Source organism: Brassica napus, chromosome C1 (assembly GCF_020379485.1).
Source record: "Brassica napus cultivar Da-Ae chromosome C1, Da-Ae, whole genome shotgun sequence".
Lineage (NCBI taxonomy): Eukaryota > Viridiplantae > Streptophyta > Magnoliopsida > Brassicales > Brassicaceae > Brassica > Brassica napus.
The window spans coordinates 4269022-4550240 of NC_063444.1; the positions used below are offsets into that span (position 1 = coordinate 4269022).

The 281219-nt window shown below is 35.8% G+C and overlaps 40 protein-coding genes, 6 long non-coding RNA genes, 1 other non-coding gene and 4 pseudogenes across 65 annotated transcripts in view; 30 read left to right on the plus strand and 21 right to left on the minus strand.

Annotated features, from left to right (window-relative positions):
- Window positions 1-747, minus strand: part of LOC106406921 (protein ALP1-like) — a 2360-nt gene extending 1613 nt beyond the window's left edge. The window contains exon 1 of one of the 2 annotated variants that reach the window (XM_048745293.1): window positions 404-747. The gene's annotated coding sequence lies outside the window, so the exon portion shown is untranslated. Of the gene's footprint in view, window positions 1-248 lie in introns of both variants that reach the window. The other variant, XM_048745292.1, reaches the window with a different exon arrangement.
- Window positions 748-19472: 18725 nt separating this feature from the next.
- Window positions 19473-26909, plus strand: LOC106434448 (omega-6 fatty acid desaturase, chloroplastic-like). Of its 2 annotated transcripts, none has more exons than XM_048745294.1 (10): window positions 19473-19696; window positions 19799-19856; window positions 19957-20195; window positions 20259-20402; window positions 20488-20639; window positions 20715-20837; window positions 20931-21108; window positions 21184-21302; window positions 21395-21509; window positions 26717-26909. In XM_048745294.1, the coding sequence occupies exons 1-10, from the start codon at window positions 19658-19660 to the stop codon at window positions 26879-26881; spliced, it is 1332 nt and encodes a 443-aa protein (XP_048601251.1). In that variant the 5' UTR covers window positions 19473-19657; the 3' UTR covers window positions 26882-26909. The 2 variants fall into 2 exon arrangements, with proteins under 2 accessions (XP_048601251.1, XP_048601252.1); XM_048745295.1 differs by lacking the exon at window positions 26717-26909 and adding an exon at window positions 21624-21837.
- Window positions 26910-29760: 2851 nt separating this feature from the next.
- Window positions 29761-31523, plus strand: LOC106434421 (50S ribosomal protein L21, mitochondrial-like). Its single transcript, XM_013875294.3, has 5 exons — window positions 29761-30237; window positions 30340-30420; window positions 30500-30601; window positions 30937-31011; window positions 31116-31523. The coding sequence occupies exons 1-5, from the start codon at window positions 29839-29841 to the stop codon at window positions 31233-31235; spliced, it is 777 nt and encodes a 258-aa protein (XP_013730748.2). The 5' UTR covers window positions 29761-29838; the 3' UTR covers window positions 31236-31523.
- A 244-nt stretch (window positions 31524-31767) lies between these two features.
- On the plus strand, window positions 31768-34534 carry LOC106434432 (leucine aminopeptidase 2, chloroplastic). The gene is made up of 9 exons (XM_048745296.1): window positions 31768-32070; window positions 32210-32813; window positions 32920-33145; window positions 33234-33360; window positions 33437-33532; window positions 33635-33712; window positions 33822-33882; window positions 33954-34141; window positions 34227-34534. Exons 1-9 carry the CDS (start codon window positions 31834-31836, stop codon window positions 34356-34358), a joined length of 1749 nt encoding a protein of 582 aa, XP_048601253.1. The 5' UTR covers window positions 31768-31833; the 3' UTR covers window positions 34359-34534.
- Window positions 34524-37188, minus strand: LOC106434434. 3 transcript variants are annotated; one of them, XM_013875307.3, is made up of 9 exons: window positions 37064-37188; window positions 36781-36919; window positions 36378-36648; window positions 36190-36231; window positions 35788-35870; window positions 35606-35707; window positions 35258-35472; window positions 35042-35136; window positions 34524-34950 (listed from the first exon to the last, which is right to left on the minus strand). In XM_013875307.3, exons 3-9 carry the CDS (start codon window positions 36517-36519, stop codon window positions 34676-34678), a joined length of 954 nt encoding a protein of 317 aa, XP_013730761.2. In that variant the 5' UTR covers window positions 36520-36648; window positions 36781-36919; window positions 37064-37188; the 3' UTR covers window positions 34524-34675. The 3 variants fall into 3 exon arrangements, with proteins under 3 accessions (XP_013730761.2, XP_013730760.2, XP_048601255.1); XM_013875306.3 differs by having other exon boundaries at window positions 36378-36643; window positions 36770-36919; XM_048745298.1 differs by having other exon boundaries at window positions 36378-36652; window positions 36770-36919.
- A 656-nt stretch (window positions 37189-37844) lies between these two features.
- LOC106434438 (ubiquitin carboxyl-terminal hydrolase 24) lies at window positions 37845-41053 on the plus strand. Of its 2 annotated transcripts, none has more exons than XM_048745297.1 (7): window positions 37845-38204; window positions 38693-39472; window positions 39567-39751; window positions 39834-40084; window positions 40163-40308; window positions 40407-40584; window positions 40654-41053. In XM_048745297.1, exons 1-7 carry the CDS (start codon window positions 38190-38192, stop codon window positions 40659-40661), a joined length of 1563 nt encoding a protein of 520 aa, XP_048601254.1. In that variant the 5' UTR covers window positions 37845-38189; the 3' UTR covers window positions 40662-41053. The 2 variants fall into 2 exon arrangements, with proteins under 2 accessions (XP_048601254.1, XP_013730767.1); XM_013875313.3 differs by having other exon boundaries at window positions 37846-38204; window positions 40407-40583; window positions 40658-41053.
- Window positions 41054-41112: 59 nt separating this feature from the next.
- BNAC01G07530D lies at window positions 41113-41869 on the minus strand. The gene is made up of 2 exons (XM_013875315.2): window positions 41421-41869; window positions 41113-41317 (listed from the first exon to the last, which is right to left on the minus strand). Exons 1-2 carry the CDS (start codon window positions 41731-41733, stop codon window positions 41301-41303), a joined length of 330 nt encoding a protein of 109 aa, XP_013730769.1. The 5' UTR covers window positions 41734-41869; the 3' UTR covers window positions 41113-41300.
- A 3435-nt stretch (window positions 41870-45304) lies between these two features.
- Window positions 45305-47895, plus strand: LOC106434439 (heptahelical transmembrane protein 2). Its single transcript, XM_013875314.3, has 4 exons — window positions 45305-46281; window positions 46370-46468; window positions 46566-46629; window positions 47089-47895. Exons 1-4 carry the CDS (start codon window positions 46043-46045, stop codon window positions 47758-47760), a joined length of 1074 nt encoding a protein of 357 aa, XP_013730768.2. The 5' UTR covers window positions 45305-46042; the 3' UTR covers window positions 47761-47895.
- Window positions 47896-48690: 795 nt separating this feature from the next.
- On the plus strand, window positions 48691-51268 carry LOC106434445. Its single transcript, XM_013875317.3, has 3 exons — window positions 48691-49987; window positions 50075-50939; window positions 51026-51268. The coding sequence occupies exons 2-3, from the start codon at window positions 50079-50081 to the stop codon at window positions 51047-51049; spliced, it is 885 nt and encodes a 294-aa protein (XP_013730771.2). The 5' UTR covers window positions 48691-49987; window positions 50075-50078; the 3' UTR covers window positions 51050-51268.
- Window positions 51269-51291: 23 nt separating this feature from the next.
- On the minus strand, window positions 51292-54303 carry LOC106434443 (pentatricopeptide repeat-containing protein At4g30825, chloroplastic-like). The gene has a single exon (XM_013875316.3). The coding sequence runs from the start codon at window positions 54086-54088 to the stop codon at window positions 51440-51442; it is 2649 nt and encodes an 882-aa protein (XP_013730770.2). The 5' UTR covers window positions 54089-54303; the 3' UTR covers window positions 51292-51439.
- Window positions 54304-55236: 933 nt separating this feature from the next.
- LOC106375287 (serine carboxypeptidase-like 29) lies at window positions 55237-60482 on the minus strand. Its single transcript, XM_048745299.1, is given in 10 exon segments — window positions 55237-58117; window positions 58205-58310; window positions 58393-58488; window positions 58562-58581; window positions 58584-58976; window positions 59063-59148; window positions 59256-59348; window positions 59445-59540; window positions 59771-59878; window positions 60185-60482. Coding segments are annotated over 10 exon segments (1446 nt in total). The 3' UTR covers window positions 55237-57967.
- Window positions 60483-62847: 2365 nt separating this feature from the next.
- On the minus strand, window positions 62848-65812 carry LOC106434437 (serine carboxypeptidase-like 29). Its single transcript, XM_013875312.3, has 10 exons — window positions 65443-65812; window positions 64850-64957; window positions 64651-64746; window positions 64467-64559; window positions 64304-64389; window positions 63949-64212; window positions 63735-63868; window positions 63556-63651; window positions 63370-63475; window positions 62848-63283 (listed from the first exon to the last, which is right to left on the minus strand). The coding sequence occupies exons 1-10, from the start codon at window positions 65711-65713 to the stop codon at window positions 63092-63094; spliced, it is 1446 nt and encodes a 481-aa protein (XP_013730766.1). The 5' UTR covers window positions 65714-65812; the 3' UTR covers window positions 62848-63091.
- Window positions 65813-77355: 11543 nt separating this feature from the next.
- Window positions 77356-82050, plus strand: LOC106434435 (autophagy-related protein 11). 2 transcript variants are annotated; one of them, XM_013875309.3, is made up of 5 exons: window positions 77356-80223; window positions 80332-80417; window positions 80857-81077; window positions 81176-81389; window positions 81464-82050. In XM_013875309.3, the coding sequence occupies exons 1-5, from the start codon at window positions 77904-77906 to the stop codon at window positions 81884-81886; spliced, it is 3264 nt and encodes a 1087-aa protein (XP_013730763.1). In that variant the 5' UTR covers window positions 77356-77903; the 3' UTR covers window positions 81887-82050. The 2 variants fall into 2 exon arrangements, with proteins under 2 accessions (XP_013730763.1, XP_013730762.1); XM_013875308.3 differs by having other exon boundaries at window positions 77356-80417.
- A 189-nt stretch (window positions 82051-82239) lies between these two features.
- Window positions 82240-84763, minus strand: LOC106434423. Its single transcript, XM_048745304.1, has 6 exons — window positions 84438-84763; window positions 84038-84325; window positions 83779-83952; window positions 83597-83703; window positions 83196-83497; window positions 82240-83123 (listed from the first exon to the last, which is right to left on the minus strand). The coding sequence occupies exons 1-6, from the start codon at window positions 84576-84578 to the stop codon at window positions 82411-82413; spliced, it is 1725 nt and encodes a 574-aa protein (XP_048601261.1). The 5' UTR covers window positions 84579-84763; the 3' UTR covers window positions 82240-82410.
- A 656-nt stretch (window positions 84764-85419) lies between these two features.
- LOC106355754 lies at window positions 85420-89897 on the plus strand. Its single transcript, XM_048745306.1, has one exon. The coding sequence runs from the start codon at window positions 86041-86043 to the stop codon at window positions 86500-86502; it is 462 nt and encodes a 153-aa protein (XP_048601263.1). The 5' UTR covers window positions 85420-86040; the 3' UTR covers window positions 86503-89897.
- A 277-nt stretch (window positions 89898-90174) lies between these two features.
- LOC106374977 (AUGMIN subunit 8-like) lies at window positions 90175-94031 on the plus strand. 2 transcript variants are annotated; one of them, XM_048745302.1, is made up of 7 exons: window positions 90175-90428; window positions 91366-92816; window positions 92894-93013; window positions 93103-93219; window positions 93291-93380; window positions 93463-93570; window positions 93654-94031. In XM_048745302.1, exons 2-7 carry the CDS (start codon window positions 91467-91469, stop codon window positions 93762-93764), a joined length of 1896 nt encoding a protein of 631 aa, XP_048601259.1. In that variant the 5' UTR covers window positions 90175-90428; window positions 91366-91466; the 3' UTR covers window positions 93765-94031. The 2 variants fall into 2 exon arrangements, with proteins under 2 accessions (XP_048601259.1, XP_048601260.1); XM_048745303.1 differs by lacking the exon at window positions 90175-90428 and adding an exon at window positions 91005-91226.
- Window positions 94032-94132: 101 nt separating this feature from the next.
- Window positions 94133-96862, plus strand: LOC106393980 (pentatricopeptide repeat-containing protein At4g30700-like). Its single transcript, XM_048745300.1, has one exon. It carries the CDS (start codon window positions 94327-94329, stop codon window positions 96709-96711), a length of 2385 nt encoding a protein of 794 aa, XP_048601257.1. The 5' UTR covers window positions 94133-94326; the 3' UTR covers window positions 96712-96862.
- A 1306-nt stretch (window positions 96863-98168) lies between these two features.
- On the plus strand, window positions 98169-101767 carry LOC111205500 (eukaryotic translation initiation factor). Its single transcript, XM_048745301.1, has 9 exons — window positions 98169-98405; window positions 98760-98831; window positions 98950-99045; window positions 99149-99292; window positions 99389-99486; window positions 99575-99662; window positions 99743-100093; window positions 100181-100423; window positions 100508-101767. Exons 1-9 carry the CDS (start codon window positions 98286-98288, stop codon window positions 101501-101503), a joined length of 2208 nt encoding a protein of 735 aa, XP_048601258.1. The 5' UTR covers window positions 98169-98285; the 3' UTR covers window positions 101504-101767.
- LOC125581195 lies at window positions 98551-98663 on the plus strand. Its single transcript, XR_007318902.1, has one exon. It is a non-coding gene; the product is annotated as a small nucleolar RNA snoR103 (small nucleolar RNA).
- Window positions 101768-101820: 53 nt separating the features above from the next.
- LOC125580591 (protein HEAT-INDUCED TAS1 TARGET 1-like) lies at window positions 101821-103752 on the minus strand. The gene is made up of 4 exons (XM_048745305.1): window positions 103642-103752; window positions 103074-103141; window positions 102416-102909; window positions 101821-102331 (listed from the first exon to the last, which is right to left on the minus strand). Exons 2-4 carry the CDS (start codon window positions 103129-103131, stop codon window positions 102080-102082), a joined length of 804 nt encoding a protein of 267 aa, XP_048601262.1. The 5' UTR covers window positions 103132-103141; window positions 103642-103752; the 3' UTR covers window positions 101821-102079.
- Window positions 103753-104675: 923 nt separating this feature from the next.
- LOC125580593 lies at window positions 104676-107713 on the plus strand. Its single transcript, XM_048745309.1, has one exon. The coding sequence runs from the start codon at window positions 106130-106132 to the stop codon at window positions 106460-106462; it is 333 nt and encodes a 110-aa protein (XP_048601266.1). The 5' UTR covers window positions 104676-106129; the 3' UTR covers window positions 106463-107713.
- Window positions 107714-107863: 150 nt separating this feature from the next.
- On the plus strand, window positions 107864-108564 carry LOC106393729. Its single transcript, XM_013834425.3, has 2 exons — window positions 107864-108080; window positions 108162-108564. Exons 1-2 carry the CDS (start codon window positions 107972-107974, stop codon window positions 108365-108367), a joined length of 315 nt encoding a protein of 104 aa, XP_013689879.2. The 5' UTR covers window positions 107864-107971; the 3' UTR covers window positions 108368-108564.
- A 299-nt stretch (window positions 108565-108863) lies between these two features.
- LOC125580594 (UPF0057 membrane protein At4g30660-like) lies at window positions 108864-109801 on the minus strand. Its single transcript, XM_048745310.1, has 2 exons — window positions 109538-109801; window positions 108864-109160 (listed from the first exon to the last, which is right to left on the minus strand). The coding sequence occupies exons 1-2, from the start codon at window positions 109625-109627 to the stop codon at window positions 109023-109025; spliced, it is 228 nt and encodes a 75-aa protein (XP_048601267.1). The 5' UTR covers window positions 109628-109801; the 3' UTR covers window positions 108864-109022.
- Window positions 109802-110045: 244 nt separating this feature from the next.
- Window positions 110046-110676, minus strand: LOC106393562 (UPF0057 membrane protein At4g30650). Its single transcript, XM_013834279.3, has 2 exons — window positions 110457-110676; window positions 110046-110377 (listed from the first exon to the last, which is right to left on the minus strand). Exons 1-2 carry the CDS (start codon window positions 110544-110546, stop codon window positions 110243-110245), a joined length of 225 nt encoding a protein of 74 aa, XP_013689733.2. The 5' UTR covers window positions 110547-110676; the 3' UTR covers window positions 110046-110242.
- Window positions 110677-110869: 193 nt separating this feature from the next.
- LOC125580592 (putative F-box/LRR-repeat protein 19) lies at window positions 110870-112026 on the minus strand. The gene is made up of 2 exons (XM_048745307.1): window positions 111671-112026; window positions 110870-111583 (listed from the first exon to the last, which is right to left on the minus strand). The coding sequence occupies exons 1-2, from the start codon at window positions 112024-112026 to the stop codon at window positions 111064-111066; spliced, it is 876 nt and encodes a 291-aa protein (XP_048601264.1). The 3' UTR covers window positions 110870-111063.
- A 139-nt stretch (window positions 112027-112165) lies between these two features.
- On the minus strand, window positions 112166-114337 carry LOC106382682. The gene is made up of 6 exons (XM_048745308.1): window positions 113922-114337; window positions 113453-113540; window positions 113233-113303; window positions 113070-113111; window positions 112642-112882; window positions 112166-112264 (listed from the first exon to the last, which is right to left on the minus strand). The coding sequence occupies exons 2-6, from the start codon at window positions 113504-113506 to the stop codon at window positions 112166-112168; spliced, it is 507 nt and encodes a 168-aa protein (XP_048601265.1). The 5' UTR covers window positions 113507-113540; window positions 113922-114337.
- Window positions 114338-115324: 987 nt separating this feature from the next.
- Window positions 115325-117126, plus strand: LOC125580884 (pentatricopeptide repeat-containing protein At1g12620-like). Its single transcript, XM_048746138.1, has 2 exons — window positions 115325-116534; window positions 116627-117126. The coding sequence occupies exons 1-2, from the start codon at window positions 115325-115327 to the stop codon at window positions 117124-117126; spliced, it is 1710 nt and encodes a 569-aa protein (XP_048602095.1).
- A 1833-nt stretch (window positions 117127-118959) lies between these two features.
- On the plus strand, window positions 118960-122007 carry LOC125580595. The gene is made up of 4 exons (XR_007318335.1): window positions 118960-120287; window positions 120397-120706; window positions 120859-120941; window positions 121658-122007. It is a non-coding gene; the product is annotated as an uncharacterized LOC125580595 (long non-coding RNA).
- A 1616-nt stretch (window positions 122008-123623) lies between these two features.
- Window positions 123624-136501, minus strand: LOC106355697 (annotated as a pseudogene).
- Window positions 124254-125423, plus strand: LOC125580885 (pentatricopeptide repeat-containing protein At5g65560-like). The gene has a single exon (XM_048746139.1). It carries the CDS (start codon window positions 124254-124256, stop codon window positions 125421-125423), a length of 1170 nt encoding a protein of 389 aa, XP_048602096.1.
- Window positions 136387-137572, minus strand: LOC106355678 (annotated as a pseudogene).
- Window positions 137573-137882: 310 nt separating this feature from the next.
- On the minus strand, window positions 137883-139680 carry LOC106393082. The gene is made up of 4 exons (XM_013833850.3): window positions 138938-139680; window positions 138730-138800; window positions 138356-138629; window positions 137883-138245 (listed from the first exon to the last, which is right to left on the minus strand). The coding sequence occupies exons 1-4, from the start codon at window positions 139019-139021 to the stop codon at window positions 138048-138050; spliced, it is 627 nt and encodes a 208-aa protein (XP_013689304.2). The 5' UTR covers window positions 139022-139680; the 3' UTR covers window positions 137883-138047.
- A 1023-nt stretch (window positions 139681-140703) lies between these two features.
- On the plus strand, window positions 140704-143808 carry LOC106392959 (signal recognition particle receptor subunit alpha). Of its 2 annotated transcripts, none has more exons than XM_048745312.1 (8): window positions 140704-140845; window positions 141126-142135; window positions 142223-142307; window positions 142392-142487; window positions 142590-142850; window positions 142940-143185; window positions 143267-143350; window positions 143439-143808. In XM_048745312.1, exons 2-8 carry the CDS (start codon window positions 141147-141149, stop codon window positions 143562-143564), a joined length of 1887 nt encoding a protein of 628 aa, XP_048601269.1. In that variant the 5' UTR covers window positions 140704-140845; window positions 141126-141146; the 3' UTR covers window positions 143565-143808. The 2 variants fall into 2 exon arrangements, with proteins under 2 accessions (XP_048601269.1, XP_048601270.1); XM_048745313.1 differs by having other exon boundaries at window positions 140830-141010.
- A 1981-nt stretch (window positions 143809-145789) lies between these two features.
- On the minus strand, window positions 145790-147292 carry LOC106392894 (gamma-glutamyl peptidase 1-like). Its single transcript, XM_013833687.3, has 3 exons — window positions 146857-147292; window positions 146350-146679; window positions 145790-146106 (listed from the first exon to the last, which is right to left on the minus strand). Exons 1-3 carry the CDS (start codon window positions 147166-147168, stop codon window positions 145996-145998), a joined length of 753 nt encoding a protein of 250 aa, XP_013689141.2. The 5' UTR covers window positions 147169-147292; the 3' UTR covers window positions 145790-145995.
- Window positions 147293-147516: 224 nt separating this feature from the next.
- On the minus strand, window positions 147517-148664 carry LOC106359131 (annotated as a pseudogene).
- Window positions 148665-152552: 3888 nt separating this feature from the next.
- On the plus strand, window positions 152553-153934 carry LOC125580596. The gene is made up of 2 exons (XR_007318336.1): window positions 152553-153421; window positions 153569-153934. It is a non-coding gene; the product is annotated as an uncharacterized LOC125580596 (long non-coding RNA).
- Window positions 153935-157346: 3412 nt separating this feature from the next.
- LOC125580597 lies at window positions 157347-158409 on the plus strand. The gene is made up of 2 exons (XR_007318337.1): window positions 157347-158040; window positions 158109-158409. It is a non-coding gene; the product is annotated as an uncharacterized LOC125580597 (long non-coding RNA).
- Window positions 158410-160285: 1876 nt separating this feature from the next.
- Window positions 160286-160926, plus strand: LOC106352294 (annotated as a pseudogene).
- Window positions 160927-168173: 7247 nt separating this feature from the next.
- Window positions 168174-170753, minus strand: LOC106388347. Of its 6 annotated transcripts, none has more exons than XR_001275266.3 (5): window positions 170278-170753; window positions 169902-169997; window positions 169067-169600; window positions 168821-168938; window positions 168174-168535 (listed from the first exon to the last, which is right to left on the minus strand). It is a non-coding gene; the product is annotated as an uncharacterized LOC106388347 (long non-coding RNA). The 6 variants fall into 6 exon arrangements; XR_002652532.2 differs by having other exon boundaries at window positions 169902-170044; XR_002652534.2 differs by having other exon boundaries at window positions 169902-169981; window positions 170278-170752.
- Window positions 170754-176074: 5321 nt separating this feature from the next.
- LOC106372856 (probable LRR receptor-like serine/threonine-protein kinase At4g30520) lies at window positions 176075-179941 on the plus strand (the record flags this gene model as incomplete). The annotated part of the gene is made up of 3 exons (XM_022694532.2): window positions 176075-176489; window positions 176561-176919; window positions 176985-179941. Coding segments are annotated over 2 exons (642 nt in total), but the record flags the coding sequence as incomplete, so codon positions are not given.
- Window positions 179942-182135: 2194 nt separating this feature from the next.
- LOC106375452 (probable F-box protein At5g47300) lies at window positions 182136-184891 on the plus strand. The gene has a single exon (XM_048745314.1). The coding sequence runs from the start codon at window positions 183797-183799 to the stop codon at window positions 184883-184885; it is 1089 nt and encodes a 362-aa protein (XP_048601271.1). The 5' UTR covers window positions 182136-183796; the 3' UTR covers window positions 184886-184891.
- A 5482-nt stretch (window positions 184892-190373) lies between these two features.
- Window positions 190374-193292, plus strand: LOC125580599 (probable LRR receptor-like serine/threonine-protein kinase At4g30520). The gene has a single exon (XM_048745315.1). The coding sequence runs from the start codon at window positions 190604-190606 to the stop codon at window positions 191003-191005; it is 402 nt and encodes a 133-aa protein (XP_048601272.1). The 5' UTR covers window positions 190374-190603; the 3' UTR covers window positions 191006-193292.
- A 1322-nt stretch (window positions 193293-194614) lies between these two features.
- Window positions 194615-197284, minus strand: LOC125580600. 2 transcript variants are annotated; one of them, XM_048745317.1, is made up of 8 exons: window positions 196867-197284; window positions 196509-196771; window positions 196281-196443; window positions 196030-196202; window positions 195769-195931; window positions 195524-195687; window positions 194914-195281; window positions 194615-194827 (listed from the first exon to the last, which is right to left on the minus strand). In XM_048745317.1, exons 2-8 carry the CDS (start codon window positions 196760-196762, stop codon window positions 194820-194822), a joined length of 1293 nt encoding a protein of 430 aa, XP_048601274.1. In that variant the 5' UTR covers window positions 196763-196771; window positions 196867-197284; the 3' UTR covers window positions 194615-194819. The 2 variants fall into 2 exon arrangements, with proteins under 2 accessions (XP_048601274.1, XP_048601273.1); XM_048745316.1 differs by having other exon boundaries at window positions 196509-196788; window positions 196824-197284.
- A 6072-nt stretch (window positions 197285-203356) lies between these two features.
- LOC125580601 lies at window positions 203357-204223 on the plus strand. 2 transcript variants are annotated; one of them, XR_007318339.1, is made up of 3 exons: window positions 203357-203393; window positions 203546-203628; window positions 203916-204223. It is a non-coding gene; the product is annotated as an uncharacterized LOC125580601 (long non-coding RNA). The 2 variants fall into 2 exon arrangements; XR_007318338.1 differs by having other exon boundaries at window positions 203363-203628.
- A 5498-nt stretch (window positions 204224-209721) lies between these two features.
- On the plus strand, window positions 209722-211371 carry LOC106436923 (probable F-box protein At5g47300). Its single transcript, XM_013877874.3, has one exon. The coding sequence runs from the start codon at window positions 209834-209836 to the stop codon at window positions 210920-210922; it is 1089 nt and encodes a 362-aa protein (XP_013733328.3). The 5' UTR covers window positions 209722-209833; the 3' UTR covers window positions 210923-211371.
- Window positions 211372-236348: 24977 nt separating this feature from the next.
- Window positions 236349-238833, plus strand: LOC125580602 (probable LRR receptor-like serine/threonine-protein kinase At4g30520). The gene has a single exon (XM_048745318.1). It carries the CDS (start codon window positions 236464-236466, stop codon window positions 236863-236865), a length of 402 nt encoding a protein of 133 aa, XP_048601275.1. The 5' UTR covers window positions 236349-236463; the 3' UTR covers window positions 236866-238833.
- Window positions 238834-240472: 1639 nt separating this feature from the next.
- Window positions 240473-243829, minus strand: LOC106375450. 2 transcript variants are annotated; one of them, XM_013815361.3, is made up of 8 exons: window positions 242732-243829; window positions 242374-242636; window positions 242146-242308; window positions 241895-242067; window positions 241634-241796; window positions 241391-241554; window positions 240772-241139; window positions 240473-240685 (listed from the first exon to the last, which is right to left on the minus strand). In XM_013815361.3, the coding sequence occupies exons 2-8, from the start codon at window positions 242625-242627 to the stop codon at window positions 240678-240680; spliced, it is 1293 nt and encodes a 430-aa protein (XP_013670815.2). In that variant the 5' UTR covers window positions 242628-242636; window positions 242732-243829; the 3' UTR covers window positions 240473-240677. The 2 variants fall into 2 exon arrangements, with proteins under 2 accessions (XP_013670815.2, XP_048601276.1); XM_048745319.1 differs by having other exon boundaries at window positions 242374-242653; window positions 242689-243827.
- Window positions 243830-246867: 3038 nt separating this feature from the next.
- Window positions 246868-248793, minus strand: LOC125580887. Its single transcript, XM_048746142.1, has 6 exons — window positions 248788-248793; window positions 248538-248713; window positions 248301-248443; window positions 248229-248268; window positions 247827-247884; window positions 246868-247164 (listed from the first exon to the last, which is right to left on the minus strand). Exons 1-6 carry the CDS (start codon window positions 248791-248793, stop codon window positions 246976-246978), a joined length of 612 nt encoding a protein of 203 aa, XP_048602099.1. The 3' UTR covers window positions 246868-246975.
- A 13333-nt stretch (window positions 248794-262126) lies between these two features.
- LOC106374252 lies at window positions 262127-264248 on the plus strand. 3 transcript variants are annotated; one of them, XR_001274865.3, is made up of 6 exons: window positions 262129-262593; window positions 262736-262863; window positions 262967-263066; window positions 263170-263202; window positions 263300-263571; window positions 263856-264248. It is a non-coding gene; the product is annotated as an uncharacterized LOC106374252 (long non-coding RNA). The 3 variants fall into 3 exon arrangements; XR_007318341.1 differs by having other exon boundaries at window positions 262127-262593; window positions 262964-263066; window positions 263300-264248; XR_007318340.1 differs by having other exon boundaries at window positions 262133-262593; window positions 263300-264248.
- Window positions 264249-271061: 6813 nt separating this feature from the next.
- Window positions 271062-274566, plus strand: LOC125580603 (probable F-box protein At5g47300). The gene has a single exon (XM_048745320.1). It carries the CDS (start codon window positions 271064-271066, stop codon window positions 272150-272152), a length of 1089 nt encoding a protein of 362 aa, XP_048601277.1. The 5' UTR covers window positions 271062-271063; the 3' UTR covers window positions 272153-274566.
- Window positions 274567-277306: 2740 nt separating this feature from the next.
- Window positions 277307-281219, plus strand: part of LOC125580604 (glycine-rich protein DOT1-like) — a 6676-nt gene continuing 2763 nt past the window's right edge. Inside the window, exon 1 of the mRNA XM_048745321.1 lies at window positions 277307-281219. This exon is cut by the window's right edge and continues 2763 nt beyond it. The gene's annotated coding sequence lies outside the window, so the exon portion shown is untranslated.

Here is a 281219-nt window from a genome sequence, read left to right on the forward strand (position 1 = left end):
AAGCAAATGCAAGAACACTTTTCACAGACCAAAAAGAACTCAAACCCATGTCTGAAAACATTCACAGGAACTCAAACCCGTATCTGATAATCTGATTAAAAACAGAGATTTGATAATCAAAATCCCAACAGCCAACTCAAACCCATATCAAGAATCAAAAAACCCAACAGCCAACTTAATTAATCTAAAGGTTCTATTAGCATAACACAAAACAGAGAGAGAGAGAGAGAGAGAGAGAGAGAGAGGACCTTGAGCAGAGAAGTTCCCTGTAGCCGCCGGAAATAGATCGGAGATAGAGAGAGAGAGACAGAGCGAGAGAGACAGAGCGAGAGAGACAGAGAGACAGAGAGAGAGACAGACAGAGAGAGAGAGACAGAGCGAGAGAGACAGAGAGAGAGAGGACCTTGAGCAGAGAAGTTCCCTGTAGCCGCCGGAAATAGATCGGAGAGAGAGAGAGAGCTTGAGCAGAGACGTTTATGTGTGTCCAGGAAATAGATCGGGGAGAGAGAAGTTTTTTGTGATTTTTTTTTTGGCTTGAATTTGTCTTAGGGTTAATGGCAATGTATTGTGATTCTGTAAATATATTTAGGTAGTTTTGTCTTTTTAAGTTTTTTTTTTTAGTCGCACGATTTTGGTCACACCGCTGAAATTTCTGGCGTTCAAAATTTTAAATCGCTGATCGCTAGCGTTTGGTCGCTGAGATCAGTCGCTGAACTCACGACCGATAAACGAACAGCGTTTGGTCGCTGAAGTTGGTCGCTGAAGTTGGTCGCTGACGCTAGCGACCAACAAACGAACACGAACAATTATCAATTCCTGTCGTATTTTGCTGCCGGTGATGTATTCATAGGTGAGATGATAATGAAATGAAATGAAAAAATGAAATGGATAACGTACTTCCTGTAACAGAGTAAATATTTTGTTTGCCTTCGAACAAATCAAGTCTAACAACACATGTTTCTTGATAAAAAAAGTACAACAAAAAATACAATCACTATTCTCATTTCATTTTTTATATTATATCAACTATCTACTGAAATTTTACCGACATTTGTAATTTCATAGTTTGTTTTGTTATTACCGATACATAGCCTATACACATATATCACAAACTCTTTAAAGTTTGTTGATTCTGCTGCATTAACAATAATGGGATCTAATGTATTAGTTAGTACTATTGTAATGAATCAATTTTATTGTAATCATCATTGCCATTGGATCCTTTGGTCGTGGAGAGCCAGCAAAAAATGAATACGTGTGACACAATATTGCACGGCAATGCCATCAAGAACATGTACTCTGCATGCAGGCATTACTAGCAGTGAATTATCAATAATTTTATACAAAAGGTTATTACTTTATTTCATTTTCGATCATTATTAACATTCAACATACCATTATCCTGTCTATCCATAATTCCATTTTTCTATGACAAACAAAGACGTTTCCACTGTCACAGACAACGACAAACTCGTAAAAATTCAATATAACTAACACAATGGGTTTGATTCGTATGTTTAGTGTCAAAATATTCGGAAAATGATTTGATTAATTCCATTTCATGAGATGATACTATATTCCGTTTTGACTTTTAGTATATTAAAAACTGTTTCCAAATCAAACTTTAGCAGATTGAAATTTAGTGTCTAATGGAGATAAATTTGGTATATTTATAAAAAAATATGTTTGGACATTTACATACTCGAGTTAAAAGTTAAAACACATCCATCAAGTTTCTTTCGTTGTTAGGGTTTTACTTTATTACTAGCATAAGACATGCGCCTTGTGCAAAGTAAATTTATATGAAAATTATTTAAGAAATATCGTATGGAAAAATAAAATTTATATTTTTGATCAAATTAATATTTTTGGCCCTTAAACAATTTTTTTTAATTTATTAATTACATAATTTATTTACTGATGAGCTTACTCCACTTTTAAAAATATTTTAGGTCACCCAATCACTTATCGCATAAGAACCTAACGTTTAGGCCGAAGAATCTCATGCCAACTATTTGGTTACAATAGAACTACACCAGCTCGGTTTTATATCATGATTTAGCAATTTAAAAGTTAATTATACTTATGAGAAGTTTATGTTCACTTGCAAATCCTATCTATCTTCAATATTTTTTCTCATTTTTGTGTCGTTTTTTCATTTTGGTTATTGCTCGATATAAATATTGATTTTTGAATTTATTCTCATTTCGTTATTTTGTTTTGGCCTGAGATTTAGAAAATGTTAAGATTTAAAATTATTAAAAAGATACATACTTAGGTTAAAATCTGCGTCTTGTACAGAATAAATATTTTATATTTATTACTTATTTTATGTTTTTCTGCATATTATGAAATAATAAAATAATAATTATATATTAAATAAGTAATAAATCAGTTACTATTAGGCAATAAATTGGTGTGCGCATATAAATCAAACGACCGCTCTTGTTTATTCGCAATCATTTTAGGGTAAATAAATCAAAACCATCAATCTTATTTATCGTATATGATATATAATTAAATTCAAATGATATTAATATATATATATATATATAGTTTACTTTTAATATGAATATTTATTAAATGAGGTTTTTACTCATATGATTTTATAATTATTTGCATATTTTAGTAACAAAATTTTACACCAACGATCTTTTTTTAGTGTGGAATATTTAGTGGTTTCAGTAACTTATAATCATTTTTAAAAAAACAATGAAGATTTAAAATGAAAATATTAACTTTTAATATATTTCAACGCAGATATAAAATATAAGTATATATTTTCATATGATGTATAGTTTAATTTAAACGATATGAAATATATATATATATATATATATTAATATAAACACTTATTAAAATAAAATTATTTATTCATATAATTTTATAATCATTGTATCTTATTATAGAAAAAAAATTAAACATTGATCACAAAAGTTTATGTGAGACTTTTAACAGTTTTAATAATTTATACTTGTTTTGAAAAATTCAAAACAAAATATATACAAAAAAAATCTAATTTTTTTATTATATGATTAATGTAATTGTGTAATTTATTTTCATAATAAATAACTAAACAAAAATGATAGAAAATCTTTATCATTTAAAATCATTAATTGCCATATATATCTTAATCACATTAGGTAATTCCGTAGGTTTTATTTAAGGAAATAATATATAATAATTTTAATTTGATAAATGGATGATCCATAATGGACATACTATATAATATAACATTCCATAGCAATTTTATTTTGGACTAACAAAATTCTTAATTGATTTTCAAGGCGCCACGTAAGCAAAATTAGCATTCCAATTACGTAACAACTCAGCATGACACTTTTTTAATTAGTACAAACTACATGTTATAACGTTTTAACTGTTTCTCTATTAATATATTGGAGATTAGAATATCGCAATCATTTACAGGTTTGCATTGTGCATATATGTGTGTATCTCATATATAATGTAAATGATATTTATTTTAAATAAATAAATTATTTTGCTAAATAGATATAATAAACCTGAATACTAGTGAAGAAAAGATTCGTACTAATATGTGCTACTCTGTGCATATATATGGTATGAATCATGATGCATGCCTTTTTTTTTTTTTTTGTTCAAACTAATCATGATGCATGCCTTTCACTCAATTTTGGGTTGAATTGGTTTCGTCTATTTCAGTTATTTGCTGACTCTAGAAAGTAAATGCCTAACATGGATGGAGTTTTGTACTGAGGTGGCAAAGTTTTGTTTTCAAAGTTTCTTTTATCTAACTATTGGTGGACGAAATTAGAGAGAAACTGATTGATTGGAACGGGAATAACATCGGTAACTAGCGGACAAGAGGCATTCACATGGAAGCTCTGCATAAAATCAATAATGGTGTGTGTTTGGTTCGAAATACAGTATTTTATACTAGATCATTGATTGTGATGAGAATTGGGACATCAAACAAACGAAAATGATTTCTAACGAACTTAAGTACTTAAACTGACAATAGTAACGCGGTTAAACCTTAAAAAGTTACTTCATGCTATGGGAATATGCGAACCTCAGTCCTCAATATCATTATCATAGATTGTTCTTATTTTTTTTTTTGATCAAACATAGATTGTTCTCATATTAGGATTTCTAAATGATCAGTGGGAAAACAAACTTTAGGCCTAATATTGCTGTTATGGTTGGCTAAGCAGTAGCACAGAACTAATCTATCAAATTAGGAGTAAAGCATGATTTTGAGACATGAATCGGGTTCGTGTTAAAACTTAATTTACTATCAGATTTTGATCACATCTTATATGGAGCTGTCGTGCATTTAGTGTATGATGGTTATGTGAATCGCTCAGCTTCACATGTGTCGCTACTCTGATTCAACTATTGGATTATGTATTTTCTATATTTAGTTGGGCTCAGCCCATTTTCTTTACAAAGACTCATTCTCTGTCTCAAGTCTCGAGTAATTAATTAGTGGGTTATGTCTTCGTAAATTGAGTTGAACTCGCAATAAAGCCCATAATAATTTTTTTTTCTTTTGCTATAGTCAGAGGCTCAGAGCAAGCTTAATGTTGAATTTGTTATAAATCATACTTTTGGATGTCCATAACCGGTCCGGTCCATGACCGGCCCAATACCTAAAGAGAGAGGCGGCCGCAGGAGAGAGAGAGGCGGCTTAGACTTAGAGAGAAGGGGAAACCCTAGTTTCTTTTTCCTTGTATTTGTACACTTTCCATATTTATGTCTTTCCTTTTATCTCTTTGTAATTCTCATATATAAAGGCACTCTATATGTTATGATTAATAATAAGAACTTACAAATTCTAATCCTTAAGTTTATAACACGTTATCAGCACGATAGCCTCTAGCCCTAAGCCCCACGAAATATTTTTCAACCCAGCCGAAAATCATCAAACCCTAAACGAAAAGGAATCTGCCTCGGAACTTCAAAGAAGCTGTTCTCCCAAACCGTGAGGACCCAGACACTACAAGAAAACACATGCTTAACGACAAAAATTAACGAGGAAAAACAATCCTTGTAAATTTGCGTCGAGTTTACGACGAATTTACGTGAAAAACTAAAGTCATCGTTATTTCCTCGTAACGTAACGACAAAACTGTTTCGTCGTAAAGTGGATGTAACTTTACGAGTATTTTACGAGGAAAAACTGTTTCCTCGTAAATACGACGTAAACTTTGCGTGGTATTTACGAGGGAATAGTTTACGTGTATTTAGCGAGGAAATTTTTGAATCCACCAACTTCATAGGTGTTACACGTTTTTTTTGCCCACCTAATTAATTTTCGTCGTAAATTCATAGCAAAATTACAACTACCAGATTCGAATTTTCCTATAAATATGGATGTTTAAACATCATTTTAAACACACCAACAACAAAAAACGTGAAAGAAAAAAAAATGGCTGGCTCCGGGAATATTTACGAGTTGCGGAAGTGGATGTATATGCATAGAGATGCTAACGGGAGAGTGACGAAAGAATACCTTGCGGATCTGGAGACATTTATGCATCAAGCAGATTCAACACCGCTCGCCCAAGAAAGTGGTAAGATGTTCTGTCCTTGTCGGAAATGCAACAATTCGAAACTGGCAAACCGTGAAAATGTTTGGAAGCATTTAATAAATAGAGGTTTCACGGCAAATTACTATATCTGGTTTCAACATGGAGAAGGTTTTAATTATGATCAGAATGAAGCTAGTAGTAGTAATAGCAATTTTCAGGAAAAAGAACCGGTTGATCATCATTTGCATAATGAACATAGTTACCAGCAGGAGGAGATGGTAGATTATGATAGGGTTCATGATATGGTAGCTGATGCATTCGTAGCTCATGATGGAGATGAAGAACCTAATATAGATGCAAAAAAGTTTTACGAAATGTTAAACGCGGCGAATCAACCACTTTACAGTGGTTGTAGAGAAGGTCTCTCTAAATTGTCGTTAGCTGCTAGAATGATGAATATTAAAACTGATCACAATCTACCTGAAAGTTGCATGAACGAATGGGCGGACTTGTTTAAAGAGTATTTGCCGGAAGACAATGTGTCTGCTGATTCTTATTATGAGATTCAGAAACTGGTTTATAGTCTTGGGTTGCCTTCGGAGATGATAGATGTTTGCATCGACAACTGCATGATCTATTGGGGAGATGATGAGAAGCTAGAAGAATGTCGATTCTGCAAGAAGCCACGATTCAAGCCGCAAGGACGGGGACGTAATAGGGTACCGTACCAAAGGATGTGGTACCTACCAATTACAGACAGATTGAAAAGATTGTATCAATCAGAGCAGACTGCTGGAAAGATGAGATGGCATGCCGAGCATACTCAGACGGATGGTGAGATGACTCATCCATCAGATGCAAGAGCCTGGAAACATTTCAACAAAGTACATCCAGATTTCGCTAGCAATATCCGGAATGTGTATCTCGGATTATGCACAGATGGATTTAGTCCGTTCGGAATGTCAGGGAGACAATATTCATTGTGGCCAGTCTTTCTTACTCCATACAACCTGCCACCGGAGATGTGCATGCAACGGGAGTTACTATTCTTGACCATATTAATACCTGGTCCGAACCATCCAAAAAGGTCCCTGGATGTTTTCCTACAACCACTGATAAAAGAGTTGAAGGATTTGTGGTCAACAGGGGTGAGGACGTATGACTGTTCAACGAAGACGAATTTTACGATGCGAGCGATGCTTTTGTGGACCATAAGTGATTTCCCTGCCTATGGGATGTTGTCTGGATGGACTACACATGGGAGATTAGCTTGTCCATATTGTAATGGAACGACAGATGCGTTTCAACTGAAGAATGGTAGGAAGACAAGTTGGTTTGATTGTCACCGTCGATTTCTTCCCATTGGCCATCCTTACCAAAGAAAAAAGAATTTGTTTAGGCACAAAAGGGTTGTGAGAGACACTCCTCCTCCATATCTAACTGGAGAACAAATTGAAGCGCAAATCGACTACTACGGAGCTAACGAAACAGTTCGTTGGGGTGGTAATTGGCATGTCCCTCGTAATATGCCAGATTCTTACGGTGTTCATCACAACTGGCACAAGAAGAGTATATTTTGGGAGTTGCCATATTGGAAGGATCTTCTTCTGCGCCACAACCTCGATGTGATGCATATAGAGAAGAATTTCTTTGAGAACATCATGAATACAATATTGAATGTCCCAGGGAAGACAAAAGACAACATAAAATCGAGGTTGGACTTGCCGGATATTTGCTCAAGAAGCGAGTTACATATTAAAAGCAATGGACAAGTTCCCGTTCCGATATTCAGATTATCTTCAGAAAAAAAGTCATTGTTGTTCAAATGGGTGGCATCAGAAGTGAAGTTCCCCGATGGGTATGTTTCGAATCTCTCTAGATGTGTTGAAAAGGGTCAAAAGTTCTCCGGGATGAAGAGTCATGATTGTCATGTATTTATTCAACGACTGCCCTTTGCATTTGCGGAGCTACTTCCAACAAACGTACATGAAGCACTTGCAGGTACGTGGTGTATTATATCACAATAATTTACAAAATAATATATGACTAACAATGTGTTTAATTTTTTTTTGAATATAAAAGGCATTGGAGCATTTTTCAGGGATCTGAGCACACGCACTCTTAAAGAAGAAGTTGTGGAACAGCTTCAGGAGAACATTCCCATCTTATTGTGCAACTTGGAGAAGATATTTCCTCCCGGATTTTTTGACGTCATGGAGCATCTAGCTGTCCACCTCCCATATGAGGCATTGCTTCGTGGACCTGTACATTACGGATGGATGTATCAGTATGAGCGAGCCATGAAATATTTGAAGGGAAAAGCAAAGAACCTCGCCAAAGTTGAAGGTTCTATAATTGCTGGAAGTTTGACGGAAGAAGTTTCTCACTTCACATCGTACTACTTTGCGTCAAAAGTACGTACACGGAGAAGAGCTCCAAGAAGATATGATGATGGTGGTGTTGCGCCAACATATGCAGTTGCTGGTGTTCCAGACATCTTTAGCCAGATTGGGCGACTCGGTGGGAAGTGTAAAGAGGTTTGGTGGTCGAGTGAAGAAGACGCTCATAGTGCACACACCTATATTCTACTCAATTGCGAAGATCCATTGATGCGTTATTTTGAAAGGTAACATATATTGACACTTCGAAACACATATAAGTATAATTAATTGTATAATTGCGAGAGATTCATTCCTATAAAATGTGATTTTACAGCCTATTTGTTTCTCAAGTCGAAGAAACATTTCCTGGTATATCCACAAGTGACGTAGACAAAAGAAAGATCAACACTTCATTAAGTGGTTGCGGAATCAGGTATTAACTAAAACTTTTTTTTCATACATTATCTGTATTTCATTAACATTCTCTTTATTTTTGCAGGTTGATTATGACGACGACGATGCAGATTATCCTAAGTGGTTACACGAAGTAATTCAATCTCCACTTGTAAAGGTCACCACATCACAGATGTATTTCACACGAGGCTATACTTTTCATACATATGACTATGGTAGACAGCGGGCGACCAGTAACTATGGAATATGTGTGAAAGGGGAAACAGATTTCTACGGGATCTTGACGGAGATTATTGAAGTCGAATTTCCAGGGATACTGAAGCTGAAATGCGTCCTCTTCAAATGTGAATGGTTCGACCCCGTCGTCAACAGAGGTGTTCGGTCTAACAAATTCGGTGTAGTTGATGTCAACGGTGGACGAAGGTACAACAAATTCGAGCCTTTCATCTTAGCTTCACAAGCAGACCAAGTTAGCTTCCTTCCATACCCTCGGATGAGAGATTCAGGTATAAATTGGTTAGCAGTGATCAAAGTTACACCTCGAGACGAATCATCAGTGGAGAAGAACCACCATTGCAAGAAGAACAGATAAATGAACTCGAGGAACCTGAACAAGAAATTGATGACATCCTTCTCATTGATCCGCATAATCACGAGTACGAAGATCTTACCGATGATGCCACAGACGAAGCTGTTGAAGACGAGTTTAATGAAAATGATGATGTTTCTAGTGATGACGAGAATGTCGATGTATCCGATTGATGTATTTGTTTTATGAATAAGATGAGAGAGTTTGTTTTATGAATAAGATAATGTGGGGTTTGTTTTATGAATAAGGTAATGCTGGGAGTTTGTTTTATGAATAAGCAAATGTGGGATATTGTGGTTTGGAATGGAAATAAAGATGGAGTTTGGAATATATGAAGTAGAAAATAAGGAATATGGGGTTTCGGGTTTTTGGTTTCGGGTTTCGGGTTTTGGGTTTTGGGGTTTCGGGTTTGGGCTTTCGGGTTTCGGGGTTTGGGGTTCTAGGGATATATGAAGTAGAAAATTAAAGATGGGGGTTTGGAATATATGAAGTAGAAAATTAAAGATGGGGGTTTGGGTTTCGGATTTTGGGTTTCGGGTTTGGGGTTTCGGGTTTGGGGTTTGGGGTTTCGGGTTTGGGGTTTCGGATTTAGGGTATGGGGTTTGGGGGTTGGGGTTTCGGGTTTCGGGTTTCTGATTCTAGGGATTTAAACATAACACTCGTTAATTCCACGTAAGCACAAATCGTCGTAAAGTCCACGCAGGATGAAATCGTCGTAAAGTCCACGCAGGATGAAATCGTCGTAAAGTCCACGTAGGATGAAATCGTCGTAAAGTCCACGCAGGATGAAATCATCGTAAAGTCCACGTAGGATGAAATCGTCGTAAAGTCCACGCAGGATGAAATCGTCGTAAAGTCCACGTAGGATGAAATCGTCGTAAAGTCCACGTAGCATAAAATCGTCGTAAAGTCCACGTAAGACAACGAGGAAATAACGACGAAACCTAAAATTAAAAATAGGGTTTGGAATATATGAAGTAGAAAATTAAAGATGGGGGTTTGGAATATATGAAGTAGAAAATAAGGAATATGGGGTTTCGGGTTTCGGGTTTCAGGTTTCGGGTTTGGGGTTTGGGGTTTGGGGTTTGGGGTTTCAGGTTTCGGGTTTGGGGTTCTAGGGATATATGAAGTAGAAAATTAAAGATGGGGGTTTGGAATATATGAAGTAGAAAATTAAAGATGGGGGTTTGGGTTTGGGGTTTCGGGTTTGGGGTTTGGGGTTTGGGGTTTCGGGTTTGGAATATATGAAGTAGAAAATTAAAGATGGGGGTTTGGAATATATGAAGTAGAAAATAAGGAATATGGGGTTTCGGGTTTCGGGTTTGGGGTTTCGGGTTTCGGGTTTCGGCGTTGGGGTTTCGGGTTTGGGGTTTCGGGTTTGGGGTTTGGGGTTTGGGGTTTGGGGTTTCGGGTTTGGGGTTTGGGGTTTCGGGTTTCGGGTTTGGGGTTCTGGATTTAAACATAACACTCGTTAATTCCACGTAGGATGAAATCGTCGTAAAGACCACGTAAAAAGATTTAAACATAAATCACGTTAATTCCACGTAAGCAAAATCGTCGTAAAGTCCACGTAAAGAAAAACACGGGCCTTTGTGATTCCTCGCCATTTCCTCGTAAAAAAAACATGGACTTTTGTAACTGCTCGCTATTTCGTCGTAAATTTACGACGAATTTACGACGATATGTAATCTTATATATACAGCTGACCGCTCACTCTTTCTTTCCTCTCTACTTCCTCTCTACTTCCTCTCCATTTCGTAGCAATGGTAAGCCTCTCTGATTCCTCTCTAATTTGGTTAGTTTAGGATAGATTAGGTGGTTAGTATAGGGAATTTAGATAGGTTTGCGGATTTTATGTTATTTAGTGTTGATTAGGTGGATAATGTTGAAAAATATATTGTTGATGTTAATTTTAAAAATTTCATTTTTTTTTCCAGGTTCGAAAAGGAAGACTTACTGCCCATTACAGAGAGATCTTCGGTGAGCCGGGTAGTCGTTTAGACCCGGCCTCTTCTTCCGCTTCCAGTTCTTCGGGCCAGGAGACTGTCCCCGAGACTCAGTACACTCAGAGAGTCTCTGGGTCTACTTCTTCTAGTGCACCATCGGCTCCTCATGTGCCTCCTCCGATGCCTCCTCCTGTGCCTCCTCCGATGGCACCTCCGATGGTCGCTGATATTCATCCTCATCTGATGGTGCCTCCGAGTGCTCTTTACTCGCAGTACACGGTAGAAGACATTCTCAGTCTGCCAGGCAGAGAAGGTTTACCAGTCATCGACCTAGACCGACCGGACGGAACGTTGTGGTATGTTGCATTAATTTTTTTAATTCGTTTAAATATCTTTTATAACATTAAAAAATAATTTATATTTTAAATTTGTATTTTCCAGGTGGGGGGTTGACGGATGTCTTGCATCGGACGTAACCGACACGATCAAGGGTTACTTCTCCATGGCACATCCAAACTGGAGTAAGACGCCTCACTACGTCAGAAAGACGTGGTTCAAAATTTACGCTGTAAGTTTCTATTAATTAATTATATATATTTTAATTTTTTCATGATTTATATATATACTTTCTAAAAAACTAATTGTTAATTTATTTTTTCCAACAGCAAAAATATAATTGGGCTTTGGGGATCACTGAGAGGGTGAGGAAGAAGTTTAACGCGAAAGCGAAAGTTCGCTTGTTGGACACGGTCTCCAACTGGAAGGGTGACTGGATCGTGAAGGGGTATGAGCGTGGCAAACCCGCTGAGCTCACCACGGACGTGTGGGATGGCCTCATCCGTTATTGGCGCCTTCCTGATTCGATTAGAATCGCCCAGGCTTGCTCTAACTCCCGTAACACGGTCGATGAGCACGGGAACGGGCCGATGCTTCACACTACGGGCCAAAAACCCCACGCCGGTGTCCGTTTGGAAATGGTAATTAAATATTTTATTAAATAATTTTTTTAATAATTATATTAATTTATTCTAACTTTCTTAACTGTTTTTTAGGCCAAAGAGACGGGACATCTCCCGTCTCTTATGGAACTTTACGAGAGGACCCACAAGAACAAGGCGGGCGTATTTGTAGATGGCAAGTCCGAGCAAATCTACAACGACGTAGTTGCTCGGGTTGAAGACCGCCAGACTCAGCTGACCCAGCAGTCTACCGACGGATTACCCGTCACCTTATCCACACTTGAAGTGGATAAGATTTACGAGGAGGTAAATTTTCAAAAAAATTAATTTTTAATTATTCATTTAATTTAACTTTAAATATTTACTTACAATATTTATTTTTTGTTTTTAAGGTTGTCCCTAAAAAAAAGGGACGGACATTGGGTATTGGTTCCGTCAACGATGTTCCGAGAGCGACATCGTCTTATGGTCAGCGACGGGATGATGAAGTCACGGAGCTGCGTAGAGAGTCCGCTCAGCTGCGTAACGAGTTGACCGCGACAAAATCTCGTATGGGTGGAGTCGAGGGCTTCTTGGACGTTATTGCGGCCACAAATCCGGAATGGGAGTCCATGTTGAGGAACATGCGACAACAACATCCCATTCATGGCGAGTCATCCGGCGACGTACATAACGAGGCGGATGTTACGAGGAGGAGTGATGAATTCTACCGGGCGATGAACGACCCTTAGTTTTTTTTTGTTGTTGTATTATATAAATTCAAAACTTATTTATTTATAAAATATTTTCATATGAATTTATTTTTATTTTTATTTTGAATTTTAATTTATTATTAAATTAAATAATTTTAATTATTTTTTAATTATATTTTAAAATTCTGTAAAATAATAAAAACGAAGTAAATTCGTAGCTAATGTATGACCTCTGTACGTGGAAATCTTACGAGGAAATGACGAGAAACAGTTTACGAGTATTTTACGAGGAATTATTTACGACGAAATAACGAGGAAATGTTTACGACCATTTTACGAGGAATTCATTTCGTGGTTGTTACGTGTATTTTGCGAGGAAAATCTTTCAAGGTATTTACGTGTAGATTACGAGGAACTGTTTTCGAGTTATTTACGAGGAATTGTAGCGACGTCCTTACGAGGAATTGTAGCGACGTCTTTACGACGAATCGTTCTACTTCGTCTTTACGACGAAATATATTCCTCGCTAAGTTACGACGAATTAGCGAGGAAATATGTGTTACGACGGACGTGTAACGAGCAAACGCGTTTCCTCGCTAATTCGTCGTAAAGCCTCTTTTACGACGAAATAACGAGGAAAACCGCCCTCGTAGTGAGAAAATGATCAAGATATCAACTCGACGCCCTTGCCGAGACAAAACAGTCAGTGCAAACCGTTTGTCGATCTGACCACTGACGCGCCCTCACGCACATATACAGTGCGCGTCGATTTGCTTTGGAAACCAAATCCGATTCCAATAAGGATTTTCAAACCGAACTCAACTCCTGTGCAAGTCTAATATCAACAAGGAGTTCAAGCCGACAGGAGTTGCTGCCCGTGTGATCAAACTCTCTTTTCCATTCAGATCAAAAGGAGTTCATAGCTCGTTCACGACAGACGATCAAGGCATTCCCGATCAGACGTTCGCGACCCGATAGAAGCGACTCGATCTATTCCAGCTCGCGTCTCCGATCAGCCTCAATCCGTTCGTGCTTCCGTTTGCGACAACATCAGCTCGCGACTCGATCAGCACGTTGGACAGCTCGCGTTCCGTTCCCGATCAGCTCGCGGTTCATCTCTTTGGTGGTCCAGTTCAACAATCATCTAAGGTTAAAGGTAATTCCAAACCTAAGAACCTATAATCGAATTTGGATTGTTTGATAAAGAATGAAACCCTAAAATCCTAATCTTTATGAATCAAAACCATAGGGTAATAGATCAAAACCCTAATGAGTAAATCGAAGCTCAAAAGTTCGATACCCCAAACCCTAAATCAAAATTGATCTATTGATCGATTAAAATCGAAATCCTTAATGGTTTTGAATCTCAAATCAAACTCCTTTGATCTAAGATCAAAATCGAAACCCTAAACCCTAATTTGAAAATCATTTTGATTGTTTGAATTCGAATCTGAATTGATTGTTTTGATCACCTAGAACTGTTGCTAAGATTGTTTAATCTCGAATTTGATATTAAATTGATTGAAACCCTATTTCGATAGCCTTGATAGTTTTAATTAAAATCACTTGATCATATCATTTCTTTGCCGTGCGGCTTGTTGCATCATTCATACATAAACTGATCACATTGATTGATTACAATTACACTTAGAACCTTATGCTAGGGTGGTATTGAATTGAAATCAAATAGTCGTATGATTGATCTTTGACTTAGCCGTGTGATTGATGTTTGTGCATTGCCGTATTGATTGCATCATATGAACTGATAGAAACCATCTATGCTAGGATTGCAATTACACAATGAACTGAATGCATTAAAACGAACTGTTTGAATCCTTGGCCGTGCGGCTTGTTTCCTGTTTTGGCCGTGAGGCTTGTTTCTTGGCCGTAAGGCTTATTGCTATGTTTGAACATTGAAATTAATCCTAAAGATCTAAAATTAACAATCTATGACTTCAGATGTCGAAAATCAACAACTTGGATTTTGCTTCCCTAAATCTCTCTGAAGATAATTACCTTCAATGGGCGCTTGATGCTAAGATCATTCTGAAATCCAAGGACTCGGTGAGTGTATCACCAAGGACAATAATGCATGTGAAAAAGATCGATACAGAGCCATCTTGATCATTCGCCATCATCTAACTGAGAGTCTCAAAGATCAGTATCTGACCATTGAGAATCCTTTAGATCTTTGGAATGAATTGAAATCGAGATATGATCACCAGAGAACGGTGATCTTACCAAAGGCTCGGTTTGATCGGAGGAATCTCAGAATCCAGGGCTTTAAGTATGTGGACGTGTATAACTCGGCACTGTTTAAGATTGTTTCAAAATTGAAACTGTGTGGTGAAAGTATTACGGATCAGGATATGCTTGAGAAAACCTTTTCCACTTTCTACACAAGCAATGTGCTGTTACAACAACAGTACCGTGTGAAAGGTTTCACGACCTATGCTAATCTTATTTCTTGTCTCGTGCTCGCTGAGCAGAACAATGAATTATTGATGAGAAACAGTGAAATGATACCTACTGGCTCAGCCCCACCACCTGAAGCACACGCCACAGAGGAAAATAAAGAATCCCATCACGTCCAAGGAAACGGCCATCATGGCCGTGGTGGAGGAAATAGGGACGGACGTGGCCGTGGTCGAAGCTCCTTTGGCCACGGGCGAGGGAATCAACATGGTCGAGACCATGGGCGTGACTGTGGCTCATTTGGACCAGGTCATGGTCGCGGCTGTGGCTCTTCATTTAAACCTCAACACTCGACCACTTCAAGCAAATCAATGTGCCATAGATGTGGTATGGGCAATCATTGGGCTAAGACTTGTAGGACTCGCAAGCATCTAGTTGATCTCTATCAAGAGAGTTTGAAAGGGAGGAATCCTGAAGCCCATATGACTTATCAAGATGATGAAAATGATTTCAATCATGATAAAGACGATCTTATGGATTATGAAACTTTAGATTGTCTAAAAGACTGAAGAATGATTTCGACATTTGTAATCTAAATTATGTGTTCTTTGCTTTGGTGTTTTTTCATTTCTATGTTGTCATTTCTTTGAACTTGTTTAAAACTTAAAATCTGATCACAAAATTACTCCTTGGCCGAAATCTATAAGAATCCTAGAACCATTCGGATTTGGCATCGCCAAAACTTATGTTTGGCCTAATGAACAATGTAAAGCTTGGCCAAATGTAAAGCTTGGCCTAGCTTAAATCTTGATCAAATGCAAAGTCTGAATTCTCTTGGCCAACCTTAAATGACCTTGACCGAAGGCAAAAACTTGGCCAAAGACAAACATTAACCGTTTTCCTTGGCCATAAAAGTGAAACCTTGGCCAAATAGGAAATCCTTTGGCCAAATTGAAATTTCTATTGGCCAAATATGAAATCTAGTCAAACTAATAAAATCATCTTGGCCGAATCCCCTTGGCCAAAATTCCTTGGCCTAAGTCTTTTGAATAATCTATCTTGGCCGAATTTAAAATCCTATTAATCTATTCAGACTTAATTTATTTATGGCTATTTGTTGCACACCTTGATTTATTTAATGCATGATGTTTTCAAGATTACTGTCTAAGGGAACAAAATTTGATATTAAATTACCTAAGTTTGGGATTCAATACGAGAAAAATGAACATTAAGTGCTATTATCTCGAGGGGGAGAATCAGAGAATCCCAAAATCCCTAAATAAGTTAAGCATCCACGACAACAATAGCCCAAATAGAACTCGGCCAAAATCAAATCTGAAAACGAAATTGCACAACATAAAGATTATATGGAGATTAATGATTGGCAAATCGATCATGCAAATCCGGTTAAGTATGCGACATTCTATTGAATGGTTTAAGATATGCTGCCCCTTTGAATAAGAGAATTGATAATAAGAGTATTCACCATGATATTTCGAAAATAAGCAAGGAATTTTGTGGGCTTGATCACCCATGGATGGACTGATCATCCATCATATGTGACGACATATGGTTGTACATATCCTTGTCAAAATCTGCAATACGTTTGCAAGAGTAATTGGTGATACCAGTGGATTTATGAATCCTTATAAGTTGCAGCAAAATTTGTTCGCATAATGCCAAAGAACAAATAAAGACTCTCCCATAAATTTGATAAAGGGTCGAGAATTAATGTTCCCATATAGAGAACTTAAATAAGTTGCTCCACCGCAAAGTTATAAGATGGGATCTGAAATTGAATTAAGTGTATACGTTGGATATAAATCTCCATAAGAATACATAAGGCCACAAGAGATATGATTAAGGCTAAGCCATGGATTAGATAAATCCGTATATCCAACATCAGGAAGAGAAATAATAAGCTGGTAAACGATTTCGAGAATGAATAATGATCCTCAAATATGAATATAGAATAAGAGTCCAAAGAAAAAAATCATTCTCAGAACTTAAACAAGTCAATTGCCAGACATGTTTGATGACCCAAACTGAAATATACCAGCGGGTTATGCTCTAATAAAATTGATATTGGACTTAGTTAAGATAAGACGGTTTCATACATGTATTACTTGAAAATAAGAAGAGCATAAAATTGAAATGGCAGATCCGAAATTAAGGTTGTCCAAAGGAAACCTTAGACATGACCATGAATAAAGATCAGGTACCTGAAAATAATATGATCTAAATGCATTATGTCATGTCTGGATTATAAATGGAACCGGTAAAATAATATCGACGTCGATGATGATATAATATTTGAATACAAAAGCGCCTGACAAAAGCAAGGATCATGAAACCAACGTCTATCATAGAGTGCACTCAGAGAAATTACTCAGAGAAATTGATTAAGCAAATTGATAATGTTATAAGACGTGGTATATGAAATCTCTTAAGAGAAGAGATGTAGTCAAAACAGTTGGACATAAATAAGTCTTTGGTGAGAATACATAATAAGAATGACGAAATTGCATAAGGTTCTCACAAATACATGGAATCAATTATAAAGGAGACATACTCCTATGTGATGGATGCAACGACATTCTGATTCCTTATAAGTCTGGCAAATAAAATACATATCTATACAGTCCACTGGATAACGAAATTTATGTAAAAGTTCCAGAGGATATCGAACTACCGAACATCAAGTTCTCGAGAATAATATTGAATATCCTAGGAACTTCTGGAGAAATTTCCCAAAGATAGAACACATCAAGAAATAACTCGAATTCAACATGAAAAGTTTTGGGAAAAAAAGATTATCTATTGGATTATACATTGAGCACCTTGAAAAGAAAATCCTTATGCATCAATGACATACATAACGTGCTCAAGAAGTTTGATATGAACTAAGCTTACGAATTGACAAGTCTCATATTTATAAGGTCCCTCAGTTTAAAAAAAAAAGATAATTTCGGCCCTAATGAAGAAAATGAGGAGAACCTTGGTCCCGAAATGCCATGTCTAAGTGCCATAAAGTTTTGACGGATTTGGCGAGCCATACAAGGCTAGATAAATAATTTACCGTAATCTATTTGCTAGATGTAGCTCATGATCGACCCAAAGGCATTGGAACGAGATTAAACATGTTCTTCGTTACCTGCAAGGAACGAAAGACTTGGGTCTATTTTATACTAACCATAACAAAGATGGTTTAGTTGGCTTTGCCGATGCAGGTTATTTATCAGATCCACACAATGCTCGATCACATACAGGCTATGTCTTTACACATGGAGGTACGGCCATATCATGGCGTTCCATGAAGCAGACGATGGCGGCCACATCTTCGAACCATTCGAAAATATTGGCCATACATGAGGCCAGCCGCGAGTGTGTCTGGTTGAGGTCGATAACCCAACATGTCCGATCAAATTGTGGGATGGCCGAGTGCAAGAAGCCGACCTGTTCACCAAATCACTTCCTACCTGCACGTTCAGGAAGTTCACGCATCAGATTGGGATGCGTAGACTGAAAGATCTTCAGTGATGTTCAGAACAGGGGGAGTATACGTGTTGTACTCTTTTTCCTTCACCTTGGTTTTGTCCCACTGGGTTTTCCTGGTAAGGTTTTAATGAGACAACATCTAAAGCGTATTACAATCCCTGTATGGTTATGGCATCCAAGGGGGAGTGTTATAAATTATATTGTGGATGTTCATAATCGGCCTGGTCCATGACCGGTCCAATACCTAGAGAGAGAGAGGCGGCCGCAGGAGAGAGAGAGAGGCGGCTTAGACTTACGGAGAAGGAGAAACTCTAGTTTTTTTCCTTGTATTTGTACATTTTCCATATTTATGTCTTTCTTTTTATCTTTTTGTAATTTTCATATATAAAGGCACCATATATTAAGATTAATGATAAGAACTTACAGATTCTAATTAATGATAATTAATGATAAGAATTTACATATTCTAGTCCTTTAAGTTTACGACAGAATTTTACTTTCAGGATAATAAAGAAATTCTCAGTGTTTGTTTAGTAGCCGTGACAAACCACAAACTTGGAATATTGTTTTGTAACTCGAAAATTTTGATTAGAAACGTAAATAAAACTCAGGTTATGGTGGTTTAAAAAAACTCAGGATATGAAAAGTATTGTATTTTTTTATCATTTAAAGCATGACAAACTTTTTGCTTTTAAATTGACATTGCCAATCTTAAACGACTAAACCACCATTAGTCCAGTTTATACTCTTTCCTATATAATTAACAAAATAACAATACTATTTGACAAAACAATTTTTTGTTGTATATTTATTTTTCAACAAGAATTTGTTATATAGATAAATATGCACGTATCACCCGTAACGCATGTTTTCTATAAAGCTCCAAATAAACTAGTGATCCAAACAACTCGTCAGTTTAGTGACTTACGTTTGGAATTCGAAATTTTTGGAATTATCGTTTAAAATTAATTAATTATCTTAACTAAATTACTTTTATTTTTGTTACAATTGTGCCAATAAGACCCTTTTTGTTACTCAATATTACGATAGTTTTTCCAATATAAAAAAATAAATTAAATATTTTTCGTTAAGTATGCAAAAAATTGTTTCTGAAAACAAAAACAAAAACAAAAACTAAAACCCAAGTTAAATTGTGGAAGTCACTTGTGCTCTGAGCTTGAACAGGTGACGGCTCTTCACAACCATTCAAATTTCAATCCCGTTTGGCTTCGTCTTCTTCACCATCCATGGCGTCAAGAATTGCTGATTCTCTCTTCGCCTTCACGGTAAAAAAAAAGTCTTCACCTTTCACATTCTTCTCTATTGCCCATCACTACTAGTTGAGTTTCCCATCATCAATTTTGTTTCTTTGCTCATTGGATTCTCAGGGCCCACAACAATGTCTTCCTAGGGCTCCTAAGCTTCCTTCTGCTCGTCTTTCTCCTGGTACTCCTCAAAAAAACCCATCTTTTTGTTCTGCAAGTGCAAAGTTGTTGTCTTTCTTATACGAATGCAGATGGCTGATGTTAGTGAACCGTTCTATCAGGTGTGTATGCTGTGAGACCAATTGATCTTCTGTTAAAAGGAACCAGAAGAACATTCCTTGTTCCTGCAAAGAAAAGGATTGGATGTATAAAAGCTGTCTCTGTCCCTGTCGCACCCCCATCAGCTGATAATGCAGAAGACAGGGAACAGCTAGCAGAAAGCTATGGATTCAAACAAATTGGACAAGATCTTCCTGATAACGTCACCTTGAAAGATATCATGGATACCCTTCCCAAAGAGGTTATACAGCTTTTTCAATAAGCGTTGTGTGTGATTGATACTGAACTTCTTCTTGTTCTTCAGGTGTTTGAGATTGATGATGTGAAAGCATGGAAGTCTGTGTTGATATCTGTGACTTCCTATGCTTTGGGGCTCTTCATGATTGCGAAAGCTCCGTGGTATCTGCTTCCCTTGGCTTGGGCATGGACAGGAACTGCAGTTACAGGGGTAAACCTCTCATCATCCACTTGTCTCTTCTCTATGTGTCCTTGTTACTTTACTCTTGTCTAAGTGCATTGTTTCTTTCTTCTAGTTCTTTGTGATAGGCCATGATTGTGCTCATAAATCATTTTCAAAGAACAAATTGGTTGAAGACATTGTGGGTACTCTAGCCTTCCTACCTCTTGTGTACCCTTATGAGCCATGGCGGTTTAAGCACGACCGTCACCACGCCAAAACCAACATGTAACTCTTACTTACTTAACCTAGACCCTTAAAGGTATTCACTATAGGATAAGTGATGACTTTGTTTCTCTATAGGTTAGTTCATGACACAGCTTGGCAACCAGTTCCTCTAGAGGAGTTTGATTCGTCACCGGTTCTGAGAAAGGCAATCATTTTTGGATATGGCCCAATAAGGCCTTGGTTGTCCATTGCTCACTGGTATATAAAGATTCACTTTTACTCTTTACACAGTGATCAATTCTTCTTTTCTCTGTATACCTTTTTACTTAACGATTGTAATTGTTCTAACAGGGTGAACTGGCACTTCAACCTGAGAAAGTTCAGACCAAGTGAAGTGAATAGGGTGAAGATAAGTCTAGCTTGTGTTTTCGCCTTCATGGCCGTTGGTTGGCCGCTGATCTTATACAAAGTTGGTGTATTGGGATGGGTAAAGTTCTGGTTGATGCCATGGTTGGGCTATCACTTTTGGGTAAATGCTTCTCTCTTTTCGTTTGATAGAGCATCAGAAGCCACAATGGTTACACACTTATTGTTTATTCTATAGATGAGTACGTTCACAATGGTTCATCATACGGCTCCACACATTCCTTTCAAGCCTGCTGATGAGTGGAACGCCGCTCAGGCCCAGCTCAACGGAACTGTTCATTGTGATTATCCTAGTTGGTAGTGCATCTCCACCTGCTAAGTTGGTGAAGTTAGTATTCTCTAAGTTTGGAGATTTCTTGTTTGACTTTCATATGAATGTTTTGTGACAGGATTGAGATTCTCTGCCATGATATCAACGTACACATCCCGCATCACATAAGCCCAAGGATACCGAGCTACAATCTCCGTGCGGCTCATCAGTCTATACAAGAGAACTGGGGAAAGGTAACAGCCACTTTCTTATCACATAAAGCTTTGTGAATTTATGTTGGTCAAAAATCAACGCATGAAAGTTGGTGATGGTGAAGAACACGTTTTTTTTTTTTGGTTTTTGGTTAGTAAGTTTGGTTGTTACACCAACTCAACACCAAGTCACAAATCTCCTCCTATAAATACATGCATGAAGGAGAAGGGGAAATTCATCCTAAAAACAAAGAAAGAGAGAACAAGAGAAGAAGAGGGTGAGCAAGAGAGTAAATAAGAGAAAAAAAAAATCTTTCTTGTGAAAAAAAATCTTTCTCTATAAAAAATTAAGTGTAATTTCTTGAGTGTATTTGGTGTCGGATGTGAGTTGAGAGCTTGTAAAAATTTCCCGGGTTGATAATAAAAGATCTGTAGCAGGTCCGGAGACGTAGGCAAGATTGGCCGAACTCCGTTAACAATTGTGTGTGTGTTTTTCCCGCTCCCATAAATTTGGTTTTCCGCAAAAATTTGACCGCATATTTCCTAACAACTGGTATCAGAGCCTGAGTTACGGTGATCGGTCAAATTTTTTGCGGGGTTACTATTCACGTGAACAGTACTTCGTGAATAGTGAATTTTGTCGGTAACATCGGTTTGTCGACGAAGGTGTTCTAATACACGGTGGTTCCAGAAACGATGGGAGGCGAAGACGGTTTGGCGCACAGTATCGGGAAATTTGACGGTACAGATTATGCATTTTGGAGAATGCAAATTGAAGATTATTTGTACGGAAAGAAGCTTCATCAACCGCTGAGCAAGAAGCCTGAGAAGATGGATCAGGATGAGTGGGAGCTCCTTGACAGACAAGATCTGGGTGTTATAAGGTTAACACTGTCGAAAAACGTTGCTCACAACGTTGCGAAGGAGAAGACCACGGAAGGGCTCATGAAAGTTTTCTCTGATATGTATGAGAAACCTTCGGCAAACAATAAGGTATTTCTCATGAAGAAACTCTTTCATTTGAAGATGGAAGAAGGTGGCCTGGTTGCCGCACATGTGAACGAGTTCAACACGATTGTCAACCAACTGTCATCGGTTGAAATCGAGTTTGATGATGAAGTGCGAGCACTGATTTTGTTGGTATCTCTGCCAAATAGTTGGGAGCCGATGAGGGCAGCGGTTAATAATTCTATGGGTACTCAAAAGCTCAAATTCAATGATGTTAGAGATCGTATCCTTGGTGAGGAAGTTCGAAGGATAGACTCTGGGGAGGCATCAGTGAGCTCTGCTTTCAACGTGGAAAACAGAGGGAGAAACCCAGATAGAAATAACCCGAGTAATGGCAGATCGAAGTCAAGGAATGGATGGGGCCAGTCCAAATTCAGACAGCCTGCAGAGTGCTGGAATTGTGGAAAGACAGGTCACATTAAGAAGAATTGCCGAGCACCACCGAAGAAGGAAGACAACACTAAAGGCGGAGCCAATGTAGTGACACGTGAAATCGCTGATGCATTGGTAGTGTCTGTTGATTCCCCAAGGAAAATTGAAGCTCGTGATGCAACTGCAAATACCACCAAAGCGTCAATCTCCTATGACGATAGCCCAGTCGATTCATGGGTGTTTGACTCAGGAGCGTCGTTCCACACCACACCGCACCATAACATCATGGAAAATTATGTTGCGGGAAATTACGGAAATGTATATCTTGCTGATGGATTACCTTTGGACATAGTTGGTATTGGAGATATCAACCTGAAAATGTCAGACGGACGTGTGTGGAAGATTACCAAGGTCAGACATGTGCCAAAGTTGATTCGAAATCTGATTTCAGTAGGTCAACTTGATGATACGGGGCACGATGTTAATTTTGGTGGTGGAGCCTGGAGAGTCAAGAAAGGTTCCATGGTGGTGGCTAGAGGTCATAAAAGAGGCACTCTTTATATGACGACGAGTTATCAAGACACTGTTGCTGTTGTCGAGAATGCCAAACATACCAAGTTGTGGCATTGTAGGTTGGGACACATGAGTGAGAAAGGGATGAAACTCATGGTGGAAAATGGTGCTCTTCCGGATCTGAAGACGGTGGATCATCAGATGTGTGAAAGTTGCATCCTTGGGAAACATAAACGAGTTAGTTTCTCTAAAGGAGGAAGAAAGCCAAAATCTGAGAAGTTAGAGCTGGTGCACACTGACGTGTGGGGACCTGCTCCTGTTGCATCGCTGGGAGGTTCGTACTACTATGTGACCTTTATCGATGACTCCACAAGAAAAGTGTGGGTTTACTTCATGAAGAACAAACATGAAGTGTTTTCGGTTTTCAAAATTTGGAAAGCCATGGTTGAGATTGAGACGAATCTCAAGTTGAAGTGTCTAAGGTCTGATAATGGTGGTGAGTACATCAGCGGCGAGTTCAAGAGATATTGCGTTGATAATGGGATCAAGATGGAGAAGACTATTCCTGGAACGCCTCAACAGAATGGAATAGCGGAAATGATGAACCGAACCTTGAATGAGCGTGCAAGGAGCATGAGATTGCACTGTGGATTACCAAAGACGTTTTGGGCAGATGCAATCAATACCGCAACCTTCTTAATAAACAAAGGACCGTCTGTACCATTGGGATTTAAGATCCCTGAAGAGGTTTGGAGCGGAAAGAAAGTAAACCTTTCTTATCTAAAGGTGTTTGGTTGCTTAGCTTATGTTCACATTGACGATGCTGCAAGAAGTAAACTTGACTCGAAGTCTAAAAAGTGTTACTTCATCGGTTATGGTGACACGGAGTTTGGTTACCGGTTTTGGGATGACGAAAATCGGAAGATCATCCGCAGCAAAAATGTTGTGTTCAACGAAGAAGCGTTGTACAAGGATAAGCTAAGAGAAGGCTCGAAAAGGAAAGAGCCTGGATCTGTTGACTTAGATGATATCCTGACACCGGAGTTGCCACAGGATACCGCAACAGCAGAAGAAGAAATCTCTCAAGACGAGAGTGGTGAGGCTGAAGAAAGTGATGATTCTGAAGTGGTCCCATATACACCAGTCACGGAGTTACGACGGTCAAGCAGAATCATCAGAAAGCCAGTAAGATTCTCTCCATCGCTCAACTACATTCTGCTCACAGACAGAGGCGAGCCTGAATGTTATGAGGAAGCTATGCAAGTTGATGAGTCGATCAAGTGGGAGCTTGCAATGAACGACGAGATGGACTCGTTGTTATCCAATCACACGTGGGAGTTAGCAGATTTGCCTAAGGAGAAAAAGGCATTGCATAACAAGTGGGTCTACCGAATAAAAGAAGAACCTGATGGGAGTAAGCGCTATAAAGCGAGGCTTGTTGTGAAAGGATTCCAACAAAAAGAAGGCGTTGACTACACCGAAATCTTCTCTCTTGTAGTCAAGATGGTGACCATTAGAACGGTTTTTGGGCTGGTAGCACAAGAAGATCTGCATCTTCAACAGATGGATGTGAAGACGGCATTTCTTCACGGTGATTTGGATGAGGAAATTTATATGAAGCAACCCGAAGGCTTTGAGATCAAAGGGAAGGAAAGCCTTGTTTGCAAGCTGAAAAGGAGTTTGTACGGCTTAAAACAAGCTCCAAGACAGTGGTATAAACGGTTCGACAACTTTATTAAAGGCGTTGGTTTCTTGAGGTGTGAAGCTGACCACTGTTGTTACTTCAAGACGCTTGAAGAGTCCTACTTGATATTGCTCCTATATGTCGATGACATGCTGATAGTATGAGCAGACTTGCACGAGATCAATAGCTTGAAGACGAAACTCTCAGAAGAGTTTGCGATGAAAGACCTTGGAGAAGCAAGACAGATTCTAGGGATGAGAATCAGTAGGAGCAAGGAAGGTCTTAAGCTATCACAAGAGGAGTATGTGAAGAAAGTCCTCAAGAGGTTTAACATGGATGACGCGAAGCCAGTTAGTACTCCCCTGGCAAGTCACTTTCGGTTATCCAGAGAACAGTCTCCAAAGACGGAAGACGAGATGGCATGTATGGATAAAGTTTCATATGCCTCTGCTATAGGAAGCCTGATGTACGCGATGATATGTACAAGGCCAGACATTGCACATGCAGTGGGAGTCGTTAGCAGATTTATGAGCAATCCAGGGAAGGAACATTGGGAAGCCGTTAAGTGGATTTTCAGATATCTAAAAGGAAATCCAAGTTTATCGCTATGTTTCACGAAGTCTAAGACGGGATTGCAGGGATATGTTGATGCTGACAATGGAGGTGACATTGACAGCACGAAGAGCACAACCGGGTATGTCTACACCTTTGGCGGTACTGCAATTTGTTGGGTTTCAAAGTTGCAGAAAATTGTATCTCTATCAAGCTGTGAAGCTGAGTATATTGCTGTAACGGAGGCAACAAAAGAGATGATATGGCTACAGTCTTTTCTAGAAGAGCTAGGCCATGACCAAGGGAAAGGTGTGTTGTACTGTGACAGTAAAAGTGCCATCGATTTGGCAAAGAATCCGGTTTACCATGCTCGGGCGAAGCACATACATCGTCGGTATCATTTCATCAGATCAGCGTTGGAAGATGAAATGTTGGTGCTTGAGAAGATCACAGGAAGCAAGAATCCGGCAGACATGTTGACGAAGGTCGTGCCGTATGACAAACTGAGGTTGTGTGCAACCTCAGTTGGCTTGTCAGAGTAACAAGCTGAGAAGATCTGCTACATTGATCAGGGTGTGAAGACAAATTGAAATCAGTCTTCAAGTGGGAGATTGTTGGTCAAAAATCAACGCATGCAAGTTGGTGATGGTGAAGAACACGTTTTTTTTTTGTTTTTGGTTGGTAAGTTTGGTTGTTACACCAACTCACCACCAAATCACAAATCTCCTCCTATAAATACATGCATGAAGGAGAAGGGGAAATTCATCCCAAAAACAAAGAAAGAGAGAACAAGAGAAGAAGAGAGTGAGCAAGAGAGAAAATAAGAGAAAAAAAAAATCTTTCTTGTGAAAAAAAATCTTTCTCTATAAAAAATTAAGTATAATTTCTTGAGTGTATTTGGGGTCGGGTGTGAGTTGAGAGCTTGTAAAAATTTTCCGGGTTGATAATAAAAGATCTGTAGCAGGTCCGGAGACGTAGGCAAGATTGGTCGAACTCCGTTAACAATTGTGTGTGTGTTTTTCCAGCTCCCATAAATTCGGTTTTCCGCAAAAAATTGACCGCATATTTCCTAACAATTTATATTTCACCGACAGAAGATTTGAGGTTTCTTTTGATGCAGTATACACACTTGGCTACGTGGAATTGGCGGTTGATGAAGACGATAATGACTGTGTGCCATGTCTATGACAAAGAGGAGAACTACATTCCTTTTGATAGGTTAGCCCCTGAAGAATCGCAACCAATAACATTCCTCAAGAAAGCAATGCCTGACTACGCAGCCTGATTCATGACAGCCTTCGTATTAGTCTTTTTTTGAATCCCCCAATGATATCCACTAGCTTGTATGCTTTTCAAGCGATAAGCTTCTCCAACGTTTTTCTACGCTGTATCTTATAAACTTATCAAAAAAAGAGAGAACTGGCTGTCCGTTTGCAATTCTATGATCACTTTCTTAGCTTGAACAAGTCAGTCTATAGAGAGATACATATATTTTTTATACATTCTCCTGAATATTGATATCTTTGCTATTCTCTAACAAACCTACAAACATAAAATTTAATAACAGACTAAGCAAGGTAAGATACAAACTGCAAATCATCAGATGATCCTTGTAAGACAGAGTCGGCTCACTCAACAATAACACCCTCCTTGCACCAATGGAGCCATGATCGTCGCTTCTTTTATTTTAACCTAGAACTCACCACCTCACACTATTCCCTCCTCCATACATTCTCATATCGATAAATCCTCAAAAAATCATTCACCACACATATTTATTCCATATCAACACCGGAGACCCTAGCTATAATCACGCGCCAAGACCAGACCATATTCTTGTCCCGTAAATCCAACAAGCTATATAATGCAACATTACATCTTTTCTTGGAAAAGAAGTTAATATCCAGCCAATTTTTTGTTGAGCAGTAAATTCATAACTTATCGCTTGTTCAAAGACATAAAAAATAATAAGTTTTGTGCAATATTTGATTGAATAACCCAAGAAAACAACAACAAAGATATCGACTTGTATTATTACGCATAACATCTGATGATGGGTTTCGAAGTCCTAGCAGAACATCTGCTGACAATACGAAAGGAAAGCTTGAAAAGTAAATCGGTAAACAATAAAGAGAAACAAAGACAGAGAAAAACATCAATCCTCCACATCAATTTGGCGCCGTATCTGACCATTAGCTTCTCATGCAAGTCGCCGATGTAAGTCGATTTCACCTCCTCGTTGATCACGTCATCAATATCTTCGACCTTCTTTGCATGCCAATGTTTATAAAATTCGACTATTTCACCGTCTATTTCATAGATAGTTGGCCCAAGAAAGAACCGAGCTTGTGAATGTACAACCAAAAGCAAGACGAGGAAGATGATCTTTGGGAACCAAGCAGTCATGATCGTTGGAGAATAAGAGCAGCTTGTTTTGTTTCTTCTAGAAAAAATATCACTGGAGAGATCACATATCTATACGTGTTTATTTATATAGATGTTGTGATTTCCTTTTTTCTAATTATTAAATTATTTCTAACTATTTATCTTCAATAACAACATCTTGTGCTGTCAAAAACAAAAACATCTTGTATTTTTTTTTTGGATTTTGATTTCTTTTTTGTATAAGGAAAATCTTTTAGGACTATCTATATCACAAACAATATCTTGTAACTTTTTTTTATGGGATTGTAATTTCCTTTTTTCTAAATGGAAACAATTTTAAACTATTTAGCACAAAAAATATTTTAGAAATATTATGGGAGAAGAAGTACACTGGCCTCTCTGTCATTTTCTTTAGTGATCGACGTTGTTATTAATTTTTATCTGGTTAGTGTGGACTTAATCTTAGGCTTATAATTAAATTAGTTCCCTACAACTTTCCATAATCTTTATATCTAAAAGTGTAACATCCCGAGTGATACGTAAAAAGTTTTAAAAGAATTGATTTAGCTATTTATGTCACTAAAGTTAACTTATTTTTTGTGTCATATATCCATTTAAAATTCCAGAACTAACGTGCTTGAACTGGAGTAGTGAAATGATAGGTGACCTATCGGAAAGTAATTCCCGATATTGTACGAGTGAAGCCAAAGTACAGAGAAAGGTCGGATGCTGATTTGATAAACATGATTTTTAGGTTTTGGAAAAATTAACGGACCGACAACTGGAACGAGACGAGGTCCACAGACCGAGTAAGTAGGCGTGGATGGTCCATTAACCGTAGGCGGACCAGAGCATTATAAGTGGTATCACACCTGGTTAGCCATCTCAGTTCTGATCCAAAAGGCGCCTTGAAACCTATAGTGGGGCGTAACGAGGACATTGAGTTCTTTGAAAAGTGGTGAATTGTAACATTCCGAACTGTGATATGTGGAAAGGTTTAAGAGAATTGATTTGCTACCTATCTCCTTGTTATATACTCCTTCTGTTCCCGAAAGTAAGATTTTTTTAGAATTTTCACGTTTATTAAAAATATAATAAATGTTCACAATTTAATCTACAATTTACTTTTCAATACACTTTCTTATAAGAGAAAAAGAAAAAAATAGCACTAAATCAAGTTTTTGTTCCCAAACTAGCACTCAAGGTCAAAAGTCACAAAAATAGCACTTGATGTTTTATCAAAAGTCACAAACTTAGGGTTTAGAGTTAAAGGGTGGAGTTTAGGATTTAGGGTTTAGGGTTTAGGGTTTAGAGTTTAGGGTTTAGGGTTTAGATTTTAGGGTTTAGGGTTTAGAGTTTAGGGTTTAGGGTTTAGAGTTTAGGGTTTAGGGTTTAGATTTGAGAAATAAGGTTTTGGGGATAAGATTTCAAATTTTGAAAAATAAAAAAATTAAAATTTTCAAATGATAAACTTAAAAAGATGCTATTTTGGTCATTTTAGTTTTTGAGTGTTATTTTTGTGATATAAAATTAGAAAAATGCTATTTTGGAAATTTGCCCTTCTAATAACTATCTATCAATAAAATTTAATCAATTCAAATATTTATAATTAATGTTTCTCAAAAATATATAAAAATACATTAAAAATATAGAAAATCTATTTTTGTGGAACAAAAATAAACTTTAGAAAATTTTAGTTTCCTGGAGGGAGATAACAAAACCCCTAAGAGATGGCGTAATTTATGCATATGATGATACCCTCTGACTTGTGTAGAGGGTATCCGTAAACTTCAAGTTGACGAAACAAGGACAACAAAAACCCTCTCAAGTCTCTGTAAAAACCCTAAGCCTGCTCCGATGGCGAGCCTTCGATGCATTCGCGAGTTGAGCCGCCGCGCCATGACGGTTTTATCGATCAGCCAAACATGTTTGATCTCTTCAATTCGGGGATTAGAGCTTTCCGGTACCAGCATTACTCATGCGGCCCCAATCCAGAATCGATCTCTCACTTGGGACTTCCCTTGGTACAGTCGTTCCCAAGGTCGCCATTTCGCTTCGAAAACAAACGATACTGATGAAAGCAGCGATGGAGAAGATGAGGATGAGGAGGATTCGGCGGAGATGGAAGTAGAAAGGGAATATTCACCGGCGGAGAAAGTGGAGGCGGCGGCGGAGATAGGGTACAAAGTGATGGGTCCTCTCAAACCTTCCGAGCGACTCTTCAAACCATATGAACCAGTCTTTGCCGTTGTTCAGGTTTCGTGTCAGCACTCTCTCTCTCTCTCTCTCTCTCTCTCTCATCGTAGTTTCATTTCAACACTCTCGCTGATGTTGAATGTTTGTATTGCTCTCATGTAGATTGGTTCGCATCAGTTCAAAGTGAGCAACGGCGATTCCATTTTCACAGAGAAGTTGAAATTCTGTGACATCAATGATAAGGTATTCTTCTTCACGAAGATTGTTGTATTTGTTTATGATTTATAATTTTTTTTTGGTTAAATCTCGTCTCTTCTGGCAGTTGACACTGACCAAGGTTCTTCTATTGGGATCGGCAAGCCAGACGATTATTGGTAGGCCTATCTTGCCTGATGCTACTGTTCATGCTCTTGTGGAGGAGCATGTAAGTGTCTCTCTTTGTCTTGCTACGTGTATTATAACAATTACTAGCGAAGCTGTGCATAAGAAGAAAATTGATAATTGAAAATAGCATATTGCTGGTGAGAGATAAAACTTAATAAGCTAGTGCTAAGAGTTTGAAAGCCTTGAGGAATAATGTATGGACGGACTACAATTTATTAGATTAGTCTTCATCTATTGTTTGGTGGCCACATCATCAATGAATGTCTTGATGTAGAGAATAGGTGAGGCGTAGAAGGATTTACTCATTTGCTAATAGATTGATGCCATCCTCTTGTGTCTGACTAGTTTGAATACCTTTTTTTGTGTGAGTGACAGGCATTAGATGAAAAAGTGCTCATTTTCAAAAAGAAACGGAGGAAGAATTATAGGAGAACCACAGGACATCGACAGGTATCATCCCTTATTTGTTTCAGCTTTTCTCAATTATCATTCCTCGACCTCTGTTCAAAATGTATGTTTGTTCTTTTTTGATCATTTAACACCTTGATGTCCAGGAATTAACAAAGTTGAGAATAACGGATATACAAGGAATTGAGAAACCAGAACCAAAGATTGTCCATAAACCTTCCAAGGCAGTTGATACAGAGCAGCCAGAGGCTGAGCTTGTTGGTTAGAAACTTAGAGAGAAGAGTTGCTTCCTTTTTTGTTGTTGCTGATGCTTATACTTTGAAGTTTTTCTTAGAACTAGTCGCTGAAGAGAAAGAATAAGGCCTTTGTTTGGTAGTAAGTGGTGATTACAAAGCTCCTAAGACATGAACGTGACTGCCTTAGTTATCTGAGATTTCTCGCCACTGTTTCATTTTGCTTTGCTCTTCATTTGTAATGGAACTCGCTCAAGCTTCTGGATATTGTTTGTTTTTGTTTCAAAATTCATAAATAAAAAATTTGCGGAAAAACAGTAATAATGTAGCAAACATTGTATTTAACTTTTTTTATATTAGTTTCATGTATAGAAATAACAGCGTAGGTACAGATTTGTAACAAGCTAATACATTTACATACTGTGTGTTGAAAAAAATTCTTAAATCGAAATAATTTCCAGTTAATATGATAGTCACATGACACGTAGCGGGTGAGGTAGGGACCCGTACCGGGTGGGCCGAGTCGGATAGTAGCGAACGGGTGAGTCAAGTAAAATAGTGTAGTAGTAATCACATTCTCCAGTCATCGGATAGATAACACACGGCGGCTTCGTCTCCGTGCGTTTCCCAAATGGCCGTCACTTTGGTTACATCCGTTGCTTCTTCTTCTGCTCGATTCCATCTCCGTTCATTCTCTTCCTCTCCTTCACCACTCTCCTCGAGCTTCCTCCGATTCCAGTTACCGCCTCGCTTTAGACTCGCTCTCGCCGTAACGCCTCTTTGCCATTCTTCCAGAGGGAGAGCCATGACCACACTCTCACAAGCTACTCTCGGCCTCACTCAGGCCAACTCCATCGATCATCCGAAGGTCTCTAAAACTCGATTCTATTCACTGTTTCGTGGATTCTGTGTTGGTTTAGCGATTTCGTAATCGATTGCGTTCGAGTTTGACTTTTCTCTTATGTGGCGTTGACCTAATTTTTGATTCGTCGATGTTTTAATATTAGGTCACCTTCGCGGCGAAGGACGTCGACGTGACGGAGTGGAAAGGCGACATACTCGCTGTTGGCGTGACGGAGAAAGACATGGCCAAGGACGTTAACTCCAAGTTCCAGAACCCGATACTGAGCAAGCTCGATGCTCATTTGGGTGGACTCTTAGCTGATGTCTCTTCTGAGGAAGATTTCTCTGGGAAGCCAGGGCAGTCAACAGTTCTTAGACTCCCGGGTCTCGGGTCTAAGCGGGTGGGTTTGATTGGTCTTGGAAAATCCGCTTCGTCTCCGTCGGCTTTTCAGAGTCTTGGTGAGGCTGTTGCTGCAGCTGCAAAGGCTTCTCAAGCTAGCAGCGTTGCAGTTGTTCTGGCCTCCTCAGAGTCTAATGAATCGAAGCTCACTTCTGCATCAGCTATAGCTTCAGGAACAGTGCTTGGTTTGTTTGAAGACAGCAGGTATAAGTCTGAGTCAAAGAAACCATCTCTCAAATCTGTGGATATCATTGGCTTTGGAACTGGACCTGAGCTAGAGAAGAAGCTTAAGTATGCTGAAGATGTTTCTTATGGCGTCATTTTCGGGAGAGAACTCGTTAATTCACCTGCCAACGTTCTCACCCCTGGTATGGATCGTTTTTTTTTAAGCATCATTGTCTTATATTTCCATGTTTGTGTAATTTGAGCATTGATGATGTGTATTGAAGTCTGTGACTTTGTTGTATTTTACAGCTGTACTAGCTGAGGAGGCCTCAAACCTGGCTTCCATGTACAGTGATGTCATGACTGCAAACATCTTGAATGAGGAGCAATGCAAAGAGTTGAAGATGGGTTCATATCTCGCTGTTGCTGCTGCTTCAGCTAATCCACCTCGTTTCATCCACCTTGTCTACAAACCTTCTAGTGGCCCTGTCAAGACCAAACTTGCTCTTGTTGGAAAAGGATTGACATTTGACAGGTAATCGATCAGTTGTCTTTTGTTTAACGTTACGTTGTTGCAGCAATCTCTGTTTATAAGTTATTGACCGTATGATTTTTGCTCACAGTGGTGGCTACAACATTAAAACCGGACCGGGTTGCTTAATTGAGCTCATGAAATTTGATATGGGAGGTTCAGCTGCTGTTCTTGGCGCTGCAAAGGCCATTGGTCAAATTAAGCCTCCAGGTGTCGAAGTAAGTTAAACACACGAAACTTGAGTTACTTAGTTAACGAGAATGTACCTTGACAAATACCTTTTTGCACAACCAGGTGCACTTCATTGTCGCAGCATGTGAGAATATGATAAGTGGTACCGGAATGAGACCTGGAGATGTCCTTACAGCCTCAAACGGAAAGACAATAGAGGTACCATGAACACTCTTTCTTATGTGAGATCTGCTTCAAAAGATTCTGAGTTCTCCATTGTTTTCTCTTACGCTAAACTAATTTGTTTGCGATATTGTGCAGGTTAACAACACAGATGCTGAAGGGCGACTAACACTTGCAGATGCTCTGGTTTATGCTTGCAACCAGGGAGTCGATAAGGTATTGTCTGAAATATTTTGTTCGTTTGTTGATACATAGAAGCTTGAGGAGGCTAATCCAGACATTATTTCTATCGGTTTTTGCTAAAACTTTTGAATAATTTATGCAGGTTGTTGACCTTGCAACGTTGACTGGAGCTTGTATTGTTGCTCTTGGAAATTCCATGGCAGGTACATAGGTTTGTGTATAATTACGTTCACTCATCATGAGTGAATGTTGATTTTTTTTTTTCTTTCTGCAGGCATATATACGCCTAGTGATGAGCTTGCAAAGGAGGTAATTGCTGCATCGGAAAGAAGTGGAGAGAAGCTATGGAGAATGCCGATGGAAGAGAGTTACTGGGAGATGATGAAATCAGGAGTTGCAGATATGGTTAACACTGGAGGCCGTGCAGGTGGATCCATCACTGCGGCTCTCTTCTTGAAACAGGTGAGAAGCGTAGAAACAAAGAGCACATTCTAATACTTGCACTTTAGTTCTCTAATGAAGAACCGGGTTTGGTCAATGGTTGCAGTTTGTGGACGAGAAGGTAGAGTGGATGCACATAGATATGGCAGGACCGGTGTGGAACGAGAAGAAGAAAGCTGCGACTGGGTTTGGAGTTGCGACACTCGTCGAGTGGGTACAAAACAATTCTTCTTCTTAAAAGATGAAACCTCATGATCAGAGACCAATCATTGTGCCCCCGAATTATTGTACTTTAGATATTGATGGGCTAATCCGTTCTCATTGTTTCCTTTTGGCGTCTACTATGATAGATAGTGAGATAATATTTCAACGAAGCAAAACTTGGGGTTTTTTTGGAGAAGAATTTTGAAGCTTCTTGTTCGTCTTATAACAAAAAACAAACAGTAGTTAGTTCCTTTGAATAAGTTTAAGCTAGGCTCTGAGAAAAATCAGAGCTCATGTGCACAACAATACAATATTTTCCAAAGCTTTAAGCAAAGACAGGAACAAGCGGTTCTAGCTTTCCTCTTCTTGAGCAGAAGTAGGAACAGGAGGAGTAGGTTCAAGCATTCTTACAGAACGAGGAAGCATAAACTCAGCAAACACAGGGTAGTGAGACGACGGGTACAACTCGTCGACCTTGTCATTTACCACCTCGCACATCACGGGAACTACAGACCTACCTCTGTAGAGTATCCAATCGGTGTGTAGATCTTGTGTCTGTCGGTCCCAGCAGAGGCATAGCGCTCTGAATATTAGCTTCAGGAACTCGACCGTTCCCTGCTTGTCACCTAAACAAAAGACCACAATATGTTATGATATATGGGAGATAAATGATTCTAATGGCTCATGAGAGAGTGAGTAATGTTTCATTCTATGTACCTTTGAAAGCATGATATGTTCTTATGAGGGCGACATTTTTTCGTACTCGGGCACTTGGCCATGCGTCTCTCATGTCCCCTACCACACCATGCTCTCTGCAAGTTGGATGAATACAAAAAGACACTTTGAGTTGAAACAAGTTTTGCAGTGTAGCTATTATTGCAACACACACAAGTTCTGAAAGGAAACTCATTGAGTTGAGTGATAGTAAGGTACCTAGATCTGCCCAAGAGAAATCTTCCGGTTGTTGATTCCTTCTGTGTGTTGAATCCTCCACAGTAGACAACGGGCAAGCTGGGAGGTAATGATGCCATGTGTTGCCACGTGAGCAAAGCACTTCGCCTACGGGCCCGAGGACTGATTTCATCCAAGTTTGTGTTGACTATCTGAAACGAAAAGCCCGGCGGCTCCACACGTTTAAGTTGGAATGTGTAGGCAGCTTTGTCAAAGAAAACACAAGACCCTGATATATATATATATATATATAGGACAACAGAATCAAGCCATTAATACTAAGCTAACAGCAGTTTAACTAACATCAATCCCACACAGTAATCAGGATATGGCCCATGTCGCTATACAGGGAACTTCAGAACCCCATGCCGTGCTTCCAGGGACCGAGGGAGACTCTGACAACCAAAATGTTCCACCCTCCAGCAGCTCTACCTTCAATTAGCATACATAGAGTATAGCATTCAATTTTAATCATCAAGAAGGTGACATTTTCATGAAAAAAAGTCAATTACTTTTTCCTTGTTGTAGAAGATGGTGCAAGATTCATCAGTGGGATCCTCATGCCCTTTTCTTGATATGCCAAATTGATCATACCCTGCAATCAAAGAAGAGTATTATAGTCTATCTCTTTTAAGTTCAAGGACACAATGCAATCTGAAGTATTGTCAAAGCATGTGGAACTAGAAGCTAGTTCATTGGTTCTTAGCTAAAGGAATTAGTAACAAAAAACAAGATAAACAATGCCACCATCATGTGAAGAATAACGTGCACATCATTACCATACAACAGACATAACTCAGAGTGCAAATCGACTGTCAGATTTAAGCAATATCAACATACATACCAAAAATAGAATCTAGATCTAGATCTCCATAGATTCACATCATAAAAAAAAAAAGAGATAATATGTATACCTGGTAAACCCTGCTGAATATAGTCTAACTGCGACTTCACACCTACACAAAGGAAACAGAAGATCAAAAACACATGAAGCAATATTCCAGCATTCATTCATACTCAATAAGCCAAATATGAAGAAGGAAGAGAGATCTAACAAGCTACTGATTCATCCATGGAAAGAAAGAATGAAAAAAGAGAGAACCTTGTTGGGTGCAAAGAATAACGGGGGAGTAACTGGTGATGACGCTGAGACACAAATCTTTTCTTTTATCCCATGAATTAGGACTTTCTTCAGGTTGATCATCGTGAAGATTGAATGTCATCACACTCAAAGAGACACTCATTGTTCTTGTCTCCTTCTCCCTCTTCTCTTCTCTCTCTTCTCTTCTCTCTGTTGTTTTGGCTTTGTAAATAATAAACGAATAAAAACAAATGGTCTCTCTTTCACACCAGGCTCATAGTCGTGGCCTACACTAACTGTTTTCAATAATTAGTCAAAACGGTGAATTTCAAGGTGAGAAACAGCTCAGAAATCAAAATCAACATTATTAATATTTTATTTAATATTATATTGACGCGAATTAGATACTTAACCTTCTTCTTACAGACTCTTATCAACAGTGAAGACTATGGAGAGACAAATGGGTCTTGTTGGGTCTTTTGCAAATTTGATGACTTTTACCAGAAAAAACCGTGAAAGTCATATGCCCTTTTGATTACCAAAGTACTGTTGGAGCCATTATCCTGCAAAAAAAAAATAATACTAATTATAAACAGTTCTTTCTCTAAGCTTACATGTATATTAACAGCATCATCAGATATCAAATCAGAAGAGGAAAAAAGAAAGAAAATAAAAACAGAAGAAGGAGAAGAAGCAAAACAACTAACCGTCGGAGGAGAACGTAGGACTGATGAACTCTTCGACGATTTTATTTTTGTTGGTCTCTCCCTCTCTATTTTATTTTTCTTTTGAAAGGGATTTTAATATGAAAGTTGAAAAGCTTCGAACCCGAGACACAGGATAACTGTAGTAAAGACAACATCTTAACCCACTACATTAGTCAGTAAGTTGGTGAATGTGGTAAAAAGTCACACCAGACCGTACCAAACCGGAAGAGTTGTGATTTAACAATTAGATCGTGAGTTTACTGTAAAAAGCAAGGTTCCGTCTATGTGGCGCCTAGGCCCGTCTAGACGACAATTCGGTTATGTCTCTGAAACGATTTTTTTTTAAAATTCTATTTATATCGATTTATATGATTCAAATTGGTTTAAACGGTTCTAAATCGGTTAAAATCGATTTAAATCAATTTAAATTTGTCTATATGTTAAATTAAGCAATAGCATTATCACAAATCAAGAAATTTGTCTAGTTTGTTCTGTTTTGTATATCTAATTTTGATAATTCATCACAATAATTTTATAATTAAACTTAAAAACTAAAATATATAATATAAATATATAAAATAAATCAGTTTGCTAAAGCCCAAGCGAGGCCTATACTCCAAATAATCCGCCGAGTCGCTAGTCTTTTATAAAACGTCTAGTTACTACCTAACGATTTTTAGAACATTTGTAAAAAGTCACATCAGACCGTACCAAACCGGAAGAGTTGTAATTTAACAATCGAACCGGGATGCTTTAATTAAAAGACGAGACGACGTCGTTTGAGGAAAGAGAAGACGAAAGAACCAAACGCGGCACTAAGCTCCCGTCCTCTCCTCCTCCTCTCCCACCAAACTATCCGACAAAGAGAGAAAAGGAACCCTAAAATAATACCTTTCTCAAATCTCAAAAAAGGTCTGATCTTTCTCTCTTCTCTCTCGCCCTCTCTTACTTACTTGCAGAGAAGGGGCTTTCTCCCTTTCTAAAAGTCCTCTCTTTCTTCCTCGTCTTTTTCCCCCCCTTTCATGTCTTCTCAAGTCGCCGACTCTCATCAAGGGTTGTTGCTGCCTCAAACCCTACTTTCTCAAACTTCTTCTCCCAATCAGATTATTACGTCTATGTACCGAATATGAGTGACAAGAAGGTAACTTTCCACTGCCTCTTGAGTTTCTGAGCTATGTTTACGGTTTAGTTCTCTTTGTCTAGAACGATTCGTAGTTGCATTTGGAGCTCACACAATGACATGACTGGTATTAGATTTTGTTATTGTCTAGTGTTTGGTCTGTTTCCGACAAGAGCTGTGAACTTTAAAGTTGTGATTGTTATGTAGCTTCCACTTTGTTTATGTTAAAGTTGTGATTTTTATGCAAGTGAGATTAAAGTTGTGGTTTTTTTTTGTAGCTTCCACTTTGTTGTGAGTTTAAAGTTGTGATTTTTTTTATGTAGCTTCCGCTTTGTTTATGTTGGTTGCTACTTGGTTGTTGTATTGTAATTACTCTCTAAGGCTCAGTGTGTATGCGAGAGACTATATACTTATTTTTCAAATTTTGATTTAGTTGCTATAAATGATATTTGTTACTTTTAAGTCTCCTCTAACTGACACTTTGCTATGATTGTTTTGGTTCGTGGCAGGTCTTTGTGTTTGGATCCTTTACAGAACATGAAACAAGGTCATTACTTGAGCAGCAGAAACCCATCAAGGCTCCTCAGAATCATAAAGAAAAGTCTGTAGGGAGTATACAGTTCGGCTCCTTTAATCTCGTTACCGGAAGCTCTCCAGTTAACACTAATGGCGAGTTGAAGAAGGCTCAGGCTGCTGATGGAGTAGTTAAGTCTCGACCCTCCAGCTCTCATAAGGAAGATTCTGCTGTGTCTCAAAAGAGAGTCGATGCTCCTAGACCTTCCAGCTCTCATAAGGAAGATAGGAGTATTCAATCTGCTGTCTCTCAAAAGAGACTCGATGCTTCTAGACCTTCCAGCTCTGATAAAGTTGCAAAACTCCCTGTGAAGCACTCTTCAGGCGTTCCGGAGCATGTGGTAGAAAATGGAACAATCAAAGAGGTCTCTGAAAGAAAACCTCACAACAATGGTGTGGCGGTGAAGGCTGGTTTGGAGAAGCTGTGTGTATCAGATGGTGAAAGTGATGCTTTGTATAAAGCTACGAGCTCAAAGTTCCAAGCCCTTGACAGCGATATTTTGTTAAGTGATTCTTCACCTGCCAGCATACCAAGAAAGAATAACCAGATGGTGGTTCATACTGAACAGCCTGCTCCGCCCGTTAAAGACTTCACACCAAGAGGATTAATAAACGCTGGAAACTTGTGCTTCCTCAATGCAACATTACAGTCTTTACTCTCCTGCTCTCCGTTTGTTCAGCTCCTCCAGGGAATACAACTTCAAGACATTCCAAAGGTTTCTAGCCTTCATGTTTCTCTCTATGCTTTCAATTCTATTTTCTATATTTGCTCTCTGATCGTGACTGTTTGTTTATGTTGTGTGTTCTCAGACTGAGTCTCCAACATTAGCTGCATTCTCCGAGTTCATATCTGAATTAGATGCCCCAAGCAGTTCAACCTTCAGAAACAATGTTACCGTTGTTGAGTCGGGTAGACCTTTCACACCTGCCATGTTTGAAACGGTCCTTAGAAACTTTACTCCGGATGTTCTCAACAACATGTCTGGCCGCCCAAGGTTGGTGACTTTTATTACATTACATAGTTAGTTCCCCCCCCCCCCCCCCTGATTCTAACGCATTGCGTGCTGGTGTTGGCAGGCAGGAAGATGCTCAGGAGTTTTTGAGCTTTATAATGGACCAAATGCACGATGAGTTGCTGAAACTCAGGGACGAGTCCCCTAGACTCACTGGTTCCAAGTCATCTGTTCTTTCTTCTGCCAGCGATGATGATGAATGGGAAACGGTTGGACCCAAAAACAAATCTGCTGTGACAAGAACACAAAGCTTTGTTCCTTCTCAGCTCAGTGATATCTTCGGTGGGGAGCTCAGAAGCGTAGTGAAGGCACAAGGTACTTCTTGCATTCTTTGTAGTCATTTTTTTAATTTCTGCTTCATAAGCAACTTATATGTTAAATTTATGGAAACAGGGAACAAAGACTCTGCTACTGTGCAGCCATATCTCTTACTCCACCTGGATATTCACCCGGAAGCTGTGTGTACAATTGAAGATGCATTGCATTTGTTTTCTGCTCCAGAAGATCTTGAAGGCTATCGAGCCTCTGTTACTGGCAAGGTAAAACTATTGAATCCGTTACTGGTTGAAGAAGGTTCCTTATGAATATTGTTTTAATAATTGGCCTATTTGCTTTGTTTTGAGTTCTTTAATTACAGGCTGGTGTAGTGAGTGCTAGAAAGTCGATAAAGATACAGAAGCTCTCAAAGATAATGATACTGCACCTTATGCGTTTTAGCTACGGGAACCAAGGGAGCACTAAACTCCATAAACCTGTTCACTTCCCCCTCAAGCTCAACCTAGGCCGCTACCTTCTTGCTTCTCCGTCCAACGGGGTATTAAACTTGAAAACAAAAACTTTGTTATCTTCTTTTGAATTATTACTATTGACTGAGGTTTCTTCTTGTAGTTGAAATATGAGCTTGTGGCAACGATTACTCACCACGGAAGGGATCCCTCGAAAGGCCACTACACCGCGGATGCTCGAAGAAAGAACAATCAGTGGCTTAGGTTCGATGATGCGTCTGTGACTGCTATAGGGACAAAGCAGGTTTTGCACGACCAAGCCTATGTTCTGTTCTACAAACAAGTGTGAGAGAATCGAAATCAATCTATTTCCATTGTAGGGGAAAGGAATTCTCATATAAAAACTATGAAGCAGAGAATCTCAATAGGTAAATAGCTTTTAGAGTACCTGGATTACATGACAGTTTTGTTTTGATTCCTCTGAGATGGAAATGTTTTAATGTTGTTATTCAATACGTTTATTATTATTATTATTATTATTATTATTATTTCAAACTTATTAAGATTCAGCTGAATTAGTCTAATATATGGTCTGGAGCTCTGTTAAATACTCTGTGGTGAACCAATCAAGATTATACTTTATTAATCCGGTTTATTCAATTTAAACAACATTGAAGCTCAATAATATTTATTTGGATCAATACATTAGAGATTGCAAGGGTAGATTTAAGTGGTAACTAGTAAGGCTCCAAAGTACAAACACTTTATTCCATAAAACCATAGCACTTAAGGTCTGGTCCCAAACCTCATGGCACAATGTAGCCTGCCACATAAGAACATTAACACATTAGGATAGCAAAAAAACAAATGAAAACAGTGAGGCCTTCCATGAAAGTATGAAGCTGCTTGATTGATAATAGACTTACTTCCACACTTGGTACCATGAGCGAGAGGCCTCCCACAAAAGGAAGTGACAAGAACAACCTTATTCATGTCTATCATCTTTTGAACCGAGGGTGTGATACGGCCACATGCGCAAGGGATGTCTGATCTCTTAACGACTTTGCAACACGCCACGGATGGATTTACCTTTGGGCCTGGACGCTGGACGTAGACAGCACATTCTCTCATCAGACCCTCGATGTCTCCTTGGCACGTTCCTTCCCCTGGAACTAGTAGTTCTCCTGAGATTATAAGGATCATTGCTAGACCGATCAGAACACGAGAACCTGTCGCCATTTTGGATTGAATCTAGTGAATGTGGCTTTGAAGGAAGTTGTTTAGGGGCCAAAGGGTTTATATATTGGCTTAGCTTGAGAGCTTTATGGTTTGTGTTGCATGTGAGTTTTTATTTTTTTATGTTGAGACAGTAAGCTTACTGTTTTCTTTTCATATTATTGGTGTCATGTGACTAAAGACCTGAAAATTTGTGAGAGTCTGAGGAGTTTCCTCGTAACTACAATTAAATGGGCAGCCAATGCATGGACTCTTATATCTGAGAAATAATAAGTAAATAACAAAGTAGCATTAAACCAAAAAAAAATGAAAAGAAGAACCGGTTTGAACAAATTAATGTGGCAATAAGCTTCTGTTACAAGCAAAAGTGTTTTTATTAGCCACTGTCCAGAATGAAAAGCCAATCACACAATAGATATAGGGGTACTATATATCAAATCATCAAGAATAAGATTTTTCTGCTCAAGAATGTCGTGTGTGTATGTATGCTTAAGGAAATTGAAGTTATAATGATAAAACTCCACAGAGATTACTACAGAACTACAACAGATTAAATCACGTTGTGTACAGATATTCTCAAGGGTTTGTTGAAGCTAATCTTGCTGCAAGTTAGGGGCTAAAGGTCGATGAGACACACTCTTCTGCGTTTTGCTCCCCAGGAGATTTGTCGAGTTGTCATTGTTCTCGGAATTTATAGAAAACGTCTTGTATTCTTAAGAGTGTTCGTAAATGCCCCCAAAGTTTTCTTGGGTTTGTTAAAAAAACTTTCATATCACCTAAATGGCCCCCATTAATTATATCTACCCATATTAACAGTGCTACACGCAATTATAAATGTCGTTAAAACCAAACTGAACAAACTTGCTTACATAATCAAACCATAATTTGGAAGCGTATCTGATATCTGTGTTAGGTTTGTTAGTTTACAAACAAATATTATTTGGATCATATTTGGATATGGTTTTATCTGATTTAGTTTACTTCCTCCAATTAAATCAAGTTTATATGTTCCTCCTAGCTAGTTGTTCTCGATACATACAGCTTGCATGATCTTAAAATACAGCTTGCATAATCTTAAAACACAACCGAAAACTTAAGTTCGTTAAATGTTTAACTTACGTTAACAAAGGCTTCCTGTCTCAAGTTTTGGCTCCTTCCAAGCCATAAAACCTTTTGTTAATATGGTTATGTCTGTTGTTCAGTTGGGTTTGCTTTTTCTTTTTCTCTTCTATGTAACTTCTGTGACAAAGAAATTTTGGTATAAAATTTAACATTTACACCAAAAAAATGTAATAATATATTTCAAAGCTTTTATCCATTTTTTCATACGTATGATAACAATATAATAGAGCGGTACAACTAGAAGTTTTATGATTTAAATATTTTATCATACAAGTTCATATTTCTTAAATAAAATTTCAAAATATTATTATACTGTTCTCTGCAAATCTGATTAATCGTGTTTTTTAAAACATGTTAAGTTGGTGTACCCGTTGTCTATACTAAAAGTCTAAAACTAATTAACCCGAAAACCACAAAGAAATTACTTAGAACAAGATCTGGACTAGCCACTCAACATTCCTATAAAGACTTTGAAGAAACCCTGCAATTAAAAAGAGAGAACAAGCAAAAGAAACCATAATGAAGTTAAGAAACCAAAACCGGGTTATTAATTTACCGCATACGTCTTCCCAGATTAGTTGATGACCAGTTGTACTTGTCCTGTTAAATATTAATTGTCCATCCCTCTAACAAAAAAATTATATCATCACAACATTTGTATGTCTATTGCTTTGTTAGTCAAACACTAATAATATTGATGTTTGCTTTTAAGTTTACGCAATTTATCACGTCTCCTAATTAATACTCACCTTTATTCATGCGCACTTCACAAAGATACTGATACTGAGTAATCTTTAACCCATCTATGCAATTACTCATCTCCATGTATTGTTTATTGTTTAATCCTCTTCGCAAGAAATTCATGGCGTCTAAGAATCGATTTAGTTGAAAAACGGACCAACAAAGCAAACTAGAAAATATGTTCCCTCCACGACAACTTGGTGATATAATAATATACTTAATAAATAGTTTGGATTCTTATATAATTTTCAAAATATGTGTAAGTATAGTATAAACTGTATAATAAGCTTGTAAGTATAGTTATTACAGTATAGTATATACATACATGTATTTCGTTAATCAGCTAATAATTGGCCAACCCCATTAACCTATAGGCATGCATGTTCTTTATCGATTGGATTATTCAAGTCCCTACTAATTAAATAGTCATATTTCTAGAGTGGCTAGTCCAGATCTTGTTCTAAGTAATTTCTTTGTATTATTTGTGTTATGCTACATCTCCATCAAAAAAAAAACAATAAAGAGTGAATCATGTATTTCTAAACACACATTATTATCATGCAATGTAGCATAACACAAATAATACTCGCCGATTATCAGCCCAGTAGTCTCAAGGAATCCACAGCATGCTCCCGATACAGCATAAAATCTTGGGCATGGTACGTTCTGTAAAGTTAAAACTCGCAATATTTCTCGCTTGAGATGTATCCGATACGGCGATATTCCGATTTGTTCAACTCTATTGTCCAAGCTTATACACAATGTATAGCTCTTTCGTTTTCCAAACGCCATAATCTTCTTTTAATTTTAGTGTTTTTTTTAATTAATCTAGGGATATCCCAAAACCTATTGTCCAAACTTTAAATTTTAGTTTTTCTTTTCCAAACGCTAATTTAATTAGTTTTTAAACATTTGTTGATTTAGGTTTCATATTTTATGTTTCTAAATGGAATTGATGCGCGTGTGTTGTTCACGTAGCATCCAAAACATTTTGTGATATTGTTTTATAATATCTCGTAGTAAAAATTATGATATTTGTAAGCTCTTTCTCAAAAAAATTAATGATATTTTAAATGTTTTCTCCCCTTGCTATAACCATTTTATTTATTTTTTGTTGCTTTTCTTTTCTCATAGGCTATGAGTGGAGTACACCCTTATGGTTCATTTGAAAAAAAATACGAAACGCACGAATGTTGTAACATAAACTATAGTGTGGACGTTTATCCCTTAATTCAAAAATATGTAAATTTGCATGAATATTCAGGTATTCACATAAATTAAAAAAACAAGTATCATATGCCCACCAAAAAATTATTTAATTTTGCACAGTTCAACATGTAACATTGGACTATTGGAGCAACATGCCAACGTCGAATTCTGGGCCAACTGTATTTTTGTTTTGGTAAGCGAACCATCCATTCAATTTAAATTTGTATATTAAAATGTTTGACGCGTTTAGTTTGATAAACAATTTAATTTAACAGTAACCTCAACTATATATATACAATTAAGAATATAGATGTACGTGTTGTCTTGTCTTATGAAACAAATCCTCCTTGGAGAATCTATAACCAATTAAAAGTTTACTTATTCATACAATCTACCTTGTTGTGGCCTATGTTTTAATTGTTTCGATCAACACGCTCCGTCTTATAAACAAGTCTGGAAAAGGTATAAATGACATGAAAACATAGGTTTCATTACTCAAAAAGTCAAAAGTGGTTGTAATTATCGTTGTAATTGGTCTGATTTATTGTAAAATAGTATATCAAGAGAGATGATTACAACAGTTTATAAAAAAACACCAAACATATTCTAACTCAGCATTGATCATAACGTGAACTACAAAGTCTATCAACTTCGTAGACGACAATTCATACGACCAGTATATACGATTAAAAACCAAAAACGACAAGATACAAAGAGTTAATCAAATGTTGGTTTCGAGAAATGTACATAAGAACCTTAGGGTAAAAAACAAGGTTTCCGGGGATTAAAGTAATTACGTCACTCCACTTGTGTAACTTTGAAGACACTAAATTGTTTAATAACACCACCACAATTTCTGCATTTCTCACCTTCCCAACAGTTAGTCCCTAACTTTATGATTTGTTTTTGTTTCAAACGGACACGGCGGGTAAAATATAAATCACCTGTAATCCTCCTCACACTAAGCAAAACAACTACACCCAACGAAACAAAGACACGTGTACAAAAGACCGGTCAAAGCCGCCACGTAGGTAATCTTCACGAAGCTTGCTCGTTTTTTTTAAATCCAAAAGAGGTTTCTTCTCCGTATAAGTAGGAGAGGAAGCATCCACGATGATCGCTAGACCAAAACTGATACAAAATATCCAAAAAAAAAAACAAAACAGAGAGAGAAAGAGAGATAACTGGACGGTGGTTAATTCGCCGGAAGTCTCGCCGGAGCTCAATTTCTTGAACAACCATGCAGAAACGGAGACCGGTGAGGGAGTCTTCGAAGACAACACCGGAGAGAAATGGGAAGGCTTTGGATTCCGGCGAGAAGAAGAAGAGATCTGAGAGGAGGTTGATGAAGTTCGAGGAGTTGCCAAGGTATCTTAAGGACAACGAGTACATACACAATCATTACCGATGTGAATGGTCTCTCAAGGAGACTTTCCTCAGCGCTTTCTCTTGGCACAATGAGACTCTCAACATCTGGACGTATGTCTTAATCAAATTATAACCTTTGTTAATTTCCGGTTTAAGATAATTTGAAATTGAGATTTGTTTCCGGTTTGCAAATGGATAGGCACTTGGGTGGGTTTCTGATATTCGGGTGGATGATGGTGGTGAGTTGCATGGAATCGACGGAGGTTGGCCTCGCCGGGTTTGTCAACGTCTTCTCCGGGTAAGAATTTTTGAGGTCAAAGTCGTCTTTTAAAGCTCTGTATTTTTGTTTTATTAGTAAAAAATTCAACTTTTATTGGTGGGTCCTCTAATGACAGAGTAACAATTCGCTGGCCGTGGCCGTCAATGGCTAAAGCTGTTTACTTCTCCAGCGATCATCACGTAAGATTCATATGCCTTTATATTCTGTGATATGGTGATTGCAATTTTCAGTAGGTGGTAACTTTCACCCACCATGTCATGTTCATTGTGCTCACTAAATTTAGATTTTCTTTAGATAATTAGCTCAGAATTTTAATTTTTCTTTGAATATTTAGCTCAAACTTCACTACTAACTCAAAGTTCATGATAATATCCTCAATTAAAAGTTCTCATTAGATCCCCCACTGCTTACTTGGGCTATATTTTTGTTTATTTACACATTGTTTAATGGCTATCTTCAGATTCTTAGGCTTGCTTTATGCCCTCACCTACTTTGAAATCACATGTAACTTGCCCCCACTATTTGTTTCGGTTTTCTTGGATTCTTCTCTCTCCCTTCTTTCTCTGTGCTTACCTACCTTTTCCAAATCACATGTTTTAAAAAAGATTTTAAGTTAAAAGTATGTTGTCTCTTGGCAGGACTCGAACGTGACACACACAACCTCGTTCTTGAACTCACAAGGAGACGTTAACTACGAAACAATCCCAAAATGGCCATGGCTAGTGTTCTTAACCGGAGCAATGACCTGCTTGATATGCAGCTCCATGTCACACCTCTTCGCCTGCCACTCCAGACGCTTCAACCTCTTCTTCTGGCGCCTAGACTACGCAGGGATCTCCCTCATGATCGTCTGCTCCTTCTTCGCACCAATCTACTACGCCTTCTCCTGCCACACTTACTGGCGTCTCTTCTACCTCTCTTCAATCTCAATCCTCGGCCTCCTCGCCATCTTCGCTCTCCTCTCTCCAGCGCTCTCAGCTCCGCGTTTCAGATCTTTCAGGGCAGCTCTTTTCCTAACGATGGGATTCTCGGGAGTAATACCCGCTTCGCACGTGCTCTACCTTCATAAGGATCACCCTAACGTGGTTATCGCTCTTGGTTACGAGCTAGCGATGGCTGTGTTGTATGCGACGGGAGCAGGGTTTTACGTGAGCCGTATACCTGAGAGATGGAAGCCTGGTGCTTTCGATAAAGCAGGACATAGCCATCAGATATTCCATGTGTTTGTAGTGTTAGGAGCTCTTGCTCATAGTGTTGCCTCTCTTCTTATCATGGATTTTCGACGTGCTTCACCTTCTTGTGCCTTTTGAAGCAAGTAACAAAAACTGTAAAACGTTTAGTGGTATTTCATTCAAACGTATCACAATGTATGTGTTTACACAGAAGATACGCATTGGCAATGAACTACACAACCCAAAATATTTTAAATTAATTAATGTTTTAAAGATGGGTTTAGCCGGCTCGTGGTAAATTGATCATAGTTTAAATATTTTTTTAGAATCTAATTTATGTGATTCAAATCAGTTTAAATTGTTTTAAATCAAGTAAAATTGTTTTAAATCGATTTAGATTGGTCTAAATCTACTAAATTAAAATTTAATATAATTATAAATCCACAAATTTGTTTTTTTGTATAACTTTTTTTATAAAACAATTTTATAATTAAATAAAAATAAAATATTTAATATAAATGTAAAGTATATAAAAATAAAACGTTCGTCTCATTGTTAGTTTTTAAGGGTTTTTTATAAAATGTTAGCTTAATGCTGTTTTATTAATAACAGCAAAGGAACAAGGAACGAGGGTAGATATGTAAACTTACATGTCTGAAGCTTCTAATTTTCCGACCAGAGAGTTCAATGTTTGGTCCTAAAACACTAGAAACCTCTGTTTAGCCACGGAGATTAGCCATGGGACTTTTATCCGAGATCCGGATTTGAACCGAGATTTGATCCGAAAATTTGGATATCCGGAGGGGCCGAATCTAGATCCGGATAATAAAATGTTGGATCCGTCAAAGCCGGATCCGGATCTGGATATTTTGATTTTTTAGTTCGGATATTCGGATCGGTAAGTTTTATTAATAACTATTTCAAAAATAGTAATATTTATATATAAAAATTAATTTTATTTAATATATTTCATTTTTATAATAGTATATATAAATTTTATGTAAATTTTGTAATATTATACATAGAAATAATTAAAAATATTATATTTTTTTTTTTTAGATAATTGTTAATATTTTATATATATTAATATTATTTTTTATTTATTTTAAGGATCCAAATCCGGATCCGGATATCCGCCGGATATTATAATTTTTAGAAAGATATCCAACATCCGAATATCTTAGAATCCGGGATCGGGATACTTTAAAATTGGCCAGAAACCCAATCCTTCCCGGGCATAAGGGAGATGCAGGATTCGCTCATCGTCCAGATTACCTCAATCTAAGTACGTAGAGGGAGTTAGATGGCTTCCACAAGCTTCCGCTTAGAATCGTTTCTTCTCAGCAGCTTTCTACGACTCAGACCGTGAATCTTCGTCACTCGAGATCCAATCTCTCGACGCGAACAATAACCATTCAGTCGAGTCGTTATCATCATGGGCTTCACCTTCTCGCGTTTCGTCGCTAGAAATCGCTGGAAACGGCGGAGGAGGCTCCTTCAAACCTATGCTTTCAGCTGCCACGTGTGCGGACCGGTGCAGGGGGGATACAATATGTTTTTTTGTTTTCTTCTCTGGCACACAACAAAGAAACTGAGATTGTGTTCATAGATGGTTGGAGACAAGTTTGAATGTGTTTATAGTCAACAAGTTGTCATTTACAATCTGCACAAACAGAGTTTGTAATTCTTCTTTAACTTAAGTTTGTGACCTCAAAGATTTGCAATAATGAATGATTGAATCCTTCTCTATCGCTGTATCAGTGTGTGTATATATTTTCAGACACAAGTCTCCGTCTCTAACACGTGGCGAAAAGAGGTCGGCCAGACGGCCACCGTTGGTCCCACTGGAACTAATACTTGGCCCTGTAAGGAGCCGTTGAAATCTTGAAATTCTCTTTTTTGTTTTCTTATACATTTCTTTTTAATTTTTTAAAAACATTAACACAAAGAAGTTTTCAAACCACAATCAAAGATGAGATGACATGCCCCACGCACAAATTAAAGGTCACATTTAAGTTTTAATCATTCAAAGATCATTTCACTAAATACATTCCAGCTCTTTTCTTTGAGATATTCCAGCATTTCATCATTATTTAATAACATAATTCACTGTACTTTTATACATTCAGTTGTGCTGAGAAAAAGTTGAAGCACTTTGTCTTGTTTATGATCTGATATGTTTCTGCAACCACTCTACTTCTGATATTGATAAGGAACCATAATAATTGTTTTTGTCTGGTGTGGCCTTTGTGAGTGATTGTATTCCCTGTTTAGATAGTTTCCACTTTGGTTAGATAAAAGTTTCTGTGTGCAATTCACCTGAAACATTCATCTCTCTCATACAATCTACAAGTTCATCAATCAGGTTCCTCTTCTTCCCTTCCTGGTACAGTGAGATTTTAATTACAGAATATTTACGCTATGAATTTGTTTTCTATGTGTGTGTTTGCAGAGACATGCTTGAACGAAGCCACAGCTTGAGAATACCTGGAGCTGAGACACTTGATCTAAGACTCGCTCTGTATGAGTGCAAAGAAGTAACTGAGAGGCTCCAAGATGAGTTAAACGCAGAGAGGGAGGCATCTGCCACATCAGCAAGCGAGGCCTTGTCAATGATTCTTAGGCTGCAAGGAGAGAAAGCTGAGCTGGCCAGGGAAGCTGGACAGTACAAGAGGATAGCCCAAGAAGAGATGTCTCACGCCGAGATGTGGTTTGCGCATTTGGAGGATTTTATTCACCAGAAAGAGCTTGTAATCACTGCGCTTGAGTACCAAGTGGAAGCTTATAGAAGCCAGCTTTTGAGCTTGGGGTATAGTGACTTGAGTAGCTTAGATGTTAAGCTCCAAGAGAATGATGTTAGATCTCAAATACCCTTTCCAGAATTAGTTAATGATCTTTCGGTTCCAGTGGAGAAGGAAGTTATTGAGGAGAGCGTGGATTCGCAGAAGAGTTACTTTGATGTGTACTGGGATCATATCAAGAAGATGGATGAGAAAGTGAAAGAGTTTAAAACTGAGGACGCTTTGATGATGAAGGTTGCAATGAAGACAAAGATGAAAAAGAAATCAACTAAACAGACAAGAGACAGAAGCGGCAAGAGAGACCGTGCAGAGTATCAAGCTGAACTGCAGCGGTTGAGACAGAGAGTAGATCAGCTTGAGAGGGAAAGAACCAAGACAGTGCCTGAAACTAGTGGAGTGATACTCAAGGAAATGAAGGAGGAGGTAAGTTGTGTGCACTCATCTGAAGTGAAGAGGTCAAATACAATGGAGAATTTACAACCATGGATCGATCCCGCCATTGTTTCCGTTCAAGAGGTATATTCAATCAGTTTTTTCATTAGTAATATTTTAGTCAGTATTTTTATTAGAACTAGCAAACATTTGGCATTTTACTGAAACAGGCAATGCTTAATTTCTGGCTGTGAGACAGAGAAAAAAAAGGTACAAGAAGTTTTTTGTTTTATTGTGAGTGTATTGTGTTCAGTTTTTGTTTGCTTCAAGCCAGAATCTGTAACTTTTTGTGTAAAAAAAGCTCAAGACCCTTCTCTGTAGATTGTCTTAAGAGTAACATATACCAAAACATCATCTTGTAATTTTATTGTGTGCAAGTATGTATTGAAGATAAATGCAACGGTATTGACAAAGAGATGTTAGCCGACTCACTGAGTGACAGGCAGACAACACTGTTTTGATTTATTCATTGACTATTAATCACTGATTAGATTGTACATGCATGCCTCAACAGAAGCACCAACTATAGACAAAAAAACATTGAAATAAAGAACCAGCTATGTGTATGGAAAACTCAGTTTTTTCTATATACCCATTTGCTTCATCCACAAGGACCATTTAATAGCCTCAAGAAACTCATCGTTCCTCCGCAAAGCCGTGACCAAATTGGTGTAAGTAACTTTATCAGGAGTTATCCCACTCACCCTCATCTCTCTCACCAACCCAACAGCTTCTTCAACCATCCCACCGATACCATACGCCTTTATCAGCGTGTTGTAGCTACACAAGTCAGGACCAAGTCCAGATTCTTTCAGCTCTCTCAGCACATCCGCCACTTCATCGATCCACCCTTGCTCTCCATAGATATTGATCATGATGTTATACGTATAACGATCAGTTTTACCAGCAGAGTTCTTCATCCTCTTCAAGATGCTTCTGAACTTCTCCATCTGATTGTCTTTCCCGTACGCATCCAGCATAGAGTTATAAGCCTCGAGAGACACAGAGAACCCGTCGAACTGCATGTTCCTAATCGCCGTGGACATGTTTTCGAAGTCCCTGTTGTGTCCATACGCGGCTATAACGGTGTTGTAAGAGATCACATCCACAACTCCGTGTCGTTTCGCCAACAAGAACACCTCGTTGACCTTCTTGAACCGCTTGGCTTTACCGTAAACATCGAGGAGGACGTTGAATGTGACTGTGTTAGGCCTAAACCCGCACCTAATCATCTCCTCGAAAGTTCCCGAGAGTTCATCAAGAGGAAGAGCACGCGCGCAGCAGTTTATAACGCAGTTGTACATCTCCTGATCCCAATGGATCCCGCTCTTTCGGATCCTGTAGTACAACTCCTGGAGCTTCTCCTGAAGACCACACTTCTGATAGATCCTAAGCATGTCTCGGAACATGAACACGTCAGGAACAATGTCTTTCTGCTCATCCATGATCTCTATAACAGAACACGCCTCTTCTAAAGATCCTGCTTTCATGTACATCCGCACAACAATGCTGAAACCAATCCTGTCCAGCACAACTCCAGAGGATTTCATCTTCGAATAAAGCTTCTCCGCTTCACCAAACTCGCCCATCGAAGTGTAAATGTCGATCATCGTAGACGTAATATGAAGATTAGACTCCATCGTATGATTATATATCTTCACAGCATCGTTAAGCCGACCAGATTCTTTGCAAGAGCAAATTAAGAGATGATATAAATGTGACTCAAACGCTGAGTCTCTCCACTTCTTCTCTCGCAGCAAGGCCAAGCACTCGTCGACCATACCGTGTTTGATGTAAGCCATCGCTAGAATAGAGAAAGAAGTCTGGTTTGAACGGATATGGTTATGGAAAGAGCCTTTGAGAACGTAAGGGACCGCATCAATGTTCCCAGCCTTCTCATAAGCCTGCAGAACGATGCCAAGGATGGAAGGATATTGGCATCCGGTACTGACCATATCTTCAATAGTCTTGATAGCACCTTCGTTGTCTCCATACTTAGCCTGGAGATTGATTAAAGTAAAGAGATTTGATGAGTTTGGTTTATACCCCAACCTCTTCAGCTCTTGATAGTAACGTTTTGCTTGTTCATAACTGTCAGCACGGCCCCAACCTTCGATCATTGACCTGTAAGTCGTTTCATCTGGCTTCATCCCAAGATCATTGAAGCGGCGGAACAAACTCTCCGCAGCCTCCATTTTAGAAACCTTACCGTAACCAGTGATGAGAGTATTGTACGCAATTACATTAGGAGCAAAACCTGCTGCTTCTTCCATAGAGATCAACACAGATTCAGCTTTCTCCATCTTCCCTTGCTGACTATAAGCATTGAGCATCACTAACCAATTCTCAAGATTCGGCTTCACTCTATCCTCTTTCATCAACTCTATAACTTCCTCTGCTTTACCATACAATCTCAAACGAGTGTAGATCGTTATCATCGCTGAGTAAGCAGACTCACACACGATCCCAAACTTCCTCATATGAGAAAATGCGAACTCAGCTTCATCCACGTTCCAGTTCTTTTGGTAAAGACCCATGAGCATACCTATTGTAGCCACGTTTGGTCGTACACCTAACTCCAACATCAAATGAAACCACTTTGAAGTTAGTTTCACATTCCCTTTTTTAGAACATGCGTATATAACCGTGTTGAAGACTTGAAAGCTCTTCTGCAAGCTCTGAGATCCACAGAGCTCTTTGATGAGATCCTCGGCTCGGTCCCATTCTTCTCTCCTCGCTAAAACTCTGAGAATCAAACTGTAAGCTCCAGTGTTAGCTTCTAGTTTGCTTTTACATCTCATCCAGTCAAAGAACTTGAGGGCATTAGTGTCACTGCAACTCTCGAGGCGTTTCAGTATAGCGTTGTAATGGTCTAGACTCAAACCTGGCTTTAAAGCGGAGTAGTTAACATCGTTGTTAACAAACAAACCCTCAATCTCAAGGTCAAGGTCGTTGCTTTCTCTTCTGAAACTGAACTTTCGAGCTACATCTTTCTTTATCCCTCTCGTGAGACTGTTTCCACCTTTCAATTTAGAACTCCAGCTTCTCCCACCACTAGCTTCACTTACAGAGTCAATGCCATTATCAGCCTCGTTTGCTTCAGTATCGAGACGGGCGACTCTAATTTTACTGACACTGATCGGAGAACCGATGATGAAGGTTCTAGAGGCGGAAAGATGAAACCTTTTTGAGTCGAAAGGGTCCAATGGAATGGACAGTCTCAACGAACCCATCGGAGCTTGCTCTACCAAAACATCTGCAATGAAGTCGAAAACAGAGTGTTTCAAGTTCTTCTGCTGTTGAAGATTCAATCTTTAGGATTAAACGGAACGATTCTGGAGAGGATAGAAGAAGAAGAAGAGGACAAGCAATCTCTACCAGATTTTAGTAAACCGGAGATCAAACCGGTTCATATCCGGTCGGACCCACTTCTCTTTTTATGATAACAGAGATAGCAGACAAATGACGATTGGAAACTAATTTTCAAGAACTCTATAGAAATCGCTACGCGCGGAAAATGATTTTAAATATATTAAATTTATATTTATCATAAATTTTATAATTTCAAAAATTCTATGAAAATTTTAAATATTTTACATAATTCAACCAAAATTATATAATATATTAACACCAAAAATTAAACGGTGATAACTTGGTTATTACTTTGTTATTTCTTAACTTGATAAACTAATATTTATCATAAGTGTATATGTTGAAGATTGTCTTTCTATGAGTATTTTTTTAAAGATAGTTATAATGTCTATTGTTTTTTTGAAATAAGATCTTATTTTAGTATTGAAGCATTTAACAAATTTCATTCAATGTCTCAACTAAAAAAATAAAAAAAAAATATAAACATTGTTTTTAATTTTATCTTTATCAATTTTCATTACAATTATTTTTTATTTTAGTAATACATTAAAATATTATGTACATTATTTATAATATATTTTTATTATTAATATCATTACATTGTCTCTAAAATATTTAATAGTTGAAATAACTGAACTGAGCCTATATTATATTCTTATAACTTTAGTGGATATAAAAATATATAAGTTGTTCAGCCGTATGTTCTTTGACAAAGAATATCCCAATTCAGTCATGTTATTGTAATGACCGAAGAAGACTCCTAGTTATAAATTTATAAACATGTGTAAGAAATGATGCATTTATATTTGGTTAAACATAAAAATTACACCATATTTAATAATCATTCATTTACTGAAAATATAATAATGTGAGCTTGTGTTAAAATGAATCTTTTGAAATAACTCAACCATAAATTAAAAAGTTGGTAAGATTAGTTATGATATTCATTATATACTTTGTTTTTTGGAAGGATTTTGTCTAGCGAGATTATAGTTTTGATGGGTTAGACTTCTAGAATTCATTTACTTTGTAACCCAATTTCCATTTTGTATCATACACAAAAGAACACTGAGGTTCGTTTTTGAACAATTTGAAAACTAAGGGATAGACTTTGCACTGCTTCAAGTTCTCGAACACATTGTTCCTTAAGTCCCAAATGCATTGGCTTCATATAAGCAGTCCTCTGTATCCTCGGTGCACACTGACCATCCGAACAACTCTCATGGAACATGGCTTGAACAATCTCTGGGTGTCACATCCGAAAAGGAAGACATTTCCTCAGTATATCATCTGGCTATAACAGTATCCGTTGTGCTTCATAGTAGACAACTGATCATGCTCGATACATTTCTGACTGTAACCGAATAAACCAAGTTGGTCACTATCCCAAAAAGTCTCAGGAGATGTTTGATTCCCATTTTCAGCCTGACATGAAAGTTTGAAGAACACTTTTCCAGTTGTTTGTCCCATGTACAGTTCTTCACTTTCTCCACCTTAGTATTACTTTTCTCGAAGCATTCTTCTATGGTGCAAGTTTTTCGTGGTTCCACTACGTCTCGAGTAGTTCCAGCGACTTCTGCAATATTTTTTTTCACTCTGCCAGGTAATATTAAATCACCAGTTGAAATGTAATGTTGTTATATTTGAATAAATTGTGTTAAAGATATGAAAAGGATTATTGTGTTCCGTACTTTTCTCCATGTATTTCAAAGACTTGAATTCCCGACGTTCTGACGCCCAATGATGCCTATCTGTAATGTTTCAGCACGGAAGACAAATGAAAACTGAAAATGATTGCTAAAACATCAACCAATAGAGTTACAGTGAACCTGAGGGATATTTAACAATGGGCTATGAACAAACCTTTAAATATTAGTTATCGATTGGAAAGAACGTATTTCTTCACCTAGTGAGTTCATCACGATACTTACAAAGAAGTGTTCTTTAATACACAGGACTTGCATACTATTTTGTATAAAACTATGATGATGATGATGATCTCTTGTTCCTGCTCCACACAACAAATCAGCATGTTGGTTTGCTTAGTTCTTCAAATCAAGTAAAAGAGGTCAATACACAGTTGCTTTGATGTGTCGACAAAATCAGAAATTCAAATCTAAGTTTACACTTGCGTCAGATATTTTTGAAAATTGGGAAACATGAAAAAAATAGATCAGTGTTACCTTCTTCTTCTTGGCTCAAGGAGATTTATAAACTGTATCAAAAACACAGCCAAGCTTTGTGAAATTGAGAAACAAAGATATGTTTTCCCACTTACGTGTGCTTCAGGTTTAGGTTTTTAGTAGATCTAAACGGTGACTGAAACGCCAAAAGCAAAAGCTTAAAAAATTGAAGAATCTGAAGGGTGTGATACGGATAACCTTACCAGGAAGAACAGATGAAAGACCCTTGGATTTTGTGATTTTTTTCCTTGACGAAAGTGATCGATTTCGCCGGTGTGTTTGCATATGATACTTTCAACACGTTCTTCAACACGATCGAGGAGCAAAACCTTGTGAGATATATAGTGAGTGGGATGAAATATGAAACCTTGCATCACAGTCCCCTGCAGGAGTTAAAATAATTCAGGTTTAAAGATGCTATTTATAATATTATCGACTGAAAGTTGGGGATTAGAACTCATACCTACTCATCGATGAGTAGGAGCTCTAAGCCAAGAAAGGCCCCAGCTTTGGCTATGTTTTTTGCCTCCTAAAAATGGATTAGCCAGAATCGAAGCTGTGACTCAGATCGTCCTGGTGAGATGTCGATGAAATACATGGTGACGGGAGATTTTCTGGTGGTAAGCTTGAGACTTCGTGGTGGATTTCATAGCCATGGATGTAGCTTTTGCAGAGTTGGTTTTTTTATTTAGGTTTAGAGATATAGCTATATATAGGAGAAGTATCAAGCGGAGGTGGAGCAAAACTTTTAAGAATTCCTTTAACATCGTCATTGATTGAGAATCTAAAGGAAAAAAAAAAAACAGAAATTGGAGAAGATGAAGTGGAAGAGCCGGGGAGAGTCGCCAAGCTTAGACGAAGAAGCATGTTTATCTACATGGGCTGGATGGGCCAAACTGATAATCTTAATAAAACCTAAACGAAAGCCCACTCTATCTATAAGCCATATATGACATGGCAAAAGGAAATCTTCTGATTGGTCTGAATTTCCAATCTGATGTGAATCCTCTCGGAGGGCTGCTTTATATCTGGCTTTTAGTATAGTTTTGATTATTGTTTGTGTTACAAAAAAAAAATTATTGTTTAAGCGGGTGTATAGACCAATTTTTTGAATACTTAAAACCCGATTGATCTTTAGCTAAGAACCAAAGAAAAAAAAGAAGAGACTAAGAGCATGATTAACCCGAGGTTTTTAGGATGGAGTTCTTAGCGGAAGTTAAAAAACTGTTTCTTAACTTTTAACTAAAAAATCTAAGAACCGGTTTTTAAATAAGGACTTTAAGAACCGGTGAGAGGTTTATTACACAAGAGAATACACAGTGCAGAGCCAAGAATCATTAAGGTGTGTTCAGAATTAAGCATTAAAGCACTGATGCAAGTAAGTTCAAATTTTATTTCTTACCCCAAGTATTATAGTCTTTAACAAGTTCTTACATACTTTTCATAAACACAAAATGTGTTTTCTTGAATTATGCATGGACTGGAAATTGGATGGTATGACTTCTCATAAAATGGTACAAACTTAATAGAATCCAACATTAACATGTTTTCACCATATCAGAACTCATCATGAGTCAGTGGAGTTCCTGATATAAAAGCCTTGAAGAGCGCAAGAGCCTCCTTTGGTCTGTGCAAAGCAACTTCATGCCCTGATCCTCTCACAATCACAAAGTTTAGACCTGCATACTGCTGACTCCACCCTCCCACCTGTTTCAAATCATCATGACTAAATTTTCAAAACAATGAGAAGAAAATGATTCTCACTTTTCTCAGTTGAGTTTGTTTGTTAATTACCTGTCCGTCTATGTACCAAGGGCCATAGGGACTCAATGTACTAAGGTTTAGAGCATTTATGCTGTACCGGGTTGATGTGACTGGTACAATAGCATCTGCATCTCCACTGTTACACCACAGAAACAGAACTTTTTTTAAACCACCAAAAGCCACAAAACTTGAAGAAAAGATATATATAGAGAAAAGACCTGAAAACCCAAATCCGTAGCCCGGCAGCTATAAGCTCGTGGTAAATGTCTAGAACCGAGGAAGGACTATCTTTCCAGTGTTCACCCACGAGTTTACTGCAAAACCGAAAAATGCTGTTCCTATCAGAATTGTTAAAAAGCCTTAAGCTTTTTTTTGTTAGCTCATTACCTGCAAGTATCCCATTTGGATGTGGTGCAACTTGTGGTGGGACATGGAGGGCTTTTTGAACCTTTGGAAGATTGAAATACACTTTGGAGTGTTTCTTCGTGCAAGGATCATACACGCGGCTAAGATCACTTACAAATGGTCCTTTTTTATTTAGCAACATACTCGACTGGGAAGAATTTGTAACACAGGCCGGTGTAAAGACACTGTAACGGTCTATGTTACCAATTTCCTTGTCGGCTATCTTTAGAACCTTTTTACACGCTTCAGAGGCGTAAATAAATGGTATCATAAATGGTTCCGAACCACACTTAAGTTTCAGTAAGGTGTATGTTTGGTCGGAGATAAACCCCAACGACCACATATATTGGAAAAGACCGAGCCTATCCTGGATATCATCCATAAGCCCATTTCCTACCTTTAAAACAAACAATTATTAAAAAAGAAAAATTAAACCTTCTCGACTGATAAGCACACATGGATGGATAATGAGGATAGGCTCACCATGTAACCTTTCAGATTAATAGTGTTTTGACCAGAAGCTTGGTTATGCTTTACAATGGCTTGACTCAGCTGAGGAATGTAATGCCCTAATAACAAGCCAAAGATGATTTTTTTTTGGACAAAGCGAGAGAAGATCTTAAGTCAAAAATATTATAGGATTATTATAAAGTAAGGCAAGCTTCTAAGTAGTTACCTGCATAGCTCTCCCCAACTATATAAAACTCTCTTCCTTTGTACTCCGGATATCGCTCAACCCACTTCAGTAAAAATGTTAGTGAGTCTTGTGCTGCGCAGATCATAACACCTCAACTATAAACCCCATCCACCAACAAAGAGTATCGAAGAAGACAATGAGATTAAGGTAGCTAAAACAATTAATTACCAGTTCTCTTATCACCATTGGTAAGAAAATCAGACGAGGTGTTTGAGTATGAATAACCAACTCCAACAGGTGCATCAAGGAACAAAATATTGGCAGCTGCACAAACAAGTTGCACCAAAAGCTTTAAGCTTTATTGGAATTATAGCTCTCTAAGAGATCTAAGTAAATTATAGGAGAGATATATTAATCCACTTATTATCAATTGTTTTTAGGTTGAAAACACATCTCGCTGAATATATTACTTATGATCTTTTCCACTATGGATGTAGGAGACTTTGTATCCAATATTGCAAACATAATGTGCACATCTCTCCTTTCGATTTTACCTTGGTTCCAAGAATGTTGATTAAGGTAAAGAGTCTTCCCATCAGACTTAATGTGAAATGGCCCTATCTCTTCTGCTTCGCCAAATCCAACCGATGAACATCCTGGTCCTGTTAAGAGAGATAGTAAAAAAAGAACTCCATCTCAGACCAAGAAGAATCAAGATTCAAGATTAAAAATCCAAGCATGTGTATCATTACTATAATGGGGAAATAAAATCACGTGTATCATACTGAAAGGGAAAATACTATCACGTGTATCATACTAGAAGCAATAATAAAATCATAAGTAATCAAATCCAAACCAAAGTAGCTACAAAACAGTAAAAATCAATGATCCATATCATATAACAATAGCGCATAGTGCTCGAAACATGTTTAATGAGCAAGAGAAAGTCTTAGGGAGGTTTCTGTTACCTCCATTGAGCCAGAGAACGAGAGGCTTGGACGCAGGATCTTCAGCAGCTTCAAAGAGCCAGTAGAAGAGCGCTCTTCCCATTTTCTCATTAGTCGTAACGAACCCAGAATAGTGAGCAAAGTTAACATTGAAATTTTGACCAGGCAACTGCGAGACCTTGTCCTGTTCTTTCTGAGACAAGATTGGTTCACAGTTACATAAATGGGCAATCGCTAGAATAGCGTAGACGAAACAAGACCTTCTGGTTTTAGCCATTGTTGTTTGGTATGTTTACACCAGAGAGCCAACGAAGATCATTTAAAGACTGAAGACCAGAACGCATAAAGGGCGATCACGTCACAAGCATGCTCAGCTAATTCAAAAGAATATGACCTTTTTAAAATATATTGAATCATTTACTAAAAAGCAAATCCAAAAGAATCTGGACTTTTTTTTATATATGGAAGCATTTACCAAATAAGCTAATCCAAAAGAATCTGGACTTTTTTTATATTGAGTAGTTTACGAATAAGACATTTTGAGTTTTGACTTCTTGTGATGGTAAAAAGAAATATTGTCCTCTAAAAGCCACACATGTTTGATTTAGTTTTCTCTAATGTTTTAGTTAAAAATAAAGCCATGTGTAATCAGAATATCTAATAGCTTTTAAGAAAAAAAGTTAATAAGAAGATTTGGGGCAAGTCCTACGAAAATTGGTAGCTTATAAATAAAATATGTCTATAAGAAGATCAACAACCAAAACCGAGAATAGAGAATGAAAAAGGGTTCACAATAATCTTTAGCATCGATCTTTTCCATCTACGTCCTCTTGCTCTGGCTCTAGTGTGTTGAGTTCCTCTGTCATGGTGTGAAGATGGCCCAGGGTGAAACACATGTGACTGTTGCGTTTGGGTAAGCCGTTGTTGGTTGGAGTAGCTCAGATCTACACCATATGATCCTGACCGTCCACCTTGTAGTATATTTGACCATGCAAATACTGCTGCGGGTTCATCATTAGGTCTGCAGTTATCATCCTCAGAGCTAGATTAGAGATTATATATACCCATTTGATTTGGCTGATTAGACATCAATGGTTGGTGATGCATTCCAAGAGGTTGATGGTTCTCCAACGTAAGACCTTTGAGCTTGAACTGGATGACCAAGAGATTGCAGACCACCGGAATGATGTTGCATGTACCTAACTTGAGCTTCTTTTGACATCGCTGGAGCTGGAATATGAGTTAGTCTTGGAGTATTGTCCATCCGGATCTGCTAAGTGTATGCATCTCATATGGAATCAAGATAATGTCCGACACTAGTAGAAGCTTTGGTTTGGTTAATCCATCTAGTCTCTGCTTCACTCTGCATGTTGCATTACAGTTAAATGTGATTCTTGAACCCAACTTTTAATACAGAGAATATATCATCACTCAAGAACATCAATTATACTTTCTTGAACACAAATTAATCCGACTAGAAACATGAAAGTACCAAATTAGAAAGAACTTACCCTACTATTATCGTCTCCACCCATGGGGACTTGGCGAGAGAAAAGACAGAGAGTCGAGCGATACAAGAATTTAGCTAGAGACGAGAGATGGTAAATGGTGAAAACGTACAAGATTTGAACCTTATGTTAGCTTTCTCAACTAAAGCAAATCTTTTGAAAGAGATTACCGGGGTGTGTTCAATCTAAAGTTTGAATTGATTTGATTTTTAATGAGGTTTTAGATGATTTGAATAAATTGAAGAGTTTAAGGTGTTAAATCACTCTAAAATAACACATAAAACAATGAGATTTGAGTTTTCATTTTTTAACTAAAAAAATTTATTCAAACACTCTAAAACCCCACAACTTAAAATATTTTCAATAACAGTGAATTTTCGAGTACTTTATGAAATATCAAATTCGATAACATTGGATTTGAAGAGTGGATTTGTCATTATGAAATATATGTTTGAATAACAGTGAATTTGTCATTTTAAATCTAAAACTCTCACTTGAATAGGCTTTCTTAAATATTTTTTGGTTCGGTTTAAGTCTGGTTTGTTGTTTCTTTCGGATACATTCACCTTTTTATTTTGACTAATCTGATGTTGCATCGGTTAATAATAATAATTGCTAATGTGGGTTTGGACTTTTTTTAATAAATAAAAAACATGTTACTCTCTTTGTTTCTTGTGATACAATTTACAAAAGCAATTGAAACAAAAACCCTAAAATGCCTCCATATGAATATACGATTTAGTGAAACTTTGTTGCATATCGTCATAGTTTTCTTCGGTTTATTGGACCTACTGTTAACAGAGCAAGAAAATAGTTTTTTTTCTACAGATTTGAGAAGTAATGCACTTTTGACCTCTTGTTTTCAGATTAAACTTGGAAAGAAAAGGACATTTTGTGATGATAAAAACCAATATTTATACTTTTGACTTCTTGTTTTCAGATTAAAACATTTTTGACAATGGGAACTCTGATTCCATCCATTCTCAAAGCTAAAAATCCATTTTTAGAAATCCTTGTCACTGTCTTGAAGATATTAAAGAAGACGACTGGTTAGGTTTATTACAGAAGAGAATAAACAGGTGATAGAGCCTATCATTAAAACACCCCAATGATATTAAAGAAGTCATTGGGGGTGTTTTTTATACCCTTGATGCGAGTTTCATTTACCCAATGTGATACTCTTTAACAAGTTCATATTACCTACTTTTCCATTTCTCATAAACACAATGTGTTTTCTTGAATGTGGCTCATATATGGTAGAAAGAAACGTAGTAGAGCCTAACATTAAAATGTTTCAAACAAACAAACAGTAGAAGAAGAGGAAGAACCAGCGAAACCAAGTACATAAAAAGCTCTTATTTATTCTCTTCCTCTCTTCATCATTCAACGACTGAGAATATCTTCATCAAGCCAGAACTCATCATGAGTCACTAACGAGTTCAGACATCTCGCTCCTGATGCTCTTCTCCGGTGTGGACAACAATGGAGTTCCAGAAATAAAAGCCTTAAAGAGCGCAAGTGCCTCCTTTGGTCTGTGCAGAGGAACTTCATGTCCTGCGCCTCTCACAGTCACAAAGTTTAGACCTGCATACTGCTGAGTCCACCCTCCCACCTGTTTCAAATCATCATGACTAAAGTTTCAAAACAATGAGAAGAAAATGATTCTCACTTTCTCAGTTGAGTTTGTTTGTTATTTACCTGTCCGTCTATGTACCAAGGACCATAGGGACTAGTTGTACTAAGGTTTAGAGCATCTATGCTGTACCGGGTTGATGTGACTGGTACAACAGCATCTGCATCTCCACTGTTACCACCGAAACAAAACTTTTATTAACCACCAAAACGCCACAAAAACTTGAAGAAAAGATATATAGAGAAAGAGACCTGAAAACCCATATACGAATCCCAGCAGCTATAAGCTCGTGGTAAATGTCTAGAACCGAGGAAGCACAGTCGTTCCAGTTTTCATTCACCACATAACTGCAAAACCATATACATTCGGATCAGGATTGTTACAAAGCCTTAAACCGAGTTCTAAGATAATATGGTAAGGTGAATATTACTTGCAAGTATCCCATTTGGACGGTGCAACTTCTGGTGGGACATGGAGAGCTCTTTGAACCTCTGGAAGATTGAAATACACTTTGGAGTGTTGCTCCGTGCAAGGATCATATTGTTCACTCACACGGCTATTCACCTAAGAGAAAAACAAATGATGACATTAATTTGAAACTCATCTCTATCAAAACTAGGATGGAGTTCAAGGTCACTACTTACTGGTCTTCTGTTTAGCAACATTCTTGACTGGGAAGCACTTGCAACACAGGCCGGTGTGAAGACACTGTAATGGTCTATGTTACCCATTTCCTTGTACGATATCTCCAGAGCGTTATTACAGGCGTCAGAGGAGTGAATAAAGGGTTCCAAACCACACTGGAGTTTCAGTAAGGTGTATGTTTGGTCGGAGATGAAACCCAACGTCCAAATATACTGGAAAAGACCGAGCTGGTCTTGGCGATCATCCATCAACCCATTCCCAACCTGTAAAACAAACAAACATCAAAGTCTCTCTAGAGTTTAAGACCTCATAGATATATAATCACATAGGGAATGATAATGAGGACATGCTCACCATGTAACCCTTCAGGTTGATTGTGTTTTCGCCAGAAGCTTGGTTATGTCTTACAATGGCTTGGCTCAGCTGAGGAATGTAATGCCCTATAACAAGGCAGAGAAGATTTTAAGACAAAATGAAAAGACTAATAAGTAAGATGAGCTGTCCAAGTTATTATTACCTGCATAGCTCTCCCCAACTATATAAAACTCTCTTCCTTTGTACTCCGGATATCTCTCAACCCATTTCAGCAGAAATGTTAGCGAGTCTTGTGCTGTGCAAATCATTAAGGCCGCAACTATAAACCCCCACCCACTAACAAGAGCCTCTAAAAAGACAATGCGCTTAAGCAGGTAAGACATTACCGGTTCTCTTATCACCATTGGTAACCAAATCAGATGAAGTGTTTGAGTATGAAAAGCCAACTCCAACTGGTGCATCAAGGAACAAAATATTCGCAGCTGCAAAAAAAGAAAGGTTGCAACAAAGTTTTAACCTTTATTGGAATCATATCTATCTCTCATTGCAAACAATAATCTGCATATCTCTCATTTTCAATTTTACCTTGGTTCCAAGAATATTGGTTAAGGTAAAGAGTCTTCCCATCTGGCTTAATGTGAAATGGTCCTATCTCTTCTGCTTCACCAAATCCAACTGATGAACATCCTGGTCCTGTACAGAGATATAGTAAAAGTAATGGATACCAGGTTGCTATGAAGATCAATATGCTCTTTAAAGAATAAGGAAATGAAAGTTTTTCCAAATCAAAGAACTGTTTAAATCCTAGAAAGATCCCAATTGGATTCCATTTTAGGAATCAGAACAACATAGTTGCCACTCATAGCTACAAGAATTTACATGAACCCAAAAGGGGAAATCACATGTATAATGTTAAAATCAACAATAAAATCAGAAACAATCAATAAGTAATCAAATCCTACAAGACATATCTCCAAAAGTAACAATCAAGATCCATATCATATAACAACAGCTCATAGTGATTAAACATGTTTAATGAGTTGAAAAATCCATCGAGTCACTATTGATTAAACAGAAAAGGAGACAACTTTCAAAAAAAAAAAAAAAAAAAAAAAAAATGGAGAAAACTTAGGCTTTGTTTTTTTTTTTTTTTTTGAGTTGATTTTTATGTAACAAACCTCCATTGAGCCAGAGGACAAGAGGCTTAGACGCAGGATCTTCAGCAGCTTCAATTAGCCAGTAGAAGAGCGCTCTTCCCAGCTTCTCATTCGTGGTAACGAATCCAGAGTATTGAGCAAAATTTACATTGAAGTTCTGACCGGGCAACTTGGAGACCTTATCCTGTTCTTTCTCAGACAAGACAGCTTCGCAGTTGCAGAAATGGGCAATCCCTAGAACTGCGATTGCGAAGAGAACGTAAACGAAACAAGAACCTCTGGTTTTAGCCATTAATGTTTGGTATGTTCACAGTACAATGGAGATTATTTGTGGCATTTAAAGACAGAAGATTAGAAAGCATGTGGGAGATGACGTCATAAGCTTACTCGACCAATCCCAAAAGAATCGGACTCTTTTATTATATTTCACTCATCGTGGGTGTGGTCCCAACGAATTTAACGTTCAACGCGGTTGGTCGTAACTGCTAATAAAGACTCAGAATGGCGTTTTTGGTTTAGCAATTAGCTGTTATTACTTAAAGTTAGATTTTTGCTGGATGATTGATTAATTACGAATACCTTATCTGAATTCGTAATTATAGATTTTTTGGAATCTGTTTTGTTGTGTTGTATGTAAACCGCTGTTTTGGTATTAAATATAGCGTTACTGATTGCGTCTGCGTTTGAGATAGTTGCGTATGAGAGGCGGAAACTGTATGTGTGGAATAGAAGCAAGTGCCAAAGGGCTTCTTCACGTGTTTTCTTCTTCTATTGGGCCGTTTCTAAGCTACGTCATATTACTAAACTAAACTTTTTTTTTCTTACAACATAAAAATGAAGCAATAACTTCTATGTTTCTTTACGTTTTGGCTAAGATAATTAAAAATTAAAGTTATCGAACCATCCATGGGAATCTTGTGTGTCATTTTCAACTTTTACTAAATAATTGAACTCTATAATTTGACCTTTATCTGACGACGATTTGATAAAGCCTGGAGGGTCCAGCACTTTCGGAGCTTGTGGCTGCACGCTCGTTGTATACGTACCAACAAAGCAAATGCTAAAAGAATCCTGCGTTTCTGAACATCATCATAAGATCAAGCTTTAAGACAGGGTATGATACAATCAATATTGTACCTTCAGTGGCATCTCTTTGGGTCTTGAAACCAATACCAATGTTCTTTCCATAAACGATTGCATGCTTTTCATGCCTCTTTCTCTTACCTGGTCTCTTTGAGCTGATAAAAACGATAGGATCATATGCACAAGTATATATAATCTAATCCGTGTAAGCAAATACAGAGCAACTAATCGTGAGACTTTTACCATATATGTATGGGCTTTACGCATAGGCTGTGGCCAATCCTCATTTGGGCCGAAAGGAGAACTTCAGATAGTTATACTGGGCTTATATATTAATAGTGTTTAATATAAGAAATATTGATATTTTTGATGATTTTAGGTTTGGTAAACATACGAATTTATCGAGAACATTGGTTTAGGAGAAAGTAAGAAATTAATGTTTAGTTTAATTTGATTGATTTTCTAATAAAACCAAATTCTCCCTAACTGATCAATGATATGGTTTTTTAGTGTCTTTATCCGTTAGACAATCAAGGCACTCGATAATTTCATTTTGTTAAAAGATCAAGACACTAAAATTATTTGTACAGTATCATATAATTGTATAATCAAATCATTGATGAGCACACGTCAACAAATTCAAGAATGGTACCTTATGTCATGACATCATTGACATGACATATTATATAGCTAGTAGGTCCAATATGATGGGAGCTTTGTTACTTTACTATATCCACATAACTCAACCACTAATTAACAACGACGACCCTCTCAAAATTAGACAAGGTAACTAGGTGAGAAGATAAATGGTTTCAAAAACATAAATAATTGAAATCACAGAGGAAATAACACATGTGTTAAGAATTAAACTAAACTGAAAAGGTGATTCAAAGATCGGCCATGTGCATGTATAACAATTTACAAAGTCAACGAAGGCAACAGTTACCAAGGATTAACATGAGTTTTGCAAATTTACAGGAAATACAACTAAACACAAAAAAAAAATATATATGGAAAAGTGAAGAGTTTGTGGATTCCATGTTATCCTATTATCATCTGTGTGGGGTTGCGATGGCTCTATTTGATTCCGAATCCAAAGCTAAGTTGTCAAATACGAATCTCACGAGATTCTCTTTAATGTCAATCATATATTTTATGTTTGTTCAGATGGCAGCACATCATGCATGTATTAATTTCGTTAAGAGTGTGATGAACTTTCTATATATTTAAATTGTTTATTTCAAGTTATTAGTTTACCATAACTACCTTTAAATTCAAACTAAAGATATGTTTTTAGCACTATCTCGTAACTTTAGTTTAGTGGAGGTAAAACTGTTATTAAATGGTATTAGGAACTCTTAATATGTTACACCCGTTCTCGATCACATCTAATCTATTAAAATATAGTCATATTTGAAATTTACCATGACATGTTTTAAATTTGAGCTTATTAAAAATGTTGTGACCAAATGTATACACGCTTCAAAATGATTGATGTAGAAGTCTAATAATTTTATTTTAATTTATCTTTTACTGTCATCAACGCAGTCGTTTTCATCTTCTTCCTCTCTTTCTCATTTTCGCCGTTGTTCCCATGATTTGTTGCTAAATTGAGATTTTTCGTATGGATTGATCTAAAGATTGTTAACGACTGAACTAGAGATGTACACTGTGATTTTGTGTGTTTGTGACACTAAGAAGAGTTGTTCAATTGAGATGCTGGGTATTGGTTTGAGATTAGTAGGCATCGATCTAAATATTAAAATTGGTGATTAACGATTGTTTTAACCCTGATTATTTAAAACATATTGATCGAAGAAGGGCATCAACCGTCTGAGATACCCTACGACCATTTGGAGGTTCATCAATCCTTTATTTATTTACAATCTCTCAGCCATCACTCACTTTGCCCATCGTTTGAATCCTTTTCCGTTCTCTCTCACACAAATTTGCTCATCGTAAGGCGAATCTTAGAAAATAAGGATGTTTGCAACCCATGAAGAAGACACGAAACACAGACTCGGAGGAGCTCACATCAACCTCAAGGTCAAGGTCATGTAAATTCTTTATGTGCTAAGATTTAGGTTTTCTATTTCAGTGTCGTGTGTAAGTGTGATAAGGCTTTTGTACTACCTGTACCGGCGTCTGATGAGGGTCTTACCTTTTTGTTTTAGATCCAAAACCCATTGATATTTACGAAACCCGCGGAGCAGAGTATCATCCTTATGTTTAGTGTTTACACGTTTGCTTCACTTTGCTAATTCTTTATCAAAATTTTGAAACTTTACCTATTCTCTTAGCTCTTAAGTTTTTGTAAAGCTATTGGTTGTTGTTCATGTTCAAAGGTTTTTACACCTTTATAAGGATAATGTAAAACTTTTTGATGTTCATACGGTTGTAGACTATGATGTAAAATAAAGTTGAATCCATTTAGTATGTGACAACTTTCATTGCGAACATGAGTATCAATCTAATGAATTATCTGGCTACATATTTGCTGATGCATTTGCAGTCCGTTTCCGAATAGTTTCCGCGTAGAAAAACTTTTTTTTAATAGTTTGTGCTCCACTTTACGACTTTTACAATTTTAGTTTTTATTTTATTTTGTCTTTAACCTATATTGGCAATGTATTGATGCTCAAGATCAGACTCATTTTTTCTTTTTGTACAAGTGATTTATGTTTACATGATGGAAACGAGGTGTTTTTTAGGATAAAGAGTAGCACCCAGCTGAAGAAGTTGATGGATGCTTATGATTTCAGAGAGCATAAACAATGCAGACAAATCAAAATGTTTCCAGTACTATAGAGAATGAGAGAAATTAGTGAAGGGAATTTGAAGTCATTCAAAGATCTCTTGCGGTCTATGCTTATAAGTTATAAGCAAGACTCATGCTCCTCAAAAGAATAAGTTTCACGCTACTCCTCCTCTTCTCGCAACTGATTCTCCTCAGCAGAAAAGATCAAACAAGTTTATGTATGAAGAAAAACATGTCATAGGACTGAGTTGATACAACAGTTATAGTATTGTGACAGCTAATTGGGAAGTATAAGTCTGTGAATTTCAGTGAAATCTAACCACCATAAACTATAGTATATTGTATATATATATATATATATTTTTTTTGAAACACTTAATTTTTGAGTTGAATTTTCCAATGTTTTGAAAACCCAATATAATATTATATTGTATAAATTTTTAAAAACTTCTTATGAGTTATCCCAATAATGTTGCTGCTCTAAGCACCCAAAGTTTTATTGAAGTACATAACAGCTGATGTGAGCACCATAAACTATAGTATAAAACAATGTTTTTATTGATAAAAAAACAATGTTTTTATATTGAAACACTTTATAGTTGTTTTTTGTCAAAATTTATAGTTGTTATTATATTTATTAATGGAATAAATACACAAAATATTATTGGCTGAATAATATATATATATATATATATTAAATTTTATATATTATAATCTTATGCTAGAAAAAATTTATCTACTCCTAAATCTTTAACAAAAATAAAATATTATTTTTTGATAATTTAAAAGGTTAACTATTATTAATTTCAAAAGAAAAGGAATATTCGTGCACAGCGTAGACCAAACTTTAAATCAAGAAAATATAATAAAAAATATAGCTACTTAAATCAAATGAAAATCGGAAATTCTATATCCCTATTAAGATCTACGCATTCGAATTAAAGATTAAATTTTATTGGCTTCCTAACATTACTCTTTGAACCAAACCCAAAATTAAAAAAAAAACTAAATCCAAACCAAACCCAAATTCATAAATAACCAAACGATTTTTCTATTTCTGAAATCGAAAACCAAAACTCACTACCAAACAAGAACCAAACCGAAAACCAAAAAATTACAATTCACACAACCCAAAATTTATAAAATATATCAAATTTAAAATTCTAATTTAGAAATATAAATTATATATAAACAATCCCGCGCAACCGCGCGGATCAGAATCTAGTCTTATATATTAAAACAGAAGTCACAACCTTGATTCATGTGTGATATTTTTTAAAAATGGACCTAATGGACATATTCCTAGAAAGTCATGTTACATTTAATATCTAATCTTATCATTTAAATTTTGGGCCTACCAGAAGTTTTTATTAGACTATCAATAATTGAATTTAAATAATAGATGATCCAATGGATTTATAGATAGTATAAATTAAATAGATATAATTTAATGTTATCATACTATATCTCTATATGCTAAATATTTAAATATTTGTCTATGTTAACTTTTAAAATGATAAAGATTTTTTTTATAACAAAAATTATATTATCTAACAATGATTAATCTTTACTACCTTAAACCAATGAAAACAAATTTTAAACTATATAGTTTATTTTAAAAATTAAACAAAAACTAAATGTTTAATTATTTACTCGATAATATAAATCTATGAAGCGAAAAGTTTAATTTTTTAAAAACTTTCTAAATTTGTGAAATGTTACAATATCTTTAAATATGACAATAAAACAATATTTTACTAGTCTTTATACATATAGTTACGATTTTAATAATGAAATAATAATCCAAAAATATATATGTAGAAGAAGATACAAATACATGTGAAAGTTTGAAACAATCTATTCAATGAAAAAATATACAGTAAGCTTATTATGTTTTAAAATTGATAGACACATATATATTATAATATATACCAATTTAGAATTGAAAACAAAATATTTATTTAGAAATAAATGAAAACAAAAATGTGGGTGCGTGGGTCGAGATCTAGTTAATAAAGCTAAAACAAAAGCTTTCATGCTTTTTATGCTCAAGTAAGCTTGTTGTCCAAAAAAAAATGTTTAAGTATAAGCTTCGGCTGCTTTGTGTCTTATATCCTTATAGATATAGAATATGGTTTCATGTAACACAGCAGAAGCAGTTGGCTATTTACTTTATACTTAAATTCCTTCTATTATTTCTCTAATATCACTTCATAAGATTTGATGTGTAATTGTATTCTAAGTCGTATTCATTCATTTAAGAAACAGGAAAAATCACATCCATTCGATATATTATGTTTTTGTTTCACATTTAGATGTATGATATACATCTCTCTTAATGTATAGAAGAATACACACCTTCAAAGACTCCCATGTGGAAGCTCAACCATTCTGATGCTAACTACTAGCCTTTGAAATTATGTGAGGTGTTACCTCTTTGTCCACAATTAACAAGTATCTTTTTGCCATAGCTAATTCATAATGAATCAAAAGGTGGTCCAATTTAATTTACACCTTAATTAGTGCTGTGAATATCTTTCATACATCTCTAGAGTGGAACATATGATACTGCTAATTGCAGTTATATTTACATAAACTAAAACAAAGCGCCCAAACGAGGAAAAAGAATCAGTTTCTTTCTCCTCCTATTTTCGTAAAAAATAATGCAAAACTCATTTTTAATCAAATGTTTTCCTAAACAATGCAACCAGTCACGGCCAAAAATGTAAAGAAACATTGAAATATCACTTTCAAAAGATCGTTTTCAATGTCAAGCTGCTTGCATACTTAATTTAATCATGTGTCTCTACAATAATAATGGACCTCTACGGCCATTTTTGTGTGCAGGTGGTCCAATTGACATGACATGCCAATCAAGCTGATCATATGATATGAAAATGCTAAAATTACTTTATACATAGGAACATAGATAAGCTTATCATATGATCATCATACGTATAAACATTGTGATTCAGATTTGGATTATGGCCACAATGGTGTTACGTTTCGTACTTAGTGTTGATTTGGAGGTTGCTCTAAGATCTGGTGTCAAAAGAAAAGAAACCAATTACTGAATATGGCCGAGATTCAGAATTAATTATATTAGCTTTTGTGTTTTGTTGTTATTTTTGTGGGTTATTATTCATTTCTTGATTCGTTATAAGTTATAACGTTTCTTTCTGTAAATAGAACAAAAATAAACTAATCCAAACTAACATTAAACACTTTTATTATTGTTCTGATCACACGATGATCACACGATATTAGAGACCAATGTATATAAGAAATCCTTTCTTATTAACTTAGGAAAATCACTCAAAACCTAAGCTCTCACAAATCAATCTCTAAACTCACTCATTAATGGCACATCTCACCATTCTCTTATATAGAGACTTTTATATTCCTAAACACACTAGGTATATCTTATTTAGATAACTCCTAAATAAGATGTGTTTTCTAATCAATCTAATTTTAAGTTAGCTTGTGGATTAAGCTACTTTCAAGATTATCCTCAACATTCTCCCCTTTAATATTGAAGTCACCATCTTTCAAATCTTGAATTCCAACAAGCTCTCTCATCTCTTTGAACTTGATTCTCCCTAAAGCTTTCGTTAGTATATCCGCCTTCTGCAAGTTATCTGCGATGTGCTCTACCTCGACTTGATTGTTGTCAACGCATTCCCTGATAAAATGGTATTGCTTATGTATATGTTTGCTTCGACCATGGAATACAGGATTCTTGGTGAGAGCTATCGCAGACTTGTTGTCTAGCCTTATCACCACTTTCTTGCTTTCTTTCTCTAAGATTTCTCCAAGGAGTTCTTGCAACCATATGGCTTGTTTTGCTGCTTCGGTGGCTGCCATGAATTCGGCTTCACAGGATGAGAGGGCAACAGTCTCTTGCTTTGATGAACACCAAGTGATCAGGCACTCATTTAGATAGAACAAGTGTCCCGTTGTGCTTCTACCATCGTCGAGGTCCACGTTATGGGATGAATCAGAGTATCCAATCAGTTCTGATTGATCCGTCCTCATGAATCTAAGTCCATACGCAAATGTACCTTTCAGATATCTTAGTATTTGCTTCAGAGCGGCCTGATGACTCTCCTTTGGCTCGTGCATATACCTACTTAAGACTCCCACAGAGTATGACATATCTGGTCGGGTATGAAGTAGATAACGCAAACACCCAATAATTCTCCTAAACTCCTTTTCATCTATATTTCGTTCTTCTGGAGCTTTGGAAAGCTGTAAACCGGCATCCATAGGTATTTGTACTGCATTGCAATCAGCCATCTTGGTCTCGTCTAATATTTTCTTGGCATAGCTTTCTTGTTTCAGAGTAATACCACCTTTGAACTGAAGTACTTCAATTCCCAAGTAGTACGTCAATAGACCAAGGTCACTCATATCAAACTTAGAGGACATTCCTGCTTTGAACTCGTTGATCATGGTTACCTTTGAGCCGGTGATGAGAAGGTCATCCACGTAGACTGCTACTAGTAGAAGATCATCTCCCTCACGCTTCCGGTATAGTGAAGGTTCCTTGCTGCATCTCACGAACTCAAGCTCCTCAAGTACTTGATTTAACTTCTCATTCCAGGCTCTTGGAGCTTGTTTTAAACCGTATAATGCCTTCTTAAGTCTATAAACCTTTCCTTCACTCCCCTTGACTTCAAATCCTTCCGGTTGCGAGACGTACACAGTCTCTTTGAGGTCACCGTTTAAGAATGCTGTTTTGACATCAAGGTGATGTACTTCCCATCCTCTAGAAGCTGCTAGACCGAGGATGAATCTCACTGTCTCTATGCGTGCGACGGGGGCAAACACCTCCTCATAATCGATGCCATGCCTTTGTATATATCCCTTTGCAACTAATCTTGATTTGTGCTTGTTTATACTCCCATCAGAATTCCTTTTGATCTTAAAAATCCACTTAAGTCCAATAGCTTTTGCTCCTTGAGGGAGATCAACCAATTCCCAAGTGTTGTTTTTTACTATCGAGTTGATCTCTTCTTTGCACGCATCCTTCCACACTTGTTTTTCAATGGCTTCGCTAAAATCCCATGGCTCATCGTTTATGAGCAGCAGAAGTTTGTCACCTTCAATGTCAGCTAGGTACACATAGTCATCTAAGTAGCTTGGCTTCCTTGTGACTCTCGTTGATCTTCTCACCAACTCTTGAACTTGCTCTGTATCTGAAACAGAGGACTCCTTTTCTTCATCTGTTTCTTTAAGACGAGAATCAGAATCATGGCTCTCATCTTGTACTTCTTCCTCTTCCTCTTCTCCTCGTATTCCATTGTTACCATGTTCTCCAAACGAGACTTTGAACATGCCAGGTTGATCTTCAGAGTTGTTATTGGTCGATACATCCCACTTCCATCCTTTGTCCTCTGCAAAGACAACATCCCTGCTTACAACTACCTTCCGAGTGTTAGGATCAAATAATCTGTATGCCTTTGATCCAGGCTCTATTCCTAGGTGAACTAGAGTTCTTGTTCTGTCATCAAGTTTCTTCAGATGATGGCTATCATACTTTGCGAACCCTAGGCACCCAAACACTCGTATGTGTTCAACAGTAGGTTTCTTTCCCTTTAGAGCTTCGTATGGAGTCTGTGTTACCAAGACCCTCGTGGCAATACGATTAATTAAATAGGTAGAATGTCGAACTCCTTCTCCCCAAAGGTAGTTGGGGACATTCATGTGTTTTAAGATGCTTCTTGTCATCTCCATCAGTGTTCTGTTCCGACGTTCCACCACTCCATTTTGCTGAGGTGAGTATGGTGCCGTAAGGTGTCTATTGATTCCTGTAGCTTCGCAAAATGCATTGAACTCTGTAGATGTAAACTCTCCTCCCCTGTCGGTTCGGAAAGTTTTAATAGTCTCCCTTGTTTCTCCTTCCACCATTGTTTTGAACCTTTTAAACTTCTCGAAAGCCTCACTTTTATCTTGCAGCAAGATGGACCACATGTATCGACTATAATCATCAATAAGCACAAAGATATATCTACTTCTTCCCGCAGTTGGTGGCGATATAGGACCACGTAAGTCTCCATGAACAAGCTCGAGCTTCTTGGTAGCACAGAAAGATGTTGCAGCGGGGAATGAATTCCTTGTTTGTTTGCCAAGTAAACACGCAGTGCATATCTCGCTCTCAACGTTTAGTTTTGGTATACCTCGGACAAGTTGATTCTTCACCATTGACTTCATTGTGGTTCCTCCAATATGACCTAAGCGTGCGTGCCAAACACTGTACTCCGTTTTAGTGGATACCTGGAAGCATTCTGTATGAACAATGTCCATAAGAACTTTGTATAGTCGATTTAGTGATCTCTTTGCTTTGGCGATGAGGTTTCCTTCTTTATCATGGAGTGTCAGATATTCTTCTTTCATTCTTACTTCTCATCTGGCTTCCGTCGCTTGACCAAGGCTAATAATATTGCTTTTGAGGTCCGGTATGAAGTAGACATCAGCAAGAACCTTATGTTCTCCGTTTTGGCTTACGAACAGTATAGATCCTTTACCTTTAATATCAACTCGTGAATCATCTCCAAAGCGAACCTTCCTAGTAATACTTTCATCAATAGTTTTGAAGTAATCTCGCACACCCGTCATGTGATTGCTCGCACCATTGTCTAAATACCACACTCTGTTGCTATCAGTACTTGTCTCGAACTCTTTTGGCTTGACGTTTTTTTCGTTAAGAAACACAATCTCATGCATAAGCAGACCATCAGCTTCGTGTGTTTCATCATTCTTGGTTTCATATGCCTCCTGTAGCTTTAACAACCTGTCAGGACAGCTTGAAGCAAAGTGTCCAAGCTTATCACACCTGAAACACGTAACCTTTGAGTAATCTATCTCTCTGTATGATCTCCCACGACCGCGTCTACCGTATGATCTTCCTCCTCGGCCTCTGCCTCTGTACTCTCCATAATATTGTCCGTTTGTTGACTCTGAGGTAGCATACATGAGTTTAGTTTGGTCGTTTTGACTATCATCTTCATCATCACATATTCTTTCCTCATACGCTTTCAAACGTCCTACTATGTCTTCAAAGCTTGTAATCTTTAGATCAAGGACTTGTTCCAACGAAGCTACCATAAGTATATATTTCTTTCTAGGTAAACTCTTGAGAAACTTCTTAACAAGTTTAGTTTCCTCAATAGTTTCACCCAAAGCAGCTGATTTTGATGATATCTCGGATAGCTTGCCGACGAAGTCATCGATTGATTCATTGTCTTTCATCTTTAAGCGGTCAAACTCAGCCATTAGGGTTTGCAACCTTGCCTCCCGGACTCTGTCTGCTCCTAGATGTCGAGCCTTGATCGCATCCCAGACTTGTTTTGCCGAGATAAGCTCTCCCAGCTGGAGAATAAGGGCTTCAGGTATGGATTGGAAGAGTAACGCAATCGCTATGTCGTTTTTCTCACTTTCTGTCGACTCAGTTTCGACGAATCCCATGCTTTGTGAACCTTAAGAAGTATCTTCATCTTGATCGCCCATACTGTGTAATTTGTTGACGTTAGCATAGGGCAGCTGATCGTGGAAGAGGATATCTCTTTAGGTTTGTTGACGATGGTTGATAAATCACCCATAGTTGTAGTTCTTTCTTTTGTTTGCTCTGATACCAATTATTGTTCTGATCACACGATATTAGAGACCAATGTATATAAGAAATCCTTTCTTATTAACTTAGGAAAATCACTCAAAACCTAAGCTCTAACAAATCAATCTCTAAACTCACTCATTAATGGCACATCTCACCATTCTCTTATATAGAGACTTTTATATTCCTAAACACACTAGGTATATCTTATTTAGATAACTCCTAAATAAGATGTGTTTCCTAATCAATCTAGTTTTAAGTTAGCTTGTGGATTAAGCTACTTTCAAGATTATCCTCAACATTTATTAGATCCATTCATGATATAAGTTGATAACTATTGGATATGATGAGTTGAGGATATAGAAGGTTTATATTTTAATAGATCTAACTATTGGGGTGAAATCGAAATAAATGAAGAGTTACTGTACCTCCCCGTGAAAACAAGGCTTTATCTGTTCTTCTCTTCTACAGAGGGAGAAGAGAAAACAAAACAAAAGGGTCTCCTCCGTCTCTGTCTTGCGTGAGAGACTAAACTTACATCCGAAGCTTCTCCGTAACTTTCCATCAATTTAAAAAAAAAACGTGTAAAATTATCGAAAAAAGAAAAAAAAAATCGTTGTAGAAGCTCAGAGGAGGAGGAGGAGGAAGAAGAAAGCCTTTGAGGTTTCGTAGAAGAAAAATTGAGGAATATTAATTGTTTAAATCTAGTGGGTTTTCGTGAAGAGAAGTTTGATCCTTGTTCGACTTTGACACTCGTCTCTTCACGCAATCGTCGCATCACGTCTTCTAGGGTTTGCTTCAATTTCGTTCCTTTTGATATAAAAAACTAATTTTTCTGGGTAACGAAGGCGAAATTGGCTTAAAGTTGGAGAATTTGAGGATATCTCGTGGTGGGTACTTTGGAAAACATCGAAAGGTTTAGTCTTTGACGAATCTGTAGTCTGGGTCAAAGGATCGAAGATATAGATAGAAAGCCTTAGTCTTTGTTTGGTTTGGTTGCCTTGTCTCTATCTCTCTAGGTTGGCTACGATGAGCGCAAGCTTCACTTGTGATGACGGGAAGCTGATTCTCTGCGTGGCGGAGAACGGACATACATTTGAATTCAATTGCAGCGAGACGACTCCAGTTGAATCCGTGATGCGTTTCGTTGAATCTGTCTCCGGGATTAGCTTCTCTGACCAGCTTCTCCTCTCGCTGGACATGAAACTCGAGCCTCAGAAGCTGCTTTCTGCTTACGGACTTCCTTCAAGCGGTCGAGAAGTGTTTGTTTTCAACAAGTCTATGCTTCAAAGCAGCTCTCATCCTCCCTCACCGGAAGATGTAGATTTACAGGAGGTTGATGATGCTTTGCCTCCTGCTCCAGTCCATGAGCTTCATCCCTTGGACGACGCGTTGGATCCGGCTCTAAAGGCCTTGCCTTTGTACGAGAGGCAGTTTCGTTACCATTTCCATAAAGGCCGAGCCTTTTATAACTGTACGGTTGTGAGGCTTGAGAGCTGCGAGAGGCTGACGAGAGAGCAGAAGGTGCAGCAGAGAGCTGTTGAAGTCGCTACGAGGAACCTGGAGCAGTATTACAGGGTGATCTTTCAGAACTTTCTCGAGTTCATGAAGCGGTATAAGCATCAGCACCGCCTCCACTCTGACTTGCTGATGAATTTCGGAAGGGATGTTGAGAAACTCAGGTCGGTTAAGGTCCACCCTTGTCTCCAAACCGATTCGAGGAGATGCTTGTTGGACTTTGTCAAGGAAGATAACCTCAAAAAGGCTGCGGAGAGTTGCGGAATCTCTCATAAGCAGTTTGAGAATAAGATTGCTCAGTTCCAGCAGATGTTTGTGGAGGTCAAGCGCAAGGTTGAGGAGCTGTTCGCTTGCAGAGACTCCTTAACGACGAAGAGCTTAGAAGCGGCTGTTAAGGACCACGAGCGATTCATTAACGAGCAGAAGAGCATAATGCAGTCTCTCAGCAAAGATGTCGATACGGTTAAGAAGCTTGTGGATGATTGCATGTCTAGCCAATCGTCCTCATCTCTCAGACCTCATGACGCTGTTTCAGCACTTGGTCCTATGTACGAAGTGCATGACAAGAATCACCTCCCCAAGATGCAGGCTTGTTACAACTCCATTTCGGAACTGCTTGATTTTTGCAAGAGCAAGAAGAATGAGATGAACATCTTTGTGCACAGCTGCATGCAAAAGATAACGTACGTCACATACGTCATCAAAGATGCGAAGTTGCAGTTTCCTGTTTTCAGAGAGGCGATGGTGCGTCAGGATGAGTTGTTCGCTGACCTGAAGCTCGTCCGTGGTGTTGGCGCCGCTTATAGGGCCTGCCTCGCAGAGGCTGTGAGGAGGAGATCCTCTATGAAGCTTTACATGGGCATGGCTGGGCAATTGGCAGAGAAGCTTGCTATGAAGAGGGAAACAGAGGTAAGGAGACGCGAGGAGTTTCTCAAAACTCATGGTCCTTTCTTACCTCGTGATGTGCTGTCCTCAATGGGTTTATATGATACTCCCACTCAGTGTGATGTTAATGTATCTCCTTATGATACTAGTTTGATCAATATTGAAATGGCAGACGTTGATCGATATGCTCCTGAGTATCTGGTTGGGTTACATTCAAAGGTTGCGTCCTCGAGGAGTTCACTGGGGATGTCTAGTGATAGCTCTCTTTCCGCTGAGGCTGAGGAGATAAGTTTAGACAAAGACAGTTTTGAAGATATCCTAGAGGCTTCTGAGTTAGTGGAGATAGCAGGGACCAGCAAGATGGAAGTTGAGAACGCGAAACTAAAAGCTGAACTCGCTTCTGCGATCTCTCGGATATGTTCGTTAGGCCCACAGGTTGAATACGATGTGCTGGAGGATGGAAGTGAAGTGGAAAATTTGTTGAAAAATGCCTCAGAGAAGACAGCAGAGGCGCTGCAGGCGAAAGACGAGTATGAGAAACATCTCCTGTCCATGCTCAAGGAGAAACAAAGGCATTGTGATTCATATGAGAAGCGCATCCGTGAACTGGAGCAACGTCTCAATGATGAGTATCTACAAGGAAAGAGATATGTTAATAGTAAGGATGTGTCTGGCTTGAACCTTATGGAAGAAAAAGGCAACAAAGCTCATGTATCTGGTTCAGAGCCCATGGATGAGGTCTCATGTGTTTCAAATCTTTCTAGCAAGCAGCCATGTAAAGCTAGGGAAGGTATGGATGAGAACATGGTGGATTCCTCTCAGGTGCTCAGTCATCATCCGCTTGATTCATCGATGCTGGAGAGCCAGCAAAACAATGAGAAAGGCGGAAAGGATAATGTGTTTCTAAGTGACAGTTCGACTGCCGAGAGCCCAACAAAATCATTGGGTAATAATGTGGTAACTAACATAGGTTTAGATACCAAACACAGTGATGATTTTATCTTGGAACTTAAAAGTGAGCTGATGGAGAAGTCCGATAAACTGAGTGAAACAGAGTCCAAGCTAAATGGGGCAATGGAAGAGGTAGCCAGCCTGAGCAGAGAGTTGGAAATGAATCAGAAAATTCTTGAAGAATCTCAGGTTTTGCAGCTATTTCATAATTTTTATTTGTTTATTTCTGCAATCTTTCCAACGCTTGTGAGATTAGGAGCTTGTCCTCGACGTCAATTTTTTAGTATTGAAGGTGTTAAGGATCAGGTCTAGTTTCTGTGATGTTTGAAAGGTAATGACCATTAGGAAAGGGTCAATATGCTTTTGTGTAATGCCTAAATTAGTTGAAGCCAACCAGTTAAGTTGTTGGAGTACATTTTTCCTCTTAGCTAGTTACTAATACAATCTGCAAGAGGGGTGTGAGCAGTTTTGATGCTTGTGATTTGGCAGACATTTTATATAGAAAGATCTAGAGACACAATAAGAACGGTTCTACTATTTCTGTGTCACCAGATAATTTATGTACTGTCCCATTGTATCCCCTAAATGTTTTCTTCTGATGTGGTAAGTACCGCTGTCTTGGTTGTAGATGAATTGTGCGCATTTGGAGAACTGCTTACATGAAGCTAGAGAAGAAGCCCAGACCCATCTTTGTGCTGCTGATCGTAGAGCTTCTGAGTACACTGCACTCCGTGCATCAGCTGTGAAGATGAGAGGTCTCTTTGAAAGATTCCGGAGCTCTGTGTGTGCTGGTGGTGGTGTCGCTGGTTTTGCTGACTCCTTGCGTACTTTGGCTCAAGCTTTAGACAAGTAAGTTCCTATTAGTGTTCTTCCTCTCTTGTTATATCCACTTTTAAAGCTCTTGGTTTCTCATATTTTTCTATGGATTTGCCATCTCTCCTTCACAGCTCCATTAATGACAATGAGGATGATGGCACTGTTGAGTTCCGGAAGTGCATCCGAGTTCTGGCAGACAAAGTTAGCTACCTCTCCCAAAACCGAGAGGAGTTATTTGAGAAGTGCCGAAACCTTGAAGCTACAAGTGAACAGACAATAAAGGACTTGAAGGAAAAGAGAGAGCTAGTGAAAACATTGTACACTAAGCACCAACTTGGGAAGCAGGTAGAATATGCGTTTGTTATTTCATTTGTGGGGATGGATGCATCTTAAACGTTTTTGAACATTTTGTGGAACAGGCGAATAAGGAAAAGATATCATTTGGTCGTCTTGAAGTCCATGAGATAGCAGCATTTGTGCTAAATCAAGCAGGGCATTACGAGGCAATCAACAGAAACTGCCCAAACTACTACTTGTCCTCTGAATCCGAGGCATTGTTCACAGATCACCTCCCGATCCGGCCTACATACATCGTTGGACAGATTGTCCACATCGAGCGCCAAGCAGTGAAGCAGGCACAGACACTTTCAGCGTCTGCAACTCCTGAGGCTGGTAAGAGAGATTATCTCGGCTCAAGAAACCTGGCATCAAGTTCAATGTCTTCAACATCGTCTTCAGGAGCAACGACAACAAACCCTTATGGCCTCTCATCAGGATGTGAATACTTCATAGTGACAATAGCAATGCTTCCTGACACTGCTATTCATCAACAAGCTTCCTGATCCTTTTGCTTGTTCTTACAGCAGATTGATGTGATGGAAGAAACCCCTCCCCAGAAAAGAACAAAAATGTAAATAGTTAAATAACCATCAATAACCAGACAGCCCCTCGTTTGATTTGTGGATGTTGGGTTTCATTTGTCTCCTTCTAAAAGTATTTTATTTCATATCTTCTTTCTTTCTGTACAGCTGATGATCACTGATCTTAGTTTAATCTTTTATCCTCGTACATACTCTGCTTTGCTTTATTAAAATGTGTTGTAATAAAAGAACAATATAAATATATATGAAGATGATAAATTTAGGATAAATAATGGAATGCCTACGTCTCCTGAGACATTGTTTTATGATTAAGATGATCTAAACAAATTCATTATCAAAACGTCTTTCTTCATATCCCTGTGGGGTTTTAGTTACCAAGAGATGAATTTGATTTACAAGAGGAAAAAAAAAACAGCAAAGCTAATAGTACAGATCTCCTATACTTGCCAAATCCTGAAAAGAAAGGCCGAGTCTAGAGAAATTATCTATTTATATGCATCACCATCTTCTTCTGAAATGTTGGACAAGAACTTTGGCAAGGATGTGATTCTGGGGAGGTGTAAGAGCAAATCACTGAACGAGTCTTTCCTTAACATGCCCTGTGGTTTGCTGCTGGAAGCTGGATCAAGAACTCTGTTGTTGTTGTTGTTGTTGGCAGACACTGTCCCATTCAGATCATTGAGTTCAGACTTCAATCCAACTGAGGTCTCAGTATTGAGCTGTGAGTTTGCAGCGACGTTGGGATCCTTGTACAAGAGGTTGAATAGAGAATTAACCCTTGGCATCAGAGACTTCTCATCTGGTGTATCGAACTGGATATTATCACTTAGCAGTTGCTGTTTCAAGCTCTCAAATTTCTCCAGATGCTCCGGATGATTTCCACCAGCAGAATCAGAGAGAAGTCCCACGAAATCGCTCACTGATATGGATTGCTGTAGTCCAGGTACTTTTAGCTGACTCGAATCAGTTGATAAGAACGCAACGAGATCACTCACTGACATAGACGGGTGTACTCCAGCTGCATTTTCAACCTGATTCGGATGCGTTGTGTTGTCTGAATCACAGAGAACTGCAAGGAAATCGCTCAGTGACATAGATTGGCGTAGTCCAGGAGCTCCCATCTGACCACAATCCGTTGTGTTTCTTGAGTTGACTGTTTCAACACCCCCAGTTCCTTCGTTTCCGCGAGCATCTATCACTAGAGATCAATGAAGCAAACAATCAAAATTTGGCTCTGTAGAAGTGAAAAGGAAAAGAACACTCCAAATACCTGAGCTGGGAGATGGTGCTTCATGAGACAGATACATATGTTCAGAAGATGACTGAGCACCAGCGGGAGATGCTAAATTATGAGTCCCAGATATTGAAGGACCTGTGCTAAGATTCAGATTCCCAAAAGGATAGCCCTTTGATTCACTTGGATCCTCAAAGATAGATGGCCGTGCATCAAAGCAGGGGGAGTCCATTTTTATCTCTGTCTCACGGCTAAGATGGAAGAGGCGATGATCACACTGAACGAGTTTTTCGAAATGTTTGTTCATTATCCCTTGAGCACATTGCAGAAAATGCAGCCTAACAGATCACAGGGAGACTATCGTCAGCTCAAGCTAGAACATAAACATTATTCAGCCACAAAATACTAATGTTTCAAACCACAAGAAGTGTCTATACCTGTACATGCTGGCTTGTCCATCAGTAAAATCCGATGTTGCCTGCCACAAAGTATGTTTCCTAGGCTGTGGGTTTGTTTCCCGGAAAAACAATGGCTGCCTAGAAAGCTGAAACAGAAAATAACCGGATATTAGAGTTGAAAGGGAGCATTTAATGCAAGAATGAGTGAGTGAATATTGTACCAGGAGAGTCAATGTTCCAGGTCCATCCTCAGGACACTTTGCCTGTAAACCCACAATATCTGACCATTGGATCTCGATCTTGCTCTTAAGACCTTGCTCCAACACTTCCCAAACAAGTTTGTGTTTTGCGAAGTAACACTTGGCCACCAAATCACCTTCATACCTTGACTTGTACTAAAAAAGAAAACAGAACCATGTAAAATCAGATCTTTGAAAGCACAATGAAACAACATGATATACCAAAATTTACAGGGCTCACCTCCCACTTCCCAATCTTCAAAACAGTTGCGGGAAAGTTCGAAGCTTTAAGCTTCTCAATACTTCCTGGCGCTAACGTAGCTCCAGCTGATGCAGCAGCAGTGATGCATTTGCTTTCTTTCTTAACACCAGAGCCAACTGCATCAGCGGCTTTTTGCGTAAGCCTCATCTGAATCAAATCCAACAAAGATGGACTCTTCCTAAGGCTTAATCCAAGAGGACTCGGCTCATCAAGCGGGTTATACTTAGCCGGTGCCATTGACGACGAGCTAGTCCCTGAGCTCCATAACTAAGAAAGAGATACATCACGCAAACTCTATGAGAAAACACAAAACGTAATCGACTTTTCAATCGAATTCTAAACAGATGAGCTAATTGGGTGAATAAGAGGAAGAAAAAACCTTAGATCGCTTGTTGAGAGGCCCATGCGCTTCTTCCAAATCATCCTCAGCGATCTCCAGCTTCACCGGGAGGTCATCACGGCACTTCGACGCCAATTCGGACTCTGTTCTCATAACTCCAGATTTCCTCATTTCCACCATCAATACACGAAACCCTTTCTCCCTGATCAAATCCCAGATTCAGATTAAACCAATTCGATAGCGAAATCACGAATACGAGAGAAAAAGTTTGGATCTTTTTTTCTTTTCACAGAGGATTATCCAGAACGCGAAAGAGAATCAGCAAACCCTAGAAATCAGATCTAATTTGATTGAAAAGGAGGATTCTTTTGGCGGCTAGCGACGCGAGTATTACGCTTTGTACGCCACGCGCTGTTGTGATTTGACCGGAAAGGGTTTGAAAAGTCCAAAACAGCCCACCGCTTTGTGTGTGTGAGAGGAGGGCTGAGATAGTCATTTCGTTTTTTTAGTAAATGTTATAATTAATTCGCTGGCGGACAGCCAGTAGTTCTTGATATATTGGGTGGGTCCCGCAATTGCTTATTCTTGTGACGGCTATAGATAGAAAATTTGCCACGTGTTACTCGTTTTTCACTGCCTAATTTGTTAGCTTTTATTTTTGTAGTCACTGGTCAACAATGTTGTATTAAGCCACATAAGGTTAGTCAGGACTAAACAAAATACAATCTTGTTGTCTCAAGCCACTTAAGGTAGCCAGGACTAAGTTAAAAAAGAAATCTTCTTTTAATCCTCCTACACAAATGAAATCAAGTAAAACTTGAGCAGATATAAATTGCAAGTAAAGTCCCATTCTAATTGTGGTTGAGAATAGACCAGGACTTCAAAATTTTCTTTTAGAAACAAGCATAATGGAATAAAATTTCTTGAATTTGTGCTTTAAATTAATGTTAACAAAATACATTATCAAGTAAAATAATGAATATCATAAAAAAATAAATCCATAAAATTGGAACATACTCATTTTAAATCTTGTTTCATTTGGATTTTAAACATATAGTTAGAATGAGTTTAGTTGCAAGAATTACAGTCTCTCCACACCCCATGTTTAATATAGAAAGCAAATCTCAAGAACTAGCGAAGTCTATAATATTTTGATGATAAAAATAGTAAAGTAAGGTTTTGGGTATAATATAAGTTTACACGTACACATGAGTACATATCATCTCTCAAATTAATTTAGATTGCAAAAAACTTGAATCCAACGACATTTAGTGTTATAGGTCCTTTATCTACGGACGTCCCTCTCCTATGGAATGGCAAATGGAGAAAACGAAATGAAAAAGATGACTGATGGCTCAAATTATAAGTCGCACACAAACAAAAGAAAACAGAAATATTATCTTTGTTTTCTTTCTCCTCAACGCTCTTTTCCTTTTTTGTGTGTGGGATTTATTCTGTTCATCTTGTTACAAGCTGATATTCATCAACCTATCAACCTCATTTGGAAAAAAAAAAAGTTTTGAGAGAAGAAGAAAAAGAAGAAAGAGAAATTTCGTAAATGGAGGATGATATATATAGTAACCCACTAAGCGTTTTCTTGATCCTTCATCATCTTTAAGATTGATCTTTCTTTAAAAGAACAATGCCTGTGCCAGATCCACGAGCGGGGCAGGCATTCATCTGTCTCATTACCGTATTTCTTTTCCTGTCGATTGCTGTCGGAGGCGGTTGTCTCATTGCATACACAGTCCTTCCTTACCCTTCAATCTGGCTCGCTTACATCGGCATTTTCTTTGTTTGTCTTCCTTGGTTCTTTTGGATCTTAACATTTTCATACCGCATTGTTTCACGCACTTTTGGATTCAGGATGGTCATTGGATCCGGTGGTAACAATAACAGTGCCAATGGAGAGGCCAAGCCACGCGAACTTGACCCCCCCGAGCAATCGTTAGAGTCTCCTAATGATGAACCTGAGGCGATGGCTCGTCCTCAAGGCCATATTCTAATGTCAATGGAAGGGAACCAATCCAAGAAACGAATGTCAACATCCAGCGTCGGTTCACATGAAAGTGAGATGCCACTAGCCATTTCTATGGGCTCATGATGATCATATATAATTTGATATAGAATGAAATCTTGACATTGATAGCATCAGGACGGAGATGCTAACCTGCAGCCTCTTGAAAACATGGATATATTTTTGCTGTCTTTACTTTGTATCTTATACAGATAGATTTGTAGATTCAACAAAAGAAGAAGTTTTACACCTTTTACTACTACTACCAAAGTTTGTAGATTCAACACTTTGAGGTTCTTTAACTTGACATACAAGCCAGGATATCCCATTGTCAAGTACCAAATGCTGGCATCGGCAAATGGGCCACATCTGTCATGTTTGAACTAGCTATAACACTAGAGGATTTGACAAATTACAAACATTTTTGGTTTCCTGATCACTCTTGACCTTAATTTCCTAGGGGGAAATTGTCACAATTTGGTTCTTAATACATACTGTTTGTGTGTTCTCCTTATTTCAATAACTGATTCTAACATCAAATCATTTTTGTTATCTATCAAACGTGTATCACATCCATCATCCATGCAAACAGTTTGCTGAACATTGAACAAGGCTAAAAACTATGGGCCTATGGCATCATACTGACTCTATATATACGTTTAAGAGTTTTCAGTCTGTTGTTCTTCACTTTTCATATTATAACACGAGAAAGAGAAATATTTTTTTGACTAAACAACTAAGCGACAAGGTTTGGACAAACGAAAAAACATTGCAAAGACATGTCATTTACAATAACTCTAGTTTCTAGTGTGGTCAACATAAAGCACGTGAATATTCATCATTTGACTCTTGCCTGCTATACATAATCACACCGAGAAACAACGATTAATTTATCTTTCATTCCTGCATATACTTAATATATATATATGAGGATTACAGTAGTAGTTTTATACCAGTAGTTACTAATGATAATAACATATATATATAATTATATATATATTCATCAAAGTATATATATATATATATCTTCATCAAAGTCATTGTTATCTATTACTCTTCTTCAAAAACGTATAATTGACTTCCTTTGTTTTCTTTCTATATAGAATACTCCACATGAGCAATTAGATACAAATCTATAGATAAGAATCCGAATAGTATCTAAGTATCATATTTCATTTGTAGATGCTTATAAAACAATACAATATTCTTTATTTTTTATTTTTCATTTTTTGAGAAAATGTAACATAATTACATAAACAATATCTCGGTAAGCAACGTGAGATTTAATAACTCTTGTTCGTATGTATGAAAGTTAATCTTAAGATTTCTGGAGAAATTGAAGCCACGAACGGACCACGGACGACTAGACGAGTAAGAGACGTGTGCTAGGTTCAATGATTCTGAATAATTTGGCAGTACGTACATGTGTAGCCAACACAAAAGAAAGAAAAAGACATCTACACAATATTAATATTTGAAACTAATAGAAGTCCAAGTGGAAGTAAAGTGGGAGCAAGACACCACACGGCAAGGGACACACAACTGAAAGAGAGACAAAGGTATATAGAAAGCTTAAGATCATATGATATGTCCGAATCATCTCATGTGCAAACTTCTTTTTTAAAACGGGTTTGTTGATTTTTTTACTATTATGAAAATTTTGTAGGTATTAATGTTCTAAACACCATCATACTCATTACAGTGTTTATAATGTCATCATCGCTTACCAGACTCGACCAAAATAGTGAAATTTATTGATAAGAAAATCAAGATATCGAGGCAATTGTTTTTCTAACTGTTTTATGGATGAAGGCTTAGAAAAAAAACCGTGTAGACGATTTTGAGGGTAATCAACATATATAACCCTTTAAGAGAATAAACAATGCAATTAGCAATTAATTAGAATCTTGATGTGTCAAGTGAAATAATATCCCATACAAAAATATATCTTAGCAAAAAAAGTGAAATATATAACATACAATCCATGTGGTTTCAGATTCTTAATATGTTTGATATGAAAGACATCTAATTGTAACTATATAAATAGATACATATATGTAGAGAAAGTTAGTTGGGGGCTAACCAGTAGCCATCGTAAGTGTTTGGTAAATATTATTTTCTGAAGTAGAAGAAGAAACAAAAGAAAAAATAGAAGAGACCAAACACTTACGGCCGATTTTAAAAACTCTCTCTCTCTACCTCTCTGTTCTCTCTCTTAAATCTTTCACAGAGAGGGATGAGATGAGAGTTTTTTGTTTATCGAACGCCGGTTCCTTTCCGGCATAAGATTTCCGAGAGGTCGGGCTTCGACTCTGGCAATCGGTGGCTAACCCAGCACCGGCTGGCCGGCTTTCGTCTCTAGAGTCATCACCTCCGGTGATGATTGCTAGCGTCTCTGATTTGGTGAGCGATTTGGTTTCGTTGAAGATAGCTTAGGCGATGATGGGGTATGTTGTTGAAACCGTTGTGGGTTTCTTTGATCGTTGGTTTCGGTGGACAGCCGGTTGTTTTCCGGCGAAGATCGGTGAAGGCGGTGGAAGTTAGATTGTGGAAGTTTCAATGGATTCGAATAGTTTTCTTCTCGGCGAAGTGATTGTCTCGGTGTTTCACTCAACCGCATCGGGTTATTGCTGGTAGTTTCTCTGCTCCGATGAGATTGGTCTCCGGTAGTACAGAGTTCCGGTGTGAAGCCCTGTTCCGGCGGTGGTAGGTAGCGGTTTCTGTGGTAACGCGTGTCGCTATGTTCGTACACGTGGGTACAACAGATGTATTCCCCTCCTTTTGAGTTTTTGGGCCTTGTCCTTTTTGTCGTTGCCCTTCCTTTGGGTCTTTTAGCTTTTGTTTTTATGGCTCTTTATGTAATTTTTAGATCTTGTTAATAATAATATCAGTTGGCAAAAAAAAAAAAAAGAAAGAGACCAAACACTTATCATGATTCATGAGTAACCATCATAGTTCCCATTTCTCCAAGAAAATTTATTGTTTACTTTCAATTAAAAAAAAAAATTCCTTGAAGAAGAGCTTTTCCTTGTAGCTCTTATAATGATTACAGTTAAGGTTAGGTGTGAAAAAGTAACCGAATGTAAATCAAGCTTTCGGCGAAAACGCTACCTGTATGCAACAAAAAGTGTTCGAAAAAAAAAACGAAAATAATCATTAGTTTGATAAACTTTGTCACTTTTGATCTCGATTGTTTCCCATTTCAGTTCTTTTTTATCTCCTTATAATTAATCTCCATCAAAGAAACAAAAAAGGAGATACAAACTCATGATCACTATTATGATATGTTTGAAGTCATTTGGGAACGTATGCGTGACATGAGGGAGGTGCAGACAACCAACCTATCAGACGTTGACAATCACCTAAATGTAACGCTATCTCGTCTTTGAGAGCCTGATTATGTGAGAGCTTCTTTGATTTAGTTAATATTATTTTATCTTAGATGGTTACCCACTTATTATATACTGAACCTGATAAACCAACTAAATTAATAAAGATATTGAAGTTGTTTGATACTACTATTTTAATTTTGATTCAGAGTAAACACAAGAATGAATGATTACTTAACTCGGAAACTAAAGTAACCCAAAGCCAAATGATTTCAAAAACTATATAGTTTATGAGGAAAAATACGGAAATTCATAATGACTACTTAGTACTAATATAAAAACTAAATGATTTGGTCTCCTTGTTACTGACCTCTACGAGCAAAAGAGAGAAGAAGAAGAAGAAGAAAAAAACTCTTTTAATTATCAAAATTAGGTGGCGCGAAAATAACGCCCTCTCTCTCTCTCTCTCTCTTTCTATTAATCTTTATCTCTCTCTCTGATCATTCAATCGCCCGATCAAATTCTTCTAACCTCTGGCGTTTCTTTGTAATTGTTCACGAGCATTCCTCATCATCGCCGGCGGCAATAGACTTGTGATTCCGATCGCGTTTGTATCCCTCATTACGAATCTCGAAAGGCATTGAAGATTTTCGCGAGGAGAATCACGGGATTGTATCTTCCCTGGTAAGATGATTTTCTAATTCCTCGGATCTTCGCATTTTGGTGTATCAATTCCCAATTTTCGATTCTACCCAAAATCTAAAGAACCCTAAAAAAATCATCATTTTGCATTTTCATTACTTGCGATCTGAGATTTCATGAGTTAGGACAATAATGTTTTTTTCTCTTGTGGTTTGGTTTGGTTTAAGACTCGTGATTTGGTATCCCTTGCTTTTCGTGAAATTTGCTTAGAAAATGTGTTTTTTTTTGTTCCTTAATAAGGAAAATTACTAAATTTGATTAACGAAGAGTCTGTGTCATGAGAGACACAAGTCTGTCAGTAAACAGACAAATCTCCATTTTTTTGTTTTTTTTTTTTTTGGATTCTTCGTCTTAAACACTGAATAAGAGTGTTTTCTTGTTTTCTTTTGCGAGTTTCCTTCACTTTCTCAAATTTGGTCAATGTTTTCAAACACCACGAATCATCACTCTTACTGCATTTCATCATTCCGCTTCATGATTCTTACACAACACGTGGTCCCCTAACTGGAGAACCATCAATATCTGTAAATGTCCTTATGTGTTTGTTGTTATATAAGTTTCTTATTAAAAAATCTCAAGCTGCTAGTTTCAGTAAGCTTATTTGTTATTTTTCTTCTCTTTAATGGAAAGAAGAAGATGATTGGTCCCCTTAATTTTTTTTTTTCCAGCCAGTCTGATAATGGCACTTCTGTGATAAGGACACTGCATCTCAGATTCTCCTTTCAGAAAATCTTCGGTTTAAAAAAATTATTCTTGATATTGTTAAACTGCAACTAACTAGTTAGAACTCAACCCACCTTTCACTATTTTTGTTTGTCTCTCTTTTGTTTACTCCACATAAAAAATATATATATCATTTGCATTGTTTATCTGAGAGGTATCTAACTTTTTTCTCCTGTGGTTTTGACTTTCTTTACAGCCAACTAGAGCTGTTACTATTGTCCTGCTCGAATGCAGAAAGAAACTAGAGGCATGAGCTACTGAATCCACTCAATGCAAGTTTGTTTCATTACAGCTTGAATGGATGTAGCAACAGATACAACAAGACGGAGACTTATCCCATCAGATAAGAACAATGCTTCCGCTCCCACTCGCCGTCCTCGAACACCAACAGAGGTCAGTTCAAGATACAGATCACCTACACCAACCAGAACCACTCGATGCCCTTCCCCAAGCCTCACAAGGCCTACTGTTTCTTCCACCTCTCAATCCGTATCCGTCAAAAGAGCCGTTTCCGCTGAGAGGAAGCGTCGTCCTTCAACACCTCCATCTCCCACTAGTCCATCCACGCCTAACGTGTCTATAGACTTACCGGCTTCATCTAGGAGGTTATCCACAGGCCGTTTGCCTGAGAGCTTATGGCCTTCTACTATGAGAAGCCTCAGCGCTTCTTTTCAGTCGGATTCTTCTGTCTCAGTCCCTGTTGGTAAGAAGGAGAGACCGGTTAGTAGCTCTTCATCTGACCGAACGTTGAGACCTTCTTCTAATATAGCTCAAAAGCAGAAGAAGGCTGAAACGGTCTCTGTGTCAAGGAAACCTACGCCGGAGAGGAAAGTAAGTCCATTGAAAGGGAAGAACAATGCATCTGATCGTTCAGAGAATTCGAAACCTGTGGATGGTCAGCATAGTAGGTTAATAGAACAGCATCGATGGCCTAGTAGAATCGGTGGAAGGAACTCACTAAACAGAAGTTTGGATCTTGGAGACAAGGCTTCAAGGGGACCTGGGATGAGACCGTCTCCTAGGAGAATGTCACTACCTTTGTCCAACGGTTCGAAACCTCTGCATAAGACTTCTACAAACACATCTAGTAACGGTGATTTTTTGTCTCCAACGAAGTCGGAAGATAACAACATAGGGCGAAGTTCAGGAGCTCAGAGACTTTTGTCTGCAAGTTCGTTAGATAGAGCGTCTTTAGCAACGGCTGTATCTAAGCTGCATCCATTATCTCGCCCTGCTTCACCAAGTAGAACTTCTTTTTCGTCATCTTCATCGTCTATCTCCCGAGGCATGAGTACTTCGAGAGGAGTGAGTCCTTCAAGAGGACTAAGCCCTGCAAGAGGATTAAGTCCTGCAAGAGGTGTAAGTCCTTCGCGTGTCACGAGCTCTTCCTCTTTTGCTAGACCATCAACTCCACCGTCAAGAGGGGTAAGTCCTTCCCGGATAAGACAAAGCAGCGATTCTACTCAATCAATCAGTACCACCGCAACTTCGGTTCTCAGCTTCATCACGGATGTGAAGAAAGGCAAAAAAGCAAACTACATCGAAGACGTTCATCAACTGCGTCTGCTTCACAATAGGTATTTACAGTGGCGGTTTGTAATTGCGCGTGCTGAAGCTGCAATGTACATTCAACGTTTAACTTCCGAGGTATATAATATCTATTCTCTTATAACAACGTGAACGGTTCACCAACTGATTGATGAAAAGGAATCTAATATTTTCAGGAAACGTTATTCAATGTGTGGCATGCGATATCAGAGCTACAGGATGATGTGACCAGTCAAAGGATTGGCTTGCAACAGCTAAAGCTAGAGATTAAACTCAACTCACTATTAAACGATCAAGTAGGTTCTCTCTCTCTGTTGTAGACTTGTAGACTGACTTTACATTACATCAGATTATGCCATGCTGATGCATAAATATATGTGCGTAGATGGTGAGCCTTGAAGAATGGGCCACACTTGAAAGAGAGCATGTTAGTTCTTTAGTTGGAGCCATAGCAGATTTAGAGGCAAATACTCTCCGCCTTCCAGCCACTGGAGGAACAAAGGTATGTACAGTTACTATTGCTTCAGAAAGATCAAGAATATAGTTATCATTTTATAACTTCTCTTCCTACAGGCGGACGTTGAGTCTTTGAAAGCAGCTATGTCTTCGGCACTCGATGTAATGCAGGCTATGGGATCGTCTATTTGGTCTTTACTCTCAAAGGTGAGAGAGAGACCTTTTTAGTTCTCTAAATTTACCGTCTCGACATAACTCTCAGCATTACTCTTTATGATTGTATTTGCAGGTGGAGGAGATGAATAAAATGGTCTCAGAACTCGCTGATGCAGTTGCAAGAGAGAGTTCTATGCAAGGAAAATGCGAAGATCTTCTGGCCTCTACTGCGATCTTGCAGGTAACAAAAACAATCCAGTTTTAGTGTAGAATGAATTTTGTAAAAAAAATGAATTGAAGCCGAGTTTTGGTGGCATGAAACAGATAAAAGAGTGTAGCCTAAGGACTCATCTGATACAAACTAGGAGAGGAGAAGAAGAGGCAGAGGAGGAGACTTCTCCATTGTTGCCACAAAGCAAGTTTCCATGGCCATAAATAACACACTTACAGTTCCACTCCTTCAACACTGATGACTAATCATCACCTGTAAATTGCTCCTTGATGCCCTCACATTTTTCTTTTTGATCTTTCCTTGTTTTTTCTTTGTGTGTAAACATTAGCATAGGGAAAGAAGGAAGTGAAAGATCGAGAGTTCGAAAATCGTAGGAAGAGGAAAAAAGCAATTTAATTGTTTAACACGTAAACTCTAATGTAAGGTTTCTTTGAGGCGTTTTATTTATATAGAGTCGATTAGTTTAACGATTCATAACAAAAACTAACCGCATTTACCATTTTACCATTTTACCAAAATGTTATAATAATTTATAACATTTTACCAAAAAAAATGTTATAATAATTTGCCTTCGTGCTTCTGTGAAAAAACTTAAAACTTGGTATAATAATTTAACATTTTACCAAAAAAAAACAAAAAAAAAAAATTAACGGCATCATGTCATCGCTTTTTATTATACGTACGATGAAAACGTTTAAATGACAATAACGGAAGAACTCAAAATGAGTCCTTTCGTTTTCACTCAAACGCTAAAAAAGCCAACAAATGTTACTACGGACCGTATCAGCCGCCACCGCCGAGAAAACCATCTCACTGATAAACAACAAGAACAGCTTCTTCGACCTCTTCAAAGCATCAACTTCACTCTCTCACCTCGCCCAAACCCACACTCAGATCATTCTCCATGGCCACCAAAACGACATCCAACTACTCACAAAACTCACCCAACGACTCTCCGACCTCGGCGCCATCCCCTACGCACGCAGCCTCGTCCTCTCCTTCCATAAACCCGACGTCTTCCTCTTCAACGTCCTCATGCTCGGCCTCTCCAAGAACGGATCACCTCACTCTTCGCTTTCCTTGTTCTCCCACTTGAGAAAACACACTGATCTCAAACCCAATAGCTCCACTTACACCTACGCTATCTCCGCCGCTTCGGGCTCTCGCGACGAGAGAGCTGGCCGTGCTGTTCATGGTCAAGCAGTCATTGATGGGTTCGACTCGGAACTGCACGTCGGCTCGAATATCGTGAAGATGTACTTCAAGTTTTCGCGGGTGGATGATGCACGGAAGGTGTTCGACAGAATGTCTGAGAGAGACGTGGTTTTGTGGAATACTATGTTATGTGGATACAGAGAGAACGAGATGTATGAGGAATCTGTTAAGGCTTTCAGGGATTTGATCAACGAGAGCTGTACGCGTTGGGACGCAACGACTGTGTTGAATATACTCCCCGCTGTTGCGGAGTTGCAGGAGCTGAGGTTTGGGATGCTAATCCATAGTCTCGCGACGAAGACAGGGTGCTACTCCCACGATTTTGTGCTTACGGGTTTCATCTCGTTGTACTCGAAGTGTGGAAAGGTTGAAGCTTTGAATGCTCTGTTTCGAGAGTTTTGTGCACCGGATGTTGTAGCTTACAATGCGATGATTCACGGGTATGCTTCTAACGAAGAGACTGAGCTCTCTGTAAGCTTGTTTAGAAAGCTGGTGTTGTCGGGGGAAAGGTTGAACTCAAGCACGCTGGTGAGTTTGATCCCTGTCTCTGGTGGTCATCTTATGCTTGTATATGCCATTCACGGTTACAGCTTGAAATCAGGTTTCTTGTCTCATGAATCTGTGCCAACCGCGTTAACAACGGTTTACAGTAAAATGGACGAGATGGATTCAGCACGAAAGGTTTTTGATGAGTGTACGCACAAAAGCTTGGCGTCTTGGAACGCAATGATCTCGGGTTACACGCAAAACGGGTTGACAGAGGACGCGATATCTCTGTTCAGAGAAATGCAGAAGTCTGAGTTTCGTCCAAACCCGATCACGGTAACTTGTATTCTATCGGCTTGTGCGCAGTTAGGAACGTTGAGTTTGGGGAAATGGGTGCATGGTTTAGTAAGGAGTAGCGATTTTGAGTCTAGCATATATGTGTCTACTGCTTTGATTGGTATGTATGCAAAGTGCGGAAGCATTGAAGAAGCACGTCGGTTGTTTGACTTGATGCCGAAGAAGAATGAAGTTACATGGAACACAATGATTTCAGGTTATGGGCTTCATGGGCATGGACATGGAGCTTTGAATATCTTCTCTGAGATGTTGAGTTCCAGCGTTGCACCGTCCCCAGTCACTTTCCTATGTGTTCTCTACGCTTGTAGTCATGCTGGCCTTGTCAAGGAAGGTGATGAGATTTTCAGTTCCATGATCCACCGGTATGGTTTCGAACCAACGGTCAAGCATTACGCATGCATGGTTGATATTCTTGGCCGAGCAGGACATTTGCAGAGAGCATTGCAGTTTATAGAAGCAATGCCTGTTGAGCCGGATCCTTCCGTGTGGCAGACACTGCTTGGAGCTTGTAGGATTCACAAAGACACAAACCTTGCACGTACCGTCTCTGAGAAGCTCTTTGAGCTAGATCCAGACAATGTAGGGTACCATGTTTTGCTGTCAAATATTCACTCGGCTGATAGAAACTATCCACAGGCTGCTACGGTCAGACAAGCAGCAAAGAAGAGGAAACTAGCCAAGGCTCCTGGTTATACCTTGATAGAAATTGGTGAGACGCCTCATGTGTTTACCTCGGGTGATCAGTCACATCCACAGGCGAAAGCAATCTATGAGAAGCTAGAGGAGCTAGAAGGGAAGATGAGGGAAGCTGGGTATCAACCGGAGACTGAGTTGGCGTTACACGACGTGGAGGAGGAAGAAAGGGAGCTGATGGTGAAATTTCACAGCGAGAGGCTAGCCATTGCCTTTGGACTCATTGTCACCGAACCAGGAACGGAAATCCGGATCATAAAGAATCTCCGCGTCTGTTTAGACTGCCATGCCGTAACCAAACTCATCTCGAAGATCACAGATAGAGTGATAGTTGTAAGAGACGCCAACCGCTTCCACCATTTCAAAGATGGTGTTTGTTCTTGCGGAGATTATTGGTAGCGACTTGTTTTGGCCTCAACACAAGTCATACTGTACTCATAATGTAACATTACATCACTCAATAAGTCATAATTCTTTTTAAGTCTTGGGATCTTGTTATACAATCTTTACGACTAAGCTCAAAAGTTGAGGAAGATCCTCATTCAAATAATTTACTTCTATGGTTACACATACATGGAAATAAAAGGAACTATACAGAAACTTATCAAACTCACTGTTATTACTAGATAATATATCTTCAGACAATTGTGCATCATGTATCCTTAAGTTGCAGTCCCGTCGCTGAAACTTCATCATCAGCTGGTTTTTTCTTCTTTTTTGAAGGTGGTTCTTGAGCTTTCCGAGGAACTTCCTTGTTTGGGACCAAGACAATAAACAAGTTTCTGTCCCGGAAGTTTTTACTTTTCTCAGTCGCAAGCTGCAGATGCTGACAAGTTTCAGCAACTCAAGTAACAAGAGCAATGCATATGCCGTTCCAATACAAAATTTCAATTAGAAAAGACTAGAGAAGAATGCAACACACCTACAAATCCATTCATGTAAATACGACACCACAGAATGTGACTTAAGGAGAGAGAGAGAATGATTTATACTCTTCTTCTGCTGTTCCTTTTTCCTCTTTTGCTGTTCGTATCTATATGATGATATAGGCAAAGTTATATTTAAGATAATTCACACCTATAATCCATCATTCTGACGACGGGAGGATCTGCATCCGGCGAAAGAATCACCTGAAAATCAAGTTCACTGAAACAACATCACTAAAGACAATGCTTTTAAAGAAATGTTAGAATATTGCAAGAAACACAAACCAGATCTACAGAACCAAGAAACAGGGGATTATGTGTGTGTTCTGTTTTGCTGAAATCAAAGGGGAACGGAACACAAAGCAATTTCAGTTTGCCCATCAATAAGCCTGACAGTAGCTGACCTACTCAACGGCAAACAAAAATGTCAGTACATCAAAACAGAGCTTCAGCTAGAGAAGTTCACTCAACTTAAGTATCCAACATCACCTAATAGCCAAGATATCAAGCGCATCATCATCCTCTGGTTCCTTTTGTCTACCTCGAGGACCTCCACTGAGGAATCGAGAGACTCCGCCGCCGCCGCCTCCGTAACGGCAGGTGAATGGTGATGGCGGAGCTACGTCGATGACAAGGCGAGAGAGAAACAATAGAGAATTCGGACAGATGGAGCCCAAGACCAACGAGTTTTGATTTAAAAGAGAATGGGTGATCCGACACCGTTTTCGTGGTTCCACGGCGGAGAATGTTTATAATTCACATAATATCCACAAAGATATAATGTTGAAAAAAAAAAGAAGTCATAATTAAAAGCTTATATTTAAGTTGCGTATTTAAAACAATGGATCGTATTGGTACAAAAAGGCCCATTAACTAAAAGGCCCAAACCCTAAAAACGCATGGGGGAGAAGCAGATAACGAAAATAAAAACAGCAGCAAACGCTCTCCGCCGCGTTCATTCTCTCCTCACCTCTCTCTCTCTCAGATAAAAAAGCTTCTTCAATTTTTGTCTCTCTTCTTATCAATACCGCGAAAAAAACCCGAGTGATGTTGAGCTTGAGGCCAGGAGGAGGTCGTGGAGGAAGCATCTTTGCCCCACGTTCCACCTTGTCTTCTTCCTCCTCTGATCTTACCAATGCCGAAGACGCTCCTTCTTTTGCCGTTAAGGTTATTTGTTCGTTTCACCCTGTACCTCTTATGGGCTCCTAGATAAGCTGTAAATTCGATTCCTTTTTATGGTTTTTGAATTGGATTATGGATTGGGTATGAGTTTTTTTTACACAATGCAATGTCCTAATTCTTGGTGGGGCGCTTAAGCAATGCGACCTTGCTGTAAATATGGACAGAGATTGATGCTTGTAGGCTTTTTTTTAGGTGGGCACTCTTTTAGTTCTTTGATGCTCATAAAGGACCCTACGTATATTTTAATTGTTATTTGAGAGCTAATTCGTGTTGAGTCTGTCTAACCATGATTTTGAATTCTGAGGTTGGAGTTTTAATGGTTTCTTTATGTTTTTGTAGAGAGGAGACTCAAGATTTGAAGGACGTGAGATTGTGCGGTTCACTCGCGAACAGCTTCTTCAGCTTAAAGAGGTAAACATGCCTCCCGTTCTTTCTTTTTTTTGTTTTGTTTTGTTTTATGTTTGCTCAAATAAAGTTTTATGCTCTGGTTTAAATATTCGCTTAGTTATTCATCATTTTGCTTGTGCAGGGTAGCCAAGTCTCTGATGAGATCCTGAAGCTCGGTAAGGAAATTGCATCTGACCTTTTTGGCGAAGAGCAGAGCTGGGGACGTTCGGAAAACAAGGTGACTGTTTTACTTCTCAGCTGAATTACTTTAAGGCTTTTTCGAGTTTTTTTTTAATTAATTTAGTTTTTTCTATTATTCTCCTTTTGTTTACTCTTTTCAGCCTGCAGCTCAAGTTCAAAATCGTTACTCGGAGACTGATAACCGTGATTGGCACACCCGTGCACCAATTCCTTCCCCAAGTAAAGACGGGTCAAGGGAGAATCAACGCGAATCTAGAGATTCGTATACTGGATCAAACCAAGGGGTGAGTGTTGACTTCTGACATTTTATTTTTGACAATACATTGGTTCGCTTTTAGGTGGTTATTGCTTGTAACTAACATCATAACTTGCTGACACAGTCTGGCCCTCCTCCTGCCCTTGTGAAAGCAGAGGTCCCATGGTCAGCTAAAAGAGGAACTCTCTCAGAAAAGGACCAAGTTCTCAAGACCGTGAAAGGGTATTGCATTCTTCATTACTTTATCTTTGTGTTTGGGGTTATTTGCTTTATATAGTTGATTGAGTATTATAGTTCTGTTTCTCTGCAGTATTCTGAACAAGATGACTCCTGAGAAGTATGATCTTCTTAAAGGTCAATTAATTGACTCTGGTATCACGTCTGCGGATATCCTCAAGGTATCCCCAGTTCTGTCTGGATTTGATTGTTTATAGTTTTCTCTCTTCGTGGCATGATTTGGTTTTATTCTTAAATTCAGGGAGTGATCCAGCTGATTTTTGAGAAGGCTGTTCTGGAGCCCACGTTTTGTCAGATGTATGCTCTTCTGTGTTTTGATATCAACGGAAAGCTGCCTTCGTTCCCATCAGAGGAAGCCGGAGGAAAAGAAATAACATTCAAAAGAGTGCTTTTGAATAATTGCCAAGAACAATTTGAAGGCGCTGACAAATTGAAGGAAGAAGTCAGACTGATGACTGATCCAGCGCAAGAACTGGAACGCAAGGACAAGGAAAGAATGGCCAAGCTCAGAACATTAGGAAACATCCGTTTAATTGGTGAACTTCTGAAGCAGAAGATGGTGCCTGAGAAGATCGTTCATCACATCGTCCAGGTATATTATGACTCACTCTACCGTTAAAAGTTTGTTTCGTGTAATACTTTTCTGTAGAGCTCATTGTAATTCTGTGTCTGGTCGCAGGAGCTTTTAGGAACTGATAATAAAGTTTGCCCAGCAGAGGAAGAAGTAGAGGCTCTTTGTCAAGTTTTCATCACCATTGGAAAACAACTCGATGATAGCCCAAGATCACGAGGTACAAACGACATGTACTTCCAACGTTTGAAGGAACTATCAACGCACCCGATGCTAGCGCCACGGTTGAGGTTTATGGTCCGCAATGTTGTTGATCTGCGAGCTGACAAGTGGATACCAAGGCGTGAGGAGGTAGGAATTTACAGAGCCCGTTTCTATATGCAAGAGATTTATCTATGTTTGCTTATGTTTTGTTCTTGCTTTGTGAAATGGCAGATGAAAGCCAAGAAAATCACTGAGATTCATTCCGAGGCAGAAAAGACTCTTGGGTTGCGCCCTGGTGCAATGTCGAACATGAGGAATAACAACAGCCGCGGTGGTGCGGATGCTGATATTCTTGGCTGTGGAAACTTCCTTGGACGCTCTGGCACTGGAGGAATGATGCCTGGTATGCCAGGGGCTAGGAAGATGCCGGGGACGCCTGGAACGGATGACGATGGCTGGGAGATGGCACGGTCCCGCTCCATGCCCAGAGGGAATAGGCAGAATCCGCAGCCCGCAGGGCGTGTTCAGTCTCCTGCTATCATTAACAAGTCGCTGTCGGTTAATTCAAGGCTCCTACCTCAGGGAAGCGGTGGTATCTTGAATGGTAAACCAAGTGCCCTATTGCAAGGCAACAGTGCCGAACCGGCTAAAGCTGTTATTGCTCCGAGCAAACCAGCTGTTGAGAAGCCACAGCCACAGGTGGCGGCTCCTCCTATGGCTGCTACTAGCTTGAACTCAGAAGTGCTCAGCAGGAAGACCAAGTCGCTTTTGGAAGAGTATTTCAATGTCCGTCTATTGGATGAGGCATTGCAATGCGTAGAGGAACTGAAATCCCCATCTTACCATCCCGAGCTCGTCAAGGAAGCTATCTCCCTCGGATTGGAGAAGAACCCACCGTGCGTTACACCAGTTGCGAATCTCTTGGCACATTTGGTCTCTAAGAACGTTCTGACTCCTAAAGACATAGGGAGTGGTTGTCTGCTTTACGGGTCTATGCTTGATGACATTGGAATCGATTTGCCAAAGGCGCCGAACAACTTCGGAGAGATCCTTGGGAGTTTGGTTATGGCGAACGCATCGGGTTTCGAGATGGTGAAAGAGATTCTGATGAAAATGGAGGATGAGTGGTTCAAGAAAGCAGTATTAGATGCTGTGATCAAGAGTGTAAGCGAGTCTCTTTTGGCTACGCAAGCAGCCGAAGTCGAGGCGTGCCGTAGTTTGGTGTAGATCAGTTTAAGACCCCAAACTCGCTGGAAAAACAGGTGAGCTCTTTCCTCAAAACCTTTTCTAAAAAACTTGTTGAGTTAATACCAATACTAGTCATCGAGATTAGTTTCAATCTTGTTACATGGATTTGTTTTTCTTTATTTGTGTATGTTCTCTTTGGTGCTACATCTTGGTTTTGATTAGTTCAAGATGCGCAAGACGTTGATACTATTGTTTAATGGTAGTGTTTTAACATTTTTGTGGAATGAAATTTTATTTTTGATAGAGCATGTCATTTAAACTAATAGAAAATGAAAGCTTGTAATACACAGACCAAGTAAGATATGTAACGTGACAAAATTCATGTTGAAAGCTTTGAATTTCCAATTTTTTTTTGGTTGTGTGCACGAAGTAGAGGGTGTTTCTCAGTTCTCACAAATCTCTAAATGCCATTGCAAACATTGGCTTGACCTCTCCTAAAACTAGCATACGGTTTTCATGATACTTAGCAACTTACATCATACTTGACTCTTATTAACCGACACATTGTTTCTCTAGATACTTACTAAACCAAGACCCATCCACGATCTTGTTTACTTACTTAGAAAAGCGCGGGATGATGAAATCAACAAGCAGACCCATTGGCTCTACCTCACACTCCTCGCCGCTGTCATTGGGGAGTGAGGTGAGCACACGAGTGCAAGACACTTTGAGGAATGTCTCCTTCTTCTTGTAGACTATCTTCACCTCCAAGAAAGGACCTCCCTTCATCCTCCCGTTTCCAGTTATCATCACATCTCTTAGCCCAACGTAGCGTGATTCAGGACCTGACGGTCCCTCGTAAAAACCCTGCCACACAATAAGACAACTTTTAGCAAACTGAAAATTTCAACATACAACTAATCAGAGAGATAGAGAAAGCAATCACTGTACCTCATCTCTGACAAGATCGAACTCAGGACTGAACACGTGGAGTTTCGCTCCCACCGGTTGCTGCTTCAGCAACTTAGACGCCTCTTCCCATGTCTTAGCCTCGACCAGTTCCCCTTTCATGGGAACACGAGGAATGAGAGACGCAAACGGAGGAGGCTTGTGCACACATCCCACATGTGTCCAGTGCTCGTGCTTCGGTAACCCTTCTTTCAAAGCGTACTCGAGGCAGTCTCTGAGAGTCAGCGTGTTGCGTCGCTCGTCCACTTCTCTCTGCTCGGATTCAGGCTTGGGAGTAGCGATCTCCACCAAGTACTGAATCCAGTCTTGGATGGTGAACGTGGAGGGCTGCGGATCCTGAGCCGGCTCGTTCCTGCGACCAGCGTTGTCAACCAAAAACTGAGCAGAGTAGGAAGTGTACTCGCTGTCCAGGTTAGCTACCATACGAGCACTGCTTATCAGACAAACTGCGATCATGGCGGCTCTCTCAGCTGCATCTGCAAGATGAAAACAAACAAACCCCAAGAAATGCATTTTTATTCTTTTGAAATGTTTCTTCTTTAAACGAGAGTAACAAGCTATCAGTCAAAACCAAATCACACTCTTTCATTAATGACAGTAAAGAAAGTAACTAATGACAGTAAAGAAAGTAACTTTTTACCATGCTCTTCTTGGGCATCCATAGCTCGTTGGCAATCTGGGTGACAGTGTTGAGACATCTTCTTAGATCTGAAAAATTTGCATTACAAAAATTGTTCAATAACACATTCTTAAAAGTAAAATCGAATCAAGGTGAACCATTTTTCATAAAGTTGATAACTTTTTCTTAAGAGGCGTTTCGGAAGGGAAGTAAAAGCAGACAACTTTTTAAGTATGGAGACTGTTGTTTCCTAGTTAAGGTCACACATCCACAGGAAGAAGATATATACACTACACACCAAAAGCAAAGAGAAGAGACCAACAAAACAAGACCTAACATTGTTTCAAGTTCGGACATAAACAAAACCCTAATCGATCGAGCGAGAAGTCAGAGAATAACGCAATAGATTCTTTAACCAAACTTAAGAAGGATTCAGCAGCATCATTCATTTCAAGTTAAAACCCTAAAACGTAACGAAAAGGTTCATCCTTTGTTCTAGCCAAGTCACAAAGCATAATCCTTGGAAAGAATACAAAGCAAGCTTAACAGATCAAGAAGAGAAACACATTGAAAACGTCGAGAAAGTTACCGGAGACGTGAGAAAGACAACAACAAGCGGCGGGGATGAGTGAGAAGGTAATGACAGCTACAAAATTTGCACTTGGCGTAACAATTTATAGAAAGTTCTAGAAACCCTCCGAAGCTCCACTTCACCTCTTATCACTCTCAAAACGACGACGAATTACGGAGTTTCTTCAATATGCTGCCGTTTAGATGCTGCCAAATCTTTTCTATTTTTTTTTTCTTTTTTGGATCAATCCAAATCTTTTCTTTGTTCCTTTACTTTCTAAAATCAACCGAAGACTGCCAAGTGGTGGCGATGCATTATACTAAGACTTATTCTTGGGTTCACCCCCTAGATGAACCTCTAGATTCACCAACCAATAGGATTATGTTATTTCAAATTTGATATCTTTTATAAAAGAAAACAAAATATTGTCAAGTTATATTATATTTTCAAAGTAAAAAGATAAAAAAATAAAAAATAAAAATAGTAGTAATTACAAAAAAAAAAAATTTAACGTCGTCAAGAAAAAACTAAACCTTAAATCCTAATCCCTAAACCCTAAACCCTAAATCCGAAACCCTAAACCCTTGGGTAAACTCTAAACCCTTGGATAAATCATAAACTCTAAATAAAAAACACAAAACACTAAAACACTCAAGGGTTTAGGATTTTAGTGTTTAGTGTTTTTGATTTAGAGTTTATGATTTATCCAATGGTTTAGGATTTACCCAAGGGTTTAGGGTTACCCAAGGGTTTAGGGTTTACCCAAAGGTTCAGGGTTTCAGATTTAGGGTTTAGGGATTAGGATTTAGGGTTTAGTGTTTTGCTGACAACGCTAACAATATTTTAGGAATTTTTTTTTTTTTTTGTAACTACTATTTTTTTTTACTTTTTTATTTTAAAAACATAATATAACTTGATAATATTTTGTTTCCTTTTTTAAAAGATATCGAATTTGAAATAATGAAATCTTATTGGTTGGTGAACCTAGAGGTTCACCCTATGGGGGTGAACCCAAGAATAACTCTTATACTAATAATACAATCCGGTTTAAAGACAACGCGCATTTTTTGAAGCGATAATAATCTCATCAATGATTAATACATTATAATATACACTCCGGTTTAAAGACAGAGTCACGCGTTATAAATAGTAACTACTAATATTTTTGCGCCATTACACAACTCATTCATTTTGTAAATAAAATCCCATTTTGTTCTCCGATTTGTTTGGATCAAATACAGGATGAGGAGGAGGAGTTCATTGGCTTTATATTCTTCATTGATTATGTTCCTTCTCTTAATCTCTCGGCCTTTGCCAATTTCATCTCATGAAAATCATGGAAACACAGCCCAAACGTTAATGACGACATCCTGGAGACGAGGTTTTGCACAACACCGCGAGTCCCTTCGAATTTTCATTAGGAAAGGTGGACGTGGTGGTGGTGGTGGTGGTGGTAAGGGTCGCGGTCTCGTCCCTAAGTCGGCTTCCACTCGACCTTCTCTTTCGATAACATTTGGTTTCGGTTCCACGGTCACGAGCTTGATGTTGTTGATGTTCTTCGCCTTCTAGCTAGTTTCGTAGTTTGTGAGCTTCAAGCGTTGTGAAAGTTTTTATAAATTGTAATATGGTGTATTTGTTTTTTTTTTCTTTTTCTAATCATGTGAGCTGATCATTGTAAAATCCGGGAAAACACACAAAAGTTATCGTGGCTTATATATGTAATTGTTAATTTTAATCGAAAACAAAGAAATTCTCCTTTTTGAGTTATATTTGGACTTTTGAATTCTCTATTAATTGTTACGACTTATGGTGATAATCTTCAGATAATTGTACTTATTCATATCTTACTAGTTGTAACATTGGGGTATGTCTCAATTTGATTTAGTCCAATCAAATTGTACTTATGATGAATTTGATATGTACAACAGTATACGACTACAAGAAACAATACATCAAATTCGTGATCTTAATGCGTGCGTTTTCTCCGGCAAACAAACGCATTAAGAAATTCGTGAAAAGTTACCGGAGACGTGACTCTTGAGTCGTGAGCGAGACAACAACAACGGTTGGGCTGAGTGAGAAGGCAGTGACAGCCACAAATTGCACTTGGCCTTGCAATTTATAGAAAGTTTTAGAAACCCTCCGAAGCTCCACTTCACCTTTATCACTTTTAAAACGACGAAGATTTGAGATTTTCTTCACACGCTGCCGTTTATTTGCTGCCAAATCTTTTCTTTTTTTTTTTCATATTTTTCGTAATCAACCGAAGACTGCGAAGTGGCGGTACATTAATAGTTTAATACTAATATACACTCCGGTTTAAAGACAAAGTCACGCATTTTGAAGCCATGATCTCATTATTCTTTAGTGTTATAAATACAGCAGTAAATACTAATTCTTTGCCCCCCATACACATCTCGTTCATTTTCTGGAATATCCCATTTTGTTCCCCGATTTGTTTGGATCAAATACATTATCCACACCTATTATTTTGATAAACACACAAATGAGGATTTCACTGGCTTTATATTGTTCATTGATTATGTCCCTTCTGTTTTTCTCTCTGCCTTCACCAGTTTCATCTGAAAATCAAGAAAGTAAAGCCCAAACGATGACGACCTCTTGGAGACGAAGTCTTGCACAACACGGTGACTCTCTTCGTGTTTTCATTAGGAAACGTGGTGGTGGTGGTGGTGGTGGGAGGGGTCGTAGTAGCCGCCGTCCTGTCCCTACTGGCGGTGGTGGTTCGTCAGCTACCACTCGACCTTCTCTTTCCATCACATTCCGTTTAGGTTCCACCGTCGCGAGCTTGATGTTGTTGATGTTCTTCCCCTTCTAGTTTCATACTTGTGAGCTTTAAGCATTGTGAAGCTTTTTATAAATTGTAATGGTGTGTTATTTTTTACTAATCGTGTGAGCTGATCAAATATTGTAAAATCAGGAAAACACAAATTCATCGTGGCTTGTATATGAAACTGTTAATTTTAATCGAAAGCAAACAAATTCCTTTGAGGTATATATATATATATATATATATCAACTTTGTAATATATATATATATATATATATTTCGATTTTTTTTTGCTAAAAATAAATATATTTCGACTTTGAATACTCTGATTAATCGTTACGACTTAAAATGATTATCTTCAGACAACTATTCATACTTATCTTGCTAATTATATCATTTGGAGTATGTTTCGAATGGAGTTCATTATGATTTAGTCCAATCAAATTGTACTTATGATGAATTCGATATGTACAACTGTATACGACCATAAGAAACAATAATAATAGGTTTACATCAAATTTTCAACCTACGATATATCTGAATATTGTGTAATCTTTCTCAATCTTGGACTAGGCAATGAGTTTTGGAGATGGAGAATAATTTCTGACGTCGTGTGCACCAACTAGAGATTAGACGTATGACCATAAATAAGAATTTCAGATAATTAAAATATATTACTTTCATTAGTTTTGACGTATATGTAAGAAAAAAAGACTCATTTTTCTGTCAAACAAGAAGAGTTCTTGGTGTGTCTTGTATACTTGTACTGTATAGAATTATTATTTTAATTGAAAGCTAATAAATATGAAATTTCTCCCATAACTCCTCCTTAAGATGAAAATCATTTTTACAACCACATCTTGACATTGTAATCTTTTAGGTATAGTGGAAACAGCTTGTCTTGCACTAATTCTTTTTTTTTGTTGGGTCAAAAAGTCTTAAACTAGTTCTTGATTATTGATTTTCTTAGTATATTCCGTATTGGTGATATATATGCATAAATCATTTTTCGACCTGTTGGTACTACATATATACACCGAATGCCACGAGAAGGAAAAAAAATATACTTTAGATCAAACTTTGACTCACGAGGAGTGCGGAATGAAGTTTAGGATGGTTACTTGTAACGTGGTGTGCATGTATAAACGGATTAGGGTACTTCAGACTAATCACGATCTAATGTAGCATTTTTTTTTTTTTTTTGAATTGGAAAATGTAGCATTACTGGCCACGCTAATAAGAAAGCAAGAGTAAATCAGCTTCTTTTTTTTTTCAAACAGATTAGACTGCTCATTACTCAGAGAACATATTCCTTCCACTATTCACTACCATTCATGTGGGGAGAATCTAACTTTACCCGACAATGGCTGCTTTTGCTTTTTGTTCCATCAGATTTTTCGAATCTTTGTTTCTGTTTATGAGTTGTAATCTTTCACCTTTAGGGTTTTCATCTCTCTTTCTCTTTGTACATATATTAGTCCTATATATATTCACTTCCTCAGTGGTTATACTTACAGATCATCTCCAATCAATCTTATCTTTTCATTACCGTCTGCAATGAAGAGATACTATCGAGATTTGTTGCTCATCATCAGCATCATCTCCTTTGCTTTTGCTGAAGAACTTCAATGTTGTTCAGACAAAACAGACTACTTGGTTCACAAAGGCAATTAGTTTGCTTTCAATACTTGCTGTACAACTTCATACATAACATTTTAACTGACATTTTTTTCTTTTGCTGTTGCAGAGAGACCAGCCGTTGGAGTAACTAGCAGCGAGAGAGCTCATGGAAGAATTTCGGAGGTGAGCAAGGCAAGAGGCGTTTATGGAGGAGGATCGCTTGTCAGACCTACAGGAAAGAAGAACAGAGCCATGTCCTCCATGACCAAATCTGCTTCACTCGCTGTGATTCAAGTAACAGTTGCAATTCTAGTCCATCTTTTCTTGCACTGACAATGCAAAACCTCAAGTAAAGTAGAAACAGACAAGGGATTCATACTCCTACTCTATCTGCAAACTGCTTTTGATGCAAAGATTTGGAATTTATAATTTATAACATTTTAATCTGCTTCACATTCATCAAATAGAAGGGACTTTGCTTGTTTAATAAAAGATATGGAGAGTTCTATATAGACTTTTTTTTTGGGCAACCTATATAGCATAACCTTATCTATCATAATATGTTGGTATCCATACAAAAAGTCACAGAGAATAGGATGAGAGAAGCCAAGAGGTGTTATTTGCTTAAATGATCTATAACAAATGCATCAACACAACTTATGTGATTGTATTATATAACCTGAGGCTGAGAATGAAGAACTGAAAACCAGTTTGGGCTACTAGGTTTCCAAAGTTTAAGAACACTGGTGATACAGTCTTGCTAAACAACCTGATGATGCATATACATTTTGCAAGGCTCGTAACCTGAATACAGAAGCCAACAAGTGTATAATCTCACCTTTAATCCCTACATATATATAACAAAAGGAAGATCGAACACACAAAGTTTTGATGTCTCTTTCAACACATTACAAATCAACTTATTTGAGTACAGAGAGTGAACAGTTTTTTTAAAGAACAAACAGATTCTGACAAAGGCAGAGAGATATCAAGCGGAGTAGTAGAGAGGGCGTCTGGCTTCATCGAAGTACTCTTCTTGGTTCTGGAACACAATCACGTAAAGCGCATAGATTATGCCTGGTACGTATCCTAAGATAGTCAGGATCAAGCAAGCCAAGAACTCCACCTGCAACCAAATCAAAGCTCCATCAGTCTCTTCATTAGGTCAGAGAGTTGAGTGATCTGATCAAACAGAAACTGATCCAATACTGAAGAATTCTATGATTCAATTTCAAGCTTCACTCCAACCATTAGTCAGTTTTCATGGAATCACCAAATTCTAACAAGCCTACAGGCGAATCTAATTTAACCAGAGACTTTTTTTTTTTTTTTTTGGGTGTAAATGTTAAATATATTTAACCAGAGACTTCTTAAAGAGATTGAACACAAAGTGACGCATCAAACAATAACAGTCTTTCAAGAAGTTCCGCGATGCTACTTTTAAGGTAGATAAGCAGAAACTGAAGGACTCTTCTAACACGAGAGTTGAAAGAGAAAGCTTACAGTGCAACAGCCACGCCTGAGGCAAACTCCTAGAGGAGGAAGAAGGATGGCGATTAAGATCTCGCACAAGATTTCGCACTTGCTCGGCATTTTTACAACAAAACTTTTAAAAGATAAAGACTTTTTGATCTTATTATAGTGAAGTTTGACGGAGATCTTGAAGAGATGAAACAATAGAGAGAGAGAGAGAGAACATCCACGTTTCTTTTTGTGGTTACAAAGTCAATAACGAGTTCTCAACCGTTCATTTATAGATGTTTTTTAATCGTACGGCTACTGTTTACTTCTCGTGGTATCACTCACTTCTAGATACTCCTTTATTTCCCAGCCTCCACGTGGATTATATAAGTAACACGTACAGAGTAATATGGTGTGACGTAACACACACGATCACTTCTAGATATTTTGAAGTTTGAACTCTCACTTCACTGGTCCGGTCCCCTCAACCGTGTGACATGTGTAACTAGAGTGGGCCTAAAAGGCCTGTCTTAAGTTTAAATCTGGGTCGTACCAGAAAAGACTTTGATTACTAAAGATTATACATGCGATGAGAGATCTGTGATGCCAATAGTGAAAAAATCGGTACATGAAATTACCATACTTGAACTACATAACAAGGAATCAGATAGATCGCAACTTTATTGAGTGGTTACATAAGTAAACAGTTTCAAGTGAAAGACATGTTGGATGGACCGACAGATAATCTCAAGCTGAGTTGAGTGGAGTACTGTAATCCGGAGTCTCCCCTTCACGGTTCTGGAACACGATCACGTAAAGCGCATAGATTATCCCTGGGATGTAGCCTAAGATAGTCAACACCAAGCATATCAAGAACTCTACCTGCAACAACAAACAAAACCAGAGTGAACAAAACAATTCAAAACTCGGTTACCAAAACAAAAGGAAAAGGAGAACTTACAGTGCAGCAGCCACGCTTGAGGCAGACTCCAAGAGGCGGAAGAAGGATTGCTATCAAGATCTCGCAGAAAACTTCCATATTGCTTGCCATTTTTTCTCAGAGATGACAAGAAACTGTTAAAGATTATTTGATCTTTATAATGAAATAATGGAGAAGAGAGAACATGAAAAGTTGCCTCTACAGGGATCCAGTGAAGCGCAATCCACGCTCCTGAAAAGCCAGCTACGAGATCTTCACCGTTCATTTATCGAAATTAATTTTTAAATCGTGCGGCTTCAGATACATACCGACATCCCGTGAATCACCTTACCCTACCTTCTTTAGATATTTTTCATCTCAACGTGGTTTAGTTCAGACAGACTGGGATTTGTTTGAAACGTTGTCGTAGCAATAAGCTATGATGCTTGGGTTACTTGGGTGAAAAGCTACTTTTATTTGGCAATCAAATGGCCTCTTTTCATTGTTTTAAGTAGAAAAATACAAGAAGCAAGTCCTTACAACAAGGAAGACCAACTCTCTTCTCATCAACAACAATAAGCAAATAACATCATCAAAATAACACAAAAGGAACCATAAACAAGTAAAGTTACCATCACCATTATTTTCTTCAATTTGGAAGGAGTAAAATATCAACCGGCCGGTTGAAGTTAGGCTTCTTGATCTCCAACAAATTCTTCAAGCTCGAGGCACATCTCGTTATCTCACTGTTTGTCAATGATATACACCCGGATAAGTCCATGTACTCTAGATTGGAACATCCTTTACAAACCGAGTTAAGACCTTTAACAGTCATTGTACAGTATTGAAGCTCCAAATGCTTCAGCCTAGGCATGTGTCTCCCTATTATTTGAGCCTCTATGTTACCGTATCTCGGAAATGCAACTATATAATCAACCGGCGCTACAATTGTAGACACGTTGGGACCTTGCCGAGGAAACAGGTTCCGTTTCAAGATCTCTAGGTTCGGGCAATGCCTCCCCAACATGGACAGAGCCTCGTGAGATATACAATAAGAGTAGCTTACATCAAGCTCTCTAAGATTTGGACAGTTTGAAGCTATCTTTGCCATCGATGCATCAGTGACGTGAGGGCAGCTCTTAATCCAAAGCACCTCTAGTTTAGGGCACCTGCAAATGCAAATCACATGACAAAGCATGTGAATGATCAAGTATGATCTGAATGTAATTAAGCAACAAAGTTGAGGATCTAATTACCTCTCAGCAGCGTAAGATAGAGAGCGATCTGTGCAGTGCCTGACACGAATCTCTGTGAGGCCTCCTTCGCTCCAGTCAACGACGGATCTGAGGAAGGCATCAACCCTGTCTTCAAACTCGGGAGTCCACCAGTTGATGGACTCCGGGAATGACTGAAACCGAGTTTCGAGATCAAAGATCGTGTTGAGTGACGGTTCATGGCATGTGTTCATCCAAGTCTTGCAGACAAGCATCGGTCTCATCCATCTTTCTTCCTGGCTAAGGCGTGAGAAGATGTCCAGAAGACATTCCCGAGTTATCTCAGCCCAGTTAGGACCGAGTGTCGGTGCCATCCGGCCACCGTGGTTGACTTCCATTAGATTTAATGCTTGGATTCTTGAACAGAGACTTTCTTCAGATCGAGAAAAGCAGTTTAGACTTTTAGGCGTTCCAAAAATAAAATTTAATACCCAAAAAAGAAAGTACGTTCACCCAGGATGTCGTAGTCCAATGGTACTACCTCCTTGGGAAGGGGAGGTCGGCTGTTCGACTCGCGTGGAAGGGGAAACGTGTCCAGGGCCCGTAAAAAGATATAGACAAAGGCTGGCGCCAGACCTAGATGGTGGGCCGCAAGGTCAACAAAAAAAAAAAAAGTAAAGTAAAGTACGTGGAGCTAACGTCTCTTTTCTTTATTAATTTCCCTCTAAGAGCATCATTATCCCATATACCCAATTAGGGTCTCTTATTTATTTTTTAATATTTTTAAGTAATAAATATGTGCTAAGAGACTCCGTTAAGAGACTCGATCATTTATGTCCTCCATTGCAAGTTTCTTATTTAAGAGTTCTTAAAAAATTTTTATTAAAATTACAAATTTATTTTGAAATAAAAAAAGGAAATGCAAAATCAACACGTAGAAGAAATGCAAAATCAACATGTAAAAAGAATTCAATCTACCTCACAATAAAAAAAAAGGGTTAAAAAGAACTTACAAAGGCTACAAACAGAGCGGAGGTTGATTTATCAAACACCACAAAAGCGAAATCGCCACTTAGGTGTGACACAACGTGGTTAGCCGGGTAAGGAGCTCTGTCACGGAGAGTCTTGTAAGCCTCGATGACCAAGAGAACCTCGTTTGCATTCTTGGCAAGCCCATATTGCTGCTTCAAGCTTCCTAGGTTGTCAAGTGAGCCTTGAAACAAGCAGAATATCTCATCCTTGGCCCCAAATGACCTGCATAAATTCGAGAAAACCCATCTTTAAGACAAGCATAAGCCTATCTATATATTATATCCACAGAGTTCATATTAACTCAATTTGAAATCTCTAGAGGAGCAAAACAAAGGTTTAGACTTTTAAACCCATTTGATCAAAAGTACTAAGAATGTGAGGCATAATAATAATTCATAAATCAACCTACACTCTGTTTGTAGCCTCTGTAAGCTCATATTGCTGCTTCAAGCTTCCTAGGTTGTCAAGCCCATATTAAAATTACAAATTTATGTTAAACAATACTTCTATTCAGCTTTGTATTCGCAAACGAAATGCAAAATCAACATGTAAAAGAATAAATATTGCTTCACCTGGGTGGTCGAGCTTCTTGTTGAGCCTCAATAGGATCATCCTCTGCAGGCATCGACATGTTGGCAACCCACTTCTCAGCCAGGAAAACGAGCAAACGCAGAGCCATGAGATATCAATGCAAAGTAAAAAGAAGCTAATCCAAACAGGGTTTTCGAGAAAGATTAAAACTTTAGCTTCTTCAATCCCAAAATTTGATTGCTTCAAGGAGGAGAATCTTACAAGTTTTAGTGTCGTATCTGTCTTGAGAATCTGTGGTGTTTTCTTCTTTGTCATTGCAATTAGAGTATCACCACCACCACCAAACTTCCTGCTTACATTAGTAAGGAAAAAAAAATCATAAGTAAGCTCTTGTTTGTTTTTTGAACATATGTAAGCTCTTGTCAAATCTTAGTAACACTTGCGTTTCACTAGTTTTATGCAACAAGTTCTACTTTCTTCACAAAGTTCTTCCCCTTTCACTAAACCCTTCTTACTCCCTCAACCTATCCCTCACAGGGTAAGATTTTTCTAAGCTAAATCCACTATAAATCTCTGTGACAAAACTTTAATCAACATATACTCCCACAGCCAAATCGTCGAACAGCTTACGTGCATACACTAAATAACTTAACTTGGGCTAGAGAATTGCTCGTAAACTACACCAACAAAAGAGCAAAGAACAAAGAATCGTCGCGCAGATCATACATACCCGATTAAAAAGGAAGAAACTAGAGCCACCGTCAAAGGAACTTTCTCTATCCCACTGATACCGTTGATGGCTCTGGTGATGGAACTTTCTCTATCCCACTGCCACCGTCAAAGGAACAAATCACGTTCTATAGTTTATGCACAAACCCCGTCAAAGCCCTCCGGTAAGGATCAGAAGGGAGGATAGGGTTCTTGTCAGACCAGACCTCGTCGATGTACTGAACCTGGATGGCTGATTCGCAAACCGGTTCACCGTTGTTTATAAAGACCAAAGATAGACAGAGAGGAAGGCCAAGAGAGGAAGGCAAAGAGAGGAAGAGAAGAAACGTCTCTTCCATTGCTTAATTAAGAGACGTCTTCTATAGTTATTACAATTTTTTTTTTTTTTTTTAAATCCCAAATACACTAAGAAACTTGTCTAAGAGACAGGTATAATGATGCTCTAATGATCTATATAGAAAAATAAATATATCATTTGGCCCCCAAAAAGAATATACTATATTATTATATGTGTCATAAGAAATCTACATATATATCAACAATCGATACGTGTTCTTTAACCGAATCGTATATGTGACCATTAACCAGCTGCAACATGTCATTTCAGTTAGTAGTCACTGTTAAATTTAGTTGCTTGCTAAGGACGGTAGAGATGGTAGATATAAGACTTAGACGTCAAAGTTGAAGAGAATTACAGCCCAAACGGTAATCATGTGCATGCAATCATTTGTAAACTTGGGGTTATGAAAATATTGAATTTTTAACCAAAAAAACCGTGTGAAATGACTTATAGTTCATGCATTTATTAACAGTGTTTTAAATGTTATAGGTTACAAACCGACATCACGTGGAAACTACCTTACGTTGCCACTCCTTGTATATTTTTCATCTTAGCGTCAACATGGATTAATAATAGAGTATGGCTAAGATTGGTGTTACCTCTCGCCTTGCATGAGAAAACTATACCCCGTCCAGGTGTTCACGTTATTAGACTTAGAAGCTTTACACATGACTCAGGTAATGAACTATGTGTAGGACTGAAGAAAATGGTTAAATGGATGTGGGAGTTGAGGAAACATGTTCGCGTTGTTGGAGATGCATGAGTCAAACGATGACATACAATGATCACAAGATTTTGACATGACTGCATTTGATTAGAGAATCATACGAGATATGCCAGGTTTTAATGAATATATATATATATATATATATAATATCACTACTAGTCAGGACTGATATAGTAGTTGTATAAAGATCAAAACTTCATATCACCACTAGGAGGTTTATACATAAATTTGAGATAGTAATTTTGTTTGTTGACATGAAAGACTAGTTTTCAGCTTTTCTTTCACCTCTCTTCTTCTTCTTCTCCTTAGCTGACGAGTGTTGCAAATAACGAAGACGATGTTGATCGGAGGAAAGCTCATGCATCTGGGAGCTGGTGCCTTGCGTAGCACTGCTACGAATCGTCGTCTCATGTCTTCTCATACCACAAGCGAGTCGAGGAAAATCTGGTTTCTTGTACGTGATGTTCAAAAGCTGAATCACGATGATGCAATTGCGATGATCAGAAAAACAGTTCACTCCCATGCTGCTGCGGTCCCAAGAAGCATCGATTTGAATAGGCTACTTGGAGCGATCGCAGGAACGAAACGGTACGATCTCGTGCTAGCTATGTACAGAGAGATGGAATCGCTGGGTGTTTCTCCAAACGTTTACAGCCTTAACGTAGTTATCGGTGGTCTCTGTAGTAGTGGTGAAGCTGAGCTGGCTTTAGCTACGTTAGGAAAGATGATAAGGATAGGGGTTAAGCCTGACACTGTGACACTCAACACGCTGATCAAGTCGTATTGTTCCGAGGGAAGGGTTGATGAAGCCAAGAAGCTAGCTGAGAATCTTAGCAAATTTGGGATTGAGTCCAATTTGATAACTTTGAACACTTTGGTACATGGGTTATGTCTTCAAGGGGACGTACATGGTGCAGTCAAAGCAGTGGAGGATGCGTTAGAGAATGGCGTGAAAACAGATGGATTCACATACGGGCCAATCCTGAACAGAGTATGCAAGCCAGGGAACAGTACTTTGGCATTGAAGCTGCTTAGATATATGGAAGAAAGAAATGTCGACGTCAATCAAGTCAAGTACACAATCGTGATGGACTGCCTTTGTAAAGATGGGAAGGTTGAAGAGGCAATCACCCTTTACCAGGAGATGGAAACAAAGGGGATGAGAGTTGATATCGAGGCATATACATGTCTAGTGAGAGGTCTTCTGAGTGCAGGCAGAGAGGAAGAGAGTAAAGAGATTTTGGAGGACATGATCATCAAGAAGATTCCATTCGACCTTGTCTTTTGGAACACCTTCATTGATGGTCTTGTGAAGAACGGAAATCTTAAGGACGCTGGTGTTATGCTCACTGAAACAATGGTTAAAATAGGGATGAAACCGAATGTTGTTACTTACAATACCGTGATGAATGGTTACTGCAAGAAGGGATTGCTAAATGAAGCCAGGGAAATGATGGAAGCTATGGTTACCGGTGGATGCGACCCCAGCATCGTGACGTATAACATCCTCATTAAAGGGTATTGCAAGTCTGGGATGGTTGATGCTGGTTTGAAGCTTTTCCACGATATATCTGAACAAGGAGAGTTGTGGCCGATACAGCAACCTACAACACTCTTATCCACGGGCTTTGCCAATCAGGAAAATTCGATGATGCCAAAAATATTTTACGAGAAATGCTCTCACGTGGTGTTGCTCCTGATGTTAGGACTGCTGGTACGTTGCTAGATGCTCTCTGCGAGGATGGAAGACTAGAAGAGGCACTGAAAGTGTTTGAGCGTTTCAAGAGCGAAATGGTTTTTGGTATTGGTATCTATAACATCATCATGAAAGGGATGTGCAATTCTGATAAGGTGGATGACGCTTGGGATATATTCACAACCCTTCCTCTTAAAAGACTGGAGGCGGATGTTACAACATATAGCATCTTGATTTCTGGCTTCTGTAAGAAAGGCTCAATGTCCAAAGCAGACATGCTGTTTAAAGAGATGAAAGCAGGTGGGCATCAGCCAAACCGTTGGACATACAATGCACTCATCAAGGGGTATCTGCGAGAAGGTGATGCTATCACATCAGGAGAGCTGATCAAAGAGATGAAGACTGGTTTATTGGGCAAGAACTTCAAAGGAATTAAACCATGATGTAAATACTAAACAGAGGGGTCAAATGAGTGAAAAGATGTTTTTGGATTTTTATATAGTTGCGGGCGCCGCTAATGAGTTCCATTATCATGTTTACTCTGTTACTTTTCATGATATTCAATTACTGAGAGTCATTGGCTAATATGTTGACACTGAGATGCTTCAGGTCGATGGAACTTCTTGATACTTGGATTCCCTTTCTCATTTTTTTCGTAAGAACCAAGTAGTTTGTTTATATCGTCACGTTAGAGCTTCGCTTTGCTTAAGTTTCACAATCGAAGTTTAAAGTTATCTTCTTCTTTTTTGTTAATGAACACATGTGTTTTTGTTGTGATAGATACGAAGTCTGGAGGTCATAAAAGAAGAGACAAACACCAGCTGAACCAACAAGAGTGACAAGAGCAGATGAAAAAGAAAGTTCTTCGAATAAAGATTTGAGTCATAATTTGCATCATCAGTCTAATCTGCTTCAGCTTGCTGGAACTGCGTTCCTAAAGTGTTTCGGGCTTGACCAGAGTGCCTACGAAACCTATGATTCTCTGAGACATGAATCCAAGAAACAGAGTTGATCCAAGTTCTGGTGAATATAAGAAGAAAATACTCAGCACGATTTTAATATGTTGATGTGTAGTAATCGAGAATGAAGATGCTCAATTGTTGGGACTTGGGGTAATGGTGTTAACACGAACGAGTTAACTTAAGTGAGTACGTTTTTATTGATGGTGCATTTGAAATGTTTTGGCTGCATGTCAATTTCTGTTCAAAAATAAATAATTACACATTAAACTTAAACTAAGTTAATTTACAAATATGAACCAAGTGTATCCAAACTACTACAAATAATTTGTACCACACAAGCATTTTGAGAACATGGAGGTAAGATTAGCCTCACTCCTAGGCACATAGACTAAGTACTAAATATATAATGAAAATGAAGTTTTAATGAATAAATTTAATGAATAAAATTTAAAGCAATACTATATTTGATCATCTATATGAGATAAACGATTAAATGTGTTTAGATAGTTTTTGTGCATCATATAAATAAATAAAAATATAAAACTATATTAGTCATAACTCATAAGCATTAATTTTACTAGATATAGATGTTGATTGGAAATGACAATGTGTTTGGAAACATGAATAACACTAACAGTAAAAAAATATAATATTATTTGAAAACATGAATAGCAATATATAAAAAAAAGTAATAGGCTTATGTTATTATAAAAAAAATAGGCTTATGTTATTAAAAAAAAAAGTTAGAAGCCCATTATATTATGAGAAACTATATATTTGGAACAACTTTAAATATACGAAAATTGTCCAATCTAATTACCTAAAAACATATTTTGTCTAAGATAATTATAAAACAAAAGTTAAAATCCATATACATATTTCAAATCAAAATATTAATTTAAAATTTATTTGTATTAAAAATTGATTTAAAATATACATATATTTTAAAACTAATTTTTACTAATATATTTTCTAATAACCATTATAAAGAATCTTTTAAATATATATAAATAAATACAACGTAAAGCCCAATTTCAAGCACCAACTTAAATTATAGTTTTTCTATTTCACATTAAGTTTTAAGAATATAATATATGATTATTTATATGATGGTACGTATAAAATACTCTTAATTATATGATTATTTATACTCTTAATTATATGATTATTTATATGATGGTACATATAAAATATGATTAATTATATGATAACACATATATGATATATAATAGTGACATGAAAAAAATAGAAATATATTTTTGAAAAAAATGAAAAAAATAAGATATGAAATATTATATTTTACTTATAAGAAAAACAAAATAACATTTAATACAAAATAATAGTAATATATTATGATTTACTTACAACAAATATATATTTATATAAAAGATAAATAAATGCACGGGACTATTAAAACCGAAGTGGTAGAAGGGGAAATAAGAAGCTCAATAGCAGGAAGACTTCTCAGCCCCGTAGAAGACATGTAAGGAAGTAGCTCATACTTGTGGAACGAACAACCCAGTCGGAAAAAAAGAATCAAAGAAGATGGCAGCCCAGTCCAGTAAGATTGAGAAGGAGTCCAGCAATTCCATGAACTAGAGAGGGAGCAGAGTCTCAGTCTGGCACTTGCTTCGGTTCTTGATCACGAGCTCCCTTCCAATTAAGATAGTTTTAGTTAAAAGCACTGGCATTAAAAACGTTACTTTTCAAAATCATTTAATAATATCATTTTAACTAATTACTAGATATTGATCCGTGCTGTGCGCTGATATGATTTGGTCAAATTTTCGTAATAACTATTTGAGATTAGATTATTTCATTTTGAATTTTTATTTATATTATACTTCTTCCTTAAAATTTACGTTTTTTTGGAGAACTCCTTATAATTTAATTTTGTTTTGTTGTCAAGACTTGTCATGAATATATATGCACACATTTGGTTTTTTTTTTAAAAAAATTTAATCAAACGAGTATAAACACCTTTGGGCCATATGATCAAATTGATAGACGTAATGGACCCATTAATTTGTAAGGAATTAAACTTTTAGTCTAATGAAATTGGTCCATTAGTTACAGAAGACCAAGAAAAACAAAATAAAGCCCAAAATTATTTTTTTCCGGGAAGGTGAACAACTTTAACGTGTCGGAAAAAAACTTAACAACTTTACTTTTTTGGTCTTCTCTGTCGGTGATCCCGTCCTCTTAATCGTCTTCTCGGTAACAACAAACAAAATCTGTTGAATCTACCCCTGTTCGCTGATGAGAAATTCAAAATCGTTCACTCTATCATCTTCACAATCGATCTACTGTCGTTAAGGTTAGGATTGTTTTTGTCTGTATACTATCATATTAAACGATCAGGGTTATATTAAACCTCCAAATTGGTCCATTAGTTACAGAAGACCAAGAAAAGCAAAATAAAGCCCACAGTTATTTTTTTTCCGGGAAGGTGAACAACTTTAATGTGCCGGAAAAAAAACTTAAGAACTTTACTTTCTTGGTCTTCTCTGTCGGTGATCCCGTCCTCTTAATCGTCTTCTCGGTAACAACAAACAAAATCTGTTGAATCTACCCATGTTTGCTGATGAGAAATTCAAAATCGTTCACTCTATCATCTTCACAATCGATCTACTGTCGTTAAGGTTAGGATTGTTTTTGTCTGTATACTATCATATAAACGATCAAGGTTATATCAAACCTGCAAATCGGTTTGGTATCTTGCTCTGATAGATCTTTATACTCTATTTGTAGATCGAGCATGACTATGACCTTTCAAGGCATGTTTTGGTTCTGGATCGATGATTTTAATGCTGTGACTCTTAATGATTTGGCACTGCATCATCGAGGGACGAAAGGGATTGCGAATGGATAAGTTAAGTTGACTCTTTATTTTTTAAATTGTGTTTCCTTGTATTCATTTGTATAATCAATATTGAATAATCATATAACAGAATACACAAATAATGGAGTCTTGATATTATTTTGGACAGGTAACGAAAGTTTGATCATAAAAAGACTTAAAGAAGAGTAGAAGACAAACCACAGATAGCTAATTAAAAAGGTAAAGTGTTTGATTAAATATATATACACACAAAAATTATATCAAATTAGTTCTACTTGTTTCTCACTTTATCTTCTTATTGCTCTGTTTTTGTTTAAATTTATGTGTCCTGATCACTTTACGCTAACACAAACTCACCTTTATGGACTCAGTAGATCATTCGTAAAGATTGAATAAAAGAAGAACTGCAAAATAAAGACGAAAAGAGTTCACTAAACCAATTTCAGATACAAAGGTTAGTACTATCTTGAATGTATATGTATTGAGGAACCCCGGAGTAAACCAGTAGAACTATTATAGGACTATCGGTTTAGAATTGTACAAATAGTATCTTGCTAAATGAAACTGAGTGCATGAATTAGAAGTATAGTTTCTTGTTGCATATCTGTAGTTGTTTTGACGATTCTTTGTTCTATGTATACTACTATTTCTATGAATTGTTTAATGGGTTTCAGCGAATAACACACTGTATTTTCTTTTGGATCAAAACATGATGATCAATACATGTTCGGTTTGAATTAGTTTTCAAACCTCCATTAGTATATTAAATAGAGTAGATTGAGTCTGGTTATTCGATTAACAAACTGAATTTATTAAAACTGAATATATTAAAATGACTTTAAAAAATTCACCTCAAATGTTGTCTCAGGTAAATAAAATTGCAAAAAACGCCAGTTTCACTCTGTAAAATGAAGCACATATTTATAAAAACTAAGTTTAGTTGTTTCTTTATTTTGCACTGCCACAACTTGCATATCTCCAATATCAATTGGCTGACCAATAACATCTACAACCATATTTAAGAATCGCTATATTAGCTCATATAAAACTTTTCATATATATATTCATTATAGTTTTTAAGACTTACCAATAAGGAAATTCGAATCAAGACTCCCGTTCGTGATTTCGGGAAAAGTGGTTAATGACAAAAAAAAATTCATCATTTTTCAGGGAGGACTCAGTCACGTTGGAGTTGCTTAAGATGGACATCATGTATTCATGGCTCGTTGGACGGTACTTTCCGCCAGCTGGGGTCACATCGAAATTCTCAATGAACCTCCATGCTCCAATCTGCAATTTCTTAACATGAGCAAGGAAGAGTCTCTTGCAGGTACAATGAATCTTAACACCCTACATTATAAGAACGCATTAAATTTAGGTTTAGAGAATATGTAAAATCTTTGTGAAACATAACTGTAACAAATAGACACTTACTGTCTTATCTGCCAGTATGAACTGAAAAGAGTCTCCACCAGTGTAATTCGAATGTTGTGTCCATGAATGCAGAACCTTTACTTCAACCCTCCATGTTGTTTTGCATGGTTTGACATTGTTCAGCAAAGATACTCGGTCTGATGTAACCATAGACATTTTCATGAGTGTATTTTTGAGGTGAGGTATAGAAAATATGAGGCGAAGGAAGATGTTTTATAGTGATTTGGTTATAAAATTAGGTTTAATGGTATTGATAAAAATATTCTGAATTCAAAAAAAAAGAAAGAGATCTATAGCATATTCTGATTTTCATATTTTTTAGGAGCTGTTAAAGGTAGTTTAGATATTCCGTTTCGGTTTGCAAGTCACGTTAGATTAATGGGTATTCTGAATTCCAAAAATGAAATATATCTATAGCATATTCCGGCTTTCATATTTTATAGGATTTGTTTGCAAGATACGTTAGTTTAGATTTGCTAAAATCTCTCTATTGATGTGGTTAGAGTATTTTGGTCTACGATTTATAATCTAAAAATATCTGAATAAGACCATTGATATGACTGGAAGTGTTTAATTGAAATTTTGGTTTTAATAGATCAAATTAAACATATGTAATATAAACAGTGAACATGATCAAAACTCTATATGAGAGTAGCTTGTATGCAATGTATATTTGTGGTTTTAAATATATTTTTTCACCTATTGGAATGTTCTGTACGTTGAAAGATGAACCAAATAACTCGTAATCTGACACTAAAGTTATTATATCTAATAATATATCGTCAAAGTTCGGATAGTTTTGTACGGTAGAGTTTGGTTTAATTAAAGTCAACGGGTTATGTTATTTATTTAACATATCATTTAATTTCGAAAGGGCTTAGTATATTAGATGTTGGTCTAGTTAAAGTGAACCAGTTATGTTATTTAGTCAGCGTGTACATAATTATTATGATAACAAATTTATACGGGTCCAAAATATAAGGTAGCCTAGTAAGAAAACTGAAAGAGTCCAAAATTTAAAATGAACTTTCTTGGATAGATAAAAATAGGACTCTGTTTTAATAGATTAGATAAAAAAGTTTCTATAATTTAACCGGCCATACAGTATTTAACAAATACAAAATTACATTGAAATGGTAAATCATTTATATTTTAAAACAAAAAAAAAGTACTTCCAAAACTACTTTTTTTAACACTTTTTTTTATTGAACTGATTTGAAACATATTAATTACATCATAGAAGAATATGACAAAACGATAATGAAAAACTAATGATTCTTCTGCACCAGAAGCTCGTGAGGATAATCATCATTGATGACACATTAGCTATATCAAATTAGTTTTATCATAGAATAATGTAGATTAGGTGTTCCCGTTCCAGCGGTAGCAGACGAACTTCTAATACCTTATCAAAAACATGACAATCTCATAGTCTAGATAGGTCTTCAACTTCAATTGCCTTTATCAATTTTGTTTCGAATTCGCTTCAGAAAAGCTACCATCAAAACAATTTTGAATGCAACTAAAAATCAAATAAATGATGAGGATTGATGGTTCACACCATTATCACCAATAGTAGCAGACTAAGCTAAAGAGAGTGCATAAGAACAAGCTCTTCAAAAACCAGCGACAACCATCACTACCTGCACTAGAAAGGCTAACCTCCACCATCGTTAATCCACTAATGGAAACGAACATTAACTAAACCGCAAACAACCAAAGCTATCACTTTAGAACAAGATAATGTCCACAAAATATGAAAATGAAAAATACAACTTTAAACCAGAAGAAACCAAACCGGAATCACCAGAACCAATCACTAACACTGGTTCAGATCCGCCGATACAGATGGACCTGCGAGAGACAAAAGTCTAATCGGAATCTCTGGAAGCCACCACAGAGCACTCCATTGGTGAACCGTCGTGATAATCTTCTGTAACCAAACGCCACCACCAAGTAGAACCGACGAACTCTGACACAAATCCAAGACAAACAGACAACTAGAAAGGAGAGGGGGAGGCCAGTACCGGTGCTGGATGAGCCACCGAACCGGCCTCAGATCTGAAATTGGCAGCGGCGGCTGAGCCAACCCTTTTGTTTTTAAAACTAATTATATTATGAATTTTTTTTGTACAAAAATATTTATAATCCAGTTTCTTTTTGTTTGGGCTGAAGCCACAACTTAAGCCCAACTCTATTGAAAACTTATTGCAAACAAAATAAAATTTATTTAATGGAAAAAGTAGGGGTTTATTAGCTCTTTACACAAGTATGACTCGAAAGCCCTAGCTAGAGCAGCTGGAACCACCAGACGATGAGATTCCCGGTGCACATGGCGCTCCGTCGACAGTTCTTCAGCACATCGGTGAAAAGTGAGACATTAGAGAGTTTGCTCTCCGAATATTATAAGCAGAAGAATCTTAATAATCTGTCCCCAAAGCCGTCCCATAAGATCTCTTCACACGTCAAACCCGTTACTACACCAATCTCATTACGTTCCCTTTTCTCCGGGTTTAGGTGGCAGAACAATCCTTCCCTGGTATCATTCCTACAGTATGCTACGTCTGTCGATGTATCCTCACTTTCCTCGCTCAGTCTTAATCCCAACTTTAAAGATACTGTGTTCTGCCATGCAGCTGTCCTCAATGTTTTGACATCACATGGAATCTCGTGTCACGTCCCTAGGATCTTCATATCCATGACAAAGATGTGCCGTTCGGTGCAAGAATGTATGTTAGTTGCTGATTTTTATAGGAGGTTTAAGTCTCAGCTTACTCCCAAATACTGCCACGCATTGTTGGATTTATTGGCTAAATATGATGTGGTCGTTGAGATGAAGAAAGTATATACAGAAATGTTGGAGAAAGGTATGGTCTCTTCTCGGGGTAATTACACACCCAATCTCATGATTGAGTCGTATTGCAAGCGTGGATATGTGGTTGCGTCGAGACAGTATCTCTGTAAGATGATTCAAGCTGGCTTGGCTCCTGATCATGTCACCTTTACATCTTTGATTCTTGGTCATTGTAGAAGACACCATGTGGAAGCTGCTTTCCATGTTTTCAAGGAGATGGTAGATCATGGGTGTGCACAATGCTATGAGAAACTCATATTAGAGATCTGTGAAGTTAGGAATCTTGAAATGGCGGAAAGGGTGTTGGATCAAATGCTTAAAGAAGGAATAATTCCAAGTGATTGTGTTTTTATTGCACTTGTTAACCGTTGCTGCATGCTTCAAGAGTATGGAGAAGCTGTGAAGATTGTGGAAGATATGATTCGTTGTGGTCACTTACTGCCATTTGAGTATTGCAAAACCTTGGTTTACAGGTTGTATGACGTAGGAGATAAAAGGAGAGCAGGATCAGTTATAAAGAAGCTGCTTTGCTCTGGCTTCTACCATGATGAACTTGCTTGTGAAAACTGGCTTAACGTAGGGCAGAGCGGCTCGTTGCTACACCTTCTCTTTTATGAGTTGCAACCATCTTCCGCTTTGTTTTTGTAACGTTGACGAAGAAACTATATGTTAAATAATTGTTTTCTTACGATTTTAAAATGTGAGCACTAATTGAGTTTAAAATTTTTGTTGTTGAATTTATATTCCACAGTTGTTGACACTAAAAACAAATCACAAAAACATCCAACATCAAGTAACTATGGTAGCCGCTTGTACGCACAACAACTAAGAAGAAGAAGAAGATAGTTGTTAGATTATTGCGTCTCAAGTCTCAAGTTACCTTCTTGATGTTCAGACATCTTTCCAAGTACTATTTAGAAACAAAACCATTTATAGACTAAAGGATCTTTTTGTGAAACAAATAAAGTATAAGATAATTATTTTCTTACAAATTACATTTTTAAAGCAAGCATAAAACATAAAACCTAGCAAACTCAGGTTGAATGTATCGCTTACACTTGTTGTCAAATTATAATCAATCACATAAAATATGACAAAATCAAATGAAAAGAAAACTGACTTTTTTGTTAACTTCACCAACGAAATAACAAAAGGTTGTAGTACAAATCTATATGCGTTCAATTAGTAGAGTAACGCTGTAAATTCTGGTTTCTTGATCTCCTTCAAATTCTTCAAGCTCGAGATACCGTTAGTAACTCCATCGCTAGTCAAGTACCTACACCCAACCAAGTCCAAATACTCTAGATTCGGACATCCTTTACAAAGAAAGGGAAGAGCTTTATCAGTCACTGTTGAGAATCGAAGTTCCAGGTGCTTCAGCTGACTCATGTAACTCCTAATTGCAAAAACATCAATATTTCCTGAAGTTTCGAAACACAAACCATGCACGTATGTACAATGCATAAACAACCTCAGGATCTCCGAAGTTTGCATCAAATTGCGTTTCAGAGTATGAATATTCTTGCAGTTCGTACCCACTCACTACAAGAAAACATAATCTTAACGAGGGCGGTTTTCCTCGTTATTTCGTCGTAAAAGAGGCTTTACGACGAATTAGCGAGGAAACGCGTTTGCTCGTTACACGTCCGTCGTAACACATATTTCCTCGCTAATTCGTCGTAACTTAGCGAGGAATATATTTCGTCGTAAAGACGAAGTAGAACGATTCGTCGTAAAGACGTCGCTACAATTCCTCGTAAGGACGTCGCTACAATTCCTCGTAAATAACTCGAAAACAGTTCCTCGTAATCTACACGTAAATACCTTGAAAGATTTTCCTCGCAAAATACACGTAACAACCACGAAATGATTTCCTCGTAAAATGGTCGTAAACATTTCCTCGTTATTTCCTCGTAAATAATTCCTCGTAAAATACTCGTAAACTGTTTCTCGTCATTTCCTCGTAAGATTTCCACGTAAAGAGGTCGTACTTTAGCTACGAATTTACTTCGTTTTTATTATTTTACAGAATTTTAAAATATAATTAAAAAATAATTAAAATTATTTAATTTAATAATAAATTAAAATTCAAAATAAAAATAAATTCATATGAAAATATTTTATAAATAAATAAGTTTTGAATTTATATAATACAACAAAAAAAAAAACTAAGGGTCGTTCATCGCCCGGTAGAATTCATCACTCCTCCTCGTAACATCCGCCTCGTTATGTACGTCGTCGGATGACTCGCCATGAATGGGATGTTGTTGTCGCATGTTCCTCAACATGGACTCCCATTCCGGATTTGTGGCCGCAATAACGTCCAAGAAGCCCTCGACTCCACCCATACGAGATTTTGTCGCGGTCAACTCGTTACGCAGCTGAGCGGACTCTCTACGCAGCTCCGTGACTTCATCATCCCGTCGCTGACCATAAGACGATGTCGCTCTCGGAACATCGTTGACGGAACCAATACCCAACGTCCGTCCCTTTTTTTTAGGGACAACCTTAAAAACAAAAAATAAATATTGTAAGTAAATATTTAAAGTTAAATTAAATGAATAATTAAAAATTAATTTTTTTGAAAATTTACCTCCTCGTAAATCTTATCCACTTCAAGTGTGGATAAGGTGACGGGTAATCCGTCGGTAGACTGCTGGGTCAGCTGAGTCTGGCGGTCTTCAACCCGAGCAACTACGTCGTTGTAGATTTGCTCGGACTTGCCATCTACAAATACGCCCGCCTTGTTCTTGTGGGTCCTCTCGTAAAGTTCCATAAGAGACGGAGATGTCCCGTCTCTTTGGCCTAAAAAACAGTTAAGAAAGTTAGAATAAATTAATATAATTATTAAAAAAATTATTTAATAAAATATTTAATTACCATTTCCAAACGGACACCGGCGTGGGGTTTTTGGCCCGTAGTGTGAAGCATCGGCCCGTTCCCGTGCTCATCGACCGTGTTACGGGAGTTAGAGCAAGCCTGGGCGATTCTAATCGAATCAGGAAGGCGCCAATAACGGATGAGGCCATCCCACACGTCCGTGGTGAGCTCAGCGGGTTTGCCACGCTCATACCCCTTCACGATCCAGTCACCCTTCCAGTTGGAGACCGTGTCCAACAAGCGAACTTTCGCTTTCGCGTTAAACTTCTTCCTCACCCTCTCAGTGATCCCCAAAGCCCAATTATATTTTTGCTGTTGGAAAAAATAAATTAACAATTAGTTTTTTAGAAAGTATATATATAAATCATGAAAAAATTAAAATATATATAATTAATTAATAGAAACTTACAGCGTAAATTTTGAACCACGTCTTTCTGACGTAGTGAGGCGTCTTACTCCAGTTTGGATGTGCCATGGAGAAGTAACCCTTGATCGTGTCGGTTACGTCCGATGCAAGACATCCGTCAACCCCCCACCTGGAAAATACAAATTTAAAATATAAATTATTTTTTAATGTTATAAAAGATATTTAAACGAATTAAAAAAATTAATGCAACATACCACAACGTTCCGTCCGGTCGGTCTGGGTCGATGACTGGTAAACCTTCTCTGCCTGGCAGACTGAGAATGTCCTCTACCGTGTACTGCGAGTAAGGAGCACTCGGAGGCACCATCAGATCAGGATGAATATCAGCGACCATCGGAGGTGCCATCGGAGGAGGCACAGGAGGAGGCATCGGAGGAGGCACATGAGGAGCCGATGGTGCACTAGAAGAAGTAGACCCAGAGACTCTCTGAGTGTACTGAGTCTCGGGGACAGTCTCCTGGCCCGAAGAACTGGGAGCGGAAGAAGAGGCCGGGTCTAAACGACTACCCGGCTCACCGAAGATCTCTCTGTAATGGGCAGTAAGTCTTCCTTTTCGAACCTGAAAAAAAAATGAAATTTTTAAAATTAACATCAACAATATATTTTCCAACATTATCCACCTAATCAACACTAAATAACATAAAATCCGCAAACCTATCTAAATTCCCTATACTAACCACCTAATCTATCCTAAACTAACCAAATTAGAGAGGAATCAGGCTTACCATTGCTACGAAATGGAGAGGAAGTAGAGAGGAAGTAGAGAGGAAAGAAAGAGTGAGCGGTCGGGTGTATATATAAGATTACATATCATCGCAAATTCGTCGTAAATTTACGACGAAATAGCGAGCAGTTACAAAGGCCCGTGTTTTTTTTTACGAGGAAATGGCGAGGAATCACAAAGGCCTGTGTTTTTCTTTACGTGGACTTTACGACGATTTTGCTTACGTGGAATTAACGTGATTTATGTTTAAATCTTTTTACGTGGTCTTTACGACGATTTCATCCTACGTGGAATTAACGAGTGTTATGTTTAAATCCAGAACCCCAAACCCGAAACCCGAAACCCAAACCCCAAACCCCAAACCCCAAACCCCAAACCCCAAACCCGAAACCCGAAACCCCAACCCCGAAACCCGAAACCCGAAACCCGAAACCCGAAACCCCAAACCTGAAACCCCAAACCCGAAACCCGAAACCCCAAACCCGAAACCCCAAACCCCAGATTCCTTATTTTCTACTTCATATATTCCAAACCCCCATCTTTAATTTTCTACTTCATATATTCCAAACCCCAAACCCGAAACCCGAAACCCCAAACCCGAAACCTGAAACCCCAAACCCCATATTCCTTATTTTCTACTTCATATATTCCAAACCCCCATCTTTAATTTTCTACTTCATATATTCCAAACCCCAAACCCGAAACCCCAACCCCCAAACCCGAAACCCGAAACCCCAACCCCGAAACCCGAAACCCGAAACCGCAAACCCGAAACCCGAAACTCGAAACCCCAAACCCGAAACCCCAACCCCGAAACCTCAAACCCGAAACCCGAAACCCCAAACCCGAAACCCCAAAACTGAAACCCAAACCCCCATCTTTAATTTTCTACTTCATATATTCCAAACCCCCATCTTTAATTTTCTACTTCATATATCTCTAGAACCCCAAACCCGAAACCTGAAACCCGAAACCCCAAACCCGAAACCTGAAACCCGAAACCCGAAACCCCAAACCCCATATTCCTTATTTTCTACTTCATATATTCCAAACCCCAAACCCGAAACCCGAAACCCCAAACCCGAAACCCGAAACCTGAAACCCCAAACCCCATATTCCTTATTTTCTACTTCATATATTCCAAACCCCCATCTTTAATTTTCTACTTCATATATTCCAAACCCCAAACCCGAAACCCGAAACCCCAAACCCGAAACCTGAAACCCGAAACCCCAAACCCCATATTCCTTATTTTCTACTTCATATATTCCAAACCCCCATCTTTAATTTTCTACTTCATATATTCCAAACCTCATATTTAATTTTAGGTTTCGTCGTTATTTCCTCGTTGTCTTACGTGGTTTTTACGACGATTTCATCCTACGTGGACTTTACGACGATTTCATCCTACGTGGACTTTACGACGATTTCATCCTACGTGGACTTTACGACGATTTCATCCTGCGTGGACTTTACGACGATTTCATCCTGCGTGGAATTTACGACGATTTGTGCTTACGTGGAATTAACGAGTGTTATGTTTAAATCCCTAGAATCAGAAACCCGAAACCCGAAACCCCAACCCCCAAACCCCATACCCCAACCCCGAAACCCGAAACCTCAAACCCGAAATCCCAAACCCGAAACCCCAAACCCGAAACCCGAAACCCGAAACCCAAACCCCCATCTTTAATTTTCTACTTCATATATTCCAAACCCCCATCTTTAATTTTCTACTTCATATATCCCTAGAACCCCAAACCCCGAAACCCGAAAGCCCAAACCCGAAACCCAAAACCCAAAACCCGAAACCCGAAACCAAAAACCCGAAACCCCATATTCCTTATTTTCTACTTCATATATTCCAAACTCCATCTTTATTTCCATTCCAAACCACAATATCCCACATTTGCTTATTCATAAAACAAACTCCCAGCATTACCTTATTCATAAAACAAACCCCACATTATCTTATTCATAAAACAAACTCCCTCATCTTATTCATAAAACAAATACATCAATCGGATACATCGACATTCTCGTCATCACTAGAAACATCATCATTTTCATTAAACTCGTCTTCAACAGCTTCGTCTGTGGCATCATCGGTAAGATCTTCGTACTCGTGATTATGCGGATCAATGAGAAGGATGTCATCAATTTCTTGTTCAGGTTCCTCGACTTCATTTATCTGTTCTTCTTGCAATGGTGGTTCTTCTCCACTGATGATTCGTCCTCGAGGTGTAACTTTGATCACTGCTAACCAATTTATACCTGAATCTCTCATCCGAGGGTATGGAAGGAAGCTAACTTGGTCTGCTTGTGAAGCTAAGATGAAAGGCTCGAATTTGTTGTACCTTCGTCCACCGTTGACATCAACTACACCGAATTTGTTAGACCGAACACCTCTGTTGACGACGGGGTCGAACCATTCACATTTGAAGAGGACGCATTTCAGCTTCAGTATCCCTGGAAATTCGACTTCAATAATCTCCGTCAAGATCCCGTAGAAATCTGTTTCCCCTTTCACACATATTCCATAGTTACTGGTCGCCCGCTGTCTACCATAGTCATATGTATGAAAAGTATAGCCTCGTGTGAAATACATCTGTGATGTGGTGACCTTTACAAGTGGAGATTGAATTACTTCGTGTAACCACTTAGGATAATCTGCATCGTCGTCGTCATAATCAACCTGCAAAAATAAAGAGAATGTTAATGAAATACAGATAATGTATGAAAAAAAAGTTTTAGTTAATACCTGATTCCGCAACCACTTAATGAAGTGTTGATCTTTCCTTTTGTCTACGTCACTTGTGGATATACCAGGAAATGTTTCTTCGACTTGAGAAACAAATAGGCTGTAAAATCACATTTTATAGGAATGAATCTCTCGCAATTATACAATTAATTATAGTTATATGTGTTTCGAAGTGTCAATATATGTTACCTTTCAAAATAACGCATCAATGGATCTTCGCAATTGAGTAGAATATAGGTGTGTGCACTATGAGCGTCTTCTTCACTCGACCACCAAACCTCTTTACACTTCCCACCGAGTCGCCCAATCTGGCTAAAGATGTCTGGAACACCAGCAACTGCATATGTTGGCGCAACACCACCATCATCATATCTTCTTGGAGCTCTTCTCCGTGTACGTACTTTTGACGCAAAGTAGTACGATGTGAAGTGAGAAACTTCTTCCGTCAAACTTCCAGCAATTATAGAACCTTCAACTTTGGCGAGGTTCTTTGCTTTTCCCTTCAAATATTTCATGGCTCGCTCATACTGATACATCCATCCGTAATGTACAGGTCCACGAAGCAATGCCTCATATGGGAGGTGGACAGCTAGATGCTCCATGACGTCAAAAAATCCGGGAGGAAATATCTTCTCCAAGTTGCACAATAAGATGGGAATGTTCTCCTGAAGCTGTTCCACAACTTCTTCTTTAAGAGTGCGTGTGCTCAGATCCCTGAAAAATGCTCCAATGCCTTTTATATTCAAAAAAAAATTAAACACATTGTTAGTCATATATTATTTTGTAAATTATTGTGATATAATACACTACGTACCTGCAAGTGCTTCATGTACGTTTGTTGGAAGTAGCTCCGCAAATGCAAAGGGCAGTAGTCGTTGCATAAATACATGACAATCATGACTCTTCATCCCGGAGAACTTTTGACCCTTTTCAACACATCTAGAGAGATTCGAAACATACCCATCGGGGAACTTCACTTCTGATGCCACCCAGTTGAACAACACCGACTTTTTTTCTGAAGATAATCTGAATATCGGAACGGGAACTTGTCCATTGCTTTTAATATGTAACTCGCTTCTTGAGCAAATATCCGGCAAGTCCAACCTCGATTTTATGTTGTCTTTTGTCTTCCCTGGGACATTCAATATTGTATTCATGATGTTCTCAAAGAAATTCTTCTCTATATGCATCACATCGAGGTTGTGGCGCAGAAGAAGATCCTTCCAATATGGCAACTCCCAAAATATACTCTTCTTGTGCCAGTTGTGATGAACACCGTAAGAATCTGGCATATTACGAGGGACATGCCAATTACCACCCCAACGAACTGTTTCGTTAGCTCCGTAGTAGTCGATTTGCGCTTCAATTTGTTCTCCAGTTAGATATGGAGGAGGAGTGTCTCTCACAACCCTTTTGTGCCTAAACAAATTCTTGTTTCTTCGGTAAGGATGGCCAATGGGAAGAAATCGACGGTGACAATCAAACCAACTTGTCTTCCTACCATTCTTCAGTTGAAACGCATCTGTCGTTCCATTACAATATGGACAAGCTAATCTCCCATGTGTAGTCCATCCAGACAACATCCCATAGGCAGGGAAATCACTTATGGTCCACAAAAGCATCGCTCGCATCGTAAAATTCGTCTTCGTTGAACAGTCATACGTCCTCACCCCTGTTGACCACAAATCCTTCAACTCTTTTATCAGTGGTTGTAGGAAAACATCCAGGGACCTTTTTGGATGGTTCGGACCAGGTATTAATATGGTCAAGAATAGTAACTCCCGTTGCATGCACATCTCCGGTGGCAGGTTGTATGGAGTAAGAAAGACTGGCCACAATGAATATTGTCTCCCTGACATTCCGAACGGACTAAATCCATCTGTGCATAATCCGAGATACACATTCCGGATATTGCTAGCGAAATCTGGATGTACTTTGTTGAAATGTTTCCAGGCTCTTGCATCTGATGGATGAGTCATCTCACCATCCGTCTGAGTATGCTCGGCATGCCATCTCATCTTTCCAGCAGTCTGCTCTGATTGATACAATCTTTTCAATCTGTCTGTAATTGGTAGGTACCACATCCTTTGGTACGGTACCCTATTACGTCCCCGTCCTTGCGGCTTGAATCGTGGCTTCTTGCAGAATCGACATTCTTCTAGCTTCTCATCATCTCCCCAATAGATCATGCAGTTGTCGATGCAAACATCTATCATCTCCGAAGGCAACCCAAGACTATAAACCAGTTTCTGAATCTCATAATAAGAATCAGCAGACACATTGTCTTCCGGCAAATACTCTTTAAACAAGTCCGCCCATTCGTTCATGCAACTTTCAGGTAGATTGTGATCAGTTTTAATATTCATCATTCTAGCAGCTAACGACAATTTAGAGAGACCTTCTCTACAACCACTGTAAAGTGGTTGATTCGCCGCGCTTAACATTTCGTAAAACTTTTTTGCATCTATATTAGGTTCTTCATCTCCATCATGAGCTACGAATGCATCAGCTACCATATCATGAACCCTATCATAATCTACCATCTCCTCCTGCTGGTAACTATGTTCATTATGCAAATGATGATCAACCGGTTCTTTTTCCTGAAAATTGCTATTACTACTACTAGCTTCATTCTGATCATAATTAAAACCTTCTCCATGTTGAAACCAGATATAGTAATTTGCCGTGAAACCTCTATTTATTAAATGCTTCCAAACATTTTCACGGTTTGCCAGTTTCGAATTGTTGCATTTCCGACAAGGACAGAACATCTTACCACTTTCTTGGGCGAGCGGTGTTGAATCTGCTTGATGCATAAATGTCTCCAGACCCGCAAGGTATTCTTTCGTCACTCTCCCGTTAGCATCTCTATGCATATACATCCACTTCCGCAACTCGTAAATATTCCCGGAGCCAGCCATTTTTTTTTCTTTCACGTTTTTTGTTGTTGGTGTGTTTAAAATGATGTTTAAACATCCATATTTATAGGAAAATTCGAATCTGGTAGTTGTAATTTTGCTATGAATTTACGACGAAAATTAATTAGGTGGGCAAAAAAAACGTGTAACACCTATAAAGTTGGTGGATTCAAAAATTTTCTCGCTAAATACACGTAAACTATCCCCTCGTAAATACCACGCAAAGTTTACGTCGTATTTACGAGGAAATAGTTTTTCCTCGTAAAATACTCGTAAAGTTACATCCACTTTACGACGAAACAGTTTTGTCGTTACGTTACGAGGAAATAACGATGACTTTAGTTTTTCACGTAAATTCGTCGTAAACTCGACGCAAATTTACGAGGATTGTTTTTCCTCGTTAATTTTCGTCGTTAAGCATGTGTTTTCTTGTAGTGACTATTTCGATACATTCACCAGATATTAAATAAGAGCAGCTTATATCAAGCTCTGTAAGCTTAGTGCAGCTTGAGGCTATCTTCCCCCATTGACTCAACTGTAACCTTTGGGCTATATGTAACCCCAAGTACCTCAAGATTAGGACACCTACAAATCAAGATTTGATCAACTTAAGGACTGGTTCTGAGATTTCAAATGTCATAAATAATTTATTAAAGTTAATAAATTATTTTTGAACAAACTGAGCCTATGTTACATATAATAGTTTTTATAATTTTGAAGATCGAAAATCAATGTTTCATTTGGCTATGTCCAAACCCTACTCTGTCCGCATCAATCACAATGTAACCACTAACCAAGAAAATTAAACCAAGACGTGTGTACCTTTCGGCAACGTAAGAGAGAGATTGATTCGTACAATGCCTGACTCGAATCTCTTTGAGACCGCCTTCGCTCTGATCGACGACAGACCGGATGGTTGAGTTAACTTTTTCCTCGAACTCTGGACTCCACCAGTAGATGCAATCTGGGGAAGACAGAAACTCAGCTTCAAGGTCCAAGATAGTGTTGAGGGACGGGTCTTGGCATAGGTTTGTCCACGTTTTGCAGACCAGCATTGGTCCGTTCCGTCTTTGTCCCATGGTCAGACGTGAGAAGATGCCGAGGAGACATTCCGGAGGCAACTCTGTCCACTCAGGGTGGACTCTAGATCCCATCTAATCGAGAACGAAGAAGATTGTGAGATCTTATTGATTGAATATAGTTGCTATGGATAACTCACAACAAAGAAGAAGAAGAAAATGTGCTCAGAGAAACAGTCCCATTAAGCAAACTTAATAATAAGGCAAATTATTTTGATACGTGTAGTTGAACAGTAAACCATATATTATATTCGTTGACTTTAGAGAGGGAGAGAACTTCGTCGTTTCGATATGGAAAAAGGAGTACAGTTAGGCTTTGTCAAGACATTTCAACTGTCCAGCTATTTGAAATTAGCCATTTCTAGGCCAATTAAAACAATTATTCGACTAATGAATATCTTTGTAAATTACATTATGTGTTTCATCGATGATGAACTTTCTTGTGAAAAACTGGCTTAGTCTAGGGAAGAGAGACTAATTTTTCGGCTGCAATCACTTCTTGATGTGTTGTTAGAACCCGTGCGTCTCAAGTTACCTTCTTGATATTCAGACAGCTTATTTGTTTAAAGTCGTAATTAATAAGTTACGAATAGCCTTAGCTGAAATGTCAAATGTTTGAACTTTTCAAGCTATTAAAATGATTATTCTCTTACAAGTTAGCCTTTTTCAAACAAGCATTAAACATAAAACCTAGCAACAATCTAGTTGAATTTTAATATCACAAAAAAAAAAATATTATTAAAAAAAACTGAATTTGTATACCCAAACCAACAAAATAACAGCAGGATATCAAATACAAATCTATATGCCTTCAATTAGTAGTCACGCTGTAAAATCTGGTTTCTTGATATCCTTCAAATTCCTCAAGTTCGAGGTACTGTTTGTAACACCATCGCTAGTCAGGTAGCTACATCCGAACAAGTCCAAATACTCCAGATTCAAACACTCTTTACAAAGAAAACCAAGAGCTTTATCAGTCAATGTGGAGAATCGAAGTTCCAAGTGCATGCTTCACTACTCATATATCTCCTAATTGCAAAAGAATCAACATTCCCTAAAGTTTCGAAACATAGACCTTGCACGTATATGCAATTAGTCAACCTCGCGATCTCCCAAGTTTGCATCAGATTGCGTTTCAGAGTATGAATATTCTTGCAGTTCATACCAACTATTTCAATACATTGTCCATATATTTCATAAGAGCAGCTTATATCAAGCTGTGTAAGCTTAGTGCAGTTTGAGGCTATCTTCCTCATCGACTCAACTGTAACCTTGGGGCTATACGTAACCCCAAGTACTTAAAGATTAGGGCACCTACAAATCAAGATTTTGATCAAATTTAGACAATTGGGACCTCAATGGAACCAAGCAAACCGAGACTGTGTGTACCTTTCAGCGACGTACGAGAGAGACAGATCCGTACAATATTCTGTGTTGTGGAACGTAATTATGTAAATCATTTGCAATCGATCTCCTATTAAATTAACAATTTATAAAATCCTGTATCAAATTCTTTGTTTTCACATCTTAACGTGTTATGTGGAGAAAATAAAAATTAAGTTTATAGAAACTTGAGCATTATCATATCTTTTTCTAATAAAATCTAACTCGGGTCTTTGTCAGAAAATAAAATAAATTCTAACTCTTGTGTTCTGGTCCATGTATAAATTGCTTCTCTGAACAATGGTTTTCGTTCTTAATCGAAATTTCTCTTTCAATCCTTCTTGCATGGTGGAGTGGTTCTCCTAAGATTCATCGTTAGTCGAGCCATAGGCTCTCAACACTTCAAAATTAGCGTTATATAATCAGTCAAAATTTCAACAATATTTCTCTGTGGCTCACAATAGTCTAAGCGGCTCAGAGACAAATGGACCAGAACACAAGAGACATCATCATGTAGTAGTTCAAGTATGATCTTCGTGTGTCCTCATCATATTGCTCGCGGTATCGATTTCCAACAAGATCTCTCGTAATGAACGTTGATTCATAAAATGAAAGGTGGGTTATCAACAAGTAAAAGAGATCAAATCATTTTTATTAAAATATTCCACAATTTCATCTAAAATTATGATATTTAAATCTATGTTTTTTTTCAGTTGAAACACTCACCAAAACAGTAAAAATCTAAAAATTATTTGCCTGAAATACTTTTGATAAAACAATTTATTAAACTACATCGTCAATGACTAGTTTAAAAACATATGAAGAGATTTTTAAAATAGTGGTACAATATTAAACTTCCTGAATACATACACATTTGTATAGCATATGAAGAGAATGAGTAAAGAACATTCAACACATAAAATGAGATTCTGTAATCACCAAATTGGATGTTGGGACATATGAAAATTATGATTTCAAACCGTTCAAATCTTCATATATCTACACTTGTGCATGTATAAAACCCTTTAAAGCATATGTGCATATTGGGCTAAATCACAATATCTCAAAATCCTACTTGATATTCTTACTTGAAAACCCTATCAAACACTTAAAGCCACTGGATCTTGCCATGAAACCTTCCTCTTCACTGCTGCTCTGTTTAACTCTTTCTCCACGTCTCTGCAAATCGGCAACTTCATCTCGCAACGTAGATCATCGTTTCCACTACCAAGCATTGCCTTCTTTGTTGCTTCAACGACCACTTGTCCACCATTCGCTTCCGGTTCCTCTTCTTCTCTCTACAATCAAACATGCAAAACACACACAAAATCAAGCTCTGGTCAGTTTCTCAATTCTCAAGACACCAAGGAAGAGCCTAAAAACATGAGAAGTTGTTCTGGCTTTTTACCGAGATCTGGTTTAGGTCAAAGGCCGGGACTTTGAAAGTGCTCCCACCTCCGTTAAGATCAGGAAGTGGAGATGAGTTAGTCAGAACCTCGTCTCCTCTCCTCCTTTTCGAATTCTTATTATCTAATGCCAGTTCTTCCTTCTGTCTCAGAGAAGAGCTCTTTCTTTTACTCGGCACCTTCACATCTCCAGTTTCTGACAATCTCAACAAGTTGGGAGATGATGTTTCAAGAGTTTGGTCTTGCTTCAAGTGTTTGTATCTACGCTTCAAGAACCTATACCGTTTTTGATCGAAAAAACACACTCAGTAAGCTACACCAATGTACCCATCATCACAAGCCAATTAAACGTTAAGAGATGAGAGGGTTAATATACCTAACTTCTGCGTCAAGGTTTGATCGTCTCTGTTTCATCATCTCCAACTTCCTCATCTTAAACACTGTTTCCTGAAAATAACAAAAAAAGTTCAAACCTTTATCTAATATCTGCTCGATTAGAATCAACCCAACAATTCCAAATCGCCAGATCCAGATGAAATCGAAGAGGAACCCCAGAAAAATTACGATAAAAAAACCCTAATTACCTTTCGCAATTCGTGATAATCCTGCAGAAGGGATTGATGCTTGAACATGATCCTGGGATCGACGGAATCAGTAATCTCCTTCATCGGATCGGATCAGAGAATCGCAGATAGAGAAGAAGAAAAAAGTAGAGAAGGAAGGGGAAAAGGGGATTAGGTTTAAATGGTGGCGAGAGAGTCTTATTCCTTGTATGAAACTCCTCTCTTCTTGACCAATGACTTATGAACCCACAAAGAAGAAGCCATCACATCATTACAATTTCGTAGATTGTTATTGTAATTAAATTTTTGGATTTTCCCTTCTTTTTTTTTGGTGGGAGGAGTCTTTGAGACAGACCAGACAAGCAAACAGAAAAAATAGGAGTAGTCATCAAGATGGTAAAGGAAGAAGGAATGAAATAAAGATGGGGAAAAAAAATCAAAACTTTTTTTTTCTTCTGTGTTGTGTCTTTTTGGAAAGTTGCAGAAGGGCATTGAAATGCTGACTAGTACACAGGAAAAAGGTTCTTTCTTTATTGTGTTTGTTTAATGATTTATAGGTTTATGTCTTTGTGAGGTGGGTTTGATGATTGGTGGAGAGTTGAATTTAAAAAGCACATATGGATGGGTCATTGAAGAGATAAAGAAATGAAATTTTGTGGACAGATAATTAATTAAAAGAGATGGGGTCTAGAGAGAGACATCAAAAATTGAAAGAATTGGGAAAGATGAAAAGAAACAGGAGGAGAAGAAAACTATGGAGGAGGAGACTGAAAAGAGATGACTGCTCTGGTGTGCATGTATGAATTGGACCCATCCTCTTAGACTTACCATTATACCCTTTGAATCATTTTTTTTGTTAAAATACTGACTAATAAATTTATATTTTTTTGACAAAAAAATGTTTGTTGACCAAAAAACAAAATGTCATATTAATTCGTTTCCTTGGGTTTTCTCATCCTAACCCATTTGTATTGATGGCCAAGTATAAAATATAAGCATCGACTAAAGCCCATTAAGCTCATTATCATACAATAGTTTCCTTGGATCACTGGTTTATCGATTGAGTGTGAGCCGAAAGACCAATAAACTTTTTAGTATACCTTACCTTTTAGTATAGGTGACTTGCGTAGCTAAAGGCTTCTTTCACGAAGAACAAAAGTATGCATCAAAAGTTGCCGCGTTCATGTCGTGTGTCGTTTACTCGCAGTCAATGGGGACATCGTCACATCGACACCGTCCGTGACCATGACACCGGCTTCCACGAAGCAAAGTGCGGTTCCCACTTTCATTTTGTTTTGTTTGTTTATTCTTATTTTTTTTTATCACCTAAACAAAATTTGTAGGTCGTGTCTGAAACTGGGGTTACAAAGCTTACAATATCCATTTATTTCTAATGTGATAAGCTAAATTCAGATTTAGATTTTTTTTTTTCTAAAGTATGCATATTCCAACTAAGAGTATGATTAATGAAAGTCTCTCTAACTATAACACCAAAAATATTATATTAAATTAGCGAATATTTTAAAAACTTGAAAATTCACACTAAATCTATTAAAATTTCCCAAATAAGAGATTTCGTTCTGAATTTATCAAGTTTTTGAAATACTTATCAACTTATAATATAAATATATTGTGGTCTAACATTTCTATGAAAATTAAATAAATGGAAGAAAGAATCTCGATGAAAATTAAATAAATCCTAATTAGGAGAAATAATCAAATTTATTTACCAACAAAAAAAAAAATCTCCTCACCCCGGGAAAAAAATTAATGTTAACCCTATATATAACAGGAAAATCAATTTAGAGATACATAATTTTCACGTTTCTTTTTTTCGTCGTCGTCGTCTCTCTCTCGCGCCACCGTAAAGTTATTATTTTTCTTATTCGTTTTGGTCAATTGCACCAAGAAACAACAGGAATCAAAAAGGTTCGTATCCTCCTCCTCCTCCTCCTCCTCTTCTGGCTTGTGATTGTCAATTTCGAATCGAATCACGAGATCTGCCTCCTCGGATTCAGTAACAATGATTCTTAGATCGTAGGCTCCTCGATGAACGCTTTCTCTTTAGGATCCGTTCTCTGCGTTTCCTGATCCGTGAATTTGATTGCTTCATTGACTTAAGATCGGATCTGCTTCTCGATTGATTTCTTCAATTGATTCAATTTACGTGTCATCTCCACGATCTGATTTCAAAGTATTGTTTTTTTAGGGCACGAATCGAAGATCGAAGATGTTAGAACAGCTTCTGATCTTCACGCGAGGAGGATTAATCCTCTGGACATGCAAAGAGCTCGGAAAAGCTCTCAAAGGCTCACCAATCGACACTCTGATCCGCTCCTGCCTCCTCGAGGAGCGATCCGGCGAAGTCTCCTTCAACTACGAAGCCTACACTCTCAAATGGACCTTCCACAACGATCTTGGACTCGTCTTCGTCGCTGTTTATCAGCGGATCCTCCACTTGCTCTACGTGGACGACTTGCTCTCCATGGTGAAGGAAAGCTTCTCTGAGATTTATGATCCTAAGCGGATGAGTTACGATGATTTTGATGAGACGTTTAGGCAGCTTAGGATGGAGGCTGAGGCTAGGGGGGAGGAGTTGAGGAAGGTGAAGCAAGTTGGGAAGGTTGTGAGCAGTGTTAAGAAGCAAGGGCAGGTGTCAAAATCTGGTCTTGATGGGGGAAACAAAAGTGGTGGTGGAGGATCGAAGAAGGATGTTGGAGATGGGGATAAGGATAAAGATAAAGTCGGGAGCTTTATGACTAATGGTAATCATAAGATGGAAGATGATGATTCTGACAAGACTAACGGGAAAGAAAACACGGCTGATAATGTTGTACTTGATCCGAGTAAGCTTATGAAGCTGAGGAGTAAAGGTGTAAGAGGTAGAGGTGGTGTAAGGAAGACTGACAGTATAGGTAATAAAAGTTCCAAGGTTGCTGCTGCGGAACCGCCGAAGAAGGCGACGAAGAAGAATAGGGTTTGGGATGATGCGGCTCCTAAGCAAGTGAAGCTGGACTTTACTGATTCCGTTGGTGAGAATGGGAATGGGAACCATGATCATGTAGATATTGCGGCTGCTGACCAAGGAGAAAGTATGATGGATAAGGAAGAGGTTTTTAGCAGTGATGATGAAAGTGAAGATGATGATGACGAACCAAGAAGTGATGAGAAGAAGCCCGAGGCTAAGAAGAAGGGGTGGTTTTCTTCTGTTTTCCAGAGGTTAGCGTTTCTCTTGTTGAATTTGTTACTAATTTACTTATATATTATATCATCTGGTATTAAATGTGTATTGCAATCTTTGTTCAGTATTACTGGGAAGGCGAATCTTGAAAGGACAGACCTTAAACCGGCCTTGAAAGCTCTGAAGGAACGGCTCATGACCAAAAATGTGGTATGTACCTATACAGTGAATCATGTCTTGTGTTTGGGTTTATATTATGGCTTTTACTTGAATTTAGGCTTTTTTCATTCACAGGCTGAAGAGATAGCTGAGAAGCTTTGCGAATCAGTGGAAGCAAGTCTTGAAGGAAAGAAGCTGGCATCGTTCACGAGGATCTCTTCAACCGTTCAGGTGTTGTGCTTTGTCCTTGTGGCTCTAATTGAATCTAGATAACGTTTCACTGTGCAATCTCCATATTGTTTTAACTGTGGTGTGAAATATATATGACTTCAGGGAGCGATGGAGAATGCTCTGATTCGCATATTGACTCCGAGACGCTCCATTGATATAATGAGAGACGTTCATGCTGCCAAAGAACAGAGGAGGCCTTATGTGGTCGTGTTTGTTGGAGTCAACGGAGTTGGCAAATCCACCAATCTGGCCAAAGTGGCGTATTGGCTTCAGCAGCATAAGGTCAGTGTAATGATGGCTGCTTGTGACACATTCCGTTCTGGAGCTGTTGAGCAGTTGAGAACTCATGCTCGTAGGTTACAGGTAATGAAATAATCAAGTAATCGTTGACTAATGGTGTAGATACTGAGTTATATATTGATGTGAAATACTAATTTTGATTTTGGCAACAGATACCAATATTTGAGAAGGGTTATGAGAAGGATCCAGCAGTAGTTGCTAAGGAAGCCATACAGGAAGCAACTCGGAATGGATCCGATGTTGTTCTTGTTGACACAGCTGGTCGGATGCAGGATAATGAACCTTTGATGAGAGCTCTCTCTAAGCTCATTAACCTCAATAAGCCAGACTTGGTCTTGTTTGTTGGTGAAGCTCTTGTTGGAAACGATGCAGTTGATCAGCTCTCAAAGTTTAATCAGGTTCAGTTTATTACCCACCAAAGATTCTTGTTAGATGTTGATTAAACCTTTATTAACGGGTTTTTTCTTTCTAAACTCTAGAAACTTTCGGATCTCTCCAATTCTGGGACCACAAGATTGATTGATGGAATCTTACTGACAAAGTTTGATACCATTGACGATAAGGTACAGTAAAAGATTTAATAAGAATTTATGTTGGCTTGGTCTTCTAGTATGAAAATTATAAACTGAATGTTTGGGACGGGCTTTGTAGGTTGGAGCAGCATTATCGATGGTTTACATATCGGGAGCACCGGTTATGTTCGTGGGTTGTGGCCAGTCTTACACTGACCTGAAGAAGCTCAATGTCAAGGCCATAGTCAAGACACTTCTCAAATGATCTTCTCATAAACATCATCATCACTATCTCCATCACTACCATCATCAGTCAATGTCTTATCCATCATACTTTGTCTTGAGTTCTTGTTTTTTTTTTTTTTTTTTGACTTGGAGACGATTTCTCTTTGGCTGTGTTGTTGTTTCCTTAAAACTCCAAAAGACTATTTCGTTGGAGTCGCTACTATCCCATCCCATGTCTTTGTATGATGCAACTTTTGTATTGAACTAGATGTTCTTTTCTTTTTTTCTCCTGTTTTTATCATTCACCATGATTATGTTGCTTATTGTAACGGGTTAAGATAAGTAACCAAGGCCGTGTGACTACTGTCTGTTTCAGTTAGTAGAGAGGCCTAGGCCATTAGGTTAAGATTAAGTCTTAAGATTAATACTTTAAGATTTGGATTCTATCAACTAGCAAACATGCTATGGTTTCCTTTTGATAACTGGAGACGAGTTGAATAAAAAGTTTTGTATGTATCTTGATTATCATCTCTCGGTCATATATATTACGAGATAGATAATAACGGTCATTTTTTAGTTATCTTTGCGTTATATTTTAAAGTTAATTTAAAGTTAATTTTAGAAAACTATTTAACCAATTAGATTTTATCATTTTTTTAATAATTGACTAGCTGATTTTAAAATTATATATTTAAAATATCTTTAAAATATATATTAGCTGTTAATATACGTATTAGCTGAAACAGAAAATAATTGATGTATCATGTAACAGATAAATTAGTTACTAAAATTTAAGTGGCACCGGTGCCCATAATCGACACTGTAATTAGAGCTTTACACCTGATATGACGTTAAAAATTTATTTCCGAAAATAACCCTATCCCGCATTGACAATCCCATAGATAGCTGTGTCAGTTTCTTCTGTGCATGTCAGAGTAACACTTCTCGAGACAAGCTACTGCTTAGAAATGAAAAGAGGTAATGCTGTGACTATATCTTTTTCTTTATTGTTTCGAATTTTAAAACCGTAAGTGTGGAGAAATCCCCTCCTCTTGTTCCACTTTATATAAAACCAACTTAACATCTATTAGCTTGGAAAGATCTAATTGATACGTCAATTATTAATAACTTACAATAACGATTGTTACAGCTACGTGCATTGTTTTACTCATTAACTTAAATTTTAGTAACTAATTTATCTGTTACATGATACATCAATTATTTTCTGTTTCAGCTAATACATATATTAACAGCTAATACATATTTTAAATGATACATCAAATTATTAACAATCTACAATAACGATTGTTATATGCTACATGTGTTGTTTTACTCGTTAACTAAAATTTTAGTAACTAACTTATCCGATACATGAAAAATTATATATTATTAATACTGAATTATAAAAAATATATCACCTAATTTGGTTATCAAATAAGTATCTTAAGATACTACGGCGTTAACTTTTATAACATGTATCATATTTTTATGAATATATGGTAGTATATCATACCAAAAAATAGCAACACATGCTTACTAAATATGAATCAAAGTCATATGAAAATTACTAACTTTCATCATCAATAGAATTACTATCATGATATTCGTTGGTATTATCAAGATCTGGTGTTAGATTATTTTTGAATTTCGTTGGAATATCAAAAAATTGGCATTGGAATATCAAAAAATTGGCATCTAAATTTTATATACCTTGATTAAAAAATGATAAATCAATAAATATATTCAAAGAAAGAGAAAGAAATGAAGAGAAAGGAAAGGAAGAAAAGAACAAAGAGACTCAGGAAAAAAGAAGATGAGATTAAGAAAAAAGAAAAGGGAGAGAGAATGTCAAGAAGAATAGTAGGGAAGAGAGATTTGTCGCAATAAATTGCAGAGGGAAAAAAAATGTAAGAAGGTTGTAAAGATCAAACTGGAACCAAATTGTAAAAAAAATGGTCTTTGTGTCAACTCATGTTCAAGTAGCTAATATGGACCTTAATTTAGGATATTTGGCTAATTTTCCCTATCTTTTCAGAAAATGTAATTTTTTTAATATTTGTGCACTAAAACAAAACATCAAATATTATAAAAATAACGAAGAATTTTACTAGCTGTAAAAATGTTAACAGAAGGGTACGAGGTCAAATTTACAAAACTGGTACCTGCTACGTTTCATTGTATACCCCTTATTTATTAGAAGATACAATAAATCGTAATTCTACATCAAAATTGTTAAACAAAGTGACAAGAATAAAGACGCTAGGATGATATGCAAAACTATAGCTTTTATTGAATTGTTTTACTTATGGGTGCAACACATAAATGTGACATTGAGATTAATATGAGTTTTTGTTTTCCTGACAAGGATGAGAATAATAGGTTATATATTGAATAAGAATACAGCAAGATGATAAATCCATAAGTGCTCAGATATAACAAGAGCCAAATAGATAATTTGGGAGTGAAACTAATTAATTAGCTGGAACTCTGCCTTTAAGGAAATTCTTGCAAATTGTTTCCAAGAGTTTCCTGTCTGCTCCCCTATTCTCCATCGAGGCCTTTGCCGCATCCGCAAAATCTTGCTGCAAAATCAATTTATGGTTTATCAAATAAATACTATATTCCATATACAAACAAAAATAATATAAATAATGACTTTATAAAAGCAAGGCAACGGTATCCACATACAGTAGATAATGTATTCTTGGTTCAACTAACACCTACTATGATGTGTACTAAAACTGAAGTCACTAAACCATTCTAGTTTTGTACGTTTTCTACATAATTGTTCTACGTAAACGGGGATGAAAGGAAATAAAGCTAACCTTGATGAAGCCAAGACGAAGAACACGATCAACGATCTCGTGGAGAATCTCTTTGTTATACTCGGGATGTCCTTGAATACAGAATAAATGATCCTCAATGGAGAACATCTCCACCTCGTACTTTTCGGAATAAGCTAGTACTTTAGCAGATTCAGGCAACACTAACACTTCGTCCTGATGTAACTTTAGGATGGCTATGCTATCCGGAATCTCATTTCCGAAGAAACTTCCCGGTTTAATCGCATCCTTCACGATGGTTATGTCTGTAAGCTTAAGTTCTGGTCCCTTCCTTGCTCTTCCCACTGTTCCTCCTCTTACTCTGGCTATGATCTAATGTAATTCAAAATTTTCGATAAATCAGAGAGATCTTTTAATGTTAATACAAAACATTATACTTAACGGCAAGTGCTAGTAGAGTTATATCGTTAATATGATAATATTTCAGTATATGGTCTACTGGTTCGGTTTAAGACCAAATGTAAAGTTAGATTGGTAAGAAGAGAGAACCTGGTGACCAAAGCAGATGCCAAGAATCTTCTTCTTCATCTCATCAAGTTTCTTGACGATCTCACATAGCTTAAGGATCCAAGGATCATTCTCGAAGGAATCGTGAGAGCTTCCGCTAATAACGAAACCATCGTACTTGTCAAGATCTTTCTCATCCGGAAACTCGCCCTCTACGACTCTAAACGAGTCCCAATGCTCTCCTTCGTCTCCGAACGTGGAGACAAACACGTTATGGTATCCACCGTACTCTTTCTTTACGAACTCTGAATCAGGAGTTGCAAGAAACAGTGCAAACCTTTTCTGATCAACCATTTTTGGGCTAAAGAAAATAGAGAGAGTGGTTGATTAGAAGAGAGAGAAAGAGATAACAGAGATAGAGGTGCAATGGAAAAGAAACACGTATGCATCTGTGTATTTATATGAGATTTGATTTGGTCGACCCACCTACTTGGTTTTGTATTTTCCACGTTTTGAAATAGTATTGTAATGGAGACAATCGACAGCTAGCAAACCATTATTGACCGTTTGTGTCCATACGTGATTCACATTATTCTGGAGGATGTCATTATTATAATAATACTACATTGATTGTAATTGGGCAAAAAAATAAAAGATCTCATTGACTCCCATGTCAAAAGCAGTTAATAACGTGCAACTTATGTTTCGGTTATTCTGTTGTATCTTATTCTCATATTAACAACTTTACCTTACTTCAAAAGATGTTACAAAAAAACTTATATATATATTTTTTTTTTGGTCTAAATGTTAAGATTTATAACCATTTTCTGAGTTTTACAATGTTGTGAAAGACACAACTTATTACAACAAGAAGCAAAAGAGAGAGTAAAAGAGAGAGGGAGCCGTCTAGATAGCAGTCTTGAGAGGATATGATTAACTATATGGGAAAACAAAGCAAAAGTACAATTCGAGGAGGGAGGGTGAAGCTGCAGTCACTGACGGAAGAGAGACTGCAGTCATTGGCGGAAGAGAGAGCAACCTATCCTGCATACTACGATCCACCACCTTGAAGAACGCCTCGTGAGTCATCGAAACATCTCTGAAGATACGGCCATTTCGTTCACACCAAAAGTTGTAGATAATAACTTGATTCAAAAGCTTCAGCACAGCTACAGCCCGAGAAGCATGCGGTCCCTGCAGTTGCCGGCATAGATCAATCACTGCTGCTACAGAGGTAGGTGGAGCCGCCAAGAACCTGCCACAAAAACGATTCCAAATGACAGTAGCAAAGGAACACTCAAAGAACAGATGACGATGAGATTCGACAGCATTGGAACAAAGAACACAACCTGGTGGAAGAGTTATTCCCCAAGAAATCAACCTATCTCGAGTAGGAAGTCTTTTAAGAACAGCAGTCCATACAATGAAGGAGCAACGGAGAATCTCCTCTTTGAACCAAACCGCCGAGTGCCAATGAACCAGCGGGTTGGGAATGCGCAGCCTCTCCCACGTAACAGAAGAGGAGAAAGAAGTACCGAAACCACCCGAGCTGTTTCTCCACAAGTATACATCACTACCATTTGCTTCACACGGGACATGCATAGTAGATAATATAACTTGAAGAGTCTCAGCATATTCAGATCGCGCAGGGGTAAGTTCCAGTTACCATCACGAACAGCTTGCGACACAGTCACATTTAATGGGATCCTAAGAGACGCAGGCCCTGAGATCCCGAAGAGAAGGTACAAAGGATCCAGCTCCGTCCAATAATCATACCAAAACAAAGCTGTCTTTCCATCTCTGATGCTGCAGCGGAGATAGAGCTGAAGCTCTTGCCTCAAGTCAAGCATGCTTCGAACAGTCTTTGAGAACCTCGGCGAATCGTTAATACACCAAAGCAACAGATTTGCGGGTAGGAGTATAAAAAAACTTATATTAGTAGCTCCAGACTTATATTTGAAAGATCTTGAGAAGTTACTTCTGTGATGGCCAGAATAAATTACCTGAGAAAATGTATTTATAAAAAAACATTTACGTGCGAATTACATTTTAAAAATAGGACAATTCATCAAGAACAATTATTCCATTTTTTATTAAATAAGATTTTCTACAAAGAAAAAAGAATTATTACTTACAACTTTTTGAATATAAATGTACTTAGAACTGGAATTTGAATTTTCTGCTTTTTGTCTAATTGTATCTTTATTTCTTTGCATGCTTTTGACCAAGAATTAAAAGTATCATAATGAAGGGGGGGGAGAAATAGCCGGATCTGAGATTTACTGATATCTATACACTTTTAGAATTTGAAAGTTAATGTGACTGTTTCGTCCGGCTGTGTATGGAACCAGTTTTAGGAGGAAATGCATGAAAGCTCACTTTGCTTTTTCTTTCAGTATATCTCTTCTTGACCAGAACCATTATATAATTCGCAAGTCCAGGTCTTATGTAACGCCGGTTTTTATCTTTTGTTGCAGCCTATTGTCTTTTCTAACATGTTGAAAACATATTCTAGACGGGCTTTCTTAAATAATTTTATACTGGACATTCTTTAGATTCGTACTTTAAAATCAAATAGATTGGCGTAATCAGTCTCGGCTTTGATCGAGTGTCTTCTTTAACGTACTGGTATGGAAGTTAGTCATTATTGAAATTAGTAATTAGCGATGTTAGAATAATAATACTTTGAATGTATGTTATAATACTCGTAAATCGTACAAAGAAAATGATATGTTGCGTGCACCGACTCTTGCAAACGATTTGGATTCCTTTCACCATCGCATATAATATGTAGACACCCGATCTTGTGTTTCTTTTTTTGGAGTAAAATAATATTCAAGGTTCGTTTGCAGGAAAAGAAAACACGCATATACAAATGTATTTCTTTATAATGTTCGTTACAAGAAAACAGACCTTTAAAAAAAAAGAAAATAGACATTACGGCACTTTTAAATTCCGTTCCTTAATTCTTATGGGTACAAACAACACATAAAAATGAAATGAAGAGATTGATATGTGTTATTTTTTTGTTGACGGGATGAGACTAATAAGGTTACATTGAATAGGAATAAAAGCAAGATAATAAATCCATAAATGTTGCAATATAACAAGAGCCCAATAGATAGTTTGGGAGACTAATTAGTTGGAAGCGAGAGCTGGCTTGACCACAAGCTGATCAAGCTTAGGCGTAAGGCCTGGCTAGTACGTTTATCAATTTGTCGGCGGCCAAGTTTAGAATATTGCCGTTAGACCAATTGGTCAAACTTGTGTTTAGGGCTGGGACTTGATGTGCTCTATTTTTATTTTCCCTTATACCATGGACCTCAAAGTGATCAGATCAAACCTGGTGACCAAAGCAGATGCGGAGAACTTTCTTCGCATAGTTTAAGGACCCACTCGTCATTCTTGAAGGAGACAGAGAGAGAGAGAGAGAGAGAGAGAGAGAGAGAGAGAGAGAGAGAGAGAGAGAGCAGCCGGTGAGAAACACGTTTATGAAATTTGTAATGGTACACTGGACAGCCAGCTAACCGTTATTGTCCGGACGAGATTCACGCTATTAGATTCTGAAGGAGATATCATTATAATAATATTACACTGATTGTAGTTGTCGAAAATATTATGACATCAGATTGATTCTCCTGCCCAAAGCAATTGATTTTTTTTTGCTAAATTGCAAATGTCATGAAAATGAAATGAAGGTTTGGTTACAATGGAAATTGAAACCAGAATCTGCTATAAAGCCATTCTGTTTCTAAAGACTGCAAAAAAGTTTTTAAAAAGTCTTTAGAAAACATAAAAGTTAGTCCAAGACATTGATGAACTTGGAACTAATAGAAGATAAGATCAATCAACTACATTACTTCCCACACTAGACACTTCTCGACCCGTAGTCGAACTAGCAAATCAGGGTTATAGCTCATACCAGTAGCTCGAACCCTCACCCAAAGCATCTGTTTTTCCTTATGTATTATGTTATTTATCGTATATCATTCTCATATTAAAAACTTAAAGTTACTTTTAAAAGCTCCGATATGCTCTTTGAAAAGTTTAATCAAGTTCTTTGTCAAAAAAGAAAGAAAGATCTAGACAAGTTACTTTACAAATTTGTTTATATGATGTCCACCGCTATTTGTTGGGTTTGATTATTGGGGTTTAATTGTATGTATTGGTAATTAAAATTTGTAGTTCTAAGCTTATGTAGTTTTGGTAGGATTCAGGTCTTACGAAAATTTTCAAATAGTTTGAAAAAAATGATCGTTAAAACTTAATTAAAACGTTTAATTATGGTTGGATGATATAAAGTAAAAACTAGATGTCGACCCGCGCAACCGCGCAAATTTTTGTTTTCATTTATTTTAATATAAATATTTTGCTTTCAATTCTAAATTGGTATATATATAATATATGTGTCTATCAATTTTTAAAACATAATAAGTTTACGGTATACTTTTTCATTGAATAGATTCTTTCAAACTTTCACATGTATTTGAATCTTCTTCTATATATATATTTTCGGATTATTATTTCATTATTAAAATCGTAACTATATATATAAAGATTAGTAAAATATTATTTTATTGTCATATTCAAAGATATTATAACATTTTACAAATTTAGAAAGTTTTTAAAAAATTAAACTTTTCGCTTCATATATTTATATTATCAAGTAAATAATTAAATATTTAGTTTTTGTTTAATTTTTAAAATAAAGTATATAGTTTAAAATTTTTTTTCATTGGTTCAAGTTAGTAAAGATTAATCATTATTATAATTTTAAAAGTTAACATCGACAAATAATTAAATATTTAACATATAGAGATATAGTATTACAACATTAACTTATATCTATTTAATTTATATTATCTATAAATCCAATGAATTTTCTATTCTTTAAATTCAATTATTGATAGCCCAATACAATTTCTGGTATGCCCAAAATTTAAATGATAAGATTAGTGATTAAATATAACATGACATTTTAGAAATATATCCATTAGGTCTATTTTTTAAAAAATTACACATGAATCAAAGTTGTGATTTCTGTTTTAATATATAAGGTGAATGATTCAATCAACAATCCACTTAGGGGTGTTTTCCGGTCACAAATTTTCATATAATAGAAAATGTAAGTTAATAGGTTGTTATTCAATTCTTTCAGTGTAAATTATGCATTTAAATAGTAAGAGTGGTGTTGTAGATTGGTTATCTTCTAAATGGCCCTCATATACTGTTGAAAAATATGGGTCATGGAATTTTGGAAGAGTATTATTGGAGTTACTCAATAATTCAACTTCGCCAACATGTCACTCTTATGATTAACATATAAATTAGTTTTATAATTTTAACCTTAAAAGACCAGATCATATTTGATGGTTTACTCAATCCCACCATTCCATGCAGATCCAAATATTTTTGTTTAAATTTATGAAACAAATCTACAGAAAAGGTTTTGAGAGGTAAAACAGTGTTACAAAGGACAGAAACAGGCTGACGTTTCCTCAGACATTCTGTCTCATTGGTAAGTCCTTCTCTTGTTTTTTTCCCTTTCCTCTGTCATTTCACCTCACAAGTCACAAGTCATTTTACCTCTCTGTCTCTGCTCTTTCAGCTTTACTCTTACCATTTGCATACACGTGTAACTCCTTTATACCGTTAGATCTTTTTCCACTGCAAACATAAACAACACCTACCACAAATCTTCAATTCCGGTTCGGTTCAACTAGTATATACATATGTTTTTTTTCTATATCATGTATTGGATATGTAAAAAACTAAAAATTGGATATGTAAAAAACTAAAAATTATGGGTATTTGGGAAAGTGTATAGTGTTTGGTGGTGGACCTGGTGGCAGTCTCGATAAAATGTAGCTTCGACTAGGGAGCACATGTTTTTGGTCAGACCATCCCTAAAGATTATTATTATATCAACAAAGAAAAAGGTTCATTTATATCAGTTGTGAAGCAGCCGTAAATAATATACCTAAAATATGTTGCCTCTCCCAAAAGAAACCGTACATATGGTAAAATAATAGTAACACCAAATAATTTGATTGTTGATTAAAAGAATAAAGACACTAGTTCACGTCCGAACATGGAATACGGCGAGTTTATGTTAACGATGTCATTGTTATATTTGAGAAAACAAATAAGTTTTCCAGAATTTCTGATTACTAATCTCACTCCTATGTCATGTTTGCCTTCTAATGATGTTTTGAATGGTAATGCATGTGTGTTTGTTGCAGTTGAGCTTCAAACGATACAATCGCGTGAAACACATGTAATCACATTCACAAAATTTTGTCACTAACATCACTTTTTTTTTTCTTGTACATGTGAAATGTACTTAGACACATTTTGATCGGATACAGCCATACGTCATCATAGAACTGGATTTCTAATTGCTTAGAATTAAATTCTAAAGGTAACTACCAAAGTTTTTAAACTAAATGAAGTGCTTTATGACAGTTGTATTTAGTGCCCACAGAAATAACTTTGGAGAGAGGGAGAGAGAGAGACACTGAAGCTGAGGTTTGCAAGGAGGCTTCTCGTTTCTCTCAGACGAAACGAATAAAGAACAAAAAACAAAGATGAGAGAAATCCACAAAAGGTGAAAAACACAAGCAAGAAGCAATAATGCATTCTAGTCTCATTTTCTGATTCACACACCACTCTTCTTCACCGAAATCTATTCCTCACTTGTTCGAGTTTTTAATGCTCTATCTGATTTTTTTGTTCTTATCTTGAATGTTTTTAGTAGAAGAAATCAAACAATGGAGGGTACTGATTATTACTGCAACAATGGTGGGGTTTCAAGAAGAGCGTTTTTTGTTAGGGAAGAAGAAAAATGAGCCTCAATACTCTTCCATGTTGTTGATCAGATTCATTTCGTCAGTATGTTTTTAATCTGTTTCTTTTATTGATAAAGATTAGTGTAGTGGTATTGGCAGAATGGCTCAATCTCCTTGTCACACATTATCACGTCACGTGATACACTCTTCTTTCCCTCTCTTTAATTTTATTTTTGACGTATGGTTTTCATACCTCATTTATCAAGAAAACAACTTGTTTTGCTTCTTGCCGAAAGCAAATTTAAGAACTAAATAAAAATAGCTTTTTCATATTTACTTGTTACAACTATGCAAGAACTTGGCTCTAAAAGCAGGTTATCGTTTAAAATTCAACCTATTGCATACATATTACCTCTATTTCTTCTGCTTTCTCGAGTGTCATCTTTCAAGGATTTAATATGTGTGTGGGTATAATATACTTAGGCCCTAAATACGGTGATGTAATTATTTTTCAATGTGTGTAGATATATTGCATGTATATCTGTAAATCTCCTCTTAATTTATTTAATTCGATGTGAATTGTTGACGCAGGAGGAAAATGAATTGGTTTTACGTTTCTACTTCTCTTGTGAATTTGTCATGTGCCTTCATAAAACCAAATGCTAGGGCTTTCGCTCAACTATTACGTACATTAGCCAAATACAACTAAATAGTATATGCTTAATTGAGGAATGATTAAAAAGAAGCAATTATCAAGGGAGTAGTGTGTGTTTTACACATTAATCACAGATCCCGTCAATGATGTGTTTCTTCTATTAATTTGGACTATCAAACCTTTGGCCCATGATACAAAGCCCAAATATACAAACTAAGCTTCTTGTTTTCCGTTTGGTTCAACAACTTCAACCAAATACACATATAAAACGTCTTAAGCATTTGTTCAACGGTACTAAAACACTCGGACTGTTCCATTTTACTTATAGCAGCATGTACTTTTAGTTTATTTGTATGTATAATATAACGATGCTCAGTTGCTCATATACAAAGTATAATCAAGAAACCGTAAAGAAGTAGAAAATTTAGAGAACGTGGACGAATCATGTCGACGATATGAGCAAATGGGAAATCGCAGAAGAATATACGCATTCCGACGAAGATTTGCTGCCCCTTTCGCACATGTTTTGCTTGTTCAGTTTCTTTTGGAAACTTAATGCGTATAAGCCAATAGATTTTTTTAGGTCACTAAATTACCACAGATGAATTTATCCGGCCCATGGATACAAATATATAAAAAAAGTAAAGATTTGTTTTAGTCAATGTTTTTAAACCCGACCCGGACACTGAATCGGACAACTTACCGGATCGCTGAGTTACCGACCGCAGGTGAACCGCGGATTAATAAATCAATTAATTTTATTATATAATAATATATTAGCTATGAAAATAAATATATAAAAACTAAAGTTAAATATTTTCTAAATGTTTTTTAAAACATAAAATAATAGTTTGGATATGTATATATTTTATGTTTAAAAAGTTTTTAACAAATAATTAACTTTAGTTTTTATATTTTTATTTTCATTTGACATATAAAATATCAAAAATATAATTTAGACTATTTGAAATTTTCTGTGACAAAGTAAGACACTACTGAAAAAAAGACAGATAGCATCACTTATAAAGTGTCAAAAAAATAACTGATTGTAGTTTGAATCATGTATATTAAATTGACACTAAATATGTGATTTTACATCAGTTACAGTAAATGATGTTAATAGTAACTTGATTAACATCACTTGGAATTAAAATGACACAAATCAATATTAATTTACATCACTTATAAATAACCAACGCAAATATATGAATTTGCATCAATTACATAACTGAAATATTTGCTTATTTTGATTAGCATCAATTACGTAAGAGATATAAACGTAGCATCAGTAAATAAGTGATGTTAATAAAAAAATTGCAGATAAAAAAAATTTACAACTAAAAATAATGTCTTGTTTTTTCCGCCAAATTGAAAACTTAAATTTAATAAAATGTTGTTCTCGACAAAACACACCGCCTGAGAAGCAAAAGTTATTTTTTTGACTAAATTTTTGCATAGTTCTATTTTTTTAACATTATATACATGATTCCAAATTAGATTCAAGATTTCTGGGCTGAAATTAATTCTCTCAATATTCATTCTTTCAGTACAAGGTTTGAGTTATTATTAAAACGTTTCATTTCAGCTTTTTCTTTAAGGTGAGTTTTTGTTCTTAATTTTGATTTTTGGATTTATGTTAATTCTAGTAATCTAAAGTGTAAGATTAAATTCATATGTTAAAAAGTGTGAAAAATATATAAATCTTAAATCATAAACAAACCATAAAACCTTTAATCCTAAATAAAAAACGGTGCTTTAAACATACATTTAAACCCTAAAATATAAATATAAACTTTAAAACTCTAATTTTTCTTACTTTACTTTAAATCTTAAATTTAAACTTAAAATTTTCTATTTTCAAAATTTTATCTCAAATTTTAAATCTAAACCCCAAATACCATACTCCAAACCCTAAACTATAAACTACACCTTATACTCCAAATCCTAATTCTAAACACCAAATCTAGCATTTATAAACTTAAACACTAAAAATCTTAAATGCAAACTAAAAATTTTCTATTTACATCTCAAATCTTACCCTAAACCCCATATTTCAAAATTAGTTTTTTATATCATAAACATAAAACTTTAATTTCTGATATACAAATCTAAATACTATAGTATATGTAAAAATAAAACACAGACTTAAATTTTGCATTTTATTATTTTCCTTAAGTTATATATAAAAATAAATGAATCAAAAGGATAAATACAACTAAAATGAAAGTGGTTACTTGTGATTGGTTGAAATTGTTGTGGCATGAATCACTTCTATGAAAATCTCACCATCCATAACACTTAGGCCTGTCCAATATGGTAAAACCGAACCATACCAAACCGAACCGAAATAGACAATGGTATGATTTTGGTATATACCATATAAACCGAATGAATATGATTTTATAAAAACCGTAGAATCTGGATATGGTTTGGTTTATAACCGATTAAACCGAATAAACCGAACAAAACCGATCAAAAGCAAAAACATGTAAATATGTACATATTTTATAACGTCACATGAAAAATATATTTGTTATATAAGTTATTCTTTTGTTAATAATTATTACCATATTTTATAGTAATAAAGAATCAGAAAAACAATTAAAATATAATTAAATAACAATTCATCGTAACTGAGTCTTTTTATTTTCTTAGTCTTCTTCTTTTAATCATTTTGTTTTCTTTTATCATTGATTAAATTGAAGTGAAGGTTATAAATTTGATGGATAATAACTAGATTAAATTTTTCACAATTTTTTTCTTATTTATAAACGAACAGAGTTTCACTCGATGAAGCATGACTTTGATGAACACTGAATATGGAAGAGTGGAAACATTTTATTTCATACTTCTCTTCTCTTTTGTTTTTTTTTATTTTTATTTCCAAAATTTCGAGCTTTGATTTTAATTCTAGATTTGATTATTTCATTTGAAGGTATAAGCGTTTTTATTTTTTTGTTCTTTTATTTGAAAATATAATATATTTTTAATAAATGACTGCGATGACAATATGCCTCTAAAATTTATATAATATGATCCCAAACTAAATAATTATGTTTTGGTATAAAACCGAATAAACTGAAAACCGGCGGTATATAAACCGAACCGAACCGAAGTAAATATGGATTTAGAATGGTAGTTATATTTTACTAACCGAAATACCGAAAAACCGAAAAAACCGAACCGATATCCCGATTGAACACCCCTAATAACACTTAATCCAATGGACCATAGTACTTTACCTCTCTTTCCCTAACTACGACCAAATTACTTCTTCTCTTTCAAAAACCTAAAGTCTCTTTTACTTTATTTCAAGTCTGTGGATTTCTTCCTCTTCTTCCAAAACTGTCATTCTCTCCCTCTTTTCTTTGTTCTTGTTTATAAATTTGTTTTGTTCTTAATTCTCTTGTAAGACTTTATTTCTAGTCTCTGCTTTTGTTTCATGTTCAGTTTCAGGTCAAGAAGAAGAGGAGGAGGAAATGCTCAAAAAAAAAAAGAAGAGGAGGAGGACGTGACAACATCGACGGGATTAAAGCAGTGGTGCGCAGGGCCGGTCCAAACAATAAAAATTTTCCTTTGGGCCCTAAGCCTATATAGCAAATATATAAATAATAACAATCTGTAATGTAAAATTGTGAAATATGGCCCAGGGGCCCTAAGCAGTTGCTTATGTTGCCTACCCTCTGGGCCGGGCCTGGTGGTGCGGCGGCACAAGCGATATGGTCATGGTGGTGCTGTGTGGTAGCGGCAATGTTGCTTGACCCCGGCGGTGCAAGCGATTAGGTTTAGATTATATCTTTTTTTCTCCCTCACTCTCTCTAATTTAAATCTGATTTTTGGTTCTTGGTTAGGGTGGTGGGCGTGAGCAGAGGTGGTGGTCGTGAGCAGAGGTGGCAGGACGTGAACAGAGGTGGCAGGACGTGAGCAGAGGCAGTGGTTGTTAGCAGACGTGAGCAGAGGCGGCAGAACGTGAGAAGCAGCAGCAGGTCGTGAGCAGAGGCGGCGGAGTAGCTCGTGAGCAGAGGAGGCTTAGATTAGGTTTAGACTTTTTTATGGTCTAGATTAGGTTTACACTTTTTTTAATTTGGTTTAGTGTAAACGATTTTAATGTAAAATTATAAATACGACTTGATTTATTTTAGTTTTTTTTTTTTTTGAAATAGCCAAAATTTTGTTTCAATTTATTTGCCACGAAATACAATTCTTACAATCATTTATAAAAACCGATAGTAATTTTTGGATCATTTATTTATAACTGATATAAATATTACATCAACTAAATAGTCGATATAAATATTTAATATCAATTATTACAACTGAAACAAATATTAATATCATTTATTTGGAATAATACAACGTTTAGCATCATTTAGCATAAATGATATATATTTACATCAATTGCGATAAATGATGAAATTAATTGCATCATTCGTTACAACTGTTATAAAGTATTAGAGTCACTTATATTATTGATGTAAATTCATTTGTGTCAATCAAAAAATGATATTAACGAAATATATAAATGATACACTACCTCTTGTTCTTGCGGTGAGAGTTATGACATCTAAAAAATCAAGATATAAAATTCACAAATATTTAAATATCTAATGTGAATAGTAAATTAACTTCAAATTTAAAATAAATTAAAAGTAAAAGATCATTGTAATAAATTATCAATAACAGAAATAAACTAACACTAAATCACATCAACTAATTTTGGTTCTCTTTATCATTGTTCACTTCATTTTCTTTAGGTGACATAGTGAAAAATCTTCATCAAAATCTAAAAATCACAAATATAAAACTGAAAAGGAAAAATCTAACTTTTTTTGTCAGCACCTAACTTTTTAATAAAAAACTTAGAATATAAAACATAATCTAAAAACTAAAAAAAAAGTAAAATTTATTTATTGGTTCAACCGGTATGGGTTTTAGTGGATTTTTGCCGGTTTTTGCGGGTTTCTAAATATTGGGTTTTCCATAAAACCCAAACCAAATTTTTTCTGGATCACCGGGTTTACCGGTTCAAACACGGATCCGGATCGGGTTTCAAAACACTGGTTTTAGGTAATATCAGCTTTTTGATATTGCATCTCAATATAATAGAAGGTAAAAGCAGCATTTTCCCACTAATATCGATAGGCATTAAAATGGCTTCAAGATCCATTAATTAAACATATGACGTCTCAGACTCCAGACTTCGTTGCTACTCCAGACTTCGTTGCTACGATAGTAGGATGCACACTGATGCGCTACACACATTGGCATAACACAAATAAAAAGTGACTTTGATGGAAAAAAGCAGATATAATTGGTGCATATGAGAATATATGGTCCCGTGGATATAAAGACGAAACAAACATTACTGAAGGAAATTAAATAGAGATGAACATATCCAATTTTTTATGGGAAATCGGCCAAAAAAACACTGAACTTTGCGGGAATTGCCAAAAGAAACCTGGACATATGGGCTAGCCAATAAAATCCTGAACTTTTGTTGACTTTTCGGGTTTATTAAGAAACTTACGATTGACTGACCAGATAAACACACCGTTAACCGAGTTAACTGATAATTAAGCGGACGTTAATTTTGGGTGTTAAAGTATACGACGTCGTTTCATCACTTTGTCTGATTAAAGACAAACGACGTCGTTTATATAGCTGTGTTATTAAAAATATGTGTTTCCTACGGCTCGAACTCGTGTACTCGGGTTTAATGGTAGGGGTTTTTGCCACTGAGCTAGTGGACTTTGCAATGGCTATACGAACACAATATCTTTTATTCTTCGAATCCGAGTTAAAGACAAATTAATGAAACGAGGCGTTTTACATTAACTTTTTTATTAAAAAGATGGGGTTCCATCGACTCGAACTCGTGCACTCGGGTATAATGGTAGGGGTTTTTGCCACTGAGCTAGTGGACTTTGCAATGGATATACGAACACAGTTTCTTTTATTCTCTTTGAATCCGAGTTAAATGAATCAAAAAGAGACGACGGTTTTCTCCTCCGATTGGTATAAACCCTAAATGGGCGAAATCATGAATCCAGTTCGCGATTCTCTTCGATCTCGTCCTTAAGAATCTCGATTCTCATCTCTCCTTCTTCGAGTATCGCATGATGAGTTCGGGTTGTGAGGATTCGTCTGTGAATACGATGGGAATTCGTGGTATCCCGGAGCAATGCGGTTGTGGTCGAAGAACTGGGATATACACATCAAAAACGAAGGTCAATCCAGGAAGAACTTTCTTTAGATGCCCAACGTTTCAAAATGTAAGTGTTTAATTTGATTGTGTTTAAGATAAGAACATAAGATTCAATGGCTAGGTAGTAAGTGAGAAATTGTTTGAATATAAAGATTGTGTTCATGATTTGTGTCTAGGATCACTTGTATAAATGGGTAGATGAAGCTGTCTACGAAGAGGTTCAAGATGCATTGCCAAAAGTTGAATGCTTTGCATCAGATGTTATGAAAATTAAAATGGAGATCGAAAGCATGAAAACCGTGGAGGAAGACTTGAAAGAAGATGTCAGGAAGGCGAGCAATGAACTTAAGAAGCTGAATGTGATCATGAAAGTGGGTTTTTCGGTGGTTTGTTTAGGCGTTGTGATATGTCTTGTGTTGATCATGTTTGACAAAGCAGATGGGTTGTCTATGAATAGCTACTAAGAGACTGTTTATGTAAGGCTATGTTTATGTAAGAATCATGGTTCATGTAAGGCTATGTTTTAAGACAATGTTTCAGTAATGTTTATGTTTTACTTCTTGATTGTTTATAGAAGGACAAATGCACCATTGAACAGACCATCAAGATAAACAACATGATGAAAACACAAAGATAATAACCAAGACTATCTTCATTGAGAGTTTCAAATTAAAACAGCAGGAAAAGAAGAAAGAAAAAGGTAGTTCTTGTTCCAAAAGCATTCAGACAGAGACACCATCATAAACAACAGACAACGAAAGCATTCAGACAGAGACCATCATAAACAACACACAAGCATCTAAAACAACCATCTTCCCCACGATGCTGTCTGTGATGCTTCAGCTTGTGAGGATTGACCTTCTGAAGATTGAGGAACTTCCCATGGTGATGCTTGAGCTTGTGAGGATTGATTTTGTGAGGTTTGAGCTTCTGAGGATTGAGCTTGTGACTCGCCAAAGTGTAGTCCCTGCAACATATAAATGAATTGTTAGACACATTACCGAGAGCTAAAAAACAATGAGATAGAAACTAAGACCCTAACCTGATATTTCCTTGGTCTGCCTCTTGGTTTCTTAGGTGGCAATACCCCCTTCCGAAAAGTCCACTAGCTCAGTGGCAATACCCCCTTACGACCACGAGTGCACGGGTTCGAGTCCCGGCAGCAACAACAATTTTAATTAAGCAAAACGACGTCGTCTTGAGATTTTGTGTTTAACAAAACAACTGAATGAAACGACGTAGTTTCACTAAACGGCAATAATTAACGGTGAGTTAACACTGTCTTAACTGTCGGTTAACGGTGTGTTAATTTGGTTAGTCAACCGTAAGTTTGTGAATTAACTAAAAACGTCAACAAAAAATCGGGGTTTTATTGGTCAGGTTCGAGTACAGGTTTCTTTTGGCAATTCCCGCAAAGTTCAGTGTTTTTTTGGCCGATTTCTCAATTTTTTATGTAGTGCAAATTATTGGGAAGAGATTCTACTTTATATAATCACATCATGAAAATTAAGAAGTTCCCCTTTTTCGTATGTGTTTGCATTATTCGTATAATAATATTGATCTGCAGCTAGATTTGTCCCATCATTCAGTTTCAAGAGCAATTATGGCTCCGATCGGTAACCATCGATTAATCGCAGAATCGCGGAAATAACAGATAAGCTACGGAAAAAATTAATTAAGTCGCGGAAAAATTCAAAATTTGCGGAATGATGAAATATATATTAAATTGAATAAACTATTTTATATGGTATTTAATTTTTTATAAAAAAACAAATAGCAGTAATTAAACTAATTATTATAATTGTGAAAACAATTAAAATTTATTAAAAAAAATTTAATTCTTATTATAAATTTCTAACTTATCTTTCAATACGTTTTAACAATAGCTTGATATTTTATAATATTCAAATTATAATAAAACTTTATTTACAACATAATTATTACAATTGTGAAAACAACTAAAATTTATTAAAAACATTTTAGTTCTTATTATAAATATATAGCTTATCTTTCAATACGTTTTAACAATAGATTGACATTTTATAATATACAAATTATAATTAAACTTTATTTACAACATAATTATTTATCAATAAAAATCTATTGATGTGTATTTTAAATTTAAGATAGTATTAGCATATAATTTAATAATATGAAAGTGTTAACTTTGTAATTTTTTGCACCATAGTCTACTAAAACTCACTTTTCCACTTAACAACATTTTCCTTTATATTTTTGTCAGCAAAAACGCAAACTAACGTTTTTTTTTTCATTCTGCAACATTTTGTTGATTGGTTAAATACTTGCGGAATCGCGTTTCACGCGCTATTTCGCATGGTTACCAATCAAGGCCTATAACTCTTACGAATCCAATTCTAATGTTACATTGGCCTTGAGTGTTGGTAGTGGTTTGAGAAGAATGCACTGCGGGACGAAGAATGTGTCGCCATTCAACATAATCTTCTCTGCTTCCAATTTTGTTAAAACTAAATAAATAAGAAAATAAAATATGGAATGCGGGACAGACTTAAGCGTGGACCGCACCTTCGTATGAAAACACCCAATTTGATGTGGTTACTAGTGTTTTTTTTTTGTCAAGTGTAGTTATTAGTTAGACATATTACTGTAGGTACAAAATTTATTGTTTTTAGTTAGTAAAAATCTATATTATAATAGATCAGTTTTTGGTCACTCCTCAGCGCGCCACGTCATCGTTTTGTGGGTCCCACTTTTAAAAAGTGTAAAAAAGTGTAAAGCCCATGGCTCGAACCCGGGTTATTGAGACATAAACACCAACATTTATACCACTAAGCTAACTGATACCTTTGTACATTGATGGCCGAACATAATATATATTTATGAAGGTCGAAAGCCCTTGCTTCTTCGGCTTCCTCTGTGGGTCGGTCCTACAAGTGTGTTATGGGTTTCATTTTTAAATGAGATTCATCACGTTATATGAAAAAAACTTAAGTTTGCAACAATTATGGTTTTCCTATATTGGAAACTGTTGTAGTTTAATATGAGTTCTTTTCATCATTGTCTCAAACAAGTCTGAGTTACAGAGTTGCGCCGTGTGTATGTTCGTAATCTATTTTTTCACCGGTGAACTCTTCATGTCCCCATCTTAAATCGCTTGATCATAAATGTTCCTGATTTGTAGCCCCTCTGTAAACCATATATATATGATTCTCATCTTTGATGAACTCAATCTGCATCTCCACAAAACTCATTGATTCCTCTTAGCTTTAACCATATTCTAGAAAATGTTTCTCTCTGCCTCTCCAGTTCATCAAACCGGCGTCCCGGCGTCCGTCACTCAACCTTCGAGTCTCTCCGTCTTGGACTTAGTAGTCAGAGCATAGCCTCTGGCTTCCTCCGCTTCTGGATTCCCTGAACTTCAAGAAAGACAAGGAGTTTGTGGGAATCACGGTTCTTTTCCTCGATGAAAAGGTAAGTTAATCTTCGATCTATCACACTTATTTAACATAATTGTTTTAATTTATTTCCTGATTCTTTGTTGGATAATACTATTTGCAGATTCCGTGATTCATGGGTTTACTCCCGTCGGACGTGCTAATCATTACATACCATCTTTGAAAGCAGATTTCATTGTGAAAGTCGATCGTTTTGAGGTTGCTAGGTGCTCCAAGTGATTGCGAACACAAACCTAGAAATTGGTAAACATAGCATATTTGGCAGCTCCAAGCAAGATTACAATCAGACAAATTCAAGTGGAATGACATACCAACAACTGAAATTGGTAATTAGTCAACAACTTATCCCATATCTTCCTTATCTGAAAAAATCTACTGTGTTTCTGATCTATTTTTTCATCTACGCAACTTTAGCCTATGTCATGGATAGCTCTCTCCCAAGAATTGCATTGACTATGGTTTCTGGGAAGAAAAAGATCTTGCTCCTGAAAAAAGACCGTGACAACCCTGTTGTAAAATTTTAGTTTGTGCAGAACAAAAAACTTTGATTTATTTTCTATTTAGTATAGTGATAGTTGTTGACAATCATTAGTTATTTGCCAATATGTTTTTTATGCGGCATTTCAGAACTCTCCATTCCAAGCGGAACAACAGATGGAAGCTAATTTTTCTGGAAGCTCCTCGACTTCAAGACAGAATTAGAAGATAGATGTTGGTGGGAGAGGTTAATCAAGGGAATACTTCAGAGAAGTGAGACAGCCTAGCCAGACTTCATCTTTTGTACAGCCTGAGCAAAGAGTGGAACCCACAAAACACGAGAGAAGAAAAAACAAAACACGAAATTAACATATTCAGATCTTTTCTCTTGCATGTCTAACATCTGGCGCCGACGAAACTCAACACCCACGGCAGACGAAGCTGATGCAAGTAAACCTCTCATCAATCATGCTTAAAATCAATCTACGCTTTTCAATCTCACAAACTAAGAAACAATTTTACCTACATGAATCCGGAAATTAGTGCCCACATTCCCGACATAGAGAAAAAAAGGAGTTGAAGTCCTAACAGTTTTTTCAGTATAGACTAAACTACAGATTCAAGGCCCAGTTATTTTGAAACCCTAACATTTTAAATCCAAATTTATTATATTTTTCCATGCATTATTTGATTTATATACAAACAACTACCTAAGTAAACACTATCAAGTTCCATCACCCTCAACTTTGAACATATAAGATATAAAAATATCAACATATGACTTCGTCGTTCATTCTTATATCAAACTCATCAACCTATGTAATATCCAAAGTCCCATCAATCACATTATAGACAAAAAAACAATAAAATCCCGTAAACAAAACTATACAATACACCTATAATGTAGTCGACCCCGCGCTTGCGCGGGGACTATGCACCTAGTATTTATAAAAATACATCAACTAATATTTTCTATACAGTGGGTCCGATTGGTAATTAAAACTTTTGTTGTAAAAAAAATCTGTAGAATTTTTGCTGTGGTTTTAGATTTTATTGCTGTAAAAGTTTATGAAAGGTTTCAAAAAATTGCTCTGGATTCTAGCTTTACAGAACACTTGTACAGCTGTAGGTTATTTTAAGAGCTGTGATTTGAAATTTTTATTAAAGCTTGATTGATCTGAATTTAGTGATGTAGAAATAAACGAGACTATGGACATCACTTACAACCACTACCAATCACACCCGATATACATAAACTAAAGTTTTAATGAAAATTATTTGGGTAAAAATTTTAACTATGATAAAAAATTTATTTATCAACTAAATTCTTAATTTTATTTTTGAGCTATAAAAATATCATAAATTATTTAATTTTGTTTAAGTGATAACTAATACAATTTTGGCAGTTTTTGTTAGCACAAAAACATGAGAAAACATGTATATATAATTAGTGGTGTTCAGTTATATAGATGTAAAGTGCGAATCAAATTATAATTTTAAAATACAATAAAATATTGGCTATAAAAACTTAGAAATAACGTATTCATATTTCAGATATATAAACTAATATATTAAAATAATATTAGTATTACTGATTTTTTAGTTTATAAAATATAAATATATCATGTATCCTGCAGTTATACTATTCATTACACATGTTACCATTCACATTTTGTTTTAAACCGCTTCTTTTAAACGAACCACACTTGTCCCGTACTATGCGTTTTTCTAACACAAACCGCACATAAACCGCACCGCACTAACCAATCCGCTTGTCCCGCCCCGCTCAACCCGCTGTTACCATTCGGAGCCATTATTCGTCAAACATTCAGCAATATTTCTCTTGTAAAAAATATAGGTTTTAATTTCTCGAGCGTAGGAAATAAAGGTGTAGAACAAGTATAAAGATGCATGTAATATGAAACAAGTACAAACATGCATGTGATGCGAAAATAAGGTGATTAGTTGCAAAGCATCTCGCTACTTACATAATCCTGCTCAGCCTAATTCGGCATCTTGGCCACTTCCATCTCGTGCTTTTCCTTTTCTATCTTGTTCTTTTAGTAATTTGATTCTATAAACCAAGATCAAAACTGATAAATTTCATGATTTTAGTCATCAAGGCGAAAACATTTTTTGACAATTCGATGTAACCGGCTCTGGGTTAAAGCTGGTAAAGCCCAAGCTTTAGGCACCAAATTATATTACATATTTATTTGGCAATAAATTGACATATGTTCACAGTAATTACATATTTATTTGGCAATAAATTGACATATGTTCACAGTACTGTAGTGGTAAAAGTTTACAATATTTTTGCAGTGGTGCAGGGTTCGAATCTTGTTCATACCATTTGAGTACAATAATTTTTTCTATCTGGATTCAAAGGTTTTGGGCTTTAGGCGCCCCAAGACAGCGGACCGGGAATACACCAGGTGAATGCATTATTTTATATTTCCGTGAATGGAAGATTGGGGATCTATAGTATAATATTAGTTCAATCTCGATGTTACCGGTTTCAACTTTGGATTTAGTGTTACTAGTAGTTTGCACGGGGGATAAGTTACGCAAACTATAAAATGTTTTCTAAAATCATATTGTAAATTTTTTTGGTTTAATTTGAGAGGACCACTAAAATTTATTTTTTCGTCAGAAAAAACAAAATTATTAAATTTAAAAATTCAGGAAAATGTAATGATTTATATTTCTTATTCTTGATTTCTGTTCACTTTGATATAGTTGGAAAAAAAATTCTAAAGTAAGAATAACTAATTTTTTCTTCTAAATATTTTTTTTTAAATATTCTTGCGTTAATTGATTTTCTCACTATAGTAAATTAATCCACCTCCAAGCTAAATCATTTGAAAATATAATGTAAAGTAATAAAATTATAGAAGTAATTTTACAAAATAATATATAGATAGTTTCAATAATATCATTAATAATAAATATATATTAATTAACAACTAATGATGTTTATAATATATGTTTATAGTTATATTAGATTTTCAATTTATAATGAAATTTTCTTTAGTTTTTAGTGTTTTACTAATTATTTTTGTAAATTATTTTGGCATTTTTAAACATTTATAACAAAACTAAGTTTTCTTCCGCACTACGTGCGAATAATTACTATTTAAATTTTACTAATGATTTTATTGTGTAAATATCAAATATTGTAAAATATTTTCGTGTTCATAAATTTTCTAGGGTGTTGGATATATTATAAGAGAAGAGACATACTCTGATATTTGTTGTTTGAATTTTGCATATATCTTTATTTCTCGTATTTTTGTAATAAAATATTTCTATTAGTTTGATAAATACCAAAATCGAGTTCAAAATACATAGACAGCTCGTATGATGTTGCACGGAGTTGTGCTTTCTCAAGATAATCTTCTCAACTTTAGATAGAAGGTCTATCTCAAATTGATGTATTGATCTGTAGATCACTTTGTCATCATCTCAAATCTCGAATTGGTCTTACACAATTGTGTTTAGCAAAGCAAAAGATGGCATTTATTGTCCATTGTATGTTACATTTATTATTTTATAATCTTGTGTTTTACATTGTATTTGAATTTATTTTAAATTTTAAATTTGAAATAAATAACATTTTAAAATATAATAGCTGAATTATTTGACTGAAAAAATATAATAGCTGAATTATTTAACTGAAAAAATATAATAGCTGAATTATTTGACTGAAAAATATTTTTTCAGTTACACTTAAATGAATAATTTTATTTTATTTCCTATAACTTTAGCAAAGTTTGGTTTATAATTTGTAGATGTGTTACTTTGTAGTCAAAATTTAAAAAGTTTCACTCTTGGAATAGGATATGTCCAATACATTTTCTTACTTACGTATGACCAGTGCTAAATAACAATCATAGATAGCTTTCACGTACTCTCCCGAATCTTACTGCATGTACATGAAACTTTATAGCCCGAATATGAGAAACCTCTACATGATCTATACGAAGTAACTTGATAGCTACCCCATGCCATCATAACGATAAATACAACACATACACTCCTCAATCAAACCAACAGATGAGTCTGAGAGTTAGTCTTTCTTTTGTTTCTCATACAAACCCTTCTATTTGTACATCATGTGGCTGCAACACTCTCTGTTTAAGGTAGGGAGCTGACACAACACCTACAAAAATTTTAACTTGCACTTGTTTAGTATGTTAAATAAACATCTACAATAATATAAGCGAGTTGAATACCATTCATCTAAGTTGTAAAAAAGAAAGCTAAAATTTGAGAAACCATGTAAGCTATGTATCGTATCATTCACACAATTTGGAGACAATACTTAAGAAAATATTTGTGATTTTAACAGAAAACATAATTTAAAAAAATTATGTAGCACATTAGCTTTTGACGTACACATTATTTTGGGTCTATACAATGGAGTTTTGAGTTAGGATTTCAGAACCTTGTAGCCAGAGATTTCTCAGCCGATGCATTTGACAATGGTTCCATCAGGGTTTTGCCGATGAGGTATTTCAACTCGATCTCCCCGGAAAACCTTCTTATTTTAATGTAAAGAACACCTGCAAAGAAGAATCATTGGATTGAATTAGCTTTACTAAGTTTGACACTGATATGTTTGGCCTTTGGTACAATAGCAGCACATAAAGTGATCTGATATTGCACCCATACATTCTGTAAGTGAACTAACCGATTCCCAATTGCAGATAGCTTCAGAGACCCATGAGTTGTTTAGAAATGACTGCAGGAACTTACCGAGAAGCCAACTGGGCCCATATCTATTTTTCCTCACAGGACCATGCAGGGAGGTGTGCGATTCCAATCATGGGAAATATATGCTCACATCCCATTATGAGACCAATAACTCCAATCTGAGCACCTGTCACAGCCTTAGCTAAAAGGCTTTTCGGCCACCAGCTCTAATAAAGGAAAAGCTGTCTCTATCATCTTCCTCATGATTACTGCAGTTCCCTTAAATCAAAATAAGGAGAAGAAAATGAACACTAAGAATCTGCATATCCTGGAGGAGTACGCATCAGTGTACCAGTTACATGACCCAAACTTATGCTTGAAAACTATTGGCATGTATGAATTTAGAGCCATTGAATGGTTCTTGAAGCACTCCTTCTCGAGTGTGGTGGGCTCTCTCGGATATCAGGTGGAAGGTCAACAACTTCAAGTCCTACTCTTCATGCCAGATCACACAGTTTGTGCTCTATTGTGCCTGCACACATTGACACCAGTTCGCTACAAACGGTGAGATTCACTGACACATATGATTTAAAAGAAGGATTTGTCACTGACACACCCAAAAAAAAATATCACTTTTTACATATGGGATGATGCTTATACCTAGATCTAATTATACCTGTCGTATCAAAAAATATATCACATTAAACATTAGTCTTGCTTCAGTTTCCTTTTGCTAATCAATTGAATTGTTCATTATTTGGTTAACTGGAACACTTAAGATGGTGCAGAGATACAAACGATACGAGGAAAAAAGTTTTTTGAGGAATGATAACCTTATAGATTTTTTAAGCTGAAGCCAGTTGCCATAGATATAGAGATGGTTTCCTAGAAGTGATTGTCACTTACACTTCCGCTGCTGAAAAATAGTACTATAATTTTGCAGTCTTTTAAGAATTAAGATGGAGAATAACAACATCTGAAGGAAATAAAATAATACATTGATTAAGGTATACACATAAGCTAATCAATAGTCTAAAATCCATTACGTCTACCTCATAAGATTAACATAACACTTGATCCTTTGGAACATAAAATTTAAGGAGGATCTATTCTTTATAAACACCAAAACAAATTATTATACTGATCGAATCATAATAACAGAGGAAAAGGATATTCTTATCGCTTTAAAGAGAAATATAGAGACCATACCTGCAGATCTTTTAAATGTCATTATTCGATTTTAGAGAATCTTGCAAGGGTTTTAGACTTTTAGTCTATCGATCATTTGGATCGTGGAAGGAAGGATTCTATCGATCATTAGGATCGTGGAAGGAAGGATTTTATAATCGTCACAGAAAGAGATGATAAATATGAGGGAGAGGCAAATAAATATGAGGGAGCGGCCATTATAATCATAATTGAAGTTGGGGAATCACGATTAGAAAATGGAACTGCTGATTTTTGGAGATGTGAGGAGACATCAATCTCCAAGGAATAAGAACCGTCCAAATTATTTTAAGAAAATAAAGTGGAGTTTCGTTTGTGGAGAAGTTGATCGATCAGAGCTCTTTGCGCTTTGAATCGGAGAAGAGGAAGAGGCAGAGGCGTAGTTCCTCGAGACCTCCGTCTGCATCGCGATCTCCGTGTTCTGTAGTTTTTTTTTTTTTTTACGTTTGTCGACATAACACAATAGATAGAAGCCCTGGCCTAAAACAAACAAAGCCCATACGAAAATGAAATTAAGAAACGAAGGCCCAAACGTAACATAACACAACGGATCTGACGTGGCAAAAAGAAAGGTTCTGGTTGGAAGATTATTTTAACTGACGTGGCAGCACAGATTTTCAGCATATGCTGCTTTTAGTATTGTGACTAGATTTTTTAACCGCATTTTATATGTATTTCTCAATTCTAAAAAAATAATGTATAATATTGTATTACATTATTTAAAGAATATAAAATAAGACTACAGAATATAAATATATTTTTTAAATTTTCTTTGTGGAAATCATTATGTTGTTTGATTGTTCTACTTGACTCACATATTTGCATAGTTATTTGTGATAGATGAATAACTATATTTTTATTATCAGTAAATAATATATATTTATTATATAATATAAGAAACATAAAATTATTTACTTTTAAAACAAACTTGTCTCATGTTGGGGACTCGGTTATAGACATATCATATTCGAATGAGAGATTTTTACAGTTATCAATCTTCTTAACAGTCAAGAAACAAATATGAATATCAAAACAATCTCGTACGATCTCTTTGTGGAATAACTGCTCTGAAGAAATTGAATTTAAGCATCAAAAGGACTGAAAATGGATGTGTAGATGTATTATCTAAGTCAGCTTTACAAAATACTAGTCATAGTTCATATATCATTTATGTCCATTCTATTTTTTTGTCCATCCTTTCTTAAACATTTTGAAATAACTGATGCTAATTAATAATAAACTTTTGGCTAGCAAAAAAATCAAATTTGTCTAATTATCGCTTAATTTGTCTAACTGATATATATATGTATTTCTCAATTCTAAAAAAATAATGTATAATATTGTATTACATTATTTAAAGAATATAAAATAAGACTGCATAACATAAATATATTTATTTTAAATTTTCGTTGTGGAAATCATTATGTTGTTTGATTGTTGTACTTGATTCACATATTTGCATAGATATTTGTGATAGATGAATAACTATATTTTTATTATCAGTAAATAATATATATTTATTATATAATATAAAAAATGAAATTATTTACTTTTTAAACAAAGTTGTCTCATGGTGGGGATTCGATTATAGACATATAATATTCGAAGGAGATATTTTTACAGTTATCAATCTTCTTAACAGTCAAGAATCAAATATGAATATCAAAACAATTTCTCATACGATCTCTTTGTGGAATAACTGCTCTGAAAATTTTGAATTTAGGCATAAAAAAGGACGGGAAATGATGTGCAGATGTGTTATATAAATCAGCTTTACAAAGTACTACTATTCATAGTTCATATATGATTTAAGTCCATCATTTCTTAAATATTTTGAAATAATTGATGCTAATTAATAATAAACTTTTGGCTGAAAAAAAAAATCAAATTTGTCCTATTATCGCTTAAATATTTTATTAATATTATCTAAGAAGCTTTCAATTGATATCATAGTTTAATTTTTATTAGTTTTTTTTGTTAATTTTAGAGTTTTTTGTATTTAAGATTTTTTTCCATATTAAGCTTATATTTCTTTCACATAATATATATATGTCATAAAAATTACCATCAAATCAGTTTTTAAATAATTTAATTTAAAATAAAATTATATTTTAATTTGTTGTATTCTAATAATTTGATTGATTTAATTAATTTGTTTTGGTAGATAACTTAAAAAAAATTCATATGAATCGGGGAAAGCAAGCTTATGTTATTATATTATATTTATCTGTGTATATGAAATCTATATATAATGCTAGTGTAATAAAGAAAGAACATTATTTTTTTGTAACTTCAAAAAGATACATTATTACAATTTGAATTTAATCAAAATTGAATAAAATGGTAATTAAATAAATCTAATTGTTTTTTTTTATCTTGTTTAGTTGGATTCTCATGAAAAGAAATCGATAGGTTAAACAAATGTTTATAAATTACAAAATTTATTGAATTGATATATTTAATTATTGCACCCTTAAATAATATTTTATTAAGACATTAGAGAACTATGTTTTGAGTTGTTTTGTCAAAATTGTACAAAAATCTTTGCTTTTTCATATTTGTCACGAAAATTTATACGTTAAACTTACTTTTACAAAATTCTTAACTTTGTCACGAAAACAAAAATCTATTTCTTTGTGGTATATGTCAATGTTCTCACACTTTCAAAGAATATATTAGCTTAGTCACTTACTTATTTTTTTTACAAAACAATGTATTGGAGTCTTGAAAGTTGAATCCATATTATTGTAAATGTACATAAGAGTGTGATTACATATTTAGTGATTCTTGTATATGTGTCCAAGAAAATCTCAATGGCTTAGTGGTATCTCTCATATATTCATGTCATTCTAACCCGGGTTTGATCCTTTTCTTTGCATTGGTTTTTCATTTTTTACGAAAAAATAAATGAGATGACGTGACAACTTCGGACTCTCTGATTGAACGATTTTTTGTGCCTACGTGGACAGAGGAGCTTATATCCTCCTTTTAGTATAGTATAGATGCTTAGACAAAATGATTACGTTATAAAGAGAAACAAAGTCATCTCTTCGGTCAATATAGTTGAAATCATTATTATTATTATACGATCACAACATTTTTAATCCCACTAGTTTTGGATCTTAAGTTTGTACGATATCAATCTAGACCTACTACGAATCACAATGTCTGAGTGATGACAACATATATATATTTAATTAAATTATTATTCAAAATCAGAACATAATGAGATTTTTTTTTAGTACTGTGACAAAAAAAAAGAGATTTTTTATTTTTATTTAAAATCTATATACTAACATATACGTACGAAAATGTAGAGTGGGCAATGAATGATTGATTATTTATTAGTTCATATGTATATCTTAACAAAAACTTGCAGTCAAGTTTATTTTGTAGCTTTTTGTCAAAAAAAGTTTATTTTGTAGCATTTTATACGAACACTCTATTTAAAACATACATTCGAAACGTGGGGTCATGAATGTTCTTGCAGTCAAGCAAAGACGTGATTTTTTTTTTTTTTTTTTTTAACGTCAAACGGCCATTCTATTACTCAGGCTTGAGGTGGTCTGGGTAACCAGACCGGAATAGAACAACCAATGAAAAGTAACTCCCTATGGAAGGATCTAGCAGTCTTAGCTAAAAAATCTGAAAATTGATTCTGCATTCGTGGGACATGAGTAATGCTGAACTCCGGGAAGCATATCTGTAGCGTCTCGATCTTCTCCAATTCTGTCGCAAAGCTTGGCCAAGCATGAAGTTCCTCTAGCATAGCAATCAGGTCCTTACAATCCGTCCCAAAGCTCTGACATGTTGAGTGTTGAAGCATATTTTCCATTGCCCACTGTAGTGCTTCAACTTCCGAGTGTAAGGCTGATTCACGTCGAGTAATATTTTTTAACCCCATAAGCTGAGCAAAGACGTGATTGAAAGGGGAAAAAGATATGTTACAAATATAAAAAATAGGGAAAAAGGTTCAAAAGTAATAAAATAAGAAAAAGAAAGATAAAGATGTAATTATTAGACGAGGGCTTTAGATTAAATTAACACGAAAGGAAGAAAAAGGTGGGACAAAAGAAGAAGTAATCAAAAGCACACCTGAATGGCAAGTGTGGATTCTCTCCCTATTGCAAGGCGACATTTTCTCTTGGTACCGCCGCTCACTATCTCTTGTTGTTGCGTTTTGACATATTCAAACAATAATCTCTATATACTCGAATCATTAAATATATCACTTATGATTAAATTTCAAATTTAGGTAGGGAGTACATCAAAATTTTCTATGTGTGTTTGTGGGCACAACCTTATGTTGTCTGTCTTTCTTCTCTTCGGAGTGTATGTTTACTTTATCTTAGCTAAACTTCTCAATGGTGTTAACTATGTTGAATCAACTTCATCTTCTCCACTTGTTCGTGATGTTTCTCTGTTTCTCTAGTCTTGCTCTCTCATCTGAGCCAAGAAAACCTGAAGGTAACATTTTACAGCAGCAAAATCAAAGAGTTTCTTTATAGTTCCTTTTGGTTTTAATGTTTGGAATTTTTTTTTTATTTTTGTTAAATGGTTATACAGTGGAGGCGTTGATAAATATAAAGAACGGTTTGCATGATCCTCATGGAGCTTTGAACAACTGGGACGAGTTTTCAGTTGATCCTTGTAGCTGGGCTATGATCACTCATTCACTTGCTCCTCCGACAACCTCGTCACTGGCCTGCGAGTTTGCTTTCCGTTCCTCTGTTCTATATGGAGTTCATTAATGTAACTCTTTCTCCCTCCAATTGTGTAGAGTAGCTCCAAGCCAATCTTTCTCAGGAACTCTATCTGAGTCCATCGGAAACCTCACAAATCTCCGACAAGTGTACAACCTCGGACCCTCCATCCATCCACTCTTGTTTTGTTTTTTTTTCTTTCAATTTTCTTAAATATTATTGGTTCTCCTTTTGTTTGTGAAGGTCATTGCAGAGTAACAACATATCCGGCAAAATCCCTCCGGAGATTGGTTTACTTCCAAAGTTACAAACTTTGGATCTCTCCAACAACAGATTCTCCGACGAGATCCCTGTTTCCGTAGAGCATCTAAGCAGTCTTCAATATCTGTGAGTTTCTTCTTTTACTCTTTTCTTCAGTCATGTTCACAAATGTAATGATTTGATAAGTTCAATAAAACCATCTTACCTCGTAACGTATTGTTTTTTTTTTTTCAAATAGGAGACTGAACAACAACTAGTTGTCTGGGCCCTTCCCTGCCTCTCTGTCTCAAATTTCTCATCTCTCCTTCTTGTAAGTACAAATATTTGTCTTTTCTTACTTAATTGTTTTATTAACTTATTTGAGTTTATGAAGACTTGTCTTTGACTTTTGTCTGAATTGTCTTGTTTTGAAAATTAGGGACTTGTCTTACAACAATCTCAGTGGCCCTGTTCCTAAATTCACAGCCAAGACTTTCAAGTAATTATGTTTATAATGTCAAGTGATTTTCACTAATTCTTATATTTAATCAGGAATAATTCTTGTTCATGAATTGTAGTGTTGCTGGGAATCCTTTGATTTGTAGAAGCAGCTCACCTGATATTTGTTCTGGAACTATCAGCTCAAGTCCTCTTTCTGTTTCTTTGAGCTCTTCATCTGGTAAACTTCTGCTTCTTGCAATGTATTGTTTTTCTCTCGAAGTTACTCGTTTCTTTCATTCATCATATTCTTGTTACTTGAGTGTGTGTAGGAGGCAGGTCTAATAAACTGGTGATAGCGCTCGGTGTAAGCCTTGGCTTTGTTACTTTAATAACTGTTGCCCTCGGATCCTTTTGTTGGTACCGAAAGAAACAAACAAGGCTACGAATCCTTAGCCTTTTTAGCAGACAAACAAGAGGAAGGGCTACAAGGACTTGGGAATCTAAGAAGCTTTACGTTCAGAGAGCTTCATGTATCTACAGATGGTTTTAGTTCCAAGAACATTCTTGGCGCTGGAGGATTCGGTAATGTCTACAGAGGAAAGCTAGGAGACGGGACTATGGTTGCAGTGAAACGGTTAAAAGATGTTAATGGCACGTCAGGGGATTCACAGTTTCATACCGAGCTAGAGATGATTAGCTTAGCTGTTCATAGGAATCTACTTCGGTTAACCGGTTACTGCAAAACTTCTAGTGAAAGGCTTCTTGTTTACCCTTACATGCCCAATGGCAGCGTCGCCTTGAAGCTTAAGTGTTAGTATAAGTCTTGGTTAAATCTCTTTCCCATTGACTGCTTTTAACGAGTTTTTTGTTCACTGTTGTAGCAAAACCGGCATTGGACTGGAACATGAGGAAGAAGATTGCGATTGGAGCAGCAAGAGGTTTGATGTATCTACACGAGCAATGTGATCCCAAGATCATTCACAGAGATGTCAAAGCAGCTAATATACTCTTAGACGAGTGCTTTGAAGCTGTTGTTGGTGACTTTGGGCTTGCGAAGCTCCTCAACCACGACCGCGGTCCGTGGCACCGTTGGTCACATTGCACCTGAATATCTTTCCACAGGTCAGTCTTCTGAGAAGACCGATGTGTTTGGGTTTGGTATACTCTTGCTTGAGCTCATAACCGGATTGAGAGCTCAGTTTGGTAAACCGCTAGCCAGAAAGGAGTTATGCTTGAATGTGTAAGCAATAAGACTCATAATCACACTTTCTTGGTTACAATCAACTGAATCAAACTTTGGTTTAGGTGAGGAAACTGCATGAAGAAATGAAGGTAGAGGAACTGGTGGACCGAGAACTAGGGACAAACTATGATAAGATTGAAGTCGGAGAGATGTTGCAAGTGGCTTTGCTATGCACACAACATCTTCCAGCTCATCGTCCTAAAATGTCTGAAGTGGTTTTGATGCTGGAAGGAGATGGTTTAGCTGAGAGATGGGCTGCTTCGCATAACCATTCACATTTCTACCATGCCAATATCTCTTTCAAGACAATCTCATCTTTGTCTACTACTTCTGTGCCAAGGCTTAATGAAGCACATTGCAATGATCCAACTTACCAAATGTTTGGGTCTTCGGCTTTCGACAATGATGATGCTGATCAACAGCCTTTAGATTTGCTAGCCATGGAACTATCGGGTCTAAGATAACACACAGATAGAAAGATATCATCTTTCTATCAAACTACCCAAGGAAGAAGCTCTACACTTATTAGAATATAGACATGTATGATAAAATTTCTCTACAGTTTGAGATTCTGTGGCGATGTATGTATATATTTTGCTTTAACGGTAATGATGACAAATGAAGAAATATATTAGACTGATTTGTTTGACTCTTCTTTTGACTAGAATCTGTTTTGCTCTCTCTCAAATGTATCATTACTCATTTGAAGGATGAGATGTTTGCTGTTTTTGTTGTTACCCGAAGCTGGTCGTTGTCCTCTAATAAGAACATCTCCAGATGTAAACATCATTTTTTCTTTAAAATTTGACTTAAAAAAATGAAAGGAAATAACATGTTCTCGATTGATTTGTTTCATTTTTTCTTTATTAAAGAAATTTCTAATTACCATTTTTTCATTAAACTATTAATAAAACTTTATACCTTTTCAAATTTACTGATTTTTTCCAACAAATTTTTCTAACGGTAATCCAATACGATTACTATTTAGTATATATTATACAATTACTACACATAACATAAACAAATAAACAAAGAATATTATTTTTATAAAGAAACACCAAATATATATTGATCTCAGTAAAAGTAACACATATAATGAAGTTAAGGATTAATTTGTAATTAAAAAATCAATCTTCAAAAAATGAGGAATCAAAATTTGAAGAAAAAAAATGAATACACTAAAGCAGTAAATGAAACAAAAAGTGAAAAAGAAAACATCATTAAAAGTACGCTCAGGATTATGTCTTGCGGTTTTTGTTAAACTTTGACTCCCATGTGTCATATTTTATCGTGGGATGGATAAGGGCGTCTATTTCACATGCGATCCGATCGACTGTCACGTTCACGCCAGATGCGAGTAAGCTGTGGTGTGATTTGAAGAAGAGGTTCTTGGTTGGTAATGCAGTTCGCGTTTGGTTGAACCAATTTCAACACTAAACCAGACTAATGTATGGTTTCGGTCTGACGCTAATTATACATTTAAATGGAGGTCGAGAAGAAAAAAGAGTGGATGATAAACGTGTAGTGCAATGATGGTTTCGCAGAAAAATAAACACGTGGATGTAAGAATGTACAACGTTGTTCGGTGCATGCTCCACTAACGATCTCTCCGAGTGGGACCTCTCATGTATTATTCGGTCATGCCTCCAATTTTAATTAAAAAATAATTTAAAATTTCTTTTGGAGATATCGTGCTTATCAAGGTTTGTCACCACTAGTATATCAATACATAGTTGATTCATATAGCCAGCCAATGAATTTATTTACTTCAATGTCATAATTGGTGTGGACACAACTATCCGGTTTTGTAGGATTTTCACTACCATATTAATAAGCTCAGAAACGCCTATAAAATACCTTCAACTTCTTGTATCATATTCATCAAAGCTTTATAGTTTTCAAGGTTCGGCGAAAATTGTTTTATTCTACAGTTTTTGTTTTTATCAACAATGTTCGTTAATAAACATACAAAATATCTTCCGATTTTGTTTGCGAAGGTTGCATCTTTACAGGGTGGGATTAGCAGTGGAAACAAGAAATACATAGCAGAGACACAAGTTGATGATGATATAGATACAACGAGAACGGTCTTGCTCTTATTCTGAATATTCCTTATCCTTTCTTTTACTTGTCTTTGGCTTTGTCTTGCAACAATCTCAGTTGCCTTGTTTGTTTGTTTTTATGCTTTCTTTGTGGTGGTGGTCCGGGAGACTTGTGTGATATTTATATTTTGGGTGTTTATTATGTCAAATATATCTTTTTTATCCTATGAATTGTAATTTGCGGGTGGATATGTATTTTACTAAATGCGCTGATGAATTTATCTACTTATCATCCATCCTTTACAGTATATGTTAATCTTAGACAGCAAATACAACAGCTTCAAATTGAAAGTTAAGTGTGTGTACTCCTTTCCATTCTACCAAAACTATCGCATAGACTTACATTGTCAACATCTTTGTCAAATTCTCACAGCGTATACACAAAATTACAACAGACCACCGTAAACAACCATTCGCAAATGTTACTGTCCAAACCGGAACCATTAGCGAACACGCTAATGGATATGGGACATGTTATGCATAACAAACGTACTATACTCTATAAATCAAACAAATTGTTTTCTAGAAAACTTGATCCAACAACACAATGTTAATTGTTTTTAAGTTAGGAAAGAATTGGACGATGATGATCCTCGAGGAGGAAGGTAGGAAGAAGAGGAGGAGGTAGGAGACTAGGTGTATTATGTAAGAAACTACAAAAAACTTCAAAAATGAAAAATTAAAATAAAAGAAAAAATAAAAGTTAATGATAACTCAGGAAAAAACTTTTAAAATAGAGAGAATTAAGATAATAGTAATAATACTTATTTTGTTAGTAGATAAATAAGTACACATACTTATCTTACTATTTTAATATTTATTCTTTTATATAAAATAAATAAGTGATGTCATCATCAGATAACATCATTAGGTAACATCAAAGAAAACATTATTATCATACGTTTTTCTTTTGACATCTTTTATTATAATTAACAAATCAACTACATAAAAATAATTGATTTGTTAATTATAATAAAAGATGTCAAAAGAAAAACGTATGATAATAATGTTTTCTTTGATGTTATCTAATGATGACATCACTTATTTATTTTATATAAAAGAATAAATATTAAAATAGTAAGATAAGTATGTGTACTTATTTATCTACTAACAAAATAAGTATTATTACTATTTTCTTAATTCTCTCTATTTTAAAAGTTTTTTCCTGAGTAGATCTGGAAACACTCTCTGACACAGATATCAAGACACTCAGGGTTTCATCGCATTCCGACGCCGGTGGAGCAAGAGCTCGCCGGCGTCGTCTTTTCCTTTGGTCTCTCATGCTCTCATTCGATTCTTATCATCTCTCTGCTGCGTTTTCATCTTCTTCAAGTCCTCTTCCGGATCTGACGCCGTCGATATCTGTGGCTACTCGTCGGTCGCAGCTCACCGGAACTGTTCTTTTCTCTGGGGTTCCCGGAAGGCTTGTGCTTGTGCAAGCTTAACCTTTCCACTCTCTCTCTTTACAAGGATGCTATGTGCTTTGGGCTTCAGATCTCTAATCTTCAACCGTCGCTGGCCCTCACATCCGCTTAACAAACGGTATGCCGTACTTAAGGTCGACGGTAGCTCAACTTCCCTTGTAAGTGTAAACCTCGACGCACTGTCAAACCTACCACCCGACTGCTCACTTCAACCCAATCATATCGTTTGTCGGGTCCTTTCTCTGAAGAGATCCCTGTCTGATACGCATGTCCCCCCTGTTCTTGTTCACCGGTGCCTCGTCGCTAGCTACCCATATGTCTCCACCAACGATCCATCCTCCGCAGACAAGGCGTTCCCCACCGTCGACGTGCTCACCTGCGACAAGACTATTCCTCTTAGCTCCTCCATCAAACACTACAACTCCTCCAGTGCACAATCCGGCTCCGCCTTGTGGTATCCCTCAAACGTATCTCTCAGATCCGGCTGGAGTATGGCTGACGTCAGCCCTTCGAGCTTCACAGCATGGGCCATGCCCATGGAAAATATCCAAGATGTCAGCCCAAGTTTTAACCCTGCATTTGTGGGTAAGGTTTGGCCTATAATTAATTTTATGGTCTGGGTCCTTTTCGCTAGAGTAATAAGAAGTTCTAGTGGGTTCATTGGAATTCTTAACCGAATCTTTCAGCTATTAATGTTTTATCTCTCTTTTCTAAAGAGTTCTTCCATTTCATCATCGTCCTTTTATGAGGAGAGACGTTTACCATTATACCTCCTTTCAGTGAAAGGAGCAAAAGTCTCGGTCTCGTCACCGAGCAGTTTATTCAGCTTAAACACCATTTTGCTATCTTGCGTAGCGGTCTCTACGGGACCAGAAGATGCAAACGAGAATACATCAGGGTTTCTTGTAGGTGCAGGTTGGAGTTCAACGTCACAATCAAAAGTGACTAATTCTCAGCTGGCCGACTTTGTCGTGCAAGCTCCATTGACGCATTCAAGCTCTACTTCGAATCCACTGTCATCTTCGTATGAATACCTATCTGCTTCGGTTTCTTTTATCTTTGTGTTTAATGTTTTTTATCAAAGAGGATGTTTAATCCCCTCTCTCTGTTGTAACCGAACATTTTAGTTTAATGGAAGTAAGTTGTGTTCAAAAAAAAAACTACATAAAAATAAACCGTATTCATTAAAGATAGTATATATATTAACCGTTCCAACTACGAAAATTACTTCGCAAATAAATAGATAATATATATATATATATATCTTACTTATTAATCAAGAAGCATTTTTAATAAATAACCTTTCTTTGGTAAATTAATAACAACTTTGCCATTATAGCTTATATATATATATATATATATTATCTATTACTTATTAATCAAGAAGCATTTTTAATAAATAACCTTTCTTTGGTAAATTAATAACAACTTTGCCATTATAGCCTATGTGGCAAGCTCACAACTCTTCTCAGCCAACTAATCTAATAGTCCTTAAATTACTAGAATATTTACCAGTATTGCCATTGGTACCTATTATACATATATTAAGACATATATTGAATAATAGATTAAAGATACTTGTCATACGATTTTACCTGGTTCGTAATACAATAACCGATCGACATTGTCAATTGTTTTAACCGGTTTTATCAATCAAATTTATGTACAATTTAAATCGTTGGCTGAAAAAAATCGTGACTTCTTCATCTTCGCATACGAAATAAACACGACCGTATTAGTATGTTTTGTAAGTGCTTTTTTGTCCTTCTGTTCATTCTGTTCATTCTGTTCATGACAAGTATGGCATTATTAGAGACAAACTGATATTTTGGTGCATGAACCTATAAAATTATTATCACGTATTGTCCTGGAATAAACTCAAGCTTGACTATGTCTATTAGACTTAAAACAATGGTTTGTGTTGTTTTAAAACCTATTGTCGTGAACAAATATACGGTCCACAACAAACACCTTTGTTTCGAACCAAAATATCAATGGTTATAAAAACTAACATTCCATTGTCCAAGCATGTTACCACTAATTCTACAAGTCTAAACTGAATTTACAGGTTCTCGAGCAAACTAACATTTTGTTCATGACATTTTCTTACCTTACTATTTATATTTATAACCTCAGACAACATACTTTTGAATTATGGAAATAGATTTTTATATTTTTTTTTGTCATTGATTATATGAAATCAACATAAAATTTTCCAAGACAAATGGCTTGGGAAAAAAACTTTTGAAAAAGGCAAATCTGCTCGATTTGCTCCAACTATATTGCCATACAGAATATGCCAAAAAAAAATTATATTGCCATACGGAATAATTGCTAATAAATCCGGTTACTTAATGGTATTTATTGTAAGCTTTCTGACCAAGTCAAAACACCATATTAGTCAGTGATATTTTGTGTTTCTGGCCAGAATATCGTAATGACATCAATTTTAGTGTTGTGATTGAACAAATAAGGCAGATAGGTTAATGCATAGTTATTATTGGTTCCCTATATTCATCCAAAATATTGATTTGTAATATATTTTTGTATTTATTATTAGTTTCCTTTTGACATTCTATATAAACAAGGTTGAAGGATTCATCATTCCCTCCAACACGAAAGATTTCATAAACCATTATACTCTATGGCAGCCATTAATTTAATATAGCATGTTCTATAAAAAAAATATAGTATGTTCTATAATTTATATAAAGAACATGCTGGAAAATATGTTATATAAAATGAATAGTAAATGTAATTGTTTTGAAAACGTTTGTACTACGTATTTAGGCTTACAAAAAAAAAGATGTGTGCCCTGGAATATATACACTGTTTGGAGTTCATGGATTTTTATAAAATTTGTTTTAAAACTCGAATACCAATTTATGGACGTTTCCTATTAGTTGCTAAGTCATAATGATGGTCCATCAAATAAACTTCAGTGAACGATGCAAATTATTTGTAGCTTAACCATTGTAAGTTCCATCAAATAAGCTTTACAGAATTAATACTGGCATCACACTAATGTTTATAATCAACAAATATAATTGTCATCTTAACTCACCCCGTGCCAGGCACGGGCACGGTTCTTCACCTAGTATATATATATAGCATGTTCAAAGTATTGTATAGTCACACAATTAATTTTTGGAGTTATTATGTACAGTATATGCAATCAAATTCCTCTTTTAAATCTATTTTCCAATAAATTATTCTTAACAAAATAATAAAAGGAAAGGTTTTTGTTTATTTACTTTTTTATTTGTGAAAAAAAGACAATGACCATATATATATATAAAGGATATATGGTCATCACCTATATTTACAGAGAAAAAAAATTAAGAGACAATGATGACGATGTTGCCAGATAATTTAGTAGAGGAGATACTAAGTCGTGTTCCGGCCACATGTCTGAAACGTTTACGATCAACATGCAAACTATGGAACGGTATATTCAACGATAGGAGATTCGCAAAAAATCACTTTGATAAAGCCCCAAAGCAATATATGGTTCTCAAGCTAACGGAGGAATATAGGCTTTGCTCATTCCGTGGTGAGCTTGGACTAATAGATCCGGTTTGTTCAGCTCAATTCAGGATATCTCATGTCTTTCACTGCGATGGCTTGTTGTTATGCACCAGCGAAAGCTACAATAGAATAGTGGTTTGGAACCCGTGTACTGGTCAAACCAAGTGGATCACCGATCCCAGCGATCGTGTCATGTTTTGGGTAACTTTTACTCTTGGAAGGTGCTACCAAGAAAATAATTATAGCTATAAATTATTGAGACACGTGCCTTGTTACGAGAAGCTAATATTTGAAATCTGTGAGATCAACTCCGATTCATGCTGGAGGATTCCTCATGATGTCACTCCAGACTGCTTATTACAGTTTGCTCATTACAGCGTGTATTTGAAAGGAAAGACCTACTGGTGTGCTTCGGATTCAAAAGAGTTTGATGCGTGCATGCATTTACTGAGCTTTGATTATACAACAGAGAGATTTGGACGTCTGTGCCTTCCTGGCCCGTATTGTAGACTCCATACTGTGTCTCTATCGGTTGTTAGAGAAGAGAAGCTTTCCGTGTTATTACGACCCCATGATAGACTTGGAAACGAGATAGAGATATGGATAAGCAGTCCTATTGATGATCCCAAAGCTGTGTCGTGGAGCAAGATCTTCGCTTTGGATGATCCTCGTCTTGGCTATTGCACCCAGACAAGTTTCTTGGTGGATGATGAGAAGAAAATCGCTACATGTCTTGAAAGGTGGATACGTAGCCGTGACAATGCCAAGGCCAAGCTCTACTACGTCTTGCAATACATTGTTGGGGAGGATAATGAAGTCACGCTACTGGATTTTGGAGCATCTTCTAATTTGCATTTACATTCGCAACTTTTGTTTAATTATGTACCAAGTCTGGTTCATATCCAGTGACACCTAGAGGGCAAAAAGAAACATTATTATTTCCAGCTACTTACAAATATTCCAGTGCCTAAGACTTTTATTTGTTCAAATTTTACGATTTTTTTATAAATAAAAATGTTTTACGCATTCGTAGATTACTTCAAAATACTCGATTCTACTACAGGCAGACTGCTTCGAAACGTTTTACTACAAAATATTATATAGTTAGCCTTCTAAGTGGTTAATCATTTAAATCATTGTACATCCTAGTTTGAAATTTGGTTAACTTCAGTTTAGTATACCTCATCGTAGCTGTTTACTGCATATTCCTTATCCTATCTTTTACTTGTCTCTGGCTTTGTCTGAATTGTCTTATTTTGTAATGTAGGGACTTGCCTTGCAACAAACTCAGTGGCCTTGTTTGTTTGTTTTTATGTTTTCTTTGTGGTGGTCCGGGAGACTTGTGTGATATTTATATTTTGGGTGTTTTTTTTTTTAAACACAACTTTCATTAAACATAACTTCAAGAACTACAAAGACAAGAGGGAATTAAGCATCCTCTTGGAAACAAACAATAAACTACAAAGATAAATGAAATCAAACAGGATAAATCTTCATATGAAAATGACAACGGACTCAAGACAATGCTTGAATGCGTCTGGAGAGCCTTCACGACAAAGTCGGGCAGCTGAGAAATAGTCACAAGTGACGTTGAGGAACAACCCCACCAACGAGAAGAACCGAAGTAATCTCAATTGCACCTTCTGGCCCCGTACAGACCGCTACACAAGGTGACAAACCGGTGAGTAAATTGAAACAAAAGCTCGGGATAGAACCCAAGAGGACATCTCCATTCATTGAAGGAAGGTATGGTGGTGAAATACTCTCCTCATTAGAGGAGGATGATGACAAATTCTTCCTAAAGAAGTGATATTGCAATAATCTCAGATTATAAACCCCTATGAACCCATGGGAAATCTTCAAATTATCCAAAGAATTCAGACCAGCAGCTAAATATCTCAAGTCTTGAACTGATAGTCTGGCCTTTAGAATCTTGATAATTTGGATATAAGCTTCAGCAAAAGAGTTGGGCCAGGCCCACTTAGGTATAGATCTCAGTTCAGAAGCAAATGCATACGCCGGGAAGTTACGAGACGTCATGGATCTAGGTTGAAGGTCGGAGGTGGTACCTATGACGTCGACTGAGAGATATATGGCACTCGCCGGCGGAGAGACAGGTTCACTGAGGTAAGATGGGTTACCATCGAAGCCGGATGGCGAAAGAGACGGTTGGTGAAGGTGAGCTGAGCCGCGGTTGAGAAGAGGGCACGCAGGGGAAGATGACAACATACTTAGAGGCGAGGAAAGTGAAGAGCTTCAGATTAGATCCGGATTTAGGCTTGAGTTGTCGTGGATTCTGGCGTCGTATAAGTGAATCGTATAAGTGAAAAGGAGCAACACCCAGTTGATTTGTTGTCTCACTTCCCGGTGGCGGAAAGCGAGAGTTTGTACGTTGAGATCTGAACTCCGTGAGCAATAGAAGAGCAAGGAAAAAGTCGACGGTGTGGCTTGTCCGTCGACAGCCAGAGAGAGGTTCGCCGGGAAACGTTCCCGTGAACCAGAGTACAACGGTGGTGAGAGAACCCTCTCGACTCATCGTTGGGGAGGAGACCCACCAAAGAGGAGGCGCCGTCAGGAGAACTGCAGTGAAGACGACGAACCAAAGCTCTTGTCTCCATCGAAGGCTCCGCCGGGGACACCTTTCTCCTGTTAACAAAACGCTACGACTCCGCAGAACACGAGAGATGAAACGAGAAACGATTAGAGAGATGAAGACAGAGGACGACATTGTCGGGAGTGGCCAGCGCCGGCGAGAAAATGCATCGCCGGCGCCGGAGCGCATTGAATCACAGAGTACCTCGAGCCCCGTGTCTGGGAGCAGCGTTAGAGCGTTAGGGTTTTTCACTAGCCAGTCTATATTTTGGGTGTTTATTATGTCAAATATATCCTTTTTATTATATGAATTGTAATTTGTGGGTGGATATGTATTTTACTAAATGCGCTGATAAATTTATTTACTTATCATCAATAGGTTGTATTTTTAAATAATTTTCTTAAAAACTGATATTTTTGGAAAATTTTCATTTTTTAGAGAAATACTGTAGATTAGGGTTTGTGATTTAGAAATTACAGAGTTTTTGGTTATATATAGATATGGTTTAAGAATTTTTGATCTAGAAATTCGATTAACAATAATATTTGTGGATAGATGAGTATTCTTTCTGAGTTTTTCATCAATATGTTGTATTTTTAAATAATTTTCTTAAAAACTATTATTTTGGAAAGTTTTCATTTTCTAGAGAAATACTCTAGATTTGAGTGTATGATTTAGAAATTAGGATAACAACAATATTTGTGGATTGATGAATATTCTTTCTGAATGTTTCATCAATATGTTGTATTTTTAAACAATTTTCTTAAAAACTGATATTTTTGGAAAGTTTTCAGTTTTTTTTGAGAAATATTGTAGATTTGGTTTTGTGATTAAGAAATTCGGCTAACAAGAATATTTTTGGATAGATGAGTATTCTTTAAGAGTTTTAAATCAATATGTTGTATTTTTAAATAATTTTCTTAAAAACTGTTATTTTGGAAAGTTTTCATTTTCTAGAGAAATACTGTAGATTTGAGTTTATGATTTAGAAATTAGAATAACAAGAATATTTGTTGATTGATGAGTATTCTTTCTGAATTTTTCATCAATATGTTGTATTTTTAAATAATTTTCTTAAAAACAGCTATTTTTGGAAAGTTTTCAGTTTTTTTGAGAAATATTGTAAATTTGGGTTTGTGATTAACAAATTAGGCTAACAAGAATATTTTGGATAGATGAGTATTATTTAATACTTTTTCATCAATATGTTGTATTTTTAAATAATTTTCTTAAAAAGTGCTATTTTTGGAAAGTTTTCATTTTTTGAAAAATATTGTAGATTTGGTTTTTTTGATTTATAAATTAAGATAACACGAATTTTGGTGGATAGTTGAGTATTCTTTCTGAGTTTTTCATCAATATGTTGTATTTTTAAATAATTTTCTTAAGAACAGCTTCATTTTTTAGAGAAATGATGTAGATTTGAGTTTCTGGTATAGAAATTCGGATAACAATAATATTTGTGGATAGATGAGTATTCTTTCGGAGTTTTTCATCAATAGGTTGTATTTTCAAATAATTTTCGTAAAAACTGTTAAATTTGGAAAGTTTTCATTTTTTTCGAGAAGTGCTGTAGATTAGGGTTTGTGATTTCTAAATTAGGATAGCAAGAATATTTGTGGATAGATGAGTATTATTTCTCAAATTTTCATCAATATATTGTATTTTTAAATAATTTTCGTAAAAACTTGTATTCTTAGAAAGTTTTCATTTTTTAGAAATATTGTAGATTAGGGTTTGTGATTTAGAAATTAGGATAACAAGAATTTTTTTGGATAGATGAGTATTTTTTCTGAGTTTTTCATCATTAGGTTATATTTTTAAATAATTTTTTTAAAAACTGATATTTTGGGATAGTTTTCATTTTTTAGAGAAATACTGTAGATTTGAGTTTGTGATATAGAAATTCGGATAACAATAATATTTGTGGATAGATGAGTATTCTTTCTGAATTTTTCATCAGTATGTTGTATTTTTAAATAATTTTCTTAAAAACTACTATTATTGGAAAGTTTTCAGTTTTTTTGAGAAATATTGTAGATTTGGGTTTGTGATTAAGAAATTAGGCTAGCAAGAATATTTTTGGATAGATGAGTATTCTTTAAGAGTTTTTCATCAATATGTTGTATTTTAAAATAATTTTCTTAAAAACACTTATTTTTGAAAGTTTTCATTTTCTAGAGAAATACTGTAGATTTGAGTTTATGATTTAGAAATTAGGATAACAACAATATTTGTGGATTGATGAGTATTCATTCTGAATTTTTCACCAATATGTTGTAATTTTAAATAATTTTCTTAAAAACTGCTATTTTTGGAAAATTTTCAGTTTTTTTGAGAAATATAGTAGATTTGGGTTTGTGATTAAGAAATTAGGCTAACAAAAATATTTTTGGATATATGAGTATTCTTTAAGAGTTTTTCATCAATATGTTGTATTTTTAAATAATTTTTTTAAAAACTGTTATTTTGGAAAGTTTTCATTTTCTAGAGAAATACTGTAGATTTGAGTTTATGGTTTAGAAATTAGGATAACAAGAATATTTGTTGATTGATGAGTATTCTTTCTGAATTTTTCATCAATATGTTGTATTTTTAAACAATTTTCTTAAAAACTACTATTTTTAGAAAGTTTTTAGTTTTTTTGAGAAATATTGTAGATTTGGGTTTGTGATTAACAAATTAGGCTAACAAGAATATTTTTGGATAGATGAGTATTCTTTAATAATTTTTCATCAATATGTTGTATTTTTAAATAATTTTCTTAAAAACTGCTATTTTTGGAAAAAATTCATTTTTTGAAAAATATTGTAAATTTGGGTTTTGTGATTTATAAATTAAGATAACACAAATTTTTGTGGATAGTTGAGTATTCTTTCTGAGTTTTTCATCGATAGGTTGTATTTTTAAATAACTTCCTTAAGAACTGCTTCATTTTTTAGAGAAATGATGTAGATTTGGGTTTGTGATATAGAAATTCGGATAACAATAATATTTGTGGATAGATGAGTATTTTTCTGAGTTTGTCATCAATAGGTTGTATTTTTAAATAATTTTCTTAAAAACTGATATTTTTGGAAAATTTCATTTTTTAGAGAAATATTGTAGAATAGGGTTTGTGATTTAGAAATTAGAGAGTTTTTGGTTATAGATAGATATGGTTTTAGAATTTTTGATATAGAAATTCGGATACAATAATATTTGTGGATATATGAGTATTCTTTCTGAGTTTTTCATCAATATGTTGTATTTTAAAATAATTTTCTTAAAACCTGCTATTTTGGAAAGTTTTAATTTTCTAGAGAAATAGTGTAGATTTGATTTTATGATTTAGAAATTAGAACAACAACAATATGTGTGTATTGATGAGTATTCTTTTTGAATTTTTCATCAGTATGTTGTATTTTTAAATAATTTTCTTAAAAACTGCTATTTTTGGAAAGTTTTCAGTTTTTTTTTAGAAATATTGTAGATTTGGGTTTGTGATTAAGAAATTAAGCTAACAAGAATATTTTTGGATAGATGAGTATTCTTTAAGAATTTTTCATCAATATGTTGTATTTTTAAATAATTTTCTTAAAAACTACTATTTTTGGAAAGTTTTCATTTTTAGAGAAATACTGTAGATTTGGGTTTTGTGATTTATAAATTAAGATAACACGAATTTTTGTGGATAGTTGAATATTCTTTCTGAGTTTTTCATCAATATGTTGTATTTTTAATTAATTTTCTTAAAAACTGTTATTTTTGGAAAGTTTTCATTTTTTAGAGAAATACTGTAGATTTGGGTTTGTGATATAGAAATTCGGGTAACAATAATATTTGTGGATAGATGAGTATTCTTTCTCAGTTTTTATCAATAAGTTGTATTTTTAAATAATTTTTCTTAAAAACTGCTATTTTTGAAAAGTTTTCATTTTGTAGAGAATGAGTATTCTTTCTGAGTATAAGTCTTGGTTAAATCTCATTCCCATTGACTGTTTTTAACGAGTTTTTTGTTCACTGTTGTAGCAAAACCGGCATTGGACTGGAACATGAGGAAGAAGATTGCGATTGGAGCAGCAAGAGGTTTGACGTATCTACACGAGCAATGTGATCCCAAGATCATTCACAGAGATGTCAAAGCAGCTAATATACTCTTTGACGAGTGCTTTGAAGCTGTTGTTGGTGACTTTGGGCTTGCGAAGCTCCTCAACCACGAGGATTCTCATGTCTCGACCACGGTCCGTGGCACCGTTGGTCACATTGCACCTGAATATCTTTCCACAGGTCAGTCTTCTGAGAAGACCGATGTGTTTGGGTTTGGTATACTCTTGCTTGAGCTCATAACCGGATTGAGAGCTCAGTTTGGTAAAACCGCTAGCCAGAAAGGAGTTATGCTTGAATGTGTAAGCAATAAGACTCATAATCACACTTTCTTGATTACAATCAACTGAATCAAACTTTGGTTTAGGTGAAGAAACTGCATGAAGAAATGAAGGTAGAGGAACTGGTGGACCGAGAACTAGGGACAAACTATGATAAGAGTGAAGTCGGAGAGATGTCGCAAGTGGCTTTGCTATGCACACAATATCTTCCAGCTCATCGTCCTAAAATGTTTGAAGTGGTTTTGATGCTGGAAGGAGATGGTTTAGCTGAGAGATGGGCTGCTTCGCATAACCATTCACATTTCTACCATGCCAATATCTCTTTCAAGACAATCTCATCTTTGTCTACTACTTCTGTGCCAAGGCTTAATGAAGCACATTGCAATGATCCAACTTACCAAATGTTTGGGTCTTCGGCTTTCGACAATGATGATGCTGATCAACAGCCTTTAGATTTGCTAGCCATGGAACTATCGGGTCTAAGATAACACACAGATAGAAAGATATCATCTTTCTATCAAACTACCCAAGGAAGAAGCTCTACACTTATTAGAATATAGACATGTATGATAAAATTTCTCCACAGTTTGAGATTCTGTGGCGATGTATGTATATATTTTGCTTTAACGGTAATGATGACAAATGAAGAAATATATGAGACTGATTTGTTTGACTCTTCTTTTGACTAGAATCTGTTTTGCTCTCTCTCAAATGTATCATTACTCATTTGAAGGATGAGAAGTTTGCTCTTTTTGTTGTTACCCGAAGCTGGTCGTTGTCCTCAAATAAGAACATCTCCAGATGTAAACATCATTTTTTCTTTAAAATTTGACTTAAAAAAATGAAAGGAAATAACATGTTCTCGATTGATTTGTTTCAGTTTTTCTTTATTAAAGAAAATTCTAATTACCATTTTTTCATTAAACTATTAATAAAACTTTATACCTTTTCAAATTTACTGATTTTATCCAACAAAACGTATCATTTATACCTGATAAAATGTATTAAGTTTTCATATGTTTTTGATCGTTCTGATTTAATTCTACTTTTGTGATCTTCTCTGTTTATTTTTGTTCTCTTCCTCTCCTTGTTGTATATCTATCTATATTTTTGCATCAGTAGTGATTCAACTAACAAAAAGAGACGACTATGTTTATCCAGGAACGGACCATCTCTTTCGAAAAAAGTAAATTTTTTTTATATAAAGTTAAATAACTTATAAAGCATATAATATAAGATGTGTATGCTAATCAAGTGCAATTTATTTATTATGCGTGATCCTCTTCGGTACGTCTGAGAGCCAAAGGTAATCTCAAAGCTTTTTAAAAACTTTGAAATTCATTGACGTTGTCCTATCAATAATATAATTTGTTATATTTTGGGGAATGTTTACATCTTTAAATATTTTTGTTAGAATTACATCTTTTCTGGCTCAAAGCTTAGAGAAGGAAATCGTAAATCATCTATGTTGTTACAATGAAACCAATGATAATAAATCTCAGGTAATTCAAATCTCTCTTATATTTCATGGCTGATTTTTTATTGGGGTTATGCGTGAAATATTTGTTTTTTCTCAATTATATTTTTCTGATGTTTTAAGATTAGTGTTAAATGTGATCGTTTTCTAAACGTTCTAATGTATTCTTTGTTCATATGGACATAGTATAAATATCAATATGTAACATCGAATCTTTCATATTAGCCATATACATCTAACATAAGTATTATATAGTTGTAATATATGTAATTATCAATTTAATATTAATGTTAATGCCCGCACATGCGTGCGGGCGGTCCACTTAGTTTTACCATTAAAAATGAAAAAATTAAAAATATTGTAATAGGAGGATAAATTTTCAAAATACATTTTATAAAGTAATGTATAAGCTTCTATAAATGACTTAGAACCTCTAATAAGCCAATATAAATAATTTTATAAATGTATTTATAATTTTATAAATGATTTATAAACCATGCATTGAATTATTAGACATTAATAGTTTTTATGATACTTTATATACAAATATAATTCTTTCTATACGAATATAAAATCATTATATCATTTCAAATAAATATTTTTGTTTATTATTTTATGTAATTTATAAATATATAAAAAAATTGATCGCATTATTACTCTTTCATAGTTTCAACAATTAGTTACCATAAATAATTATTTCTAATATTATGTAGATTATTTGGAAAGTGGTAATTGAATTATCTTTTCCATTTAGATATAATTATAATAAATAAAATTAAAATCATCGGCCAATCAAATTATAACAATTTGAAGAGTTCATTTATGGTCAACATGTAATAAAAAATCACTTATGTGACTTCTCAATCAATATATAGTAGGATTTATATTTTTATAAATAATTTATAACATTATATAAATAATTTTAAATTTCTGATAAATTTATTCTGTAAACAACGATAAATAATTTAAAAATCATATTAATAGACATGTTTGGATTTTGTAATATTTAAAATAGTTATTATATAATTATATTCGAATACAATTCATCAAGTGGAGTATAAAACCATTTTAATTATCTTATATAAAAATTAGTTCATTATATTTTATAGTTTATAAATATTAAAAGTAATAAATAAAACATTATTAATCTTTCTATAATTTCGAGAATTAGTTGCAATAAATTGTTATTTGTAATATTCTTTAGATTATATGGCAAGTGATGTTAAATGTTTTTAGACTTACCTTAAATTTTTAGATCTAATTTAAATAAATAAAAATTAAAAACAATCGACCAATCAAATTATAACAATTTTTTGAAACTTCAACTATGAGCGACACGTCACCAGAAATCATTAAAGTGACTTCTCATTTAATATATAAGGGGGATTATTCGTCAAACATTCAGCAATTTCTCTTGTAAAAAAAAATATAGGTTTTAATTTCTCGAGCGTAGGGAATAAATGTGTAGAACAAGAATAAAGATGCATGTAATATGAAACAAGTACAAAGATGCATGTGATGTGAAAATAAGGTGATTAGTTGCGAACCATCTCGCTGCTTACATAATCCTGCTCAGCCTAATTCGGCATCTTGGCCACTTCCATCTCGTGCTTTTCCTATTCTATCTTGTTCTTTTAGTAATTTGATTCTATAAACCAAGATCAAAAATTGATAAATTTCATGATTTTAGTCATCAAGGAGAAATTTCATGATTTTAGTCGTCAAAGGAGAAAACATTTTTTGACAATTTGATGTAACCGGCCCTGGGCTAAAGCTGGTAAAACCCAAGCTTTAGGCGCCAAATTATATTATATATTTAAAGGACAGTAAATCGACATATGTTAACAGTTGTGCAGTGGTTTAAGCTTACAATATTTTCGCAGTGGGGCAGGTTCGAATCTTGTTCATACCATTTGAGTACAATAATTTTTTCTATCTGGGTTCAAAGGTTTTGGGCTTTATTTATCCTTTCTTTTACTTGTCTTTGTCTTGCAACAATCTCAGTGGCCTTGTTTGTTTGTTTTTATGTTTTCTTTGTGGTGGTCCGGGAGACTTGTGTGATATTTATATTTTGGGTGTTTATTATGTCAAATATATCCTTTTTATTCTATGAATTGTAATTTGTGGGTGGATATGTATTTTACTAAATGCGCTGATGAATTTATCTACTTATCATCCATCCTTTACGGTATTTGTTAATCTTAGACAGCAAATACAACAGCTTCAAATTGAAAGTTAAGTGTGTGTACCATACGTTTAACAAGCCTTTCAACGTTGTGACACAAATGTACCGTGACAGAGTAATGTATTAACAAACGGAATGGAATATATGCGGAAAAAAAAGATGCAAACTTGGCAACGTGTCAAATCTTATGAACACTTGTCATCACCCTTTAGCTCCAGAGCTCAGTTTCCTAAAAAGCATAATATCAAAGGAATGTAAATATATGGAGGAAAAGGGAAAATACAGAATCAAACAAAGTGTGGTCGCAAATTTTACCTATCTTGCGCAGCACGCTTTTGCATGTAAGGAACACTTGGTATCCAGGATCATGAAGCTCAAAATCAAACTTTCTGGACACAATTTCAGAGCAAATGTTTCTGCAAAGCTCAATATCAAGAGTTTCAAACCTCCTTACGATGCTTTGATGAACAAAGTGGCCATTGGGGTTTGTCACCAATTCTTCAAGGTTGATCTCTTTGAAGCAATCAAGAACGGTCATGTCATCGCTGTTACGGAAAATACTCTGTACAACAAAGTGAGAATATGCAATTTTGGAAAGAATCATCAGAGTGCCCTTCAAAGACGCAATGGCAAGCTTAGAAGCTTCGTTTTGAAGACAAATGAGACTCTGAACAACATGGTTCCTGCATTAAATACATTACAAGTAAGAGGTCATATATGTAAGTGCGACTAATGTATCAAAAAAAGAAAGTAAATGCCACTAATGCATGCGACAAAGCAAGGAGAACAGATGGCCATAATCATTTCTTTACGTGTGGGTGTGCTTTGTTATCTTTGGTTACCAAACAAAAATAAATGGTGAATATAATTACGTCTACTTCAAATTAAATAAGAATCACATTTTGAAAAAAGGAAAAGTTTATACCCATATTTGAGCTTAGAGATAGCCACAAGATGTTCCTGAATTGCTTGAACAAGAGAGAAGTTAAACTCCATGGAAGAAACAGTGATCAAGTCACACAGGTTCTTATAGGCTTTAAAATGGCTTGATAGAGAAATGATGTTGCCTGAGATGGTGGCTAGAAGCGGCTTTAAAAAAAATAACAAAACACAATCATATTAAATCATGTTTAATCATCTCATCTGATAAACAAAGGGACTAAGTAATACCTGACGAGCTTGGAATCCAACTTTCTCGGATGTAATGAAAGAAATAAGAGGCTTAACATCATCATCATTCTTCAAAAATCTCATTAAGAGCTCTCCCTGAATCAAACCAGCAAATTGCTGGTTCTTCCCACCCTTGTCAGTCACTAAGAATATAGTCTCACGCCTAAACAAATATAAACTTTGGTGAGAAAAAGAACAAGCGAAAAAACAAAGTCATCATAAAGCTCATGAACAAAAATTGCCTTGAAAGCGAAACCATACCCTTGTTTGTTGAGTAAAGCCTGTCCGAAATCTTGAAGATTACTTGTGAATCCATCAAACAACGAGTGTAAATCTTCATCGCAGGCAACAGAGATTAAGCCGCTTAAGTTTTTAGAACCTTTCTCATGGTTTGATAGAAGCAAAATGTTGTTTGATATGGTAGCTAGAAGAGGCTATAAAAATAACACAAACGATCATATTAGTTAACTTTCAATCAATCTAATCTGATAAACAAAGGGACTAAGTAATACCTGACGAGCTCCGAAACCAACTTTCTCTGATGAAATGAAAGTAATCAACGGCTTAACATCAACAGAAGTCATCATCAATCTAACTAAGAGATCTCCTTGAATCAAACCGGCAAAATGCTTGTTGTTCCCAGAGTAGTCAGTCACCAAGATTATACTCTCCAGCCTGGAAAAATAAAGCTCTGGTTAGAAAACGAATCGAGATTAGGGTTTAAAGAATCGGATTCTTACCCAAGCTCGTTGAGAAGACTTTGTCCCAATTCTTGACGATTTTTTGTCAATTCATCGTATATCGAGATCAGATCTGCATCGCGTGAGAGTTCATAAGCTCTGTTGCAGAAGAGCACCAGAACTCGATGGCCTTCTGGATCGCTCGCGAGGAGATGAACACCAACTCGAATTAGCCGTTGCGCTAGGTCGCAGAGATCGAATACCGAAGCTGCCTCCAGGATTCGGCAGAACCTAGATGCATCCATTGCGTCCATGGCGATTCACTGCTTTTTCAGAGAAAATCGTGAAGAGTAAGAGAAAATAGAGCCAGAGAAAATCGTGAAGAGTAAGAGAAAATGTTTAGGAGGGAAATGTATACCTGAAATTCGAAGAGGATGGTTATGGTCAAGGTGGGCCGTTGGATGATAGTTTTTTTAGACGGTTGATATTAATTGTCACGCGCCTGGATCTCATCTCATCCATCCAAAAGATCTCATTTGACGGTTTAGATTGACTGATTTGTGCGCACTCGGATTCGGAATTGGAGTTCATCCTTCGCTTGTGTTTTTCGAACAGAGTTTTGTGCTTTTGTTGCAAAGAGAGAGTGTGAGGGAGAGAGCCTCTTGGAATGAATTAGTTTTTTCCTTTTTATACCTCTCTTTGGTTTAATAAAGAATTAAATGGTTGCTTCCATTACATCCGTTTGATTGGATCAACGTCCGGTGATATTTAATCCTACGGTTCGGGTCTATCGATGCCAGATTTAACTCTTCTTTTCCCGGTTTTGATTTTATGAATATACCTTTTTTTCTTTTTTTTTCTTTTTTGGGAATGACAAAACAAGCTCCGTTTATTATTCAACCTCTGATTTTAGCTTCCTCTCCACGCTTCCAATCTAAACCGTCGGATTCATTGATATTTCACATTTACCCATACATTTTTGAAAAATCGATTTAATTTTTTTTTTTTTATGAAACTGTTTTCGAATGTTTAAATTTCATCGGACATGTAACACATAGTGTTATTTATTCTCATCTTGTGATGGTATTCTTATTTGTTTGCTAAACTTTCCTTAATCAACAGTTTCCTCTCGTAATTAAATTTAACATCCTTAAATATCACACAACTTTATATAAGCACTTCAAACAACGTCGCATTTCTCTCCAAGTTTCCTACTCACATCCGCTGGAATCTATTACATTAATCCAACGGTTCGGATTTCTCCCGATTTTCGTTTTTTAAAAAAAATGTTTTTGTAAACCTGTTTTTCTTTTGCTCCTTTTCCATGCATTGCCTCTTTTCACTCACCGATACAAAACAATTAGTAAAAAAGAATGCGCTTTAATTGATTGATTCGACTTCACGCTTTGCTGTTAAGTTATTATGACTAACTTTACATTTACTATACCTATTTTGCTCGGTTAAACTTAAACCTTTTTTCTCTTTTTGGCGGCGTACATTTTTCAAAAAGCAAAAAAAAAAAAAAAAAAAAAACGTTTGTAATTTCTCGCCAACTTAAACTTTTTTTCTCTTTTTGGAAACTGTTTTCAAAAGTGTTATTTATTTCCTCGGTTTTAACTTTTATTCTTTATGGGAATTACCCATTTCATTTTGCTTCTTCTTTTCTTCCATTGGTAAGTTCCTTTTACCACTCCCAACGGTAACTAATTAATTATTACGCACGCTAATATTAGAGAGAACATGCATGTAGTACTTTTCTTCATTCATTGGTTCTGTATTCCTCGTTTGGATTTGAATGGTATTAACAATTTGACAGGAAAAAGAAATGCTATGGTGCACGCAACACACCCTTTTCTTTATAAGATTTAAGAGTACTATAACATATATTTCAAAGTGTTATTAACATTTTAAATTATGGTTGAACAATACGTAAGTTAAAGAAGACACTCGATCAAAGCCGAGATTGATTACGCAAAAATCTATTTGATTACACTCGAACAATAGGTTACAACTTGTTGCAGAAATACATTGGACGATTGTTATCTCTTCTGAATTCGTTTGATTTGACCTGGGTCATAATTTAAACGGGCCTAGGACAAGAAATATTTTACTTAAAATTGAAGAGAGAAATAGGGTTTAAGACGCCGTTCGAACTCAGGAAAAGGGTGCCAAAGGATAAATCAAGAAACCATTTGATCTGATATCCACTATTAAACCAATCTTAAAAAATAAGACCTTTAAATTAAACATGTGTAATTTACTTTCATATAAACAAAACAATAACAATCCAGTTGGGAATCAATCAAGTGATCTCAATGCAGACCAGAGTAAGTATATTAAGATTAAAGAGGACGTTCAATCGTTTTTGATAATCAATCTTTTGGACAATTTAACCGTTACAATTGTAGGTATTTCTTAACCGGGACAATACCTTTGACTTTAACGTTTTCATTTATTATATTTTTGTATATGATATTTTATTGTAGCCATAGTATAATGCATTGTCGTAATATTTTAGTCTCTCCAACCAAAGAATGTCGACGTCATGGAACAACACTAAATAACAACAGTAAGATTATTTATAGAGGCACTAAATATGAATCATTCATTTTGTTATAGTTTAGAGACGCAAGGAAGGGGGAATATCTCATACGTAAGAGAGTACATAAAGTCTGATAATGATATACTTGGCCTTTTTGCTTCTTTTGACTGTCCATCACCCAAACTTAACCTCGTTTGTTGGTTACTGCGATAATGGACGTAGCATGGCTCTCATCTATGAGTACATGGCCAATGGAAACTTTCAGGAATATCTTTCAAGTGAGAAGGCAGAGAATCTTAGCTGGGAGAAGAGACTCCATATATAGCCATAGACTCTGCACAAGGTTGGTCTAAATCCGAGAGTAGTCTGGTTCAGGTGTGAAAACGTTCATTACTTTAGATGCCCTGGAGAGAAACCTTAAAATAATAATAATAATAAAAAGAAACCTTGTGGTGTTCTTGATGCTTGTTGCATGACCCATGATAATTGTGACTTGTGTTGATATTAAAGGTTAATTAACTCAATCAAAAACTATATATACTCCTTGTATGTTAAAATGATTTCTTTATAGAAACCCTTCTTGAAAAAGTCTAATGACTACAGTATAAACCTAATCAATGATTCAGTTTTCTTCGTTGTTTTGGTCGCACTGTGTTACATGGAACCTTGTTCTTGTTTACATATTGTAAGAGGAACTATTTTCTAATATGGTAACTATTTGAGGTCTGACTTATTTAACTGCCATGAACAATTCAAGCACTGCGTAAACAGACTATGCAGAACAATTAAAAAATCTAATGGCACCAAAAGTTGGCTTTTCCACCAGATGTCCTCACCAACCGTCTACAATGGAATGGATTATGACATTTTCTTCAGTAGAATATGTAATTATTGAACTCTTTTGTTTGTTATCTAACTATCAAATTACTTGTCTAAACCGAAACATAAGTTAAGACTTTCTAAATAGCTGTTATTTTGTTTTAGCGGAGGTTTAAACCATGGAGGCATGTTTAAAGTATAATTATACATACAATATTCCCTTGCTGTAAAAAAGTATGATAAATAAAAAGCAAAAAAGAATATGGTTTACATGTATTCTCGCCTCTAGGCCGAAGAGGCACCACGTACGATTCCCACCACTGTCTAATAATTGATAACTAGGTAATAACCGCGCCTTGCGATTAGTTTCGTTATTTTTAATAAAAACACATTAAATCTGTTTAGTGTGGATATCAGTTCGGTTTTAAGTTATTTTTTGTTTTTAATCTCCTAAAATGTAGCTATTATTTTATATTAATATATATTTTGGTTTATTCGTTTAGAATGTTTGATTTTTTATTTTTTTTGGTAAAAACCAAAATATTATTTGTTTATTTTCATATTATGAATTTAGATAGTCGTCATGTCGAACCAATGTTTCATATCATAGTTTGTAAACGGATAATAGTTCAAAAAAAAAAAAACTATTAAGACAAATCATTTCACTACAATTTGGTCGGTAGTGAAAGAAGCATTAAGAAAAAAAATATTCCAATTTCCAAAAAAAAAAAGATACTTCAGTTGTAGTAAATAATTAGTTACAAGGTGGTAACATCAAGGTGCACATGTACGTGTATGTTAAAGTATATAAAAATAGTTCACAAATATATAAAGACATTGTTAATTAATATTAAATGAAATTTTTGTTCAAAATAATACATGAAAGATAAAATTAAAATTAATTAAAAATTAAAAAGACTTTGACATTAGTGAATTTTTTCATATAACAAAAATAAATTGTATCCGTAAATAGACGTGGGCACAGATCGAATATCCGGGTATTTGGAAGCATTCATGTCGATTCAATCTTTAGCAACCTGGGTAGTCGGTGACTCTGATATCCGAAATGATTTAGAATTTTAAAGAATATCCGATTTGATTCGTAAATAAAATAAAATTTTTAAAAATGATTGAAATTTTTTATAAAAACATTTTATTACAAAAATAAAATATTATTTAACTTTTTAAATTTTAATACCTAATATAATAAATTTAATTCATAAAAATATTGTAAAACTTATATAAACTTTAATATATATAACATATATATATATATATAAATTTATGTACATATATGTATATATATATATGCATATAACAGATCGAATTAGATATATGTTCCTAAAATTCGTATTTGTGATTTGTTTTTTTTTATATTGCATTTTAGTTTTGATTTGCTTCGTAGAGTTACGGATATCCATATTTTTTGTTTCTATCAAAACGGATAACGAATCGAATCAAAATTTATAAATATTTTGCTCAACTTTATCCGTAGACAATAAAAATAATATATATATATATATATATAGTTTAGCTTTTGATTCGTTATTTGTTTTGATTCGAACAGAAAAATCCAAAGTTTTATTGGAACCATGCATGTGGGTTTTATATTAAAAAATACAAAGTATATAGTGTGAACACACCCCCTATATATTAATTGAGAAACATTTGAGAAGATGTAATCTCAATTTTGTAATAATTAAAAAAAATTATTTGTTTATGTCTCAATTAATTAGGTAGTTAATTAATCTAACGTGTCAGCCTCACATTGAAATTGAAAAACATGTTGATCCAATTTTATTTTTATATCTCACTAGAAACATTTAATACCAACTATATGATATCATATGATATTAAAAAAGCAAGGGGGCTATTTCTTATATATTACTTCTTTAAATAAAACCTACTAAATTACCTAATGAGATTATGATATATATAGTAATTAATGATTTTAAATAATGAATTTTTGCTAATAATATGTATGCTTTCTATCATTTTTATTTAATTCTTTGTAACCAAATAGTAGGCATGAGATTCTTCGGCCTAAACATTAGGTTTTTATGGGATAAATAATTTTTTGACCTAAAATATTTTTAAAAATGGAATCAGTTCATTAGTAAACAAATTATGTAATTAACAAAAAAGGTTTAAAAAGTTGTTTAAGAATCATATATATTAATTCGATCAATAATATAAATTTTTTTCCATACGATATTTCTTAAATAATTTCATATAAATTTGTCCTGCGCAAAGCACATGTCTTATCCTAATTTATAATTATAGTGTGAACACGTTAGCCAGGGCCGTCTAACAGCACACACAAGTGGAATGGTTGAACAGGGCCCCAAAATAAAAAAATAAAAAGTTTAAGAAGTTTTTAAAATATATAAATAAATTATGGTAAAAACTTTAAAATTTTAGATATAATGCTAAATTTAGAACTTCTTATCTCTTATACTATAAAGAAGAGCTTCACTCTCTTCTGAGCCCTCCACGTCACTAAATAGGTAAACAATAGAGTGACACGTGTCCAGGTCTGCGTTTCATTTAACATATGCGAGATGCGAAATGGGCTTCGATCCAATCTATTCTCTGTTTCTTCTTTCGCTTCCTCTCCCTCTCCATGACAAATCATCACCGGTCACAAATTCTTTACTGCTTCTTCAATTTGCTAACGACACCAGATCGACACCTCTTTACCTTCCCTTTCCCACTCCATCCAAGCTATATAACAGTGATAGGTTCAATTCAGATGGAATCCTCACAACCGGTCCTTAATTTCAAGACACCAAGTCTCCACGGCCTCTGATCGCCGTTAAGCCATTGTTCCTCCGGTGGAGGTAATTTACAAATCGCTTCTCTTATTTAGTAGTTTCTAACCTAAATCTAACCAGCATCGAAATAAGGTTTTACATTGCTCTGGTTCAACAAGCCATACCATAGGGACGATATCTTATGATTTCATTTGGTCTACATGATTAGTCATAAACGAAGGTATCTCAAATTCAAAGCCTTCTTCACGGAAACACCTTCCGAACACGAAGCCATCCACGTTTCTGATGTTATGCAGTCGGCGGCGTTGATCTCGCCGGCTCCGTAGATGTCAAATGTACGATTTTATTTCTTTCTGCTTATATTTGCATGTTTGCTTCTCTCCCTCTGACTTCTCATGGGATTAGATGCCTGACACTAGCCAAGCTTTTCCCACAGCAGGTCACCACCAGCTGACTTATGTAGCTGACCAACGTCGCCGGTGCAGCTATCCACGGTTCGTTCCAGTTTGGATCGGACGCTTTTGAAAAGCTTTAAAAAGGTAACGACATTCAAAGTGACAAATTATAATTCTCTCTGATATTTTCATTTCCATGGACATTTGCTTGATTTCTCTTTATTTGCTTCTTCGGTAAAAACAAAAGGAAACTGGGTGAGAAGAAGGCACATACCACCATGCAAGACTTTTAATTTTGTGTAGTTACATACAATTTTAAGACTTCGATTGATCTAATCAAGTTTTTCCTTTTGTTTGTTATGATTCTCTCTACTATAGGAGACGTACGCGTAGGCGCCTGGCAACTCAACCAATGGTAGTATTTTTTGTGCTAAATATTTTCATTGTTTGGTTAAGTTTTCTTTCAAAAAATATGTGTTTCATTATGCATACATTCAACTTTCGTTGGTCTGATTCTTTTTCAATTCAGAGGAAAGATTTGCTATGTTTTTCTTTATTTAGCTTTAGCAAATCGGACAAGGGATGTACAGATAGTGTTTGGTCCATTCACAAGACTGTGTGTGATCATCCCAGCATTATCAAACTACAAGGTTTGGTTACTTCAAATCTGTCTTATGTAAAATGAAAATTAGATCTTCGTAAGAGGAAAATGAACTATCTGAGGTAAGACAGATTTTAGTTTTGTAAGTTTTTCTCTTAAGTTTTGTAAGACAGATGTTAGCATTTGGGGAATTCAAGTATATTTAGAGGGAAAGGTCTTAAAAAGAAAGAATGAGGAAGTTAAATGTTTTGTGAGTCATAATGTTCTGGCATGAATAAGGGTAACGTTCTCACATGTTTCACTCACTAATCTCTGACTTTCTTTTTTTTTTATTAGAAACCGACAAAATTGGATTTCTGGAAAGGGGTTCGAGCCCCGTGCCAGGAAGGGATTTGTGCATACAAGTATCAGGTTTGTTCTTTTGCAAAATGTCTAACATAGCGGAGAAGAGATCATGGAAAGAGTTGTATTTGGTGGATGATGGTCAAAAGGTTTGTGTAAAGTTGAAATCATTTTTCTTAGCAAAAAAAGTTGAAATCATTTTGGTTGGGGAAAAGAAACACGAGGGAAAGAAGTTTTGTGTTATGGTCCAAACTCCAAAGCTATTGTAATTTGTGTGTTAATCTTACCCACAAATTTAAAAACCTAGAAGAGAAACAAGGATGAGAATCTTATTTTATTGTAACTCAAGAATAATAATATTGGTAAATAATAATTTTCTTTTGTTACGAAATAGGAGCACCGACAAACATGTCTTATTAGCAAAATGATTTTGCAACAATAAAATTACTTTATTTGTTACACTACTTGGTCTACAACTGCATTCGGGATTTTTCTAAAGAAATATCTACACACATTTTGGTGAATACCATAGCCATTACATATGTAAAATTGTGAATTTGTAACAAAAATAGAAAGCTATTTCGACATGATAATAACCCGAAAGTATTGATCTCACCATCGGACGAAAATATCATTACATTCTCATGCAAGAGTATATTGATGGAGTGTGTATTGCCTAACTGCTTAGAAACTACCTTTACTACATTTTTTATACAAGGCACTAATCATCTATTGGAAATTTTCTAGCTGGATATATTAATAAAAATATAACCGATAATTTATTAGTTGTGTAATTAGAAGATATAGGAAATAATATATACTTAAAGGAAAATATAATATTTTCAAAAGTCAACTACATAAATATTGAAGACTTCAAAGTTCGAATACATTATTCAAAATTCATAAGAAGAATTCAAGAATCAAAAAGGTGGCTTATATAACAAAAGTTACTAAAATTTATGCAACAAACTATTCCAAATTAATTTTTATTTCTGTAATATATGTATATATATAATATTTAGTAAAAATTAATCACAAAATGAATACTAAAAATATATAATTCTAAGCATAAGATTTTACAAATTAATTAAAATAAAAAGTTACTTTTAATTTTAAAGATAAATAAGTGTGTAGCGCGGAGAACATAGATCTTAACTACGAGTACTTGGAGAAATCTTAATCTACGAGTACAAAAAAAATTAAATACATCATCTAAATAAAAAAAATTATATCATTTCAAGAATCACAACAATATAATTATGTTATTTTGGTCAACAACAACTAATTCAGCTCTCAATATCATAAAATGTTATATAAACAAAGATTAAATGTAAATATTTTTTCACAAAAACAGATAATTATTCTCTTGAAACTAAAAAAATGTTGATCTAAACCCTTAATTACATCAAAATCCCGCGCGAAGCGCGGACTTACCCTAGTATAATATAAAAAATCAGACCAAGGATATTAAATTTAAAATTACTTGATAAAATGTACAATCAATAATTTTTTTGAACATGGTCTAAAATTAATTTGAGACGGCCTTGGCGTTAGCATACCTATTATCAATTTGTGAAGCTGCCACGTGTCTATTATAGTGTGAATGCTGTTATTATAATGTTTCTCCTTTGATATATAAGGGATGAGTCAAACTTTATGGCTTTAAAACTCATTGTTGATTCATCTTTGAAGTAATAAGAAAATTCCAAAAAGACGTACATTTAGGCTTGTTTTCACACTTTGTTGATTATCTGTTCCAAATTCTGAGTGTATACTTGCGTTCAAGTTTAACGGTTTTGATTCCGTATTAAAATGGCAATCCCTTTAAATCGACACGGCGTTAAAATTATTTTATAGAATCTATGTTTACATGAGGAAGCATGTTATATAGTTTCAATTATATATTATATAGTTTTGAACTCATATTTTCTGGTTAGAACCATAAACCATCTCACATTTTTTTTTTTCACTGATATTTTATTAGATAGATTTAAACATACACATAAACCGTAAAGACAGGTTTACAAGCCCACAACTAAAAAACTAGACAACGATGTCCACTAATGGCCCAAACTACCACCCGAGACCAAAAGAAAAAAATTAAAAGTCACCGACACGTGTTAAATCAAGCCAAGGGAGAGAGACACGGGCTATACGCGTCACCACCATCTTCACCGTTTGACCACCGTCGCCGAATCGACCAAATCGAACCACCGCCGGAATCCACCGGGAAACAGAACCACAACCCACGATTCCACTCCAACAAGTTTCACTTCCTCAAGTTCTCTTTTTTCCCTCTCAAAATGCTTCTATTTATGGAATCACATGTTATGCACTATTTTAATATCAAAATGTTTATATATATGGTGGCCAAAGAAAAAGAGTCCGTGTATATGCTTTGCAATATATATATATATATTTTTTGCAAAAATATATGCTTTGCAATATTATATATACATTTGTGTCAGTGCCCTCATGTGCACATGTATGCTTCAACTTTACACCACAAAAAAAAACAAGGTTATAACTTATAAGAATGTCGTGATATATATTTCTAAAACATATACATATTTTTTTAGAAAATGTCAAGCGTTTCAGTCAATCATATTCATAACAAAATGAGCTTGAGCTTGACCTTAGAGGTATTTATTATATTTAGTTTTGAATACAATTTTGATATCCAATACCAATGCTTCCCACGTGAGTAAAATCTGTGGTTGGCTTAGCACAAATCAATATAATATTGTTCTGTTAGAGCATCCATTAATCAAAAACTCGTAGAAACACACGAAATTTGGTAGAAATTACTGTTTTTATAGATAAAAACGTGTATAGTTATAATACAACTGTAAATCAATTCGTATAAAATATAATTGATGTTTTTGATGCTTAGATTGGATTTTATTAAAAAAATGGTTGGAATGGATTCGTGTGGACGATGCTTATTTAAGTGCGATAAGCAATTCAAGCATTGCGTAAACAGACTATGCAGAACAATTAAACAATCTAATGGCACCAAAAGTTGAATTTTCCACCAGATGTCCTCACCAACCCTCTACAATGGAATGGATTGTGACATTTTCTTCAGTAGAATAGGTAATTATTGATCTCTTTTGTTTCTTTTGTAAGGTTTCATGTACGTATAGTGACTTGTTCACATGAATCAAGAGTTACCCGCAATGTAGCTGCAACATAGTTCTTCCCGTTAGGAGTATAGGTTAGTTTCTTGTTTAATATTTCATTTACCTTCACTGACTTGCTAAGGTTTTGCCTTCATACCTTTAATCTAACAAGTACTAGTATCTGTTAGGGTATAGCTTAGTTTCTTGTTTAAAGTTTCATTGAGATGAGATTTCAACCGAGTTTTTCTTGTTGTCTAGCTAAAAAGTTGGACAAAGGCCAAACCTTTGTTGTGCTCGTTACCTAGATTTCAGAATTTAGAATATGTTCCTCAAGGATGAAGATCTTACGAATCACTTGTTTTTTCTTTTTGTCGCGGTCATATACATGCAATTACTGAAATTTTGTGGCTTAGTTTGGTGTTTCGGTTTCGTGGATGTACTTGCTTTACTATTGAACAATGTGGGGGTGAGCTGTAGTCACTCTTTTTTTCTTTCAGGCGGTGGGGAACTCTACATCAGCTACTTTCTTGAGAGTTGTTGGTAGTGAACTGATTCAGAAGGTTTTGGGAGATGGTCCCAAGCTTGTGAGGGAGCTTTTCAGAGTTGCTGATGACCTTTCACCATCAATCGTGATCACTGACGAGATTGATGCTGTTGGTACCAAGCGGTAAGTCAAACTAACTCACAAATATGATCTATACAATCTATTGTTGATCAAAGATAGTAACTGATTAAAGCTTGAAATGTAAACATGTATGATGCTAACTCAGGAGGTGAGCGTGAGATCCAAACAAACTAACGATGCAAAGCTAAAGCCCATGTGCTCCTTTCCATTCTACCAAAACTATCGCATAGACTTACATTGTCAACATCTTTGTCAAAATCCCGCAGCGTATACACAAAATTACAACAGACCACCGTAAACAACCATTCGCAAATGTTACTGTTCAAACCGGAACCAATAGCGAACACGCTAATGGATTGGGACATGTTATGCATAACAAACGTACTATACTCTATAAATCAAACAAATTGTTTTCTAGAAAACTTGATCCAACAACACAATGTTAATTGTTTTTAGAGAAAAAACAAAATAGCACTAAATCAAGTTTTTGTTCCCAAACTAGCACTCAAGGTCAAAAGTCACAAAAATAGCACTTAATGTGTTATCAAAAGTCACAAACTTAGGGTTTAGAGTTAAAGGGTGGGGTTTAGGATTTAGGGTTTAGGGTTTAGGGTTTAGAGTTTAGGGTTTAGGGTTTAAATTTTAGGGTTTAGGGTTTAGGGTTTAGGATTTAGGGTTTAGGGTTTAGAGTTTATGGTTTAGAGTTTAGGGTTTAGGGTTTAGGGTGGTTTAGAGTTTAGGGTTTAGGGTTTAGGGTTTAGAGTTGAGAAATGAGGTTTTGGGGATAAGATTTCAATTTTTGAAAAATAAAAAAATTAAAATTTTCATAGGATAAACTTAGAAATGTTCTATTTTGGTCATTTTAGTTTTTGAATGCTATTTTTGTGATATAAACTTAGAAATGTGCTATTTTAGAGATTTGTACTTGTTTTTAAGTTAGGAAAGAATTGGACGGTGATGATCCTCGAGGAAGGTAGCTAGGAAGAAGAGGAGGAGGTATCTGTTTCCTTTAATTTTTTATTTACATATTTATATATCTTACTACGTTAGTTAGTAAGATAACTATACAATTTCCTACATTAATTAGGAATAATACGTTTTTGATAAGTATAAAATTTCTTGTTTTCAAAACAAAATCTCTAACTAACGTGAATATATAAAATTGCAGGTGAAAGGAATATTTAATCCATTATATAAAAATATATAGTAATTTATGTCAATTAATTTGTTTAATTTTAGTTTCCATTTTAATAGTTTCCAATAACATATATAATAAAAATATTCATATAATAAAAAAAACGAAAAATAAATTTTCAAAAAGGAAAGAAAATCCTTTTTTTTTTAATAAATGTACGAGAATGAACATCTATTTTATATACAATGTTACTTCATTAAAAAAAACAAAGTTCACAAAAAACAGTGTTTACTTCATTAAAATATTTTATTTATGTCAATCTAATTTTTTCAGATTATTACAAAGTATAATTACATATTTAAGATGAAGAACTCAGATAATGCAATAAATAAAACTAATCAAATTTAGTTTAACTAAAATCAGAAGTATTATACTTCAATTTGAAGAAATATGTAACTCAGTATATCCCATAAAATGAGCAATTTAAAACAATCCGGATTTTTATTCCCAAAATCAAAAGTCTAAATGTAAAGAAAAACATTAATTGAAAAATTTACTCCGTCCAAAAAATACTACGGTAAAATTTGAAAAATAAATGGAATCCGATTTATCCAAATATTAACCAAATTAACTATATAATACATATCTGAATTACATGTCTAATTAAATTACAAAGTAACTAAAATTAAAATATTAATATTAATATTTTTTATATTATATTAATTTTAAAATATTTATATCCGTGCATGAGCACGGGAAAGTCACCTAGTATATATATATATATATATATATAGCATGTTCAAAGTATTGTATAGTCACACAATTAATTTTTGGAGTTATTATGTACAGTATATGCAATCCAATTCCTCTTTTAAATCTATTTTTCCAATAAATTATTCTTAACAAAATAATAAAAGGAAAGGTTTTTGTTTATTTACTTTTTTGTTTGTGAAAAAAAGACAATGACCATATATATATAAAGGATATATGGTCATCACCTATGTTTACAGAGAAAAAAAATTAAGAGACAATGATGACGATGTTGCCAGATAATTTAGTAGAGGAGATACTAAGTCGTGTTCCGGCCACATGTCTGAAACGTTTACGATCAACATGCAAACTATGGAACGGTATATTCAACGATAGGAGATTCGCAAAAAATCACTTTGATAAAGCCCCAAAGCAATATATGGTTCTCAAGCTAACGGAGGAATATAGGCTTTGCTCATTCCGTGGTGAGCTTGGACTAATAGATCCGGTTTGTTCAGCTCAATTCAGGATATCTCATGTCTTTCACTGCGATGGCTTGTTGTTATGCACCAGCGAATTCTACAATAGAATCGTGGTTTGGAACCCGTGTACTGGTCAAACCAAGTGGATCACCGATCCCAGCGATCGTGTCATGTTTTGGGTAACTTTTACTCTTGGAAGGTGCTACCAAGAAAATAATTATAGCTATAAATTATTGAGACACGTGCCTTGTTACGAGAAGCTAATATTTGAAATCTGTGAGATCAACTCCGATTCATGCTGGAGGATTCCTCATGATGTCACTCCAGACTGCTTATTACAGTTTGCTTATTACAGCGTGTATTTGAAAGGAAAGACCTACTGGTGTGCTTCGGATTCAAAAGAGTTTGATGCGTGCATGCATTTACTGAGCTTTGATTATACAACAGAGAGATTTGGACGTCTGTGCCTTCCTGGCCCGTATTGTAGACTCCATACTGTGTCTCTATCGGTTGTTAGAGAAGAGAAGCTTTCAGTGTTATTACGACCCCATGATAGACTTGGAAACGAGATAGAGATATGGATAAGCAGTCCTATTGATGATCCCAAAGCTGTGTCGTGGAGCAAGATCTTCGCTTTGGATGATCCTCGTCTTGGCTATTGCACCCGGACAAGTTTCTTGGTGGATGATGAGAAGAAAATCGCTACATGTCGTGAAAGGTGGATACGTAGCCGTGACAATGCCAAGGCCAAGCCCTACTACGTCTTGCAATACATTGTTGGGGAGGATAATGAAGTCACGCTACTGGATTTTGGAGCATCTTCTCATTTGCATTTACATTCGCAACTTTTGTTTAATTATGTACCAAGTCTGGTTCATATCCAGTGACACCTAGAGGGCAAAAAGAAACATTATTATTTCCAGCTACTTACAAATATTCCAGTGCCTAAGACTTTTAATTGTTCAAATTTTACGATTTTTTTATAAATAAAAATGTTTTACGCATTCGTAGATTACTTCAAAATACTCGATTCTACTACAGGCAGACTGCTTCGAAACGTTTTACTACAAAATATTATATAGTTAGCCTTCTCAGTGGTTAATCATTTAAATCATTGTACATCCTAGTTTGAAATTTGGTTAACTTCAGTTTAGTAGACCTCATCGTAGCTGTTTACTGCATATTCCTTATCCTATCTTTTACTTGTCTTTGGCTTTGTCTGAATTGTCTTATTTTGTAATGTAGGGACTTGCCTTGCAACAAACTCAGTGGCCTTGTTTGTTTGTTTTTATGTTTTCTTTGTGGTGGTCCGGGAGACTTGAATATTTTGGGTGTTTTTTTTTTTAAACACAACTTTCATTAAACATAACTTCAAAAACTACAAAGACAAGAGGGAATTAAGCATCCTCTTGGAAACAAACAATAAACTACAAGGATAAATGAAATCAAACAGGATAAATCTTCATATGAAAATGACAGCGGACTCAAGACAATGCTTGAATGCGTCTGGAGAGCCTTCACGACAAAGTCGAACAGCTGAGAAATAGTCACAAGTGACGTTGAGGAACAACCCCCACCAACGAGAAGAACCGAAGTAATCTCAATTGCACCTTCTAGCCTCGTACAGACCGCTACACAAGGTGACAACCCGGTGAGTAAGTTGAAACAAAAGATCGGGATAGAACCCAAGAGGACATCTCCATTCACTGAAGGAAGGTATGTTGGTGAAATACTCTCCTCATAAGAGGAGGATGATGACAAATTCTTCCTAAAGAAGTGATATTGCAATAATCTCAGATTATAAACCCCTATGAATCCAAGGGAAATCTTCAAATTATCCAAAGAATTCAGACCAGCAGCTAAATATCTCACGTCTTGAACTGATAGTCTGGCCTTTAGAATCTTGATAATTTGGATATAAGCTTCAGCAAAAGAGTTGGGCCAGGCCCACTTAGGTATAGATCTCAGTTCAGAAGCAAAGGCATACGCCGGAAAGTTACGAGACATCATGGATCTAGGTTGAAGGTCGGAGGTGGTACCTATGATGTCGACTGAGAGATATATGTCCCTCGCCGGCGGAGAGACAGGTTCACTGAGGTAAGTTGGGTTACCATCGAAGCCGGATGGCGAAAGAGACGGTTGGTGAAGGTGAGCTGAGCCGCGGTTGAGAAGAGGGCACGCAGGAGAAGATGACAACACACTTAGAGGCGAGGAAAGTGAAGAGCTTCGGATTAGATCCGGATTTAGGCTTGAGTTGTCGTGGATTCTGGCGTCGTATAAGTGAAAAGGAGCAACACCCAGTTGATTTGTTGTCTCACTTCCCGGTGGCGGAAAGCGAGAGTTTGTACGTTGAGATCTGAACTTCGTGAGCAATAGAAGAGCAAGGACAAAGTCGACGGTGTGGCTTGTCCGTCGACAGCTAGAGAGAGGTTCACCGGGAAACGTTCCCGTGAACCAGAGTACAACGGTGGTGAGAGAACCCTCTCGACTCATCATTGGGGAGGAGATGATATCTTGCATATTTGCATTGTTTTAAGCTTCCATTTTGTACATAATGATCATATAGATTAGGAGTTTAGCATCTTTAGGATCCATTTTTGCATTCATATGTCTTAATCAGGTAATGGAGTATCCTATGGAGCAATCAAAGGTGTTTAGGAGCATTGTGATCCAAAAAGAGATGAAGAATAGAGATTGATCAATCATGAGGCGAGCAACGTGGGTAGCAGTACCCCGAGTCCACTAAACCGCGTCACGGGAAGATCAACTCGACAAACCACGCGGGAAGGATCATGCGGGGTCGAATACCCGCTCGCACGGGTTAGGAGAATCATCGACGAAGTGACGCGGGGAAGGCGACGTGGGTGATCCCCATCTTTCCCTACCCGCGTTGCCGAAGAGTCACGCGGGTGAAGTCACGCGGGTCGCCTACCCGCTCGCACGAAGAAGGAATATCATCGAAGGTCCTACGCGGGGAGGATGACGCGGGGTAGTGTCCATCATCTCAGCCCGCGTCACGCGTGGAGAAGCCGATAGAGTCACGCGGGACGGAGCCACGCGGGGTCTTCTACCCGCGCGCATGAGGAAGACGCCTCGACTGCGATCGACGCGGGTTGGATGACACGGGTAGTTCTCATCCACTTCTACCCGCGTTGACACATTATCTCAGTCAGATTTTTAATGTTTTAAGGGCTTTTAAGACTTTTCTATGGGAACCACTAGGTTTGCCAAAAACATAAAAAGACTGATGTAATTCCCAAGTTGGGATATCTTGTTTTTCCATGAAGAACACAAAAACTCTTTAGAGAGAAAGTTTGAATCTTTAGTTTCTTTTCATTTTATTTTCTTGTATTTGCTTGACTATCTTGATTACTAATCATGATTAACACCAAATCATCTTTGATTCTTGGGTTTATCATGAAGAGTAGTGAGTAGTTAACCTTGGATACATGGGTTAAGGAAGATTAGGGTGATTAAGTGTAGATCTAGGGTGTTTTGTTGTAGATCCTTCTTATTCCTTGCTAGGAGAGTGATCTAAATGCTATTTTAGAGTTGACCTCTCTAAAGTTGAGCTCTAGACATTTCATACCTGAAAAGTGTTGATGAAATGTCTGACTCAACTCTCCTAAGCTTTTAACACTCTTTACCAAAGAGATTTGTTGTTAAAGGTGTTAAAATGGCTATTAGACTTGATTTTAATGATTGCTTAGATGATATTCAACCAAAGAGATTTGATGCTTGAGTTATCTTGGTGAATGAACATCCATCTAGAGATAGAGTTTGTTTAGGAGTGTGTCTAAGCCTAAGGTTGATAGATTGATTGAAAGGTACCACCTTTAGATTGAAACTTGATCACCCAAGGTCAATTCCCTTAGCCCATGGGTTCTCCCATCTCATAAAACAAAATAAAGCTTGTTCTTATTTGCATTTTAGTAGTATTTTAGTCCAAAAACATCTTATCACTTGATTGCACTTAGATTAAGTATGAACTTGTATTCTCTTTGATTCAAAATGCTTAGAAATGGATTGACATCTTAAGTACTACTTTGATTTGAAACATTGGACCCGAGAAAAGTCCATTTCAGGAGACCCACCAAAGAGGAGGCGCCGTCAGGAGAACTGAAGTAAAGACGACGAACGAAAGCTCTTGTCTCCATCGAAGGCTCCGCCGGGGACCCCTTTCTCCTGTTAACAAAACGCTACGACTCCGCAGCACACGAGAGATGAAACGAGAAACGAGCAGAGAGATGAAGACAGAGGACAACATTTTCGGGAGTGGCCAGCGCCGGCGAGAAAACGCGTCGCCAGCGCCGGAGCGCATTGAATCACAGAGTACCTCGAGCCCCATGTCTGGGAGCGTTAGAGCGTTAGGGTTTTTCACTAGTCAGTCTATATTTTGGGTGTTTATTATGTCAAATATATCCTTTTTATTATATGAATTGTAATTTGTGGGGGGATATGTATTTTACTAAATACGCTGATGAATTTATCTACTTATCATCAATAGATTGTATTTTTAAATAATTTTCTTAAAAACTGATATTTTTGGAAAGTTTTCATTTTTTTAGAGAAATACTGTAGATTAGGGTTTGTGATTTAGAAATTACAAAGTTTTTGGTTATAGATAGATATGGTTTTAGAATTTTGATATAGAAATTCGATTAACAATAATATTTGTGGATAGATGAGTATTCTTTCTCAGTTTTTCATCAATATGTTGTATTTTTAAATAATTTTCTTAAAAACTGTTATTTTGGAAAGTTTTCATTTTCTAGAGAAATACTCTAGATTTGAGTTTATGATTTAAAAATTAGGACAACAACAATATTTGTGGATTGATGAATATTCTTTCTGAATGTTTCATCAATATATTGTATTTTTAAATAATTTTCTTAAAAACTACTATTTTTGGAAAGTTTTCAATTTTTTTGAGAAATATTGTAGATTTGGGTTTGTGATTAAGAAATTCGGCTAACAAGAATATTTTTGGATAGATGAGTATTCTTTAAGATTTTTTCATCAATATGTTGTATTTTTAAATAATTTTCTTAAAAATTGCTTTATTTTTTAGAGAAATGCTGTAGATTTGGGTTTGTGATATAGAAATTTGGATAACAATTATATTTGTTGATAGATGAGTATTTTTGCTGAGTTTTTCATCAATATGTTGTATTTTTAAATAATTTTCTTAAAAACTGATATTTTTGGAAAGTTTTCATATTTTAGAGAAATACTGTAGATTAGGGTTTGTGATTTAGAAATTAGAGAGTTTTTGGTTATATATAGATATGGTTTTAGAATTTTTGATATAGAAATTCGATTAACAATAATATTTGTGGATATATGAGTATTCTTTCTGAGTTTTTCATCAATATGTTGTATTTTTAACTAATTTTCTTAAAAACTGTCATTTTGGAAAGTTTTCATTTTTTAGAGAAATACTGTAGATTTGAGTTTATGATTTAGAAATTAGGATAAAAACAATATTTGTGGATTGATGAATATTCTTTCTGAATTTTTCATCAATATGTTGTATTTTTAAATAATTTTCTTAAAAACTTCTATTTTTGGAAAGTTTTCAGTTTTTTTTAAGAAATATTTAGATTTGGGTTTGTGATTAAGAAATTAGGCTAACAAGAATATTTTTGGATAGATGAGTATTCTTTAAGAGTTTTTCATCAATATGTTGTATTTTTAAATAATTTTCTTAAAAACTATTATTTTGGAAAGTTTTCATTTTCTAGAGAAATACTGTAGATTTAAGTTTATGATTTATAAATTAGGATAACAAGAATATTTGTTGATTGATGAGTATTCTTTCTGAATTTTTCATCAGTAAGTTGTATTTTTAAATAATTTTCTTAAAAACTGCTAATTTTGGAAAGTTTTCAGTTTTTTTGAGAAATATTGTAGATTTGGGGTTGTCATTAACAAATTAGGCTAACAAGAATATTTTTGGATAGATGACTATTCTTTCTGAGTTTTTCATCAATATGTTGTATTTTAAAATAATTTTCTTAAAAACTGCTATTTTTGGAAAGTTTTCATTTTTTAGAGAAATACTGTAGATTTGGGTTTGTGATATAGAAATTCGGATAAAAATAATATTTGTGGATAGATGAGAATTCTTTCGGAGTTTTTCATCAATAGGTTCTATTTTTAAATAATTTTCGTAAAAACTGCTAATTTTGGAAAGTTTACATTTTTTAGAGAAATACTGTAGATTTGAGTTTATGATTTAGAAATTATGATAGCAAGAATATTTGTCGATAGATGAGTATTATTTCTGAATTTTTCATCAATATGTTGTATTTTTAAATAATTTTCTTAAAAACTGCTATTTTTGGAAATTTTCAGTTTTTTGAGAAATATTGTAGATTTGGGTTTGTGATTAACAAATTAGGCTAACAAGAATATTTTTGGATAGATGAGTATTCTTTAATAATTTTTCATCAATATGTTGTATTTTTAAATAATTTTCTTAAAAAGTGATATTTTTGGAAAGTTTTCATTTTTGAAAAATATTATAGATTTGGGTTTTTTGATTTATAAATTAAGATAACACGAATTTTTGTGGATAGTTAAGTATTCTTTCTGAGTTTTTCATCGATAAGTTGTATTTTTAAATAATTTTCTGAAGAACTGCTTCATTTTTTAGAGAAATGATGTAGATTTGGGTTTCTGATATAGAAATTTGGATAACAATAATATTTGTGGATAGATGAGTATTATTTCGGAGTTTTTCATCAGTAGGTTCTATTTTTAAATAATTTTCGTAAAAACTGCTAAATTAGGAAAGTTCTCATTTTTTAGAGAAATACTGTAGATTAGGGTTAGTGATTTGTAATTTAGGATATCAAGAATATTTGTGGATAGATGAGTATTCTTTCTCAATTTTTCATCAATATATTGTATTTTTAAATAATTTTCGTAAAAACTTGTATTTTTAGAAAGTTTTCATTTTTTTTAGAAATATTGTAGATTAGGGTTTGTGATTTAGAAATTAGGATAGCAAGAATTTTTTTGGATAGATGAGTATTCTTTCTCAATTTTTCATCAATATATTGTATTTTTAAATAATTTTCGTAAAAACTTGTATTTTTAGAAAGTTTTCATTTTTTTTAGAAATATTGTAGATTAGGGTTTGTGATTTATAAATTAGGATAACAAGAATTTTTTTAGATAGATGAGTATTCTTTCGGAGTTTTTCATCAATAGGTTGTATTTTTAAATAATTTTCGTAAAAACTGCAAAATTTGGAAAGTTTTCATTTTTCAGAGAAATACTGTAGATTAGGGTTTGTGATTTGTAAATTAGGATAGCAAGAATATTTTTGGATAGATGAGTACTCTTTCTTAATTTTTCATCAATATATTGTTAAATAATTTTCGTAAAAACTTGTATTTTAGAAAGTTTTCATTTTTCTAGAAATATTGTAGATTCAGGTTTGTGATTTAGAAATTAGGATAATAAGAATTTTTTTGGATAGATGAGTATTCTTTCCGAGTTTTTCATCAATATATTGTATTTTTAAATAATTTTCTTAAAAACTGATATTTTTGGAAAGTTTTCAGTTTTTTTAAGAAATATTGTAGATTTGGGTTTGTGATTAACAAATTAGGCTAACAAGAATATTTTTGGATAGATGAGTATTCTTTAAGAATTTTTCATCAATATTTTGTATTTTAAAATAATTTTCTTAAAAACTGATATCTTTTGGAAAGTTTTCATTTTTTGAAAAATATTGTAGATTTAGGTTTTGTGATTTACAAATTAAGATAACACAAATTTTTGTGGATAGTTGAGTATTCTTTCTGAGTTTTTCATCGATAGATTGTATTTTTAAATAACTTTCTTAAGAACTGCTTCATTTTTTAGAGAAATGATGTAGATTTGGGTTTGTGATATAGAAATTCGGATAACAATAATATTTGTGGTTAGATGAGTATTTTTCTGAGTTTGTCATCAATAGGTTGTATTTTTAAATAATTTTCTTAAAAACTGATATTTTTGAAAAATTTCATTTTTTAGAGAAATACTGTAGATTAGGATTTGTGATTTAAAAATTAGAGAGTTTTTGGTTATAGATAGATATGGTTTTAGAATTTTTGATATAGAAATTTGGATAACAATAATATTTGTGGATATATGAGTATTCTTTCTGAGTTTTTCATCAATATGTTGTATTTTAAAATATTTTTTTAGAAACTGTTATTTTGGAAAGTTTTCATTTTCTAGAGAAATACTGTAGATTTGAGTTTATGATTTAAAAATTAGGACAACAACAATATTTGTGGATTGATGAGTATTCTTTTTGAATTTTTCATCAATATGTTGTATTTTTAAATAATTTTCTTAAAAACTGCTATTTTTTGGAAAGTTTTCAGTTTTTTTTGAGAAATATTGTTGATTTGGGTTTGTGATTAAGAAATTAGGCTAACAAGAATATTTTTGGATAGATGAGTATTCTTTAAGAATTTTTCATCAATATGTTGTATTTTTAAATAATTTTCTTAAAAACTGCTATTTTTGAAAAGTTTTCATTTTTTAGAGAAATACTGTTGATTTGGGTTTTGTGATTTATAAATTAAGATAACACGAATTTTTGTGGATAGTTGAATATTCTTTCTGAGTTTTTCATTAATAGGTTTTATTTTTAATTTTTTTTTGTCGGCTACCCATGTGAGTTAGATCAAGTGGTGGCAAGGTTGTATTTTTAATTAATTTTCTTAAAAACTGCTATTTTTGGAAAGTTTTCATTTTTTAGAGAAATACTGTAGATTTGGGTTTATGATATAGAAATTCAGATAACAATAATATTTGTGGATAGATGTGTATTCTTTCTGAGTTTTTCATCAATAGTTTGTATTTTTAAATAATTTTCTTAAAAACAGCTATTTTTGGAAAGTTCTCATTTTGTAGAGAAATACTGTAGATTCGGGTTTGTGAATTAGAAATTCGAATCACAAGAATATTTTTGGATAGAGGAGTATTCTTTCTGAGTTTTTCGTCAATAGATTGTATTTTACAAATTATTTTCTTAAAAATTGCTATTTTTGGAAAGTCTTCATTTTTTAGAGAAATACTGTAGATTTGAGTTTTTGATTTAGAAATTAGGATAACAAGAATATTTGTGGATATATGAGTATTCTTTCTGAATTTTTCATCAATATATTGTATTTTTTAATAATTTTATTAAAAACTGCTATTTTTGAAAAGTTTTCATTTTTTTAGAAATATTGTAGATTGGGGTTTGTAATTTAGAAATTAGGATAACAAGAATATTTTTGGATAGATGAGTATTCTTTAAGAATTTTTCATCAATATTTCGTATTTTAAAATAATTTTCTTAAAAACTGCTATTTTTGGAAAGTTTTCAGTTTTTTTAGGAAATATTGTAGATTTGGGTTTGTGATTAAGAAATTAGGCTAACAAAGATATTTTTGGATAGATGAGTATACTTTAAGAGTTTTTAATCAATATGTTGTATTTTTAAATAATTTTCTTAAAAACTGTTATTTTGAAAAAAATTCATTTTCTAGAGAACTACTGTAGATTTGAGTTTATGATTTGAAATTAGGATAATAGGAATATTTTTTGAATGATGAGTATTCTTTCTGAATTTTTATCAATATGTTGTATTTTTAAATAATTTTCTTAAAAACTGCTATTTTTGGAAAGTTTTCAGTTTTTTTAGAAATATTGTAGATTTGGGTTTGTGATTAACAAATTAGGCTAATAAGAATATTTTTGGATAGATGAGTATTCTTTAATAATTTTTCATAAATATGTTGTATTTTTAAATAATTTTCTATTTTTGGAAAGTTTTCATTTTTTGAAAAATATTGTAGATTTGAGTTTTGTGATTTATAAATTAAGATAACACAAATTTTTGTGGATAGTTGAGTATTCTTTCTGAGTTTTTCATCGATAGGTTGTATTTTTAAATAATTTTCTTAAGAATAGGTTGCTGCTTGAGAACGTTTTACTAGCCTCTGAGGTGCTTAATGGATATCATAAGAAGAATCGCTCACCGAGAATAACGCTTAAAATTGATATTTCAATAGCGTTTGATTCCGTTCGTTGGGATTTTCTGCTTCAGACTCTCAAGGTTATGCAATTCCCATCTGATTTTGTTGACTGTATTCGTGCCTGCATTACTACTCCATCTTTCTCATTGAGCATCAATGGAGTCACTTCAGGGTTTTTTTAAGGAAAATCCGGGTTAAGGCAGGGAGACCCCATCTCCCCTCTTTTATTTGCTGTGGTCATGAACGTCTTATCTTTTATGTTGAATCGGGGAGCAGAGGATCAAATTTTTGGCTATCATCCGGGCTGTGCCGGAACTAGACTAACTCATCTCGCTTTTGCGGATGATTTACTGATTTTTCTTGATGGTACGGAAACCTCTCTGGCTGGAGTATTTACAGTTCTGTCCCAGTTTGAAAAATTCTCTGGTCTTCAAGTTAATATGTCAAAAACTTCCATGTTCTCTTCTGGTCTAGCAGCGCACTCGCAAGATAACATTCTTAACCGGTTCAGGCTGCGATCGCTCCAGCTGCCTGTGAGATATCTTGGTTTGCCGATCTGCTCCAAGAAGTTATCGGTTAGAGACTGTGATCCTTTGCTTTCTCAAATTCGTAGGAAGCTTAATGGTTGGATGAACCGGCACCTGAGTATGGCGGGTAGACTTCAGTTCATCTCATCAACTATTCCTGGCATACTTGGATTTTTGTCTTCTGCCTTCTCTATCCCTAAGAAGGTTTTAAAGATGATTCAGTCCCTTCTCTCCTCTTTTCTCTGGCATGGAACACTAGATAATGCATCGGCCAAAGTCGCATGGGATTCATTGTGCTATCCGAAATGTGAAGGGGGTCTTGGAATCAGAGGACTCTCCTCTTGGAACACTGTTTTTGGCATCAAGTTGATTTGGATGCTCTACTTTCGTGCTGGTTCAATTTGGGTGGCATGGGTTCGAGACAAATACCTCTCTGCAGGTTCATTTTGGTCTCTTAATTCGCGGAGTTATTCCATCTCTTGGACTTTCCGAAGGCTGTTAAAGCTTCGTCACATAGCTTTGTCTTTTCTCAGCATCTCAGTGCGGGAAGGAGGTGAGACTTACTTCTGGTTTGATCCTTGGACACCTTATGGTATCTTGATTGACTATTTGGGACCTTCGGGACCTATGGATTTGGGAATTCCACTGAATTCTCTGGTTTCCTCTATTACTCAAGGTTCTGCTTGGATCTTAAGACCGGCCAGGTCTGAGAGACAACTGAATCTTCATGTCTATCTCACTTCATTCTCTCCTTCTCCTGGATCAGATGCTGCTATTTGGAAAGTTGGAGACAGAATTTGTACTAAATTCTCTACTAAGGATGTTTGGAAGTCTATTAGGATGGCTAAGCCTTCTGTTTCTTGGGCGAGATTCATATGGAATCAGGCAATTATACCAAAGTATAGGATTACCTCTTGGTTGTTCACCCTCAATCGTAATCCGACTATGGATCGTATGATCTCTTGGGGACTTGATTTGGAGAATCGTTGTTTGCTTTGTGGAAGCGCCCCTGAATCTAGGGATCACTTGTTTTTTGTCTGCCCCTATTCCTCTCTTGTTTGGAAAGCTGTTATTGGGGTGCTTGGTTTCACTAACCCTCCACTGCAGTGGGATTATGTTTTTGAGTGGTTTGTTTCTGCTTCTTTTAACCGGATTCAACTTGCTGCGGTGCTTCAACTCTGGCACGGTTCTATATATGTTATATGGCAAGAGCGCAATGCTCGATACCATAACGGTCTTACGAAATCTCATTGGATGTTATCTCAAGATGTCATTAAACATGCAAAGGACAAGTCTTCAGCTATGAGAAACTGTGGATCTGATCTTGGCTTTAGTTTGGTGGCGTTCTGGTCTACATTTTAAAAAGTGCAGCATCTCTACTGCTGTGCTTTTTCTTTTCACTTCCATGGTCTTCAACGACATTGTGACCCTCTCCCTACTTTCTCTTTAAATTCCCTTGCTCTGTTTCTGTTTAGTTTGTTGCTTTGTTCTTCCTCCGTAAACTCTGTTTCTTTGTTTTAAATATGAAAGCCAGTTAAAAAAAAAATAATTTTCTTAAGAACTGCTTCATTTTTTAAAGAAATGATGTAGATTTGGGTTTGCGATATAGAAATTCGGATAACAATAATATTTGTGGATAGATGAGTATTTTTTTCTGAGTTTGTCATCAATAGGTTGTATTTTTAAATAATTTTTTTAAAAACTGATATTTTTGGAAAATTTCATTTTTTAGAGAAATACTGTAGATTAGGGTTTGTGATTTAAAAATTAGAGAGTTTTTGGTTATAGATAGATATGGTTTTAGAATATTTGATATAAAAATTCGGATAACAATAATATTTGTGGATATATGAGTATTCTTTCTGAGTTTTTCATCAATATGTTGTATTTTAAAATATTTTTTTTAAAAACTGTTATTTTGTAAAGTTTTCATTTTCTAGTGAAATACTGTAGATTTGAGTTTATGATTTAGAAATTATGACAACAACAATATTTGTGGATTGATGAGTATTCTTTTTGAATTTTTCATCACTATGTTGTATTTTTAAATAATTTTCTTAAAATCTGCTATTTTTGGAATGTTTTCAGTTTTTTTGAGAGATATTGTAGATTTGGGTTTGTGATTAAGAAATTAGGCTAACAACAATATTTTTGGATAGATGAGTATTCTTTAAGAATTTTTCATCAATATGTTGTATTTTTAAATAATTTTCTTAAAACTACTATTTTTGGAAAGTTTTCATTTTTTAGAAAAATACTGTAGATTTGGGTTTTGTGATTTATAAATTAAGATAACACGAATTTTTGTGGATAGTTGAATATTCTTTCTGAGATTTTCAATCAATAGGTTGTATTTTTAATTTTTTTTTTTTCGGCTACCCATGTGAGTTAGATCAAGTGGTGGCAAGGTTGTATTTTTAATTAATTTTCTTAAAAACTGTAATTTTTGGAAAGTTTTCATTTTTAGAGAAATATGGTAGATTTGGGTTTATGATATAGAAATTTGGATAACAATAATATTAATGGATAGATGAGTATACTTTCTGAGTTTTTCATCAATAGTTTGTATTTTTAAATAATTTTCTTAAAAACTGCTATTTTTGGAAATTTTTCATTTTATAGAGAAATAATGTAGATTCGGGTTTGTGATTTCTAAATTAGGATAACAAGAATATTTGTGGATAGATGAGTATTGTTTCAGAGTTTTTCATCAATAGATTGTATATTTAAATAATTTTCTTAAAAACAGCTATTTTTAGAAAGTATACACTTTTTAGAGAAATGTTGTAGATTTGGGTTTGAGAATTATAAATTCGAATCAAAAGAATATTTTTGGATAGATGAGTATTCTTTCCGAGTTTTTCATCAATAGTTTGTATTTTAAAATAATTTTCTTAAAAATTGCTATTTTTGGAAAGTCTTCATTTTCTAGAGAAATACTGTAGATTTGAGTTTATGATTTAGAAATTCGGATAACAAGAATATTTGTGGATAGATGAGTATTCTTTCTGAAATTTTCATCAATGTATTGTATTTTTAAATAATTTTCTTAAAAACTGCTATTTTTGGAAAGTTTTCATTTTTTTAGAAATATTGTAGGTTGGGGTTTGTGATTCAGAAATTAGGATAACAAGAATATTTTTGGATAGATGAGTATTTTTTAAGAATTTTTCATCAATATGTCGTATTTTAAAATAATTTTCTTAAAAACTGGTATTTTTGGAAAGTTTTTAGTTTTTTTGAGAAATATTGTAGATTTGAGTTTGTGATTAAGAAATTAGGCTAACAATAATATTTTTGGATAGATGAGTATTCTTTAAGAATTTTTCATCAATATGTTGTATTTTTAAATAATTTTCTTAAAAACTGCTTCATTTTTTAGAGAAATGCTGTAGATTTGGTTTTGTGATATAGAAATTCAGATAACAGTAATATTTGTGGATACACTACAAGAAAACATAATCTTAACGAGGGCGGTTTTCCTCGCTAATTCGTCGTAAAAGAGGCTTTACGACGAATTAGCGAGGAAACGCGTTTGCTCGTTACACGTCTGTCGTAACACATATTTCCTCGCTAATTCGTCGTAACTTAGCGAGGAATATATTTCGTCGTAAAGACGAAGTAGGACGATTCGTCGTAAAGACCATGTCAATATTCCACGTAAGGACGTCGCTATAATACCTCGTAAATACCTCGAAAATAGTTCCTCGTAACCTACACGCAAATACCTTGAAAGAGTTTCCTCGCAAAATACACGTAACAACCACGAAATGATTTCCTCGTAAAATGGTCGTAAACTTTTCCTCGTTATTTCCTCGTAAATGATTCCTCGTAAAATACTCGTTAAATGTTTCTCGTCATTTCCTCGTGAGGTTTCCACGTAAAGAGGTCGTACATTGGCTACGAATTTACTTCGTTTTTATTATTTTACAGAATTTAAAAATATAATTAAAAAATAATTAAAATTATTTAATTTAATAATAAATTAAAATTCAAAATAAAAATACATCAATATGAAAATATTTTATATATAAATAAGTTTTGAATTTATATAATACAACAACCAAAAAAAAAACTAAGGGTCGTTCATCGCCCGGTAGAATTCATCACTCCTCCTCGTAACATCCGCCTCGTTATGTACGTCGGATGACTCGCCTTGAATGGGATGTTGTTGTCGCATGTTCCTCAACATGGACTCCCATTCCGGATTTGTGGCCGCAATAACGTCCAAGAAGCCCTCGACTCCACCCATACGAGATTTTGTCGCGGTCAACTCGTTACGCAGCTGAGCGGACTCTCTACGCAGCTCCGTGACTTCATCATCCCGTCGCTGACCATAAGACGATGTCGCTCTCGGAACATCGTTGACGGAACCAATACCCAACGTCCGTCCCTTTTTTTTAGGGACAACCTTAAAAACAAAAAATAAATATTGTAAGTAAAAATTTAAAGTTAAATTAAATGAATAATTAAAAATTAATTTTTTTGAAAATTTACCTCCTCGTAAATCTTATCCACTTCAAGTGTGGATAAGGTGACGGGTAATCCGTCGGTAGACTGCTGGGTCAGCTGAGTCTGGCGGTCTTCAACCCGAGCAACTACGTCGTTGTAGATTTGCTCGGACTTGCCATCTACAAATACGCCCGCCTTGTTCTTGTGGGTCCTCTCGTAAAGTTCCATAAGAGACGGGAGATGTCCCGTCTCTTTGGCCTAAAAAACAGTTAAGAAAGTTAGAATAAATTAATATATGTATTAAAAAAATTATTTAATAAAATATTTAATTACCATTTCCAAACGGACACCGGCGTGGGGTTTTTGGCCCGTAGTGTGAAGCATCGGCCCGTTCCCGTGCTCATCGACCGTGTTACGGGAGTTAGAGCAAGCCTGGGCGATTCTAATGGAATCAGGAAGGCGCCAATAACGGATGAGGCCATCCCACACATCCGTGGTGAGCTCAGCGGGTTTGCCACGCTCATACCCCTTCACGATCCAGTCACCCTTCCAGTTGGAGACCGTGTCCAACAAGCGAACTTTCGCTTTCGCGTTAAACTTCTTCCTCACCCTCTCAGTGATCCCCAAGGCCCAATTATATTTTTGCTGTTGAAAAAAATAAATTAACAATTAGTTTTTTAGAAAGTATATATATAAATCATGAAAAAATTAAATATATATAATTAATTAATAGAAACTTACAGCGTAAATTTTGAACCACGTCTTTCTGACGTAGTGAGGCGTCTTACTCCAGTTTGGATGTGCCATGGAGAAGTAACCCTTGATCGTGTCGGTTACGTCCGATGCAAGACATCCGTCAACCCCCCACCTGGAAAATACAAATTTAAAATATAAATTATTTTTAATGTTATAAAAGAAATTTAAACGAATTAAAAAAAAATTAATGCAACATACCACAACGTTCCGTCCGGTCGGTCTGGGTCGATGACTGGTAAACCTTCTCTGCCTGGCAGACTGAGAATGTCCTCTACAGTGTACTGCGAGTAAGGAGCACTCGGAGGCACCATCAGATCAGGATGAATATCGGCGACCATCGGAGGTGCCATCGGAGGAGGCACAGGAGGAGGCATCGGAGGAGGCACATGAGGAGCCGATGGTGCACTAGAAGAAGTAGACCCAGAGACTCTCTGAGTGTACTGAGTCTCGGGGACAGTCTCCTAGCCCGAAGAACTGGGAGCGGAAGAAGAGGCCGGGTCTAAACGACTACCCGGCTCACCGAAGATCTCTCTGTAATGGGCAGTAAGTCTTCCTTTTCGAACCTGGGAAAAAATGAAAATTTTAAAATTAACATCAACAATATATTTCCCAACATTATCCACCTAATCAACACTAAATAACATAAAATCCGCAAACCTATCTAAATTCCCTATACTAACCACCTAATCTATCCTAAACTAACCAAATTAGAGAGGAATCAGAGAGGCTTACCATTGCTACGAAATGGAGAGGAAGTAGAGAGGAAGTAGAGAGGAAAGAAAGAGTGAGCGCTCGGGTGTATATATAAGATTACATATCGTCGCAAATTCTTCGTAAGTTTACGACGAAATAGCGAGCAGTTACAAAGGCCCGTCTTTTTTTTACGAGGAAATTGCGAGGAATCACAAAGGCCCGTGTTTTTTTATACGAGGTATTAACGACGATTTACCTTACGAGGAATTAACGAGGCTTGCTTTCCTATAAATATACCCACAACTCTCACTCTCAAACCACACACAAACTCCCAAATCACACCTTATCTCAAATCACAATCCTCAAAAAAATCCTATTCAAATTATAAATATTTGAAAAAAATAGGAAAAGGAGAAGATATTAGAATTCATGTGGGCGAGACTTACGTATTATAATTGTTGGAAGTCTTGCCACATGTTAATCTGGTATTTCTCTCCTTTTCCTTTTTTTCAAGTTTGTACACTACGAGATATTTACGACGATTTGTACTTACGTGGAATTAACGGGTTTATGTATAAATCCGTTTACGTGGTCTTTACGACGATTTGTGCTTACGTGGAATTAACGAGTGTTTTGTTTAAATCATTTTACGTGGTAGTTACGACGATTTCATCCTACGAGGACTTTACGACGATTTGTGCTTACGTGGAATTAACGAGTGTTATGTTTAAATCCCTAGAATCCGAAACCCGAAACCCGAAACCCAAAACCCAAACCCGAAACCCCATACCCGAAACCCCAAACCCCCAACCCCCAAACCCGAAACCCGAAACCCGAAACCCAAACCCCCATCTTTAATTTTCTACTTCATATATTCCAAACCCCATATTTAATTTTAAGTTTCGTCGTTACTTTTAACGAGTGTTATGGTTAAATCCCTAGAACCCCAAACCCGAAACCCGAAACCCGAAACCCGAAACCCGAAACTCGAAATCCAAAACCCGAAATCCCAAACCCCGAACCCTTAAACCCGAAACCCCAAACCCGAAACCAAAAACCCGAAACCCGAAACCCCAAACGGCGAAACCAAAAACCCCAAAACCCGAAACCCCAAACCCCAAACCCGAAACCCGAAACCTGAAACCCCAAACCCCAAACCCCAAATCCCATATTCCATATTTATTTTTAGGTTTCGTCGTTATTTCCTCGTTATATTACGTTATATTTACGACGATTTCATCCTACGTGGTTTTTACGACGAATTCATCCTACGTGGTATTTACGACGATTTAGTCCTACGTGGAATTAACGAGTCCTTCGTCGTTATTTACTCGTTGGAATACGAGGACTTTACGACGATTTAAGCTTACGTGGAATTAACGACTGTTATGTTTAAATCCCTAGAATCCAAAACCCGAAACCCGAAACCCCAAACCCCATATTCCTTATTTTCTACTTCATATATTCCAAACCCCATCTTTATTTCCATTCCAAACCACAATTCCCACATTTGCTTATTCATAAAACAAACTCCCACATTACCTTATTCATAAAACAAACCCCACATTATCTTATTCATAAAACAAACTCCCTCATCTTATTCATAAAACAAATACATCAATCGGATACATCGACATTCTCGTCATCACTAGAAACATCATCATTTTCATTAAACTCGTCTTCAACAGCTTCGTCTGTGGCATCATCGGTAAGATCTTCGTACTCGTGATTATGCGGATCAATGAGAAGGATGTCATCAATTTCTTGTTCAGGTTCCTCAACTTCATTTATCTGTTCTTCTTGCAATGGTGGTTCTTCTCCACTGATGATTCGTCCTCGAGGTGTAACTTTGATTACTGCTAACCAATTTATACCTGAATCTCTCATCCGAGGGTATGGAAGGAAGCTAACTTGGTCTGCTTGTGAAGCTAAGATGAAAGGCTCGAATTTGTTGTACCTTCGTCCACCGTTGACATCAACTACACCGAATTTGTTAGACCGAACACCTCTGTTGACGACGGGGTCGAACCATTCACATTTGAAGAGGACGCATTTCAGCTTCAGTATCCCTGGAAATTCGACTTCAATAATCTCCGTCAAGATCCCGTAGAAATCTGTTTCCCCTTTCACACATATTCCATAGTTACTGGTCGCCCGCTGTCTACCATAGTCATATGTATGAAAAGTATAGCCTCGTGTGAAATACATCTGTGATGTGGTGACCTTTACAAGTGGAGATTGAATTACTTCGTGTAACCACTTAGGATAATCTGCATCGTCGTCGTCATAATCAACCTGCAAAAATAAAGAGAATGTTAATGAAATACAGATAATGTATGAAAAAAATTTTAGTTAATACCTGATTCCGCAACCACTTAATGAAGTGTTGATCTTTCCTTTTGTCTACGTCACTTGTGGATATACCAGGAAATGTTTCTTCGACTTGAGAAACAAATAGGCTGTAAAATCACATTTTATAGGAATGAATCTCTCGCAATTATACAATTAATTATACTTATATGTGTTTCGAAGTGTCAATATATGTTACCTTTCAAAATAACGCATCAATGGATCTTCGCAATTGAGTAGAATATAGGTGTGTGCACTATGAGCGTCTTGTTCACTCGACCACCAAACCTCTTTAGACTTCCCACCGAGTCGCCCAATCTGGCTAAAGATGTCTGGAACACCAGCAACTGCATATGTTGGCGCAACACCACCATCATCATATCTTCTTGGAGCTCTTCTCCGTGTACGTACTTTTGACGCAAAGTAGTACGATGTGAAGTGAGAAACTTCTTCCGTCAAACTTCCAGCAATTATAGAACCTTCAACTTTGGCGAGGTTCTTTGCTTTTCCCTTCAAATATTTCATGGCTCGCTCATACTGATACATCCATCCGTAATGTACAGGTCCACGAAGCAATGCCTCATATGGGAGGTGGACAGCTAGATGCTCCATGACGTCAAAAAATCCGGGAGGAAATATCTTCTCCAAGTTGCACAATAAGATGGGAATGTTCTCCTGAAGCTGTTCCACAACTTCTTCTTTAAGAGTGCGTGTGCTCAGATCCCTGAAAAATGCTCCAATGCCTTTTATATTCAAAAAAAATTAAACACATTGTTAGTCATATATTATTTTGTAAATTATTGTGATATAATACACTACGTACCTGCAAGTGCTTCATGTACGTTTGTTGGAAGTAGCTCCGCAAATGCAAAGGGCAGTAGTCGTTGCATAAATACATGACAATCATGACTCTTCATCCCGGAGAACTTTTGACCCTTTTCAACACATCTAGAGAGATTCGAAACATACCCATCGGGGAACTTCACTTCTGATGCCACCCAGTTGAACAACACCGACTTTTTTTCTGAAGATAATCTGAATATCGGAACGGGAACTTGTCCATTGCTTTTAATATGTAACTCGCTTCTTGAGCAAATATCCGGCAAGTCCAACCTCGATTTTATGTTGTCTTTTGTCTTCCCTGGGACATTCAATATTGTATTCATGATGTTCTCAAAGAAATTCTTCTCTATATGCATCACATCGAGGTTGTGGCGCAGAAGAAGATCCTTCCAATATGGCAACTCCCAAAATATACTCTTCTTGTGCCAGTTGTGATGAACACCGTAAGAATCTGGCATATTACGAGGGACATGCCAATTACCACCCCAACGAACTGTTTCGTTAGCTCCGTAGTAGTCGATTTGCGCTTCAATTTGTTCTCCAGTTAGATATGGAGGAGGAGTGTCTCTCACAACCCTTTTGTGCCTAAACAAATTCTTGTTTCTTCGGTAAGGATGGCCAATGGGAAGAAATCGACGGTGACAATCAAACCAACTTGTCTTCCTACCATTCTTCAGTTGAAACGCATCTGTCGTTCCATTACAATATGGACAAGCTAATCTCCCATGTGTAGTCCATCCAGACAACATCCCATAGGCAGGGAAATCACTTATGGTCCACAAAAGCATCGCTCGCATCGTAAAATTCGTCTTCGTTGAACAGTCATACGTCCTCACCCCTGTTGACCACAAATCCTTCAACTCTTTTATCAGTGGTTGTAGGAAAACATCCAGGGACCTTTTTGGATGGTTCGGACCAGGTATTAATATGGTCAAGAATAGTAACTCCCGTTGCATGCACATCTCCGGTGGCAGGTTGTATGGAGTAAGAAAGACTGGCCACAATGAATATTGTCTCCCTGACATTCCGAACGGACTAAATCCATCTGTGCATAATCCGAGATACACATTCCGGATATTGCTAGCGAAATCTGGATGTACTTTGTTGAAATGTTTCCAGGCTCTTGCATCTGATGGATGAGTCATCTCACCATCCGTCTGAGTATGCTCGGCATGCCATCTCATCTTTCCAGCAGTCTGCTCTGATTGATACAATCTTTTCAATCTGTCTGTAATTGGTAGGTACCACATCCTTTGGTACGGTACCCTATTACGTCCCCGTCCTTGCGGCTTGAATCGTGGCTTCTTGCAGAATCGACATTCTTCTAGCTTCTCATCATCTCCCCAATAGATCATGCAGTTGTCGATGCAAACATCTATCATCTCCGAAGGCAACCCAAGACTATAAACCAGTTTCTGAATCTCATAATAAGAATCAGCAGACACATTGTCTTCCGGCAAATACTCTTTAAACAAGTCCGCCCATTCGTTCATGCAACTTTCAGGTAGATTGTGATCAGTTTTAATATTCATCATTCTAGCAGCTAACGACAATTTAGAGAGACCTTCTCTACAACCACTGTAAAGTGGTTGATTCGCCGCGTTTAACATTTCGTAAAACTTTTTTGCATCTATATTAGGTTCTTCATCTTCATCATGAGCTACGAATGCATCAGCTACCATATCATGAACCCTATCATAATCTACCATCTCCTCCTGATGGTAACTATGTTCATTATGCAAATGATGATCAACCGGTTCTTTTTCCTGAAAATTGCTATTACTACTACTAGCTTCATTCTGATCATAATTAAAACCTTCTCCATGTTGAAACCAGATATAGTAATTTGCCGTGAAACCTCTATTTATTAAATGCTTCCAAACATTTTCACGGTTTGCCAGTTTCGAATTGTTGTATTTCTTGGGCGAGCGGTGTTGAATCTGCTTGATGCATAAATGTCTCCAGACCCGCAAGGTATTCTTTCGTCACTCTCCCGTTAGCATCTCTATGCATATACATCCACTTCCGCAACTCGTAAATAGTCCCGGAGCCAGCCATTTTTTTTCTTTCACGTTTTTTGTTGTTGGTGTGTTTAAAATGATGTTCAAACATCCATATTTATAGGAAAATTCGAATCTGGTAGTTGTAATTTTGCTATGAATTTACGACGAAAATTAATTAGGTGGGCAAAAAAAACGTGTAACACCTATCAAGTTGGTGGATTCAAAAATTTCCTCGCTAAATACACGTAAACTATTCCCTCGTAAATACCACGCAAAATTTACGTCGTATTTACGAGGAAATAGTTTTTCCTCGTAAAATACTCGTAAAATTACATCCACTTTACGACGAAACAGTTTTGTCGTTACGTTACGAGGAAATAACGATGACTTTAGTTTTTCACGTAAATTCGTCGTAAACTCGACGCAAATTTACGAGGATTGTTTTTCCTCGTTAATTTTCGTTGTTAAGCATGGGTTTTCTTGTAGTGATAGATGAGTATTTTTTCTGAGTTTTTCATCAATAGGTTGTATTTTTAAATAATTTTCTTTAAAAATGATATTTTTGGAAAGTTATCATTTTTTAGAGAAATGCTGTAGATTAGGATTTGTGATTTAGAAATTAGAGAGTTTTTGGTTATAGATAAATATGGTTTTAGAAGTTTTAGTATAGAAATTCGGTTAACAATAATATTTGTGGATAGATGAGTATTCTTTCTGAGTTTTTCATCAATATGTTATATTTTTAAATAAGTTTTTTAAAAACTGCTAATTTTTGAAAGTTTTCATTTTTTAAAGAAATACTGTAGATTAGGGTTCGTGATTTCTAAATTAGGATAGCAAGAATATTTGTGGATAGATGAGTATTGTTTCAGAGTTTTTTATCAATAGGTTGTATATTTAAATAATTTTCTTAAAAATTACTATTTTTAGAAAGTATACATTTCTTAGAGAAATATTGTAGATTTGGGTTTGTGATATAGAAATTCGAATCATAAGAATATTTTTGGATAAATTAGTATTCTTTGTGAGTTTTTCATCAATCGGTTGTATTTTAAAACAATTTTCTTAAAATTTGCAATTTTTGGAAATCTTTATTTTCTAGAGAAATATTGTAGATTTGAGTTTATGATTTAGAAATTAGGATAACAAGAATATTTGTTGATAAATGAGAATTATTTCGGAATTTTTCATGAACATATTGTATTTTAAATAATTTTCTTAAAAACTGTTATTTTTGGAAAATTTTCATTTTTTAGAAATATTGTAGATTGGGGTTTGTGATTTAGAAATTAGGATAACAAGAATATTTTTGGATTTATGAGTATTCTTTCTGAATTTTTCATCAATACGTAGTATTTTTAAATAATTTTCTTAAAAACTGCCATTTTTGGAAAGTTTTCAGTTTTTTTGAGAAATACTGTAGATTTGGGTTTGTGATTAAGAAATTAGGCTAACAAGAATATTTTTGGATAGATGAGTATTCTTTAAAAAAATTTCATCAATATGTTGTATTTTTAAATATATTTTTTAAAAACTGCTATTTTTGGAAAGTTTTTATTTTTTAGAGAAATACTGTAGATTTGGGTTTTGTGATTTATAAATTAAGATAACACGAATTTTTGTGGATAGTTGAATATTCTTTCTGAGTTTTTCATCAATAGGTTGTATTTTTAATTTTTTTTTGTCGGCTACCCATGTGAGTTAGATCAAGTGGTGGCAAGGTTGTATTTTTAATTAATTTTCTTAAAAACTGCTATTTTTGGAAAGTTTTCATTTTTTTGAGAAATACTGTAGATTTGGGTTTATGATATAGAAATTCGGATAACAATAATATTTTTGGATAGATGAGTATTCTTTCTGAGTTTTTCATCAATAGTTTGTATTTTTAAATAATTTTTTTAAAAACTGCTATTTTTGGAAAGTTTTCATTTTGTAGAGAAATATTGTAGATTCGGGTTTGTGAATTAGAAATTCGAATCACAAGAATATTTTTGGATAGATGAGTATTCTTTCTGAGTTTTTCATCAATAGATTGTATTTTAAAAATTATTTTCTTAAAAATTGCTATTTTTGGAAAGTCTTCATTTTCTAGAGAAATACTGTAGATTTGAGTTTATGATTTAGAAATTAGGATAACAAGAATATTTGTGGATATATGAGTATTCTTTCTGAATTTTTCATCAATATATTGTATTTTAAAATAATTTTCTTAAAAACTGCTATTTTTGTAAAGTTTTCATTTTTTTTAGAAATATTGTAGATTGGGGTTTGTGATTTAGAAATTAGGATAACAAGAATATTTTTGGATAGATGAGTATTCTTTAAGAATTTTTCATCAATATGTCATATTTTAAAATAATTTTCTTAAAAACTGCTATTTTTGGAAAGTTTTCAGTTTTTTTGAGAAATATTGTAGATTTGGGTTTATGATTATGAAATTAGGCTAACAAGAATATTTTTGGATAGATGAGTATTCTTTAAGAATTTTTCATCAATATGTTGTATTTTTAAATAATATTCTTAAAAACTACTATTTTAATCAATAGGTTGTATTTTTAAATAATTTTCTGTAAAAATGATATTTTTGGAAAGTTTTCATTTTTTAGAGAAATACTGTAGATTAGGGTTTGTGATTTAGAAATTAGAGAGTTTTTGGTTATAGATAGATATGGTTTTAGAAGTTTTGATATAGAAATTCGGTTAACAATAATATTTGTGGATAGATGAGTATTCTTTCTGTGTTTTCATCAATATGTTGTATTTTAAAATAATTTTCTTAAAAACTGATATTTTGGAAAGTTTTCATTTTCTTGAGAAATACTGTAGATTTGAGTTTATGATTTAGAAATTAGGACAACAATAATATTTGTGGATTGATGAGTATTCTTTTTGAATTTTTTATCAGTATATTGTATTTTTAAATAATTTTCTTAAAACAGATATTTTTGGAAAGTTTTCAGTTTTTTTGAGAAATATTGTAGATTTGAGTTTGTGATTAAGAAATTAGGCTAAAAAGGATATTTTTGGATAGATGAGTATACTTTAAGAGTTTTTCATCAATATGTTGTATTTTTAAATAATTTTCTTAAAAACTGTTATTTTGGAAAGTTTTCATTTTCTAGAGAAATACTGTAGATTTGAGTTTATGATTTTTTTTTTTTTTTTTTTTTTTTTTTTTTTTTTTTTTTTTTTTTTTTTTTTTTTTTTTTTTTTTGATTTAGAAATTATTTGAGTTTATAATCATTTGAGTTTATGATTTAGAAATTAGGATAACAAGAATATTTGTTGATTGATGAGTATTCTTTCTGAATTTTTCATCAATATGTTGTATTTTTAAATAATTTTCTTAAAAACTGATATTTTTGTAAAGTTTTCAGTTTTTTTGAGAAATATTGTAGATTTGGGTTTGTGATTAACAAATTAGGCTAACAATAATATTTTTGGATAGATGAGTATTCTTTAATAATTTTTTTATCAATACGTTGTATTTTTAAATAATTTTCTTAAAAACTGTTATTTTTGGAAAGTTTTCATTTTTTGAAAAATATTGTAGATTTGGTTTTTTGATTTATAAATTAAGTTAACACGAAATTTTGTGGATAGTTGAGTATTCTTTTTGAGTTTTTCATCGATAGGTTGTATTTTTAAATAATTTTCTTAAGAACTACTTCATTTTTTAGAGAAATGATGTAGATTTGGGTTTGTGATATAGAAATTCGGATAACAATAATATTTGTGGATAGATGAGTATTATTTCTGAGCTTGTCATCAATAGGTTGTATTTTTAAATAATTTTCTTAAAAACTGATATTTTTGGAAAATTTCATTTTTTAGAGAAATACTGTAGATTAGGGTTTGTGATTTAGAAATTAGAGAGTTTTTGGTTAAAGATAGATATGGTTTTAGAATTTTTGATATAGAAATTCGAATAACAATAATATTTGTGGATATATGAGTATTCTTTCTGAGTTTTTCATCAATATGTTGTATTTTAAAATAATTTTCTTAAAAACTGTTATTTTGGAAACTTTTCATTTTCTAGAGAAATACTGTAGATTTGAGTTTATGGTTTAGAAATTAGGACAACAATAATATTTGTGGATTGATGAGTATTCTTTTTGAATTTTTCATCAGTATATTGTATTTTTAAATAATTTTCTTAAAAACAGATATTTTTGGAAAGTTTTCAGTTTTTTTAAGAAATATTGTAGATTTGGGTTTGTGATTAAGAAATTAAGCTAATAAGAATATTTTTGGATAAATGAGTATTCTTTAAGAATTTTTCATCAATATGTTGTATTTTTAAATAATTTTCTTAAAAACTGTTATTTATGGAAAGTTTTCATTTTTTAGAGAAATACTGTAGATTTGGGTTTTGTGATTTATAAATTAAGATAACATGAATTTTTGTGGATAGTTGAATATTTTTTCTTAGTTTTTCATCAATAGGTTGTATTTTTAATTAATTTTTTTAAAAACTGTTATTTTTGGAAAGTTTTCATTTTTTAGAGAAATACTGTAGATTTGGGTTTGTGATATAGAAATTCGGATAACAATAATATTTGTGGATAGATAAGTATTCTTTCTGAGTTTTGCATCAATAGGTTGTATTTTTAAATAATTTTCTTAAAAACTACTATTTTTGGAAAGTTTTTATTTTGTAGAGAATGAGTATTCTTTCTGAGTATAAGTCTTGGTTAAATCTCATTCCCATTGACTGTTTTTAACGAGTTTTTTGTTCACTGTTGTAGCAAAACCGGCATTGGACTGGAACATGAGGAAGAAGATTGCGATTGGAGCAGCAAGAGGTTTGATGTATCTGCACGAGCAATGTGATCCCAAGATCATTCACAGAGATGTCAAAGCAGCTAATATACTCTTAGACGAGTGCTTTGAAGCTGTTGTTGGTGACTTTGGGCTTGCGAAGCTCCTCAACCACGAGGATTCTCATGTCTCGACCACGGTCCGTGGCACCGTTGGTCACATTGCACCTGAATATCTTTCCACAGGTCAGTCTTCTGAGAAGACCGATGTGTTTGGGTTTGGTATACTCTTGCTTGAGCTCATAACCGGATTGAGAGCTCAGTTTGGTAAAACCGCTAGCCAGAAAGGAGTTATGCTTGAATGTGTAAGCAATAAGACTCATAATCACACTTTCTTGATTACAATCAACTGAATCAAACTTTGGTTTAGGTGAGGAAACTGCATGAAGAAATGAAGGTAGAGGAACTGGTGGACCGAGAACTAGGGACAAACTATGATAAGATTGAAGTCGGAGAGATGTTGCAAGTGGATTTGCTATGCACACAATATCTTCCAGCTCATCGTCCTAAAATGTTTGAAGTGGTTTTGATGCTGGAAGGAGATGGTTTAGCTGAGAGATGGGCTGCTTCGCATAACCATTCACATTTCTACCATGCCAATATCTCTTTCAAGACAATCTCATCTTTGTCTACTACTTCTGTGCCAAGGCTTAATGAAGCACATTGCAATGATCCAACTTACCAAATGTTTGGGTCTTCGGCTTTCGACAATGATGATGCTGATCAACAGCCTTTAGATTTGCTAGCCATGGAACTATCGGGTCTAAGATAACACACAGATAGAAAGATATCATCTTTCTATCAAACTACCCAAGGAAGAAGCTCTACACTTATTAGAATATAGACATGTATGATAAAATTTCTCTACAGTTTAAGATTCTGTGGGGATGTATGTATATATTTTGCTTTAACGGTAATCATGACAAATAAAGAAATATATGAGACTGATTTGTTTGACTCGTCTTTTGACTAGAATCTGTTTTGCTCTCTCTCAAATGTATCATTACTCATTTGAAGGATGAGAAGTTTGCTGTTTTTGTTGTTACCCGAAGCTGGTCGTTGTCCTCTAATAAGAACATCTCCAGATGTAAACATCATTTTTTCTTTAAAATATGACTTAAAAATGAAAGGAAATAACATGTTCTCGATTGATTTGTTTCATTTTTTCTTTATTAAAGAAAATTCTAATTACCATTGTTTCATTAAACTATTAATAAAACTTTATACCTTTTCAAATTTACTTATTTTATCCAACAAAACGTATCATTTATATCTGATAAAATGTATTAAGTTTTCATAAGTTTTTGATCGTTCTGATTTAAATTCTACTTTTGTGATCTTCTCCGTTTATTTTTGTTCTCTTCCTCTCCACGTTGTATCTCTATCTATATTTTTGCATCAGTAGTGATTCAACTAACAAAAAGAGACGACTCTGTTTATCCAGGAACTGACCATCTCTTTCGAAAAAAATAATTTTTTTTTTATAAAGTTAAATCACTTATCAAGCATATAATATAAGATGTGTATGCTAATCAAGTGCAATTTTTTTATTGCGCGTGATCCTCTTCGGTACGTCTGAGAGCCAAAGGTAATCTCAAAGCTTTTTAAAAACTTTGAAACTCATTGACGTTGTCTAATCAATTATATAATTTGTTATCTTTTGGGGATTGTTTACATCTTTAAATATTTTTGTTAGAATTACCTCTTTTCTGACTCAAAGCTTAGAGAAGGAAATCGTAAATCATCTATGTTGTTACAATGAAACCAATGATAATAAATCTTAGGTAATTCAAATCTCTCTTATATTTCATGGCTGATTTTTTTATTGGGGTTATGCGTGAAATATTTGTTTTTTCTCAATTATATTTTTCTGATGTTTTAAGATTAGTGTTAAATGTGATCGTTTTCTAAACGTTCTAATGTATTCTTTGTTCATATGAACATAGTATAAATATCAATATGTAACATCGAATCTTTCATATTAACCATATACATCTAACATAAGTATTATATAGTTGTAATATATGTAATTATCAATTTAATATTAATGTTAATGCCCGCACATGCGGGCGGGCGGTTCACTTAGTTTTACCATTAAAAATGAAAAAATTAAAAATATTGTAATAGGAGGATAAATTTTCAAAATACATTTTATAAAGTAATGTATAAGCTTCTATAAATGACTTAGAACCTCTAATAAGCCAATATAAATAATTTTATAAATGTATTTATAATTTTATAAATGATTTATAAAGCATGCATTGAATTATTAGACATTAATAGTTATTATGATACTTTATATACAAATATAATTCTTTCTATACGAATATAAAATCATTATATCAATTCAAATAAACATTTTTGTTTATTATTTTATGTAATTTATAAATATATAAAAAAATTGATCGCATTATTACTCTTTCATAGTTTCAACAATTAGTTATCATAAATAATTATTTCTAATATTATGTAGATTATTTGTAAAGTGGTAATTGAATTATATTTTCCTTTTAGATATAATTATAATAAATAAAATTAAAAATCATCGGCCAATCAAATTATAACAATTTGAAGAGTTCATTTATGATCAACACGTAATAAAAAATCACTTATGTGACTTCTCAATCAATATATAGTAGGATTTATATTTTTATAAATAATTTATAACATTATATAAATAATTTTAAATTTCTGATAAATTTATTCTGTAAACAATGATAAATAATTTAAAAATCATATTAATAGACATGTTTGGATTTGTAATATTTAAAATAGTTATTATATAATTATATTCGAATACAATTCATCAAGTAGAGTATAAAACCATTATAATTATCTTATATAAAAATTAGTTCATTATATTTTATAGTTTATAAATATTAAAGGTGATAAATAAAACATTATTAATCTTTCTATAATTTCGAGAATTAGTTGCAATAAATTGTTATTTGTAATATTCTTTAGATTATATGGCAAGTGATGTTAAATGTTTTTAGACTTACCTTAAATTTTTAGATCTAATTTAAATAAATAAAAATTAAAAACAATCGACCAATCAAATTATAACAATTTTTTGAAACTTCAACTATGAGTGACACGTCACCAGAAATCACTAAAGTGACTTCTCATTTAATATATAGGGGGATTATTCGTCAAACATTCAGCAATTTCTCTTCTAAGAAAATATAGGTTTTAATTTCTCGAGCGTAGGGAATAAATGTGTAGAACAAGTATAAAGATGCATGTAATATGAAACAAGTACAAAGATGCATGTGATGTGAAAATAAGGTGATTAGTTGCGAACCATCTCGCTGCTTACATAATCCTGCTCAGCCTAATTCGGCATCTTGGCCACTTCCATCTCGTGCTTTTCCTTTTCTATCTTGTTCTTTTAGTAATTTGATTCAATAAACCAAGATCAAAAATTGATAAATTTCATGATTTTAGTCATCAAGGAGAAATTTCATGATTTTAGTCGTCAAGGAGAAAACATTTTTTGACAATTTTATGTAACCGGCCCTGGGCTAAAGCTGGTAAAGCCCAAGCTTTAGGCACCAAATTATATTATATATTTAAAGGACAGTAAATCGACATATGTTCACAGTTGTGCAGTGGTTTAAGCTTACAATATTTTCGCAGTGGGGCAGGTTCGAATCTTGTTCATACCATTTGAATACAATAATTTTTTCTATCTGGGTTCAAAGGTTTTGGGCTTTATTCCTTATCCTTTCTTTTACTTGTCTTTGTCTTGCAACAATCTCAGTGGCCTTGTTTGTTTGTTTTAATGTTTTCTTTGTGGTGGTCCGGGAGACTTGTGTGATATTTATATTTTGGGTGTTTATTATGTCAAATATATCTTTTTTATTCTATGAATTGTAATTTGTGGGTGGATATGTATTTTACTAAATGCGCTGATGAATTTATCTACTTATCATCCATCCTTTACGGTATTTGTTAATCTTAGACAGCAAATACAACAGCTTCAAATTGAAAGTTAAGTGTGTGTACCATACGTTTAACAAGCCTTTCAACGTTGTGACACAAATGTACCGTGACAGAGTAATGTATTAACAACCGGAATGGAATATATGCGGAAAAAAAAGATGCAAACTTGGCAACGTGTCAAATCTTATGAACACTTGTCATCACCCTTTAGCTCCAGAGCTCAGTTTCCTAAAAAGCATAATATCAAAGGAATGTAAATATATGGAGGAAAAGGAAAAATACAGAATCAAGCAAAGTGTGGTCGCAAATTTTACCTATCTTGAGCAGCACGCTTTTGCATGTAAGGAACACTTGGTATCCAGGATCATGAAGCTCAAAATCAAACTTTCTGGACACAATTTCAGAGCAGATGTTTCTGCAAAGCTCAACATCAAGAGTTTGGAACCTCCTTACGATGCTTTGATGAACAAAGTGGCCATTGGGGTTTGTCACCAATTCTTCAAGGTTGATCTCTTTGAAGCAATCAAGAACGGTCATGTCATCGCTGCTACGGAAAATGCTCTGTACAACAAAGTGAGAATATGCAATTTTGGAAAGAATCATCAGAGTGCCCTTCAAAGACGCAATGGCAAGCTTAGAAGCTTCGTTTTGAAGACAAATGAGACTCTGAACAACATGGTTCCTGCATTAAATACATTACAAGTAAGAGGTCATATATGTAAGTGCGACTAATGTATCAAAAAAAGAAAGTAAATGCCACTAAAGCATGCGACAAAGCAAGGAGAACAGATGGCCATAATCATTTCTTTACGTGTGGGTGTGCTTTGTTATCTTTGGTTACCAAACAAAAATAAATGGTGAATATAATTACGTCTACTTCAAATTAAATAAGAATCACATTTTGAAAAAAAGGAAAAAAGATAAAGTTTATACCCAAATTTGAGCTTCGAGATAGCCACAAGATGTTCCTGAATTGCTTGAACAAGAGAGAAGTTAAACTCCTTGGAAGAAACAGTGATCAAGTCACACAGGTTCTTATAGGCTTTAAAATGGCTTGATAGAGAAATGATGTTGGCTGAGATGGTGGCTAGAAGCGGCTTTAAAAAATAACAAAACACAATCATATTAAATCATGTTTAATCATCTCATCTGATAAACAAAGGGACTAAGTAATACCTGACGAGCTTGGAATCCAACTTTCTCGGATGTAATGAAAGAAATAAGAGGCTTAACATCATCATCATTCTTCAAAAATCTCATTAAGAGCTCTCCCTGAATCAAACCAGCAAATTGCTGGTTCTTCCCACCCTTGTCAGTCACTAAGAATATAGTCTCACGCCTAAACAAATATAAACTTTGGTGAGAAAAAGAACAAGCAAAAAAACAAAGTCATCATAAAGCTCATGAACAAAAATTGCCTTGAAAGCGAAACCATACCCTTGTTTGTTGAGTAAAGCCTGTCCGAAATCTTGAAGATTACTTGTGAATCCATCAAACAACGAGTGTAAATCTTCATCGCAGGCAACAGAGATTAAGCCGCTTAAGTTTTTAGAACCTTTCTCATGGTTTGATAGAAGCAAAATGTTGTTTGATATGGTAGCTAGAAGAGGCTATAAAAATAACACAAACGATCATATTAGTTAACTTTCAATCAATCTAATCTGATAAACAAAGGGACTAAGTTATACCTGACGAGCTTCGAAACCAACTTTCTCTGATGAAATGAAAGTAATCAACGGCTTAACATCATAAGAAGTCATCATCAATCTAACTAAGAGATCTCCTTGAATCAAACCGGCAAAATGCTTGTTGTTCCCAGAGTAGTCAGTCACCAAGATTATACTCTCCAGCCTGGAAAAATAAAGCTCTGGTTAGAAAACGAATCGAGATTAGGGTTTAAAGAATCGGATTCTTACCCAAGCTCGTTGAGAAGACTTTGTCCCAATTCTTGACGATTTTTTGTCAATTCATCGTATATCGAGATCAGATCTGCATCGCGTGAGAGTTCATAAGCTCTGTTGCAGAAGAGCACCAGAACTCGATGGCCTTCTGGATCGCTCGCGAGGAGATGAACACCAACTCGAATTAGCCGTTGCGCTAGGTCGCAGAGATCGAATACCGAAGCTGCCTCCAGGATTCGGCAGAACCTAGATGCATCCATTGCGTCCATGGCGATTCACTGCTTTTTCAGAGAAAATCGTGAAGAGTAAGAGAAAATAGAGCCAGAGAAAATCGTGAAGAGTAAGAGAAAATGTTTAGGAGGGAAATGTATACCTGAAATTCGAAGAGGATGGTTATGGTCAAGGTGGGCCGTTGGATGATAGTTTTTTTAGACGGTTGATATTAATTGTCACGCGCCTGGATCTCATCTCATCCATCCAAAAGATCTCATTCGACGGTTTAGATTGACTGATTTGTGCGCACTCGGATTCGGAATTGGAGTTCATCCTTCGCTTGTGTTTTTCGAACAGAGTTTTGTGCTTTTGTTGCAAAGAGAGAGTGTGAGGGAGAGAGCCTCTTGGAATGAATTAGTTTTTTCCTTTTTATACCTCTCTTTGGTTTAATAAAGAATTAAATGGTTGCTTCCATTACATCCGTTTGATTGGATCAACGTCCGGTGATATTTAATCCTACGGTTCGGGTCTATCGATGCCAGATTTAACTCTTCTTTTCTCGGTTTTGATTTTTTATGAATATACCTTTTTTTCTTTTTTTTTCTTTTTTGGGAATGACAAAACAAGCTCCGTTTATTATTCAACCTCTGATTTTAGCTTCCTCTCCACGCTTCCAATCTAAACCGTCGGATTCATTGATATTTCACATTTACCCATACATTTTTGAAAAATCTATTTAATTTTTTTTTTTTTTTATGAAACTGTTTTCGAATGTTTAAATTTCATCGGACATGTAACACATAGTGTTATTTATTCTCATCTTGTGATGGTATTCTTATTTGTTTGCTAAACTTTCCTTAATCAACAGTTTCCTCTCGTAATTAAATTTAACATCCTTAAATATCACACAACTTTATATAAGCACTTCAAACAACGTCGCATTTCTCTCCAAGTTTCCTACTCACATCCGCTGGAATCTATTACATTAATCCAACGGTTCGGATTTCTCTCGATTTTCGTTTTTTTAAAAAAATGTTTTTGTAAACCTGTTTTTCTTTTGCTCCTTTTCCATGCATTGCCTCTTTTCACTCACCGATACAAAACAATTAGTAAAAAAGAATGCGCTTTAATTGATTGATTCGACTTCACGCTTTGCTGTTAAGTTATTATGACTAACTTTACATTTACTATACCTATTTTGCTCGGTTAAACTTAAACCTTTTTTCTCTTTTTGGCGGCGTACATTTTTCAAAAAGCAAAAAAAAAAAAAAAAAAAAACGTTTGTAATTTCTCGCCAACTTAAACTTTTTTTCTCTTTTTGGAAACTGTTTTCAAAAGTGTTATTTATTTCCTCGGTTTTAACTTTTATTCTTTATGGGAATTATTACCCATTTCATTTTGCTTCTTCTTTTCTTCCATTGGTAAGTTCCTTTTACCACTCCCAACGGTAACTAATTAATTATTACGCACGCTAATATTAGAGAGAACATGCATGTAGTACTTTTCTTCATTCATTGGTTCTGTATTCCTCGTTTGGATTTGAATGGTATTAACAATTTGACAGGAAAAAAAAAATGCTATGGTGCACGCAACACACCCTTTTCTTTATAAGATTTAAGAGTACTATAACATATATTTCAAAGTTTTATTAACATTTTAAATTATGGTTGAACAATACGTAAGTTAAAGAAGACACTCGATCAAAGCCGAGATTGATTACGCAAAAATCTATTTGATTACACTCGAACAATAGGTTACAACTTGTTGCAAAAATACATTGGACGATTGTTATCTCTTCTGAATTCGTTTGATTTGACCTGGGTCATAATTTAAACGGGCCTAGGACGAGAAATATTTTACTTAAAATTAAAGAGAGAAATAGGGTTTAAGACGCCGTTCGAACTCAGGAAAAGGGTGCCAAAGGATAAATCAAGAAACCATTTGATCTGATATCCACTATTAAACCAATCTTAAAAAATAAGACCTTTAAATTAAACATGTGTAATTTACTTTCATATAAACAAAACAATAACAATCCAGTTGGGAATCAATCAAGTGATCTCAATGCAGACCAGAGTAAGTATATTAAGATTAAAGAGGACGTTCAATCGTTTTTGGGGTACGTAGGCATCCCTTCACCAGGTCCAGCCATAATCATTAAACCCTTTTTTTACTCTCTTTAAAATGGCTCCACCTAGTTCTAATCCAACAAGAAGACTTCTCCTAATCCCACAGTCGAAATCTGTCTACCTCTCGCATAGCACCGATTTCGGTACAAACAATTGGCGTCCACCGTGGGGCATGGGGAAGTATCTTCGAAAAAAATTGAACTTTGAGTCCGTTTGGTCGTCACTCGACCGTTTGGTCGTTACTCGACCGTTTGGTCGTCACTCGACCGTTTGGTCGTCACTTTGACCGTTTTTTCGTCGCATTAGCGTTCTGTCGTCGCTTGTCCGTTTGTCGCAAAAAAAAAAAAAGTGCTGGGACCTACCATATTTCATTTACTCGGTAGCAAACCAAGGCTTATAAAATGTTATTACTCGGTCCATGCCGTTCAATTCATTATACCGAGGATTTTGATTCTTGAAATCTCTATGGTCCTACCATGATCGGCCAATCTTTTAACAAGAAGAGGCCCACATCGAGCCCAACACACCATGAAGGCCATCAAAGCGTGATATCACAAGCACTCGCTCGGCACCAGCTTCTCCGCCTCTCTCGTCATAGCAAGCTCAATAAGCTCAACAAGTCGTCATGGCCTTGACGACTTAAAGCTCTCTAACGGGTCCTTTTCTTTTCTTCAAGAAAGACACCCGAGATGCAGCGGTTCAACACCGAACGACAGTCTCGCGCTTTACTCGTCATGGCTGAAACACGACCGCCAACTCCAACATTGGCGGCTCGTTGCTAACCTGAACTCTGTTTCTTAAAAAATGAAACAGAGCTTGTGATGTCTCAGCAACCTATCGCATGAATGCGACGAGGAAAAGAACTTGCTTCTCTTTTACTCGGCACAATTGAGAGAACAACGGAGACGAGACGCCTTAAAATCCGTTCAGATTCAAGTCGTGATGGTCTTGCCGACTTAAAGCTCTCCCGACGAGCACGCCGCGACCAGAACAAGCTCCTCAAGAGCTTAAAGCTCTTCTCACGCGCCTCAGTTCGAAGTTCATCTCGTCTCATCCCGTCATCCGTCAGAGTCAGAATGGTATACGCCTTCAAACTCTCCACCGGCACCAAGCGAGTATAAACTCTGCTCCAACTCGTGCCGAACAATAGTTTAAGCTCGAGCTTATGAAGTTACTCGGCTCAAGCTCATGCCGTTACTCCAACGCAGCGCCTACACACCAAGCCCTTCACAAAGCTTTTGTGTCGTTTTCATGACGTCAATCTTGAGCTTATGTACGCTCCCAAGCAGATTGTCACCGACTAGAGCTCCTGCCGACTAAAACCTCTTGCCAAACAAAATCTTATGACGACTAAAAGCTAATCCCAACGGTAACGATATCTCCAAAGCTCATCGTTTCGTCGCCTAAAGCTCACCAGCTCGCCAAAGAAAAGTTCGTCGTCTCACTTTACCGGTAGTCGGCTTGGGAGCAATCACAACGACTCAATGCCGAGAAGCAGCCTAGCCAACGTCACCTCCGTCACGTGCTTTACTCGGAACAGTTGATGCTCGGCACCAGGCTTGACCTCTAGCTTCATCACTTGTCACTGCTCAAAAGAGTGTCGCCAATTCCCAGCTCTGTCACTGTCGTCACAACTCACAACTCTCGCTCCGTCGACACAGCAGTTTGATTTGAGATCGCGAATTCATGATATATCATGGCTCTCGCAACACAGCACACGTTTCAAAAGAGTTACAGAGACATCTCATCGTCAAGACTCTCCTCGAGATCAAGCCGATACCAGATCTGTCTCTCGCCGCCGCCACCGACTAAAAGCCTTTGCCGACCAAAAGTTCACACATCAACAACGAAGTTACGTTCTCAGCAGCAGTCAGGACGAGAAATCGTTCATCCCTCGGCGGTCATCATCTTTCTATCGGCCGCAGGAAATTCATCGGCTCGTCGCACAAAGTTCTCCTCAACCATGGATTACAAAGACGTCTCCTCGTCAAGCCTTTCCTCGAGATCAAGTCTGAATGAGCTCTGTCGCTCGCCGCCAACTTCAAGCTCCGTTACTCGTCGCCGCAATCGTCTCGAGACTCTCGACTACTCGCCGTTTGGTCTCGACGACAAAATCTGTGACACCCCGATTTACATAATAAAATGTTACGATAAGTAAATAGCTCTGATACCAAAATGTGACACCCGCCACTTTCAAAATAAAATAAATTGATAAAAGCGAAAATAAAATAATAATACAACATATAATATAATAGTCGATACGGTAACAAAAGGCCTAAAAGCCCAACATCGATAACATCCGAACTATACAATACGATATAAACCAAAAGTCTGAAATAGGAATAACGTAGGCGATAAAAGTCCAAAGGCCTGGAGGCCCGATAACGATAAAAGCGATAAAACGATAGAAGCCCAAAAGCCCAATAGCACCAGTCCGATAATCACTCCTGCTCGTCGGTCTCACCTGAAAGGGGGAAATAAGGAGGGGTGAGCGACAGGGGAATCGCCCAGTGAGGTATGGGATGCTAAACCGCAAACCACTGACTCAGTTCATAGCACTACAACTATGTAGGCATAGCTCTAGCATGAGACAATCACGGTGCCTATTACACCACACAGAACAATCACATATGTCTAGTGGACTAGACATGATACAACCAATGCGATAATAGCATATCACATTTCCTCATAAGGATATATATACTTTACAGGCGTCGCTAGCACAGTAGTCCACACTGCACCCCGCAAATCTCTAAGGCGTCGTAAGTACAAACGTCTCTGTACCCCCGCAAATCTCCACAAACATGGCAGCCAGTGCAAACGTCTCTGCACCCCGCAAAACTCCTCAAACATAGGCAGCCAGTGCAAACGTCTCTGCACCCCGCAAATCTCCAAAACATGGACTCGTATATATATATACATATATATAACAATTCTTAACATCAATCATTTCAATCAACCGTTGAATCCTCTATTATCCTATTTCCGGTTTAACAATCAATAATAATAATAAACAAGCAAGACTCTCAAACAGACTCGATTCACAGAGACAGATCATGTTTCGAAACTAAACTTTCCATAACGGTAGTACTAAACTAGCTCGGGATTTAACGGAGTAGCCCTCACCTTAGCAATGAAGAGAAGTGGTATATATGAACTCCAGCTGCTCAAATGGACTCCAAATCTGAAATCAGATCGAAATTTCGAGTCAGAACGCCTTTCGAACGGTTTAAAACGGGTATTTACGGAAAAGTCAACCCGCTGGTCAAAGATCAATTATTTAATTATTTAATTAATTGATTAATTAATTAATTAATCCGGTTTTTCCTAACCGATTACCAATTGATTTTAACCGACCGGTTTAACCTAACCGAATCGAAATCGATTTAAACCGGTCAAACCACCGGTTAACCGAGTCAACCGAGTTGACTCACCGGGTCGACTCGGCCGAGTTGGCGAGTCGCCGGCGAGTCACCGGTGTCGGTCATCGGCGGCGACGGCGACGGCGGAGCTACGGCGGCGGCTTACCGGTAAGTTGGCCGGCGGCGACGGCGGAGCTGCGGCGGAGAACGGTGGTCCGGCGGCAGCGCTGCGGCGGGGGACGGTGGTCCGGCGGCGGCGCGTGGAACTCACGCGCGCGCGGAGGTGAAACTTCCGGAGGCGCGTACGGCTTCGTCCGGGCTCCGATCGTGACGCGGTTGGTGTCTACGGCTTCGTCTTGACGAGAGGAACACGATGATGGCCTTGGATGCACGAGATTCACTTCGGTTAGAAAGTTATGACCGATTTACTAAAACGACCGAAACATAACTCAAACACATGGCGGTTTCCGGTTACCTCGAGCTGCGGTTGATGGTGATGACGAGCTTGACGACGTCCTGGCGTGCGGTGGCTCCGGCGAGGACTCCTGGTGAGCTTTCTCTCTCTCTCTCTCTCTCTCTCTCTCTCTCTCTCTCTCTCTCTCTCTCTCTCTCTCTCTCTCTTTCTCTCTTTTTAAAGAAAACAACCTGACCCTTGGGCAAGGTTTAGGGTCATTACAATTCTCCCCCACTTACAAGGAATTCGTCCCCGAATTCAAGTCATAAGCTGACATGCCCAATGTCGTCATAACAAAACCTCGAATACTAATCCTCGCTCGGCCTTTCAGGTCTCCTCATGAGTCTCATCTCTCTCCCAACGAACTCGGCCAAACACGGTCATCATACCATCATCTGCTCTCACTTGGCGATCCAATAGCTCTACTGGCTGACACGGCGCACGCAAATTCCTACCAAGGTCACTGGGCGGCTGCTGCAAAATGAGCTCTGGTTCTCTCACGACTTTCCTCAAAACTGAAACATGAAACACGTCATGGAAATCTGATAACTCTTCGGATAAATCCAATCGGTAAGCAACTGCTCCAATTCGCTCCAAAATGGGATATGGTCCCATATATCTCGGTTTAAGCTTCTTCAGCTTCCGAGTTTTAGATCCTCCCTGAAATGTCCTCATTTTCAGGTATACCAGGTCGCCAACCTGGAACTCCAAATCTTTACGCCGCTTATCTGCATAACTCTTCTGACGGTCATGGGCTTCCCTAAGCCGTATCTTAAGCATCTCAACCTGCTCAACTGTCTCTTGAACCATTGCAGGTTCTATCTCACGTCGCTCCCCCACTTCGGTCCAACAAAGCGGTGTGCGACAAGGCCTACCATAAAGGGCCTCATATGGCGCCATCTTAATGCTCGAGTGATAACTATTATTGTAGGCAAACTCCGCTAGGGGTAGGTACTTTGCCCAACTCCCTTCCCAATCCAAAACACAAGCTCTAAGCATATCCTCCAAAGTCTGAATCGTCCTCTCTGACTGACCGTCTGTCTGCGGGTGATACGCCGTACTCATATGCACTTTCGTCCCAAGCGCCTTCTGGAAGGCTCTCCAAAAGTCAGACGTAAACTTTGTATCTCGATCTGATACAATGCTGACAGGAACTCCATGCAATCTCACAATCTCGTTGATGTAACTCTGTGCTAACTGATCAGCTCTGTCCGTCTTCTTAATAGCTAGAAAATGGGCTGACTTGGTAAGTCTATCCACGATTACCCAGATGGCATTCTTTCCTCCTAAGGTGGTTGGCAACCCCGTCACAAAATCCATAGTTACCATGTCCCATTTCCACTCTGGCAATGGCAGGTTCTGCAATAACCCGCTAGGCACCTGATGCTCGGCCTTGACCATCTGACACGTCTGACACTGCGATATAAATGAAGCAACATCCCTCTTTATGCCAGGCCAATGATAATAACGCTTGAGATCCTTGTACATCTTGGTGTTTCCTGGATGAATAGAGAAACGCGAGTGGTGTGCCTGCTGCAAGATTTCCTTTTTTAACAACTCATCATTAGGCACACAAACCCGGTTCCGATACATGAACATCCCACTCGAAGCTGTATGATATCCAATACTCTCAATCTCGATCTGCTTACACAAAGCCTTATCTGCATCCTGAGCCTTACGCACTTTCCATAACAAATCTGCTTGCTCCACAGCCTCGAGGCCAACTGCCTCTCCCTCTACAGTAACTGCACATAATCTTAGACTAGCAAGTGTCCCAGTAAGCTCCTGGACCTCTTTGGTTCCCGATATATCGCTTCTGCGCCTACTCAAGGCATCCGCCACATGATTGGCTTTTCCCGGGTGATATGTGATCTCCAAATTGTAGTCTGCTAACAACTCCATCCATCTACGCTGCCTCAAATTCAAGTCCGTTTGCGTAAATATGTACTTCAGACTCTGGTGGTCCGTGAAAATCTTCACCTTCTCTCCATACAAGTATGACCTCCAGATTTTTAATGCAAATACAACTGCTGCCAACTCCAAATCATGAGTAGGATAATTGGCCTCGTGAGGCCTCAACTGTCGTGATGCATAGGCAATGACCTGACCTTCCTGCATCAGTACACATCCCAATCCGGTGCCTGACGCATCTGTGTAAACATCATATGGTATCCCTGGCCTCGGGAGTACCAAAACTGGCGCATGGGTCAGTTGTCGCTTCAACTCAGTGAAACTCCCCGAACATTCCTCTGTCCAATCAAACTCGGTGTCTTTTCCTGTTAGTCGTGTCATTGGCTTTGCAATGCTAGCAAAATTGTTGACATACTTTCTGTAGTATCCTGCCAAACCGAGAAAACTGCGGATCTCCGTCACATTCTTAGGTGTCGGCCACTCTGAAATGGCGCTAATCTTCTCCTGATCTACGGCAACTCCCGCTTCTGAAACCACGTGACCCAAAAATCCAATCTTCTTCTGCCAAAAGCTACACTTGCTCAGCTTGGCAAATAACTGATGTTCCCGAAGCTTACCCAACACAATCCGCAAATGTTCAGCATGCTCTCCTCTACTCCGAGAGTAAACCAAGATGTCATCTATGAAAACGATCACACACTTATCCAAGTGCTCACGAAATACATCATTCATAAGCTTCATGAACGCGGCTGGTGCGTTTGTCAACCCAAATGGCATCACCACAAACTCGTAATGTCCATAACGGGTACGGAATGCCGTCTTCCGCACATCTCCCTCAGCTATTGCAATCTGGTGGTATCCTGATGCCAAGTCAATCTTAGAGAACCATGAAGCTCCCTGCAACTGGTCCAACAACTCGTCGATACGCGGGAGCGGATACTTATTCTTGATGGTCACTTTGTTCAGACCTCTATAGTCGATACAAAGTCTGAAACTCCCATCTTTCTTTTTCACGAACAACACTGGTGCTCCCCACGGTGAAGTACTCGGCCTGATAAATCCCTTATCCGATAGCTCCTCCAATTGTTTCTTTAACTCTGCCATCTCAGTTGGTGCGAGACGGTATGGAGCTCGTGAAATTGGTGCTGCTCCTGGCTCTACTTCTATTGTAAGAACGTCCGCTCTAGCTGGTGGTGGCCCTTTTAAAGGCTCAAAAATATCCTCGTACTCGGCGACCACTGATATATCATGCAGCTTCTGCTGACCGTCCTCCTTAGCCATCGAAATTGTTGCCAAAAATCCCTCTGCTCCACTTTCCAATAATTCTTCTGCACGCAACATGGATACGATAGGAATTTCCCGGTGTGTCTGAATTCCCTCGAAAATGATCTTTCCTTCTTCTCTAGGGATATTAACTCTTGCCTTCGGACAATCCAAGATTACTCGATGTCGCGACAGCCAATCCATCCCAAGTATAACATCGTAGGAGCTCATCTCTATCTCCGTCAAATCTCCGAGCAACTCGACTCCTCCAAGTAGAACTGGTACATCGTGATAAATGCCAACTGCACCCAACTTCTCCGTGCCGACAGTCTGGATCTGCTTAGCCTTCGGTTCAAAGACTCCCCGAAAAGACCAAGACTGGACTAAGCGCGGACTCACAAAACTATGAGAGGCTCCCGTGTCGAATAAGGTGTGAGCTGACTTTCCTCCAACCGAAACCGATCCTACACAAGATTTTGCTAACTACACATGGCATCCACAAACCAAATTACTCAAACACAACAATTATGAAAAAGTCACATACCCGCTATCGGCTCAGCTCCCTGGGGATCTCCAATTGCAAAGACCCGTGGAGCGATGGCTGGACGCTTCGGTGGTGGTGGAAGCGCTGCATTGCCTCTCCTCGGACAATCTCTGTAGATGTGACCCGGCTGGTTGCAGCCGTAACAGTTCCTCGCTGCCACTGCTGGTGCTACTGCTGCTGCTGGTGTTGCAACCTGAGTTCGTGGTGGCTTCCTACAGTTCTTCGCAAGATGCCCAAACTGATCGCAATTATAGCACTGGAAACATTCCCCAAAATGGTGGCGACGACAACGCCCACAACGGGGTGCTCCAGTCTGCTCCCAAGGCCTCTTCTGCGACCCCGAAGCCCCTCCTGCCTTAGGCTGAACTGCTTTGGAGAACTTCTGCTCCTCACCCATACATTTCTCCTGCACAGCCGCCTTCTCTACCAGATCCTCCAAACTGGTGTAGGTAACCACACTGCACCTACCACGAAGCTCTACTCGCATCCCATCTAAGAACCTCCTGATCAGATCCTCCTCATCTATGTTGTTACCCACAAATCTGCGGAGCTGGTTAAACTCCCGCTCATACTCCCTGACAGACTTTGCACCCTGCCTCAAATGCTCGAAATCATTCTTCTTCTCATGCAAAGCTTCCCTCGGAAAATACTTCTTGTTGAACGCATAAAGAAAATCATCATATGTCAGCTCACCACGGTGCATCAATCTCACTCCATCCCACCAGATTGATGCATCTCCGCGCAAATACAACTCAGCGATGTTTAGCTTGAGCCTTGGTGGGCACGAGATGGTCTTCAAACACTTATCCAAACTGTGCTTCCAATCGTGAGCAACTGTAGGTTCCGTCGTTCCAGTGAAATGCTCCAAACTCACATACTTCATCTGTCCCAACACCCTGATAAATGTCTCATCAACCTCGGGCACCTGAACTGGGAATGCAGGTGGCGGTGGTGGAACCTGAAAAACTCCTGGAACCGGCTGAACAGGAACCTGAGGGTACTGTTGGACTGGAGCCGGCTGATGTGGAACCTGATGATAATGCTGAACCTGAACTGGTGGAGCCTGCTGCATGCGAATCTGCGGACCCTGCTGCACTGCAGCCATCTGTCTGGCAATCTCCTGAGCAGCTACTCGGGCAGCCTCCTGGGCAGCTTGCTGGACTGCCTCCTGTGCAGCCTGCCTAGCGGCATCCTGAACCATCTGTCTCAAAGCATCCTGATCAATAGGCGGAGCCGCCTGCTGCTGAACTGCGGGCTGGACATGCTCATCTTCAACCTCTCTAGCAACTCTGGGAGTCTGAGTACGAACAACTCTCTTCCTGGGCGCCATCTGAAGGAAAAGCGAAAAAGTTAACTTATGCCGATCTCTGGATACCAACATTTAAGAAGTAGTGATACCGAACGGAAAGGTGCGATTTATTTTCATTTTCAAAACTCCCAAATCCCCAAAATATTTTGAAATCGTCTAACCAATCGTTTAAACCGAATAAACCAAGGTTTCCAAAATCGCCATCCCGGGTCGGAGCCGGGACGGAACCCGCTCTGATACCAAAATGTGACACCCCGATTTACATAATAAAATGTTACGATAAGTAAATAGCTCTGATACCAAAATGTGACACCCGCCACTTTCAAAATAAAATAAATTGATAAAAGCGAAAATAAAATAATAATACAACATATAATATAATAGTCGATACGGTAACAAAAGGCCTAAAAGCCGAACATCGATAACATCCGAACTATACAATACGATATAAACCAAAAGTCTGAAATAGGAATAACGTAGGCGATAAAAGTCCAAAGGCCTGGAGGCCCGATAACGATAAAAGCGATAAAACGATAGAAGCCCAAAAGCCCAATAGCACCAGTCCGATAATCACTCCTGCTCGTCGGTCTCACCTGAAAGGGGGAAATAAGGAGGGGTGAGCGACAGGGGAATCGCCCAGTGAGGTATGGGATGCTAAACCGCAAACCACTGACTCAGTTCATAGCACTACAACTATGTAGGCATAGCTCTAGCATGAGACAATCACGGTGCCTATTACACCACACAGAACAATCACATATGTCTAGTGGACTAGACATGATACAACCAATGCGATAATAGCATATCACATTTCCTCATAAGGATATATATACTTTACAGGCGTCGCTAGCACAGTAGTCCACACTGCACCCCGCAAATCTCTAAGGCGTCGTAAGTACAAACGTCTCTGTACCCCCGCAAATCTCCACAAACATGGCAGCCAGTGCAAACGTCTCTGCACCCCGCAAAACTCCTCAAACATAGGCAGCCAGTGCAAACGTCTCTGCACCCCGCAAATCTCCAAAACATGGACTCGTATATATATATACATATATATAACAATTCTTAACATCAATCATTTCAATCAACCGTTGAATCCTCTATTATCCTATTTCCGGTTTAACAATCAATAATAATAATAAACAAGCAAGACTCTCAAACAGACTCGATTCACAGAGACAGATCATGTTTCGAAACTAAACTTTCCATAACGGTAGTACTAAACTAGCTCGGGATTTAACGGAGTAGCCCTCACCTTAGCAATGAAGAGAAGTGGTATATATGAACTCCAGCTGCTCAAATGGACTCCAAATCTGAAATCAGATCGAAATTTCGAGTCAGAACGCCTTTCGAACGGTTTAAAACGGGTATTTACGGAAAAGTCAACCCGCTGGTCAAAGATCAATTATTTAATTATTTAATTAATTGATTAATTAATTAATTAATCCGGTTTTTCCTAACCGATTACCAATTGATTTTAACCGACCGGTTTAACCTAACCGAATCGAAATCGATTTAAACCGGTCAAACCACCGGTTAACCGAGTCAACCGAGTTGACTCACCGGGTCGACTCGGCCGAGTTGGCGAGTCGCCGGCGAGTCACCGGTGTCGGTCATCGGCGGCGACGGCGGAGCTACGGCGGCGGCTTACCGGTAAGTTGGCCGGCGGCGACGGCGGAGCTGCGGCGGAGAACGGTGGTCCGGCGGCGGCGCTGCGGCGGGGACGGTGGTCCGGCGGCGGCGAGTGGAACTCACGCGCGCGCGGAGGTGAAACTTCCGGAGGCGCGTACGGATTCGTCCGGGCTCCGATCGTGACGCGGTTGGTGTCTACGGCTTCGTCTTGACGAGAGGAACACGATGATGGCCTTGGATGCACGAGATTCACTTCGGTTAGAAAGTTATGACCGATTTACTAAAACGACCGAAACATAACTCAAACACATGGCGGTTTCCGGTTACCTCGAGCTGCGGTTGATGGTGATGACGAGCTTGACGACGTCCTGGCGTGCGGTGGCTCCGGCGAGGACTCCTGGTGAGCTTTCTCTCTCTCTCTCTCTCTCTCTCTCTCCTCTCTCTCTCTCTCTCTCTTCTCTCTCTTTCTCTCTTTTTAAAGAAAACAACCTGACCCTTGGGCAAGGTTTAGGGTCATTACAAAATCATTCGGAGCAGTCATCACTCAAAACCCTTTTTGCCGACTTCGCAATGGCCGGCCACAGACTGCACCGCACATCTCCATGATCTTGAATCACTATAAATTCAAGCCACAGTTGACTTCATTTACAAGAAAGCGAAGAAGGAGAAGATCAAACTGTGAAACTTGGTCGCCACTAAAGTGGGACACGTGGAGAATTCTTATTTTATTAATGCTTCTTCGGCAAGTGTCTTTCAAAATGGCCGAGTGAAGTCTACATGGGCCGTACATTGTTTATCATGGCCCATATACCAGATTCACTAAAGAGACGTCTCCAAGAAAGAAACATGAGACAAGAATGCTCGAGCGTATATTTCGAAGCTTCACTCTAATCAATTTGCTCGTCACAGCATCTCAGCTCTCCACAAAGCTTTTGTGTTGAATTCACGACACTGGTCTTCAGCTCATGCACGATCCTTATAAGCATATTGTCATCGACAGAATGCTTGTGCCGACTAAACGGTAAACGCCCAACGGAGACGACGTCTTAAAGCTCTCCACCAAGCGAGTACAAACTCTGCTCCAACTCATGCCGAACAAGCTCGGGTCACTTTCTCGCCATCCCGTCGAATTGTGATCTAACTATTTTTCTCGGCAACAAGAAATGATGTGTTGATCATATCACATCATGACTGCCGAGTAATGGAGCGTACCAAATAGTCATTTGAGCTGGAGAAAAAGACAAGATCATCACGTCTCAGAGTCAAACTCGTCGAGCGTCGTCTCCAATTCAATAGCTCGTCAAAGATGACACTTGCATCCGTTGCTTGTCACTTTTACTCGTCGCGAGTAAATGACAAGGTACGTCCGTTGCTTGTCATTTTTACTCGTAAAAAAATATATTTATTGCATTTCCGCTTTTGCCTGGGTATGTACGTCGAGGCACGAGTACAACTTGTCCTATTTTTGGCGTGAGTTTACAATAAACTTGCCTTTTACTAGGCATGAATTCAACATAAACTCATCTATCACTAAGAATAAGTTCAGTAAACCAGTCTTTTACTAGACATGGGTTTACACTCAACTCACCTCTTAGTAGACATGAGTTTATGTTTAATTCGCTTTGTATCGGGCACAAGTTTACATTCAACTCGCCTTTCACTAGGCATGAGTTCGGTAAACTCAGCTTCACTAGGCATGAGTTACTCGCCGAGATACGGCTCCTAGGCATTAGGTCGGAAAACTCTCTTTTCGGGCATGAGTTACTGGCCGAGTTACTGCTTCTAGGGACGAATTCATAGTAAACTCCCCTAGCGAGAGTACAACTCGCGTAGGCATGAGTTCACTAGCCAACTCGCCTAGTAAAAGTACTACTCGCCTCTGTCTAGGCACGAGTTTAATAAACTTACCTTTCTCCAAGCACAGTTTACACTCAACTCGCCTAGTAAGAGTACAATTACTCTCTCTTTTTCGGGCATGAGTTACTGGCCGAGTTACTGCTTCTATGGATGAGTTCATAGTAAACTCCCCTAGCGAGAGTACAACTCGTGTCCTAGGCATGAGTTCACTAGCCAACTCGCCTAGTAAAAGTACTACTCGCCTCTATCTAGGCACGAGTTTAGTAAACTTACCTTTCTTTAGGCACGAGTTTACACTCAACTCGCCTAGTAAGAGTACATATACTCTCCCTCGCTCAAGCACGAGTTACTAGCCGAGTTACTGCTTCTAGGGACGAGTTCATAGTAAACTTCCCTAACGAGAGTACAACTCGCACCCTAGGCATGAGTTTCCCAGTCAACTCGCCTAGTAAATGTACTACTCGCTTGGGTCATCAAATGTAAAAGCACTGAGTCCATTTTCTTATAAACCCTCTTCGTAAAATTCATAAAGATCAATTTCATCTCTCTCAACGAACTGGGGGGCTTACTGTTGGACATGGGCTTTGCCCCCAACAAGGCCTATAAGATAATGGGCTCAGTCCATTTAAAAGGAGGTGACTAGGAAACCCTAGACCTCTTCCTTCTATAAATAAGGACTCACTCTTCCTTCGAGAATGATCTTTTTAGCCACTTTTCCACCATTTCTCTATTTCTAGAGAGAGAAACACCTCTCCACATGCTTTCATCTAAGCATTTGTGATCCTATCATTGTAGAACTACGATTGGCTTGATCCTCATTTGGGGTACGTAGGCATCCCTTCACCAGGTCCAGCCATAATCATTAAACCCCTTTTTTACTCTCTTTAAAATGGCTCCACCTAGTTCTAATCCAACAAGAAGACTTCTCCTAATCCCACAGTCGAAATCTGTCTACCTCTCGCATAGCACCGATTTCGGTACAAACATTTGATAATCAATCTTTTGGACAATTTAACCGGTACAATTGTAGTTATTTCTTAACCGGGACAATACCTTTGACTTTAACGTTTTCATTTATTATATTTTTGTATATAGATATTTTATTGTAGCCATAGTATAATGCATTGTCGTAATATTTTAGTCTCTCCAACTAAAGAATGTCGACGTCATGGAACAACACTAAATAACAACAGTAAGATTATTTATAGAAGCACTAAATATGAATCATTCATTTTGTTATAGTTTAGAGACGCAAGGAAGGGGGAATATCTCATACGTAAGAGAGTACATAAAGTCTGATAATGATATACTTGGCCTTTTTGCTTCTTTTGACTGTCCATCACCCAAACTTAACCTCGTTTGTTGGTTACTGCGATAATGGACGTAGCATGGCTCTCATCTATGAGTACATGGCCAATGGAAACTTTCAGGAATATCTTTCAAGTGAGAAGGCAGAGAATCTTAGCTGGGAGAAGAGACTCCATATATAGCCATAGACTCTGCACAAGGTTGGTCTAAATCCGAGAGTAGTCTGGTTCAGGTGTGAAAACGTTCTTTACTTTAGATGCCCTGGAGAGAAACCTTACAATAATAATAATAATAAAAAGAAACCTTGTGGTGTTCTTGATGCTTGTTGCATGACCCATGATAATTGTGACTTGTGTTGATATTAAAGGTTAATTAACTCAATCAAAAACTATATATACTCCTTGTATGTTTAAAATGATTTCTTTATAGAAACCCTTCTTGAAAAAGTCTAATGACTACAGTATAAACCTAATCAATGATTCAGTTTTCTTCGTTGTTTTGGTCGCACTGTGTTACATGGAACCTTGTTCTTGTTTACATATTGTAAGAGGAACTATTTTCTAATATGGTAACTATTTGAGGTCTGACTTATTTAACTGCCATGAACAATTCAAGCACTGCGTAAACAGACTATGCAGAACAATTAAACAATCTAATGGCACCAAAAGTTGGCTTTTCCACCAGATGTCCTCACCAACCGTCTACAATGGAATGGATTATGACATTTTCTTCAGTAGAATATGTAATTACTGAACTCTTTTGTTTGTTATCTAACTATCAAATTACTTGTCTAAACCGAAACATAAGTTAAGACTTTTTAAATAGCTGTTATTTTGTTTTAGCGGAGGTTTAAACCATGGAGGCATGTTTAAAGTATAATTATACATACAATATTCCCTTGCTGTAAGAAAGTATGATAAATAAAAAGCAAAAAAGAATATGGTTTACATGTATTCTCGCCTCTAGGCCGGAGAGGCACCACGTACGATTCCCACCACTGTCTAATAATTGAGTAATAGGTAATAACCCGCGTCTTGTGATTAGTTTCGTTATTTTTAATAAAAACATATTAAATCTGTTTAATGTGGATATCAGTTTGGTTTTAAATTATTTTTTGGTTTTTAATCTCCTAAAATATAGCTCTTATTTTTAATTAATATATATTTTTGTTTATTCGGTTAGAATGTTTGACTTTTTAGTTTTTTTTGGTAAAAACCAAAATATTATTTGTTTATTTTCATGTTATGAATTTAGATAGTCGTCATGTCGAACCAATGTTTCATATCATAGTTTGTAAACGGATAATAGTTCAAGAAAAAAAAGAAAACTATTAAGACAAATCATTTCACTGTAATTTGGTCGGTAGTGAAAGAAACATTAAAAAAAAATATTCTAATTTCCAAAAAAAAAAATAGATACTTCAGTTATAGTAAATAATTAGTTAAAGAGTGGTCACATCAAGGTGCATATGTATGTGTATGTTAAAGTATATAAAAATAGTTCACAAATATATAAAGACATTGTTAATTAATATTAAATGAAATTTTTGTTCAAAATAATACATGAAAGATCAAATTAAAATTAATTAAAAATTAAAAAGACTTTGACATTAGTGAATTTTTTCATATAAAGAAAAATAAATTGTATCCGTGAATAGACGTGGACACAGATCGAATATCTGGGTATTTGGAGGCATTCATGTCGATTCAATCTTTAGCAACCTGGATAATCGGTGACTCTGATATCCGAAATGATTTAGAATTTTAAAGAATATCTGATTTGATCCGTAAATAAAAGAAAATTTTAAAAAATGATTGAAAAATTTAATAAAAACATTTTATCACAAAAATAAAATATTATTTAACTTTTATGATTTTAATACCTAATATAATAAATTTAATTCATAAAAATATTATAAAACTTATATAAACTTTAATATATATATAACATATATATATATATATATATATTTCTGTACATATATGTATATATATGCATATAACAGATCGAATTAGATATATGTTCCTAAAATTGGTATTTGTGATTTGTTTTTTGATATTGCATTTTAGTATTTGATTATCTTCGTAGATTTACGGATATCCATATTTTTTTGTTTCTATCAAAACGAATAACGAATCGAATCAAAATTTATAAATATTTTGCCCAACTTTATCTGTGACAATAAAAATAATATATATATATATATATATATATATATATAGTTTAGCTTTTGATTCGTTATTTGTTTTGACTCGAACAGAAAAATCCAAAGTTTTATTAGAACCATGCATGTGGGTTTTATATTAAAAAATACAAAGTATATAGTGTGAACACACCCCTTATATATTAATTGAGAAACATTTGAGAAGATGTAATCTCAATTTTGTAATAATTAAAAAAAATTATTTGCTTATGTCTCAATCAATTAGGTAGTTAATTAATCTAACGTGTCAGCCTCACATTAAAATTGAAAAACATGTTGGTCCAATTCGATTTTTATATCTCACTAGAAACATTTAATATCAACTATATGATATCATATGATATTAAAAAAAGCAAGGGGGCTATTTCTTATATATTACTTCTTTAAATAAAACCTACTAAATTACATAATGAGATTATGATATATATAGTAATTAATGATTTTAAATAATGAAGTTTTACTAATAATATGTATGCTTTCTATCATTTTTATTTAATTTTTTACTATTAAATTAAATTACACAATTACATTAATCATATATTAAAATTTTAGATTTTTTGTATATGTTGTATTTTGAATTTTTCAAAACGAGTATAAATTACAAAAACTGTTAAAAGTCTTACATAAACTTCTGTGATCAATGTTTAATTTTTTTCCTATAACAAGATAAAATGATAATAAAATCATATAAATAAATAATTTTATTTAATAGGTGTTTATGTTAATATATATATATATATATATATATACTTCATATAGTATAAATTTAATTATATATCATATATGATAGATAAGATTGATTGTTTTGATTTATTTATTCTAAAATGATTGCGAATAAACAAGAGCGGTCATTTGATTTATACGTGCAAGCCAATTTATTACATAATAGTAACTAGTTTCTTAGCTATTTAATATATTATTATTTTTTATTATTTCATAATATGCAGAAAATATAAAATAAGTATTTATTCTGCACACAGCGCAGATCTTAACCTAAGTATGTATCTTTTTAATAATTTTGAATCTTAAACATTTTTTAAATCTCAGACCAAAATAAAAGAAAGAAATGAGAATAAACTCAAAAATTAATATTTATATCGAGCAATAACTAAAATGACACAAAAATGAGAAAAATATCGAAGATAGATATGATTGACACGTGAACGTAAACTCCTCAAAACGATAATTAACTTTTAAATTGCTAAATCATGATATAAAACCGAGCTGACATAGTTTCATTGTAACCAAATAGTAGGCATGAGATTCTTCGGCCTAAACGTTAAGTTTTTTATGCGATAAATAATTTTTTGACGTAAAATATTTTTAAAAATAGAATCAGTTCATTAGTAAACAAATTATGTAATTAACAAAAAAGATTTAAAAAGTTGTTTAAGAGTCGTATATATTAATTCGATCAATAATATAAATTTTTTTCCATACGATATTTCTTAAATAATTTTCATATAAATTTACCCTGCGCAAGACACATGTCTTATCCTAATTTATAATTATAGTGTGAACGCGTTAGCCAGGGCCGTCTAACAGCACACACAAGTGGAACGATTGAACAGGGCCCCAAAATAAAAAAATAAAAAGTTTAAGAAATTTTTAAAATATATAAATAAATTATGATAAAAACTTTAAAATTTTAGATATAATGCTAAATTTAGAACTTCTTATCTCTTATACTATAAAGAAGAGTTTCACTCTCTTTTGAGCCCTCCACGTCACTAAATAGGTAAACAATAGAGTGACACGTGTCCAGGTCTGCGTTTCATTTAATATATGCGAGATGCGAAATGCGCTTCGATCCAATCTATTCTCTGTTTCTTCTTTCGCTTCTTCTCCCTCTCCATGACAAATCATCACCGGTCACAAATTCTTTACTGCTTCTTCAATTTGCTAACGACACCAGATCGACACCTTAATCCTAGCTATATAACAATGATAGGTTCAATTCAGATGGAATCCTCACAACCGGTCCTTAATTTCAAGACACCAAGTTTCCACGGCCTCTGATCGCCGTTGAGCCATTGTTCCTCCGGTGGAGGTAATTTACAAATCACTTCTCTTATTTAGTAGTTTCTAAACTAAATCTAACCAGCATCGAAATAAGGTTTTACAGTACTCTGGTTCAACAAGCCATACCATAGGGACGATCTCTTATGATTTCATTTGGTCTACATGATTAGTCATAAACGAAGGTATCTCAAATTCAAAGCCTTCTTCACGGAAACCCCTTCCAAACATGAAGCCATCCACGTTTCTGATGTTACGCAGTCGGCGGCGTTGATCTCGCACGGCTCCGTAGATGTCAAATGTACGATTTTATTTTTTCTGCTTATATTTGCATGTTTGCTTCTCTCCCTCTGACTTCTCATGGGATTAGATGCCTGACACTAGCCAAGCTTTTCCCACAGCAGGTCACCACCAGCTGACTTATGTAGCTGACCAACGTCGTCGGTGCAGCTATCCACGGTTCGTTCCAGTTTGGATCGGATGCTTTTGAAAAGCTTTAAAAAGGTAACGACATTCAAAGTGACAAATTATAATTCTCTCTGATATTTTCATTTCCATGGACATTTGCTTGATTTCTCTTTATTTGCTTCTTCGGTAAAAACAAAAGGAAACTGGGTGAGAAGAAGGCACATACCACCATGTAAGACTTTTAATTTTGTGTAGTTACATACAATTTTAAGACTTGATTGATCTAATCAAGTTTTTCCTTTTGTTTGTTATGATTCTCTCTACTATAGGAGACGTACGCGTAGGCGCCTGGCAACTCAACCAATGGTAGTATTTTTTGTGCTAAATATTTTCATTGTTTGGTTAAGTTTTCTTTAAAAAAATATGTGTGTCATTATGCATACATTCAACTGTCATTGGTCTGATTCTTTTTCAATTCAGAGGAAATATTTCCTATGTTTTTCTTTATTTGGCTTTAGCAAATCGGACAAGAGATGTACAGATGGTGTTTGGTCCATTCACAAGACTGTGTGTGATCATCCCGGCGTTATCAAACTACAAGGTTTGGTTACTTCAAATCTGTCTTATGTAAAATGAAAATTAGATCTTCGTAAGAGGAAAATGAACTATCTGAGGTAAGACAGATGTTAGTTTTGTAAGTTTTTCTCTTAAGTTTTTTAAGACAGATGTTAGCATTTGGGGAATTCAAGTATATTTAGAGGGAAAAGGCTTAAAAAGAAAGAATGAGGAAGTTAAATGTTTTGTGAGTCATGATATTCTGGCATGAATAAGGGTTACGTTCTCACATGTTTCACTCACTAATCTCTGACTTTATTTTTTTATTAGAAACCGACAAAATTGGATTTTTGGAAAGGGGTTCGAGCCCCGTGCCAGGAAGGGATTTGTGCATACAAGTATCAGGTTTGTTCTTTTGCAAAATGTCTAACATAGCGGAGAAGAGATCATGGAAAGAGTTGTATTTGGTGGATGATGGTCAAAAGGGTTGTGTAAAGTTGAAATCATTTTTCTTAGCAAAAAAAAGTTGAATCATTTTGGTTGGGGAAAAGAAACACGAGGGAAAGAAGTTTTGTGTTATGGTCCAAACTCTAAAGCTATTGTAATTTGTGGGTTAATCTTACCCACAAATTTTAAAAACTAGAAAAGAAACAAGGATGAGAATCTTATTTTATTGTAACTCAAAAATAATAATATTGGTGAATAATAATTTTCTTTTGTTACGAAATAGGAGCACCGACAAACATGTCTTATTAGCAAAATGATTTTGCAACAATAAAATTACTTTATTTGTTACACTGCTTGGTCTACAACTGCACTCGGGATATTTTTAAAGAAATATCTACACGCATTTTGGTGAATACCATAGCCGTTACATAAGAGGTGTAAAATTGTGAATTTGTAACAAAAATAGAAAGCTATTTCGACATGATAATAACCCGAAAGTATTGATCTCACCATCTGACGAAAATATCATTACATTCTCATGCAAGAGTATATTGATGGAGTGTGTATTGCCTAACTGCTTAGAAACTACCTTTACTACATTTTTTATACAAGGCACTAATCATCTATTGGAAATTTTCTAGCTGAATATATTAATAAAAAGATAACCGATAATTTATTAGTTGTGTAATTAGAAGATATAGGAAATAATATATACTTAAAGGAAAATATAATATTTTCAAAAGTCAACTACATAAATATTGAAGACTTCAAAGTTCGAATACATTATTCAAAATTCATAAGAAGAATTCAAGAATCAAAAAGGTGGCTTATATAAAAAAAGTTACTAAAATTTATGCAACAAACTATTCCAAATTAATTTTTATTTCTGTAATATATGTATATATATAATATTTAGTAAAAATTAATCACAAAATGAAAATACTAAAAATATATAATTCTAAGCATAAGATTTTACAAATTAATTAAAACAAAAATTTACTTTTAATTTTAAAGATAAATAAGTGTGTAGCGCGGAGACGAACATAGATCTTAACTACGAGTACTTGGAGAAATCTTAATCTACGAATACGAAAAAAATTAAATACATCATCTAAATAAAAAAATTATATCATTTCAAGAATCACAACAATATAATTATGTTATTTTGGTTAACAACAACTAATTCAGCTCTCAATATCATAAAATGTTATATAAACAAAGATTAAATGTAAATAATTTTTCACAAAAACATATACTTATTCTCTTGAAACTAAAAAATGTTGATCTAAACTCTTAATTACATCAAAATCCTGCGCGAAGCGCGGACTTACCCTAGTATAATATAAAAAATCAGACTAAGGATATTAAATTTAAAATTACTTGATAAAATGTACAATTAATAAAAATTTTGAACATGGTCTAAAATTAATTTGAAACGGCCTTAGCGTTAGCATACCTATTATCAATTTGTGAAGCTGCCACGTGTCTTTTATAGTGTGAATGCCTTTATTATAATGTTTCTTCTTCCGTATACAAGGGATGAGTCAAACTTTATGGCTTTAAAACTCATTGTTGGTTCATCTTTGAAGTAATAAGAAAATTCCAAAAAGACGTACATTTAGGCTTGTTTTCACACTTTGTTGATTGTCTATTCCAAATTCTGAGTGTATACTTGCGTTCAAGTTTAACGGTTTTGATTCCGTATTAAAATGGCAACTAGATTTTGACCCGCCCTTAAAAGGGCGGATATATTTTTTGTTTTACATTTTTGTTGAAATTAAATTTTTATATTTGTGTTTTCAGTTATACATATGTTTTTCTTTGTATAATATTTATCTTAAATGATTAATAAAAAGTTTTAATAATTGTATTAAAATAGTGGACCACACTTATATCAATAGGTCATGTTGCTGTTTTAATAGAATAGATCCCTTTATATCGACACGGCGTTAAAATTATTTTATAGAATCTATGTTTACATGAGGAAGCATGTTATATAGTTTCAATTATATATTATATAGTTTTGAACTCATATTTTCTGGTTAATAAACCATTTCACATTTTTTTTTCACTGATATTTTATTAGATAGATTTAAACATACACATAAACCGTAAAGACAGGTTTACAACCCCACAACTAAAAAACTAGACAACGATGCCCACTAATGGCCCAAACTACCACCCGAGACCAAAAGAAAAAAATTAAAAGTCACCGACACGTGTTAAATCAAGCCAAGGGAGAGAGACACGGGCTATACGCGTCACCACCATCTTCACCGTTGGACCACCGTCGCCGAATCGACCAAATCGAACCACCGCCGGAATCCACCGGGAAACAGAACCACAACCCACGATTCCACTCCAACAAGTTTCACTTCCTCAAGTTCTCTTTTTTCCCTCTCAAAATGCTTCTATTTATGGAATCACATGTTATGCACTATTTTAATATCAAAATGTTTATATATATGGTGGCCAAAGAAAAAGAGTCCGTGTATATGCTTTGCAATATATATATTTTTTTTGGCAAAAATATATGCTTTGCAATATTATATATACATTTGTGTCAGTGCCCTCATGTGCACATGTATGCTTCAACTTTACACCACAAAAAAAACAAGGTTATAAGAATGTCGTGATATATAGTTCTAAAACTTATACATATTTTTTTGGAAAATGTCAAGCGTTTCAGTCAATCATATTCATAACAAAATGAGCTTGAGCTTGACCTTAGAGGTATTTATTATATTTAGTTTTGAATACAATTTTGATATCCAATACCAATGCTTCCCACGTGAGTAAGCTTAGCACAAATCAGTATAATATTGTTCTGTTAGAGCATCCATTAATCAAAAACTCGTAGAAACACACGAAATTTGGTAGAAATTACTGTTTTTATAGATAAAAACGTGTATAGTTATAATACAACTGTAAATGAAGTCGTATAAAATATAATTGATGTTTTTGATGCTTAGATTGGATTTTATTAAAAAAAATGGTTGGATTGGATTCGTGTGGACGATGCTTATTTAAGTGCCATAAACAATTCAAGCATTGCGTAAACAGACTATGCAGAACAATTAAATAATCTAATGGCACCAAAAGTTGAATTTTCCACCAGATGTCCTCACCAACCCTCTACAATGGAATGGATTGTGACATTTTCTTCAGTAGAATAGGTAATTATTGATCTCTTTTGTTTCTTATGTATGGTTTCATGTACGTATAGTGACTTGTTCACATGAATCAAGAGTTACCCGCAATGTAGCTGCAACACAGTTTTTCCTGTTAGGAGTATAGGTTAGTTTCTTGTTTAATATTTCATTTACCTTCACTGACTTGCTAAGGTTTTGCCTTCATACCTTTAATCTAACAAGTACTAGTATCTGTTAGGGTATAGCTTAGTTTCTTGTTTAAAGTTTCATTGAGATGAGATTGCAACCGAGTTTTTCTTGTTGTCTAGCTAAAAAGTTGGACAAAGGCCAAACCTTTGTTGTGCTCGTTACCTAGATTTCAGAATTTAGAATATGTTCCTCAAGGATGAAGATCTTACGAATCACTTGTTTTTTTCTTTTTGTCGCGGTCATATACATGCAATTACTGAAATTTTGTGGCTTAGTTTGGTGTTTCGGTTTCGTGGATGTACTTGCTTTACTATTGAACAATGTGGGAGTGAGCTGTAGTCACTCTTTTTTCTTTCAGGCGGTGGCGAACTCTACATCAGCTACTTTCTTGAGAGTTGTTGGTAGTGAACTGATTCAGAAGGTTTTGGGAGATGGTCCCAAGCTTGTGAGGGAGCTTTTCAGAGTTGCTGATGACCTTTCACCATCAATCGTGATCATTGACGAGATTGATGCTGTTGGTACCAAGCGGTAAGTCAAACTAACTCACAAATATGATCTATACAATCTATTGTTGATCAAAGATAGTAACTGATTAAAGCTTGAAATGGAAACATGTATGATGCTAACTCAGGAGGTGAGCGTGAGATCCAAACAAACTAACGATGCAAAGCTAAAGCCCATGTGCTCCTTTCCATTCTACCAAAACTATCGCATAGACTTACATTGTCAACATCTTTGTCAAAATCTCGCAGCGTATACACAAAATTACAACAGACCACCGTAAACAACCATTCGCAAATGTTACTGTCCAAACCGGAACCATTAGCGAACACGCTAATGGATATGGGACATGTTATGCATAACAAACGTACTATACTCTATAAATCAAACAAATTGTTTTCTAGAAAACTTGATCCAACAACACAATGTTAATTGTTTTTAAGTTAGGAAAGAATTGGACGGTGATGATCCTCGAGGAGGAAGGTAGGAAGAAGAGGAGGAGGTATCTGTTTCCTTTAATTTTTTATTTACATATTTATATATCTTATTACTTAGTTAGTAAGATAACTATACAATTTCCTACATTAATTAGGAATATTACGTTTCTGATAAGTATAAAATTTCTTGTTTCCAAAACAAAATCTCTAACTAACGTGAATATATAAAATTGCAGGTGAAAGGAATATTTAATCCATTATATAAAAATATATAGTAATTTATGTCAATTAATTTGTTTATAATTGTACGACTATTCTATATACAACTAGGATCGGCCCGCCCTATGGGCGGAAAGTTATTATAAAAATTATTTTACATGAATTTATATTAACTTATGAAACATTTAAAATTATTCTGTATTAAAAATAATATTATAAACAAAAAATAATGGAAATAATTCTGAGATCATATTGTTATTTTTAATAAATATTTTTGATTTGAATTAAAATGACAACAACTTTCATTATTCTCTATCGTTAAATAATACAATATTAACAAAAATAATTAAGAAAATGTAATAATAGAAATATTCTTATTATTTCTATTTCAATTTGACATAGTAAAAATATAAAGTTTATACAAATAATACTATATTTATTTTAAGAAGCTTCGAATTTTTAAAAACATTAACATAATTTTTTTTCTAAAGAACCTACAGTCCAGTAAGTAAAAAGCCTTTGTATTGTTGTCAGTTTGCCACCATATAAATCCGGTTAATCTGTAATGAAACACACAAATCATTATAGATAAAAGATAATGAAAATCCAATTCACACTCCCTAGAAGTTAGCTGAGTGTACCTGTCAATCAGCTTCTATGCTGTTAAGATACTTTATGAATAAGTCACTGATAAGCCATATCTGCGAGAAGGTGAACTCGTACTGCTGATGTATCTTTGGCTCCCACACATTTATAGTTACTTTAGTTCCATAGTATTTATTTTTCCCCTTCCACATAAGATATAGCATTCTACAGTTCCAAAAACCAAAACAAATAACACATCTCAGATTAAGAAACCAGAAAAAAAAAACTTTTAACTCTTCTGATGACCACTTTGGTTCATGAGGACATGTTCCTCAGATTTAGGAAACAGAAAACTTTTATACTTTTTCATGCCATATTTTTTGTTTGAACTTTCTCTCAAGACAGCATCTTCCTCTGTCATGGTTTCTTCACCACATTTACCATATCGATGACATAACTGAGGGATATGTATGTCCTTCTATTTTTGACTTCGTAAAGACACTTTGTTGTTATCAAAGAGTCCCTCATTAGGATACAATTTTTCAAATTTTTTTTGAGATTATACAACCTTCTTCGTAAAGACAAATTATTTTAATACTAAGATATGTTTTTAAAAACAAAATATCTTAGAATCAATAAAAAGCATGTCAATTTCACAGAAACTGAGCAAACTCACCTCTAAGGTGGAAGAACAACCCATAATTCAGATCAGCAAGTCGAACAGAGGAGTTCACTATTATAATGAGAAAATATCGAATGCTATTGGATTTGTGAGGATGATTTTCAAGAGATGAAGCTTTACTTTTTTATAGGTGGAGATTCATTGCTAGAAAAAAGGGATAAAGCGAGATACAATGAATGAGAAATCATGGAAGCATTTATGAAGGTTGTTATGTAACGCTTCGGAAGATTACAATAGAAGACGAAAAGACGCAATTAAAGCTTGGCACAGAGGTTTTTCACGTCGATTTGATTCACTCAATTCATCATATCTCTTTCATAGCTGGTGTAGATCGAAGAGGACACGAGCCTTAATTTTTGGTCACGCCATCGGGGAAGACAACCTCTCTCCGTTGGGCCAATTAAATGTTTAGAAGCCCATTAACATGTGAACAAACGAAACATAACTCGATTAAATGAAACGCAGAGTTTTATTTATCTGAACACGTGTCAGCTCCAGAACGCAGCATGACTTTCTGACGTGGTGTTGGGTTGTCTTTACAGGAGAGAGACAAACATATATATATGTTACTTCATTAAAAAAAAGTTCACAAAAAACAGTGTTTACTTCATTAAAATATTTTATTTATGTCAATCTATTTTTTTAGATTATTACAAAGTATAAGTACATATTTAAGATGAAGAACTCAGATAATGCAATAAATAAAACTAATCAAATTTAGTTTAACTAAAATCAGAAGTATTATACTTCAATTTGAAGAAATATGTAACTCAGTATATCCCATAAAATGAGCAATTTAAAACAATCCAGATTTTTATTCCCAAAATCAAAAGTCTAAATGTAAAGAAAAACATTAATTGAAAATTTTACTCCGTCCAAAAAATACTATGGTAAAATTTGAAAAAAACGCAATACGATATATCCAAATATTAACCAAATTAACTATATAATACATATCTGAATTACATGTCTAACTAAATTACAAAGTAACTAAAATTAAAATATTAATATTAATATTTTTATATTATATTAATTTTAAAATAAGCACGGGAAAGTCACCTAGTATATATATATATATATATATATAGCATGTTCAAAGTATTGTATAGTCAAACAATTAATTTTTGGAGTTATTATGTACAGTATATGCAATCCAATTCCTCTTTTAAATCTATTTTTCCAATAAATTATTCTTAACAAAATAATAAAAGGAAAGGTTTTTGTTTATTTACTTTTTTATTTGTGAAAAAAAGACAATGACCATATATATATATAAAGGATATATGGTCATAACCTATATTTACAGAGAAAAAAAATTAAGAGACAATGATGACGATGTTGCCAGATAATTTAGTAGAGGAGATACTAAGTCGTGTTCCGGCCACATGTCTGAAACGTTTACGATCAACATGCAAACTATGGAACGGTATATTCAACGATAGGAGATTCGCAAAAAATCACTTTGATAAAGCCCCAAAGCAATATATGGTTCTCAAGCTAACGGAGGAATATAGGCTTTGCTCATTCCGTGGTGAGCTTGGACTAATAGATCCGGTTTGTTCAGCTCAATTCAGGATATCTCATGTCTTTCACTGCGATGGCTTGTTGTTATGCACCAGCGAATTCTACAATAGAATCGTGGTTTGGAACCCGTGTACTGGTCAAACCAAGTGGATCACCGATCCCAGCGATCGTGTCATGTTTTGGGTAACTTTTACTCTTGGAAGGTGCTACCAAGAAAATAATTATAGCTATAAATTATTGAGACACGTGCCTTGTTACGAGAAGCTAATATTTGAAATCTGTGAGATCAACTCCGATTCATGCTGGAGGATTCCTCATGATGTCACTCCAGACTGCTTATTACAGTTTGCTCATTACAGCGTGTATTTGAAAGGAAAGACCTACTGGTGTGCTTCGGATTCAAAAGAGTTTGATGCGTGCATGCATTTACTGAGCTTTGATTATACAACAGAGAGATTTGGACGTCTGTGCCTTCCTGGCCCGTATTGTAGACTCCATACTGTGTCTCTATCGGTTGTTAGAGAAGAGAAGCTTTCAGTGTTATTACGACCCCATGATAGACTTGGAAAAGAGATAGAGATATGGATAAGCAGTCCTATTGATGATCCCAAAGCTGTGTCGTGGAGCAAGATCTTCGCTTTGGATGATCCTCGTCTTGGCTATTGCACCCAGACAAGTTTCTTGGTGGATGATGAGAAGAAAATCGCTACATGTCTTGAAAGGTGGATACGTAGCCGTGACAATGCCAAGGCCAAGCTCTACTACGTCTTGCAATACATTGTTGGGGAGGATAATGAAGTCACGCTACTGGATTTTGGAGCATCTTCTAATTTGCATTTACATTCGCAACTTTTGTTTAATTATGTACCAAGTCTGGTTCATATCCAGTGACAGCTAGAGGGCAAAAAGAAACATTATTATTTCCAGCTACTTACAAATATTCCACTGCCTAAGACTTTTATTTGTTCAAATTTTACGATTTTTTTATAAATAAAAATGTTTTACGCATTCGTAGATTACTTCAAAATACTCGATTCTACTACAGGCAGACTGCTTCGAAACGTTTTACTACAAAATATTATATAGTTAGCCTTCTCAGTGGTTAATCATTTAAATCATTGTACATCCTAGTTTGAAATTTGGTTAACTTCAGTTTAGTAGACCTCATCGTAGCTGTTTACTGCATATTCCTTATCCTATCTTTTACTTGTCTTTGGCTTTGTCTGAATTGTCTTATTTTGTAATGTAGGGACTTGCCTTGCAACAAACTCAGTGGCCTTGTTTGTTTGTTTTTATGTTTTCTTTGTGGTGGTCCGGGAGACTTGAATATTTTGGATGTTTTTTTTTTGAAACACAACTTTCATTAAACATAACTTCAAAAACTACAAAGACAAGAGGGAATTAAGCATCCTCTTGGAAACAAACAATAAACTACAAGGATAAATGAAATCAAACAGGATAAATCTTCATATGAAAATGACAGCGGACTCAAGACAACGCTTGAATGCGTCTGGAGAGCATTCACGACAAAGTCGGACAGCTGAGAAATAGTCACAAGTGACGTTGAGGAACAACCCCCACCAACGAGAAGAACCGAAGTAATCTCAATTGCACATTCTGGCCCCGTACAGACCGTTACACAAGGTGACAAACCGGTGAGTAAGTTGAAACAAAAGCTCGGGATAGAACCCAAGAGGACATCTCCATTCATTGAAGGAAGGTATGGTGGTGAAATACTCTCCTCATTAGAGAAGGATGATGACAAATTCTTCCTAAAGAAGTGATATTGCAATAATCTCAGATTATAAACCCCTATGAACCCATGGGAAATCTTCAAATTATCCAAAGAATTCAGACCAGCAGCTAAATATCTCACGTCTTGAACTGATAGTCTGGCCTTTAGAATCTTGATAATTTGAATATAAGCTTCAGCAAAAGAGTTGGGCCAGGCACACTTAGGTATAGATCTCAGTTCAGAAGCAAAGGCATACGCCAGGAAGTTACGAGACGTCATGGATCTAGGTTGAAGGTCGGAGGTGGTACCTATGACGTCGACTGAGAGATATATGGCACTCGCCGGCGGAGAGACAGGTTCACTGAGGTAAGCTGGGTTACCATCGAAGCCGGATGGCGAAAGATACGGTTGGTGAAGGTGAGCTGAGCCGCGGTTGAGAAGAGGGCACGCAGGAGAAGATGACAACACACTTAGAGGCGAGGAAAGTGAAGAGCTTCGGATTAGATCCGGATTTAGGCTTGAGTTGTCGTGGATTCTGGCGTCGTATAAGTGAAAAGGAGCAACACCCAGTTGATTTGTTGTCTCACTTCCCAGTGGCGGAAAGCGAGAGTTTGTACGTTGAGATCTGAACTCCGTGAGCAATAGAAGAGCAAGGACAAAGTCGACGGTGTGGCTTGTCCGTCGACAGCCAGAGAGAGGTTCACGGGAACCAGAGTACAACGGTGGTGAGAGAACCCTCTCGACTCATCGTTGGGGAGGAGACCCACCAAAGAGGAGGCGCCGTCAGGAGAACTGCAGTGAAGACGACGAACCAAAGCTCTTATCTCCATCGAAGGCTCCGCCGGGGACCCCTTTCTCCTGTTAACAAAACGCTACGACTCCGGAGCACACGAGAGATGAAACGAGAAACGAGCAGAGAGATGAAGACAGAGGACGACATTGTCGGGAGTGGCCAGCGCCGGCGAGAAAACGCGTCGTCGGCGCCGGAGCGCATTGAATCACAGAGTACCTCGAGCCCCGTGTCTGGGAGCGTTAGAGCGTTAGGGTTTTTCACTAGTCAGTCTATATTTTGGGTGTTTATTATGTCAAATATATCCTTTTTATTATATGAATTGTAATTTGTGGGTGGATATGTATTTTACTAAATGCGCTGATGAATTTATCTACTTATCATTAATATCAATAGATTGTATTTTTAAATAATTTTTTTAAAAACTGATATTTTTGGAAAGTTTTCATTTCTTAGAGAAATACTGTAGATTAGAGTTTGTAATTTACAAATTAGAGAGTTTTTGGTTATAGATAGATATGGTTTTAGAACTTTTGATATAGAAATTCGATTAACAATAATATTTGTGGATAGATGAGTATTTTTTAAGAGTTTTTCATCAATATGTTGTATTTTTAAATAATTTTCTTAAAAACTGTTATTTTGGAAAGTTTTAATTTTCTAGAGAAATACTCTAGATTTGAGTTTATGATTTAGAAATTAGGATAACAACAATATTTGTGGATTGATGAATATTCTTTCTGAATGTTTCATCAATATGTTGTATTTTTAAATAATTTTCTTCAAAACTACTATTTTTGGAAAGTTTTCAGATTTCTTGAGAAATATTGTAGATTTGGGTTTGTGATTAAGAAATTCGGCTAATAAGAATATTTTTGGATAGATGAGTATTCTTTAAGAATTTTTCATCAATATGTTGTATTTTTAAATATTTTTCTTAAAAACTGCTTCATTTTTTAGAGAAATGTTGTAGATTTGGGTTTGTGATATAGAAATTCGGATAACAATAATATTTGTGTATAGATGAGTATTTTTTCTGAGTTTTTAATCAATAGGTTGTATTTTTAAATAATTTTCTTAAAAACTGATACTTTTGGAAAGTTTTCATTTTTTAGAGAAACACTGTAGATTAGGGTTTGTGATTTAGAAATTAGAGAGTTTTTGGTTATAGATAGATATGGTTTTAGAATTTTTGATATAGAAATTGGATTAACAATAATATTTGTGGATAGATGAGTATTCTTTCTAAGTTTTTCATCAATATGTTGTATTTTTAAATAATTTTCTTAAATACTGTTATTTTGAAAGTTTTCATTTTCTAGAGAAATACTCTAGATTTGAGTTTATGATTTAGAAATTAGGATAACAACAATATTTGTGGATTGATGAATATTCTTTCTGAATGTTTCATCAATATGTTGTATTTTTAAATAATTTTCTTAAAAACTGATATTTTTGAAAAGTTTTCAGTTTTTTTGAGAAATATTGTAGATTTGGGTTTGTGATTAAGAAATTCGGCTAGCAAGAATATTTTTGGATATATGAGTATTCTTTAAGAATTTTTCATCAATATGTTGTATTTTTAAATAATTTTCTTAAAACTGCTTCATTTTTTAGAGAAATGATGTAGATTTGGGTTTGTGATATAGAAATTCGGATAACAATAATATTTGTGGATAGATGAGTATTTTTTCTGAGTTTTTAATCAATAGGTTGTATTTTTAAATAATTTTCTTAAAAACAGATATTTTTGGAATGTTTTCATTTTTTAGAGAAATACTGTAGATTAGGGTTTGTGATTTAGAAATTAGAGAGTTTTTGGTTATAGATAGATATTGTTTTAGAAATTTTGATATAGAAATTCGATTAACAATAATATTTGTGGATAGATGAGTATTCTTTCTGAGTTTTTCATCAATATGTTGTATTTTTAAATAATTTTCTTAAAAACTGTTATTTTGGAAAGTTTTCATTTTCTAGAGAAATACTCTAGATTTGAGTTTATGATTTAGAAATTAGAATAACAACAATATTTGTGGATTGATGAATATTTTTTCTGAATATTTCATCAATATGTTGTATTTTTAAATAATTTTCTTAAAAACTGCTATTTTTGAAAAGTTTTCAGTTTTTTTGAGAAATATTGTAGATTTTGGTTTGTGATTAAGAAATTCGGCTAACAAGAATATTTTTGGATAGATGAGTATTCTTCTTCGATGCCTTTACCTCCTCACATCCTCTTCATTTGATGGCGACAACAATTCAGAGTTGTAACGGTTTTCGTTCTTATTGAATCCTTCTCATAAATTTCTCCATTAAGTCTCCCACGACATTTCAATTTTTTCTTACCTCAACCCCATCTCAAATCCCTAATTTCAACCATTATAAATAGGGATGCAAAATACGGAAGATTTTCCTAAATTCAACCATTCTGCTTCCTTGCACATACATCTTGCATATGTCATCCCATTCCTTCTTTTCGATTTTAAGTACGGTTGTTGTTTTCAAACGGTGGTGATGCGTCTCCTGCATTTGTTTTTGGGAAGCACGCAACTTCCAGAAAAGAGGAGAGCTCATGGGAGGCGACATGCTCTTGCTAGACGAATAGCTCCCTTCAGCCAAAACTTCATCTCCTGTTAGAGTTTGTAATGCTGAGATTAATATCAATGCAAGTTGCCAACCTGTGCCGTTTCACTTGAGTCTCAGTTTTATTAAACTTATGATTCTAACAAAATGTTATATATGAAAAAATGCAGGATTCATCTACATCTGATGTGGTAGAAGAAATATATGTGACAGCTGAGGGTAGTGAATGATTTTGATCCTGAAAGAAAAATTTTCAAAGCCCCAAAAGCGACAAAGCTTTTGTAACACTATATATGGACAACATAAATATGGACAACAGTTTCTGTAGGTAAAATACTATATAACCGTTTCTCTATAATTCAAGTTTGATTTCATATATATTGGCACTTAGGTAGTACGATTTACAGTTTAATTATGGCTACACAAGACCAAAACCCATGGAATTTAGTTACATATTATTTCCACTGCTCTCCTGCTCTGCCCCCTTTGCAATATATCATCAATAATAAAAGGTATGTGCCATAAGAGAAAAACTTTTCAGTATGTTTTGGTTGTAGTTTTGCAAAGAACATAATCTCATGATGATGAAAATTTCACAGCTACCTGCAACATATATGCATAAAATTATTATAAAAATTAGTATATAATATATAATAAATTAATTTTTAATGAATATATTTCTAATATATATACATAAATATATTAACATATAAAATTAAAAAGATATATAATTTACTTATTTTATCTAATAATTTAAAAATTATGTTTATATCAAATAATATTATTTTAAAATACATTTTATAGTTAAAATATATATTTTAAAAAATATTTTTTCACATTTAAAATAAATTAAATTATATAAATTATATTATATTATATTTTAAATGTGAAATATTAATTAAAAAATATTGTTTATTGTAAATTAATTTGAGAAATAATTTTTTTTTATTTTCTTGATATAAAAATAATTTTATGATATTATTAAATAAAATAAATTAATTATATATTTTTATTAATTTTATAAATTATAATTGTAAATGCAAATGCTCTTTTAAAAACTTCATTTGAGAGCATTGGTCAGAGATCATTTGGAGAGCATTAGCATTTAGTAAATGTTTTTTTAAATGCTTTTCTAACAATTGTTAATTGGATAATATAAAACATAATGCTAATGTTAATGCTCTACCAATCAAGGTCTTAATCATATTCCTGGGCTAAGCATGTACTGTTTAGTTGTATTTGACTTGCGTGCGTAGGGAAAATCCGCATTAAGAGTCTTTCAAAATAATTTCTCAAAAATCAAATAACTTATCTCAAAGTTTTTTGTTTGGAAATTCTGCCATGAATCTTTTCAAATTCTTAAAACTTTTTTAAAAAGTTACTATAAAGTTACATGGATCATACATACGTCATACGTGAAAGTGTGAAATCTTTTTCTCGTTTACATAGAGTTGTAAGAGAAGCTATTTTCTAATATGGTTTCTATTTCAGGTATGACTTATTTAACTGCCATAAACAATTCAAGCATTGCGTAAACAGACTAAGCAGAACAATCAAACAATATTCTAATGGCACAAAAATTGGCTTTTAAACCAAATGTCCTTACCAACCGTCTACAGTGGAATCGATTATTTTCTTCAGTAAAATAGGTAATTATTGAACTCTTTGTTTCATTCATGTTGAACATGTGATTATGCTATGAATTCAATGTCACTATAACTAACATATGAATGATCTTGTGCAGGTAATATTTTTAAACATCTGGTGCCAGGAAAGGCAGCAGTGGTGAAGGTGAATTTTGCTCGGACACAAAGGATGGCCTTGGAACCAAAGTTGGCATATTCATAAACAAAGAAGATCTAAAGTGTCTGCCACTTTAAACTAAAACATGAGTCTATCTCTCTCTGACACACACACAAATATCAATACTCATTTGAGGGATGAGAATTTTGTTGTTGTTGTTACCATAAGCCCCTCGTGGTCATCCAATAAGAGTATCTCAAATGGTAAACTTTATCTTTTTTTCAAAAAGTTTTTAAATAAAAAATGAAACAACACATTTTCCTATGTTTTGTTTCATTTTTTTTATAAAAAATAAATTAAACATATTCCATCACCACTTTATGAATAATTATTAATTAAATTTTATAATTTTTTAAATTTATTAATTTTACCCAACTGTTTTGTTTTAAAACTATCCGACACAATTACTATTTATTATAGGTTAAACATTATCATATGATACAATTACTACACAACATAAATAAACAAATAACATTACACTTAATAAAGAAACAGCAAGTATATTTAAGTAAAAGTAACACTTAGCATTTATATTCGACACAATTCTTCGCTATCAACATCTATTAGATAAAAATAATAATAAAATTTTGAAATTAAATGAGTGATACTTATAACTTATTTAAATAAAAATAACAGCAAGTTAAAGTTAATGATTAGTTTGTAATTAAAAAGTTCATCTTTAAAAATGAAGAATATAACATCATAACTGTTAAATATTCAAATTTTGAAGATATGAAAAAATGAAATATCACTAGAAAAGAAAACAGAGAAAAGTGAAATATGAAACACAATTGAAAATACTCTAAAACTTATTCTTTGCGACTTTTATTAAACTTTGACTTCTCATCACTAACCAGCAAGTTCTCTGAGTCATATTCTATCTCACTCAATCTTAACAACATCCATTAGACCGAGCATTACTATAACTTATATGGACTTGAATCTGATAGGTGCATTAGTTGTTCATTTGATCTTAGCTAGTCAATATATTGCATGAGAAAACTTAGTTCATACCAAGGCCACCACAAGTGTTGACAATCTCGCCATAGGTACGTATAACACTCAACTTACTCCCGAATTCAAAGATACTTTTCACAACAAACCTTGAATAAGGTGTCATCGATTCAATGTCAATTCCTTGAAGATTACATCGACTGCTTCATCACGACCCAGTCGATACGCCTTATCGTATAGCTTCCTGATCAGATCTTTCATGATCCATGGTGATGGCGTGGATGCCCTTCTTACCAAACTCAACTCCACTATCTTCAAGATAATTGTCTCAAAAGTTTTGGACAGGGCCGCTGAACATGAAAAACATGAGTTTTCAGTTCATGTATTGCGTGAATGCAGGTACTCTTTTACTCTTCTATTCTTCTTTTTATTTGTTGTGTTTGATGTTCATGACTGATTGTTTCAGGTTACTAGTGAAGAAGATGTATGTAACAATGCAATAAATACATTGTGAATGCAGGTATTAATTTCATTAAACTTCTAGTCTTATCATAATGTTGTTTTGATGAACATTATTTGGTTTGTTTATTTCAGGTACATACTATATTACTGAAGAAGAATACATACTGGACATTTCTCTTATGTGTTTTGTGATTTTGTAAATAACAACAAAACGAAAGTCATTTCATTTCTAAAGGATAGTATGTTTCTTCTCTCCTCTGTATCCTTGTTAGCTTGTTGAATGGTCTCTCAGTCTCGGTTGGTCTTTTAGTGCTTCAACTTTGTTCTGTTTCGATTTCCTAGGTAGCATACTCTGTTTATATTCGACACAATTCTTCGCTATCAACATCTATTAGATAAAAATAATAAAAATTTTGAAATTAAATGAGTGATACTTATATTTCATTTAAATAAAAATAACAACAAGTTAAAGTTAATGATTAGTTTGTAATTAAAAAGTTCATCTTTAAAAATGAAGAATATAACATCATAACTGTTAAATATTCAAATTTTGAAGATATGAAAAAATGAAATATCACTAGAAAAGAAAACAGAGAAAGTGAAATATGAAACACAATTGAAAATACTCTAAAACTTATGCTTTGCGACTTTTATTAAACTTTGACTTCTCATCACTAACCAACAAGTTCTCTGAGTCATATTTTATCTCACTCAATCTTAACAACATCCATTAGACCGAGCATGGTTATACTATAACTTATATGGACTTGAATCTGATAGGTGCATTAGTTGTTCATTTGATCTTGGCTAGTCAATATATTGCATGAGAAAACTTAGTTCATACCAAGGCCACCACAAGTGTTGACAATCTCGCCATAGGTACGTCTAACACTCAACTTACTCCCGAATTCAAAGATACTTTTCACAACAAACCTTGAATAAGGTGTCATCGATTCAATGTCAATTCCTTGAAGATTACATCGACTGCTTCATCACGAACCAGTCGATACGCCTTATCGTATAGCTTCCTGATCAGATCTTTCATGATCCATGGTGATGGCGTGGATGCCCTTCTTACCAAACTCAACTCCACTATCTCCAAGATAATTGTCTCAAAAGTTTTGGACAGGGCCGCTGAACATGAAAAACATGAGTTTGCAGTTCATGTGTTGCGTGAATGCAGGTACTCTTTTACTCTTCTATTCTTCTTTTTATTTGTTGCGTTTGATGTTCATGACTGATTGTTTCAGGTTACTAGTGAAGAAGATGTATGTAACAATGCAATAAATACATTGTGAATGCAGGTATTAATTTTATTAAACTTCTAGTCTCATAATGTTGTTTTGATGTACATTATTTGGTTTGTTTATTTCAGGTACATACTATACTACTGAAGAAGAAGACATACTGGACATTTCTCTTATGTGTTTTGTGATTTTGTAAATAACAACAAAACGAAAGTCATTTCATTTCTAAAGGATAGTATGTTTCTTCTCTCCTATGTATCCTTGTTAGCTTTTTGAATGGTCTCTCAGTCTCGGTTGGTCTTTTAGTGCTTCAACTTTGTTCTGTTTCGATTTCCTAGGTAGCATACTCTGTTTATTGCCGCTCTGTCTAGTTTTTTTTAT

Coding starts and splice junctions, on each gene's coding strand:
- LOC106434448 (XM_048745294.1), top strand. CDS start 19,658: ATGGCGTCAAGAATTGCTGATTCTCTCTTCGCCTTCACG. Junction 19,857..19,956: donor TTCTGCTCGTCTTTCTCCTG/GTACTCCTCAAA, acceptor CCGTTCTATCAG/GTGTGTATGCTGTGAGACCA. Junction 20,196..20,258: donor TGGATACCCTTCCCAAAGAG/GTTATACAGCTT, acceptor CTTGTTCTTCAG/GTGTTTGAGATTGATGATGT.
- LOC106434421 (XM_013875294.3), top strand. CDS start 29,839: ATGGCGAGCCTTCGATGCATTCGCGAGTTGAGCCGCCGCGCCATGACG. Junction 30,238..30,339: donor CAGTCTTTGCCGTTGTTCAG/GTTTCGTGTCAG, acceptor GCTCTCATGTAG/ATTGGTTCGCATCAGTTCAA. Junction 31,012..31,115: donor GAACCACAGGACATCGACAG/GTATCATCCCTT, acceptor CTTGATGTCCAG/GAATTAACAAAGTTGAGAAT.
- LOC106434432 (XM_048745296.1), top strand. CDS start 31,834: ATGGCCGTCACTTTGGTTACATCCGTTGCTTCTTCTTCTGCTCGATTC. Junction 33,146..33,233: donor AAAGGATTGACATTTGACAG/GTAATCGATCAG, acceptor TTTTGCTCACAG/TGGTGGCTACAACATTAAAA. Junction 34,142..34,226: donor CGGCTCTCTTCTTGAAACAG/GTGAGAAGCGTA, acceptor CAATGGTTGCAG/TTTGTGGACGAGAAGGTAGA.
- LOC106434434 (XM_013875307.3), bottom strand. CDS start 36,519: ATGAGTGTCTCTTTGAGTGTGATGACATTCAATCTTCACGATGATCAA. Junction 35,137..35,257: donor TTTCTCTTGGGCAGATCTAG/GTACCTTACTAT, acceptor TCCAACTTGCAG/AGAGCATGGTGTGGTAGGGG. Junction 34,951..35,041: donor AACATATCATGCTTTCAAAG/GTACATAGAATG, acceptor TCTTTTGTTTAG/GTGACAAGCAGGGAACGGTC.
- LOC106434438 (XM_013875313.3), top strand. Junction 40,085..40,162: donor AAGCGTAGTGAAGGCACAAG/GTACTTCTTGCA, acceptor TTATGGAAACAG/GGAACAAAGACTCTGCTACT. Junction 40,584..40,657: donor TTGCTTCTCCGTCCAACGGG/GTATTAAACTTG, acceptor TTCTTCTTGTAG/TTGAAATATGAGCTTGTGGC.
- BNAC01G07530D (XM_013875315.2), bottom strand. CDS start 41,733: ATGGCGACAGGTTCTCGTGTTCTGATCGGTCTAGCAATGATCCTTATA.
- LOC106434439 (XM_013875314.3), top strand. CDS start 46,043: ATGCAGAAACGGAGACCGGTGAGGGAGTCTTCGAAGACAACACCGGAG. Junction 46,282..46,369: donor GAGACTCTCAACATCTGGAC/GTATGTCTTAAT, acceptor GCAAATGGATAG/GCACTTGGGTGGGTTTCTGA. Junction 46,630..47,088: donor ACTTCTCCAGCGATCATCAC/GTAAGATTCATA, acceptor GTCTCTTGGCAG/GACTCGAACGTGACACACAC.
- LOC106434445 (XM_013875317.3), top strand. CDS start 50,079: ATGCTTGAACGAAGCCACAGCTTGAGAATACCTGGAGCTGAGACACTT. Junction 50,940..51,025: donor CCATTGTTTCCGTTCAAGAG/GTATATTCAATC, acceptor TTACTGAAACAG/GCAATGCTTAATTTCTGGCT.
- LOC106434443 (XM_013875316.3), bottom strand. CDS start 54,088: ATGGGTTCGTTGAGACTGTCCATTCCATTGGACCCTTTCGACTCAAAA.
- LOC106434437 (XM_013875312.3), bottom strand. CDS start 65,713: ATGGCTAAAACCAGAGGTTCTTGTTTCGTTTACGTTCTCTTCGCAATC. Junction 64,390..64,466: donor AGTTGGGGAGAGCTATGCAG/GTAATAATAACT, acceptor GCCTTGTTATAG/GGCATTACATTCCTCAGCTG. Junction 63,476..63,555: donor ATTCGTATATGGGTTTTCAG/GTCTCTTTCTCT, acceptor CGGTGGTAACAG/TGGAGATGCAGATGCTGTTG.
- LOC106434435 (XM_013875308.3), top strand. CDS start 77,904: ATGAGCGCAAGCTTCACTTGTGATGACGGGAAGCTGATTCTCTGCGTG. Junction 81,078..81,175: donor TTGGCTCAAGCTTTAGACAA/GTAAGTTCCTAT, acceptor TCTCCTTCACAG/CTCCATTAATGACAATGAGG. Junction 81,390..81,463: donor AGCACCAACTTGGGAAGCAG/GTAGAATATGCG, acceptor TTTGTGGAACAG/GCGAATAAGGAAAAGATATC.
- LOC106434423 (XM_048745304.1), bottom strand. CDS start 84,578: ATGGTGGAAATGAGGAAATCTGGAGTTATGAGAACAGAGTCCGAATTG. Junction 83,953..84,037: donor TGAAGATTGGGAAGTGGGAG/GTGAGCCCTGTA, acceptor TTTCTTTTTTAG/TACAAGTCAAGGTATGAAGG. Junction 83,124..83,195: donor AGCACCATCTCCCAGCTCAG/GTATTTGGAGTG, acceptor ATTGATCTCTAG/TGATAGATGCTCGCGGAAAC.
- LOC106355754 (XM_048745306.1), top strand. CDS start 86,041: ATGCCTGTGCCAGATCCACGAGCGGGGCAGGCATTCATCTGTCTCATT.
- LOC106374977 (XM_048745302.1), top strand. CDS start 91,467: ATGGATGTAGCAACAGATACAACAAGACGGAGACTTATCCCATCAGAT. Junction 93,014..93,102: donor ACTCACTATTAAACGATCAA/GTAGGTTCTCTC, acceptor ATATGTGCGTAG/ATGGTGAGCCTTGAAGAATG. Junction 93,571..93,653: donor CCTCTACTGCGATCTTGCAG/GTAACAAAAACA, acceptor GGCATGAAACAG/ATAAAAGAGTGTAGCCTAAG.
- LOC106393980 (XM_048745300.1), top strand. CDS start 94,327: ATGTTACTACGGACCGTATCAGCCGCCACCGCCGAGAAAACCATCTCA.
- LOC111205500 (XM_048745301.1), top strand. CDS start 98,286: ATGTTGAGCTTGAGGCCAGGAGGAGGTCGTGGAGGAAGCATCTTTGCC. Junction 99,487..99,574: donor GTTCTCAAGACCGTGAAAGG/GTATTGCATTCT, acceptor GTTTCTCTGCAG/TATTCTGAACAAGATGACTC. Junction 100,424..100,507: donor GGATACCAAGGCGTGAGGAG/GTAGGAATTTAC, acceptor GTGAAATGGCAG/ATGAAAGCCAAGAAAATCAC.
- LOC125580591 (XM_048745305.1), bottom strand. CDS start 103,131: ATGTCTCAACACTGTCACCCAGATTGCCAACGAGCTATGGATGCCCAA. Junction 102,910..103,073: donor GGATGCCCAAGAAGAGCATG/GTAAAAAGTTAC, acceptor TTCATCTTGCAG/ATGCAGCTGAGAGAGCCGCC. Junction 102,332..102,415: donor TCGATCTTGTCAGAGATGAG/GTACAGTGATTG, acceptor ATTGTGTGGCAG/GGTTTTTACGAGGGACCGTC.
- LOC125580593 (XM_048745309.1), top strand. CDS start 106,130: ATGAGGATTTCACTGGCTTTATATTGTTCATTGATTATGTCCCTTCTG.
- LOC106393729 (XM_013834425.3), top strand. CDS start 107,972: ATGAAGAGATACTATCGAGATTTGTTGCTCATCATCAGCATCATCTCC. Junction 108,081..108,161: donor AGACTACTTGGTTCACAAAG/GCAATTAGTTTG, acceptor TTGCTGTTGCAG/AGAGACCAGCCGTTGGAGTA.
- LOC125580594 (XM_048745310.1), bottom strand. CDS start 109,627: ATGCCGAGCAAGTGCGAAATCTTGTGCGAGATCTTAATCGCCATCCTT. Junction 109,161..109,537: donor TCAGGCGTGGCTGTTGCACT/GTAAGCTTTCTC, acceptor ATTTGGTTGCAG/GTGGAGTTCTTGGCTTGCTT.
- LOC106393562 (XM_013834279.3), bottom strand. CDS start 110,546: ATGGCAAGCAATATGGAAGTTTTCTGCGAGATCTTGATAGCAATCCTT. Junction 110,378..110,456: donor TCAAGCGTGGCTGCTGCACT/GTAAGTTCTCCT, acceptor TTGTTGTTGCAG/GTAGAGTTCTTGATATGCTT.
- LOC125580592 (XM_048745307.1), bottom strand. CDS start 112,026: ATGGAAGTCAACCACGGTGGCCGGATGGCACCGACACTCGGTCCTAAC. Junction 111,584..111,670: donor CTATCTTACGCTGCTGAGAG/GTAATTAGATCC, acceptor TTGCATTTGCAG/GTGCCCTAAACTAGAGGTGC.
- LOC106382682 (XM_048745308.1), bottom strand. CDS start 113,506: ATGACAAAGAAGAAAACACCACAGATTCTCAAGACAGATACGACACTA. Junction 112,883..113,069: donor ACAGAGGCTACAAACAGAGT/GTAGGTTGATTT, acceptor GAATTTATGCAG/GTCATTTGGGGCCAAGGATG. Junction 112,265..112,641: donor CCGCTCTGTTTGTAGCCTTT/GTAAGTTCTTTT, acceptor CCCACCATCTAG/GTCTGGCGCCAGCCTTTGTC.
- LOC125580884 (XM_048746138.1), top strand. CDS start 115,325: ATGTTGATCGGAGGAAAGCTCATGCATCTGGGAGCTGGTGCCTTGCGT. Junction 116,535..116,626: donor GTCTGGGATGGTTGATGCTG/GTTTGAAGCTTT, acceptor TTTGCCAATCAG/GAAAATTCGATGATGCCAAA.
- LOC125580885 (XM_048746139.1), top strand. CDS start 124,254: ATGGCGCTCCGTCGACAGTTCTTCAGCACATCGGTGAAAAGTGAGACA.
- LOC106393082 (XM_013833850.3), bottom strand. CDS start 139,021: ATGAAGGAGATTACTGATTCCGTCGATCCCAGGATCATGTTCAAGCAT. Junction 138,630..138,729: donor AACCTTGACGCAGAAGTTAG/GTATATTAACCC, acceptor AAAACGGTATAG/GTTCTTGAAGCGTAGATACA. Junction 138,246..138,355: donor TTGACCTAAACCAGATCTCG/GTAAAAAGCCAG, acceptor GTTTGATTGTAG/AGAGAAGAAGAGGAACCGGA.
- LOC106392959 (XM_048745312.1), top strand. CDS start 141,147: ATGTTAGAACAGCTTCTGATCTTCACGCGAGGAGGATTAATCCTCTGG. Junction 142,136..142,222: donor TTTTCTTCTGTTTTCCAGAG/GTTAGCGTTTCT, acceptor ATCTTTGTTCAG/TATTACTGGGAAGGCGAATC. Junction 142,488..142,589: donor GGATCTCTTCAACCGTTCAG/GTGTTGTGCTTT, acceptor ATATGACTTCAG/GGAGCGATGGAGAATGCTCT.
- LOC106392894 (XM_013833687.3), bottom strand. CDS start 147,168: ATGGTTGATCAGAAAAGGTTTGCACTGTTTCTTGCAACTCCTGATTCA. Junction 146,680..146,856: donor GCATCTGCTTTGGTCACCAG/GTTCTCTCTTCT, acceptor GAATTACATTAG/ATCATAGCCAGAGTAAGAGG. Junction 146,107..146,349: donor TTCGTCTTGGCTTCATCAAG/GTTAGCTTTATT, acceptor TTGATTTTGCAG/CAAGATTTTGCGGATGCGGC.
- LOC106375452 (XM_048745314.1), top strand. CDS start 183,797: ATGATGACGATGTTGCCAGATAATTTAGTAGAGGAGATACTAAGTCGT.
- LOC125580599 (XM_048745315.1), top strand. CDS start 190,604: ATGAGGAAGAAGATTGCGATTGGAGCAGCAAGAGGTTTGACGTATCTA.
- LOC125580600 (XM_048745317.1), bottom strand. CDS start 196,762: ATGGACGCAATGGATGCATCTAGGTTCTGCCGAATCCTGGAGGCAGCT. Junction 196,444..196,508: donor AGTCTTCTCAACGAGCTTGG/GTAAGAATCCGA, acceptor TTATTTTTCCAG/GCTGGAGAGTATAATCTTGG. Junction 195,688..195,768: donor TTGGATTCCAAGCTCGTCAG/GTATTACTTAGT, acceptor TTTTTTTTAAAG/CCGCTTCTAGCCACCATCTC.
- LOC106436923 (XM_013877874.3), top strand. CDS start 209,834: ATGATGACGATGTTGCCAGATAATTTAGTAGAGGAGATACTAAGTCGT.
- LOC125580602 (XM_048745318.1), top strand. CDS start 236,464: ATGAGGAAGAAGATTGCGATTGGAGCAGCAAGAGGTTTGATGTATCTG.
- LOC106375450 (XM_013815361.3), bottom strand. CDS start 242,627: ATGGACGCAATGGATGCATCTAGGTTCTGCCGAATCCTGGAGGCAGCT. Junction 242,068..242,145: donor TTGGTTTCGAAGCTCGTCAG/GTATAACTTAGT, acceptor TTATTTTTATAG/CCTCTTCTAGCTACCATATC. Junction 241,797..241,894: donor GCTTTACTCAACAAACAAGG/GTATGGTTTCGC, acceptor ATATTTGTTTAG/GCGTGAGACTATATTCTTAG.
- LOC125580887 (XM_048746142.1), bottom strand. Junction 248,444..248,537: donor ACCATCAACCGCAGCTCGAG/GTAACCGGAAAC, acceptor CGTGCATCCAAG/GCCATCATCGTGTTCCTCTC. Junction 248,269..248,300: donor GCCGCCGCCGGACCACCGTC/CCCCGCCGCAGC, acceptor CGGACCACCGTT/CTCCGCCGCAGCTCCGCCGT.
- LOC125580603 (XM_048745320.1), top strand. CDS start 271,064: ATGATGACGATGTTGCCAGATAATTTAGTAGAGGAGATACTAAGTCGT.